The sequence below is a fragment of the Acomys minous genome (genome assembly GCF_964271855.1).
Source record: "Acomys minous genome assembly, chromosome: 10".
In the NCBI taxonomy this organism is placed as follows: Eukaryota; Metazoa; Chordata; class Mammalia; order Rodentia; family Muridae; genus Acomys; species Acomys minous.
The window spans coordinates 25,693,958-25,982,315 of NC_140491.1; the positions used below are offsets into that span (position 1 = coordinate 25,693,958).

At 41.3% G+C, this 288,358-nt stretch overlaps 2 protein-coding genes and 1 long non-coding RNA gene across 14 annotated transcripts; 1 reads left to right on the top strand and 2 right to left on the bottom strand.

Annotated features, from left to right (window-relative positions):
* Nucleotides 1-5,919: 5,919 nt before the first annotated feature.
* Nucleotides 5,920-63,200, bottom strand: CPEB2 (cytoplasmic polyadenylation element binding protein 2). Of its 8 annotated transcripts, none has more exons than XM_084799887.1 (12): nucleotides 60,143-63,200; nucleotides 57,674-57,964; nucleotides 56,816-56,905; nucleotides 49,912-50,002; nucleotides 37,767-37,817; nucleotides 30,185-30,208; nucleotides 20,864-21,034; nucleotides 19,705-19,794; nucleotides 14,449-14,567; nucleotides 14,196-14,310; nucleotides 11,452-11,633; nucleotides 5,920-9,902 (listed from the first exon to the last, which is right to left on the bottom strand). In XM_084799887.1, exons 1-12 carry the CDS (start codon nucleotides 61,775-61,777, stop codon nucleotides 9,675-9,677), a joined length of 3,087 nt encoding a protein of 1,028 aa, XP_084656013.1. In that variant the 5' UTR covers nucleotides 61,778-63,200; the 3' UTR covers nucleotides 5,920-9,674. The 8 variants fall into 8 exon arrangements, with proteins under 8 accessions (XP_084656013.1, XP_084656014.1, XP_084656015.1 ...); XM_084799888.1 differs by having other exon boundaries at nucleotides 57,683-57,964; nucleotides 60,143-63,196; XM_084799889.1 differs by lacking the exon at nucleotides 30,185-30,208.
* On the top strand, nucleotides 60,187-240,901 carry LOC311607819 (uncharacterized protein). 5 transcript variants are annotated; one of them, XM_084799896.1, is made up of 8 exons: nucleotides 60,187-60,279; nucleotides 139,185-139,355; nucleotides 146,714-146,871; nucleotides 147,233-147,268; nucleotides 187,048-187,148; nucleotides 188,669-188,748; nucleotides 196,463-196,615; nucleotides 240,537-240,901. In XM_084799896.1, exons 3-8 carry the CDS (start codon nucleotides 146,781-146,783, stop codon nucleotides 240,556-240,558), a joined length of 483 nt encoding a protein of 160 aa, XP_084656022.1. In that variant the 5' UTR covers nucleotides 60,187-60,279; nucleotides 139,185-139,355; nucleotides 146,714-146,780; the 3' UTR covers nucleotides 240,559-240,901. The 5 variants fall into 5 exon arrangements, 1 of the variants encoding a protein (XP_084656022.1); XR_014782754.1 differs by lacking the exons at nucleotides 187,048-187,148; nucleotides 188,669-188,748; nucleotides 196,463-196,615; XR_014782755.1 differs by lacking the exons at nucleotides 146,714-146,871; nucleotides 187,048-187,148; nucleotides 188,669-188,748; nucleotides 196,463-196,615 and adding an exon at nucleotides 150,877-151,037.
* Nucleotides 171,015-176,102, bottom strand: LOC311607820. Its single transcript, XR_014782758.1, has 3 exons — nucleotides 175,970-176,102; nucleotides 172,545-172,618; nucleotides 171,015-171,358 (listed from the first exon to the last, which is right to left on the bottom strand). It is a non-coding gene; the product is annotated as an uncharacterized lncRNA (long non-coding RNA).
* Nucleotides 240,902-288,358: the final 47,457 nt, after the last annotated feature.

The window sequence follows — 288,358 nt, forward strand, 5'->3', positions numbered from 1 at the left end:
TGCACTGTACTTGGTTGGTGCAACAGTTGGTGCAGGTCCCCCTGGGTCCAGATCCACCAGCTTTGATGATCTTCTTAAAAACTATTACTGTATTGTAATTTACATGTCTACAATAAGATTGAAGTTACGGGGGAAAGTGAGGGCTTGCTTGGAAGAGGACAAGGATGTTTGGGTACACAAGAAAACCCTAAAGGGTTTCCAGATGCTGTTCTTTGTAAATTGCACTAAACTATGTATAAAATGACTATCTTAATATTATGGTTTGTGTCTATACATGTATCTGTATGTATATGCACATGGCATTGAGTAGGTCGAGGGAGGACTGAAGGCCAGAAGCTGTAGTTACAGATGGTTGTGAGCTGTCTCATGTGGGTAACGGGAGCCCAACTCCAGCCCTCTGGAAGAGGAGAAAGAGCTTTGAATAGCTGAGCCATCTCTCAAGCCTCACATACTAATTACCTTTAAGTTCTATGGTTCAAGGCAAGCAAATCCTCAATAGTTCCTGCCTCGCGAATAAGTCTGGCAGAGATATTGGGCTAGAAGGCCAAAGACGAGGCTCCAACATTATAGAGAGTGTTGGGTGATGTTCAGACAGTCATTTTTTTCATTTTGGAAGCTGCCAACCTGCGCTACTGGTTCAGTCAGGCATTTAAGTTTTGTTCCTTTTCAAGTCTCTGAGGGGGGTTGAAGACCAGATAGTTTAGTTTTACAATCAAGTTTAGCTGGTTAGGGCATCTTTTTAGATCAAGATAAAGGATTTAAGTTAATAGAGAAGAGATATGATAGATATTGAATTTCATTCAGAAATTTGGACCCAATAAGATAGGAAAATAATTTATGATTGTCCCTTGGTTGTCCCTGCTGTCTGTAGTTTGTTTTATTCATGGTGTAATAAACTAAATATATTTGTTAAAAATAAAAGAAAGTAAAATTTTAAAAAATTAATCTAAAGAAAACGTTCCATGGGTCTGTGAAAGCTACATACATTACAGACACTGGCAGTTTCATATGACTCTCACCCCCTATCCATCAGCATTTTCTAGGTTTATGTATGTTGTAGAATGTTTCAGAATGTCCTTTTGAGAGGAGTACTGTTCCTGGCACATTTATATTGCAAGCAGTTTGCTGAATATGCACTGGCGGACATTAGTAGCTTCCTTTTGTCTATTGTGACTAGGCTGCTGCCTGCTATCATCACAGGGACAGAGGAATGTGGCTGGATCCTCACTCTAAAGCATCTTCCATTTCCTGACCAGAGTCTTAAAGTACGGTGTGAACTGATGTCGAGTGATATCACACAATCATAAAGAAGAAAGAAGTCTTGAAGATCTGCAATTGAGTTGCCATGGGAAATCTGAGACCTGCTTTTGCAATCCTTCTGATGCCGTCCCCTCTCTCATGTCTTACTATTGGAGCAAGCATTTGCTTTTCCACTTCCCTTAAAATATATTTCATTAGGCAGAAAACAAGTGAGCAAGCGAGCGGGTAGCAATGCATTAGGTTACTCACAAGATGAACATTGTGGTTTGAGCGTGTTCCTGCCTGGTACATCAGGAAGGAAAACGTGCTTATTTTAGGAAGTCAATAATAGCTGAGGTGCTGGTGAGATAGCTCTGGTGACCACACAGTCCTGCTGACCTCTGCTTGACCTCAGGAAGCCACATAAGCACAAGGGCGCTGTGACACGTGTATTCCCCCATACCTCGTACATAACACACACACACACACACACACACACACACACACACACACACACACACGTACACACGTACACACGCATGCAATCTTATATTGAAAATAAGGAACATAAGTTTGCTCTGCAGCTGGGAGGAAGTAAACAATGTAAGAGTGTAAAGGGGTAGAACCTTAAAGTGATCACCTACCCTAACAGCACATCAGCCTGCCATCATGACCCTTGACTGTTTACTACAGCTGCCTTCTATTTCCTGTATGTGTGTCCCTCTCCCACCCATAGTGGAAATCTTTCTTGATGGAATTGATCTTCATATTTAAAAATAATATTATTATTATGTGGAGAAAGGGAGAGGAGAGGGGAGAGAGAGAGAGAGAAAGAGAGAGACAGAGACAGAGAGACAGAGAGAGAGAGAGAGAAAGAGAGAGAGAGAGAGAGAGAGAGAGAGAGAGAGAGAGAGAGAGAGAGAGAATATGCAGGAAGAGGGTGGGTGCTGTGTTATCCCCTGGAGTTACAGGCAGTTGTGATACACCTGATGTGGGTACCGAGAACTGAATTCTGGTCCTCTGGAAGATCAGAAAGTGTTTTTAACTGCTAAATCATCTTTCTGGTTTCATATAATTCTTTTAGAACTTTATTTATTTATTTTTTTAGGTGTTAAATTTCTCTCTCCTTCTCTCATTTTCTGTGCTGTGTGTGTTCATGTAGGCATGTTCTTGTGTGTAGGCCAGGGGTCAATCGCAGGCGTCTTCTTTAACAGGTCTCTAGCAGTGCTTTGGTAGTATCTCCCCATGAATTCAGAGCTCACTGCCCGACTAGACTGTCTGGCCAATAAGCTCGAGGGACGCTCTCTCTTCTCCTTCCACTCCACACTGTACTACAGTAACAGGTGCCCGCCATCATGGCTGGCTTTTTATGTGGGTTCTAGAGATCCAGGCTTATGTCTTATGCAGCACTTACTCTACCCATTTAACCACCTTGCCTACCCCAAACTATGTATTTTTTTTTAAATAACACATTTAAGACATATATTATCTTCGATACGAAATTCTTGTTTTTGTTGTTGTTGCTGCTGCTGTGTGTATGTGTGTGTGTGTGTGTGTGTGTGTGTGTGTGTGTGTGTGTGTGTGTGTGTGTGTGTGTGCATGCGTGTGTTTTGAGACAGGGTTTCTCTGTGTCTCCTCGACTGTCCTAGACTCCCAAGGTAGACCAGCTTGGCCCTGAATTCACAGAGATCTGCCTGCCTCTGCCTTTCTGAGCAGTGGAATTACAGGAATGCTTCACCATGCCCGGCTCTATATGGAACTCTTACTGAAATCAAATTGCTTCAAGAAAAAAATTATTATAGCAGCACTTTCCCCCAACAATCCCATTTCCTAGCCTGTTTTTTTCTTCAGTAGAATATCACTTTGTGTTTGAACTGAACTGACTTTTCACCTGTACAGAGGGCTATAACGGGGCCTGGTGGCAAGGGCCCTGCTTTAGTCCCTGTCCAGTGTTTAGGTTGCATCCAAAAATTATTCTTTTGGAGTGGAGTGTGGTGGCTCATGCTTGCAATTTCAACCTTTTGGAAGTTTATTTCTAGGTCAGCCTTGTTTGGGGGACTGTCTCAAAACAACAACAAAAACCTCAACAAACCCCCTTTATTTCTCTGTTAAAAGAGGAGCCCAGCAAGTTAGATGATGTTTTAGCACCAGAGAATCCAAGACAAGGTGAACTTTTTGCTATAGTTTAAAATAGGTCAGAGTGCAGATGAGAATCTCTGGATTGTATAAGATTTCAAATAGAAAAATTAGAAGCCTGTGCCAAGATAGAGCTGAGTGCAACCCAGGATTTATTTGGGAGGCTATGGGTGATGGTGGTGACGAGGTAGTGGTCAATAGTGTTGACTAACTCATTTAAGGGGTTTTGCTCATATTTCAGAAAGTGGAAAAATGTTAACTTTTACTTCTTAAAAACATTTTAAAAGAAAATTTATGTGTATGGGCATTTTGTGTGCATCTGTGTTGTGTGTCTACTGCCCTTGGAAGTCAGAGGAGGAGGGACCCCTTGAGACCAGAGTCATAAATGTTTGTGAGCTAGGAATAAATGCCGGTCTTCTGGAAGAGCAGCCAGTGCTCTTAACCATCGAGTCAGTTCTTCAGCCCAAATTTTATTTTAAATATGGGATTACTTTTGAGTTATTTATACATGTATACAATGTATGATCGATTATATTCCCCATCCCCCTTTCTCCCCCCCCCCCAACTCACCCTGGATCTCCCCCTCCATTACACTCCCACCTCCAACTTCATGTCCTTTTATTTTTTTACACCCCACCAAGGCCAGTCAGTTCTGCCCATATGTATATGATGTAGTCACCCACTTGGGAACGAGCAACCTAGCAGGGACACAATCTTTTCTTTTTTTAATTAAAAATGTTTTTTTTTATTATAATTCATTCAGATTACATCCGAATGTTATCCCCTCACTTGTATCTTCCCATTCCCACCCTCCCTCTCTCCCTCTTCCACCCTGTTCCCCTCCCCTAGACCTCTGACAGAAGGGAACCTCCTCTCCCACGTGACTACAGCCGATCAGGTTTCATCTGGATGGCCACCTTCCCCTTCCTGTGTGTCCCTGGGCCTCCCCACCAAGGGGAAGTTATCAGAGTGGAGGGGGCACCAGAGTTCATGTCAGAGGCAGTGCTCGCTCTCCCCACAAGTGTGGAGAATGGGTTGTCCATTGGCTAGATCTCAACAGGGGGTCTAGGTTTACTGCATGCATTGTCCTTAGTTGGTGCAACGGTTTGTCGGACGCCCTCCTACCCCCTATGCCCCCCCCACCCCCCCCACCCCCCGCAGTAGCCATCAACCTTCAACAGCTCCTCCTGCTGGATGGGACACTATGTGGATGACCCTCTCCCGCCCATATCAGAAATCTGGCTGGATTGACTTGTGCGGGTCTTATGCCTGCAACAACTTCTGTGTTCATGAGCACAGTAGTCCTATGTGTCCAAGACACTGTTTTACCTAAGTCCTCTCAAACTCTGGCTCTTAGAGTTTTGTTTTGTTTTTTACATGTATTTTCATTTGTGTATTTCTCCTTCCTCCCTCCCTTTTTTCCCCTTCCCGTGTGTGTGTGTGTGTGTGTGTGTGTGTGTGTGTGTGTGTATTCCACATGTGTTCAGGTGCCTGCAGAGGCAAGTGAACATAGTAGCATCTATTTGAACACTAGTTACAGGCAGGGAGTTGTGAGCTGGCTCGTGTGGCTGCTGTAAACCAAACCTGGGTCCTGTGAAAGCACAGCAAATACTCTAAAGTGCTGCGCCGCCTCTCCCGCCCCTCTTAACGTTTCACTGCTCCCTCTTCCACGATAACCCCTGAGCCTTGGTGGGAGGCATGGTGTATAGGCCTTGAGAATATAAAAGTTTTCTTTTATTCTTTCTGGGAGCCTATATGCTCACAGACAAAAGCAAAGTCTTCATTATGATCAATTACTGATCATACTTTCTAACAAAAGCAACAATTTCTTCCTTTCACTTATCCCAGAATCATGTCTTGGCTTTATGAACTTTTAAGACTTTCAACTTTGGGATAAGGGAACCAGGCCTCAGGTTGCTCACTCTATACATCTCTTCCTGGTTCCTCCTCTACCCAGTGCACAGAAGATCCCACAGGACGTGCAGGGAGCAAGGAGAAAGTGACAAGGGATGCTAGCGCTGTGGGTGTAAAGTAGCATCACTGGGTCTGTTTAGCAGCAGCAGCAACTTTATTTTTAGAGGTTGACTTATATGTCTGCCGTACGTGCGCATGTACGCCAGCCAGTCTGCTAGTTCCCTGGGGCTACAGGAGTTCTCGGCCGCCCCGCAATGTGTTGGGATCCAAACTGGCATCCCCTGGCAGAGCATAAGCACTCTTAACCTCTTCTGCACTGTCTAGCAAGCCTTGCCTTTCTCATTTTTGGAGAACAGCATCTAGTCAGGTAAGGTGTGCATTTTGCGGGGGACTGTGAGGTTTCTAAGGCATGTGAGGGCTGGGTGCAGGAAGGGGCACTGACACTAGGGCTGAAGGACTGACGGATTCTGCAGGGGCAGTTCCTGGAGCTGCTCCCACTTACACACTACACTGTGGCGTGGGCGTGGCTTGGGCTTCCAAAGACACTGATGCCTCAGAGCAAACGACAAGCTCACTGCTCCTGACAGACAGTGTGAAAGGTGTGAACTGTAAAATAAGATTCCACAGCTATGCCAATAACTTAATAGTTTATTAGTCAGTCAACAATATTACAAATATTTAAAAATTACTTAATATAAATAGTTGGCAGCAAACTATTCCATTACAGAGTTAAATTACCAGTACAACAGACAGACTGGAGATTTAGACACCTGGAAGATAACAATAAAATAAACTAAATTATTTAACAAAAATTTTAAGCTGAAGGCGTTTTACCTAGTGTCCATAAAAGCATGGGTTCTCTTTTTATTTAGAAAAAAATAAAAAACGGCTTTAACACCCCATTAGGAATATAAAATAAAATCAACTGAAAATATTAATTTGCATATCAAAGAACCATTTATAGTTACAATCCAAACACTCCATAAACCACTTGTGCGATTCTATACAGAAACTGGGAATTAGAAACTAGTTGCTTTAATATTACAAAGATTTCAGCTCCAAAAATAATTCAACATAAAATAAACTTTAGCAATTAGTGTCATAAAATTATATATTTTCACATAAAAATACAAAATAATATTAATGACAAGAATATGAAAAATTATTCCAAGTATTTTACTACTATTAAAATAAAATAAAACCCAAAAAAACAAAATAGAAATATGCATGAAAAAAGTCTCTCCTTTTGTTAGCAAAACACTATCCAAAATAACTACAATCATTTACATCAGTACAAAGATTTCTGGGTTTAAAAAATAGTTGCAATGACAAAAGGGGCATCTTTTCTGACAGTAAAAAATGACACTGTGGATAAAGTCTGCAAAATATGCAATGAAAAAAATAAATTTGCATTAAAAAGGTTTACACTGTATCTTTATACAAACATTAGAAACAGTATTGCACATCACAACACAGAATCGAGGTTAGTCAGCCTTCCAAAATGTGTTATATTCAAGTTTTGTGGCATCTTTGAGGAGAGGCTGTGCAGCCAGATGCAACAGGGATAAAATATCAAGTGTTTTCCATACACAAATATATAAATGCTAAATGTTTCCTTCTTAACAAAAAGTGTGGATTTTTAAAGTACTTTTTCCTCCACAGTCATTCATACTTTTGGGCAGCAATATGAATATTTAGGGAACATAAATGAAGAAGCTTTGAAAATACAAAAATACAATCAAAATTAATAATTTTCTACAAAAATAGTAAAATAAATATGATCTGTAAATTAAAAAAACTCTAATACAGTGTTTAACAGTTAGAAAATAAGAATGTAGTATATAAAAGAAAAAAAATAATCCCCAAACAAACAGAAAAAGAAACAAATCAGAGGTAGGGGTGAGGCAGGGAGGAACAAAATATTAGACCAATAAACTTTGTTCTAACAGAAATGAAGGTGACACAAACCAGCATCTCTGTCATGTTCACCCTGGTGGGAAAGGGTGCTCTGTTGCATTTCCCTTCGTGTCAAATATTTATTTCCTTTTAAGAAGGGAAAATGATTTTCGGCATCTCCAATTATTTTTATCATATAATTTATTTTAGAGTTCATTATTTAATACATGAAAAGGCTCTTTCAGTTTTAAACATTAAGCAGAAATTATGAAAATAAAGTTTAAAAATCTGCGAAATTAAATATCTAAATAATTAACATTGCAAAACTACTGATTTATTTTCTAAATTCCAAAAATTGAGGTATAGCAAAGGAGATGTCATCAGTCAAAAAAAGTGTGCCATAAAATAGCTGACTGTTGGAAAAATCTCTCACAGAGATATAAAAATAGTGCATAACAAATGTCAAAATGGATCAAGGTCTGGCAGGGGTGAGGGTAGAAAAGAATGCTCCAGAAACTCTGGAGGGTCGTGGGGAGTAACAAGTAGGGACACTGACAAATAAATTAGTAAAGAGCTCCTCTGAAAACAGCATCAACTCCAAACATTAAAAACTTGAGCCACAACCACAATAAAACAGCAGAGTTAGACATGAACCACGTGGTTTTACAGTACAAAAAGCATACCATCGACAACCAATGTTGAGATCAGCACTTTGCTCCTGTGAAGGATTGTCCCAAGGGTTTGCTGCACAGGCCATACCCTTGCAGTTTTCTCTCTTTAGAGTCAAAAATCTTAGTTCTGCATTAAAAAAAAAATTATCATTGTGGGGTGCTTTGCTTAGACTGCAGAGTAACTCCTACATCATCAACACAGGGGCTAGCTGCGGTTAGGATGCTCCAGAGAGGAAAACCGCCACGAACGATGTTCTAGGTCAGAACTATGCATGTTTCCACGCAACTTTCCCTCAATAAAGGAAAAAGAAAAAAAAAACTGCAAGCAAAGTCATTACTGAAATTCCTTCATCAAAGTTTAAAAAAAGCAATTCTTAACCATTAAGAATAACAATGCTCCATGCAACAGTGACCCCAGTTTAGACAGAAGACCCCATATACATAGGTCAAACATGTAAGCAAATTTAAGCCAGATTTCACCATTGTTTTAAAGGTAAATTTTATGCAACTAGCCATCTGTTATATTTTCCCATCTCCATTTTGACTTCACTAAAGTTCTGTGTTCTTCTATAAAACCCTTTTTTAAAGTATGGGCTTTTCATGGGTCTCACATTCGGTGACTGGTTAGCAGTGTGCTGGCCATCTTTGGTTTTAAAGGATGTCTTAACCATGAACTATCAAAGGGGCTAAAATCAACTTTCTTTAAAATTCCTGTGTTTTTCTTTTATTCAATCTTTTATCTATACTATATCACTGCACATGAATTAGAACCGCACATCACAAAATTGCACAGGGATTACAAATATAACATCCAGTCTGCATAAAATCGAATTCCACTACTGACCAGATCACAAAATGGCTGCACTCTCTAATCTAAAACTAATTTGCATATAGTACACATGTAGGACAACATTTTAACTTGAAGTCACAATAATGCATGCAAGTTTGCTTTTTTTGTAAAGAAACAAATTTTATAATTTGTTCATGCTACCTAGATTCAAGAGAGCTTTTTGAACATTTGCAATACCTCACCTTGTTAGTTAATGTCCTAGTGCATGCATATGGTGGACACAGGTAAGTAAACATGCATTGTTTCACATTCTAAACTATGGCAGTTTTGGCCATATTGTGCTGCCTGCATTTCATCCGCAATGCAGTTTGTCTCTAACGTTTTCAATCCCGTATTAATAGGTGACATTTACACATAACACCTATATAGCAGCAAAGCTAATACAGCTTGTGATTAAAAATGTTTAAAAATAGCTAATAAATCAGATTATCTTGAGGTATTATTTCTTGCAAGTCAAAATGGAGAGCAACAAAATCAACCCTAATTTTTAGTTTATGTACACACTGAAAACAGCAACAATAAAAATAAGCATTTGTAGCAGACATATTCCATCTTCACTATTATTTTGCTACCTTTGGTAAAGTACTGGGGCAGATCTTGAAGTTAAAAACCCATGTTAAGAAATAAGTGCACGCTTCACCCACTATATAGCAGCAGACTGTGTTGCCCCTACGCAAAACATTCTCATATCTAATTTTAACTTTACATATAAAAATAACTTGGAGAAAATACAAAAAAACATTTTATTTTAACATGAAAATATCACAAAAATTAGTAAGCCTGAGATGTAGGGTTTTGGTGAAAAACAAGAGGCTTGTAGTGTTTTGGCTGCTGATAACGATGCATGTATCGAGAGCTGGGTGGAAAGCAGAAGAATGCACTTATTTCTTCTGCATGTCAGTGTCTTCAGCACAGTAAGCCACATGCACCCTTTCTTTCCTTGTTAGACGGAGGCCAGTTTGCTATACTTAGTTCCAGCGGAAGTGGATCTGACGTGGGCGATCAGCACCTTCCTTCACCAATGGCTTATGGAACTCGCGTCCTGCACGGGAGTGGATATTTGCCCAACAAAACTCACAGTAATACTGCAGGCAAGTGACATTGGCACAAAAAAAGGGGGCAAATTTTCCACCACAACGTGCGCCCTGGCACTCATCACACATCTGGTCATCCAGCACATATGGCTTTACCTCCACCTAGAAACAGAGAAGAAGAAGAAGAACCTCATTGGAGTCTGCTTCAGAGATAAAAATTTGGGAGTGTTCCAGAGAAGAAGAGAAAACAGGCCATGTCTTATGGAAAGAGCTCCCCACACACGAGGGTAAATGAAAGCCAGTTTGCTTCTGTGCTGACTACACTGCATATCACGTTTCATGTTTCATAACTGGCTGCGAGCTTAAGGGGTTAAACACTAATTCACTTACTTCAGCGTGTTTCCTTCAGTGGTCACTAAGTGCTATTTTACTCAATTTTCCAAAGGGAAAAACACTTTAAAGATTTAAGACATTCTAACTCTCCTTTTCGTAACATCTTTGAACCACCCTGTATGCTAGCATTAGTATTTTCAAATTGTGAGCAAAACTCATTAGGGATTATCAGCCCTTTAGGAAAGACAAATTTCTTCTCAAATCTTTCCTTTATTCGTCTCCTATGCCGATGACACTCAACGGCCTAGGACTGTAGCAACCTCTCCATGGCAGGTCAGAGCTGCACCATGCTTGCAACAAATAACTGCTGCAAACAAGCCAGAACTGTGGTTAATATGATTCAGGCCATGTCCAGACTTCTTTATAAACTCTTAAGAAATTAAGCCCCACTGTGAAGGACTGATTCAGCGAGTGATGTCAGATTTGGGTTGGCTCTAAATAACAGGCTCTCTTGACCAGTTTCCACACCTGCAGAGTGACATTGACAGGCTCTTTTGGAATTGGAAGGGTTAAATTACTCGTGGAAGGTGTAAGGCCTGGGAATCTCACATGAAGGGGTGTCAGGCACTTTGGGCTGCAGCTGCCCAGCCTTCTTGTGACTTCATGAACAGAACTCCTTGACTGTTATGTCTGGCTGACTGGATGGTGTCATTATTTTAGAACAGTCATGTTCAACTCACAGATTTCAGTGTGGAACAGGTATGCAAATTAATAGCTTGTTCTCCTATTTTAGATGGTAATCAGTGCTCAGAGTTAGTCAGCAGGACAGCCTTCAGCTGCCATTCACAGGACTTCTTAAAGCTGTTACTCTGATGATCTGATTTATGTTAATGTTTTCAAATTTAGTCAGTTTCAAATGACTTGCATACTATACGATGTCTGAATGCTATTTTATAAATGAAAATTAGCTCTTAATTATCACTGCCTGTGGACCAACTTCTCTAAGCTCATGTTGACATGTGAAGTTCAGTCCTCAAAATACCCAGAGACTAACTATCACTCCCTGCATGTTATGAGTCAGGAAACTGTGGCCTGTGGCAGACACGGGGCGTCGTCCTGAGTACTTAGTCCTGAGCACAAGCTCCTATACACTGCCTCCATAGCTAGGCACATAGTCTCTTTAAAATCACATCTATACTTATAATAATAATCATCTATAGTACCTCAGGTATAAAACATATCAAGGAATTTATATTTCGAGGATATAATGCTAGGAGACAAAGGGAGATGAAAGTGTTTGAGCCTTATTATTAACTCCTTATGGAGAAAACACCTAATGAGTAATAAGACACAGATGGCTTCCCAATATGCAACTTACGCGTTTATCAATATCACCATGCTGAAGCTGAACAAATCGAGCACTGATGGCAGCAATATAGCTCTGCTGATTGGAGAAAGCAACTCGCCCAGCACCTTTTGGGTATTTTAGTTCTGGATCTGTATCAATGCCGGCGTAACACACACCGCCGTACAGCCGGTCCATGATCATAGCAAGTTCCACTTCAAAAGGAAAGACGTTCACATTGAAGGTGAGAAGACAGTAAATCAACAACTGCAAACGCAGAGAGCACTAACACAAAGCAGCTGTTAAGAGAGAGCCTGGGAGTCAGAGCTCTGCACGTGCTGGCAAGCATCCTACCACTGAGTTATATTCTTAACCTTAAAAAAACAAAACAAAATAAGGCCCCAGGCCACTTGCTTAGTGTAAAGTTATCCTCATCTCAACTAGATGCACTGTCTTAGCATCTGATGTAGAAACAGACTTTTCTTTTCTTTTCTTTTTAGTCCAATTCTTACCTGCATCGCCCTCTCAATCACTTTCCTTATGGAAGGGCAATGCTTTGCCAGCCCCGGCTCCATCCTGTAGCCCAGCTTTCCTCTCATACTCATTCCTACACGCACGGGTCTTTCTTCCTTATGGACGATCCTCTTCTACAGGGAAATCCTGTCCTCTGACAGAGCATGAGGGTTGGAAGGGACTCACAGCATGGTGAGGGCGGCCAGACTAGCTCAATCACCATGGGGACCAATGGGCGGCAGATGTGTAGCCAGATAGGCCTCACGTCTGTCTGTACAACTGTCACCATCAGATTATCACCCTATGGCTTCACTTGAATTGTTCCTGTCAAGATCAACTTTCCCCCCTAATAAGTCCAGTGCTCAAGTCTTCCTGCTGGCAGTACTGACCATAGCTAATCTATTCCTTTTAAAACACTTTTCCGTTCTGCTGAGAATTCACTTCAGTGATGACTTCTGAGTCTCACTTCTAAGTGTCAGAACACCTTAAGTTACAGTCTTTTGTACCTTCGTCTGCAGCCCAGTTTTGGTGCCTCCATTCTATGTCCTGTATTTAAACACCACCTGTGTACTTTAAGCTCCTGAATTTGTATCTGAATTCCACACTCACAAAAGCATCTGTCTACCAGAAAACGCCTTGTAATATTGCAACACACAGCATGCTAAAAAGGATCACACAGAAACACCATCTTCCTCTACTTCATGAAACATGATCCAGTGAGGTTTTGTTGACTCAGTTGTGTAGGCAACAGAGAGCATCAAGCTACCAAGGCAAACGTCCTGCCTTCATCCTTTACTTCCATCTCCACTCCACATCTAACTCCATGGACCTGCTGTTTAGGACATAACGAGACGCCACCCTTCTCACTTCCATCAGTGATCCTGCTGAAAAGCGCGCATCGTTTTTCACTTGGTTTTTGGAAGCAAGCTTATCCGCTTCTCTTCAATCTCTCCTCTCCCATTTATTTCCAAAACACAAGAAATAATTATTTTAAAAAAAACCCACAATACTAGACACCACATGGCTTAACTGAAGTTTCTACTTCAGACTTCTGAATGGGGCCGTGAACTTACATTCAGAACTAAGAGCACAATCTCCTGTCCCTCCTTTGCTGTTTCCCACAGCTACATACAAGCCGTAAGCAACGACCCCGCAGCTTAAGACTAAAGACAGGGGTGGGGGGGGGGAGGGGGGCTGGAGAGATGGCTCAGTGGTTAAGAGAGCCATCTGCTCTTCAAGAGGTCCTGAGTTCAAGTTCCAGCAACCACATGGTGGCTCACAACCATCTATAATGAGATCTGGTGCCTTCTTCTGTAAAGCACTTATATGCAATAAATAAAATAAAAAATAAAATAAATAAAAAAAAAAAGACTAAAGACGGGATTCAACCTTCTGTTTTCTGCCTAAGTGTTCCGGTGTCTGTTCAGCTGGTTCTTCACTGCCACTGCCAACTCGAGCAAGAGGCCCCTCCTGGCCGCCCCATATTCACGCATTGTCTGTTTTCCCTCATGAACCATGAGCTTATCTGGTCTTTCAAAAATCTATGTGATTATATCTCTCTTTTGCTTAAACACTCCTCTTGTTCTGGGGATAAATATCAATTAGTCTGTTAGACTTGCATGATCTAATCTCTACTGTTTTTTTTTTTCTCCCCCACTATCTTTTTGTATCTCTCCTATTCCCCATTCTGCTTTATGTAGTCCCTCCATGAATATCCTCTGCTCTGCCCTCAAGACCTCTCAAGAGGCTGTTCGTTTTGTCTGAAACACACTCTTCACGATGGTTCAAACCCTTGTCATTTTTTTATCAGCTCAAATATCTTTAAGGTATCACACCATAGCATATTCGAAACATGACCATATACACATATATATCTAACATATGTAAATACAAACATATATATTTCTATTCCCAACCTCTGTTCTTTGCAGCAGCCATCACATTCTTTAAGCAGCTACACGTGTGAATAGTTAACTCATGTCACCCTTATTTCAAAGGGTGCTTTCAGAGACAGAAATCACTAGGACTTTCAGATGGTATGACATTATATAGCATGCATATACAGTAAATGCACACATCTAATAATTATATGACATTGGATAGCCTTTAGATTTTGGGTCCTGGTTACTGAGAAACAAACAGCGTAACTCACTCATCTAAAATATTTAGTTAGTAACTTAAATGCAGAAAAATGCATACTTCTTTACACAGCAAAATCAGAAAAAAGAGAATTCAAAGTTTTCTGACCCGGAGATTCTACTTACCAGCCCTTAATGGCCTAGGAACACCTCCAACAAAAATTGTTTTTCGGGGATCCAAAGGCTGAGAACCATCCATGACGAAATCACTATCACTTAAATTCCAAGGACGTATTTGAACCTATGGAGAAAATTTCATGTGGTCTTACTCCTTTCACTGTTTAATTTTTAAAAATGCAGTCTGAATTTTAAGCAGTAATTTAACAATGCAGCTTTGACAACCTTCCTGTACAGCCACGGCCCCTGAGCGTTTACTTACAGGCTTGTCCTTGATAGTAGGGCTAGAAACACACAAGTAGAGCTTCCCGTCTTCTTCAATGCAAGCGTCAATGAGGGCCTGAACCGAACTCTCTTCTTGAAAGAGGAGGAATGCGTAGCCTGGAATAACCATGAAAAATGATGCTGCGTGTCAAGTAAAGCGCCTCTACCCCCATGTAAGTACTGTTAAAAGATACACAAAGCCCATCAAATAGGTTTAAAGCATTCTGTCTTCCAAAGGAGAACACAATATTCCATGGAACACACACACACACACACACACACACACATGCGCGCGCGCGCGCGGGGGGCGGGGGGCAAGGCTCAGGAAAGCAGCACTTGCAGGTTGACTCTCATCCAAATCTATGAAACATTCCTATTTTACAGAAGGAAAAATTGAGGTGCCAGAGGTTAAGTGACTTGTTTAAAATAAGGTTCATGGCAAATGGTTCACCTCAGATCACCCCCAAGTATTATGATGCTATCATTTAGTGACACTGTGTTGTCTTTAGCCAAAGTCTCCTTTAATGCTCATTCTAGAGAATATTTCTGGATAAAGCATATTTGGAAACTGTTCCTGGAGAGGGACATTCTGGTTTCCTAGAACCTTTCAAACACCACCAGGCAAGCTGCCTTATGGAATCTAGAACAAAACATGTTCTTCTTTAAGGACGGGTTAGAATTTTTCAGCCAAATGTCAATATGGACATGAGGAAGGCACGTTTTTCAAGCTGTTTAGAGAGACTGCGCTTAAACCAGGACACTTGCTCTTGTCACTGTCAGACTTGGGAGGTGTGTCCCTGTGTCCTCCTCCCACTTTTCCTTGTGAACACGAAATGTCAACAGCAATATGAAGCAAGCACGTGGTAGGCGGGACACATACCTATGTGCTGAGCTTTCTATATGTCATCATTTTCAGCCACTGACAAGAGCCCCAACAAGGTCCTATAGCAGGGAGTGTCTAGAACCACAGTGCAGTTTGTGAAACCAATCCTCTGGTCTCGTGACACAATGGTGACTGAGGTCAAGGTATACTCAGAACTCAGTGACCACAAAGTTCTGATACCGCGCAAAAGTGCATCATTTGATAACTATTTGACTGCATTAAAGATACTTGAAGCAAACAAATATGCACTAACAGAAATGTCCATAGATGAGACAATCAAGATTAAAACTACACTCAAATCTTTAATTGGTAGGAAAATTATATTCTTAAAATATGAAGAATAGTTTTCTTTAGTGAGTTAATTTTGCTATAAACTAAATTTTACGGAACTATAAATAGTCTACAATAACTGAACTCTAGACCAATATAATAAAATACCATCTTAAGTTGAAATTTTTGAATTTTGTGATATTTAATATTTTAATAGTATTTAATTTTAAAATAACTTAAACTTTATATATTAAGTTTTTAACACTTTGTTACTATTAGGAAAAATTACCCATCTATAATTTAGATAATGCAAGATCAGTGAGATTTCAAAATTTGTACACATCACCCACCCCCAAAGTGTTTTTTTTTTTTTTTTTTTTTTTTTTTTTTTTTTTTAGAATTCAGTGAACTGAGTTAATGTTCACGTAAGGTGACTGCTACTTGCAGCAGGAGACCTGGGTTCAGGGCCTGAGAGCTCAGACCTCTGCTCTAATCACAAGGTAGTTGTGCCAACTAGATGTCACCTTATCTGTATTCCCCAAGCAATGGGAAATGCTCAGCTACAAAAGTAGTGGATAACACTTGAAACAAGCGAGTTTGGAAGATACTGGTCATGGAGCAAGAGCTACAATTAAAGATAATCTCACCCAAAACTATGACTTACCCGTGTTATTTTGGTTCCGTTTTAGAAAACAAACACTAGAAAGATTATAGTAACAGTGATGGCAACAGTAGCAATGAGGACAGCTACTGTTTCATTAGATATGTTTAAGCGCCTTCTTAGGTTAGTGTATCTTCTTTTTACACAGGTGAGCACCTGTACCTGTCTCCACCCACACTTATTCCGAATTCTTTCTAACACTGTACATGTTGCTTGGCCCCCATGGATTAACTTGTGTCATCTATTACTATAATATCTGACATAATATAAATCATAGACGTACACTTGTTGCACTGTTCTCCTTTGGCAACCAAATAAGAAACATGCAGGGTGAAGACAAAAAGCTACCCTTGCAATGGCTTTGGCCCATGTTTTACTTAAGCTATCTATGAAAGGAACCTGAGGACATGTTTTAGTTCCTGCCTGGATTTCTGTGCAAATCCTCCCTATCTACCTAAAGTACACAGTAGCCCGTGCATTTCATGCCAAACTCAATGAGGCTTTTCTCATGTACTTAAAAAGTTAAGGTAATTTCTCCATCTTGTAGGGTTAACTGTTGTTTATACCACATATTGGGTAATGCAAATCTAGGACTTACTAATATAAAATGCATATATTTACATAGTTGAATATAGGTTTAGAAACTGTATTTCTTGAACATCCTGTTGCAAACGTGAGTACTATGGAGAAGAAGCATTGCATGGAGCTTGAATGGCCTATAAGGAAGGGAAGTTGACCTCATTATGTGGGTTCCCGGAGATTTCTGTGAGCAATTAACTCAATCTGAGATTAAAAGCAAAAACAGAACAGTAGGTGCCAGGTTGTGGTGGTTTATGCCTTCAATCCTAGCACTCGAAGAGGCAGGTAGATTTCTATGAGTTCAAGGCCAGCCTGATCTATAGACTGAGTTCCAGGACAGCCAGGGTTACACAGAGAAAACTTGTCTTGAATACCACCGCTCCGTTCCCCACCCCCACCCCCATGACAAAAACAAAACAAAACAAAACAAAACCCATTAGGCAATGTTCCCGGGCGGAGGCACAGGAAGCTCACGATGAGACATGACTACATGGAGAAGTACTGGAGCGGATCACGGGGCTTGGAAGAAGCAGCTAGAGAGATTGAGGTCAGGTGGACAGATGCAGGCTTGCCCTCACCCTAGCAGTCAAAGGAACAGCACTGGTTGTCCTTTCAGAGGTCGCTATGGCCAGACCAGAGGGAACAACTGATCAAGCATAGTACACAGCCACAGAAGAGTGGCTGGAGCAAACCAGGTTTGGGATGGGTAGGAATTTATGTAAAACATCACTGATGAAAAGGCATTAACCCAGATTTGTTAATATTCTTAGCCATGAGGATTACTTTCCTAGAATTGCTTTAATGATACTGAACTAAAGGTTTCTCAATGTATCCTTTATTTGCTTTAGACAATTCGCCATTTGTGTAATTCTGAATGAGGAATCACATCAGCTGCCTTTGCTTTTTCTTCTAATTGTTGGCAATGTAACATTTTTTCCCAGAGAGGCATCCTTGATCACATAACTTTCACAGGCACAAAGCATGTCAGGAGGACTCTTGGGCTCTGGTGTCAGCCACAGGAGCATCCTAGCAGTAAGTGATCTCAGCAACTAGGTGTCCAGTATTTTTAAATTAGCTGTCTAAGGTTTCCTTGTGGCGATGCACACATATGTGGGTGCTGTTGTCTCTCTCCCTCCAAACCTCCCATTTCTCTTTCTCCTACCATCCACTTTGCCTTTCACCCAGAACTCTCGCTTCCACTCTCATGTCATGCGGGCTCTACTGTCCTCTGCCCCTCTTCCCTTCACTCTTCTTCCCATTCCCCTGTCTGTCTTAGAGGCCCCTTTCTAGTTTTCTGACTGCTACACACACTTATGTCCACTTGAATATACAGACATTAAAACTCAGACACTAGGGTCAACATATGAGAGAGACACATGATATTTCTCTTTTTTGCTCTTTTTTTCCTGAAATTTTTATAATTTCATTTTTCTTTCTGGTTGAATAAAAGTCTACTGTGCATTTGAATCACATTTTCATAATCTATTCATCAGTTGAGGGACAGTCAGGCTGATTCCATTCCCCAGCTCTTATAAACAGAGCAGCTGTAAACAGGAACCTGCGTGTTCTCTGTGTGGTGTGTATGAAACCCTGAGTACACTCTGGAGAGGGGCACAACCTGACTGAGTAACTCTACTTTTGTATTTTGAGAAACGGCTGTGCTGGTTTTGCTCAGTCACCTGAATCAGGTGAAAAGAGGGGCTCTTCTTTCCCACATCCCCAAAGGTATTTGCTGTCTTTTGTTTTCTTGATGACAGTCATTCTTATTAGGGTGAAATGGAATCTCAAAGTAGTTGCAATTTGCATTTCTCTGATGCTTTTTTAAGTGACTTATTGGCCATTTGTAATTTTATTTGAAGAATTCTACTCAGTTCCCAAGTCCATTTTTGGTTGGGTTATGTGCTTTTTCTTGGTCTGTTTTGAATTCTCTGTATATTCTAGATATTAATCCCTGTCACATGTATGGTTGTGATGATTTCTCTCCCATTCTGTAGGCTGTCTATTCACTTGACTGTTTTCTTCAGGGTGTAACATTTTAATTTCATTAGGATGGGGGCCTATTTCCTGAACAACTGGAGTCCATTAAGAAAGTCCTCACCCACCATCCTAGCCTGAGGAATTTTGTCACTTCTTCCTCTGGCAGTTTACTTTTTTATAAAAGGAGAAGTTCAAAAACAGTACTTGGCAGTGAGTTAGAAATACAGTTACCTCCTAAATGCTGTGTCACACTATCCCCTGAATTCTTGTGGGACCTTGCAATACTGAAATTACTTAAATGGTTTTATTTTTCTAAAATATAAATGAATCACTTCATGTGCATCCTGATGTCATAGCATGGAAAAATTCTTTTTTGTAAGATTGAATCCTCATTACCTATGAAATAATGCTTTAGGCATTATTTAGGTAGAGAAATATTCAAACACATATTGATTTGAACTTCTTAACTTATTAAAAGATTATGAGAAAAGTGTGTCAAACCTTATGACTCATAAATAGCTTCAAGTAAAACTGGAATAGTTCTTAAAAATCACTCTGTTCCACTCAATTCATGTTAACAATTTCTACAAAGTATTCATTTTTTAAAAAAGTTGATTTGATTTATTATTTGTGTATATGTGGACATCAGAGAACAACTTTCACGAGTCGATTCTATCCTCCTTTCTTTGTGTGGGATCTACGGTAGAACTCAGGCTTTTGTGGGAGGAGCCTTTACTGGATAAGCCATGTCTGCAGGCCGTAAGTCACTAACATTTATATAAAGGTACTTACACTCAACTCTAAATGAAAGCCCCAAATAAGTAACTGATATTATTTCTTTTGTTCTCACTTAACCTAGCACATATTATTAATAAACGTCTTACCTTTTGGTGGAAAATAGGATTTGCTTTCTGCTTTATGGGGCCAATCTACTACCAAAGGTCCAAATCTTCGGAAGCTTGCAGTGATCTCATCTTAGGAGAATACAGAATGTGCATCACAGACTAGTTCCAGTGAGTTATTCCAAGAAACCCCGTATTTCTAAGTACTTGGAAGACTTAATGTATAAAGTATCAAATAGCTAAGAATAACTGTAACGTCAACAGGCAATAGGTCAAATACTCTTATTAAAACTCTATAAAAATCTAATTATTTTAGTCAAAATAAATTCATTATAAGCAGCATACTAGTTAGACTAATGTATTCAATGTGAATCCTAATATTTCACTGGTCACCTAAATATTAAGGGCTTTGTAGCATACCCATTCATAACTAGCATTGGGCTGAAACATGTCATTATTTTCAAGTTACCTAAAACTGCTATTGGTGTCCACAAGTAAAGCCATGTTTTAGTTGGGATAAAGTGTACTAAAACGAGACTAGCTATACTGTCAGTACAACATGCCAAGGCAAACACAAGCCAGAGAGTTTCGTTGACATTCAAGTATTATACGGCCAATTTCAACTATATACTCTAATATATGTTAAACTGATGAATATGCATAATATGAATATGCAGAATACATTTGCAGATGTATAAACCATAAGTGAAAATTTTCTCCAAATGTAACAGTAGCTTCTCTTTTAGGCTATTAACACATGGGCAGATTTCCTATAACATTACAAAAATAGTTTAAATATTTTTTAACCTTTACCTTAAGTTACTTTATTGCTGTACAGGTTTTACACATTTACTATCATTTGCATAATACTAATTTCCTATTTTGTGCTGTTTCTCCTTCCTTATTGGGTTTTGTACTGTGTTTCTGATAGAGATTCATGGCTGGTTCCATTGACTGTCCCATGTATGTATGCATGGGCATGCCATGTGTATATGTTACAGTCACACAAACGTATTCTGCATTAACCATTAGGATATGAGCTAGAACATGGAGATCTTTATAAAAATGCTCACAGTGACGATGTGCATACAATAAAAAACACTAATCTTTAAAGTACTTGCTCAATTACCTTCATATTTCAACAGCTCAAAACGACTTTTCACTATGGTATTTTTTTTTCCCTAAGGTAGGACAAACTTACCTTCATCGATATCTGGAGGAAGTCCACCAACAAAAACTTTTCGAGAGAAACGTTCTATTCGTTCTCCATTCTGATGAGCTGAATAACATGTAGGTGAATTTAAAACACCAACTTGATCACTGTGACCATCGTCCAACAAGCTATCATCTATTGGAAAGAGGGAGGATCGACCTAAAATATAAGAACAAATAGAAACTGAATCTCACATATTAAAACAATGATAAGTTGTTGAATTTAAAGGGTAAGCTGACAGTGGCATAAAAATGAAGGGAAACACACACAGTAGAGTGCCAAGGCTCAAGAGAGAAGTGATTTAAAGTATGACTTAGAAATAAACAGCCACTGAGCCGAGGAGGTGGTTCAGGAACAGATGCTTGCCTCGCATAGATGAGGAAAAAGAAAAGAAAAGAAAAACAAACAAACAAACAAAAAAACCAAACCCAAAGAAACATGACAACAACTACAGCACAAAGGAAACAATACATATACTATTTCAATTTAAGTTTTTGTGGGTTGCAGCAAAAACCTAATGTACAGGAAACACTTAGGTCTGAACGTGCTACAGAGTTTCTTAGAAACTGGTGGTAGATATAGTGGGGGAGGAGGTCCCCCCTCAGTCATAGACCTAGGGGAGGGGAATAGAGTGAAAGCGGGAGGGAGGGAAGAACGGGAGGATACAAGTGATGGGATAACAATTGAGTTGTAATCTGAATACATTAATAAAATAAAATAAAATTTAAAAAAGAAAAGTAAAAAAAGAAAAGAAAAGAAAGAAACTGGTGGTAGAAAGGAAATAGGCTAAATCAAATAGGTAAGAGGACATTGTGAAAGAAGGGAAAAAAAAAACAAAAAACCAAAAAAACTCCAAGAAAACACTTGCTACAGTAAGCAGCAAGCTGTACTTGTCCATAAGGTCTTGCAATAAATTCTCACATGTGACAAGCTTATGTGGCTCTGTAAAGGGGACTAATGCACATGTGGAAGGTACAGACCAGTGTCTGAGGATTCTAGTTCCTAGCTGAGCCCACTTCACAGCGCATGTCTTATTCAGTCTTATAAAGTAATGCTGGTATTACATATCCTGTATGCTCACTCAGAATAACATGACTCAGCAAAATATAGTAGTAGCCTTATCTTCCCAGAAGGAATTTAACTTTCTATCACTGAGGAAGGCAAAAAGAGCAGCTGGTTAGGGGAGGCTCTAAACTTCAAGGAAGGCAGAAAAATGAGGGTGAGAAATGAAAGAGAAACAACAATGGAAAGGAAAGAGCCAAAGAAAGTCACACATTCACTTCAGAAGTAAACATCAGACACAGGTACAAGGAAATGACATGCGTTAAACCACACATAAAGCTTAAAGTGCTGATTGGGTGCTTAGAAACAAATACACAGTGGAGACAGAGTGGAGAAAAGAAAGTGATCTTTGAAAGAAAACAGATTTCCAAGAAAATGATTTGTAGTATCAGTGATGAAAATTCCCGAGATCAAGGGAGAGGACAGCTCCTTAGCAAATGTGGGAGGCACCAAAAACAGTACCATGGCAGATGCATCAAAGAAAAGTCAGGAAGGGAAAAAAAGAACAATTAGGGGAAATGAGATGATAATTTTAAGAAATGAAAACTGTGTTTGAGGATGTCTGGACATTTGATTCTGACAGTTTTCAAGAAGGGTGGTTGTCACATGCAGTGATATGCTGTACTGTACACGTTTAGTAAAATACAGAAATCAAAGGAAGCCTAGTCTTCAGCAATGTATTAGAAAAGGGGCAAGGAAAACAATGCAGACAAACTGTTCTTTGAAAATTAAATGAAGGACACATTTTTAGGACAAAGAGACAATCATACACTCTACATAATATGTACTGTAATCTAGAAAGAAATACTTAAATAAAATATCATTAACCATCTTGAAATATGTGACCCATGATGATGTGATATAAAGAAAATTAGAAAAATGCCGTCCTGTGGAGAACTGGCTGGGCAAAGGGGTGACCTACATACCTGTGACAGTCAGCAGGCCAGTCTAAAATGGAGTCACCAAGAAAAAAGGCACACCACCATGCTAAAGATTCTACAAAGCTGACTGAGTACGGCTGGAGAGCTGGAATAGCTTCCGTGAACCTCTGCGTCAACACTGACCATGAGACGTCATCTGAGACGTACAGCAGACATCTCTCACTCTGCTGTAACATGCCGACCAACTTATCAACAGTACCAGCCCATTAAGACAAACCCATTTTTTTTTTTCTGTTAAAGAAGATGGAATCTCTGGCCTGGATGGAGACCTAACTCTTCAAGCTATTCATAACATAAATGAGCTAATCTAGTTGTGCCAGTATATCACCCCGTCAAAGTCCACCTCTCAGAAGGTTGGTTTACTTTAGGTCATGCTGAAGAAGTTGCTAGAATAACTACCCCTCTAATGAGATAATATACTATTCCTTCCCAGAACCCCTACCCCCTAGGGGATGTCATTACGTTTGGCTGTATCTATGCACCAGACTCAGAAAAGTCTAACTACTTCATTTTCCTTCCATTTCCAATGTTTGCTAGACTAAACGTGCGCCTTTCCTGGCACTTTAGGCTTCCCTCCTCTTCCTCTAAAGCCTCTTCTGTCCCAACTAAGTGCTTACCCTCTGTGTACCTGACCTCATGTTGCCTTAACTAAAGGTCCTGGCTATTTTCTTCTCTTCCTCTGGGCAGCTACTAAGATTACAGTTTGGCTGCCCTGAGGGTTCTCTTTTAAACTCTAATACAATTGTCTTCTTTGAGCAAAATTATTTTGATTGACTTTCAAAATTTTCTTGACTTTAATTCTTTTATCTGCCGAGAAAACAAACCCGATCCTGCACCCTACAAGGTACCAGTGCCTGATTATTGCCACCAGTTGACTTGACTTTTCTTAGTTCTGTGACTAGGAAAGCCACAGTCTTCCCTCCACAGTGGAACACATCAGTCGAGGCAATCTGAACCATGGTTCCTAGGCTGTGGCCATTTGTGTTTGGTTTCCAAATAAACTATGTCTTTGTCCTCTTGAGATGAAAATGGTGTTCATTGCTGACACTAGCTAGACACATATATTGGATGTAAGTATGCAAAATTATAGGTTGTAGCAACAGGAAGGAAGATGCTACAAGAAACAGGAATTACTCAATAGATAATTTCAATTGAAATTGAATATCAATTGTTCTGAAAGAGACCCATGCTGAGTAACTATTAATTTACATTTATAAATTGCCTTTGTTATCAGAAATACGGGCCAATGAGAAACGTCTATATTTTCTTTGTGATTAATAGAAAAAATTCTTCAACATAAAATTATAGATAATAATTACAAAATTAGCCTGTGTCTGAAACAACTTGAGCCAGGAATGGTTCTTGTTTTGTAATTTCTTAGAACCTGGATTTTCAGATCCGGGTCCTTAGCCTGTCCTTCCTTTCTCTTCTCATCCTTTCTTCCCTTTCTTCCTTTTATCCCTTGATAAAAGGAATACCATAAATATCCATTAAATTTTACATTAATTGTGAATTAAATAATTGCCCAACTTATATTAATTTAAATAATTCTACATTTTACAAAGAGTAAGATGAGTAGAGTAACAACTGTCTAGAATTAGGAAGATTCAAAGGACTAATCCAAATGATGGATTGAATTTAGACATACTAATATTTTGCATACAAATTCATTTTGAAGTACTTTTATGCAATAACAGACCACAAATATAGTGAACAAAAGTCTAAAAGACTTTTATCTTGATAAAAAACACAGATCACAAATGTTTAGAGTTATCAAGTTTCTTCTTGGTAGCCTGCTATCCTTCCTCTGAGTGCCACCAGGCCTCCCCATCCAGGGAACATGGTCAAATATAGGGCACCAGAGTTCACGTGAAAGTCAGATCCCACGCTCCACTCAACTGTGAAGAATGTCCTGTCCATGTCCCATGAAAGTCTTCACTTGCCAGGAAAGTGGGACAGAGAGGAGGACATCCTATTGGGACTCTCGGTGAGAGAAGCATGGGAGAAGGGGGAAATAGAAGGATCCAGAGGGTCCTAGAAACCTACAAGAAGAACATTATGATGGGCAGATCTGGGCCCAGGGGTCCTGCTCAAACTATGGCACTAGCCAAGGACAATACGTGAAGTAAACGAAGCTTCAGATTTTTATGAGCTGTAACATAGCACTTACGCTTACATGACAAATACACTGTAACATCACTAACAGTCAGTCAGTTAGGGGGGACTATGCATAATGTACGCATGCGTATGCTGTGCGATCCATTGACCAAAGCTCAGCTCAACAAAGGATGTAACACAATGGCCAAGAACACTTCACACACTAGCCACAGTCATCAGAGTCTTCATTTCTAGAAAGCAGTGATTGCTTTCTTCCAAAAAGCAGAAAAACAATGAATTTTAATACTTACTTGAAAGACAAAGAACAGAATAAATAAGCCATTAACTAAAAAAAAAATAAGTATATGAAAGCATACTTCAAGTTCATCATTCTCAGTCATTAGGAAAAGCAAGTGGGATGCACAATGATGTTGGTTTTGGTTCCTTCTGGCAGTCATAAGTAAAAATAATTGGCAGAATCTATAATCAGTAATTTGGATACTTTTAACAAAACTCAAGGCTCCTTGCAACAGCTATAATTGAGGTTCTCGTTTTAAACTGCTTTTTGAAAAAGGTTTAGAAATACACGGGTTTTCTGTTGTTTTTCTTAGAACTCTGTACTCTACAATAACAGCACTGTGTCCTGAGCTTGGCTGTCTGGCCTGCCCCATCTCATGTACGCTATGTGGACAGTGTGTGTGCAGCACAATGCAAGCATGTCCAAGAGCTGCTGCTAATGCTTTGCTAACATACGCAGGCACTGTAGCACTTGATTTGTCAGACTTTGAACTTATGCTGGCGCTTCAGAACAAACATTTCTCATTATAATATCAATGAGGGGGTATGGGAGGGAAAAAAGTTTGCACAGATCAACCAATTTATAGATTAATTCTAATCAAGATTCTTAGATTTTTATGGATAGTTCCATAATTTTATTTATAGGATAGCTATAAAAATTCAAAAATATGAAAGCATATTTAATGTTAATGGGAATCTGAATATTCTTCCTATATTCTAGGATGGAAGTAGTAAATAGCTTCAAGTGTGATGTAAGGGCTTTTTTTTTAAATTATCAAGACAATAGAGGTAGGTTCAGGATTATTTCCCTTGAGGACCAATATTTGAACAAACAGCCACTTATCTGATATATTTCTCTAAAGAAGGGAAAGATCTACTACTTAATGTACACCAATCATGTGACGATATCTTGTCACAATAAGAGTTTGTCCCTTTTCTTACAGAAGTTAAAGAGCCAAAGAAATAAATTCTGAACCAGCACTTTACATCTTTGAAAATTTAGTTACCAGGTGTGTTTACCTTAAAATTAATCTTATTGAAATTTTGTTTTCCGTATACGGCAGGGTATAGTTTGCAGAACAGTCTCTTTGCAGCTGTAAATTAAGTTTTAAAAGGAGTGCATTTTGTGTTATAATTGCTCAACTCTGCTATCAATGTAGCTCCAAGGTAACCAAAATGGGAAACAAACAAACAAACAAACAACAAAAAACCAGAAGACAAAGTCAGTGGAGCTACCAAATCTAAACACTGTTACAACACTGGAGGCTGTGCTCAGAGGCCATAGCTGGCTAGCCCTTTTCTATGCAGCTACAATACTGACTTTTTTCTTTTTTTCATGCTTTGGAGAGTTTTTCCCTTTCTTGTTGACTATTATAATTACTTATCAAAGATGTAGAAGGTAGAGCAGAACACTCACACTTCACAAGACTACTAGGGAAAAATCCTGGAAATAAGTAAGCAATATATTCTATATCTGCTGATAACTTTTTCTATATAGTGGCATGTAAATCTACACGGCTACATACTATGAATATACAAAACCTCAGCAACTGAGCTTCCAAAATTGGCTCACTCTAAAATTATTTCTCTTATCTTCTCATCCATATGCAATATACCAACTTTTGGATTAATTGCTCAAAAAAATGCTTTCTTAGTTCATTAATTAAAACAATTTCTTTATTTCTATGATCCACATTATCCTATATGGCTTTTTTTTTTCTAGAAAATAGCTGTTTATTCCTCTATTAGGGCAGACTGTGACTTAGGAATAGAAAATTCTGAGTGACAGAGCTTAAGCAATCCTACAAACCTCCTTGCACAATCCTGACCCTATTCCAACCCTGAGCAGGATGCTTATTCTCAGAACAGGATGGAAGAAACCCTGAACAAGACCACAGAAACTACAGAAGGAAGGTGGTTTCCCTGATGCTAAGGAGCTTCCGTGTGCCCTCCTGATACTGAAGAACTTCCCCATGGCCCCAGGCTTGTGACACTCGGAGTAAGGAATCTTGGTTTTGCTCAATTAACTTCTGGTATAATTACACTTTGATCATCCCTAAAGCATATGTAGCGCCAGTTTGAGTTAATGTTCTTATTGGCATTATTAAGGAACTAAAAATATACCAAAGACATTTTGGTAGTAATTTTAACTATAGCCAAGTAGGAAATCTTTAAAACAAAAAGTGCTGTTCTTTGCTGCACTGAAAGGTCAGGCAAAGGTGGGAAGGAAGAAAACAGTTCTTTCTAAAATCCACTGGCCACCAGGAAGTCAGACAGCCTTCTGACATTTGCTGCTGCCACACCCACATGGCACTGGTGCCAGTCAGGACTTGGTTTTGGCCAGTTGTACCAACTCATTTTGACACATCCCTAAAGAACAGAACCTTATTCTAACAAAGAAGAACGGCAGCATTTCACTAGCCTTTCAAGTCTACAGGGCTCATAACAGAGGGCTCCTGGTGGCTAGAAGGTTTAGAGACAGCTAAGGGATAAGCACGAGGGGAAAATGAAGAGAAAATAGCAAGCCCCATACCATCATCCCTACGCCTTTCAGAACTGTTCCTCTGCGGTGCATGTTTTTCTTATAAATATTTCTAATTACTTACCGCACCAAGGTACTTCTAAATTCAAATAAACCTTCCCAGCAACAGTTTCCGGGGTAAACCAGGGAAACTGCAAGTGCAGCAGTGGATTTACGTCGGCTCTAGAGAACAACTACAACTTTACTAGAGCTGTGGTGTACACACCTGAGGAAAAAGAGGCTCAGCTCCTCTGCCAGTTCACCAGCTGTGTGGAGAACCGGCTGCTGAGATGGCTCTGAGGCGGAGCTCCTCTCTTTAGAGCTCCCAAAGGGAGATGACACAGCCAGGGAGGTGGCAAGTCCCTATCTGAGCAGCAAGCAATTAAATGTCTGTTTTCCTTTTTGGTACCATTTTCCGCAGTTACTGAGCTGAGCTATAATAAGAAAACCACTGACTCTGATACCTTGGTCTTAAAAATTTAGCCACTGTATTTATATAAGACTATGCCAACTGATTTAACACAAGTTACTAGAGAGAAAAAAATTAAGGTTTCTGACATGAAAAGAATTCTGACCTTCTCTACAGTTTTAAAATTGCCAAAACAATAATAATAACCATCACAGATTGGTAAATAGTTATTTTCAAGAGAACCAAAGTTCCATACTTCACTGTGAAGTGAACTAGAGCCCCCATCTGAAAGTGCATGTGATATGTACCCTTCCCCCTCTCGTCACAGCTCACTATTAGCAGCCTTTACATCGTTACTTGACCTCACTGTCTTCCAGTTTTTAGAAACCTGAAGAACCCAAAGATTCGCTCAAGTACTTGGAGTCATGACTCCAGCAACAAAGCTAAACTGAAATAACCAATTGGCACTACTGCTCAAAACATAAAATGCCACCATTGGTTGTCCGTGGCGGTCACTGGTTTTTCTTATGTTTTTGGAGAATCAGCTAAAGAGGATAATATCAAATATGTGTAAAATATAGCCAAGGGCATGGTTATCACTGTCTGTTTTCCATGGCTTCAGGGACATTCAAGAGGTGAGAATAAACACTTTTTCTATTCAATGAACAAAGCAGTATAAATATCAGGTACTGCTTGCTGCTCTACCCGTGTAGTTTTGCTTCTTTTGCGTTGCCTTCTCTTCCTTCCAACTTCTGTGCAAGGAAAAGGAAGAGGTAGAGTTCTGGCCATGGAAGGCATTTCCTCTTTTCCAGGGAGTTCAGTAGTGGCCTCATACCACAAACCCTTCTCCCTTTGTCCCAGTAAGTTGTCCTCTGAGAGGCTCCAGTGAGCAGCGGTTAGAGACAGATGCTGAGATTCACAGCCAAACACTGGGTGATGCATAGAGAGCCTTGTGGAAAAGTGGGGGGAAGGAGAGAGGGACCCACAGGGGACAGGAGCGCCATATGAAGACCAACAGAGCCAACTAACCAGGGCCCAGAGGGGCTTGTGGAGACTGAAGCACCAACCAAGGACCATGCATGGACTGGACCTAGGTCCCTTATAGAGATGTAGCCAACGGGCAGCTCAGGCTTCATGTGGGTCCCCTAGTAAGGGCAGTGGCAGTGGGGCTCTCTCTGAGTCTGTTGTCTGCTTTTTGGCCAGTCCCCTGGCGGGGCCACCTTGCCAGACCACAGGGAAGAGGATGCACTCGGTCCTGATGAGGATTTTGATGAGCTAGGGTAGGTGGTGGTGGTGGGGGCCTCCGCTTTTCTGAGTAGGGGAGGAAGAAATGGGGGGAAGAGGGAAGGTGAGACTGGGAGGGGAGGTGGGAGGGGGCTTTGACTGGGATGAAAAGTGAATGAATGAATGAATGAATGAGGGAAAAAAAGAATGCTCAAAGAAATCCTTGTTATAAGGAAGGAGGTGGGAAGGGCCAGGAATATGCAGGGCTACAAAGGGGCTGGCAGGACCTCGGCTTTACAGAAACATTACTACATGGTTTCTGTCAACAATGATAGTAATCTACTTGACACAGGTGGCATTCCCAAATGAGAAAAAAAAAAAAAGCCAGTCACTGATAAGACAATTGATAGAGTAGAAAAATCACATCACGTGTCACGTCACTCTGGTTAATCTAAAAACTTATTTTTTAGGGATATAAATAAATAGCCTTATTTAGAAGATAAAAATATGATTTTTAATAAGAGTTAAAATTTTGGACAGATTAAGAAGGACAGATTTTATTTAATAAATATTAGTATGAAAATACACCTTTGTAGGTTAAGAATTAGAATTTGAAAGTTGGTAAGTGTTCACACCAACATGTGATTCTTCTATGAGCTTTCAGACATTGCATAAAAATTCTGAAATCAGTAATTATGACATTGATCAATACAGCCCAATTAGAAACAGATGAACTATAGCAAACAGAAATGAATTACCTCGTCTTCGCCCATAACTCCTTGCTGCATGTAAACAAAGGACAAATTGTAAAATGTTAGAACTAAAACTGAGCCCATACATACAAATATCCATGATATGAAAAGCTATGTGGGCATTTAGAAACAGTTACTTTAAGACTTATGATAAGCATTTCATACATATACCATCTGAACCATCTAAAGCTGTAAAATTATTTATTCTAATTTACATTTAAAACCCACAAGTACTTGCTTCACCTAATCATGATAGAAATATGTAACAATTTACAGATAAACAGTTCCCAAAACAGTTTTCTCAATGAGCTAAACTAACTTGATTAAATTTCCATTTTTCTTCTTTTGATAAAAACCAGCATGGTATATATTGCTACCTAGAATCAGCCTACACTGCACCAAACCCTGACAAGGTAGCACCAGAAGACATAGATGGTTAGGAAAATTCACCCTTAGTGAGCTATGGAACTAAATTCTGTCATCAAAGCTGAGTTCAAGCCTGCACAGGGAAACAGTAAGAGATCGCAGCAAATAATGTTTTTTAGTCTTCTGACTTACTTTGTAAGAGCTACTATGTGTCTGCCTCTGGGTAAAAGGAACTCTAGTCTACATGAAAATGACTACCCTCATAGAATGAGAATGTTGGCAATACAAAGCAGAAAGGAACTTGTAGTTTACATTATTCCCATGGATAATGTGGGAATAGGATTTCTTCACAGAAAGTTACCAGTGTTGAGAAAACTCTCCCCTCAATCAGTGCATACAATGAGTGTTGTAGCCTGGTAATTTATAGGAAGGAAGGAAGAAAACAAAACAAAATGAATACTATAAGACTAAGGTATTAATTCATGCTTATAGATTGGGGAAGTAAGAAAAATTCAATGCTGAATAAATACCAATTCAAAATTTGTATTAGAAATTGCAAGAAATGACCTCTCTATAAAGAACAAAAATTAAAGATCAAAAGATGTATTTTACATATCAAATATGTTCTGCATCATGTAAGGTTTAAAAATTACATCTTGAAATTTAAGTAAGGCTTAGCTCTAAAAAATGCTACTGTGTTCCAATATGGCATTAATTCTCCTATAATAACTAGCAGGGAAGGCAAACATGTCATCTCTTAGTCATTTCTACTTCCAAGCAATTAAGTCAAAAAACATAAGGCTTTTATCAGCCTTCTAAGCAGGCTACCAGCATTATCTGTCATTATAGTGACAGTCAATCTGTTTTTGAGCACCAACAGATGCAAAGTCTACAGATTTGCTTAACACCTTCCTTGACGTATGTGTTAGTCTAGGGTAAAGGTAGAAGAAGACAACAGTTTTATAATTTTATTTTTTAACTCTTCTAAGACCTAAAAGGACTTCTTAAAATAGTTGCACCCCAAGAGGAAACTGTAGAAAAGTAAGATTGATAAAAGTAATTTAAACAAAGCTATTAAGTGAAAGAGAATGAAATTCCCTCATCTTAACAGTTACATTAAACCTTCCAGTGATCTACAGGCACCAAAACATTGCCGGAGTTAGGTCTCTTTTTTTCTAGGGGTGACCCAATAACAGAGGTCAAGCTAAGTTTACTTAGGAGAATTTCAACCATGGTTCTATAGATCAAAGATTCATAAAACAAATGAAACTATTTTCAACAAATTTGATATCAAATCATAAATTGCAACGAATTAGAATGCGGCCAATAGCTCCTGCCCTAGAAGACCCCACCAATTCTGTCGACATTCCTACCTATTGCACTTGTGCATGGGACAAGTCACTACTGAAACAGTGCAGACACGCGTAAATACTTACAGCATCTTACACTTCATTCCATTCCTAGGCTTGAGCATAATTATTTAGAAACTTTTCTCAATGATCTCATACTAGAGGAATTTCTAGGAGCCTGTACAAGAGACCCTATTTTTTCTACAACTCTCACATTCAAATTCTCTACATTATCAAAGTCAGCGATGTGACCAGTTGCTATTGAGTGGTTAGAAGTACTTGCAATGCAAGTCAAAGCACCTGAGTTCAATCCCAGGAACCCAGTGTGGAAGGAGAACCAGACTTCTGACACCTGTCCTCTGGCCTCCATGGGGGCCACAAGGCCATGCGTGCGCACACACACACATACGCGTGCACACACACATATGCACACACACACACACACACACACACACACACACACACACACGCACACACACACACACACACACATAGCCTCAGCACCCTACACATGCATATACGGTAGGGGTGGAAGATCAATAGGGAAAACAGAATTGTCTACAAATGAAGCTAAACTATGTAAACCATTTCCTACCTTGTCATGGAAATCACCATTTGCTATGGCTACTGCTCTGCAAATGATGTCTCTAACATATGTTTCCACTAAGATTTCTATGTGGAGTTCTAGGTTCTATTTCAGTGTAACACTGCAGCAGAGTAGTCAAGAACCTCCACCAGAGAAGACAGCCATTACATGACTACTGTGTGTTTAAAAGGCCTTCTTTAAACACTCTGAAGCTCCAAATAAGAATATGATTTAAAGTGTAAAAGTGCATAGGGTATCAAGTCTCTTCTTGGTAGCCTGCTATCCTTCCTCTGAGTGCCATCAGGTTTCCCCAGCCAGGAGACGTGGTCAAATATGGGGCACCAGAGTTCATGTGAAAGTCAGTCCCCATTCTCCACTCAACTGTGGAGAATGCCCTGTCCATTGGCTAGATCTGGGTAGGGGTTAGTTTACTGTACGTATTGTCCTTGGCTGGTGCCATAGTTTGAGCAGGACCCCTGGGGATACCCTATGAGTATATACATGGTAGGAAGGTCCCCCTCAGTCACAGTCATAGGGGAAGGGAGTAGGGGGAAAGTGCAAGGGAGGGAGGAATGGGAGGATACAAGGGATGGGATAACAATTGAGATGTAATATGAATAAATTAATAAATATATATTAAAAAATAAAGTGTAAAAGCGTAATGATTTATTTTTAAATGCTTTATAAAGTATTTATTCAAAAATAACTTAGATTAAAAAGTGAAGAATTGCCCATTTTGATATATAGGGACATTTAATATACACACTTAACTATACACAGATTGCTGATGCTCTTTATGTATAAATGAGGCTCTGAGGTAGTTTGAAGACTTTTATACAAGTGGCTATAAAATTCAGAGTAAGTTACCAATGATCTTATTCAGGTTCTAACCACAGTAACAATAAAGCAGCAGAACAACACTTATACTCTTGTTTAGGAACTTTGTGTTCTTAACTACAGGTTCTCTGCTCAGTGTAGCTAAATTATTTCAGTTATAAGGCAGCATAAGAAGAAAAATGCAAATTCAGCTAGAAATTGAGGTTAAAATTCACTTAGTGAGAAGACAAAGGCAAGTAGTATTTCTCCAGCACAGACAAGGCAAAACTAAAAAGAAAAATAGTCATGTTCCAAATGCCAGTTATTTTCAGATCCTGCACCATCATGTGCCACATTCACGCTCCCTGGAGTGAGCAGCCTTGATATGAAGGCTACCCAAGTTTCCTAACTTCAAGCAGTGATACAGGACATTTAGAGCATCTGCCTTTGGAAGGGCTGCATCAGTAATAGTCTTGCTTTCTTGAGACAGGGTCTCATCTAGTCCAAGCTGGCCTCAAACTTACTACACTGTTGAAGACTATCACACACTCCTCATCTTCTGCTTCTATCTCCCAGGTCCTAAGATGACAGGTATGCTCTACCACGCTAGCCTTGGGTAAACTTTCTTAATAGAAGATACCTATAATTCATTTCATTCTAAAAACAAAACAAGCTCTTGACCATATAAGTGGTTGTATATATGGATAATAAACACAAATTTAAACTTCAAGCTAGGGTGCTAACACCATTTCCTTCACCTCATACTTCAAGCTGTCTGTTCCTCCTTTTACTTTCTTTGGGGAAAGTGGGGAAAATGAATTTAAATCCAAATGGAGACAAATATTTGACATACATAACTTAAAATTGTTCCTTATTACTACAGAAAATATACAGATTTTTGTCACTGTCTTTATTTTTTCCTGATATTATATTGCTAGGTTTATACACTCAGAAATATAAATATTCAAACTGTTACTCTAAATATTTAAAACCAGGTTTTTAAACGGTCTATATCTATATATAATATGACTTCCTTAAAAAGCTGATGAACACTAAATAAAGAGACACAACAGTGGCTTAGCAGCCTCTGATCATAAAATCAACTTAATTTAAAACGTATCTGAGGAACATGATCTATTCAGAAACAGGATCTCTCTGTAGTTACATTTATATGGCTGTTGTTGTTGTTGTTGTTGTTTTGAGGCAAGGTCTCTTATGTACCCCTGGCTAGATAGATGAAAGTTGCTATGTAGACCAGGCTAGTCTCCAACTGACAGATCTGCTAGCTTCTGCCTCCTAAGTGCTATAATTAATGGCTCCAGGTTCTGCCTCATATGGCATTTTAGGCTTAACAATTTATTCTACAGGACTCCATGAGTTACATGGTTTGTGTTGTATCTCTCATGCTGAGAGACATCTGAGTAGCTCAGTATGAGTGTGGCAGAGGCTCTCTCTAGTGCTATGCTGTGTGATCACTGTCATGACTGACTTCCTATTTATTTAATCCTTTATCTTAAAGTTTAGCTACAGCTTGTAATTAACTCCTATGGTGTTATGAAGCCTTTCTAATGGTATTATCTGATTTACATTGTACTACTATTAGTTATGTTGTATTATGTTTAATTAAAGACATTCAGGCCTGATACACTGTAATCATTGATATCTATCAGCTATATGTACTTTCTTAAGAATGCTACTTAATTGTAATAGTCACGCATTTGTTTTATAATACATCTTCGTACCATTGAAAGTTACCCCATGTATCCCATGGAACAAGGGTACCTAAACTTTTCCCTTACACACAACTTCTAATGTAGCCTCTTCCTATTGGTTTCCCTGCAATATCAAAAACAAGCTTTCTGCTTATCATATACCACATCCTGGCAACAGCTGAAAACTAGTTATGTTGTCTCTGCATCAGGTACTATCTAAGTACTCTCCCGGCTCCTGTCGGTTCACAGGCCCTGACTTCCACTTATGTACGATCTTTTGCACCTGATTTCCACCACTAACTCTCCCCAGCTAATATTTGCTCACAGGAGCTGTTCTAAATATGGGCATGAACTCACCCAGTCCTTACAACAGTTCCCCGAGGCAAGCATTGTGCTCTGGGTTAGATATTAAGAAATGCAGTCAAGGTCAAGTTAGGTATGCTGTTCCAGGCTGTGCAGAAAGGCAAGCTGGCTTCAGAGTCTGTGCTTGCCACCCACACACCTCCACAGCACATGGAGATGCCAAGTGTATTACTAAATACTTATCTTTAAAGGGAACAGTATTAGCTATGCTTACAGTAATAATAAGTAATGGTTAAGCAACTTAACCAAGTTCTCTGCAGTGAATTAAGTCTATGACATAAGATGAGGCACTTTCTTCGTCAGTTAGTAAAATTTGGTAACTATTTAATGTAGGAAAAGCCTTGTGCTAACAATCACTTAATCCCTTGGTTTCCTGGGAACATAACATGCTAAGAATGTAGCTAAACCTCATTTGTTAAGGAAAAACTTCCCTTTACCTCCAAATGATGCTATTTGCCTTTATTTAGTGACCTTCACGTCTTACTGGGACTTCCAGCCCCACAGGTGAACCCAATTAAGTGACTCTTGGTTCGCCTCTTAACAATTCAGCCGCAGGGAGCAAACTGTCTCTTATCCTGGCCTGAATACATTCTGATGTCCTAGAGTTACTATCTTCTTTTCTTTCCCCAGTCCGTTGCTTAAAAAGCTCAGAATTTCCAGGTTGTCTTTCTTTACTGAGTACGCATTATGGTCCCAAATGGCGGACAAAGTGCTCATATTTAGAAAATAATAAAATAAGCATATTTTCTACTAGATGCAACTTGCCTGAAATAAAACATTTTCATGTTTTCCTTATAAAGAACCATAATTTAGTTAAGATTTATAGGCTTTTAAGCAATTTAGAAAAGCAACTAATAGTTCAGTATAACAACAAAATACAAAAACAAAACATAAGCTTCAAAACCATTTGCCTTTCCAATCTCCTTGATTCCATAACTGGCATTCTGCTGTAACCTGTGAGTGATGTAACTCGGACATCTTTACAAGGTACCTTCTTTCAAATGTATCCTGACACATGAAAATGGAAAATGTCAGTGACTTTTTCAGAAGTTATTATCTTTATTTCCCACATAGACTATTTAAGGGAAGTGAATCTATATATATAGTTTATTGTTACACAAGCCTATCATATATCACAAATCAAATGGACAGACCATTAACAATAAGCTATTTTGTTATTTCAAATTCAGTTTGAATGGCACTGAGAAACAAAGCCTAGATGGATACAGAGGAATAATGCTTCCAGCCCCATCTCTCTGCTCAAAGTCCCGGTGCTTAGACTAGGTTAGACTAGGATGCTATGCATTTGGCAACTCAGTGCATTATAGTCAGACCATGAAAAGCCCATCGTCTCCCCGTGACTGTACATGTCCCAGGCCCCTCCCACTCCACTGGCAGACAGGTGTCCTTTCTACCCTCTGTCAAAAGCATCATCGTTCACATAGCTTAACTTTACAGTGACGTCATTCTCAGATTAGCTTATACAAGTTCATTACATCTCATTCCAACAAAGCTTTACATGAAAAATAGCCAAGTCAAAAATAGCCAAGTCAACATAATAACGTGATTGTAGGCATGTATTATTTATAGTTTTCTGTCTTCTTTTGATTTTAGGCATGTATTATTTATAGTTCTCTCTCTTCTTTGCTTCTCCTTGCCTGCCTCTAATTTGAAAGTACTCCTGAAAAGCACTTTCCCCTCATTCCCACCCCTATGATTGTGGTCATGCTACTACATCCTGTGACTATAAACATATTAACAGTTATCCAATGTAAGGAAAAAAATGTAATCAAAGATTTTTTTTTTCTGACTGGTGAACTTCTAAATTTCTAGTTAGAATAAGTAAAACCAGTGGGATTGCTACACTTAAAAATATACGAGTACATTCCTTAAAACAAATACAAGGGCTTATACTGAGTACCAGAGTCTATGCCCTTTGCAAACTTCATCTCATCTAATTCTTAATCAGCTGTGAGACTTCATATCCAGTTTACAGAGTGGGAAATAGGAAACTAGGAACAAAGTTACTTTTCCTATGTCATGACTTGAAACAGAACTCCAACATTCAAACAAGCCTTGCTCCTGAGGTTGAGATGGCTGAATTACATTGTCACAAATCTGTTTTTTAGGACAAGACACACAGATTTCTAGTTCCTGTAGGTTTGTTTCATGTTTGTAAAAGTTGAGACTTGGTTGTGCTGCCCAGAATGGTCTGTATCCATGGGACCACATGACTGTCATTCCAGCATTCTGCAGAACTGGGGCTATAGGACAGCACTGCCTGAACACAGGTCTATTTTTATAAAATGACTCAACTGTCTATACGTCGGAAGGCTCAGGAAATATCTTCACTTGTATCAACCAAATGGAAATATAGAATGTTTGGGAAAACTTACCATTTAACATCAACAGATTGTCAGTTCCTGGATGTGGATAGCTCAAACGACCTTGCAAAAGACAAGAAAAAAAGAATTTGAAGATTACGAAGCTATTTGAAAAGAGAAAGGGTGGAGGGATTAGTAGAATAAAGAAGAAAATTATTAAGCACTGTATATTTTTTAAAACTAAGAAGCTAATGTTTAACTCAAAATATATTAACTTTGAAACCTGAAAACAAAATCGGAAAGTTCATCTTAGTTTCTAAGCTATAAGATCACAATGTGGTTTGAGAGCAAATGAAAACACAAGTGTTTATTTCTATCTGAATTTAAAGGAAGTACAGGTGCCCCAGTCCAGAAAACATGAGATGTTAAAATGAACCCAGTCTGAATTTTTCTCTAGAGCTTTTTTTTTTTGCCAGTATTAAAATTTCAAGGAAATGTATTTATATTTTGAAATCATGAATAACTAAATATTTTTTTAAAAAAGCGAGAACAAACCTTTTATTTTTTAACTCAATGTGGTTTTATACTGTCATATTTAAATAAAGAAATTCAAAGACGACATCCTAGTCTACTAAAAATAATATTATAAGTGTTCCTCCTTTAGAGTTTAAGAATTATTTATGAAGAAGTAAAAATACTAAACCTTGTAAAAATAGCAACAAAGTTTCTGATCTAAGTTGCTTTCCTTGAAGACTATATTTATAAAATTCGGAGACAACAGTATTATACATGCTACAAAGATGGTATACGGCAAACATGCTATATTTCAACTAGCATTTGCACAACATAATGTTTGTTTAGCTAATGCCAAGGATGCAGCTCATTAAAATACACACTTTTTTTCTGATGCCTGACTCTGCTACTTTGTATTTAAGGCTACATTAAGTACTAGAATTACATTCAAATCACCTCAGCATAGCTCCCCAATGACCCTACATGAAACTGCCATCACAAATGTGAGCATAAGGTTGTGATTTTGAAATAATTATTTCGAGTACTATATCCACCTTTACTATCCTAGCTAAATACTGACGAGGCTTAATATAGCCCAAAAATCCTCTAAAAGCCAGAGATTGTTGGTTTTTATTTATGAAGCTAATTGATTATCTACTAAATATACGAATAACTGGCAGATAACATAATTGTGATCATATTTGTATATATGCACACATTAGTATATAGAAATTCACATATAAACATGCATAATGATACCTGGCACATTTTGATTTCTGCTTCAATATAGTTAAGAAAACTGAGCAGTTGTCCCTTAAAAGGACAATTTACCACCTCTTATTTACTTCAAAGCTTCATGAAAGAAGACATTAGCTAACTACATGAACTGTCAAATAGAGCTTCCATCCTCTAGAAACATACAATTATGTCTACTGCTCTGAAACTGGTATGGAGTGAGAATCAGAAAAATGCACAGAGGATGCATAAGATAGAAAGAACTAGGAAATACAATTTTGAAATTAATGTTAGCAATGTGTCACAAAACTTAGTAGCAATCTGTTTATTTTGGAAATAAGGACTTTCTTAACATTTTGTTGCATCTAATCAAATTTAAAGAATTATTTAGATCCACAAACATTTTTGTTTTTCTGACAGGAGACTTAAAACAGTAAATTTCTTTAAAAGTGGCAGCCTGTATCAGTGCAATTCTGCCCTAATAGAATGTAGCACACAAAGGTAAAAACATAAGACACTCTTTCATACAATGCTGTCAAAGAGACAGAAATACCAAAGTTGAGTAACATTTGCTCACTGCTGTAAGAACTATTTATGTACAGTATGTCCCAAAACAAAACACAAAGGATACTGAGCTAAACCCAGGAATGCAGGCCTCAGTGCTAGAATGTTCTATTAAGCAGGCAGAGCACAGCCTCTCTCCTGAGGCTCTGTTCCAACCTAAAGACAGATTTCTTTACATAGAAACAACTTTGTTCTCTAATAGGTTGGCTATTCGCTTGGACTGTAAAACAGTCTTTTCACATCTTGCCATTTGAATGGACTTTTTATTATAATTAATTATTTACTTTACCTCCTGGTAAAAGCCTCCTCCCTCCTCTCTCCACAGTCCCACCCTCCCTCCCTTGAATGGACTTTAAAAGGCACAGAAAACAAGTTCAATAGGAAAAAAATCTACTTGCAAATGAATATATGTTTATATATGTTCTAAAATATTAGAGCTCACCACAATGTAGTAGAAACACCTCACAATTAAATGAGCAAACTTGGACTCAAATTATCTAATAATTTATCCTCCACTACAGTGAAAATGTTAATATACTTTTGCAAAGTTAAGTTTCACAGTTATGGTTTACTTATGATAATAAAACTACTTTCACAAGGAAAGTAAGAATTGAAAGTAAGAATGACCAACATCTGTGGGCTTACTATATACAAGGGGCTTTTATAGGTTCTCAACTGCCAATTATTTAATCGTGCTAACAATCCCTTGAATTTGACACTATTTTCTTTCCATTTTAGTATGAAGATACTTCATCACAAGAAGGATAAAGTCAATTGCCTGAGGTGTCGTCATTGGTAGGAGTGACTGACAGGATGGGAGCCTCTGTGGCTGTCTTCTCTTAATGACTGGCTTGATACTGACTTCCCACTGATAACAGGATACAGGAAACGGCATGCATAGAGGGTTGTAGAACACTTAAAACTTCAATACAAAACAATACATAAGAGAAGACACTGCTGTCAACTAATACCTGGCTACTAGTCTAAAAGGTTGGTGGCACACAAGTGGACACTAATGCTTACCTATCAACAACAGGATGCTAATTTCTCTTATGAAAAGAAAGGCCCAGGCCATAGAAACAATACTTCTCAGTTCTTTGCCACACTGTATAAGATCTAGTCAGAGCCTAAAAGAAAAAAGTGGGATGTACGATTTTTGCAAACTATGCTTTAGAAGGAAAATACTTCCTTTTCTTCTGCCTGCTGAGAGGCAGATAGATGGCTAAAGTCAGGGGTCCTAGGCCAGTAGGCAGAGACGGGCAGCTCCAGAAAGAGTGAAAGGGAATGTAGACGTCTGTTAGTCACCATTCTGTAGAGCCGAAGAGACACCACAACCAGAGCACTTCCTGTACCACACTTAACTGGGGGCACGCTTCCAGGTTCATTACCATCATGGTGAGGAACATGGAGAAACGCAGCGGTGCTGGAGGAGTAGCTAAGAGCCACATCCTGATGAACAGGAAGAGGTAAGTAGGCACCACGTGGGGTGTGGGTGTTTGAAATCCCAGAGCCCACTCCCAGTGACACACCACCTCCTCACAGTCCCAGTCTGCCAATGGATGATGGCTCACTCACAACCATGGGCCTACAGGGGTCATTCTCCTTCATCCATCACATTTTGCATGTTCACTCTACAAGAGAAGTCACAGTTTCGCTGAACCTATCTGAGTTTCCTGGTAACCCACAGGACCTAAGCTTACAATGTCTTGAGGGAAGTCATTACTTATAATCGTAAGCAAGCTTGTGGTGTGATCAGTTCACAAGGTTTTAATACATCCATAAATAATGAGTGTGTGTTACTTTTCTAGACATTTCTCTTTTAGCAGTAACATGGGGCTGGTGGGATGGCTTAATGGGTAAAGGTACTTGCTGCCAAGCCTGAAGACCTGAGTTGACCCCGGTGACCGTTATGATGAAAGGAGGAAACCAACTCCAACAATTGTTCTCTGACTTCCAAAGGTATACTGAGCTCTGGGTGCCTGCACACACAGGCACAGGCACACGCACACGTGTGTGGACATACACACACAGAAATAATAGTGAAAATTACAATATTAAGAAATTTTAAAATATTTTAAAGTGCATATTTTAAAATTTTATGTGTCTATGAAAAACTAGAGGACTTACAGTACCTTTTAATATTTATTAGCCTATTACCATTTTAAATAATGATGCACACATACACATACGTGCATGTGCATGCTTGCATTCCTTAGCTCATGCTGGTTATTTAAATGCATATTCAGCAACTGGTTATACCAAGAGTAGCACAAATGAAAACAAGCTGTCTCTTGCTTGTACAAAGTATCAGAATCCATTACAATAAGCAGTTGGCAGCTCATCCTCTACAGGGACTACGCTGGCCTTTTTGCCAGGTGTCCTGCCATTGCAGGGTATTTCTACTTCTGATTTCTGCCAAGGGCGGCACCCCTCAGCACAGTCAGAGCCCTAAGTGCTAGCTGGCACCACACACCGTCCTGTCCCCAACAGCAGCTTCCTTCTTTGGGCACCATGACAGCACATCTTAAACTTTTATCTAACAGCTTCTTATCCCTGACCACTCTTTTTAAAAGAAAAGATCTAAAAGGAGCAGGGCTCTTGTTTCTGTGACTATTTCTAGCATCTAGAACAGAAAGGCATATAATAAGCTCTCAAGTGTTTGTTTTGTAAACACATCAATTTATTCTGTGATATGAAATACAAACTTAACTAAGAGCAGTTATCTAAAGGTGTGTTGTATGTCGACACCAAAACAAAGTTAACAGGAATAACAAAACATATTGGAGTCTAAAAGTGTTGCTTCTTAATCTCTGCCAAGATATTATCTCCCCATCTTTAAAGCATTTTTCTTTAATGAAAGCAGGAATATTCTTACTATTGGTTTTCTCTCTGTATTTTCAGTTCTAATTAATCAACATGTGAAAATATTAAAGGGAAAAATTCCAGAAAGAAACAGTTTGTAAACTTTAAGCTGTATGTTCTTCTAAGCAGCATGGTGGATTGTCACAGACCACCACCCTGTCCCGCCCAGGGTAAGCATTACCCCTTTGTCGGCTGCGACCATGTTGCATCTGCTATTCACTGCTTTTTACTTTGTAGACATCTAGCAAACCAGACTACCATAAAGTTACAATGTTTAGAGTTTGATGCTGTTTTTAATAGTTTCAGGCATCTCTGCTATGGATAATGTTAATGACTCTTTAGCAATTGCTAAAGTTTAATGTTATGTATTTTGTCAACATCTTTAAGAGAAAACAAAATGACATCACATATTATAGTCATAAGCAACCTAGGTTAGAATAAATATTAGACCAATGAAAAAGAAAGGCACAGTGGTTAAAAGCACCAACTCAGGAACTGCCAAGGTCTACTACTTACAGCTGACACTTGGCAGTATTCATTAATAATAAGCCACTGGTATCCAATATAAAGTATGGCCAAACAGTTATATACTGGTTGTAGGGAAAGAATGTGTTTGATGTGTGGTGAGTGTAGAGATGTAAAAACGCCCACACCTATGACTTCTTACCTGAAGACAACTAGCATTCTTCACTATGTGCTTTCAATGAAGCCTTGCTTTCACTGTTTGGTTTATTAATACAATATTTTTTTTTCACAATCTATACTTCACCTTTACTTCTGTGTCTAAAGACCTTATATATGAAGTTCCAAAAATCCACTTGGAATGAATGTAGTCATTATCAACGCTGAATAATTGCAATTTCTAATAATCAGTTCCAGTGTGCAGGACAGTAATTTCGAACCCCACATCTCAAATCTTTATGCATCTTCCCTAAAGTCTTAGGAATAAGATCATTAAAATGTGAAAACAATACCCTTAAAGCCACAGGCCAGACTCCAAGAGAGCAACAGAAACACCCTTACTTCTAGCTTATAAAGCCAACATCCTCTAGACTCAACTGCTCACTCTTAAGTCAAGATCCTATCACGTTTTCATCTAGCCATATTATGATTTACATCTTTGTCTTATTATCATTTTATACTTTAAAATATACAAACACACACAAAGGACCACATGATATAAAAATTTTCAAGCAAAGTATAACTAAGAGGAAAAAAGAAAACACTAAACTTAAGTCATCAGTTATCTGGTGTGATAATGGATTATAGTTATTATATTAAACTTATATGAAAAATTATTAAAATCAAGTTGAGCTAATGGCTATCAACCTCCTAAGAAAGGATTTATGAAAATGAAAATAATGCTGACAGCTATTAAAAAATAAGAAATGGGAGAGCAAATATTGCAAGTGACAATTATAAACTACTCTGGTTGGTAATAAGGACACTCCATAAATTACAATGGTAGAAAAATCTTCCATATCCCCATCTCAGTGTCTGCTTTCAGTAAAATATTCAGCATAAGATATTCAAAGGATCATTTCTGTGCTATGTGGGGATGAACTCATGTTCTGGGAATTCTGGACAATATAGGAGTCCTGAGCTACATGCCTGAGCCCTAAAACACTTTCTAGAACACTGTGGGAAGTGCTCTGTGCACATGTAAAGTAGGCTTGGCTGACATTTAGTAGATTAGGTATGGTAAATATATTTTCGACTGACAATATCTTCAACTTCTATGTCAAATTGCATCTATCAATCTATAGATCTACAGTCAGAAAGCCAAACATTATGAGCTTTTCATTTAAAAAGTGTAAATATCTAAAATCCTTGCTGTAATTTACATGCTATTGTACACGCACGAATATCATATCTGATGATTCTGGAAGCTCTAAACAACTATTTGTGAAGAACATAATTATAATGGGAAGTTTTTATGTATACAAACAATAGTTGTTGTGCCTATATTTGCTTGGCATTTTCATACATATGAAGGCAAAGTAAAAACAGACACCCGGCTACTGTTCCCATGACACAGTCTCATTTAAAAGGTACTTAAAAACAAAAATAGAAGTTGTCAAGGTTGAAATAAATGACTCTGAAGTCATTTCTTCTCTAATTCTTTCACACAATATGATCTACCCTGTAGGGATGTGGAAGATCCCTCACTAAGGAAGGACAAGTTGAGCAGGGACTACACAGTATTCCAGTTAAACATGAGGAAGAAATACTTTTATTTGTGTCTTTAGCTTTGTGACAGAGAACTCTCTCACCAGGGCAAAGATAAATGGGATGGATCACAGGAGAGCCATGTCAATAAGCTTTTGGAAGCTGTGTATTTTAGAAGGAAAACTGACTGTATCAGCCTTAAGTCACTGAAAACGTAGCCCCAGTGCACTCTGAGTGGGGAATGCCATTTGGAAATAGCAGATGCCTGCTGAGAAGCAGCACCAAGAAACTCTGGCTAACCCTGACGGCAAAGCAGAGGTGGACTGAACGCAGGAACTCCAGTGGAAGCCTAATAACTGTCAAAGCACCAAACAGACACACAGACAACTTTTTGGTTTTTCACAGAGGGCTACAAAGCTAGACTAACAGATTCCATAAAAAAAAAAAAGAACTAGGATACACCAAGCTCTGCTTCCTGGACCACAGTAAAAGAGCTAATACAGATGTTATTGGTATCATAGGCTTATTTCAGTTACTACTAGTTACATTTAACCATAGACAGAGCTTCGCATTCATATTTTTGTATTTTACTTCTACGTATGAATAGTAAACAGTCTCAGTATTTCAGGAAAGTGTCCAGCATGAGACTAAAACAAGCAGGGGGGAAAAAAGGATATAGAGAAATCATAGGCAACATTAGGAATGGAAAAAAAAAAAACCTTCAAATAACCGAAGATCAAATAAAGTTGAAAGGCATATTAGCAGAGTTCTGAAAATTGTTGTCTAAGAGGGTTCTAAAACTGCAGTCACATGACACGAGAGCTCAATGGTGAAACAGCGACAACACACAGCTCTGTACTCTACTCTAGTACCACAAAAAAAAAAAAAAAAAAATACAAATCAAACCAATAGTTTTATTTTTAAACCAGCAGATCATGAGTTTAGAGGGTTTAACATTGAAAGAATTTTCGTAATGCCTATAGTAAAAATCAGTGGAATAGGTACTGTAAAGCAGGCCTGGCAAGGCAAGGCCTAGGTGCCATTAAGGCAAGGACACGGTTTCTGTGGATCAATGATGGCTTCCAGTTTAGTGTTTTCAGTGGGGTTACTGAGTGTACGTGTGAGTGGGTCTCGGATCTTCTCTTGGCTCTTTTTCTTCTGTTTGTCTTGTTCAACTCCAAAGTGTTAGTTTTTATTTTATCACACTATATTGTTATGTTATATTACATTGCATTTATTATATTATATTCCCTTAGAAGCTGCTTGTTTTAAGATATAGAAAGGGAGTGGACCTTGCTGGGAGGAGGGAGGACCTGGAAAGATAAAGAGCAAGGCAAAACCATAATCAGGATATAACTGAGGAGGAAAAAGACGAATGAATTCTTTTGATATGAAATAAAATCCAAATATGAAATTCATTATGTTTTACAAACACAGTCTGAAGATAATTTTGTACAATATTTTTATTATAACTGTGTTTTGATTGTGACATATGAGGAAAGATGTAAATTTTTCTACTTAAGGCATCAAATTTTGCAATATTTGGGATTTGGGTTTTCTTTTCTTTTTATTTATATGCCTGATATTTGTCTATATACTTTTGGTAGCTGTAAAAATTTTGTCTCTAGGAATTACAGGTGCCTGAAAGAAACCACAGTCAGTGTTGAGGTTGACTTCCTCTGTCAGAGGGAACATGGCTGAGCCTTGTAGGTGAAGGCCACCAAACTGTTTCAAGTGTTTGTCACTGAGGTATTTGTATTGCAATTTATTTTGTTTTAATAAATAAATGTACTAAGCATTTCCATTTTTCATCATTATTTTTGCCCTTATTCTCTGTACTAGTTTCTAGGACCGTGTTTTTCATAAAATATACAATTGTGGGGAGTGGACCCGCCATGAGTTTGAGGGCCTCTGTCCTCTCACAAGTTCCTAAGTTCTAGAATAAAATTTCTCCTACAGGAAGCTTCAAATTCACCTAAGACTTTTTGTGGCCTGGACTTTATTCCCTTTTATTAAGTCGATGGGAGAGAAACAGAGGGCAAAACGGAAAGACAGCAAGAACCTGGCATTCCACAGACAGCTAAGAGGTTCTTATCTCTCACAGGTAGGCTCTCGAAAGCCAGCAGGGCTTCTTGCTTTGGAGTGGTAAACACAGGAGTTTATCAGTGAGTAATAAAACTGATACTAGGTAATAAAGACGGGGTTTTTAAAGCCTTTGAAAAGCATGTACTTAAAAATATTTGTTGGCATGAAAATCACATTCTAAATCCTTGTTTCTGAATTCTCTTGCACTATTCAGGAAACACTGGAAAAGTCATTATGACCAGCTGAGACTGATCATCTCAATAACTGTTACACAAACTGTTGTTCTCCCTAAAGTCTTTTTATGAGCTAAAATTCAATTTTTTGTCCTTACAGTTTGAGGGAGAGCACTGTGTTTAAATGCTTACACAGAATGACCTTCTCTTCCCACCCCTGCTGCCCCCCCCCCTTCTACAAATTGTTGGGAGCAGGAGGAGGGAAGGCTTACAATGATCTCTCTTGTTCTTTTGTTTAAAAGGGGAATGGACTGACTCACATAAACATAAGAAAATCACAGACTATTTTAAGTAGATATGCAAATACAGAATTGTAAAACTATGCAACCGCACTTGGCAAAGCATGACTTTCTTTAGGCACTTAACATTTCACATTTATTCTTCCTTTGGAAAGAGAGCACAGTTTGCCGAGACTCGCCAGTCATTAGAAATAGGGTGTCAACAGAAAGAACCCAGGGCAGATAACGCAGCTGGCTCAGAGGCACTCACAGCGCATTAGTGTTTCTGATTCCCCAGCAAAGGGCAGCACATGTCTGACAATGCTGAGTGAGCCGGGTTATGACCAAAAGTGTCATGTGGCCCCAAATAACAAGCTAAGACCAGTCTTACAGCTCTTCAAAAGTTACAATCTCACGCATGCTTTTACACATAAGCACGCTTCCTCTCAATTATTCTTTAGCATTGTTCTACTCCCGCTTTGTATCAGAATTTCCTTTACTCGACATATAAATTAGGAATAAATTTCCATTTATCATCTCCCTAAACATCTTACTTTTTCCTTCCATGGTATTTCCAACATCGATAGGTATATGTGTAGTTTTGGTATAAGGTCCGTCTCCTTCCCCAGCAGGCTATGATTCCCACAGATTTTCCTCACAGTGTCTATGCTCCCAGGGCACAGTTGGCAAAAGGTACAAAGTTGGCCACGTAAGTTCCATCTTTGGCTGCCACCATTTGCTTTCTGCACCTCTCCAACAAGACGAGAGCTTTCCACGCACTATACTAGACCATAGAAACTTCCATCTTAAAACGTGGAGGTGTGCGCTGGAAAAATGAGGATTTAGAGCAAAGAATTTTGGATCAAAGTGGGATGAGAGGTTGCTCCTGTGAGTGAGTGCAGTCACTTAGTTCTTAACCAGGTTGGTAATCTTTCGCCTTTTCCACATTCTATACATCTACTCAATTGCTTCCTCCCTGTTGATAAGCACCTTGACTAGTTAATCTTTTCCCTTAAGTTTATGAGTGGAAGTGAATGAGAATTTACAGATTTGCCTTTGATCCCTCATGACTTCCACTCCTAGAATGGTTCCCACTAGTCCTCGCCTCTTCATATTTCCATATCGGAGCCATGTTTGCTCACTTGTTAGGATATCATAGAAAGGATGGTGCGAGACATCTGACGCTAGGCTCGAGGACACTGAAACATTTACACTGATTTATGTTACTCACTCTGGGCAACAGGCGTAAGCTGAGGTAGTACCAGCACCTGCGCAGTGAGAAGGCTAAAGCAGGCCTGTGGAGAGGTCCATATGGCAAGGAACTGAGGTTTATTTTCAATAGCTTTCCACTAACTTTCCAACCATACGGAAAAGAAAATTTCAGCCTAACTGAGGCTTCTGACTGCAGGGTCAGCCAACTTCTTGACTCCTCAAGTTGCTCCCCCGTTCTAACCTTTAGAAATTATGTAAGATAAATGATTGCTGTTAATGTTTTAAGCTAAATTCTGAGTTATTTGTTTTGCAGCAATAGACACGTAATACAATCTCTTGTTACGACAGAAAGAGAACCAGCAGCTCATTTTAAACTGTGCACTTTCCATCTCCTGCCAATTGGTAGATCTCATGACAAAGCCAAAGCAAAATATGGTTACAGGAGACATTTTAAGAAGCAAAAATAAGCTTTCTCTTGGTCCTGTGAGGAACATATTTGCAGTTTGTCTGTATATTAAACAGGAGAAATGATCTGGGATAAAACAACAAGAGAAGATAAATGCTGCCCTGAAGATGAGGAAAGGAAAGATAAGGAAATAGCAAGTGCATTGGTTAACCTGACTGGCTAACTCTATTTGCTGTCACTTTGCTTAGACAGACTATACAGAGGCCTAGCATCCTTACTCCCAGAAAAGTACAACCATCATTATATGTGGACAAAGAAAATAAATTGTTTGATAAAGCAGGAAAATGTGGAATGCAGCAAGTAAAAGAAGAAATCTCAAGTACGAGTGCTCAGGTACAGTGTTGGTAGTTACACATGGCATGAGAGGTAGCATAACACATGTGGAAAATAAAATATGCCAGTCAGAAACAGAAATTGGCCAACATAGTGATCCATAAAAGTCACAGAGGAGTGTATTTTCTTTTCTTTTTTTCAGAGATGAAGATAATTTTTCTAACAAAAAGTACGAATTCCTTGTAATTCTAAAAGTCATTATTCTTAGTATCATTCAGTGGTTTCATTTCCTTTCTGGTCCTCTCTCTAGAAGCTGTTCTACTTTGTCAGTTGCCTGGGCTAGAAAAACAGATAACAAGTAGTGTGGCAATGACCATTATTATTAGCATCTTCCAGAAGCCTTGTCAAGAAAGACTAGGCACATTACTCCAAGGTCACTGCCCTTGTTCCTGCCTCCAGGTTCCTGTCTCGAGTTCCTGCCCTGACTTCTGCTGTGATGGATGACAAATCCTAAGATGAAATAAACCCTTTCCTCCCCACGTTGCTCTTGGTTATAATATTTTATCACAGTAATCTAAACTCTAGCTAAAAACATTAACACTGTGTGTGGCAGTATTTACTGTTGCTTTAAGTGGCTAAAATTTGGATACTGTGTTATATACATTAGTCAACTAATATTGATCTTCCCTAAAGGTGATGCACTTGCAAGATGCTCACCACTAATATAAAGGGACAACAAGAGACAGAAAATAGCACATATGAATTAAGAATGCTAATGAAATTTCTTTGCGTATCAATAAGTTAGTTTTTATATAAGTTCTAATGTCCATATGCAGACAGACAAACCAATATATGATATGAAATCAATGGTATAAGATGCTACCTACCCTTGAGAGGATCGTGCTCTGCTCTCATGATATCAATAAGGGAATTTTCCAGAGAGTGCATGTTCAAGCTATCATACATTCTACTTCGATCCTGGAAGACAGAAAAAGAAAAGATATAACATCTATGTGATTTTAAAGAAAAGTTAAAAACATTATTTAAATTAATCTCTTATATCAAACAAGACACTGGATTAATACATTATTACTTAACATGTATCTCAAGAAAATACTGACACTTAAGGATCTTGTCAACTACAATGTTTCTCATTGAGGGACAACATTTAACACATTCACCTCTAAAATATAGAAAAATGTGATTTCATTGGCAGTATTAACTGAGTGCAGTGAAATAATCTTTCTGGTCATTTTTACAAATACTACACACAGACAACATTTTCAGTTGCTTCTGTTTTTCCTCATATATCTGGGAAGACAGATATTGGCACTTGGAAAATAAGAATCTTGGAGAAGAATTTAACAATTGCACCACACTTTAAACATCTATCAGATAATTAAAACTCAAATTAGTTATCCAAATTGCAAAATAACAAATGCATATTTTATACACCACAAATCAAATACTATATACTAATGTCACACAAAAAAATGAATGCCTAGCATATTTACATTTAAATCTCACTTTCATTCTCAGCTCAACTTCCCACTTCTTCAATTCTGAGTCTGCCTTCTGTGTCGGATTGCTCAAAGTACAATCCCCTTGCTTGCTTGCTAGAAGGCACTCAGTTCTTTAGTGCCTACAAATTTACACTATAATTTTGCTCAACACATACTAAATGAATATGCAATGAAATGTGTGGGAAACTAGCCAAACAAGCTATGGTCCACGCCTTCCAGAGACTCTGAAAGTCTTTTCCCAAAATATTTCAATGCCAACACCTCCATCAATTTTGTTGTATGGATGAGTGTACAAATTCATGTACATGTGGAGAAAAGAATAGGCCAAAACTCTCAAAATGATCAGCACAGAAAACAAGAAAAGATTCACAACTGTAAGTCTATAAGGAAAGCACTGGTTAACCTGGATGCATATATTTCAAATTATACTAGAAGTCTCTAGGATTATGTGCACCCATAGGTAGATTTATCTATGTTATTTTCTTCAAAAATGGTTTATAGTTTTCACCCTTTTCCTAAGAGACCCACTATCCAGAAGATATCCAGAACTAGGTCTTTAGAAAGCTAAAGAGAAACACAAGGTTTGTTTATTTATTCCCCTTTGATGTTTAATTAGGGTTGTATGCTTTTTTTAAAGCTAGGGAGCCAGAATCAGCACTGTAGACTAAACAAGGTGCTATCAAGGAATTAGGAAGGATGAGTAGTTACGCTGAACGATGCAAGGATGCTACAGAGGAGGTCATGTTCCAAATTTATCACCAACCACCACCAAGAAGTCCAACTTAACTAACCTTCACTTGAAAGACCCTAAGCACACAACATGCCCATCTCTAATGCTCTTTACTATAATAAGAAAACTTGGAAAGGGAGACAAAGAGAAGCAGTGAATCGTAGCTGTGCTCTCTAGACTCCAACATGCTTCAGAATTATGTGAAAGGGGGGTTAAAACACTCGGGTGTACACCCTTACTGAGTGTGATTCAGCAGTTCATAGATGACAGTATTATAAACAGCATTAAGCTTTGTGACTGTTTATGCCACAAAACCTCTTCACAATACCCTGGCTCCATCTTCTAGAACATAATCGTGTCAGACAAAATGGTGCCTACAGGCCACTTAAAATCACAGAAACAAAGATCAAACGTATTGTGACAATAAATGACACGGAATGGGAGAGGAGAAGAGGATGGCCTTTGTGCAAGCAAGACTTACATGGTTACTAATGTCTCCGATTCTCCTGTCTGTTTCTCCTCTGCAGTGTGCACAAGGAATGTGTTTATCTTCCTGGATTCTCCCACTAAACTTCTAAAGTAATTGAGGCTTGGGTCCTTCCTATCACACACATCTACCTCTCAAATGTCTGCTAAATGAGTACTGCTTTATCTCTACCATAAGATCTCTATAAAATGTGTAAGGTGAGCTGGGTGAGTGTAAAGACTACTACTAAAATGGTAATTTTAAAGGACTAAATCTCAAAATGCTCTATGGAATCTGCTAATTGACTAAACTGGGGCAAGTATCAGATACAAAAATAGCTTTGCTACCAAATGAAGTTCTAGCTGATGAATGAAATACATGTTACAGTTGAAAACTATCTTTTCAAGACAACAATTTAAATCGTATTTAGTGATTTATGTTAGACTATAACACAAATGTGTTCTTCTAAAATAAGGATACTAGGAACGGAGTTACTCATCAAAATTGCCATCAGTTTAACACTGTAAGGAAGACGAGGCGATGCAGAAACAGAGATGAGCACAACAGCCTGGACGTACTAACAAGTACAGAAAGTCACAGCAATGCATCTTAGACTTATCATTACATTGCTATTTGCAAATTACTAAGACATCTCAGAAAAATCAAACTTTGAGGAAAAGTTCATATCCAACCTATTCTACACTATGAAAACGATCTGGCAATAAGTTAAGTGGATTTTTACAGAAATAAGACAATGAAGTCCTACAGTAACAAGGTAAAAAGAAAGTCACCTCTTAAAGCATACTGTTTGTTAGCAGTCTTCTTTACCCACACATTAGCCACAAGCCCATATGGGAATTAAAAGGTAGGAAGACAGTATTCCAAGACCAGTTAAAGAACCAAGGCTAAGACAGTAAGTACCCCCCCTGCCCCCACACACACACCCGGACATAGATGTAACTGATGATTGGCTTGGTCCTCATATGGGACTCCCAGTAAGGGAATGGGGCTGAATCTGACATGGACTCTGTTCCCTGCTTTCTATCACTTTCCCCAGGCAGTGCTAACCCGGCCAGGCCACAGGGGGATGAGTTTAGTTCTGTCAGGACTTGATATGGGGGATGGGGGTCAACGGAAAAGGGGAGGAGGACAGGGAAACAGGGAGGGAGGGAGGGTGAGACTGGGAGGAGAGGAGAGAGGGGCCTGTGACTGAGGTACAAAGGGAATAAGTAATAAAATACAATAAAACAAAAAGACAGTAAATACCCTGGGAAAGTGCCCACTGCTCAAATATGGCTACAAAAGAACATTCTTCTTCAGTGTTAGCCATAAATGATTTTTGAAGCTCCCTACATTCCTGAAGTTTAGGCTCCCTAAAGCAGGGCCACTGCATCAAAGCATCGTGGCCTTGCTCTTCTACCTCACACTGCTTCTGAGGGAAGCCCATGAAAGAGTCCCGTGACTGTTCTTAAAACAGTATCTCCACACCAAGATAGGAAAGATGTTTTCTTCAAGGCTGTCAAATGCAAATAGAAAAAAAAAATCCCTAAGAATGTAACATTTTGTTTCATGGTTCTTCTTGCTATAAGTAGTTTATTGCATATATGTGTAATAATATAAATGTATATGTAAAATATTTTAAAATTAAAAAAAAAAACCAGAAAACAAAAAAAACCTTATCTCTAAAACGTGATTTACTACTTTCTATCAGTTTGGCTGTTTGATTGGTAGAAAGTATCTCCAATTAATTCAAGGTGGTTTCCATGATATACAGCAAATATGCAGCACTGGGAATATTGAAAACTGTCCAGCAGGTAGCAGACCAACATATATTGATAGGTTTCTCGGGGTCTTCTGCAGAAGTGACACATATAAGAAGTAAGCAATAAACAACCTTAGTTAAAAGGAAATATACTTTGCTTTAAAACATCTAAGTATTCACAAAAAAACAGGTTTTCATTTTTTTAAAAAAATCTCATTAAAAATTCTATTTTGAGGAAATTGATAAATAACAGCTCTGAGCATGATTACTTACTAAATGCTAAGAGCATTTTCAAAGTAATGTGTTTGGCCACACCTAACATATTTCCAGTGCTCAGGGGACAGAGGCAGGGACATCCCAAAGTCGAGATCAGCCTGGGCTATAAAGTAAGATCCTATTCTGAGAAGTGAAAGAGAAAAACAAAAGAGAAAAAGTAGCTCAAGAGAAATTAGTGGAAATACTTAACAAAGGGGCTGGTCAAGTGCTTGCCTCACAAGCATGAGGTTTGACCCCCAAAGCCCGTGTGAATACAGCAAACCATGGGATGCTGCTGGGGAGTTCTTGTTGCCCTGGGCTGTGGGGCTGCGGAGGTGGAGGCAAGCAGGTCCCTGGGTCTCACTGGCCAGCAGGCCTTGCCTAATTGGTGAGCTCCAGGCCAGGGAAAGACCTTGTCTCAAAGGAGACGGACAGCAATGCAGGAGGAGGAGGACATCTCCTCATCCTTATCTCCATGCACACACACGCTGATTTAATTTCTATTGTCACGAATGTGCAGATTTTACATGTGCTTTTAAAACGTTTTAAATTTGAAGCTTTTCCATAAAAATATTGAAAATAAGAAATATCAATCCAATTTTTTTTTTACTTGAAACAAATGAAATAAACCTATGAAAATATTTTTTTCCATTTAACTAAATTCAATTATGTGTTCAGATCTTGTTGTAGGTCATGGCTGACGTTCCCTGAGTTACGATGTTAGGTCTGTAATTTATTATACTGTAGACCTGATTCATTTCAGACTAAGGGAAATAAGTTAAATGGCCTGAAGTAATGTACTTGTTAACTTGTTATTAATATTTAAATCTATATGATCACAAAATTAAAAAAAACTCCTCAATATTTAAATGATTAAGCATTCTAAACATTTTAATTTTTTCTGAATACTGAGGAATTACTCTACATTTATGCTATCAGTATTAGTTATATTTTTAAGAATACTGGATAGGTCTCATTGGATCTAATAGGTTGTGGTCATATGGTGGGGGAGGAGGTCCCCTTCTGTCAGAGGTCTAGGGAAGAGGAATAGGGCGTAAGAGGGAGGGAGGGTGGGAACAGGAAGATACAAGCGAGGGGATAGCAATCGGGATGTAATCTGAATAAATTATAATTTTAAAAAAGAATATCAAATACCCCTACTTTTATGGAAAGCTGGAGACAAAAAAGAATGTATACTAACCATCTGAGTACTTAAAGAAGGCGATAATTAGGCTATATATACTTATATTGTCTTAAATTATAGAAGTTTAGCCTCCCCTCCCCCACAGATCCTAATCTCATTATATTATTATTACTTTTTTATAAAAATGTAGGCTGGGGGTCAGGATGATTGGGAGACCATGGAGGAAAAGAAATGGTCAAACAGAGCAGAGACGATGTAAACGCTGGCCTGGCTTTACACGGCCCAGCTGAAGGTCTTCCTTTACAGATGAGACTCTGACCTAGAGATGATGCCCATAAGCTGTGGTCAAGAGTGCGCGGAAGATGATGATTCAGGTTCTGGATTGTCTTGCCTTCCAGTTCAGTTCGATTTCCACCACTATTTTTATCCACCACTGATATCATCAGGACCTCACACTTCTGTACAAATTCTAATTGCTCAGCACTTTACCCATAAAGTATATCTTTAAGTGCCAAAATGAAAAAAGAAATAGTCTACCTAAAATCCTAAATTATAAAAAAAATCAATGGTACGGTGGCTTTGAGGTCTAAGTAGAGCCTTGCGCTCCTCTCAGTCCTGGAACTGAGCCTGAAAACACCCCTTTCACAATCACCTCTATCTACTCTAGCGGCTAGAGCTCAAATCATACAAGGCTGCTCGTGTCACACACAGAGCCCACTACTTTTGTACTTACATTTGAAATAATTATGTTCTTTCCTCTCTGAAAATGTTTCCCTTTCCACCTTCAACATAATTGCAATCACCTTTCTCTCCCAACCTAACTTCTTTAAATCGATCATGAGCTCAATCTGGAGACTGTGACAGTGCTACCATAATACAAGTGAACTGCGACTGAGTGAAAACGTGAATAGAAGCGGGTGAGTGGCAAGTTTACATTAGCAAGATAACAGGCTGAAAACCCGCAAGATAGCTAGTGTTCTTATGGCGAGATGCTGGCGGGACAACGTTGATAAGTAGGCAGGGCTTGTCTAAAACAACAGCTAATGACTGATTACTCGAATTAGTGCTAGTCCTCCAGATTAGAATGCTATTTGTAAAATGTTTTGTTATTACTCTGCCTAGACAGCCTTTGAGAAATCAGCTCATATTAATCAATGACTCGAGGAAGACCCTTAGCTATGTAGGAATTACACAGCTCCACTCACTTAACTTACAAAATCTTAAAATGAAGACCAAACTTGGGATCTATAGGACATGCTCCTCATACATGAGGACTGAGTTTTTTATGTCCTTATATAATAATCCTCATCCCCTGGTAGAGAATATATTTAAATTCAGTCTGCAAGAAAGATAGATAGCATTTTAAAATCACAACGATATTGAAAACAATTTGTAGGATATAAGCACTCATAAAATGTAGAATTAAAAAATACTATACCATAAAGTTTTTAAAATAAAGGTAAAAAAATTAAATTAAGACCGGAGCTATTCAGAGAAATATCTCAAAACAAACGCATCAGACTTCTTGACAACTATTTACTGGAAGATTTCTTAAACATGAAATGTAAAACTGTTTAATAAACAATGAGACTGTACTTTAATTACACATAAATCTGAAAGACAGTATCTCTTTAGTTTGACTGATGTTTAAAGTCAGGTGCTCTTGAATACATAATTTATTGTAATCAAAACAAATTTGTTTTATTTCAAAATATGACTATAAATCTTTTAAATTTGAAAATAAATGTATTGAAAATGTTAAATCAAGTGATGTTTAACAACTAAATTGCTTTAATAATTTCTGACATATGCTTAAATGGCATAATTGAAAAGCAAATGATCACTCCCATTCATAACTTAAATACTGAACTCCTAGCCACGATCCTGAGAAACACACACTGTGCAGCCTACCTGGTCTATTCTGGATGTTCCGGCTGCAGTGCACCAACTATCTTGGAGTGAATCTGAGCCCCAAGCTGGCAACTGCAAACTAGATCTCACCTTCAATAGCATAGAAGTTTGCATCAGAAATGAGCAGTTCTCTTCCCCATCCCACCCAAGAAAAAAAAAAAGAAAGAAAAGAAAAGAAAAAAAAAAAAGAAACAAAAAACAATCAAAGTTCTTTCTATCTTAAATTTTTTATTTATCATCCTCTAAAGGGTCTGAGGAAAACTGAACCACATTTGCAAGAGTCACAAAATGATTAACAGGCCTGAAAAAAACGAACGTCATTAATATTAGGCCATTTTTTGATGGGAAATCACATATTTAAGTATTTACTTATAGCTACTGAACCAGGAGGTAATTTGAATTAGATTCAGAGTCTTAATATTACTGTGCCACAATCACAGCTGTATTAAGAACATTCTAATATATAAACAGCTGACCACAGGAAAACCTATGCTCACCTGCAGTTACATAATTTTTTTTTTACATTAGCTATATTATCAGAAAGACAAGTGTTGGTTATCTATTTATAAATAAAAAATGCAGGCATTTTTAAAGGAACTGCCACTTAAAGGCTTCAATCTGTATGGAAAAAAAACATAGTTTTTAAAATGTTTGGAAGCTTATCTCCATGTATTGTGTGTTTACAGAGAAATTTTTACATCTCTTATTTTCTCTGTGTTTTACTCTTTAATAAATAATGATATATTTAAAAATTAGAAATTTAATTTTCATTAACCATCCTATACTGTTACTGATGCCTCCACCACCCCACTTCTTATTTTGAAAGATATACATTGGAAATAAAGGACATTTACATACCATTCTTACCTGTAAGGGTAAGAGTGTGTTACTATTGTTGTCTGTCCTGAACACATTATCTTCAATCCAAGATTTTGGAGTCAGTGATGGAGTAGAGCGAGTAAATTTCGGTGGTGCTATAACATTACCAGAAAACGGTTTCTTCAGTGGAGATATCTGATTCATAGTCCCTGGAATCCCCATGTTCCCACTTCTGCGATGATCTCTGCCATGCACTGCTCCCCACGACATGCTCGCAGTGCCCCAGCCACTGCTCTGATGGTTGCTCCAAGGAGATTGTTTCAGAAGAGGCTGAGGAAATTTAATTTAAATTTAAATTATAGGCTTTAGAGAGAATATAATTCAAATTTTAGCACACACACACACACACACACACACACACACACAGACACAGACACACGAGTATGTCTTAAGTGGCTTACAAAAGGAAGTCTTGGGGTCTTGCTATTTCAGATCCTGTTTGCCTAAGTGTTAGGAGAGTTTTCATCCTCCTACTATAATAGTATTGTCTCATGACAGCTACTAAAATACACTTTAAAGCTGAAGTTAGCTGCAAAGATCCTTAAAGCAGCCAATATTCTACTAGTTAAATTATTATTAGTTGAATAGTCTTAATGATCTCAGCTGTGGGAGCAAATTTTTTGTTTTGCTTCCCAAACAGCTTGGGCTATTTTGAAAAAAACAGTGTTAACAGTCAGCATGAATTGAAGATGCCTTTAAGGACAAGTCAGTATAGGAAAAACGTCACTTTCCTGAAAATTTAATTCAACTTTTAAGGTATTTAATTCCAGTTTTCTTTCAGTAGTCTTTTCCACTTAACTATCCTTGAACTGTTAAGTAATTATCTGATGCTACCCATAGGTGGATCCACTGAGATATACAATAAACAACCACCAGCTTTGCTTATTTTTAGTCATCTAAATGCAAGTCTGTTAAGTTCACTGACATTCAAAAGCAAATTATATTCCAATCTAGAGCCAATGGCAAGAAAAGTCATCCAAAAATGGAAAAATCACACTATAATACCTTTTTAAAAAGGAACTGTAAATTGCTAGTATTTTTACTGTCAATAAGCTAAAACTAATCATTTGTCTGCTAAGATCTAGACAGCGAAAATATAGACCATGTTTTTTATAAATCTCAATAAATATGGTAATCCTAAAACTCAAGATGTTTCTTATATGAAAAAAATTAAATTTAATATCCAATACCTATGGCTTCTGCTTCTACAGGGTTTTAAATGCTAATATAGCCATGCAAATACACAGCCTCCTCCCTTCAGGTAGTTGAAAAGCACAGTCAGGGAGCCACGGCACAATTATCCCATGCACTAGGGCCTTATTTTGCCTACTAAATGACTCACAGTTCAAAGTTCTTTTCCAGTGACCTAAAATTCCATATGAAAGCCCTGTGACCTCTTACACTCCTAGGTAAGACCTACGTCTCTTTGTTTATTGGAGTATGTTGCAGGTAAATATGAATCACGGCATTATGTCCTGCTAACCGTTCTATTTTGACTTTGGGAATTCAAATTTTCCTACAAAATTCCACGGCAAATTTCCAGTTTAAAAAATGAAGAGCCTGACACAGAAAAGACAGTTGCTCAAGATCATATAAAGCAGGGGAAATGGTGTATTGCTTCAAAAGTCGGTATTTTCCGTCCTTACACATCACGTTCCCCATCCTTGGAAACAGCAATCCAATGAAACGGTTAACTTTTACTTAGGTTAATTGTGATAAACTGCTCGTTGTTACTTTGGTTACCTTAAACTGCATTCATTCTTGAAAACTTTGGTCAACAGAAAAGTTGATCAAAGTACCGGTTAAGGTCAAATTTTGGTTCCTTTCATCTTGACACTGGATTTCGAATGAATGCTAACTTCATTAAACAACAACAAAACTCTCAACATCAACAAACTCAGCGGCCACCCAAAATCTACTGGGCGGAGGTGGGGGGGGGGGCAGGCAGTAACAGAAAACATCCTGAGTCAGAAAGGGCACAGACTAGCCAAGAGACTAGTGTCATTTCATAAAACCACATATCCCCGATCTCGGTACACACCCATGTGGAGAAGTCTAGGAGGAAACACATTAGCCCTAGAATCGAGAGTGTCTTGGCCTTCAAATCCACAAGATGTGACCAAACACCAAACACACGAGACGCTTAGAGTCCCGGGACCGCGCGCCGAGCACCCCGCCTGACAGTTCCTCCCGGCCTGTGACAGCCCGAGGGTGCGGCTGCAGGTGCCACCTCTGCTTCCCCAGCCAAGCACAGAACTAACTCCAGAACGGAACAGCCCAGGCTCTGGTCCCCTCGGGGAACACCGGGGATGGACCGGCCCCAGCCCGTCACTCTCCGCCCGCCCGCCCGCCCGAGCGCGCTGTCCCGGCCTCTGGTCCGCCGCCGTGCCCCGGGGCAGAGGCGCAGGGCGCTAGAGGGGCTCCCGTCCTCACTGCCGTCCACCTTACCTGGTGGTGGTTGTACGAGTTCCTCTGCTGCAGGAAGGCGGCTGCGGCCGCCTGGTGCTGCTGCTGCAGCTGCGGGCTGACGGGCGACCTCCGGCTCTGCGGCTGCTGCGGCGCTGCCGGCGGCGGCTGCTGTTGAGGTAAATTCATGGCGGGCGGCGCGGGCACCGTGGGCGCGGAGAACGGGCCACCGAAGCCGCCGCCACCACCGCCACCGCCGGCCGGGACGCTGAGCCCCGCGCAGCCGTGCGGCGACACCGGCGAGAAGCTCGGGAAGAAGGCCGGGTTCATGGACGACGGCAGCCCGGGGTAGAAGCCGTTCTCCGAGTCCGGGCTGGGCGGCGGCATGGCGCTCAGAGAGCCGCCCGCGCCGCCGCTGCCGCCGCCGCCCGGGGTGGCGGCCGAGGAGCCCGGGGGCTGTGGCTGCGGCGGCTGCTGGGGCGGCTGCGGCGGCTGCTGGGGTGGCTGCTGCTGAGGCGCCGTCGGAGGCTGGGGCGGCGGCGGCGACGCGGTCTGTACGGACCAGGGGGTGCCGAAGCCCGGCAGCGGTGGCGGAGACGCGGAGCCGCCTCCCCCTCCGCCTCCGGGGGGTCCCCCGCCCCCGCCGCCTCCCGGGTGCGGCAGGTCCGGGCTCTGCAGGCTGCTGAAGGCGCTGGTGCCCAGCGCCGCGCCGGGCAGGAGGGTGCTGGGGCTGTTGAGCAGAGGGTGGTTGGGCGACTCCATGGAGCCCGGTGCGGGGTTCACCGGCGGCGTCGAGGGGGGCAAGCCCGCATTGGGGGGCTCGGCGGCGCTGCCCTCGCCTGTGGCCGGGGTCTGGCGAGGGCTTCCCGCGCCTCCGTGGCGGCGCCGCGGGGCTGCGGGCGGCGAGGGCGGGAGCGGGGGCAGATCGGCCGGGCGCTGCCGCGGGGCGAAGTCCTGCGGCGGGAGGTGCTGCGTGTGCGGGAGGCTGAACGGCTGCGGGCGCTGGGCGAGCGGCGCCGACTGCAGGAGCGGCCCGGGCGGTGGCGGCGGCGGCGGCGGCGTTGGTGACGGCGGGCTGAAGCGGCCCGGGCAGTGGAGCGGCGGCGGCGGCGGCTTCGCGTCCGGAGGGTGGGGACGGTGTGGCGGGCTCAACTCTTTCCTCTTCTGGCTGCTCAGCTGCTGCTGCTGCCGCTTACTGAAGTCCTGCGGGGAGGAGGTGCGGCAGCAGCAGCAGGAGGAGGCGGAGGAGGAGGAGGGGTGGTGCAGACTCGGTTTGAAGTCCTGGGAGGGGAGGAGGTGGGTCACACCCGCGTTCGTGCCGCCGCTGGGGTGGTGGCTGGGGAGCTGCTCCGCGGCCGCCGCCCCCGAGAGCGGCCTCGTCGGCTGCTGTGTCAGCCCGAGCAGCAGCTCATCCTGCACGGCCTGCTGATGCGCCAAGAGCGGGGAGGAAGAGGAAGCTGGGGCTGAGCTGGCCGCGCCGCCGCCCGAGGGGATGGCGAAGGGGGAGGCGGCCTCGGAGAAGCCGGTGACAGGCAACGGCGGCGGCGACAGCGGGCCGAAGGGCGTGGCGGGCGGCCCGGCGGCGAAGGGACGGTAGGCGCCGCCGCCGGGCGAGGACCGGGGGCTGCCGCTGCGCAGCAGGGCAGTGTGCAGCACCCCGAACCCGAAGTCCCGCATTTATCAGGCCGGCGGCCGCGGCAGGAGACGCACCCCGTCCCCTGCCCCGCCTAGAAAGCCCCGGGAGCCTTGGCGGCGCGGCCGTGGTGGAAAGAGGGGATCAATGGGAAAGGGACACTGTGACTGAGCCGGGGCACCGACTTGGGCCCCGCCGCCCCCTCACGGAGGCCACCGCCGCCTCCCGGAACCGGCTCCGGCACCTCCGCCGCTGCCACGGCCGCCGCCGCCCTCGCCGCTTAAGAACCCCGGAACGTGCGTCAGCAGCAACCTCACAATCGCCCCGCCCCGTGCCGCGCGCCCGGGCACTCGCGAGCGCGCCGCCACCGGCCTCGCTCGGTCCCGACCCTCATTAGCATGCGTTGTGGACTCTGCGAGCCGGCGGGCGCGCGCAGCGCGTCCCTCCGGCCCGGACCTTGTCTGGAGCAGAATGGAGAAAAAGCCCGTTGAAGTCGGAGAGGCGGATACCGGGGCTCGAACGCCGCCAAGCGCGCGCGCACGGCGGCGAGCACGCGCGGGCGTTGCGGACGGTTCCTGGGCAACCGCCCCTCCTGCCCTGGTAGCACGAGCCCCCTCCTCACGCCCCGCCCATTCCCAGCCCCTGGGGTCACGTGAGGAGCCTCTGTCCCAGGACTCGGTCCCGGGACTAGAGTGCAAGGCTGCAGGAATCCTGGAAGGTCTTGTGCTCCCATGCGAGCCTTGTGTGCAGTCACTGATCCCTGCCGCCGAGGGACGGAGTTTTGTGTGTTTGTGTGTTTGTGTGTTTGTGTGTGTGTGTGTGTGTGTGTTGCTTTGTTTTTCCCAGGGTAAAACGCGAATTACCGGCTCCCTGTGTAGCAAACATTTTCACTTGAGCAAGGGAAAGGAACAGAGTCTGGGAGCCGGCAGGTTCTGCGCGGCTATTCTCACAGGCTGGCACTGAGTAGGTTCTGAGGCCAGCTCTGAGCCCCGCTGCAGCGTGCCTTGAGTGCGCTGTCACCGCGACCTGGGTGTACTAGACTCCTTTACAAGTTCATTCGGGCGTCCCTCCCTCCTCTCCCGCCCCTGTCAGACTCCTATCGCAACATTTCCGAAGCTTTATTAATTTTCAAGGGAGAAAGATTTCTCACATCAGGGGGGAGAGGAGGTTGTGACTCAGCAGCGGACTTGTTGAGGCTTGCAAAATGAAAGGGAAAGAGCTTTCCATGTAGAGCTCTGAGGAACGCTCTAGGGGGACTTAATCCTGTGTAATTCCTTCCCACAGGAACATTTTACATAGAGAAAAGAATTCTTAACTGTGCAGTTTGATAACTGATCCACGCGATGTAATAAAATAAGAATTGTTCATATTTTTCAATTTTAAGTTTTCTTGGTGCTTAGAAAAGTGAAACTATTGAATGGATTCGGGAAAGACCAACCAATCTCAAGAGTTCACAGAAGGTTGATCCAGACTGGATTTGTTGTAACTTATTATCCTCTTGGGGTTGTAGGTGAATTGTCTTTCTGACCCTCATTCTCTGTCAGCTGAATTTGATTCCTCATCTTGTCTCAAAAGTCAGTCAAATAAGCAGTAGGACGAGAAGAGCGTTGGAAAAAGAAAAGACGTTCTCTATAATGATTGTGTGTGATATACTAAAGTTTCCCAACCAGACTTATTTTGTAGAATTCATAAATGCTTCAGAAATTAGCCTGGTAAACAGAAAGTTGTTTGACACTAATCTCAAGGTCATATTTAGCAGCCAACGTAAGTGTGAAGCTGGAGACATGCTTCTTTTTTAAATCTAAATTACAGTATGTAAAAGCTGGCCCACATTAGAATTATCACTAAGTGTCAGTGAGGCCCCTGCCTGTCATCCCAGCATTTAGCAGGATGGGGCAGGAGGATTGCTTGGATGTCAAGGTAAGTTCCAGACAGTCTTTTCTCAATCTCTTTCCCTAAGAGCCTATTTCTAACTCCCTATTGAAAGATGTTAGCTACTAGTAACATATTTTACAGGGATAAAGTATAAAGTAACCAACTGAGGTCAATGAAGTCATAAGAGCACATGTGTTTTTTCCCCCCTAAGTAAAAGTGTATTTGATTGGAAAACAATGCCTTTAAAGAAAACATAAGCATTCCTTAGCTCAGTCATCTACGTCAAGTACAGAGATCTCAGATCTGTGTGGTACCCTTCTGCACCTGTGTTTGGATACAAACAGGACTACTTAGTGCTCTAAGTGGAGGATTTTGTTTTAAAGGATCAGCGGCCTCCTGAATTGAGCAAGGGCCATCATCGTGTTTGTCATTAGTATGACACATTGTATCAGCACAACACGTTGTATCACTGCACCACATTGTACCACTACACCACATTGTACCACTGCACCACATTGTACCACTACACCACATTGTATCACTACACCACATTGTATCACTACACCACATTGTATCACTACACCACATTGTATCACTACACCACATTGTATCACTGCACCACATTGTACCACTACACCACATTGTATCACTGCACCACATTGTACCACTGCACCACATTGTACCACTACACCACATTGTATCACTACACCACATTGTATCACTACACCACATTGTACCACTGCACCACATTGTACCACTGCACCACATTGTACCACTGCACCACATTGTATCACTACACCACATTGTACCACTACACCACATTGTACCACTACACCACATTGTACCACTACACCACATTGTACCACTACACCACATTGTATCACTACACCACATTGTACCACTACACCACATTGTATCACTGCACCTCATTGTATCACTACACCACATTGTAGCACTGCACCACATTGTACCACTGCACCACATTGTACCACTACACCACATTGTACCACTACACCACATTGTACCACTACACCACATTGTACCACTACACCACATTGTATCACTACACCACATTGTACCACTACACCACATTGTATCACTACACCTCATTGTATCACTACACCACATTGTATCACTACACCACATTGTACCACTACACCACATTGTATCACTACACCTCATTGTATCACTACACCACATTGTATCACTGCACCACACTGTATCACTACACCACATTGTATCGCTGCACCACATTGTATCACTACACCACACTGTACCACTACACCACATTGTACCACTACACCACATTGTACCGCTGCACCACATTGTATCACTGCACCACATTGTACCACTGCACCACATTGTATCACTGCACCACATTGTATCACTGCACCACATTGTACCACTGCACCACATTGTATCACTACACCACATTGTATCACTACACCACATTGTACCACTGCACCACATTGTATCACTACACCACACTGTATCACTACACCACATTGTACCACTGCACCACACTGTATCACTGCACCACATTGTATCACTGCACCACACTGTATCACTGCACCACATTGTATCACTGCACCACACTGTATCACTGCACCACACTGTATCACTGCACCACACTGTATCACTGTACCACATTGTATCACTGCACCACACTGTATCACTGCACCACACTGTATCACTGCACCACATTGTATCACTGCACCACACTGTATCACTGCACCACACTGTATCACTGCACCACACTGTATCACTGCACCACACTGTATCACTGCACCACACTGTATCACTGCACCACACTGTATCACTGCACCACATTGTATCACTGCACCACACTGTATCGCTGCACCACACTGTATCACTGCACCACATTGTATCACTACAACACATTGTATCACTGCACCACATTGTATCACTACAACACATTGTATCACTACAACACATTGTAAATCCCATCTGCAGTGCCCTCCACTCACTAATTTAGCACCTCAGAGAGCGTTGTGGAGGCCCCGTTTTTCACAGAAGAGAAAGTCATTAGCTGATGTCTAAAGCTTTGGAGCCGCTGAGCTCCCCATGTATGAAAATGTTCAGAGGGAAAGGCTCCTGGAATGTGTAGGTGGGCGTTGCTTGTGGAAGGCCAGGGCTTGTGGTCACAACAGCTTCCGATCTCTGGGAGTCTGTATTATGATCTAGAGTTGGGTGGGTGATAGATGAGGGCCTGTGGTCTTCTAACAGGTTCCAACCCCAGATAGTGTGAGTCCATGTTGTGATCTTTTTTTCATCTAAAAATGTGTTTACTCTGTGACCATTAATTAAGGGGGTTGATTCAGACTCAACTAAGATTAGATGTTCTAAGGACCATCCTGTTGTAGATTAGATAAGTCCTCATTCTCTGTTAGCTAAATACGATTTGCATTGCTTGGTATCTCAAGTGTATGCACATCAAAATAAGCAGTTCATTCATTCACTCCCACCATCATGGGGGGGGTGGTCGGGGGGTGGGGGGTGGTAGGGAGTGTATTTTTGCTACCACTTTATATGCACTCAAACCCACATATGTTCCTGCAACTAAAAGACTTCATTAAGAAATTCTTATTCTTGGTAGGTTAAAAGAAAAAAAACAACCCTCTGTTTTCACCTTAACTTTATCTAAGTGATCTCAAATCACAAATCTTTTTTTTTTCGAGACAGGGTTTCTCTGTGTAGCCTTGGCCATCCTGGACTCACTTTGTAGACCAGGCTGGCCTCGAACTCACAGCGATCCGCCTGCCTCTGCCTCCTGAGTGCTGGGATTAAAGGCGTGCACCACCACACCTGGCCTCAAATCACAAATCTTAAGATATATAAAATATATACCAGGACAAAAATATAAAACGCCTTTTCATACTTCCTGCTCTATCTTAAACTCTCTTCCTACACTTTCTCTCCTAGTCTTACCTTCAGCTGCGAACTCGAGTACTTATTTCAATGTGAAATGAAGGCAGTCACCTGAGGATTTCCAATCACTCTGCCTCTGTCCCTGTACACCTGATTTCCCCTCACGCTACTACAGACAGCCGTCTACCTGCCTAAGGGCAGATCTTCCACTGACACACCTACCCCAGCCTACTCAAGTCCTAGTTCCAATAGTTCTTTGCCTCCCCTTCACTGTTATCATCATTTCTCTCCTCTCTTGGAAACACTCCTAGTTACACAAAAATATATCACGCGCCACTTCCCATCTTTGAAAAACAAACCCCAGGCCCCTTGACTTTGGGTTCTTCCCCTTTAGCTACTGTCCCTGTTATGCTTTCACCAACCATAAAAAGTACCTATTTGAATGTCTAAGTGAATGTCTCAAAGACACCTCAGGTCAAAAGCCTTGAAGGCTTCGTGTGGTGGCACATGCCTTTAATCCCCATACTTGGGAGGCAGAAGCAGTCGGATCTCTGTGAGTTCAAGGCCAGCCTGGTCTACAAGGACTTGTCTACAAGATCCAGGATAGCCAGGACTACAAGAGAAACCCTGTCTGGAAAAAACAAAAAACAAAAAACAAAACAAAAAGCAAGCAAGCAAACAAACAACAAACAAAAAGCCTTGAAGCCCATCTTGATGCCCATACGTGTATCACGTTCATGCCATCAGAACATGGCGCTTCTCCAACTTTTAAGCTATTGCCAGAGTGAGTCCAGCCACCTCTCAACATTCCAGCCACAAGCAGTCGGGCCCAGGCTACCACTTGTACTCACTTAGATTGTTCTTTTCATCCAAGTCTCCAGTTGGAAGAATGTGATGGAGTGAGCTCTAGTGTGACTGCCAATTCTATAATCCACTCTGAATGTAGTAGCAGTCACGATGCCCTTTTCAAAACGGAAGCTATCTTATCCATCCTATTTATTAAATAGACTTTCTTGAAATAAAGGAACCAACCAAAGGTTCCCCCTGATCCCTCCTTCTGCCCCACAACAGACTGATTATTCTAAACACACCAGGCCAATCAGCTCAGCTCATTGGCCTCGCAGTCTCCACTATGTGGAGTACCAGCCCTCTGAACACCAACAGGCTCCCTCCATCACATTGCTCTAAGCTTCTCTTTCACTCATCTTGGGTCGCTCTCTGCTCGCAGATGATTAATGTTGGTTGTCAACCTGATTGGACCTAGAATCAAATAAGAGACAGACCTCTGGATAGGCATATGAGTACTTGCTGGAAGGATTAACCGGCAGGAAATACCCTTTCCCAGAGCAGGCAGAACCTTCTAGCAGTGCCCTAAATCTAAAGAGTTCTGAGGGGGATGTGGGACGGTTTTCACCTGCCTGCCTTACTATGCGAGTATCTGTTCTGTGGCTGCCACAGCTGGAACCCAACTTCTTCAACCTCCTCACAGCACCAAAGACTAGAAATCCCCAAGCCGCCTGCAACCAGATTAGGCCTGCTGAGGCATCTCTCCTTGTGTACCAAACAGCTAACTACTAGGTTCTCAGCATCTCCAGCAGACAAACAGCCACTACTGAACTACCCATCCCATATCAGACAAGCCAATCTAATCATCCCCTTTGTAATTTATATTTACTCCATCCTTTCTATCCCTCTAGAGAACTGTGACTACTGCTCAAGTTCATTTATTCAGTACTACCCTGTCTGCCTCCACCAACACAGTAAAAACCCTACCTACTTCAGGTCGCCTGCTCCTCATAGTCTGTGTGATTTTTTTTCTCTGCCTGACAAACTACTTATTTCCATACATTTCTGACCTTTAAATTAGACCCGAAGCCCACAGGGGAAATACATTATCAGTTCCGTTCACTGCAGCATCCTCATTCCCTAAAACAGGGACGCATACACAGAAGTTGCACTGCATGAAAGGCTCTCGTATTGATGAAGACCCATGTAGGAAACAGCAGCAGTAAGTGGATGGCGGAATATATATTTGTCAATTACTCATTCACCAGCAGGAGATTCCCAGATGCTGCACTAAATGCTACTTAGGATCCAAAAAGAAGCCAAGAAAATTCTAGGCATCAGAAGAATCAAGAACAACCAGATAAGGAGTCCCAGGGTTTTCCTTGGAGAAGGGATAGCCCTGAAGGCCAGGAGCTGAGAGCTGGAGCATCAGCCTCTAGCAGTAGGAATATTGAGATGACTGAGCAAAAAGAGGAGTTGAAACTACCTTCCCCAGACAGCAAGCCAGTTCAGGAAGCATAGGCGGCTTTGGTGCCTTGCTTCCCAGCTGATGCTTTCTCATTATAAAGGTGTCTGGCTCTCCAGCCCAGTGAGGCAAGATTGAGTCTTTAGATGGGTCTGGTTACTTCTGCTTTGAGGTTAAGCCGGAAGAAAGGTTAAATTGAGATTCAGATGACCACAGACAGCTTCTGCTCCACTGATGCAGTCTCCAGACTTGCTCACTCCTGCACGAGTTCCCCATCTCGCCTTCTGTTTTAACCCTTCAATCTCTGCTATGCCCTGTTTCTCTGTACTGTTAGAAGTCGCTTGGTGCTTTTCTTACCTCTGCACACACTGCAGTGATCTCCTCAGTGCTCGTGTTTTAAAATACCATCTGCAGGCTAATATTTTCCAAATCTGCCTACCCTTGATATCAAAGTCATATCATCACTTTCTTATTTTAATTTTCTTTACATAGTTTACTATGATAAATATGTTCTGATACATAGCAATGCTATGTGTGTCCATGCCCACACTTAACATCTTCCCTCCAATCTGCCTCTCCTTCTCTGCTCCCGGTCTGGGACTGTATCCTCAACACCCCGCAGTTTCACAAGGTGGAAGCATGACTCATCCTCTTCTTCCCCATCTCTTGCCCTCGAGGGCGGATATGCTGCAGACATGTTTCTCAGTAAAGGCCCTCTCAGTCCATCCCCACTCTTTGCCTTCACAGTTTTCCTCTGCCCTGCACCCTTAGCCCTTCCTTCTGCTTCCAGACAAATAACTGCATTCCTGCCAGATTGTCCTTGTCAGTAACCATCTATCCAGGGAGCTAAACGATATGGATGCCTTAGGCCTTTGTGATTCTCCCCAGTACCAGGTTCGAATCTGTGAAGTGGAGTAGAGCCTTCGAGGCTTATTTGCAATTTGTGTCTTTACTCATGTAACACCTCTCCCTGCCCATCCTATGAGTCAGTCATGCCTTTCCACAGCTCTGCTTTGGTGCATGCTCGTACTCTCTGAAATGCCCTCTGCTTCCTTTACCTAGCTAACACCGTCTTAGCTTCTGGGACTGACTCAGATGCCTTAGCGCTTTTGGTCAGGTTGAGCCCTTTTTTATGTTCTCACATTGTGTAACAATTGTTTTTTTTTTCCTAACAGGTGTCACATATAGAAATGGCAGCTGCATTTCTCTCATTTGTCACAGTACCTGAATCATAAGTGCTTAATAAGCTACTGCGGATTAGTGAATACCTAATGAATGCTAATGAAAAAGGATGAGAGTATGGAAAGAGACCAAGGTGGGAAGGATGAAGGATGGGCAGGAAGGAAAGAACCCCAAAGTATGCTTGCAGAATGATGTGCTGTTCTGTGGAGAACTCGTACCATGTCTGATGAAGAAAAATAGAGCCTTAAGCATGCCATACAAGCAAGAAGAACATTCAGACACTGGTGGAGTGTTTCCTTGCTGATCCAGAACAAATGTTCGGTTCTAATTATTGCATTGTCCAAATCTAAGCTCTCCGAGAGAAGGAAGCATCTAGAATCCTTCCCAGATAAGAAAGTGTAGCTCCCCAGCATAATGCAAGATCCTTGAAGGGAGAGGAGTTGTTTAGCTCTGAAGCTCACACCCAGGAAACAGGCCTTCCACCTGCCAGCAGACTAGCAAGGTCCTGAGTGGATCCTCCTCCTCCATAACTAGCAGCTTCTTGCTGTGGTCTTCTCTCTTTAAATAAGGCCTGGTCAACTGGATTAGGTTGTAAATAGTTGAGGTGGAGGGCATGTTTCACATAGTCCTTTGTTTTCATACTGTGACAGATTTATTTTTGTGTCCAGAAACTATTAGCTATTTAGTCAAGTGCCTACTATGTGGCAGACGGTGCTAGGCCCAGAAGTTACACTTGGGCACAGAACTGGAAACACATGCATTAATCTGTTTGTAGTCACAGATGGTGTACATGTCTGCTGTCATTGAAAGAATTATGAAATTTTCCATCCCTAATTGTATACATAGAGTCATAAGCAGTGAGATTCTAAAGTGAAACTGGCCTAATAAACTGGAATATATTAGATGCAACACAGTCCTGCTTGGCTGGTCATGGGTGGAGTCTGTGGTGAATACAGAATACTGAGCAAAGCAGGGTTTGTAGGAACGCAGCACATACCCAGATGCAGCACAGTCCTAACCTAAACGAAATGTGATTTCTGCCTTTATCTCCTTTTCTTTTATTAACATCTTTGGAGTAGATGGAGCAAATAACAGTTCTGTTCCACAACATGAAAACCAAAGCTCAGATACAAAGAAATTTATTCTGGGAAGTATTCAGAGGCTGGTCTTAATGTGCCTCCCCTTTCTCCTGCTCTCTTAAGTGGTCCTTCAGCTAGAACTCAGGTAGAGTCAAAGAAAGGGCTATTGTTTAGCAAGAAGGAGACACAGTGACAGGCCTGTCCTTGGAAACAATGGTTAGATTTTTGTTTGTTTGTTTGGCTTTGTGGTTTTTGTTTTGTTTTGTTTTGGTGCTAGGGATCAAACCTTGGGCCTTGTGTGTACTAAGCAAGCATTGTAACACTGAGCTATGGAGGTGTATTCCTCACTGTCCTAAGGACTTGAACTCAGAATGATGACATATCCACACTTTCAGCATTCACTGGAGCCTTATTTACAACGCTAAGTCAGGGAATCATCCTAACTTTCCATCAATGGACAAATGGATGAAGAGAAAAAAAATGTAGTCATATATACACAGTGGAATGCTCTCCAGCATTACGAGATTATTGTAGGTGCGACAAGCAGAACACAAACAATAGACACCACAAGTCCTCAGTTGTACATGGAATCTGTCGGTTGAATTCATGAAAGCAGAGAGCAGAATGTAGTTGCAAGAGGCTAGGTGCTAGGCGAAGATGACAGACAAACTGACGGTCAACGGGTAAACAGTGTAGTTAAACTTGAAATGATAAGCAGTTAAGGGGACAACAGTGTCAATTTTCCTGACTGACTCATTCTACTGGGTATATATTACTGTGTTTTAGTCTCCTTGCTGTGACGGAAACACCTGATATAATCAACTTAAGGGAGGATTGACATTTTGGCTCCTGTTTTCAGACAGTTCAGCCCATAGTCGCTTGCCCCATGTGCTTGGCAGAAAGTGTGAGGAATCCTTTTCCAGTTCTCAGTGGAAAAGGAGTGGATGGAGGCATGCTGCCATCCATCTGCGGTTTTCTTTTAGTCTGGGCTCCCAGCTTGTGGGAGGACACCATCCACATCCAGATTATCCTCGATTAATCTTTTCTGGAAATTACCTCACAGACATACCCAAAGGTATGGCCTTTCTCCCAGATAGATCTAAATCCAGACAATTTGACAATGATTAACTAATGCGGTAACATCACTGTGTGTCCATAAATAGTTCGTGACTGTAATTGTAAAACATCAAATGCTTTCAGAGTCTTGAAAGAAGAAAATAAAATATTTCTACTGTAAAATAAGGGTAGAAAGAATAATACTCCAAGCCTTCACACTGACAAGTGACTTAAGAACACTTGGAGACTGACTTTAGAGAGAAAGCATTTTGTTTTCAAAATATGAATCCCACAACAACTCTGAGATATTCACCAGATGCGCCTTTCTATTTCTCTCTTGCTTTATTAGAAGAATGAGCGCTGGCAGTATATATTAGATAAGTTTCATTTAGTTCTCATTTCTCCCTACATTCTGAAAAACATCCCTCTCCAACTGTAAAATTATTCGATGCAGAGAAAAAGAAAAGTTTGTTTTTATTAAATGCTCAATATTTAGACTACGTGAATGAAAAGTGTCTATCAGATTTGATCTTAGTATCTGAGGAAACCCTGAAGATAGAAATTTTAACTGCTTATTTTGGAAACTATGAATATTCAATTAAAAATAAAATCGTAAGATGTGTTTAGCAGAGGGCATTGCTACCTGGCTTTTGGACAAAGATTGATTGCACACAAAGGAGAGAAAACATTCTGAGCAAAGAGTTGTGTTGGACCTTGTCCTGGTGAGCAGGCATCCTTATCATTATCAACTCCATTTTACTGTCCACTTTTCCTGTGGAATCCTAGAGGGGCCTTTAGGAACTTACGTAAGTGTTAATGTAAGTTTATATGTGTGAATCCTTCTAAATTTTTAAGAAAGTAACCCATAACAATAAATTATTTGTTTCCAATAAAAAGATAACATGCTTATATAGAAAAATATTTAAAATATGTTTATAATGACATAAGTGGTGTATAACAGCATTCTGTTTCTGAGGTCAATGTTTAGCTTTTACATCCAAAGCAGTGTTGTGGTGGGTCCAGGAGCATGTGGAGCCAGAGGTACAGCTCTAGTCCAACACCTTCCATCACTTGTAACATTGGTGGTAAACTGCAAATGTCAAGCTTGGCATTGGTTTGGGTAGTGACAATCTCAACTTTGTAATGGGGATGATTATGAATATTTAAGTGGAATATTTAAGTCTAGTGTCTGACACAGTCTAAATGTTAACATAAGCAACCCGATGAAAGCAACTTAGGTATCCTCTGCCATGCAGTTTATGGAAAGACATGGGCTAGAAAGCCAGCTGGATGAACACGGTGGTAGGGAACTGAAACATGAAAATAAAACAGTCACTAAACAGTTCACAAATGGGTGACAGTTTTGGTAGTAGTGTGCCTACTGCAAATAGTAGAAGGATAAAAACCAAATGAAGAATTCAAATGGACACTAAGTTCCTCAGGTAGTCAAAAATGAAGGAAAACAATTCTGAAAGTTAACTATATCCAGGGAGTGCTTGATACAGCTAAGCAAGATCCATGATGTAAGTAGGAGAGATTTATCTCTAAGGACGGATTCCAGTAACAGTAGTGTCCCTTACAGGGTGGTGTTGGTTACCAGTCTCTTATAGGTAACAGAGGAAAGTGCTGTGAAGAAAGCTTCCTGCAGGTAGAGCACTGATCCTCAAAGCAGGGGCCATCTAGACCATGGTAGTCTGATAGTACAAATGACAAGGTGAGCTACTTATGTACCATGGATATTTCTAGTAGCAGCGTTTTAAATCTAGTGATATGGTTTGCTAACCTTATATGTGAAACATATTATTATGCAATGGCTATTCAAGTTATCCCTTCTTCATTGCTTCTTCTGTTGAGATGAGTGCGGATTATTAGATCAGCGTGGGGTGCTTTATCCCACAATATGGTGTGTTACCTTGATTTTTCAGATTTGAAACCATCCTTGCCTTCCTGGGATAAATCCCATTTGTTCATAGTGCATGACTTCTGATATGTCATTAGATTTAAACTGGTACTGTTTTGTTGGAGATAATTGTACCTAATTATAGGAGTTCTTCTGATAAAGGCATCCTTAAATGGTTGTGTCATTAGACAACCTTGTAGTTGTAGAAACATCAAAGCATATACTTAGATTGAAGACATCTGCAATGTGCTATGTGACATAGCCTTACGGGATCACTGTCTCTGTAACATCATCACAGAGCACATGCGTACACACCCTTAAGGACACCGTATTGTAGGTGTTTCTTTCTTGTGATATTTTTGTCTGATTAGGGTAAATACTGACCTAAAAGATTAAGAAGTATTACTTTCTTCTGTAATTTATTTACTCATAACAATGTGTGAAAGATTAATAACCACCTTTTAAGTCTGTAGTAAGAGTCAATGGTTAAGCCACATAGGGCACTGCTCCTCTCAGCAAAAACTTTTAAATTTTTTTTATTTTTATTAGCCTATGATTTATACATTTCCTTTCAGTTGTAGTTATTTGTGTTTATCTGGAAATTAACCCATTTCATCTGGGTTATCTATTGCCTGTCATTATGCATAGTAATTTTTTATAACTTATGTAATCTTCAGGGGGTTAATATTGAAGTCCTCCTTTTTAACTGGCCTCATTTTAATAATTTGAATGCTCTCCCTTTCCTTCTCTCTCATCCTTCTTCCTTTCTTTTTCTTCCTCTCTTCCCTTCTCCCTCCCAGGTATCTTCGGATTTCTATTGCTGTGACTAAAAGACCACTATAGCCAAAAGCAGCTTAAGGAAGAAAGGATTTATTTCATCTTACAACTTCCTGGTCACATGCTGTCACTGAGGGAAGTCAGGGCAGGAAATCAAAACAGGAACCTGGGAGCAGGAACTGAAACAGAGGGCATGGAAGAACACTGCTTACTTCCTGCTCCTCCTAACTTGCTCTGTTTTGTTTTCTTATATATTCCAGTACTGCCTACCCAAGTGTGGCACTGCTCACAATTGGGTGGGGGACCCTCCCATGTCTATCATCAATCTAAAAAATGCTCCCACAGACTTTCCTCTAAGCCACAGAAGCATTTTTGTAATTCCCAGATGATGCTACTTTGTATCAACTTGTCATTAAAATTAGCCAATTCATCATTCTTAACCCAGGGAAATGTTCATTAATTTTACTTATTTCTTCAAAGACCTTTTGTCTTTATAAATCCTTGGTGCTACCATTCTATTCTTTGGGGTGTGTGTGTGTGTGTGTGTGTGTGTGTGTGTGTGTGTGTGTGTGTGTGTCCTAATCCCCTTTCTATTTACCATACTTGTAGTTCATTCCTCCTTTGCTAGTTTGGTTAGGTGGGCTCATGAGTTATTAATCTGAGATATTTTGTGTAATAACTATTATAACCATAACCTGCCTTTCCAACCACAACTGTTTTTAAATATCTAAAATTTCCTTTGGTGGAATTTGTAAAGAAAATAATTAATAGTAATAGAGAATAGAGGCAGTCCATGTATCTAGTTTCCTTCTTTATTATCTGATTCATTTTTAATCCCAATTATTCCTCCATAACTGAATACGTGAATGAATGGCTCAGATGCTCTGACTGGTGTTGATACGTTATGTGCTTGATACTCAAGTGAAGAAGGACACTGCATCCAGGGTTTTCCCCTGGCTAGGCTAGCTCATTAGTAATTGGTAGATAGAGAGAACTGGGTCCTGGTGGCCATGAGGAAGGGAAAAGGAACACATCATATCTATAGTTATGCCTGGAGAAGACAGTCACAGGTAGCTAGTTTTAGTTTTGTAACACCTCAGAAAATGAAGACTAAACCAAGAGTATTTAAGGGAGGTCAGCATGGTGCTATGGTTCATACCTAGCAGTAATTACATTCTACAAGCATTTTATCATTGTCGTCTTGCCTGGTACTCTGTAAGGTACTGATGGTACAAAACTTCACAAAGGATAAAGGTCCTAGTTAGTTGTTTTTATCAACTTCTCACAAGCTAGAGTCATCTGAGAGGATGGAATGTTAGTTGAGAAAATGCCTCAATAAGATTAGCCTTTAGGAAAGCCCGAGATACATACTTGATTAGTGATTGATTCCGGGAGGGCCTAGCCCACTGTGAGTAGTGTCGACTCCTGGACACGTAATCCTGAGGTACATAAGAAAACAAAACTGAGCAAGTGTCCTTCCATGGTGTCTGCTTCAGCTCCTGCCTCCAGGTTCTTGCCTTGAGTTCCTGCCCTGACTTCTCTCAGTGATAGAGTGTTACCTAGAAGTATAAAATGAAATAAATACTTTCCTCCCTCAGTTGCTTTGATCGTGGTGTTTATTCTAGCAACAGAAACCCTGAAACACACTGAATATATGAAACTTACTTGTGAATTCTAACATGGCCTCTTTTTTTTTAATAATCAAGAGCACTCGGAATTCAGGCACAACCCACATGACTGGCTTGTTGACTGTACTTGTAAACAGAAGATAGTGTATTAGCTGGTTAGTCATTCATCCTTGCTGGGGACATGGCCTGGAATGCCTCTCTAGGCACAATGCCAGGGGTCATTGCAGCTTGCAGGCCTCAGCCTGTAGCTCCCTGTAGTTCATTTACCATGGTGGATAAGCCGTGGCATCTTAATTGGCGACTGGAAGTGAGAATGACAAGTTCAGAACGTCTGTGGAAATTTAATCTAACCCACAATCACACATAGGCCTTCACACACACACACACACACACACACACATATGAGCCTCACAAAAGATTTTAAAGGAACCCAAAATGAGATTGATAATAAGACCTGCCATTGTGTTCACCGCCTAGAAAAAAAAAACTTGTGAGTAAATATAGCATTGGTTGAACTGTATGTATCATGGGAAGGTCTGTTTTGGTGTTTTCTCTGAATTTATGCAGGATTGACTCATTTGCTAAATTTATCCATTGCTGATATGGACCATGAAGCAGCTGGTACCACTGAGGAGTCAAGGGAGAGAAAGGTCCTGTTTTGTAAGTTTATATTTGTTTGTTTATATAGAATGAGCAATTATACACTGCATGCTGTCAGTGTACCTTGTCCTTTAATGTCTATCATAAGCAGGGCTGTTGGAACTAAGGCAGAGGCATCTATGTTCTTTGTACTTGAGGAGAAGAGGAGGGGATAGAGGAAGGAAAGGGAAATCTGGCAAATTTTGCCTGTATTACTAACCACTAACGCTCATTATGTTAACAATTTGTAATATAAAATGTTGACTGTCACTTGTTCTGCCTTCAAGGCGTTTAGCCCACTTTGCACCTCTGTGATTAATACGGTGGCTGTCCTCGCTTCACAGTGGCAGCTTGCCAGGGACACTGAGCTCATAGAGGGGTTGGTGACTGGATCTCCTGCCCTCACCCTCTAGTGCTAGAATCTCAAACTGGTAGGAATTCTAAGAATTAGCTGTTAAAATTTTTCAAATATTGAACAAAATTAAAAAAAAAAAAAAAAAAGAAGACCAATGTACAATATTTGAGAGTGGTTGTAAATGTGTAGGAGTTTATGCTTTATTTTTATCAAACATTTTATTTAGATTACATTTCTTCATTTCTGTGTGCATGTGCATGCAGGTGAGTATGCCTGTGTGTGTGTGTGTGTGTGTGTGTGTGTGTGTGTGTGTGTGCGCGAGCGCGTGCCAGAGATTAACAGTGGGTCTCTTCCTGGTATCAAGTATTGTCCTCAGTCATTTTCTACATTAATTTTGAACCAGGGTCTCTCACTGACCTGACACCTTCCAGTCTGGCTGGGCTGGCTGCAAGGTCCAGGCATTGTCCCATTTCCAACCCCCTTATCCAGCTTTGGTATTACAGGTGTGCTTGGGTAGTTTATGTGGGTGTTGGAGATGGAACTCAGATCCTCATATTTGGTGGCATGTTCTTTCCTATGAAGCCATCTCCCCAGCCATCCTCTATGCATTTTAGACCTATAGCAGTATTTTTCTCTCAGAAATGGATTCACAGGACGCCAACTATTGATTCTATGTTGGGTGGTTTCCATGGTGCTCTTACTGAAACCTGGCACTACAGGTCCTATTGGTGCCTTCTTGCCCACTGACAGCGGCCTTACTGCAGAGCACATGCCATGCACACGGTGCTACTCCTCTTTGTCTTCCAAGTCAATGAAATTAAACTAGTCAACTCCATTCAAAGCTCTGATGATTAAATAAATATTTACAGTAAACAGGCAACTGAAATGTAGTTCAGTAGTAGAGCACTTGCCTGGCATATGCAAACTGTGACTTCAACCCCCAGCACTGTGAAAAGTGAATGAATAAAGCAGAGGTTCCAGGGCAGAAGTCAAGGGCTAGGTAGGTAGAAAAGACTGACTTTATTCCAGGTCCCAGGGGCAAACAGAAGGACATGTTGCGGGGTGAAGGGAGATCAGCTTCACTGGAACATAGGGAGAGTAAATAAGATCATCCAAGAAGGCTGGAGGTGAGGAAGTACAGGCCAGAGAAGAAGAGAGGGGTTCACTCCTGAAAGTTCATCTTCAGGAAGAAAAAGAACCCAAACAAACAAACAAACAAACAAACAAAACAAAAAACAAAAACAAGCAAACAAAAAAACCCCAACAACATAGCATCTCATCTCTTCATGCTCATCATGATTTTAAAATTCCCTTCAAAAAAATAAAATAAAATAAAATAAAATAAAATAAAATAAAATAAAATAAAATAAAATAAAATTCCCTTCAAGCTGGACAGAGTAGAGCACACCTGTAATCCTAGCATTCAGGGAGGCAGAGGCAGGCGGATCGCTGTGAGTTCGAGGCCAGCCAGGTCTACAAAGTGAATCTAGAACAGCCAGGGCTACACAGAGAAACCCTGTCTCAAAAAACCCAAAACCAAAAATTAAAAAAAAAAAATCTTAAAAAGAGTTCCTTTAAAGTGTTATATGGTGTCTGAGACTGAAGAATTCTAGAATGTGGATACCTCTCCTAATGTAACCCGTAGTGTCTTATATACATCCTGGAGATCTATATATAAGAGAGATCGCTATATTTTTGAAAGTTTGTAGGCTGCTTGTTTAATTGATGTAACATTATACATAATATAACTTACATACATACAAACACTATATGCTTACACATTATTACAAGGGATATTTTCATGGGTTAGCAGTACTTACTGGTTACTGCTAGTACTTACATTAGAATGCCATTGGATCCTTAAAGACTTTGTTATGGAATCAAGCTCCACTTTAAGAAACCTTGATTTAGTCGATGTGGTTGGACCTTGAACATCAGTTTTCCAGACGCTTCACAGAAGATTATAATATTTATTGAGACTGAGAACCATATATACATGTGTGTCTATGTGTGTGTGTTAATGTATGGAGCAAACATTGCCACTTTGTATGACAGTGCCATCATATAGTTTAAAATTATTCATGTTTTGTATATGAAAATATTTAAACCCTATGGAGAGAACAGATCCATTTTCTTAACCATAATTCCCAAGCTCAGCATAGCATAACTCACCATGCCATTCATTTGCTTGAGAAGAAAATAGTGGAAAATGAATTAAGCACAGAATCTTTACACAAAAGGTTAAGCTTAGATTGTGTAAGGAACACTCTAACCACAAAGAGCTATTGATGATGATGATGATGATGATGATGATAATGATGATGATGATGATGGTGGTGGTGGTGACGACGACGATGATGTGGTGCATGTGTGCAGGCATGTGTGTGTGTTTGTGCGTGTGTGTGTGTGTGTGCATGTTTATGGGTATGAGTGTGGATGCATACTTATATTTCTGTGGCAAGCTGTTTATCCGCCGAGCTATTTACGCAGCCCCTACCTAATAAGTTTTGGATACATTTAACTATGTGCTGAGAGACAGGCTCATCGTTTGTGTGTCGTTTTCCCGTTGCGCTCTCAATGTATTACTGCATCCTTGCATTTCAGACTCCTACATCTTCATGTTTGCTTTACAACTTCCTTCTGCAGTCGATAGTTTATTATTTTTTTTGTTGCTCAATTGATAGTTTCACTTGAATGTTTCTCATAGGTACCTCAAATGTAAAATGTCAAAAGTGACATTCCCCTCCGTTTTTCTTCCCATCTCAGTCAATGACCTCTGCCTTCATCCATTTGTTTTGTACTAGAATGCTAACTCTGTGATTATTATTTTTTAAATCCTTCAGAATGAGCTTGTTGGTTTTATCTCTAAGATGTGTTTCAAATTCCCTTCTCTCCACTTCTTCTCCCTCCAATCTGTCATCAAAGGACCTTTCTGATACGCCTGTTCTTTCCTCACCCGTACTCCTCCTGCTTTTCTAAAGCTCCTGCCCCAGCCAGCAGCCAGCAGCCAGTAGCGTGGCCAGGCTCATCTTTTACCTGCTTACAAGCCTTTGGGAATTTCCTTTCTGTAGCCTTTAAGGCTGCACATGCTCTTGTCAGCCATGGAACTCAACCCCTTAGTCCCTATGCTTATCCACACTGGCCTTAGGTTTTCTGAGTACTTAGTGTTTTCCCATGATGTAGAGCTTTCCTCGGCTGCTGCTCTTCAACCCTGATGACTCTTCTCCCAAACTCAGGACCGGATCCTCATCAAGGCTTATCTAAGATATGTCTTCCTGATGAACACCTCTATGAACCATCTACTCCCCACCACTCTCTCCCTTCTCAGGAAACCCTCTGTTTCTTTAATCATGTTCTTATCATCAGTATGTAAGATTCATTTCTTTATATTTATTGCTTATTTACCGTATTTGAACATGACATGTGTAGACTAATATCTGTACTGTTTGATTTACCTTCAGATGGTTTGGTAGGTGCTCCTAGCACTAGGAATGTTCATAATATTTTTATGTTCTATGTTAAATAAATGTAAGTGTCATGACTATTTTATGTATAATTAAAGAATACTCTTTCTGATACTTTAAGTGAAGAAACTGCTATGCTGATTCCTAAACTGGAGTCAATGCAGTGATAAAAATAATTGATAAAAAGGACAGAACCAAATTCTCTCGCTAAGATTCTACTATTGTTAAGTAATCTTAAAAAAAAAAAAACAAAAACCCCAAATGATCTACGGACATAGTATGATGTAGTTGAACAAAGCCAGTGAACAGGAAGAGAATGGCCAAAAAAAAAAAAAAAAATAGTTTGAAGAAGCTTGATAGGTTCAGTTGAAAGTCTTATGTATTACCTAAGAGCACTGGGGCTTTATCACACAGGGAATAGGAAGATATATAGAATAAAGAGGCTTTTAGCAGGAATATGGTAGGGTATAATTTATGTTTAAAATTATTTTGTGACCAGTGTGGCATGTAGCTTGGAGAGGGTACTGTATAAATCAGAAACCCCAATTAGAAGGTTGTGGGAATAACCTAAGAGCAAAATAGTGGTCAGACTTGTGATAAGGGATAGCCTTAAGGTAAAGGGGATAAAGCAAGTTTTTGCTGTTACTTCTTCCTGGAATGACTCTGAGAGGCCTCAGATGTACATTTATAGGGAATATATTTTTAAAGAAACCCATTAAACTATGGAGCATTCACTATGAGGCTTAAAGGAAGAACTGGATGTGAAAACACTCGGCGAAGTGTTACAAATAGAAGCTATTTTTATTTCAAGCAAGTCAATTTAGATTACAAAGAGAAAATTCATTTTCTAGCATGTGAGCTCCCTTAAGCAAACTTCCTAAGAAAAATGAATCACTCTTAGGACCATTGCCGTCTCTGTACTTCTATCATAACACCTCCATTAATTATGAATTGTTTATGCATCGGCTTTTCTTCATGGCATATAAATCCTCAAGTGGCAGAGACCAAGTTTTATGAATCTTTGAAACTTGGTTTCTGGTAGACAGTAAGTACTCAGAAAATGTTAATTGCATTCATGAGTGAATGATTACTTAACAGCAAAGGGAAAAGGCAGGCAGTAGGGAGCTGGTATGGACTTCAAGGTTAAGTAAAATAATAGGGACAACATAGGAAAGTGCAAAGATCCAGTGTGATTGAAGACCACATATTTTACTTTAGCCCAGAAGATATATACAGAGATTTCTGTGTTAGCCAAAGACTGTTCTAACTTGCTTTTAAGTAAATAATGAAGCAGAGGGAAATTTATTAATTTAGCTAAGGTTACAAAGCCTGGAAGGGATTGAGTCAAACCAGTGGATAAAAAGAGGCTCGTGGTTACTTATTATTTTTAAAATCTGATCCCTACAATAGTCATTCCAAATTATAAACTGTAAAGAAAAGACAACATTGACAGATCCATGGACTGAATAAAGAATTATATGGATAAGGTTTTTGTGCTCGTGGAGTTTTGGCTTCATAGAATTTAGAAAAAAATGTTCACAGTGAACACATAGCCATCGTACCACGAGCTTACTACAGATGTGCTTATTTGCACAAAATCTGTCAAGATTGGGCCAGTTAACATTTCATCCTATATGGAGGAGGATGTCTTAAGGCCCCACCCTCCCTGTGGGAACTATCTGTTCCTGTGATAAGATGTATGACAGAAGCAAATTAAGATAGAAGGCACATTCATTGTGGTTGTTTGAGTGAAAATGGCTTCCAAAGGTTCAGATAGTTGTATGCTTGATCCCCAGTTGATGAACTATTTGGAGAGGATTTGAAGATGAGGCCTTGCTGGAAGAGGTGTGTTACTGGGAGTGAGCTTTGAGTTTTCAAAAACACATGCCTGACAAAATCCAACACCCATTTATGTTTAAAGTTCTGGAGAGATCGGGAATACAAGGCACTTTTCTAAACACAATAAAGGCTATATATAGCAAACCAATAGCCAACATTAAATTAAATGGAGAGATACTCAAGGAAATCCCTCTAAAATCAGGGACCAGACAAGGCTGCCCACTTTCCCCATATCTCTTTAATATAGTTCTTGAAGTTCTAGCCAGAGCAATAAGACATCAAAAGGAGATCAAGGGGATCCAAATGGGAAAGGAAGAAGTAAAATTATCCCTATTTGCAGATGATATGATAGTGTATATAAGTGACCCCCAAAATTCCACCAGAGAACTCCTACAGCTGATAAACACCTTCAGCAAATTGGCAGGATACAAAATAAACTCAAAAAAGTCAGTAGCTTTCCTATATACAAATGACAAACAGGCAGAGGAAGAAATTAGAAAAATTACTCCCTTCACGATAGCCACAAGCAATATAAAATATCTAGGAATAACCCTAACCAAGCAAGTGAAGGATTTATTTGAAAAAAACTTTAAACCTCTGAAGAAAGAGATTGAAAATGACATCAGAAGATGGCGGGATCTACCATGTTCGTGGATTGGAAGAATCAACATAGTAAAAATGGCCATCTTACCAAAAGCAATTTACAGATTCAATGCAATCCCTATCAGAATACCTACTAAATATTTTGAAGATATTGAAAGAACAATTCTCAACTTCATATGGAGAAACAAAAAGCCCAGAATAGCAAAAACAATCCTTTACAATAAAAGATCCGCTGGAGGAATCTCCATACCTGATCTCAAGTTGTACTATAGAGCAACAGTAATTAAAACAGCATGGTACTGGCACAGCAATAGGCTAGTAGATCAATGGAATCGAACTGAAGACCCAGAGATGAATCCACACACATTTGCTCACCTGATTTTCGACAAAGAAGCCAAATCCATTCAATGGAAAAACGACAGCATCTTCAACAAATGGTGCTGGTCTAACTGGATATCTACATGTAGAAAAATGCAATTAGACCCCTATTTGTCACCATGCACAAAACTCAAGTCCAAGTGGATTAAAGACCTCAACTTAAAACCACAGACATTAACCCAGTTAGAGGAAAAAGTGGGGAAGAGTCTGGAACTCATAGGCACAGGAGACAACTTCCTGAACAGAACACCAACAGCCCAGGCCTTAACATCAACAATTAATAAATGGGACCTCATGAGGCTGAGAAGCTTCTGTAAGGCTGGTGACACTGTCAAGAGAACAAAGCGACAGCCTACAGACTGGGAAAAGATCATCACCGACTCTTCATCTGACAAAGGTCTAATATCCAAAATATATAAAGAACTTAAGAAATTAAACACCACCAAACCAAATAACCCAATAGAGAAATGGGGCGCAGAGCTAAACAGAGAATTCTCAACAGAGGAATATCAAATGGCTGAGAAACACTTAAAGAAATGCTCGACCTCCTTAGTCATCAGAGAAATGCAAATCAAAACGACACTGAGATTCCATCTTACACCCATCAGAATGGCTAAGATCAATAACTCAACTGACACCTCATGCTGGCGAGGGTGTGGAGAAAGAGGAACACTCCTGCATTGCTGGTGGGAATGCAAACTAGTACAACCACTTTGGAAAGCTATCTGGTGCTTTCTCAGAAAAATGGGAATAGGGCTTCCTCAAGACCCAGCTATTCCACTCCTTGGAATATACCCAGAGGATGTACTACCACACAACAGGGACATATGCTCAACCATGTTCATAGCTGCCTTATTCATAATAGCCAGAACTTGGAAACAACCTACGTGTCCCTCAACAGAAGAATGGATAAAGAAACTGTGGTACATTTACACTATGGAATACTACTCAGCTATTAAAAACAAGGAATTTCCAAAATTTGTGGACAAATGGATTGAACTAGAAATTGTCATAATGAGTGAGTTCACACAGAAGCAAAAAGAGCTAAATGGTATATACTCACTTATATCGAGACACTAGCCCAAGGTGTACGTCCCCATGAAAAACTGTACCTACCAGAATAATGGGTAAGAGGGGAGGACATCCTATTGAAACTTTAGGTGTGAGAAGCCTGGGAGAAAGAGGAAATGGAAGGATCCAGTGGGTCCTGGAAAACTACAGGCGAGTCTGGGCCCTGGGGTCCTCTGCAAACTGTGGCAACAGCCAAGGAAAAAATAGGCAGTAAAAACCTTGAACCCCTACCCGGACTAGCCGATGGACATTCTCCACTGTTGAGTGGAGAAGAAGATCTAACTCTCACACAAACTCTGGTGCCCCATATTTGATCATGTCCCTTGGATGGAGATGCCTGGTGGCACTCAGAGGAAAGATAATAGGTCACCAAGGAGAGACTTGATACCGTATGAGCATATTCAGGGGGAGGAGATCCCCCTCAGACACAGACATAGGGGAGGGGAGTAGGGGGGGGAAGTGGGAGGAAGGGAGGGATGGGAGGATACATGGGATGGGCTAACAACTGAGATGTAATATGTATAAATTAATAAAAATGTATTAAAAAAAAAACACATGCCTGCCCCAGTCCCAGCAACCCTTCACCCCTTTGCCAGGGTGTAGCCCTTAGCTACTGCCCCAGCACCACGACTGCCAGCCTGTTGCCATGCTCGCCACCATGATGATAATGGACTAATCCTCTGAAGCTGTAGGCCAGCCTCCAATTAAATGTCTTTTTCTATAAGTTGCCTTGGACATGGTGCCTCTTCACAGCAATAGAAATTGGTTCCAGGGACTGGGATATTGCTGTGAGGGACATGGCCAACAGCCTGTTGTTTGGAGGAGTATATATGACTTTGGGATATTTTGGAGTATGTGGGCCTGGCTCAAGAGTTTTCAGAGGGGAAGAATATTAGCAAATGGCTTGGAGACCTTCTAATGATATTCAGACAAAGAATGTGGCTGCTTTTTGGCCTAGTCCTAAAAATCTTCCTGAATCTAAATTGAATAGTTTTGGATTAATGTTATTGACAGAGATTTCAAGATAGCCCACTCTTGACTTTGTATGTGGTTATTAGTGATCACTCCTATGCATACAGAAAATAGCTAAAAAAGAAATACAAATGCACAACTTAAGGAGAAAATGAGCACCAGGAAATGTCATATTGGAACTAAGTCTAGTGATCAAGGAGATAAAAAGTTTAGGGAAAGGCCTAACTCAAAATGGGGTAAAGGGAGTGGCACCCTCAGGGCAAGACCCCACCCATTTAAGCTTCCAGCTTGTAAAACAGAATTAAAGGAAAGCTGAAGGCTCAAAGAAAACCATCAAGGAGGAAATGCTTATGAAACTTCAAGTCAAGGAGGCACCCAGGTTCCAGCCTCAGCAAGCAGAGGAACTTGCAGCTTCAGCCAGGTGTGTCTGGCTTTAGAGGCAAGCATACAAAAATAGGTAAGAGATCCTTCTATAGTTAAGGAAGGATGCTGAAGCCAAGTTTGGCAGGGCAGTCCCTTTGTGGAGAAGCTATGGCGTGAAGCTGAGAAGCTAAAGTCTGCGTTATGTTGTAGACCTCAGGATGCTGGAGATGCCAGGGTTTGGGATACCTGCAAAGAGAGCAGGAGACCAGGTGTGGAAGCATCCCAAGAGAGAGAAGTGAGTACCGTCAACACAGCCGGAAGGAACTGAAGATCTAAAGAGTGCTTCGACATCAGATATGGAGACACAGAATTCGGAAGTTGCTCTGTCGAGTTTTGGTCTTGCTTTGGTCCAGTATTTCCTCACTATGCTCCCTTTCCTCCCTTGTGGGATGTTAATGTATATTCTGTGCCACTGGATGCTGGAAGTGTGTGATCTGCTTTTTTAATTGTGATTTTTACAGAGAGTTAAGATTTAAGAGATTGCCTTGAGTCTCAGAAGAGACTTTGGACTTTTAAACATTGTTGAGACTGTGAAAGCCTATTGGGACTTTTGAAGTTGGGCGAAATGCATTTTACACTATGGTATGGCTACAAGTCTATGGGGTCTAGGGAGTGGAATGCAGTGGTTTGAATGAAAAGGGTTCCTATTGGCTTATATATTTGGATGCTTGGTCCTTAGCTGATGAAGTACTTGGAAAGGACTAGAAAGTGTGGCCTTTTTGGAGTAAGTGTGTCACTGGGAGTGGGCCTTGAGGTTTGAAAAGGCATGCTAGGTCAAGTCTCTCTCTCTCTCTCTCTCTCTCTCTCTCTCTCTCTCTCTCTCTCTCTCTCTCTCTGTGTGTGTGTGTGTGTGTGTGTGTGTGTGTGTGTGTGTGTGTGTCTGTCTGTCTGTCTGTCTGTCTCTTACTGTGTCTGTCTCTCTGTCTGTGTCTCTGTGTCTCTGTCTGTCTGTCTCTGTTTCTCTCTCCGCCCTTGGATCAGGATATACCTCTCAGCTACTTCTCCAGCAGCATGCATGTCTGCCTGTTGCCATGCTCCCTGCCATACTGATGGTACACTAACCCTCTGCAACTGTAAGTGACCACTCAATTAAATGTTTTTTTTTTTCCTAGAAGTTGCTTGGTTACTGTGTTTCTTCCCAACACTAGCATGATAAGTAAGACAGCCATCATTGCAGAGAAGGCATGGATGGCTGTGGCTGTTGGAGCTACTTGTTTCATGGCTACAGAAGCTTACTGTGTGGCTAGTGCCTAGTTTATATCTTGATGGCTCAGGAAGCAGATAGCTGTGGATGCAGAAGCAGCAGATGTAATATGTGTGGCCTGCCTCTACCTAGCTACTTCTAGGTAGGTCACAGTCCCCAAAGTTGTACATCTCCCAACATACCATCTGAGGACTAAGCATTCAAATACATAAGCCTTTGGGAAAACTTCCAGTCTCAAATCATAACAGTATTAAAAACCATAGAGCAACAGAACGTATAGAAAGCAATTTATGATTCACCCCTTGCACTTTTTGCATAATAGGCTAATCAATGCTTACTTATGAAGCTTACTTAGCTCATGACTGACTGAAGGAGATCAGGTAAAATCAGTGGTGTAGAGAAGGCATCTATAGCTGACTTCCTGTGACCCTTTCAATGTACCAAGCACTTGTCAGGAAATATTAGTTATAACTCAGTATTACAAAACTGTATTTTTTTGGTTGTTTAAGGTATATATGTGTAGGCATATGTATGCAATTATGTATGGGGTAAGAATATAGTTTTGGTACTGGTGAGAAGGCCCAGTATATAAAGGTACTTTTTTTCTGAGATTGGTGACTTGATATCAATTCCTGCAACCCACAAAGAAAGAACTGACTCTTAAAAAGTGGTCCTCTGATCTCCACACATATCCCCTAGTATGTGTGTAAGTGTCCAAACAACTAAGTTTAAAAGTTGGTATTAAATACTTTATATCTGTTTGTCTTTCTTTTTTCACTATCCTTATTGCTGGTGAGTATTTAAAGTGCGGAGCATCACTGTGGTCTAGAGTAGTGCCTCACATTCTCCATGAACTCAACAGATACCATGATATATGCTAAAGGGATAGTGCTTAAGCTTGAGAATGCCAGACATGTTAGACATGAGCCAGAGAGGATTGGCTTGAGGAAGGCTGTACTGTCTAATAGTGTAAGGCCACATGTCCACCGGCAGCTATTTATTTTCTCACCAATAGTCTTTAACTTTCATAATTAGTGTGGTTGCTTGAATGAGAATAGCGCCCAATAGGGTTATAGATTTGAGTGTTTGGTCAAGAGGGAGTGGAACTGATTGAAAGGTTACAGGGATTGGGAAGTATATGCCCTTGATGGAGTAGCTGTGGCCTTGTGGGAGGAAGTGTGTCACTATGTGTGGGCTTTGAGGTGTCAAAAGCCCATGCCACCCTGCTACCACCACCTCGGTCTTCATGTCATTCTTGGCCTGTGAATCAGGATGTAGCTGTCAGCTACTGCTCCAGCACCATACATGCCGCTGTGTTTCTCACCAGGATGAAGTGGACTAAATATTTTAAAATGTAAGAAAGCTCCCAGTGCTTTCTTACCTTGGCCATGGTGTCTTTTCATAGCAATAGAACAGTGACTAAGATAATTGGTTATATATCTATACCCAGTATTGCTAGGGATGTCACTAGGACCACTGTAAATCTTTATCTTGCCTGTACATACAATGATGATAATAATACAAATTACAAGGATGTAATGTGTTTCATTTCATGACAACTGTGCATACTTTCTATATCAAAATGTTATTGTAATCATTGTTTATAACTTCTATTTCTAGAAAAATGGAGGCGATTTTTGGCTAATTTTTCCAAGTTTGTACAACTAACACATGATACATAAACTGACATTAAAGTTCTGATATTGTCTTGGAACCTTAAAACCCAAGGAACAATAATATGATTACATCGTGTGGCTTTCTTTTTGCCCCATATGTCTCAGAATTGGATGTGCTGAGACTGGAATCCTGTAAATGCTAATCAGTTGCAGACAGCCTCAACAAAACCTTGTTCTTGATAGTCAGAGCACAGGAAAAGTGTAGTATAGTATCCCAGAAAGCTAGGTAATGACCATTCTACTGCACTACAGACAAACCCTACCCCATCCTTACCCGTCAGCAACAAATAAATGGCCAGCCTAGTGCTTCCTCCTCGCCCCAGTGCTATGATGCATTTCCTCCACCACAATCCCCACCCCTTGAATGAGGTTGCAGAAGGCTGAGCAGAGAGGCAGAACTCTTCCTACTGAGAAGCAATGGAGCTCTACTGCATTAGTTATTTTTCTCACCAAACACCTGACAAGAAACAACTTAAAAGGGAAAGGACCCATTTCAGCTCGCTATTTAGGGGAGGATAGTTCACCGCAGTGCAGAAGTCATGGCAGCAGAAGCATGCACATGAGCTTTCACATCTGAGTGGTTCAGGAAGCAGAGAGGAGTGGAGAAGGGAGAGCTAGAAGTTAGGCAGGACTGCCCAACTCCCCCCTCCCCTTATGTAACCCACTTTCTCCAGTTAAATCCCACCCACCTCTTAAGGGTTCCAGGACCCTCTGAAACAGCATCCGTGGACAGAGGTCCTGCAAGCCCTAAGAGACCACAGATGCCAGGCCAGACTACTATACCCAGCAAAACTATCAATAACCATTGATGGAGAAAACAAGAAATTCCATGACAAAAACAAATTCAAGCAGTACCTATCCACAAATCCGTAACAGAGCAACAAATGTTTAAACACAGGAGCTTATCAGGACAGAACATTTTATACTCAAAGTATAACACAGCCACTCCATCCACAGTGCCAGTGTAGTAGCTGCATCTTAGATTTCCTCCATGACCAGAACAGGCTCTACTTTCTCCCCAGCTCCCCTCAGAGGCTGTCTAGTGGAGCTTCCAGACTTATGTCATGTCCAACAGTGTTGTGGCTGGCTAACCACTGTAATGAGAAGTGATACAACACTCTTATAGCTCTCAGGGCAAGCAGGAGAGAGGAGCTGGAAGTCTCACTTCCTCTCAAGGAAGAGGCCTTGTCAGCCTCAGGAAGCAACAGAGGACACATTATTTACTTCATAAAATATATTACAGAAAGCCAGGAAACACAGAGAATTGAAAGAAACCCAGAAACTTACAAAACACTTTACATTTTCCCATTAGATCTGGCTCATGATAATAGGACCCAGAAAAATCTCCCATAAATGGGTAAAGGCAATGAATATTGATAATGAGATGATGCTTGTGTCAGTATTTAGAAAGCTTTCAGCTGTTAAACTTTTAGTTTTGGCATTTTGTGTGTGTGTGTGTGTGTGTGTGTGTGTGTGTGTGTGTGTGTGTGTATGTGTGTGTGTATGTGTGTGTGTGTTTGTGTGTGTGTTTGTGTGTGTGTGTGGTCTGTCAATATAAATGTTAGAGCTTTTATTTTAGTCATGAAGTCCCCTGTTCCCAAGATTCTTTGAGTTATCCCATTTTCTGTCTGTTGTGCTGCAGTAATTTTTATTCTTTCTTTCAGTTTGGTGACAACAATTTTCTATACTCTCCATCCAAATGAAGAGAAACTTAAAACAGCTATTATAAGAAAATGTTTCACTGAGTGAGTGTAACAGGCTTTAAATAAATGAGAAATACTATTTCTCACAAAGGAGAAGCTCTAAAAAAGTTTTTTAGGACTGAAAAATGCAGTAACCTCAAACCCAAACAAAATAACACCAGCAGCAACAAAAACCCTTAATAGAATGATTCACTAGCCAAATAGAAGAAAACGAGGAAAGAATCAGTAAGCTGAAAATAGAGAAAATATCTAATCTGAATAATAGAGAGAAAAGAGTTTGAAAGATTAAAAGGTCAGGAATGTATCTGACTACAGCTAAAGAACACTGTTTATATTCTGTAGTACTGAGGGAGAAGAAAGAGACTGGGCTGGGAAGGTATTTGGAAAATGGTACCTGCAAATATGCCAGATGTGGAAAAAGACCTAAACCTACAGGTTCAAGAAGCTGAATGAACTGCAAATAGGATGCCTCAAAGAAATATATTCTGGACACATACTCATACTGCATAGAAAATCCTGAAGACAAGGAGTTCCAGGGAGTAGAACTATTTGAAAGAATTCAGGAATTAGGAAGGATACCCTTGTTGGAGTACATATGGCACCTACCTTACCTATAAAAGAAAGCAATAGAAACTTTTTGTCTGAAATCATGAAGGCCAAAGGAAGTATAGTACAAGTCCTGTCTTAGTTAGGGTTTTGTTGCTATGAGGAGACACCATGACCATGGCAACTTGGGCCTGGCTTACAGTTTTAGAGGTTAATCCACTATTATCATGGTAGGAAGCATGGCAGTGTGTAGGTGGACATGGTGCTGGAGAAGGAGCTGAGAGCTCTCCTCCTAGATCTGCAGGCTGCAACAGGAGACTGCCTGCCACACTGGGTGTAGCTTGAGCAGAAACCTCAAAGCCCGCCCCCACAGTGACACACTTCCTCCAACAAGACCACACCTCCTCCAACAAGGCCACATCTCCTAATCGTGCCACTCCCTATGGGCCAAGCATTCAAACATATGAGTCTATGGGGTCCATTGCTAGTCAAACCACCATAAGTCCTGTAGGACGAGCATTATCAACTTGAGATCCTGTGTCCGTTGAAAGCATCCCATAGGAATGAAAGGGGAAACCCAAACATTCCAAGATGATGGAAAGCTAAGATAATGTGTTCTCAGATAAAAATTTCCTCATATAATGATTGCAGGAATTTCTCCAAGCTAACAAAATTATAAGAAAGTATAGTAACATTAGAGAGGAAGATGAGTCATGGAAAACAACATTATTGCAAGTGGGGTACCCCTTCACTTGCCATTGGCATTTCTAAGTTATGATTGGTGGATCACGGGGAAATTTTAGTACTATCTGATATGGTGGGGAAAGTATGGAGATGACATATTTAGCCCATTTCAGTGTACATGTAGGAGGTTTATTAAAATGACAAAATTTGAGTAATGGTGACTAGTCTATCTTCAGTTGAACTGATAAAATGTCAAGATAAATAAATTTGTGGTAAATGTGTAATATAGACACGCACTTGTAAAGCTATTTGAGCAAAAACGCATGGAGATCTTTTCATAGAAGAACCAAGGAATTTAAAGCATATCACATTAGCACATAAGAACAAGAAAAGACAAAAATTAGACTGAACAAGATAGAACTCAATAGCAAAATAAGTACTTTTCAATACCTTATATATAGTACATATAAATGCCTTATAATAAAAGGCCTATATAGATACCAAGTATGAAAGATTTGAAGAGAAGTTTAAAGATACATGAGTCAACTATAGGCCATCCACAGGAAGCTCATGTCAAATATAACAAGCATTTTAGAAAGATTTGTCTGAAAAAGAATGAGTAGTCCAGAATGCACGAAGAACTAGCGAAGCTTAAAAGGAAATCTTTTAAAAATACAAATAGTAAACACAATCAGAAAAACAGACCAAATGCTTGAACAGGCATTTCCCCTAATAAGATATAAATATAGAAGATAAGCATATAAAATATGTTCAATATCACAAGTCATTAGGGAAATACAGATTAAACTACAGTTAGCTGTTAGCACACATATCAGAATAGCTCAAACAGAACAATGTGATGTCCAAAGATGTTGGGAATGTGGAGAAATTACTTAGTGTTGTCATGACTCTATGAAAACATGATACAGAAAAAAAGATCCTGAAGATTGTTTCATACACTGAAGCATGTAACTGTCATAAACCCATCAGTTTCCTTCTGGGGTGTTTATCTCAGAGAAATTAAAAATAAAAAACAGTCTTTGCTCAAAAACCAGTACAAAATAGTCAAAAAGTGTTTATTTTTAACAGGCAGAATTAGAAACATCCATATATGCTTTGATGGGCAATTGATTTAATACATTTTCATATGCCCATGTTTTCATTCACATTTATTTGACTTGGGACTCCACCAAGTCAAATATATTTAAGTATGTTTGTCACTTAAATCACGTAAACTTTATTTTTACTTGTCTGAGAAACTTAAGCTTGGATCATTTAAGTGGCTTGTTCATTGTCATTCAGGACAAAGGCTAATATGTTACCAAGGTTTTTTTTTCTCCTTTATTAATTTATTCTTGTTACATCTCAATGGTTATCCCATCCCTTGTATCCTCCCATTCTTCCCTCCCTCCCATTTTCCCCTTATTCCCCTCCCCTATGACTGTTCCTGAGGGGGATTACCTCCCCCTGTATATGTTCATAGGGTATCAAGTCTCTTCTTGGTAACCTGCTGTCCTTCCTCTGAGTGCCACCAGGTCTCCCCCTCCAGGGGACATGGTCAAAGGTGAGGCACCAGAGTATGTGAGAAAGTAATATCCCACTCTCCACTCTACTGTGGAGAGTGTTCTGTCCATTGGCTAGATCTGGGTAGGGGTTTAAGGTTTACCGCCTGTATTGTCCTTGGCTGGTGCCTTAGTTTGAGCGGGACCCCTGTGCCCAAATCTGCCTATCATAATGTTCTACTTGTAGGCTTCTAGGACCCTCTGGATCCTTCTACTTTGCCATTCTCCCATGATTCTCTCATCTAGAGTCCCACTAGAACGTCCTCCCCTCTGTCTCAGTTTCCTGGTAAGTGAAGGCTTTGGTGGGACATGCCACTTGGGCTAATATGCAGATATAAGTGAGTATATACCATTTGAGTCTTTCTGCTTCTGGGTTAACTCACTCATTATGATCATTTCTAGCTCAATCCATTTATCCACAAATTTCTGGAATTCCTTGTTTTTAATAGCTGAATAGTATTCCATAGTGTATATGTACCACAGTTTCTTTATCCATTCTTCTATTGAGGGACACTTAGACTGTTTCCATGTTCTGGCTATTATGAATAAGGCTGCTATGAACATGGTTGAGCAAATTTTCTTGTTGTGTGCTGGAGCATCTTCTGGGTATATTCCAAGGAGTGGAATAGCTGGGTCTTGATTATTTGCCCCTTTACTTTAACCAGCTATTAGGGATATGTAGAAAGCAGGAAGTGACCTTGTACATTAGGTGATGGTCCATGTGTTGCTCCGCTTTGTAATCTAGAATGTTATAAGCAAAGTGTCATGCCCTATTAAAGATGGCTTCTCTCAGTGGACCTGCAGTACAGGTGATTCCTCAAGGGTCAGATTTTCTTTTCCAAAGCACACATCAATTGCCTTCACCTACACATCTCTAAAACCATGCCTTGGTGATTACTGAGTGAGTCTTCTCTAGGAAGAGCGGGTTCAAACTTACCTCCTCCACTGGCTTATGCTTCCATTTGCTTACATAGTAATCTTATTTGTATCTGTTCTGTGAATAACATTTCTTAACTCTAAACTTCTGCTCTCTCCTTTTTTATCTGGAAGGTACCAAGTGATAGGAACTCATCTTGTGGTGTAATGGCTTGGGTTTAGATGTGGCTCCAGACTCAAGCTGAGAACCTTGACTCTAGCTATCAATGATTGGTTAAGAGGTGTTCCTTGGATATAATCATGGCTCCAAACTGCCCTCTCGGAGATTTTGGAACTTGGGGAGCCTTAGAGTTGGATTAGTATCTCTTTGTTGGTGGAAGCATCTGGATATACAAGGCAGAATATTTGACTTCAGTGTTTTTCAGCAAATGGAGAAAGCTATTCAGTATTAAGAAGTGTGAAGCCAGTGTACAGAGGAGAACCCTCAGAATATGTCCAAATGTACTTTGAGTGCAAGTTTCTCTATGTTCCCATAAAGACTTGGAACATGTTCCGATGCCCCTTATAAGGATAGTCATAAGTAGGGACAATTTCCTATTATTGTCACTATTCTTATTTGTGTGTGAGTTACTTCAGGTTCCTTCCACCCATATTTGCCTCTATAATAATGAAGCTTAATAAACTACTGCCATCTCTACACAGTGCTCTCTCAGCTGAATTTTAAGGTACCATTTGCCCATTTGTCACTTAATGACAGATATAGCTTGAGAAATACATAGGCTTTTCATTGTGCAAACAACAGACTGTACTTTCACAAATGTAGATGATACAGCTACTGTACATCTAAGCTCTATTATAACCTCATGGGGCCACTCTCCCTTATGTAGCCCGTCTCTGACAGAAAGTTTCTTGTGGTGCACATAACTAGATTTATTTATAAAAGATTTTATCAGTGTTTATTCTATGTGGTAATAAACAAGTAAGCTAAGGACTCTGTGTGTGTGTGTATGTGTGTGTGTGTGTGTGTGTGTGTGTGTGTGTGTGTGTCTGTCTGTCTGTCTGTCTCTGTCTCTCTCTCTTTCTCTCTCACTCGCATACACACCACTAAAATAGGAGCTATTTCTCAAGAAGAATAAAAAAGGAAACAGTGGGGCTAGGAGAGGGTAATGGGTTGTGAACATCGTCAAAGTACATGACATACTTAAGTAAAAATGTGAAACCTACTGCTTTGTACGACAAATAGGATAAATAAATTTTAAAGAAAACCAGATTATATAGAAAATATTTTTACACTTTTATTCACTACTTAAAATTACATTGAGAATTTCTGCTATAAAATATTTGAATATTTTTCTGTGGGTTGTAGTTTTCTTATTAATATGTGGTAATTAATCTTGGTTATAGTCATTACAAGTATTATTAGCGTATAATAGTTGAAACTTCAGTATTTTGTTTATGCCCATTTTTCCACCAATATATGCCAATCATAAAGAAGAACTGCGTAGTTTCATTTACATGAAATTCTAGAAGAGACTAACAACTTTTATTGATAGAAAGCAGAGTGGTCATTGCCTAAACTAAAAAAATTACAAGAAAATTAGATCAAAGCTTTTTTGTATCTCCATTAGATTTTTATTGCATATAAATTTTACTCCAATTCAGCTGATATAAATAGAATTTTTGTGCTGAATTTTATAAAAGTTGATAATTATCATGTATTGAAATCTATCGTTCTATTCCTTTATATTTGTATACATTTAATTCTTTAGAAGGAATCATCTTATTCTAATTCCTTTTAAATCTAAATTTCTTTTCAACACGTCTGTATATTATTCCTACATTTGCATTTTATGTCACTCCAGTCATTGTACTTTGTTTGCCCTTTGCATTTGTAAACCAATGCATATTTTTCAAGATAAGTATTGTTATCACAATTTTTCAGATTATGACAAGGAAAATGAAGTCTATAATTTCCACATCATACCCATGGTGAGTGCTCACATCCTGATTGCATGGAACACAATCTCAACCTTTCAGTGCCATTACTGCAAAATGTTTATGAGAAACAAGTAGGTTGTAATTACTGGATTTCATATTCTTTTATCATTTCATTCATTTCTGAAATGTTTTCCATCACTTCATATTGAAAATTAGTACAATAAAATAGACACTTTCTTATAGGAGACTCTGTCTAGCATAAACTAGTATAAACACACTTCATACTCAAGATGTCCTTGACTAAGGGATGGATGAGTGAGTGGAGAACAGGAATGAGGAGAGGCAAGAGTCCCAATCAGTTTATCTTTACTGGAAGAATCAAGGTTACTCCTAAGGCTATGTTTTGCAGTAAGATGAATATTCTGGCTGCCTGGCATATGGAGAAGCCCTATGAAGGCAGAGCTGACTGTCCTGAGGTTGGGCTTGTCATAGCATCTTCTACAACCATTATTTGTGGCTCACACCTCTGAGTTCTCAAATCACCACCGTACATCTTTATAGTATTTTCCACAACAGAGTGTATCTTCTCAAGCCTCTGTGATGGATCTTTTTGCTATATGCCCTTTGTGTCCACACAGGGCTGGGTATAAACATGCTGTCAATAGGCAGGCCAAGGGACTGGCTGGAGCTGTTGAGCTTTAGGGTGTGGTCTATGACCTCAGTTCCAGATAAAATTATATATAGTTGATCCATTCTGGGTGCTTTGCAGAGAAGTCTTGATAACTGTTTTGGTGATTGGAAACCAGTGCCAACCTTCTTTTTAACATTCTTCTAAGTGATAATTATGTGATTTAAGTTTCAAGAGTGTATTATTTTTTCTGGAACTCAGTGAGGATCTTTTTTAACGTGACAATGTGGCCACTGACAGATACTACACACATTTACACATAGTCTTAGTCCATGTGATGTTGTATTAGAACGACTGCAAATGAATGACTTGTAAAAAGAACGGGCTTCTCCCCCTACAACCATGGAGAATGAGCTGTTGTCCATTGCCTGTATCTCTGGCGGCCATGATTTGATAACCTCTCCTTGGCAGGGAGACCATGCAGGCACACAGAGAAAGGGGAAGCAGGCTATCCAGATGAGACCTGATAGGCTGTGGTCAGGGGTGGGGGGGGAGGGGGGCTCCGCCCACGTCCGAGGTCTAAGGTAGGGGAATAGGGAGGAAAAGGGGAGGAGAGTGGGAACAGAAGATACAAGGGAGGAGATAACAATTGGGATGTAATCTGAATAACTATTAATTAATTAATTATTAAAAAAAAAAGAAGAAGAACAGCCTTCTTGAGCTCAGGTCCTGAAGCAAGACATTTCAAGAATTAGGTCTGGCCAGCACCTGGTACTGCATCAAAATATGGTGCACGGCACCACGTAATGGAGTATGTCTGAGAGCCGTGAATAGTTGTGTGCTGGAAGCTCTATAACAGTTTGCTTTATTGAGAACTAGTTGGTTGCTACAAGAAGTATAAATAGCTAATATCTCTTAAAGGCCTATCTCACTGCCATTTTGACAGCAAAATTTCAGCGTGAGTATTAGGTTGGACAAAACACATCCAAACCATAGTGTGTGTACACACACACACACACACACACACACACACACACACACACACACACGTGTTCTGAAGCTGGTTGTGAAAGGAGTTTTTTCAACATTGAAATCTAGGCATCAGTCCCTAACACATGTAAACAGCAATTATGCCTACTTCCTCAGTGAACTTTTTATCCGTCACAGTATGGCCACTGGCCTCAGAGGCTTACTCCTGACTAGTCTCCAAGAACACAAAGATATGTAGTTTTGTCTGCCATATGCCCAGTTCAGTGTACACTTCTCAGTAAGGTCTTAATCATGTTTAATGAACATCACATTATATGTGCCTCTGCCCACCTAAATGCAATAACAGAACAGTTTCAGCTAAGAGGATAGACTTCCCAGCTCTCTTTCTAAGGAACCCACCATGGGAAGCTCAGCAGACAACAGCCACTGACCTTTCACATCTGTAGTACCAAGTCTTTGCTCTCCTGGGCTCATTCTGACAACATCTGGTCCTTTACCCTAACTCATTGGAAGCCTCCCACAGGAAGTGCTTTGTGTGCTAGTCAACTCCCTATTTGGCCCCTCTGAAGCTGCCTTAGAGAAGCACGCACGCCTTTAATCCCAGCACCCGGGAGGCAGAGGCAGGCAGATGACTGTGAGTTCGAGGCCAGCCTGATCTACAAAGTGAGTCCAGGACAGCCAAGGCTACACAGAGAAACTCTGTCTCGAAAACCAAAAAAAATTTTTAAAAAATGAAAAAATGAGAAGGACTTTTCTCTGAGGTGGCTCCTGGCACTTCCCCCTTCATGCCAGCTGTCCTGGCATGGGTATCTGGAGAACATCACAGGTTGGAGGCTCTCCTTGTTCACTTTCAAACCTTCATCTTATATCAGGGCTGCCCACCTCACCCCCTACCCCCGTGAATCTCCAGTGTCTCTAACTCCTTTCTTGGTGCATGCTTCTCAGAAAAATCTCAATTGACACAGTCCTTTTTTTTTTTTTTTTTAAAGTATGGGAGTAATATAGCTATCCTTCCTGAAGATGTGAAGTTAAGAGGGTGACTAGTTGGGAAAAGAACGGGGCTGAATGAATAAGCGGTAGGGGAGTTGAGAGACAGTAAAGTGGTTGTAGCGGAGGGTTAGTGTAACCACAGTGCTTTGTGTACCAGTAAAATAAATACCAATTAAAACATTAAAAAACAGCAACTTTATATAACAAAAGATCCAGCCCAGTGTGTTATCAAGAAATATGAAACAGAAATGAAGGAGAACCAGAAAAAAAAATTGTGGTGGCACTAGTGGCAAAGGAAAAGAACAATTTCAGTTCATTATCCACGAAGTAGGAGCAGGCACGAAATTAGCAGCAGATGTGGATCTGCAGTTCCTTCAACCAGGTTCTCTTTGGTTCTAAAAGTCCTCGTTTTCTTCACAAGTCACTTTGCAGCATTTTCACTGCATACCAGACATCTTTCTAAATTTACACTTGTGCTGGGTCATTTGAGAGTCACATTAGCCCTGTGATCAGAAGACAGAAGCACAGTGAGAGGAGACTTGTCAATGTCACAGGACGGAGAAGCGATGCACAACCACTACAGACTACTGCTCTGGTGCCAGGAGTTGTTTGCTATGTTGATATGCTATGTCTAAAGATAATTCTAATGAAAATATTCATTAAACTTCAATCATTTACCTTTTGTAATACCCAGGTAAGGAGATTTCTTTCTTTCTTTCTTTCTTTCTTTCTTTCTTTCTTTCTTTCTTTCTTTCTTTTTTTCTGTTAGGAGGAAAATAGGCTCTGTTAAATGTGCTTAAGTGTCAAGTTTTCAGGCCTTATTTAGACAGCCGTAGTGTTGAAGTATCACAGGTGAAGCTTCTTTGTCATTGCTGCCTAATCTCACAGCCGACTTCCTGATCGCCTGGCTCTTACAGGCTTCTGTCCACTCTGCTGTGATGTTCCCTGAGACTTAGCTGTAAGAGTTTGTGTTAGATCCAGTGGGGCTGGGATCCCCTAATCAGTTGATTTATGCATTAGAACTGGGTATTGTTTTCTGTAGTGGTCTCTGTCTACTGTAAAAAAACATTATTTGATGTGGGGAGAGCATGACACTTGCCTGTGTGTATAATAATGCCTTTTAGAATGCAGTTAGGGATTAGGCTTATGTTATATTGAGAGTCACATGTGTAGTACCACGGCTTTGCTCTCCTGGGCTCCTCCTGGCAACATCTGGGCCTTTACCCTTACTTGATGGAGGCCTCTCACAGGAAGTGTTCTGTGTGCTAGTCAACTCCCTATTGGCTCCCTATAAAGTGAACTGCAGGTAACTAATGGCTGCTATGTGATGGAGAATTAGACTCTACCAGGGATTAGCCTTCTAACTGGTTATCAGCTTCAAAGTGGTCAGCCAGCCGTGATACCAAATATACACAAGCAACACTAAATATTTGTTTATATCTGTGTGTAGGACAGATAAATATGTTTTTGTGTTGATCCCAAGTGTGGGATGGGGAACAGACCAGCGAGAGAGCAGGATGTTTATCCCCTTAGAAGTCGAACCACTTCCTGGGGAGCTTGGATGTTGCCAGCTGAAAACATTCTAGCAGAGACTCTGAGAGGATATATATATATATCTCCAAAACAAGAGGCTTGGGAGAGGGGACTTGGGATTGGTTTGGCTGTTCATCAAGACTTCAAGAGATGCTCCTGGAGGGATCTGCTCCAGGGAAAGTCTCAAGGCTTTGGACTCTGGCTGTGGCTCTGGGCTTCAGCTGCTGCTCCAGGTTCCAGTAGCAACTTTGGTGGGATTCCTGGTTTGCTGAGGTCCTGCTGACAACGCCTGGAGAATCGTTCCTTAGAACTAATGTCCTTAAGATCCTTAAGATTTCCTTATTGTGTTCTTTAATCTCCTTTTCCTATTGTTTAGTTTAATTGTGTTGTAAGGGTTGTAGGCTTGTTTAATAAGTTCATAATAAAATATAATTAAGAAAATTGAGCCTACATATGTTTAACAACAATAAAGAAAAAGAATCAATCTGAGAGTTAGTGGGAGGCATGGGAAGGATTGGAAGGAAGGGAATGGGGACATAATGCAATAAATTAATTTAAAGTTTTTAAATAATAAAAATATATCTTTAAAAAAATGAGTTTTCAATGTGTCAACTTTCTAGGGAATTTTCAAGAGCTGTATTGATCCTGTAAATATTGAGTTGATTTTCCCATGTAAAGTCAAATCTTTTTCATTCCTTGTCCCATAACTCTATTGCAAAGCCTTGTTTGCATCACACAAGCATGGAAACTATCATCCTAAATAGCTAGCTTTGGAAGAGTGACTGGGCACAGTTATCAGAAACATTATGTTGTAGGGAATGTTTAAGATGATGTATGTGCACCTATAATTGAAACCTCACAACCCCTGTGAAGAACTCATGCAGTGTAAGAAGGAGAAACCAATGCTTATTATAACTTACTCATATCAAAGCTAATAAATTAGTGGACAAAGCAAATAAAAATCAATAATTAACTCTTTATGTTATTTCTGGTATTATTATTATTTTATTAATTTCAACTGTCACATCAACTAAAGAGAGCTTTAATACATTTTGTAGCTAAGGGATGTTTAACATTTTCCTTATTATATTATTTTTAATTTTTATTTTTTCCCATTTATCAGTGCTATGATTTTAATGTATCCTCAGGTTTCATGTGTTGAAGACTTCACTACAAATACAACAGTATGGAGTGTGGAGCCTAATAAAAGCTGGCTGGATCATTAGGGCAAGATAATTAATGATCAATGAATGAATATTATTAGTTATGGTGGGAGTATGTTTATTATAAAAGTGAATTTGGATGAAGATTAGACTTTAATGCAGGCACTGGGTGTCATGGTCTTCAGTGGACACAAACCTCCACACACTTGGGAAAAGGGAACCCCACTTGAGGAATTGCCCCCATCAGGTTGGCCCGTAGGCGTGTCTGTGGGGCCTTTTCTTGGTAGTTACGGGAAGGCCCCGCCCACTGTGAACAGTATCATCCCTGAGCATGTGGGCCTGGGCTGCATGCAGGCCAAAGAGTGAGCCAGTAAGCACTGTCCCTCCATGGCTTCTACTTCAGTTCCTGCCATCAGCTTCCTGTGTTGGGTTCCTGCCAAGACTTCTTACGGTGATGTACTGTAACCCAGAAACTCAAATAAACCCCAATGACCCAAGTTCCTCTCAGAAGACTCCACCTCCTAATAGTTTAATCACCGCCCCCCCTCCCCCACCCTCCTGTATTGCTACAGGCTGGTAACAAAACTTTCAACACATGGCCATTTCGGGAACACTCTAGCTCCAAAGTAGTATGGGTAATGAGTAACAAATCTTTTCTTTAGAGAGGATTAACGGCTTAGGGAGATAAACCAACGGTCTAGTTTTTCAGCCTTCTGCAGGGTAGGTGCAGGACTCTGTCTTCTGTTGGGTTATGTTACAGAATTGCCTGATACTATGTTGTACTTAACACTCTGTGCCTCTGCAGGAGAACTTTACTGTTTTTTGTTTATCTATCTATTTATTTATTGGGTTGTTTTTGTTTGTTTGTTTGTTTGTTTTGAGACAGGATTTCTCTTTGTAGCCTTGGCTGTCCCGGACTCACTTTGTAGAGCAGGCTGGCCTCGAACTCATAGAGATCCACCTGCCTCTGTCTCTCTGAGTGCTAGGGTTACAGGCATGTGCCACCACACCTGGCTGAGAACTTTACTGGTTAAAACATGTTTATGGTTATTATTTATGGTTTCCTGTTTCTTTGTTTGGTGTTAGAATGGCACCAATCAGCTCCCAGCCTTAGTGGCTCTGCTTGGAGAGAACCGACCAGCTGTTTATTTTAAATTTGTTGAACATTTTGAGCTACATGCCTAAATTCCAACTGTGTGGCAGGGACCCCAATTCCTAATAGATGATGATCAGTGCCCATTAGGACTTTTGACTTGTATACCATACTCTGCCCTGCTCAGTAGCTGGAATGGAGTCATTCTATGTGAGGTGATGCTGACTTAGGTCTGGATTGCCTTGCAAAAGTAGAGGGCTTTGAGGAAACAAAAGTGCTGATTTCCCCGATCCGGTCATCAGAAATGGACTTGTGCCAAAACAATCTCTCACTCACTAGTCATGGCTCAGGTGGTAGCTTTACTTGCTGGAAAGCTATCAGTGGAATCCAACAGCCTCACATTTATAATTAAGACTTCTCTCTCTCTCTCTCTCTCTCTCTCTCTCTCTCTCTCTCTCTCTCCTTTCTTTCTTTCTTTCTTTTTTTGAGTCCTCTCTTTGGCTTGGTAAAGATCACATAGTTGCTGAAAAGCAGTGCAAAAAAAATTAGACAGTGAAAATCAGAACAAAGAAGCATGGAATACCACATTTGCAAGATACGGAGTTTGAATTTACACTTAGAATGATTTGCTGGTGTGCAATAGAATTAAAGACATTTGTTTAAGTGTAAACCTTAGCCAGAGTTTATAAGTAAACTCAATGAACCAGAATTGTTTTTTAATGAGAAATTTAAAATGCCAGTTTGGATGTGTGGTTCATGCACAAGAGAAAAAATGTGTTTCTCCTCCTAAAATGAAATGGCATCTATTTATCATCTTTCTTTCTTTCTTTTTTTAAAGTTAAACTATCTCCTTGACCTTCTGAATAATGTAGAAGGTTATTAGATTATAATACTAAAGGAAAATGCCTTAAAGTTGTATGGGATTTAAGCGCCTATTCAGCCTTTTGGAGAGGAAATCCATATTTCATTACAAGTAGAACAAGAAAGCAAAGGACTACGGCAGTGTTTTGACTCATTGATATGTCCTGGGTGCCAGAGGAGGAGTTTTCATGTCTAATACCTTAATTTAGACTTTAATAGATTCTTCCATTTCTGTCTTAGGATCAGGAAACCCATGGAGACTAGTCAACTAGTCCAAATCACACAGCAAGTTAGCATTGGAGGTTGTACATTAACATGGATGCATATGGGAGTCTGTTACATGCAGGGCTGGGAAATAGGGAGAAAGGAGCCATCTTCACTGGAACCACAGTCTCCACATAGATATGGCTTTTGTCACCACAGCTTGGTTGCCCACTAAGGCAGTGTAGTCTTCTGGGTCCTTATAAAGCCTAGTGGGGAGAAACATTTATAGAGAATGGGTCACCCAAAGGGTCTGAACTTCATTGCGGTGACTAGGTAGGGCCATGTAATAAAGTGAACAAACATCTGAAATAGCAGAAACGTATGTCTGACAGTTTGGAGGCTACAAGTGTGACATCAAACTCTCCTCTCATTGGCTCATCCTAAAGGCTGGGAAGGAAGCCACCTCTTTGAGGATTGTCTCCTTACTCAAGTCTTCACATCCTGGTCTCTCCGTATGTGTTTCTGGGTCCAAATCTCTGTGTGTAAGGGTAGCAGTCATTTTGATTTGGGTCCCTCATGTGATCTTATTTTAGCTGAAGTATTCTAAAAACAAACCCTTAACATAGGTCATGGTTAGAACTTAAACGTTTTGAGGGTGTATAATATAGTCCCAAACATCCAGACATCTGTCCTGAAATAGCCTTTTGTTTTTCCATACTGGACCAGATACCATACCAAGAACTGACAAGTCAAAGCAGCCAGTTTTTCACCTTTTTATCAGGAAAGTCAGACATTTTAAAAAAATCACAGTAAATCCTCCAATCTTGATGGTCTCTTTGTGGATTCCAGAGATGTGGGCACACAGAGGAAGGGGATTCAGCTTTCCCAGAAGAGACCTTATAGGCTGTCGTCAGGCAGTGGGTGAGGAGGGCCCTCATTGTCAGAGGTCTAGGGGAGGGGAATAGGGCAGAAAAGGGATGGAGGGTGGGGAAGGGGAGATACAAGCAAGAGGATAGCAATCAGGATGTAATATGAATAAATTATAATAAATAAGAAAGATCAATAAAAATCACAATAAAATGTGTTGTGTTGTTTATTTTTCTTAAAGTCATGACCACCACCACCACTAACAGCAACAACAAAAACCCACATTAAAACAACAACAACAACAACAACACAGGAAAAAAGAAAGTACTTAAAAAGAGAGATACCTAGTTTCAGAGGGCTCATTTCGTAGCCTAGTTTCTTGGTCAATGCACTTGGACAGAACAGTTCGATGGTAAGAATATATAGCCTAGGATGTTAGTTACTTTTTTGGTGAATTAGAAACACAGAAAACGGGGCACAGGAAGAGACCAGGACAAGTTATGACCACCACCAGATGCATATCAGTGACCTACTTCCTCCAACTAAGCTCCGCCTCTTTCCTTTCACACTTCCCATAATACAGTCTTATTGTGAATCTATCAAGGGAGTGATCTATTCATTAGGTCATAGACCTTATGATCTAGTGTCTGGAGAGGTATGTTTATTAACTCTTTAGATGTTTTCTAACCCAATCAAGCTGAGAGACAAATATCACTGCCTCGGGGTTAATCCAAACACACACACACACACACACACACACACACACACACACACACACACCACTGGGCTAACCATCATGTGCAGAGTATGTGTGTCATTAGAACAGGGCAATGATTCAAATAGGAGTTTGTTCCATGAGGAATGAATGATGGTCGCTCCCACAGTAAACCTGGATGGTGGAAGAGCATGCAGTGGGGTTCCCGGAGGCTAGTATATAACTCAGGGTTATCGACATAACTGGGATATCCTTTCATGGAGGTTCTGTGCTGTCCCTTTCAAAGCATTATTTTGTTTTCTTGTATTATTTTTTGTTTAAATATAAAAATAACCTTTCAATGACCAAGACAACATAACTTTGAACTCATTTTCTTTTGTATACTTTAGGATTCTCAATATATAAATACACATATATAAGTCCAGAACCTCTACTTGGATCAATTCATAGTGTCTGTGAGCTCCTAACCCTGTGGGATTTAATCCCAATATCTCAGAGCAATCCAAATATGTGTTTTTATTGACAAGCATGTTGTTACATCTAGCTCAAGGATATTATTGATGGCTCCATGTCATCGCATACTGACCATTCTAGGAATAAAGTGTGGAAATATATTTTCTTAGAAATTCTGGTTCAGCAATAGCACCAATCTTCCAAGATACGCTGCAGTCTCTTTAAGTGATCATTCTTTTTATTGTTTTTTTTTTTCCCCGCTTCATTTTTTGGCTATCAGGAAGCTTAAAATTAAGTTAATGGATATCTCATTTCTTCTTTAATTAATTTGTGGCTTTTGCTGTTTGGAATCTACCTAGTAACTCATTGTTCTCGTCTCATTACATTTGGCTTTCTATTGTGGCAAACACCATGGCCAAAAGCAACTTGAGGAAGAAAAGTTTTATTTTACCTTACAGCTTGCAGTCCACCATGAGGGAAGTCAGGACAGGAACTCAAGGCAGTCCCTGAAGCAGAGAACATGAAAAAACATTGCTTATTAGCTCATTCTGCCCAGGGTACTCATCCTACTTTCTCTTACCACCCAGGATCACCTGACTAGAGCTGGCTCCCCTCACTTCCTATATCAGTCACTAACCACGAAAGTCTTGTCTCCAGGCAATCTGATGGAGGCACTTTCTCAATTGATATCCTTCTCAGATGACTCTAGCTGCATCAAGTTGATTAAAATACTAAGCAAGACAAGGATTTTACCTTTATTATACAATCACCTTTATTATAGTAATATTGTATAGTGTTATATAGCATATAGGATTATACTTCTGTCAAAAATATTGTAAGACAATTATGTGGATTAGAATGTGTCACTTTTTGTTGTACTGAAAATACAATAGATATTGCTATTTATCCGTTATTTTCTTCACCCATCACACACTGCTCCAGTGTGCATGGAGTGAGATACTTACCATCAAAGCCCTTGGTCAGGAAGCTGGTACCTTCCTTAGCTTTCAGTGTGGTGTAAGTAGTTGAGAAATATCCTCTGATGTCTTGGTGTTTCAGGAGCTCAGACCTAATATGGTAAGCATCTGGTAGGTTCTTGAGTAAGGCTTGTGGATGGCTATGTGGCACAGATTAGGCCAGAGGGACAAATGTGGAAGCTTCTTTGGGCAGCGAGTCAGATACTTCCTGTATATGGAAAGGAAGCCACTGGATGTTGGCGGGAAATAGTGCAGAGAAAGGTTCACCATGTAACTATGGAGAAAGCAAGTTGGAGGCTGGTCATCAGTAAATTCTGAAATCTAGTTGATCTCCAGGCTTCTCCTGTCCTGAGCCAAAGTATTTTAAGCCCGTCTGAATTTGCATTATGTTGTTGTTATTATTTTCATTTAAATAAACTGCCTGAAGTATTTTGGGGGAGCAACATAGAATCCAAATAAAAGATTAGAAAGTGATAGCAAATGTATAATTACAAGCCACGCATGGTTGGATCCTATTCCATCTCCTCTTCTTGACTTGTGTGACCTATGTCTATTGCCTCATTCCTATCCACTCACAAGGGTCAGCCCAAACATCCCTGGCTAATAAAAGCAATTTGAATTTGCTGACTCAATTGACCATTAAGTCACTGCTTTCTCTGTACTTTCCACATTCCTCTCCACTTTTACAGCCAGGACAGAGATGTGTTGTCGGTCATATGCCTCCTTTTTTGGGCAGTATATTCCTTGAGGGAAGACACTAGATCGAGTCATCCATATTCCCTACTATGGTTTGGGCCACGTATCAGCTATCAGTCCAACCATGTAGCTCATCGTTACTTGAAGGGAACAACTACAAACTGAGAAGCAAGGATGCATTGGGCTCTTTGCTGACAAAAAGTTTAATCCCAGAGTGCAGTTTATTTTTGTGTTTCTTTAGGGAAAACCCAGAAAAACTGGGTGTGTTTCTATAGCTTGAAGTGGAATGACCTTTGGTTTGACCTTCTCATTTCCTAATAAACGGAGACCCAGAGAGATGAGGTGACATGCCCCAAACTACACAGAGTGAGCTTGAAATCAGGAAGGGAACTCCTCCCGCTCGTCTCCTTCCACCGTCCTACTCACCTTCTGCTGCCCCGATTTTTGTATGCCTCTGACCCTTGGCATGACCTCAGTTAGAGTATATCTCTGAATTCTTGCTTCTGTGTTGCAATAATGGAATTATTCTCACTGGATGTTGAGCTAGAAGCACATAATATAAATACTCGACAGCACTCTGAGCTCCATTAAAATAGGACACTTCATTTTAGGCGACTTTCCAAGCCTGAGTACTATGCAGGAAAAGTCACTTACTTCCTTCAGTGACAGGAAAACATTGTAGAATCCTGCAATCTGGCAAGTGTGCAAAGAGTAAAACTATAGGCATTATGGGGAGCATCTTTTTCCCATTTGTTTTAACAAGCATTGCTTCATTTTAATAATCTGTGACAAGATGTCTAGCTAACAAGAAACACCTGGTAAGTGCATCAGACATATAGAAATGCAATCAGCACTAGAAGGCTCTCCTTAAACACTCAGCTATCTACCCTTTCAAATTATTTGTTTACTTTTAAATTTTGTACATGCGTACACTGCATATTCAGCGCTTTTCCCCTCCTGCCCTTTCTGTTAGGCACCTTTATCTTCCTAGACTGTTTTACTTCTTGTTCTGTGCCACATGTACACACTTGGTTGTATATGTATCTATATAAAATCTAGGAACCACACATGAGAGAAAATGTATATTTGTCTTTATGAGGCTGACTTAATTCAGTTAATAAGATTGTCTTCATTTGTCTTATTGTAAGACCTGAGAGTGTTGAGGGAGCAAGTTGGTAAAACACGTCAAGGTACAGGGAGAAGTTATCCACCCACCCTTGTGTCAGCGGAAGAGTGCTACCCTTGTCTCAGTTGATATTGCTCGGTGGCACATGGCAGCTTTTCTAGAGATTTACAGAAAGAGATAGTTGAATGCTTCCATGTGCTTAGTTTATGCATAAATACTATAGCTAGGTAGGCAGGCAGACAGACTGGAAGCCAGATGGGGTCCTGTCATTCTAGTACACTGGACACTATGTAAGAGGAACGTGAAGTAGGAGCCTGGCTGGGCTAACAGAGTGGGCTGCATCAAAAAGGCCAAAATCAAACCAAACCAAACCAAATAAAAAAATCACAGCAAATGAAGGCTAAAAGGCAGATTAATTTTGACTTTGTCAGGTCTCTGAATTAAATGAAAAACATAGAAAACTAGGTATTTTCTGTTCTTTCGTATTGAGCTAATGCTAAAAATGTATTATTTAAGGAATTTAAGCAAGTCTCACTTATTATCAAACTATTGTATGTTAGGTACTGTGTTTGGCACTGGGGCCAGAGGGGAACCACAGAACGTGATCTTTGAAGGAAAGGAGATGTTTGGGTAACAGGATAGACGAAGGGAAGTCCCAAGCTCCACAGGCTAATGTATTGTGGTCTCACTACCATCAGGGCTTTGGCTGAAATATCAGAGTGCGCCTCTATGCTAGTTTTAGTATTTAACAGCTAGTCTCCAACATCCCACTGCCAACTTTCAAGGCTACTTATAATCCTGCCTCATGGTGTCATATAGCAATGATAACAACAGCTGCTGTGTCCTAGGTACCAAGTGTCAGTTTCTAGGTAGTACCTAGATGATAATCCTTAGGCCTTTAGACAATGCTAGAGTCTGTTGGGAAACAGACTGTACTTTAGTGTCTTTCTTTTTTTTGCGACAGGGTCTCACTATGTAGCTTTGGCTGGCCTGGAACTCACTCTGTAGACCAGGCTGGCCTCCATCTTGTAGAGGTCTACCTGCCTCTGCCTCCCCAGTGCTGGGACTAATGGCATGCTCCATAACTCCCAGCCAGACTCTGTTTTAAAGCTCACTCTTCACAAATCATCGGTCACTATTTGTACCTTACAGTTGAGGAAGCAGAGCTCAGAGAGTGTGCATGAGGAGTAAGGTCTGTGTCCTTCTCAATCTTGTGCTTGTCAATTGAGTATTGTCCTACTTTCAGATGGCTTCCAAGAATCCATGGATCATATACCTGGGGATTCTTCCATGCTTATGACTCTAGGGAAATCTGCCTGAAATCTCCATTCTCTCTCTCTCTCTCTCCCTCCCTCCCTCTCTCTCTCTCTTTCTCTCTCTCTCTCTCTCTTGTCCTATGTATTTAACATCATTGGTCCTTTTAAAAATATTTTATTAATTTATTCATATTACATCTCAGTTGTTATCCCATCCCCTGTCTCCCAGGGGATTCCTCCCTCCCTCCCATTTTCCCCTTACTCCCCTCCCCTATGACTGTGACTGAGGGGGACCTCCTCCCCCAGTATATGCTCAAAGGGTATCAAGTCTCTTCTTGGTAGCCTGTTATCCTTCCTCTGAGTGCCACCAGGCCTCCCCATCCAGGGGACGTGGTCAAATATGGGGCACCAGAGTTCGTGTGAAAGTCAATCCCCACTCTTCACTCAACTGTGGAGAATGCCCTGTCCATTGGCTAGATCTCGGTAGGGGTTTGAAGTTTACTGCATGTATTGTCCTTGGCTGGTGCCATAGTTTGAGCAGGATGCCCATCATTGGTCCTTTTAAATTGTCCCTGGGCTTCCAGTTTATCATGGTATGTTGTCCCCTTACATCAAGTCATTTCTCCCTCTCTGGCCCTTTAAACACAATGTTAAGATTACACAAATTTTATTCTTCAGAGACAAAACTAATAATAGTAGGAGAGTCAAAGGGTGAGGAGAATGGCCCAAGCACTTTTACAAGGAGAAGAAACTGATGCAGGTATGACTAACAACTTAGCTGAGTGAAGAAGGTGCCCGTGTGGAGGCTCTGTGGGAAAATAATAAGAGCAGTGGACAGTCAAAAGAACCAGCTTCTGGCTCAGGTCTCCCCCCAACCTACCGTAGTCAGAAGTCTCTCATCATCTCTTACTCTTGCAGAATAGGATAAAAATCATTTCCTGAGAATTAAATTCATGATATTTTGGTCTTAGGGACACCAACATCAGGGAAAAGCCAAGTGGCGTGACATGAGGTCAAAACTCGGGACCAAGTAAAGTCTATATAAAAAGTTCTGACACATCAGTACCTTTCTACTGCTTAAGATGCCCAGCAGCTAAGCATCTGTCATAGCTCCTGTGTGTGTACATAACTATATACAGAAGCATCTGTGTATGACGGATGTGTATGGTTACACGTGTTCATTTGTGGTCTGGCCAGGGGCCAACCTCAGTTATCATTCTTTGGGTACCAGCCTTCTTTTCTGTTTGAGGCAGGATTTTTCTACTGACCTATAACTTATCAAGTAGGACATAGTGACTGACCAGTGATTTCCCAGAGATCTGCCTGTTTCCATTGGTCCAGCACTGAAATTTCAGGTGCGCACCACAATGCTCATATTGCTCCTTCACCTGGATTCAGGAAACTGGACTCATTCCTCATTTTATAAGGCAAGCACTTTATAGATTCAGCTATCATCTCACCCATCCCCCATTTCTATTTGTAGCAGTGTACTGGGAGGCCATTTTTTGAAGAAATAATCTATCTCTAGAGATTGCCTTCAACCGGAATAACACGCTCTCCAACTACCCGAAGCAAAACCCAGCAGTTAAATCCAAGCCCAGACTCATATTGCTTCTAATAAAACATCTGATGCTTCACTCTTAAAAAAAAAGTTGTATCAACTATCCTGTATAACTAGTTAGTTCATGAAGCCCTTTCACATAAAAAAGTAGAGCACACAAGAGCTTAGCCAACCAATGAAATAAAAACAATTGCGGAAAGGACTGTAGTGAAATGGGTAACCGGCGAAACAGGAACAGCTTTGAAAAACTCATTACTAATGGAGTCACAAACACAAGGGCATTTGTTTTCTTGATGTCATACCAAGATGTTTGCATAAAGGGAACATCAGAGCAATTAAAACCCCTTAGGGGAAATGAATTTTTAAATTTTCCTTTATCTCTTAGAAAATTTAAAATCCTAGATGAAATTTAGGAAATAACTGTGGAAAAACTAAAGTAAAAATAATGAACAAAGAAGGAACTAAAGAAAATGAGAAGCTCAGTCCAGGCACTGCTAGTGCTAAACGTTAGAAGATTCAAAATGAGAAGATGGAAAAATGCAGAGTGGGGTGAATGGTAGATCAGTGGATGAGCATCTCCTGTGCAAGGATAAGAACTTGAGTTCAAATGTGAGACTTCACTTGAACATGTAACTCTAACACTATATGACTCTGGGCCCATGGGAACAGAGGAATCAGTGGTCCTTGATGGCCACCAGCCTAACTCTGGGTACAGTTAGAGACCCTGTCTCAAATGAATAGGGCATACAGTGATAGAGCAGAATCCCAGACATCCTCTTCTAGCCTCGTCATGCACTTGGGTGTTCTCATGCTCCAAACAATCATAATCATATGCATGTATATGAGATTATACACTGATAGACTCTGTGCTCGTGTACATTGTATATGGGATTTTACAGCAAGACACGTACATTCATTGTCAACTTTAGAACATTTAGAATAAAGATAAAGAAAGAGAGAGGATTTCAAATGCCTTCTGCCCACACAGCTGCACTGGATGTCAAAACAGAGCAATATAATCACATTTTTGAGGCACAGTAATCTCATGTTATGTACTGAGCTAAACAACCATTGAATATATAAAGTAGTATATAGGCATTCTTGACAGAAAAGGGGTCAAGAATCTTACCCATTAGAAATGTCAGGAAGCTTCTGAAAAACAAGAGTTATAAAGTGGACTTTGGCTGGACATGGTGGCTCACACCTTTAAGCCCGGCACTCAGGAGTCAGAGGTGGAAAGATCTCAGTGAGTTTGAGATCACCCTGGTCTACATAGTGATTTCCAGGACAGCAAGAGCTACATAGTGAGATCCTGTCTCAAAAAGAAAGTCCCCGACAAATTAAATCTATGAAATCTGAGAGGCCGGCTTGGGCAGCAGTATTGAAACTGGAGCAGGGCAAGACAGAAGATACAGAATGGGAGAGAAATGTGGGAGAGAAGAAGGCAACATTTGATAATGCATTTTCAAACTGTAATAGAGCATTTGCAAAAATTGCCTGCAGACTTTAAGAGAACCAAGAAAAAAGTAATGATAAACATACTGAAAAATTTTATATATATATATAATATTTTTATATTTATATAAAATATAAAATATTAATATATTTATATATATATATAAAGGGTTTATTAACAACTGCAGGAAAAACAGAAAACAGTAAGTTCTATGAGGAAGGATGTATAAACCCAGTGCACTTCTTGCTGAGAAATCAACAACATTTATGTGGTCAAAATGCCCCAAACACTGGTTATTGATTAACCCAACATTTTATGTGCAATTAAATTCAAGAGATGAGAGATGATGATGGTAGTGGATGATAGATAACTCCATACCTTGTATAACAGGAAGAAAAGAAGTAAGGTCTGCAATTTGTAGAACAAGATATACTAGTGTGAGGACTCTATCTGCAGATAGGAAGATAATTATGAGGAGAGGTAAGGTAGTTGTAAGAGGTTGGCTGAGGAGCAGGATATCACAATCTTTCAGCATAAGCTGATTTAAAAAAACTAACATTTAATTTAGATATAACATTTCGACTTTAGAGAACCTAATGCATTCATCTTAATATATACTCCCTGGGTAGCATTGCTTGGTGTCCCTTATGGAATCTAAGTTGCTTGTGATGATTAATTATCATTGCCAGCTTAACCAGCTTGAGAACCACCAAGGAGTCACACCCCTGGCGATGACTTTGAGGACATTTCCAGGGACATTTAACTGAGGAGGCAAAACCTGCTCTGAAGGAGGGTGGCACTATCCCATGGCCTGGAGTCTAGGAATGACTGAAAGAGGAACAGGGGAAGGCCAGCTAAGGACTGGCATTCCTCCCTTCTCTGCCTCCCGATCCACTCATGTGTGAGCAAGTTCTCCCCATCTCACTGCAAGGCTCTCCAGTAGTCATGCCGTCCCCTCCATGGTTGACTGTACCTCAAAATATGAGCTAACGCAAACAATTCCTCCATGAAGGTGTGTGTTTCTTGTCAGTAGCTAAGATGTTTGCCCTGGCCTCCATTCCCCTGTTGTGTTCTGTTTAGACTCCATAATGTGGTGTTATGTTAGATTCCCTTTGGCTTCGGTTTGATACTGAACAATGAGGCCTTTGGGAACAGAGGCTATGTTAGAAGTTCTCCAGAACTTGGTGCATAACACCCTGATGGAATTATCAAGTTCTTGTTTTGTTCCATACTGTAGGAGAAATGTATGAATACTAATGTGCAAACAACTGAGGAGCTTCCTTTATGAAGGTTGGTGTTCCATGAAGGAGCACCAGGGCCTTATCAGATACAGACTTCACACTGGAGAGGCCCTAGTTTGTGTCCATAGGGAGAAATAACAGCTCCCTTCACCCCTAAAGACATCACTTAAACAGCTAACCATAATAATAATAGCAATGGGATTGAAAAATATCAATCAAGAACTCTGCTACTCAACAAATCACTTCTTTTCATTTTCCTGTTCCTCTTTGGCCTTTGTCTATATGCAGACATGATATTTTTCTCTATCATTGTTGAAGAAGTGGTTTTCTGTAGTGATTCATTCAACACTCTGACAACTTTTCCTTTGTGGACACATGGTCTTAATAATGGTAATTCTAAACAGCTGTGTAGTATTTCACACGCTCTATTTTCCTCCATCTTCTTAATGGCCATATTGATCAAATCTTCTTTACTGAACAGTTGGTATCATCACACGTATCTCTTTGTTATTCTTTTTGATCATTTATCTAAATTCACTTCCTAGTAGATGCTATATATTGGTCACTGTGTTGGAATGAAAACTATCTCCCATAGACTCACATATTTGAACACTTGGTCCTCCGTTGGTGGTTCTCTTTGGGAAGGTCATGAAACTTTTAGCCCATGCAGGGTTGCTGGAGGAGGTAAGGCTCTGGGGCACATTGTGAACGTTTATACCTTGCTCCACTTGCAGCTTGCTCAGCACTTCCTGTTGGTAGAGTGTGACCACCCATCTCCTTGCTGTGGCTGCCTGCTGTGCCTTGCCTCCTGTGACACTGCAGACCCTCTCTGCAACCATAAGCCCAAGTGAACTCTCTTCTGTGAATTGAGTTTGGTCATGATCGTTTATCGTAGCAGCAGGTATTGATTTTGTTGTTGTTGTTGTTGTTGTTGAGATTTAGAATTTTAAAACTGTTAGAGATTTAATTTAAAAATATCAAATCTCAAATTTATGGCTAAAACAATCTTAAAGAGTCTCTCTCTCTCTCTCTCTCTCTCTCTCTCTCTCTCTCTCTCTCTCTCTCTCTCTCCCTTTCTCTCCACATACACATACACACAGACAGACACACACAGACACAGACACACTGTGTGTGTGTGTGTGTGTGTGTGTGTGTGTCTGTGTGTCTGTGTGTCTGTGTCTATGTGTGTATTATTGTCTCTTTTTCATATTCTGGCTTTTTCACATGAAAGTTCACTCATCCCTTTGGACTGGCTCATTGGTTCCTTTTCTCATCACTGTGTCCAAATCCTAGCCAGGCTTGCAGTTTGAGAGGGCGGAAGTCCATCAGGGTAGGGATGGTTTGGCTGTGGGGCCCGCACATCTGTGGCAGCAGGATCCTGAAGCTATTTGTTCTTATCTTGAGCAGCCAGGAAGCAAAGATGGGACAGGAAGCAGGTCTGAGCTATTTATAAACCTCAAGACCCACTCCTGGGGACCCCCTTATTCTACTCAGGCCCTCCTGCTAAAGTTTCCATAACCATCTAAAACAGAACTACAAACTGGGGACCGAATGTGCAAACACATGCACTCCTAGGTGACATTTCACATTTTAATCATAACACCTGTGTTCTGAGCCTCAAATGCATTACTTACTTCACTTCATTGGCCCTTGTTCTGCCATGAGGTACTGTGAAAAATAAACGTGTTTGTCTGTTTTGACAAAATGACAGCCTTTTAAATATTTGAGGATGACAATCACAGCTAAGTTGACCTTTGAACAATCTTTCAACTGAAATGTTTCCCATTCCTGATTGTGAATCCTGCTACTCATTCACCTTTGCTGCTTTATGCTCCAATTACCCAGCTTTCTTCTGGCCCTGCACTGCATGCCCAGCTCCTCAGCCTCCTGCTCCTGATCCGTGCCCCGGCATTCTGTTAAATTAAAGATTCCATCACTGATAAGAAGCAGCGTTGTTTTCTAAGTCTCACCACTGACAACTCCGTTCTGACCTGATGTCAACTATTGAGGCCCACTTCATTTTCAGAAATCTTAAAATGTGAAAGTTTTAAATGTGTGGTAGGATTGGTGACATACCAGAAGGCAGTTGTTTCTCTCCAAGTTAACTTCAGCATGTCAGGACATGTCTTGCCGTGTGACCCCTGGAGCCAGATAGGTCATTTTCATGGATTTTTACTTTTTCTGATGGTAGTTGTTGGCTGGCTAGCACTCTCATACTTTATGACCTTGTGAGTGAGTAAATGAGGACTTCCTGGCAGTTTCCCCCCCACCCCACCCCGCCTCTGTGTGTGTGTGTGTGTGTGCTTGTGTGTTCCATTACAAAGGTTTATCGATCCATCCTAAGGATAACAATGCAGTTCTGGTCTAATAATCACTGATGAGAGGGATAATAGGGTTATAATACCTAACCACCTCATTACAAAGGCACAGTTCAGGAATGGGTATAAAGAAATTGCAGACAAAGTGCTGGTGATGGGTTTTATATGCAGTCTGCTTAAAAACAGAGCCAGTCTGAAGAACTCTTAACTGTGGTCACAGCCCTAAATGTGACTGGCATAGATCAACATTGTCAGAAGAGTCATTTAACAAGTTCAGTGTGGGAGGTGGTAGGGAGATGTATATATCTGGAGGTTTAAATGTCCTAACATTCTTATGTTAGGACATCTGTAAATTATATATAATTCTGAAGCATAGATTAAAGACACAATAACCCTAGTTTCTTAGTAAGTTCAAATTCAGCAACTCAGGCAGATTCTCTAATTGGTATATCGCCTTGGGAAGAAAACTGAGTACATTTTGGTAATTCCTTTAATTATGCATAATTTGTACTTTTACAATTTATTGTAAATAAATTGTAGAAATAAATGTAGAACTTTTAATAGCAGAAGTCATACAACCATCCATTCAAAGTCTTCTTTCTAAATTTTAGAAAGCACAATCAGCCTGGGAATTCCTAGTAATTATGTTAAAGGAACCTTTGAGAGAACTTAACCTAATGGATACTAAACCACTGTGCCCACGAGAGACTATTTGTGAGGATTCATTCCTACAAGCTTCTGGGCCCAACATTTTTACCCGTATGTCAGCATGGAATACTAAGTCGTGGCTGTTTTTGTTTAGAGATGCTTTATTTAACACATGCTGCCGACTCACTGACTCGGAACCCTATAGCTCATTGAGCACATCAACTCACACCTGAGTGAAACTTCTCTAACACATGTGTTTTTGTCATGGTATTTTCTTGTGCTTGCATAAACTAGATAGAACTTCAGCGCTGCTCTTGCAGATCATTCCACACAGCAAAATCTCCAAGCAAAAGCACCAAAATGTGCATCATGTGGCACTAAATACACTGCAGGAAAGGCTCACACTAGCGGTACAAGCAGTGAAACAGGAAGGCAGGATATTGCTGTGTTATAGGTAGATTACTCATTTGCCCTTAAGAACTCTAAAATACTGGTTTTGAGAAAAAAAGAAAATCAAATTTAGCATGAGGCAGATTAAAAAAAATAGAATCTGTAAACAACGAGGCTCCATTGTATGCTATATAGACTCCAGTACTGATTTACTTCCCTGGACTTCTCCCCTCTCTTTTTAAGTACACAACTTTCTCACACCTTATCTGTAGAAACTTGGCAGCAACATAATGAGCATATAATGGTACTATAGATAATGGCCTTTTATATTATCATGTGAATCATGTCAATCATATATACGTGCATACACACATAAATTGTATATATGTATATATACTAATAAAAGTATGTATATTTACACACACACACACACACATATATATATATATTTCTGTATATCATTTGTTTATTAGTTCAATGTTCCTGGTGGCTAAAACATTCCAAGCATTGCCCTAGACAATGATGGCACATCAATGACAGAACAAATCACCTGTGCTCATCAATTTTTCCTTGTCATTTGGAGACACAGACATTAGCATAGTGTATATCACAGAGACCGTGATGATAAATGCCTTGAATTAATTCAAAAGTGGAGCATAGTTTTCCCATTTGTGATCATTCCCTATTTTAGGGATTTGCACTTCAAGAAGTGTGATTAAATTGTCCTAAAATGAAGCCAGGAGAGTGGAGTGTGAATGGAAGATTCTGACCCTTAAACTGGAGATGCTTTTTAAATACCATGTGGAGGCATCATAGAAATACATTGTGAGTCTGAAGCTTAGGTGAGAACTCAGGTCTGAAGCTGATTTGGGAGGCAATGGCTTACGGATGGTGCTTAGAGTCACAAGATTATATACAGCTGTCTAGAGAGGTCATGCTCTTATGCATGTCAGTGTTGAGAGGGAAACTTGGAGAGGCCCCAAAGGAGACTAAAAGTCAAGCAAAGTATGAAAAGGAAACCATGAAGGATGGTGAGGAAAGCATCTACTGCAGAAGGACAGAAAAAATTCATGGTTTTGACTCCTAGCGATGCTTCCATTGACTGATGCTTCTTTTCTTTCAAGCTCATCAGTCTTTGTTTCCTAAAGTGTTGTTTAAATAATCATGGAAGCATTGGAATTGCCAGATGGTTATTGCTAAGATGACTTTTTTCTACTCTTTAAGTCTTCAGGGAATCATGCCAGTTTTCTGTAACCTTCAAGCATATGTGTAAATAGTGCAATGACTTCATTATCTAACTCCCTGAAAAGCAAAGCCTGGAATCACCCAGAATCCACCTCTTCTAATAAATGAAGCAATGAGCCATTTACCCTAAAGGACCTTTACAAAGAGGTCTAGTTATTTCCAGAGTCCTCCACATTGTGTGCTTTGCTGGATATATTATATATATTAGATAGATATAATTTCTGCTTTTCCTTATAAGCTTAACATTAATATGAAAAACTGAATGGGCTTTAAACTCAATAAAATTTTCACTCCTTTAGTATGCCCATTCTCCCAGATCAAGACAGAAAAGTTTTCCAATACCAGATCATGCTTCCATATCCATCTATACCAACAGCCATCTCTTCTGTCAACTATTGTCCTCATTATATCTTTCATTGATTTCTTAACTTAATGAATTTAATATCTCACTGACAAAAATAATATTAGCAATGTGAGTCAGCTCAATGTTATTATAGTCTTACCTCATGGACCACAGATTTTTTAAAATTAAAATTTAATTACATCAATTCACTCTTCCATATTTTTTCCCTTGTTCCTCTTTAAAACCTAGCCTCTTCTTTTGGCATTGTTAAACACACACACACACACACACACACACACACACACACACACATGTATGCACACATGCCTAAATATAAAAATATAACATACTCAGTCTGTTTAGTCTAACTTGTGTGTATAATTTTAGAGTTGACCATTAGGAATTGGGTAACCAATTAGAGGCTCTTCCCTGAAGAAGATTATTTCTCCCCTCTCAGCCTTCTATAGTTGCTTGCTCTTCTTTGACTAGGTGTGGGGCCCTGGGAGGTTTCCCTCTGTCATCTTAGAATGCCTATTGCTGTTGTTCTTAGGTGTAGAATTGCTAGATCATTGCATGGGCAAGGGAGATCTGAGATGTCTCACCACTAGTGGCCTCATATGGGCTATTTGAGCAAAGTCTTCAGGGATGGCTTAGGGTTCTTAATACACAAGTAGTTATGTTTGTGCCTACTAGGTGAGGCCCTGGGACAGGTAGCAGAACATGGTGGGGCCAAAGGGGTCTTACACCTGGCAGTCATCTTTGCTAAAAAAAAAAATGGGTTCTAGAGATTATACTTGGTTCTTGTGTTTTTAAGGCAAACACTCTACGCCCTGAGATATCTCTCTGTCTCAATAAGAGTTTTCACCTTTTCTCTTACATACTTCCTAAGGTTAAAGTTATTTATCATTATGTTTTTCAGTGAACATTTTTTAACATTTTCAGCAAATAATACAATGATCAGTCTGGGTGTCTTAAAAGTCAGTGGTATGTAAGTCCCTTGGGACACTCATAACAAAATACAAAAGATGTGTGCTTTAAAACAGAAGATAGAAGTCCAGCATTTCACAGCTGCAGAGGCAAGGTGCGTAAAGTCAAGGTATCATCTGAGCCATATTTCCTGTAAAAGGGCATAGGTGAGGGCACTTCCTTCCTTTTTCTAGTTCCTGGTAGCTCTGGGGGTTTGAGCTTATAAACTCCTGATTCTGTCCCTGAGACTTGTTTCTACATGATCTTGACTCTGAATTTCATTTTCTTTCTTATTTAAAAAATCTTTCTTTCTTTCTTTCTTTCTCTCTCTCTCTTTCTTTCTTTCTTTCATTTTCTTGAAGATATTTTTATTTTTAACAAATGATTTATTATTTTTTTACATATACATTTATATCACTACATATATATATGTACAACAAACTATCTACAGCAAGAAAAGCCATGGAACAATCAGTAATTATATACCTGTTACATTAATAATGTTTTGCCTATTTGTATTTGGCAACCTTGAAGAAAACATTTTTCTTCTCTCAGTGAGTCTACAATTCTGAATCTAAATCAAAATCTATCGTATATCATTTCTATCTACTTAAAACATCTATCTAGACCTGAAAACATCTTAATTGTTGAACAACTAAGCTTAATTGTAAAACGAAACTATCTGGTCTTCAGCCCCATTGGAGACTTTAGAAGGAATAATATTAGTTATCAGAGCAGAACAGAAGTGCAGGTTAGCAGCTTCCCAAAAGAGAAGGTGACAAAGGAAGTTTTTTGCCTGAACACTCACCCAAAACTCTCTAAGCATTGGAGATTATCTTCAGCCTTCTGGCCCAATATATCTGACAGACATATTTGTGAGGCAGGAACTATTGAGGACATGCTTACCCTGTCTTGGCAGAGTTTGGCCGTCGACTGTGCCTGCATCCAAGCTTGCCCATTTTTAGGCAGAATTCTGTCTGTGGCAGAAATGAGGACATTTTGCCCAGTGCCTTGTTTGCCACACTTGAAGCCATCTCCGTAAGGAGGTTTATTTATTCTCATCATTGTCTTTGAGGTAGGCTGGGTGTTGGGAGGAGTTAACCTGTCTTACTCTCAAAGAATCTTTAAAATAATAAAAACATCTTCAAATGCCATATTCTGTAGGTCTCTGAGGTTTGTGAAGACCTTATCTACTTTACCCTGTCTATCTATAGAGTCATATATCTATCTCTTAAACCTAGAGGATACCAAAGATCCTATTTACAAATAAAGTCCCATTCTGATGTTCTAGGTTGTCAAGGATTTTTTGGGGGGTGCATCATTCATTCAATCCACTACACTTGGTCATGATGCTGCCATCAACAACACTTGTCTTCTGACTTTTTAATACTCAAAGTGACTGATAGCGACATAGCTTTCCATATGTGTGTATTATATCACATTCTGTATAAAATGTAGGCATAACCACAGTTATTAATAGTTTCATTTTGAGAAGTGTGACATGGAAAAGGCTATAGAGTCATGCATCCTAAGATGCGTCAGGCTCTGATCTGTAATCTTCAGGAAAACGCATATGTTTTCAAGAACTGAGATCTGCAAAGGATAAAGGTTGTATCTAATATGAATTTACTGGAAAAAGCAGGAAATGGAAGAAGCTTCTGAACACTGGAAAGAAATGTTGATCTGGGTGTCATTTCTCTTGGTCATGTAAAATTTCTGGCAATACATTAATCACGGATGCTCCTCTTTTGCCCAGTGTTGATTGCTATGTCCTGTGATTTCTGTTTGTTGTAGGAATAGTTTTCCCAGGAATTGAAACTTCTGAATTCTGATATCACCGAGGAGGGAAATTCTAAATGTGCTTACTGTCAAATAAGCACACAAGGGTTGCACTCTGTCTGATGGTCTGTTTTGCAGCACTTTATAATTTTGTAAATTAGGTGTTGGTCTGGTGAGTTTTGTTGTCAATTTAACACACACGGGGAAAAGGGAAATTCAACAGAAACAGTCACTTCATTGCATTTGCCTGTGGGCATATCTGTGGGGACATTTTCCTGATTTTCAGTTCATGCACGTGGGTCCAGTTCATACAGAGACCCACATCCAGACATTATGTGCAAGGAGAGTCTAAATTAGAGGACTCCATTAAGTTCCTCCCATTGGAACTCAGGGAATCCTATGGGGGAGGGATCGTAGGAGTCAGAGGTGACAGAAAACATGTCCCACTAAGTCAACTAAGCAGTGTGCATAGGGGCTCACAGAGACTGAATTGGCAAGCAAAGGGCCTGCAAGGGTCTGCACCAGGCCCTCTGCATGTATGTTGTGGGTGTTAGTTTGGTGCTTTGGGGGGACTTCTAATTGTAGGAGCCTGTATGTCTTTGACTTGTGTGCCTGCTCTTGGGATTCTTTTCTTCCTGTTGGACTAGCTCGGTGTGAGGGTTTTTGTCTTGTCTTACTCTATGTTTTGTCATGTCTTGTTGTTCCTTGGAGGTCTGCTCTTTTGTGAAGGGGAATGGATGGGGTGTGAATCTAAGGGAGAGGGGAGGGTGGGGAAATCTGACAGGAACAGAGAAAGGAGAAGCTGTATATGGTATGAGAGCAGAATCTAGGCAGCTCAAGCTCATCGAGGATGATGGCGTGCCTGGGAAGGTTGGCCCGGGGTGGATAGAAAGGGGAGCTGAACATGAGCCTATCAACAAGACAGAAAGTTGCAGTTCCAGCCTCCATGTTCCTGCCCTGTATTGCAGAGATGTTGAACTGTAACCTATAAACCAAATACACTCTTTTCTCTCCCAGGTTGGTTTTAGTTAGTGTTTATCACAGCAACAGAGAAGCTAACTAGAACAGGTGTAGAAAGGGAAGCCTTTGGACCATAACAATCCTTACTCTACCCTGGCCAGGGAGCAATGTCAGTGTTTAGCACAATGCCATGGGACAAATGCTAGCTTTCATTTATCATTTCTTAGAATACAGTTTCAAGCCCTTACTGCATATTATGTGCTGAGCTATGTGTCTGTAAAACTACATAATCAGAGCCTTGCACCTTCCTCCTGGGAGATCACACTCTTGAGGCAGAGAAACAGGAACAAGTGACCGAGTGTAGAGGGTGGAAATGGAGATGGGATGCACAGGGGTGGGGGAGGCATTTTGAAAGGAAGTCAAGTTGGGGCCTGAGAGATGGATCAACTGTTAAGAGTACATAACGCTCTTGCAAAGGACCAGAGTTCAGTTCCCAGCACCCATATCAGGGAAATAAAGTATCTCTGGCCTCCTTAGGCAGCTAGATCCACATTCTGAAATCTCTATACCTCCACACACCACACACACAAACACACACACACACATACACACACACATACACATACATACACACACACACACACACACACACACACACACACACACACATGCACACACATGCACACACGAGTTAATAACAATAAACTTCCTTTTAAAACCAAGCAAGCATAGACTACCTTAGCAACCTAAGCCAAACAGTGCCTCATTTCACCTAAATATGGTGGTGGTAAATGTCATAACAGTCTTGATAGAAACGTCAACTTAGCAGGGATCTGTGGAGTGAGCTGGTGGCCTCAGTGACAGTTACTCAATAAACAGATCCTTGCCAATGAGGAAGTCAAAGAATGTTCCTCCCGCCTCCTGTGCATATGAGAAGAACATTTTGAGTTTTCTTCACTTAATTGCAGTGTGACTCAACAGGAGAACACATGAGCCTTTGTACAGGTAATCAGAAGCTTATGAAATTTTCCAGGATTCACAGGCGCAAACAACAACCAGTAAACTGGCATGCAAAACATATACTATAGTGAATTGTTTATATAGTGACTGACTTTGTGGTCAGTCATCTTTTCATAGTAGGGGTTCATCCCGTGGTAATTATTAACAACATATTTTTTAAAAAGTGAGTATAAAGTTTAGCTTTTGACAAGCCGGCCAGGGAAGCAGGCTAACTACAAATCTTCACCTCTCCCTCGGCTCCTCAAAACTTACTTCCCTAGTCTTATTCCCAGTTCTTTAGCACAGCACCTGCTGCCTCGTCCCAATCCCTTCCTCTAGCTCCCCAAATTCACTGCTTTATTCCAGCACCCAATTCCAGCAGACATTCCCTGGGAAGCCACAGACCACTCCAGGCAGGGAAGCAGGTAGCTACCTTTATTATTAAAACGAAAACTTCAAACAAGATGTAAGGATTTATTTGAATCTCACAGATCGCATATTGGCTATTGCATATTTCTTGCTAGTAGAATTGTGAAGATAAACTACCAGATCAATCTTATTTGTAAAGAGCAAGATGCCATGAGGAGATTTAATTGAACTGGGGACTGGTCATGATAAGTCCCCTATACTCATAGGCTCCCTAAAATTGTGAAGACATAGTAAGGGATAGATGCATGCTGACGAGAAGACTGCAATGCCTGTCGATGCATCTATTTGGAGGCGTGTCTGAGCATCGCCATACCACTCAGTCTCTTTGGTATCTGGAGATGTACCCTAAGAAAACGATATGGGAAATAGAAGAAATCAATGAATAAAATGTGAGCTTCTCTATCTTGTACGTAAACCTCTTAGAGGACAAAACAAAAGCAAACCTATTACTTCAAGAAATACTACTGGATACGAAAATGTTTTACAGGGCTTAAAAATCCTTTTGAGGTAATATTTATTTTATTGATTTTTTTCCCCTGCAAATTGGCATTTTTCACTTCAAATTTAGGGGGGAAAAAGCTTAGTTTTTGGTGATTCAAAACTACATTGTCAGAAAACAATGGAAAGTGAACTTATTTCTCCTAAAAAGCTTGTAAATATATGTAGGTTTACACCTTTGTAGTAATTAAAGGAAAACTGTGCAAGACATGACACTTTGAAAACAAACTCTGTGCTGGTCCTGAGTGGCATATGTTTGCTATTCCAGACCTCAAAGACACTGAATCAAGAGGAAGGCGGAGCACACAAGGTCAGTTCGGCCCATATAATATGGTCAAGCCACCCTTGGTTACTTGGAATGATAATACCAAGGAAAAGGAAAGGAAATTAACCCAGTTATTAATTATGTGAAGTATTTTAAATGTAGAGAAAATAAAGTGAATGCTACAATAAGTATCTGCAGATGACCCATCTAGCTTTGCCAAATCTTATCATTTTTAAAATATGACACAGGCTGTGTAACATTTCAGTCTACAATGGACAGTATATAGTGGTGATATACATTATATAGTTGGGACCACAGCATATAGTCCTATTTAAGTATATCCTGTGACGTCTGTGCAATTTGCTTACAGTCAGAATCTGAAGGAACTTAGGATACATGGTTTTCTATTTTAGCCTTTTTTGGCTTATCCTCCTCAGAATCATATTGCTTAAAGTTCAAGATTCATTCTTTTACAAGGGAGCTGATGAACTACATACATTTACATAATGTCGTCATATTTATCAGATACAATAATCATAAACTAATGTGTGGGGTTTTTTACAAGTTTTCAAATCATGTTTCTTAAAGAACAGATAAGCTATTGCCCTTGAGCTGTTTTTCTATGTCTTCTATTTATCTTGTTACCTTTCCCTAGTCATCAGTGATAAATGCATAGTGCCATCAGGATGCCATTGTCAACTGGGTGTCTGCATCACATAACTGCTTACTGTAATCTTCTCACTTAGAGCTGGTAAGTGTGATGTTTTTAATTTTAGTTAAAATATAGCATTGCTTGTAGGCATATGAGGTGGGGGATGATAACCTGGATTTTTGGATAACCAGTTATGGGGCTCCTCTTTAAGGAAGACCAATTCTGCCTTCTTTAGCAGCCTGTTTCATTCTTTGTCATGGGGTGGGGCCTTTGGAGATTTCGCCTTCCCACTGTAGCATGTCTCTTAGTGCTGTCAGTGTTTAGTTCCTGATCACACAGCCATATTGTTCCCTATAATTTTTAGGGGTTACCATTTCACAGCAGAAGGTCCATCTGATATTCTGGCTCTTACAATTGTTCTGCCCACTCTTCTACAACCTTCCCTGAGCCGTAGGTGCAGGAATTGTGTTACGCATCTATCAGTTGGGGCTAGGCGCCCATGACCAGTTAACTCTCTATTGTGACCCATTGTGGTTTCAAGGAATTGGTCTCTGCTGCAAAGCAAAGCGTCTTTGATGAGGGAAGAAAACTACACTTATACATGACGATTTCCAGTTTGATTTTATATGGGCAAGAATATCTTGTCTGAGCGTCCACATAACAAGTATATTCTCAGCATGTAGATTTGGCCATTAAGATTGAATAGCAGTACTACTATGTCTAACTATTAAGAAAAAAAATCTTAAAAAATAAGGACAAAGGACTAGAGAGATGGCTCAGTGGTTCAGACTGCACACTGCTCTTGGAGAGGAGCCACATTCAGACACTGTATCAGGTGTATCACATCCACCTGCATTTCCAGTTCCAGAGGATCTGTGCAGAAGATCTCTTGGCTCCATGGGCACCTGTGTGCATGTGGCACATAGAAGCTAATGCAGGCACAAAAATATATGTTAATAGATAATGTTTTGAAAAAGAAAAAATTTAGGAAAAAAATCTTTGCACTTTTCTGTGCTAACAGATCTTGGATATGATGTTTGGTGTTACTGAAGGTATCTTGGGACCTGGGACACACCATGTTCTCTGGGAAGGGCATATCTTTCTTAGTCTACTTAGTGTTGCTCATATGGACATGTGTTTAGGGATGAACACTTGGGACTAGACTCATGGTTCTTGTCCTGGGAGAAAAGTGATCCTCCTTTTGACAACAGCCACTGTAAGCCCCGGCACTGCTTTGGTTTTGGTATTTACAGCCAACATGAATATACTGCTATATTTTGTTTTTTTTATTTATTTATTTTCAGTTATTCAGTTATGGGTCAAACAATCACAGGACAAACAGGGATTTATTCCTAACTGCAAACAAACCCTTAACCTGTAAAGTGTATTTTTGCCGTTTTTGTCCCCCGTGTTATCTCTTCACCTCTTGCTCTGATATCAGGCTAGTTTAAATGAGGAGTACATTTTTGTGTGTTGTAGTTCGTATCTGAAATATCCCTCTAAAGGCCCATGCGTTAAAGCCTTAGTATCTCTCCTGGTACTTTGGGAAATAATGAAATCTGATGAGGTGGATCATAGAGGACAGGCTCTGGGTCATTTTCTCTGTGGATGTTTTCAGAGCAGCTGTTGAGGGAGTGAACACTGATCATCATCATGAGCTACCTTCGCATCTACCAGAAGTCATAGCTTTGGCAGCTCTTTTCTTTTTTTTTCTTTTCTTTTCTTTTCTTTTTTTTCAGATTTATTGCCTTGTCTGAGGAAAAACATACTATACATCTCTCAGAATGAGAAGTCACTGGGCAGTCATTCTTAAGATGTCAGTTTGGAAACACTTTGTTCTTTTTCATTAGAATTGCCTAAGTATGGACTTCTAGCAAGTTCTCTGCATGGTTTCCTAGAATCAAGTGTCACATGAAGTTCTTATCGCGCTGATGAATGAGTACTTATATTTCCCTTTCTAAAATTTTATACTGATATGCCTTGATGAGAGCCTGTATTAATTTCTTAGAGTCAAATGTGCTACATCCCCAGTGGGGCCTTTCAGTCTCTAGACTATACATTGTGGGAACTTAGAAAAAAGATTTACACCTTTTTATTTTCTTATCTTTTCTTCCTGGAATTTTTGTTTTTCTAATTTGAAGGAAACTTTAATTAAATACTGCCACATAGAAGGACTCTGGCCAGGTCCAAGTCATACCTTGGAGAGGCTTAAAAAGGTAATCCTACAAGGTCACTGTATTTCCCATCAGGCCCAATCAGGGGGCAATAATATATCCTGACGTATTTCTGCCTACACACCTCCCACCTATATCTAACCAGAGGCAAGTGTGCATCCTGACATATTTTATTCCCATATACCTCCTGCCCAAGCGAGATCAAGCACATCTGGTACAAATGGATCAAACAACTTTGGCCCCTATGCCAGGGATTTTCATTGTGATATACCGTTTCAACCAGCTGAAGGACAAGGGGCGATGCACTCTTCTCTGTAACTACTTCCTGCTGAAACTAGGGCTTCCTTGGCAGGCCCAGGAAGTTGGAATGCTAGTCAAGGCCAGGAAGGGTAGAATTCTTAATATTTAGCTATCTCTTCTCCTGCACAGATATTCTATGTTCTTTTTAAATTCCTACTCTTCGCTCTTTGAACTTCAGTTTCAAATAGTTTCTTTAGTTTTATTGTCCAAACATTATATTGAATTAAAAAAATGTATTCTTCTGCTCTTATAAGTTTAAATTTTTCAAATTTCTCTGCTGTTGTTTTATGTATGTTCAATTGGAATAGAACTTGTCTTTGTGTCCTGAATTCAGTGATTTCTGAGAATTTATTATTACTGCGATTGTTGTTTTGCATATCAATGATGTTCCTGCGGGGACTCGCATTTCACTGCAGGCATGTGGAGGTCACCAGACAACTTTGACTAGTCAGTTCTCTCTTTCCACCTTCCCATGGGTTCTTGAGATTGAATTCAGGTTGCCAGACCTAATGACTCAGCTATCACCATTACCTGCTGAGCAGCCATTTTGCCAGCCCATCTCTGAGAACTTTTTAAGTTCTTTCTGCTTCCTGTATGTTCTTTATTTCTTTGTTCCTTTAAAGATAATTGTGTTGGTTTGTTTGTTGCATTGAAGATATTCTTTACAAAACAGCTGATTCTTTGTGGATATTTATGCTAAAAAGGAATAAGACAGATAAAATCTATTGTCATACCAACCTTTAACCAGAACATTTTGGGGAGTGAGTTTCAAAATTAATTGATGGCGCAAGTAACCATTTTCTTACAGAATTGATTCTCTAACTGTCTGATAGGGACATGTCCTTCCTCTAAGCTTATCAAACTCTGAAGGAGTTCCAGAATCTTCTAGTCTTCTGCCTGAACTTCCAGTTGACCTCCTATGAGGCTGATTGAACAAATGAATCTGGGCCCTTCTTTTGAGCATCTGTAGTTTGTATCTTCCTCTAAGATCTGATGGGTCTTCTTAAATCCAGAGTCTTCTGATCCAAGAGCCCTGGCATGCATGAATGGGAGTGGGAGAACACGTCTGGAATGTGGGAATACAAGGTGCTTTGGAGTACAACTGTTTCATGTGCAATTAACTGTTCTTTCATATTTATTTCACTATACCTACAGTGAAGACACATCTAGAACTTCTGATTCCTGGTTTTTATCTTATTAGGGGTAGGCTATGAAATAGGGATAGGACTAGGCTGTGAGTTGATGAGTTAATAAAGGCTTCATGTATAATAATTCTGCTGTAGCTGATGATTTGATGGTTGCTGACCTCTTACTTTAGGCATAAGTATTAGAGTCCTGCTCTCTCCATAGCATTCTGTAATCCCCCTTTTATACATCAATTGTGTTATAGTCCTCAAGGTCACTATTGTTTGGTTGCATTATAGTTTGTGAGCTGCATTCTGTGCCTTCTAAGGCCTCTCAAGTTTGATGCTGGTAAAGAACATGGAGACAGATAAGGTATGCAACAGGGCTTTCCCTCTTCATAAGTGAGAAAATGCACCATAGCTATCTATTGGCTTTGAGCAATGTCTGGTCCTGGCTCTCCACCTTTGATGATGTTACCCTATGGTAGTCACACTATGGAATGCCTAAAATCCCAAACATATCCAGCCCCAGAGCCTAAGACTCTTGCCACAGCCCCCTCACTCATTCCTGCCTAGTTTATTCCTCCTTCAGTAGAAGTCATTTCCCCCTTATTCCTGGTTATTCCCACGCATACACAAACACATATACACAATATATATATATATATATATATATATATATATATATATATATATATATATTGTTTGTTTGAAATAGAAGAACAAAGCATAAATGCAATCTAACATCTTCACAGAAAGTGTAAATATAAGTTTGTTAAAAAAACAAACAAACTAGCAATACAAACAAAAGCTAACACTGCATGAAACTCACTTCCTTTTACTTGGGAGAAAATGAGTAAGATTTAACTGCCTCCAACTGGATGCATTAACCAGTGTATCCAGCATGCCTGTGTTTCTGTTGTCTACTGCCACTCATAATGATAGTTACTTACCGAGACTCAGCATCACCTCATCAGGAAATGCTAAGGCTTTCCTTAGGCAAGCTCTGTTTTTGGTGATTTCCCAATCACAAATGAACTTGCATAGACTTGGGTTTTCCTTTTGCCTCAGATGTCTTTCCCAAGCTTCCATGGGAAGCAGAAAAACATGTCCCTGTCTCTGGGGTTTTTGAGCAATATTTGGCTGAGAGGCACACCAGAAGAGGGTTAGAAGGTCATGCTCAATGGGCAAAGTGAAGTAGCATGGTCTCTCTGTTGCGTGTGGCTCTCCAGCTCTGGAGCACTGCCAAAACTGCAGAAGTTTCCCAGAAAGACAAACAGTGAAAGTTCACCGAACACTTGGACTTTAATTTGCTTCTTGAAGTGCTGCCTTTCTCTGCCAGAAATTGTCACTCCTTGTCTAACCTCTCACACTCTAAGTTGCAAGCCTTTTCTTGCTGATGATTTTTTCTTCTGAACTCATCACTTCAATTTGATAGATATGTATTAGAGTTTATCAGGCAGTCTTAGGTACAGAGAATACAGTGGTGAATACAGCAGAATTCTGGCCTTAATGATCTCACTATTTCATGCCCACAGAGAGAAATAGTCCAACCAGCCTGAGATTTAGCACAGGTGGAGAGCTGTGTTTCAAGCTCTGGTTGCTTCAGCTCACATGCGAAGTGCATTACTCCCTGTAAGGCCTCAAATGAGTTATTTTACCTCTTTCTCCCTCAACTCACCTAACTATAAGAAGAACATATTAATTGTACTATATTGTGTATATATATGTATATATATATGTGGGGGGTGTATTTAATTATAAACTATTTTGGTTAATACATTAAAATATATTGATATACACCATATGATTTGCATAAACATAACACATTAAATATATTTATACATATCCTATATATACATACATAGAGATATATAGGTGTGCATATATTTATTTACTTTGAGTATGGATTTGAAATATACATATAAATCATACATAGCATGTGCACTACATATACAGGAAAATTACACAGGTATATGCTTTTACCTGTATTATTTATATGTTGTGTAAAATGTGCCTGTCTATCTGCATGTACATGTGTATATATATACACAATCATATACATATATAATATTTATGTATTTGTGTATATACATATTGTATTGTATGAGTTAATATTATAATATACATACAAAGTTATATTATTAAGAATAAAAAGAAGCCCTTTCTATATTCCTTTCTCATACAACGCATCTTAATGGCAGTGAGCTTTATGAGTTTTAACGTCAGGCAGGCCTAGATCGATTCAGCATGTATGCCAGAATTACCAGGGATGAACACTGGGCAGGGAAAAGTTAGAGCACATTAAAATCAAGTGATCATAAAAGTCCAGTTCCAAGAACAGAGTATTTGAAGGAGAGAGAGAAGTGTCCAATTAGGCTAACATCAAGGAAAGGAGTCTGGCAAAAGCCTTGAAGGAAAGTTCAGGGGTATGTCATAGGTAGAAGAAGCCAGAGACAAAGGAGACACTGTCCCATAGGGGCTTTCTTTTTCTTCTTCTCCTTCTCCTTCTCCTCCTTCTCCTTCTCCTTCTCCTTCTCCTTCTCCTTCTCCTTCTCCTTCTTCTTCTTCTTCTTCTTCTTCTTCTTCTTCTTCTTCTTCTGCTGCTGCTGCTGCTGTTGCTACCTTGGCTGTCCTGAACTCACTTTGTAGACCAAGCTGGCCTTGAACTCACATAATCTACCCGCCTCTGCCTCCCTGAGTGCTGGGATTACAGGTGTGTACCACTGCACCTAGCTTGGCTTATCGTTTTGAACATCATGTTAAATTTATAGAGCAAATAGTGAGAGCCAGAGATAGAGGGTGGATAGAATCCAATTTGTGGAGGAACTGAAATGAGAAACAAGTATTTGATGCATTCCACCAACAATGGGGAACTGATGTCTTTTGAGAAACAGTGAGATTGGATTTGCACCTGACTAAGATTTGTATGCAAGTGTTATGAAAGATGGACTCAGGGGTAGAGTAACCAGAGGCTGGGGAGGGAATTTAACTGATGCAGTACTTTAGAGATGAGGCTGCTAGAACTAAAGCCAGAAAACAGCATCTTTGGCTAGAAATGGAAACTACCTGGTAGTTATGTGTGGACTTCATGATGTTGATTGATAGAATTCAAAGGATAGAGGGACCTGAACACAAACTACAATCTTTGCTTTCTTAACGGGTCCCTGGGAGGAAGAGGATGTTACTAGAACTGAGAGAGGAAGCATGGTAATGGGGCTTGTGGTTAGAGTTCTCTTTCGGCCAGTGAGTCCTAGGGATCTGCCTGTCCATTCCTGAGCATCGGGTTTACAGGAACATGTACTCTATAACCATATTTTTCTTATGTATGTTCTGGGAGATCTAACTTAGCTCTTCATTCTTGCTATGCAAACACGTTACTGACTAAGCCACCACTTCAACCTCAAGGTCATATTTAATAAGCCCCATCATAGTCCCTATCGGTTCAGAGTACTACGAATCACCATGGACTTTACCCTTTCTCCTGGATCCTCCAGTGAGTGCATTGGAAATCTGGCTCTGCCTTTAAGATATCTCCTGAGTCCAGCTACTTATCATTGTCTGTTATTACTGCCTTGGGCTGAGGACTTGCTGTTCCAGGTCATGTCTCCTCCGGAAAGCTATGATGGTCCATCTCCCTGTCTTTCCTGGGTTGACACTCACACATCTAAAACCTATACGTATGGTTGGGTTCTGGCTCGGACGGATCTGTCCACCCATGAGAAACATCAATATGCTTTTCTGCTAAGCCCTGCTCTGGCTACTCATATAGTTCAGTAGTAGCCCTCCATGGCTGTACAGCCCTTCTGAAGGTTCTGCCTTTAGGCTTGCCCCCAACCCCCATCATTTCTGTCTTTCCCTGTGCCTATCTCCTGGCCTTCACTACTGATCCTGAATGAAGCAGGCATGGCTCCTTCCTCATAGCCTTGTCTTTAGCTAGTCACTCACTGCGTGACTTCTCCTCTCCTTCCACATCTACACGGCCCGCCCACCCTCACATCTGCCTCTGCTCACGTGTGGCTTTCTCAGTGAGGTCTACCTTGATAACCATACATCAGTGCTGTACTGTATCCAAAAATCCACTGCCCCGTACCCTGCAGATGCTGTTCTCTGCTACGCACCCTCTTTCCCCCGTAGCCCTCAACACCTTAGCATACCATGTATTTTAATTATGATGATTATTGTCCACCCCATGCCATCCTACCTCTCAAGCAACCAGTGACCACGAGAATAGGGCTTTGCCTCACTAGTGCTTTTAGTGCATTGAGAAGCGCCAGATAGTTAATGAGTTAATGAAACTGTCTCCTACTTCAAGACTACCTTTGTTTGGTTTTTGCTTTCAGGGCAGGGTCTTGCTAGGGTACCCCAGGTGCCTCCATTTCAGGGTCCTCTTCTCCTGACCTCCTGCTGCAGGAGGATTACAGGTGTGCATGCCGTATCTAGCTCAAGGCTATATTCTTAATTACTAAATTATACAGCCGAAAGAAGCGAGAGATTGAGTCAACGAATGAGTGGAATGTGCGATGCTTCTACTAGTTTTGAAGTTCGTGGGGGGGGGGGGCTGGGTTGTTTCTGTGTCGCACGGGTCCTGCCTGAAATAGAACAGGTGCATCCTAGAATTAAATTACATCCTGCAGTCCCCGAAGCTAGGCTCCCCCGTTACCACATACAACGCTTCCCTCCGGTTTTGGCCCATAGTGACCACAATTGCTTCTTTTAGCCAAAAAAAGCCCTTTGTCTCTTGGCTGAGGTTCAAATCCCACTGCTTTCAGCGAGAGCAGGCAACAAAAGGGCGCTTCAGAGGGAAGCACAACCGTCACCTTCTTCCTTGTGACTCTTCCCAGGCTGCTTAGCCTTTTCCATGCCCCCGTTTTTAAAACCTTTTTTTTTTTTTTTTTTTTTTTACTTTCTTTGCTTTGCAGGAGTCTAGCTGGCAGCCCAAAGAGGTGACTGTGGCCTGGCAGTGTAAGAACAGCAGGGCTTCCTGGGGGAAACAGTCCTCTTTTTCCTGCCTTTAAAAAAAAAAAAAAAAAAAAAAGATATGCTAGAGCTCAGATCTGATCTGAGGGCAAAGTTAAGGAAAGCAGCTCTCAGTTGCTTGGAAAGTGACAGCCAACCTGTCTGTGGTAAATTACATGTGAGAACAAAGTCCTGCTGCCTCCCAAGGCTGCCTCTCCCACTGCACCCCACTGGGCCTCCATCCTTAGGGTAGGATCCTTCAGACGTCACAAACTGTGTATCAGAGACCTGCAATTCAATCTTGACACGTAAGAGCTGGGTCCTCTTATGTAAGTCTCAGGGATTTCTATCTGAGTTTCTTGATATTATCTGTGACATTACACTAAATCCATTCCTTCACACTGATATGAGAATTAAAAATACTTTTGTAAGCTTTGTGAAGTCTTTTTTGTTTGCCTTTTACAGTTAAATTTTATGTTATAAAAATCTCAGTATTATGTAGATGTGTGTGTACACACACACACACACTGCATGCAAAACAGGTAAGATCTGAGTAAGGGCTGCAGTTAAAACTGTGCTGCATTGAAGAAAGCAGCAAAAGAAAAAAAAATAGACACAGAAATAAAACATAGATCTCTGATTGAGGATTTTTATTAAGGAAATTGGCTCACGTGATCATGCAGAGAAGCACCATAACAGTCTATCTGAAAGCTAGAGACCAGCTGGTACTGGCAGCCTGGCTTCATGCCAGTCCAAAGACCTCTGAACCAGGAAAGCTGCTGGTTGGTGCAGTTCTGTCAGTAGCCAAAGGCCTCACAACCCAGAGACCTCAAGTACTGGAGTCCAAAGCCTAGAGAGCCTAGAGAGCTGATGTCCAAATACAAGAAGAGTGTCCAGCCTTAGGAGGTGGGGGAGACAGACAAGCAGAGAGACACAGAGAGAGATGGAGACAGAGAGACCATGAGGAGAGGAGAAGCTAATGTTCCAATCAGGCCCCAACCAACTGGGTAGTGCCCAGGTACCCACTGACAGCAAGGGCAGATTCCTGCCCTCCAGTTTCTGCTGACTCGTGCCAAACATGTCTGCAAGGACTCCACAACCACCCCAGCAAATACACATCACTAGTAGTCTAGCTAGCTCTTAATCCAGGCAAGTTGACCGATACAAACTCACTACCGAACAAACAATGGCAGGCCCTGGTTCTGGTGATGTGCTGTGGGATGTCACCACCAGGGAAAGCTGGGAGAAGACTGCCTGGGTCCTCTGTTCTGTTGGCAGTGTCTTCTCTTTCTGAAGTTAGTTCAAAACATGCAATAGAGATTTATGTCTCCTGGTTTGTTCCTCTGATAACACCTTCCAAATACCTCTGCTGGGAAGTGTGACCGATAACTGTTGGATCTATTTCTCTTAAGGGTTTGGTGCTTGTTGAGAGCAGTTACCCTCTGTCCTTGCCTGCTTCTTGGGCCCAGGGCTGAGCTCGTGTTTACAAATGTTTGTTGATTTCTTTCTGCTGAAAATACCAAAACGGGCAGATTTCTTTCCTTAGATTTTCTAGTACCATCTGTGAAGATCTTACAACAAAATTCACATTTTTTAAAAAAATTCTATTTTATGCCAGACATTTTCATGCACAATCCTCTTAGTTAAAATCCTCACAGCTATTTTATGAAGGACAACTCAAAATTTCCCACTTTTTGTATGAGAAACATGAGCAAGCAAAAGCTTGTTCTGTTTACTCAAGACACCAAGGTCATGGATAGCTGGAATTTAAGCTAGGATTTAGACCATTTAAATTCATTAATTTATTCATTTATCAACTACTATTTTTCAAATACTGCTCTCAGAGCTTGGGACAGGGGCACTCTTGCCAGAGATGAAATAAATACAGGTGAATTTTTAAAAGGGCTGAACATCTCCACTGTCAATAATAGATAATAAAGTAGCAAACGAGATGTGTGAGGTAGAATTCACGGAGACCACTGTTTGCCCAGGGTTCAAAGAAGCAGTAGAGAAATAGGATTTTTGTAAAAACAACGCTCCAGGAGCAGGGACATCCAGGGAAAAGATCACATAGCAGACATGCTGCTAATGCATGTAAGTGACCGGTGCAGGCAATCGGTATGCCTCGAACTGTAAGCACTTAGCCGGGCAGGTTATGGAAGCCCAGAGAGGACACTGTGTGAGCCCTGTGAGGACTTTGGCTTCCCCGTGAGTGATTCCAGAATGGCAGCAGGATTTTGAGCAGAGGGAGGGTGAGCTGACTCATGCTGTTACTGGTTCTCTGGCTGCTTAGATGAGACTAGACTGAAAGGGGTCAAAGGTCAAAAACAGGCCGACCTGGTTGAAAGTCAGCAGCAGTCCTCCAAGAAGGAGAGGCTCACTACCTAGACAGTGGAGTGGTAACAGAGGAGCTACCTGTTCTGTGACGTTTCCTGCATCTACCTGTCTCTGAGCCCTGCCATCATATCTACCTTGAAGGCTATAGACACTCTGATACTTGGTTTCTCGTTGCAATGGCTTTTTCTTTCTCCCTGCTGCCCAGCTGGTTCATAATCTATTCCTCTCTCCAGAGGCTTTACATATCCACCCCATGTTTCTCTACAAACTTCCTACCTCCTGCCCCTTCCACGGCATCCTTCCCGTTCAACCTGTGCCCTTAGCGACCCCACAGCTTTCTTGCCTGCCTGTCCCGACTAGTGCTGTCCCATGCCTAGATACCCATTTCCCTAATATGTTATGAGGCATGAGAACAAAGGTCTGGATGCCATAGCAAATCTATGAGCTCTGGAATTGAGTGAGTCCCCCTCCAAAGTTAGGAGGGTGGTAAAATGACACCCCCTCCCTCAGTCTCCCTGCCTGCTAACAGGGCCGAAGTAATGATTGTGTCAAGGGGTTGCTGGATAGTTCAGCAAAACCACATGGAAGAATTTGGCATCTCAACCAGAGAAGGTGATAGAAAAGGGATTGGGAAGAAGTATGCGTAGTGCATACTTTCACGTCACGTGCTCTCCTAGCCCCCCAGGGTATTATGGAGAAACTAGCATTTTCTGTTTTGCAGGTGAAAGAGCAAAGGCTATAACAACCACATCTTCCCCCTATCTAAGGCCCAGAGAAGAAGAATGCTTGATCTCTGGAGAAGACAATAGATTTCTCATTTTTTAAAAAGCAAATATAAAACAATAAAAAGAAACAATTTTTTTTCAGGCCTAGACATGAGTGAGGTAGTGAGTCAAAAGGTAGTGTCTCCAGGGTATCCATCAGTGCCAGGCTGTAAGACAGACCCATCTCAGATGGGCTTTCCCACAGCCTGCGCTGGGAGCTGCCCCTTGGCCCACATAGGGAAGGGGTGTGTGAATGCTTTCCCATGACATGCAAGTACAGCTGAACACGTGGCTTGAGGCTCGAAAGAGATTTATAGCAACCTGGCAATGGAACGGCCCAGTCCAGCCAGGAGTGGCATGCTAGGACAGGAGCCCCACCCAAGGATGAAGCAGCCAGGTTTTTTTTGTATGTGCTTAGATAGTCTTAGGCTCCTAAGGAGGCAGAGTGTATGAGCTGTTAGCTGGTGGCTGGGTGCAAGATTACACTGGTCAAGTACCTTATTCCTACCTGCAAGAAGGCCATTAGTGGCTGGCTTGCGCCCCATTAGCACTTTACACACTGTCAATTATCTTACCCAGACAGAATGTTTGTTCCTTTGCCAGAATCTGGAGAGGGGGCCAGAGAAATTGGCTATTTAAAGCTGAGTCTTTTTTGTATTCAGTCTCCTATAAGAGTTTTCTACAAGATAGTATAGGGGAGCCCATGTAGGCTAATTTTATGTACAGCCTTGATGAGACTATAGAGATCAATTATTTGCGCAAAAAGCCATTTAGATATTTCAATAGACATATTTTGTTATATATATACACACATATATGTATATATGTGTGTATATATATGTATGTGTGTGTGTATGTGTATATATATATATATATATATATATATAAAATCTCTCCACACTTGAACCATTAAAATAGTCTAGAGATTGTGAAAGCTTTCTCTCAGGACCCCTCACGTGCACAAACCACACGCACCCTGGAGTCATACTTGAAGACAACATGAAATACTAAGTCAGGATGGAGGATGAGGTTAGAGGAAGAGGCCAAGCTTTGAACTGATGAGCTGTACCTCTGTGCCTGTGGCTCCGGGCAGCGATTTGGTCATCATCTCTGTTTCTGGTTCTTCCTCTAGACTCTGGGCTGAGGTGATGAACTGCCTGATGTGTTGGCGTTGTTTTGTTGAAACACAGTATCTATGCCTAATCATGTAGAAACTGTGAACCCACTATCCCGAAGCCTACCCATCCATCCACCCACCTACCCATCCATCCTCCAATAAACATTTAGGACCACAGCTGCCAGCTCTTGTCCTGAGTGCTGCCAGGGGAGGACACATGAATGTACACATTGGAGGTCTGTGGCCAGGGTAGACTCCTTCTTATGAGAAGGGAGGTGCGAAATCCTAATCCTTTCTTCAGACAGTTTCAGCTTTGTAATTGTACCTGCGCGTTCTGTCCCTTTCCCTTGGGCATACGGTCTGCACCCTTGTGGCTGGCCACTATTGCCATCCTTAGCTATATGCCAGCCTGTACCATCCTGCATTTCAGGGCCTTGGAACTTAGCCTTCATTGATGATCCTTTTCTTCCTCCCATTCCACACTGGAGTCATATCTGTTAGAGGAAACAGATGTTTATTCACTGCCCACCCAAGCTTAGACTAGCCTAATCATGACTATTTCTGCAAGCGGATGAGGACTCCTTCCTTAGATATGACCCTCTCGAGGTCTGTCCCTAGCCCGGAAGCCCACACAAACTTCTGGGATACAAGCACTTTGACAGATACACCTGCCATCCTCAAGTGCCAGCCAGTGTCACTGCTGCCCTTGACCTTGCTCTAGGACCTATCCACAAGCCACCATGTCCGCCAGCACCTGTAGGTAGGAGCACAAACCAGCCTTCTCTTTCTTTTGCTTCCTTTCAGAATATGATCTCCTGTCTCCTCGCTGGTAAATTCGATTGAGATCAACATGCAAACTGGAAGGAAAACTGGTGAAGGAGGTGTCATGACGGGTCAGTGTTCATGCAGCGTTCAGCATCGCCTCTCAGGACCCCACATGGATGGGTCAGGATTAGCACACATCCTGGTAGAGAGGTGTGTCACACCACCGCCAAGTGCTTAAGAGGGGCCTGCAGCTGCTACAGGGTGGGGAAGAATGTTTTGGGCCGAGGGAATATACCAACCAGGACACCCAGCTGCAGGACAAAACTCAGGGAATTAGTCTAGCACATTGGGTGTGATGGAGAGCACAGCACAGGCAGGTCAGAAAGTTAAGCTGGAGCTGTTTCTCATCGTGCAGTATTTCCAGTCCCACAAACAGGCACCCAGACCACTACCACTTCCTCAAAGTACTGAGACTTCCTTTCTCGTTAAAGCACTAGGTTCCCAGCCAGGTGGGTCATAAGGGCTGGAAATTCTCCAAACTACTTCCCCTTTTAACTTGGCTGACCTCAAATAACAAGGCAGCTCCTGGAAATTTGCATTGCAAAATCCTACGGATAGTCACCGCCTCTGCAAACGTGTACCTGTGAGGAACAAATGGCCAATAACACGTATGTGAAAGTGGGCCAATGCGTTAGGGTAGTTAGTGTGCTTTGTGGTGGTTGATTTGATTCTTCGTGGCTGTTTTCTTGTCCAGTTTTGCTTTATTTTATAAGCATTAAGTTACATTTTAAAACAGTACATTTGACTCATGTCTTCCAAAATTCTCTAGACAAGAGATCCCGGGTTTGGTTTCTAGATCTTCTCGAGAAACACTCTGCAAGTGAAAGTAGTGTTTGGTTTGTGTTGCATTATAGAAGCTTTAACCGGGAGAGACAATGCGTAGATGGAGCTCTCTGGCACTAGGTGTCTTGTATTCCTGTGGCAAGGAGTGTTGTCTTTTATTAGCCTAAAACATTTTGGTTTTTTGTGTGTTTTGTTATTTGGAAAAGGAAAGGAAATTCAGCAATATTGTTTGTGATGTGGCTGCCGAATTCCCTGCTCGCTGAGGGTTCCATAAAGTTGGGTGTCCAGCACACAGTATCCTTTGTTTCTAAGCATCTGCATCCATCCTTCAAGTAGGCTGTCAGCGAGGCAATCATTTGCCTCACGCTTATGTAGCCTGGGAATTGAAGGACAATTTGGCCCCTTTGTAATTTTCAAATATCAAATATGCCCAGGGACCGAGTTCCAACAGCAGCTGTTTTTGCTTTATGTTTTATTTAAAAACATTTAATTTGGGGTCTGTTATGTTTCCAATGATTTTTTTTCCTTCTTGATAGAGCAAGCTGTGCAAAAATATAAACTACCCACAATTTATACAAAGCAGTCAGTTCATTAATTATTAGGTTTTTATTTTGTTTTTGACAGTATTTGATAAGTTAAAATGATCATAAATTATTATCATAAAATGATAATTTTATTGAAAAATAATATCAACTATATAACATTATTTTGCTACATTTATATATATACACATATATATACATATATATCACTGACTTTACTAAATTCTTATGAAGCAGAAAGGGGACCTAATATATCTTTATAGTTAGAGTCTCATTGGGGGAAGTTCAGTGGCTTGCATAAGGTTTTATGACCAATGAACGGTTAAGCTCGAATTTTAACCAGGTATGTTTGACACTTAATAATATATACTGAATGCCATTGGTGTGATGTTACAAGTCTAGGTAGTCCCCAGTTTTTTGTGTTTTGACTGCTGATAGTTAGTCAAAAGGAGATCTGATTGTGTCATTGAGGAAGGGAATTTTAGCTGATTGACTTTTCTTATTAAAAAGAAGAATAATTGGGGTGACTAAAGCCTTGCTTCACTACTCTTAAAATTATATATACAGATGGTCCCCATGTTATGATAGCTTAGTTTTATGATGGTGAAAAACTGGTAGCCATACAGTAGAAACTTGTATGGTGAACTACACATTTTGAGTGTCCCCGGGCTAGCACTGTGGAGCAACTATGCTCTTCTCTGCTTTTTTATTACTCAGATAGGCTTCGTGTTTGTGCAGACAACCTAAGTGTTCTGATCGTCATTAAAGAAGATGAGGCTGTAATGAATATTAAGGGTATTTAATATATTTGTGTGTGTGTGTGTGTGTGTGTGTGTGTGTGTGTGTGTGTGTGTGTGTGTGCTAATTTCTAGCACATGCCAGGCAAATGCTCCTCACTCATCTATATCTCTAGCCCCTTAAATATATTTTTATTGTATTTTCAACTTATATTGGGTTTATACGAACATAAGCCTTTCACACATCAGAAGCAACTGTTTTTGTGCATAAAGCTACTAGCGTCACTGTTACCCACCCCCCCCCACACACACACACTGTGTGCGCGCGCGCGCATGCGCTATTGTTCATTTTTCCCATCTCTAAGGCTTGTTTCTCCATCTGCTGATTGACTAACTTTGAGGTCATTCATGGAATGTGATCTGGAAGCAAGTTCCACTGCATGTCCCATGTGGCATGAACTTGTGAGCTCTCAGCTCAGCCATGGCCTGAGCACCGGACCCTGATGCCAGCAGATCTGGGTGTCCGGCTCAGTATGGACTGCACTTCTTTGGGCAAGTCTCCGAGCTTCTGCCACCTCTCAGCTGCCTCCTCTCAGCTAGTTGATTCTAAAAGGGTTGTCTGCAAAGGTGACTGACTATGAGGATTACAGTGAAATCGGAAGCAGGAGTTACAAGCAGTTTATAGGAAAGGTGCTTCCCAAAGCATTGCTGTGTTCTCCAGGCCCTGGGTCCTCTGGGTTAGTGTTTTCTTTCCAGGAAAGCACAGAAAATGGAATCACTATTGAGTCTGCTTCAGGTGATCAGGAGTCAGAGCAGAGAAGCCCAAAGAACCTTTTCGGGGGTGGGTGGGGGGAGTCTCTGCTGAGACACACCCAGACACTATCTGCACATCTCTCCCACCGCCTCTGCTCATTCTGAAGCTGCTGTTACTGCTGTATGTTAGGATCCGCACCCATCCTCCTGTGCTTTTGGTCCCTCATGCTCTCTGCGTCTCTTATCTATCAGCTTCTCTCTCAGTTAATTTTGTCTTCATTTCTGTTTCTGGCCACGGACTTTTTATCTACAGGCTCCACTCTCAGGATGTAGTTGTAAACTGTTGGTAGTAAGCCGGCCAGTGTGCAATGTTTAACTTCCTCAAAAAGTCCTGCTGCCTTGAAGAACTCTCCAGTTAGTGAGAAACCTTCTAACAAGTACTATTTAGTTATCTCTCACTTAAAAAATATCCTTGGAATTCTAATAAACTAGGTGGTGTGTGTGTGTGTGTGTGTGTGTGTGTGTGTGTGTGTGTGTGTATGAAATAAATTGAGTAGAAATAAATGAAGTCCAGAAAGTGGTTGATGATACAAGAGAGGTGTAGAAAATGGGAAATTGGATTTCAGAGACAGGAAATGTGAAGTCCAGTTGAGAGTCAATAAGGCTTTATGGCACAAATAACATGAATTGAGTTGACTCTACGAGGAAGACAGGATTTCAGGATGGAGAAATAGGGGAGGTGTCCAAGAAACAAACAACAGAAGTGTGAAAGAAAGTTTACACTAAAGGAGTTAAGGAATAACTACAGAGTTAGTGAATTTTTCATTTTATTAGAGCTGAAGCGATGTGAGCAGGGAGGAAGATGGATCAAGGGAAGTAGGATGTCAAAATAGGATGGTGGGCATAACCACACTGGTTTTCGTTGGTGAAAATACAAGCGAAATACAAATTATAATCCTGTGATCTATATCATTACATGGGTCTGTTGGAACAGAATATTGAAAGCTCATAGGAATAAGGCTTTGCTAAGTCAATTAAATGCATTCTTGACTTTCTCCCTTCTTGCAAACAGATGATGAAACTATTAGTATTGATTTTTGCATTGAGTAATGTCAGCAGGATGAAGCACATCACTGAGTGGAATAAGGCTGGAGTAACTCTGGATGAATTCCTCATTTCCTAAAGGGATGACCTGGGGCAAGCCACTTTCTTTGTCCCTCTTGGTCCAGTCCTCACATCTATAATCCTTCAGGGCAGTTAGTTATTTGATGCCTGCTTCACCAGCTTTTCTTAGTCTATTATCACATGTACTTGACCTCTTCAGCGTCACTTCAAGTGAAAACGTTCTTTATGTGGGTCCTAGAAAGGCACTCTATGCCTCAGCTGGAAGGACTGTTTAGATTCATGTGTTATGAGGTTTGAGAATTCTGGTAAATTGAATTTTCATGTTAGAATGAAGATTAATTAGCATATGACCTATTTAAACCCTTGCTGTTAGCAACACATGTCAGGTATGTAGAACATTTTTCATGTAAGAAATCTAAGCCCTAGGATAGGAAAATAAGATATAAATACCACCTGTGTATAAACCGCTGTGATATTGTCATTAAGCATTGCTATGCTAATAATAGTTGTCACTTATTGAATATTTATTGTCTGCCAGATAATTTCCTAAAAGTTTTACATATATCATCCTACTTGAGATTTATAAAAACCATCAAAGCTAAGCAGGCTACTGATACCTATCGTGTGTGTAGGTTAACCCTCTATAGTGTGTGTAGGTTAACCCTCTATAGTGTGTGTAGGTTAACCCTCTATAGTGTGTGTAGGTTAACCCTCTATAATGTGTATAGGTTAACCCTCTATAGTGTGTGTAGGTTAACCCTCTATAGTGTGTGTAGGTTAAGCCTCTATAGTGTGTGTAGGTTAACCCTCTATAGTGTGTGTAGATTAACCCTCTATAGTGTGTGTAGGTTAACCCTCTATAGTGTGTGTAGGTTAACCCTCTATAGTATGTGTAGGTTAACCCTCTATAGTGTGTGTAGGTTAGCCCTCTATAGTGTGTGTAGGTTAGCCCTCCAGAGAAGATGCTTGTTGCTAATCTTTGGAACCTGGGGATAAAAGAGTCTTTGCTAATGTAATTAAGTTAAAGATCTTGAGATGAGTAAATTATCCTAGATTACCAAAGAGATCCCAATACCCAATGAAAACCATCCTTACAAAAGATAGAGAGACAAGTAGGATGGATTATGATCACGAGAGAGGGAGGAGTGATGCGGCCACAGAAAGGACCCCTGAGAGCTGCTGGAAACTGGAAGCAGAGAGGAGCAGGTGGCCTGCTACAGGTTTGGAGGAGGTATAGCCCTTCTGTCATCTCCATATAAGACTTCAGGTTCTAGAACAGGGACAGAATACATTTTTCTGCTGGTTTAAACTAACTAGATTGTGGTATCTTGGTACAGACCCAGAAGCAGCTAACACTTACTCCTTTTACACATGCAAGAATAAGGCATAGAAGAATAATTTAACTTGCCTCTGTCAAAATGTAGAAATTATAACCTAGGCGCCCTTAGAATTTGCCTTTAACTTCAGTATACTAGTACGTCCTGCATCTGTCTCTGCCTCCAAAGAAGTACACAGTTGCTGGTGGGGACATGAAGCCTAACTTATGGGTAAGAATCTGGAAGAGTATCTGAGAAGAGTTGATGATATTGTTCTGAGTCTTAATGATGAAAGTATTTTTCTAAAGGATAAAGTAAGGAAAAATTTCTAAGCAGAGCAAGCCACCATAGAGGGGAAAAATAAAACAAGGAGCCTTTAGATAACTGAAGTGGGTAGGCTTGCATCTGGAAGTTTCTGGAAGGGAAAATGGAAGGTCAGGCAGGAAATGTAGTTGAAAACAAGCCGGAGGTCGACCTTCTGTGGAAGGCAAGAAATAATGAAGGCCTCAGATATTTGAAGAGGTCAAATGATGGGGCACAACTTGCTCTCAAGATCATATAGGTCCTTTAAAGATTGGCTGTGGAAAACAAACATCTTGGTGGGTAGGTTAGAGTGGACTGGGACAGAGGAAGACTCCCTAGAGTCTTGACTGTGCTCTTCACACCAGCATCAGCCATGCCAATGATGAACGGTATAAACCAAGTTTGTGAGACCCTTTAGGGAGGCATCTTGAGTAAAGTTCAATGACTACTGGGTGTCAAGGTCAAAGGGTTAGAAGGAGGGGCATGGACAGTGTTGAAGACTTCTAGTTCAGAAAACCAGGCTGATGGGAATGTCATGGGGGTATGGTTGATGGTCATATGGGTAAATAAATATTTTACTAACGGCTGATAATCTTGTGTGACTTTTGTTCTGCATGTTCAAACATATACACAGTAATAGGGATTTTGAAAGTTGAAGCCGGTAAGACATTGGACAGCATACGGTGCACTGCAAGAGAAAGAAAAGGATGAATTACCCACCTCTGTATAGCAGGCTGGGTATCTGTTCACATTTCCTAAGCGAGGAGCCATGTTAAGATAATTTGATAACTGAATGTCTCAGGGTCAATGTCTTATAACCTCTGACCTCAGATTCTAGCTGTCTTCTTGCTGCTTTCTGGACAGACAGACAGGGTGCTATCTCTTTGTATCTGACCTTTTCCATTTATTAGCCATCTGACCTTTGAGATTTTGCTTAGCCGCTCTGCACCTTAATTTCAGCTGCTGTCAAAAGGGGATGGAAATTACAGAGCCTGCTCTCACGAACTCAGACAAGAGCCTAGGCGTAAAATCTTTGCAACTGGAAAAGGCTTAAAAATATGAGTAATTATTTTTATGACAAGCCCAGGTTCCCCCCGACCCCCTGCAATTGTGTTTATTGAACTAGTCACTGAGTTCATTCAGAAGGTTTTCCTGGGGTTTGATGATTTCCCCTAACATATGTCTATAACAAAGGTTGTCTAGTAAATAGTTTCAAAAATTTAGTGTTACTTAAATATTTTTTTCCCAGCTAGGGAGGTAGGAAAGGTATTGCGGGGGAAAGAATAGAGAAGGGTGGGTAAAAAAGACAAGTAAGGAGAGGAGATGTCATAGGCGCATGGAAACACTACAGTAGAAGCATTAGCAGATGTAACTAATGTGATTGAGTAGCTTTGTTTGAAAAAAAAAAAAGAACATTTCTACTGTCTATGTTTTCCTATGTAAGGTGTCATGTAGGCCAGACTGGTCATGAATGCCTTCCTGGTCAACTTGCCTTAACCTCTTAAGTGTTGGGGTTTTAGATGTAGGCCACTATACCCCCCACCCACCCCCCCACCCCCCGTATTCTATCTAAATCACTTCAAGCAGTTACCAAATATGTTTTTCTATAGTCATACAAAAAAAAAATCCTACCCCATTGTCAAAGGCATTTTATTACCCCGTGACTCCCAGGCAGAAGCTGTTTGGAGATGGACATGTGTTACCCTAAACTCAGATCTTGTATTAGAGGAAGCTCACGACCCCCTCAGATACATGAGCTAGGTTTTGGTTCATGTTACAGTTCCATACCTAGATACGGATGGTGACTCTTCCTGCAAACCCTGGAGTCTAGCACAGCAGTGTCCTCGGTGAAGAAAATGTGGATGTTTCTCAGCTTTCCAGTAGAGTGCTGTTGGGTCATTCCTAATTTCTGTCCAGTCACAGAACTACATTTTGTCCCTTCCAAAAAGCTTAGGATAGGAAGAGAAGAAAGAAGCACAGTTAAAGTCCACAGCACTCCTTGTGGGATGGACATATATGGACGCAGTGCAAAGCAACACCATCTTGGATCCTGTCTCTAAAAAAAGAAAATGTACCAAGTGGTGGCAAAGCAAAAATGGGAGAAATGGTGAGCAGACAGTTGTGAAATTAACAGAAGAGACATCTTTTCTCAGAGGGAGTTACTACCCACATTTCACAACTCGGCTGCAGTCTCTACAAGGGTGATGGAGTTAGTGGGGGTGTAGCGGGAGGAAGGGTTTCACCCTGGGAACCAGGTTAGACTCTTTTTCTGTCTTAAGCTCTTAAGCTAGTTGGCACTGAGTTTTGTTACATACAACTGTAAGAACCCTGGGAATCCTTGAGTGTGTGGGAGTGGGGTGGAAGAGGGGAGCAGGGGGAGGGGATCTAGCACTCTACAGCGCAAAAGACTTCAGAGTAAATCAGCACAACGTTTTAAAAGATTTCAATTGCCTTTTTTTTTTTTTCAGATTTGACCCAACCACTGAGGCCACCCTCATGTTGGGGTAAGTAACAGCCACTATTGCTGGTTTGCAATTATTTGATTACTTAGAGCAAAGAGAGATGGTGGCAGAAGAGAAAGGGAAGTGTGCAAATAAGGGCAGCTGCTGCCTATTCTTCTTTCTTACCTTGCCAATATTGCATGAAGGAGACCACAGGACGGAGTTCCTAACGCATGCTTCCCACTCATTTCTCCCCGCTAGGGTCCCAGTCCTGTCCATTCTTCATTATCGAGGACTCAGATCCACCTCATCCACCCCGCCTCCCCAACCACGGCATCTTCTGTGGCGGCTCTGATCCATAAAGGCCATTTTCTCTGATATAGAACAGTGCTTTACGGATCACCAGGCGACTCCAGCCAGTTGAATTTGAATCTCACACAGTTGCTTTTCCAGGCCATTTGCTTCCTTTAATGTCCTTCTCACTCCTTTCTCCTTCTGCCTCCCCATTACTAACTTTGTTCAGACATTCATTACTTCTCACTTGGATGATCAGATTATTTTCATAACTTTCCTCCAGTGGCCTACTTTTCTTCATAGGAATCATCCCAAAGGCGTAAAGCTCTGACCATGGCGACACCCCCATTTAAGCCAGTAAGGTAGAGTGGGAAGGCAGAGCTGACCGAGACGTAAACCCTATGAAACATTATGTGTTGGAGGCCCCTTTCTGATAAGCAGACCTTGTCCAAAGGTCTGGCAGGAAGAATTTTGGCAAAGTCAAAACTAACTGGCAAATATTTTAGTAGATGTGCTAATAGGGCACAACAATGGGAAGGTTCCAGAACTGAACTGAGGTGAACTGAGGTGATGATAAAGCAGCTATGGAAACAACCGAGAACTCCCGGGATTGTTGTTGCCTAGAACAGCTATGAATGCAGCCCAGAACAAAATTACAAACCTACTTAAAACATTGATTTCTTTTCTGCAAATGAGATCTAAGGTTCCGAAGCGTGAACTTTGTAGATAACAACATCGTGTTGCAATGTCAAAAGGTTGGACACATGCCTGGACGAAGCACACAACTTCATACTAATGGTCTTTGAAATCCTAGCCAGTGTGCCACTGGTGTGAACTGTTTCTAAAGAAAAGAGATCTAGCTATCTGCTGGTGACATGGTATGCCTTCATCGTAATTGATGAAGTAATTGATACTTTTATATATGTATTAAGTAATTACCATAGATTGAGCACCATATAGTACAAGAGATACATGGTGATTATGTTAACAGGAGTAGATGGAGAAAACAAAACAAAACAAAAAACCAAAAAAAAAAAAACCCAGTAATTTTTAGTTTCATAGGTTTCAACACACCCAGCCATGTGCTATATGCTCAAAATAGGCTTACTGAATTGAATACCAATATATTCCACGGAAATGTGTTCCCTGGCCTCATGGAAACTAGAGAAGAGTAACCAGAATCTTCAAAGAATAGAGAATAAGGAATAATTTTACAGCTAAAAATATGATTTGAGTTCATCTAACTTTGCTGTCTTGCTCATTAAAGAAAATACTTCCTTCATTACATGTTTTCTTTCTCTTTACCCATATTATTTCCCTAATTTTTCATTCTGTAAAGTTCTGATTAATGTAAATAAGTTTAAATGAAGACTCCATGTTTTAAGAAACATAAGAGCCAAGTGGTCTGTGTGTGTGTGTGTGTGTGTGTGTGTGTGAGAGAGAGAGAGAGAGAGAGAGAGAGAGAGAGAGAGAGAGAGAGAGAGACAGAGACAGAGAGAGAGACAGAGAGAGACAGAGAGAGACAGAGACAGAGAGACAGAGACAGAGACAGAGAGAGACAGAGAGACAGAGGGATAGAGAGACAGAGAGACAGAGAAAAACAGGGACAGAGAGACAGAGAGCCTGGTGCATGTTCAAATCTGTGCCCTTCATTTGTCTTCCTGTTGTTCTGCAATGTGTCAGTTTGACATATACTATTTGTAAAATGAAGAGAAAGAGATTTCTAGGGACTTTTTCCTCTTATAACTCATCATGGGATTGTAGGCTTAGGTAAGATTGAGTTTTCATTAGAATCTCTTCCAACAATTCCAGAACTCAAACTAGTAGGCAAGTGTGACCTACTAAGCCCTTGATAAGAAACATGATGATAGGTCTAGCTCAGTGCTGCAACATGGCCTTTTATATATCTGTCATTATTCTAGAATCTTTTCTCCCAGATCTGTTGATATCTCCATTAAGGACACAGGTGAGTGTGATGTGTATGGGCCTATGGCTACCTAATTTCATTTTCTCTTGCTCTTCAACCTTCACAAATGGCTTGTAGGGCTGCATAGATACTTGTAAACTAAATAAGCACTTCACAATCTTTCTCAACCTGTGATCTCCCATTCAATGTTGACATCGTTGCACTGTATCTTTAGTAGCTATTCAATAAAAAGCCACAATGAGCAAGATCTATTCTAAGTTTACCATCTGTTAATTGAATGCATGCTAGAGTAGCAGGACACCAAAAGTCTAAGAGCTACTTGACACTTTATAAGAGGCCAGGCACAAATTCAAACACTTCATAGTGATTTTTTTTTCTAGTACTTGTGGTAACTCTTATAGATCAAAAAATGACCTGCAACACAAGACAAAGTAATGCATATAATAAATGAAAAAGCAAGGGTTAAACCTATACAGTATGTTTCCAATTTATATCAATGCTACTTAGTTGTTTATTTAAATAACGTGAGAGGCAATTATCCTAGTTGGTAGCTGTAGTATTGTCATGGGTATGAATGAGACAATGTATGCAGAGAAACTGGGCAGAGAACTGTGCACACTCAGAAAATGTCACAGGCTCAATGCTATGTAAGTTGTCAACATTGTTATAACATTGTCCTTCATCAGAGGGTGAGCCAGTTGAGGGTGTGTGGCATGGTGCAGGACCCTGACACTGGCATTTTTAATCTTAAAGTCAGTATTTAGGCCTAGGGTATCAGCAGCAGCAGCACCAGCAACAGGAGAATATACAGATGTCCTTGTTTAACTATGGGAACAAGATAATTAAGAGTTGCACTACCATGATCTAGAGAAAAAGACAAAAGTTAAAGAACACAAAGATGGGCCCATCATCAGTCAAGAATAGATGGGGAAGGAGATCAGGTGTTTCTACTGCACCTTTTCATTCACTGACGAACTTTATGATACTAATAGGTTTAGGGAGGAAGGGATCATTGTCTTAAGTTGTGCGCCCACTGGTGACCCCACCATATAGCATTAGATAGTCCAGTCCAGTACTTACACAGCTGGCTCTGGTTAATTACGTGGGTCACAAAACAGCAATAACAACTAAAGGATTTGGGAAAGGAACTATTAGGGATGGAAATGGACTCACAGGAATGGGAGGAAGATAAAATACGGTGTTCGAAGAGAGAGTAATCCTAATATACTTTAAACATCTATAACATTGTCAATAAAATTGATCGAAAATATTTTAGTTAGGCAAATTCCAAGGCACCTATGTGATATCTCCTCATGCCTGGAGGGACTCTCCATTAGAGACACAGGGCTGAACATTTGTACTTGGCCTTTCTCTCATGAGGCTGTGACTTTGGACACAGTCTTTTCACTTGTGGTGATTGTTGGTATTTTCTATGATGCTCATCTTCCAGCCTTGTGAGGGACCAGCTTGCTTGGAAGCTCTTCCACTGTGGGGGCTCAATGGGCTCAATGGTGCACACGATGTACCCATGGACTTCTGACTCTTCAAGAAAGTGAGGAGTTTCCTAAAGATTGTGACTCCAAGCAAACGAACTAAGCCAAAACCAGAGAAGTGAGTAATCATGAAGGCGGAACATCTTAAATATGATGGATGTAGCCCTCACGAACCTCAGTTTACTTACTTTTGGACTAGACATATAAAGGAGTTGATTGGGTAGATATTATTGTACGCCATTATCACGATTTTAGTTAACACTCAAAGTTAAAATGATAATGAAGAAAGGAAAAGGGAGTGTCTTGATTTAGTCTAAATATTTTCCACGTATTTTTTGAGACATTTTCTCTGGCTTTATAAAATTCCATTTTTATGTAGATTTAGAAATTATATATTTATTGCACAGTTATAATTTGATGCTTCAAAACAACATTTAATGGCATTTTGTCTGTCTTGTGTCTTATAAATGGCTAAGAGCCACCTTGGCTTAGGAAGAACATGTTTCTGAGACATCACGCACCTAGTGTTTTCTGTCCATTGGGTCATGTTGTTTTTGTTAGACCATGATGAATTAAGACATTATTAGGGACTGATTTGATAATAGCTATTATTAAAATGTCCATTCGGTTAAAATAACTATTATTTAGGTCCTCTTAGAGTTTAGGATCTCAGAAAAACAACTCCATGCTAGAATGTGGTCATTAAAGTGAATTTTTCTGAAAAAAAAAAAGTTAACAAAAAGAGTTAGTTACATACGGTAGTTGCCACCCTGGATGTTTGAAGGCCACAGAAATAGTCTCTGCCTTACTTAAAAATAAACTGCATTAAGTGGGAGGTAAAATGGGAAGGCTAGCAGAATTGAAAGAAAGCCAACAAGACAGTCCTGGAAAAGAGGCAGCAGTCAAAGGAAGTCACCTCTACTCAGTGCCATACCAGAAGCTTTCAGGTACTATCACACCAGTGGCTTTCTTGAAGCCAAATTTTGGTCAAATTGTTTCTACTATTGTGAGGATTTGAGTTACTGCTTCAAGGTTCAAAGTTCTCTGGATGGGAAGAGCTCCCACTAAGTCATGTGTATGTCACATACAGATTCACTTGCTTTTAGAATATGGAGAGTGTATCTGGCCTCCTATGGCTGGCTTCTAGCTATAGAAACCAATTCAGTGAACAGAACAGTCCCTTCATCAACATGTTGACTATTGGTAATATAAATGTTTCATATCTTTAAATTTAGAATAAGTAAACAGGAAGTTAAATTATTGGTAAAACATGTACAGAGAAGGTTTTTTTTTTAATCAAAGAAACTCAAGCCCAACTCTGAGCCACTTTGTGAACATTTTAATTCACATATACATACATGCATATATATTACCATAAAGTGGCTTCCTGTAGAAAACTGCATAAAAATCTCTACTGCAAGAAATGTTTTTGAAGAATTATTATTTACCTGATAACATATATACACAACTTTCTATACACATAGGCCTCTATTAGTTTTGTCTCTGTGACTTCGGTTCTTTACGGATCTCTCTCTTTGCCACTCAGGCAGTAAGCTCCTGACAGACAGACCATCCTGGCTGCATTTTTTACCACTTAGCCACTGCCCCCCCCCCACACACATGGTATTCCAATGTACTATGTGTGTCTAGATTGTCAGTAAGACCACAGAGTTCACAGAGAAAAGACTTGTACAGTGGGTGGCATAGTGGTGAGTAGTGATGATACCTAGCTAACGGCTAATGAGCGAAGAATCAGAGGTCCTCCATTGCGCCCTCATAGGGCCCAGTGGAGGACTGAGAAGTAACTCTATTTTCTCTCTCTAGCTTCCACATACTGACCCCTCCCATGGTCTTCTTGATTCATTCCCACATCGATGTTCAGAACCAGGCTCCTTGCCTTTCTCTCTGACCCAAGAAGTGGCAAAGCTCCGTCCTTTTCCTATTGACTTGCACTGCCTCTGGCTCTCCAAGGGTAATTTTAGAAAGCAAGGAAGTGTTATCAAAGATGCAGTTTATCTTGGCACAATTCCACAAACACTTGCCCAAAAGCCTACTGAGTAGCTGTAGGTGCTGATGACACAGAACTGTTTCAACCGCAGGGAGCAAATTAATAAGCATCTCATGATCACCTACTGCCTGGAGAGAAGACAAAGCAGTTAGTTCATTCTAAAGTGAGGAAGATATCCTTGATGTTCTCTAAGAGATGAAAAAAGTTGGAGAAGATATAAAAATATCCAAAAAAAAGTTGATACAAGCCTCACACCAAAGTATAAACATCATGTTGAGGAATATGGAATACTTTATATATGTAAATATGAAGAAGAATTATAACCATATCTGTCTATCTATCTATCTATCTATCTATCTATCTATCTATCTATCTATCAAACTTTTATCATCACTCTCCTTATTCAGTTTCATTATTATGCATAGAAAAGAGCACTTGATTTTCATTGTTTGGAAAGAGAAGGGGAACGGGAAGAGTTGGCTGTGGGGTTCATGTGTCCTTTGGAAAAAGATTGTACTGACTACCAGAATTCACTGGGGATAGCAGAGACTATAGAAAACAGCAAGTGAAAATCAAAGAGGCATACAATACAGGAGACTTTAGAGGAAAATTCAAGTAGTCCAGTGTTTTTGGCACCTAGACATGAACTTCAGACAACTACCCACCCCCAAACTGCTCAGTTGGAGACTGAAGGGAAGCACTTAGTCACACTTCCATTAAACCTTTCCCCATTTCTGTTATGCCAGGGAATCAAAGTCAAGGCCTCATATATGCCCTGAGGGTGTTGTGCTCTACACTGAGTTACATCTCTAGCTCTCCATTCTAATTTTATTGACAACCTTCCATAGTCAGAATAACAAGCCCTAATGTAATTCAACACATTTTCCCATATGTCACACAATCTCGCACTTACAACATAGTATGATTGTGATGTGCTATTACACGGTATATGATTATTTTCACTTTCATGTATGTATAAAATGAGAGGTTATGGTATTGGAAAGTCTGGCCAAAAAATGTGTAAGTAGGAGAGGAGTTGCAGGGCTTTGTCTCTCTTAGCCACCAGTCTCTGCTACTCAAAGGGATGGGCCATGTGCAGGAACACAGAGCATGCTGTGAGCATAGTTTCATTCTACCCTAAAACACACACACACACACACACACACACACACACACACACACACACACACCCAAGTAGACAAACATAAAACAAAATAAAAAACTGAAGATCTTGAAGAACATGTTAAAGAAGCAACCCTATGCATAATATTGTGATTACCAGTTATTATGAGTATTACGGGAATTTTTGTCAGAGCGTGCTCTAGAAGGGAGACTGGGAGTAGAAAGGCAAGCTAGCTTACCACAGCAGATGACAGCTAGTCTCTGGCTTGTGGAATGAATTAGCATTATCCAAGTGAAGAGGACAGTGACGAAGGAGAATCTCCCTTGAGCAGGAATCCTCCCATGAGTATTGTTTTGGGCCCAAGGAAGCTGCCTTCCTTCAGTGAAAAGATGAACATATCAGGAGAATGCACATTAAATCAAAAGTAGTTTGTAGAGCCACTGTCGAGATTTTTCATTTTATTCTAAAAGCAATGGGACCCCTGTGAGTTGCATTAAGTAGAGATTTGGCAAGTCTTGCATTTTAGAATGCTCACTTGAAAAATGCTGTTTGTGTGTTTGTTTGTATGTGTATATGTGTATATATGTATGTGTGCACTTGTGTATGTGTTTGTGTGTATGTGAACGTATGTGCATATGTGTATGCGTGAATGTGTATTTGTATAAGTGTGTGTGTTTGTATGTATGTGCATGTGTTGAGTTTGCATATATGTGTGTGTGTATGTATGAGTGTATGTTTATGTGTGTAAATAACTTTAGTAATTGTGGTGACTATAACCACAGTGGTGGCCACAGGAATGGACTGAAGCACAAAAACTGACCAGGTAATTTACAAATAGAATCCACAGGATCTGGCAACTCTTTGTACATGGAAGTGGGAAAGCTGGGTTTGCCTGATATGAACCCTAAACTTCAAAACTATCTGGAACAAAAGTTGGTAAAGCTTTTTTTTTTCAGGAAAATTTTAGGAGTAAATATTCTGGGCTCTTGCCAAATGGTCTCTTGCAATCATGGGGTTCTATGGCTATGGTGCCAAAGCAGCCACAGATGTCTATATGACAGACCTGGCTGTGTTCCTCTGAAACTGTTTTCAAACACAGGAAACTGGCCAGATGCAGCCCATGAGCTCTGATTGGCTAACTCAGTCTAGAAAGTGTGAGGAAAACTGACATTTGGCAATACTGGGCAAGGCAGGCGACTGGCCACATGCTAGATGTCTTCCTCATGGCGGCACTGTGCAGGTCCTTCACTGGAGAGGCTAGTTTGCATCCCACCATTGTTAGTGTCCCCTTTCCATGAGTGCACATCGAGGAAGTGCAAATGCTAGTGTTCACTTCTGATATTTAGTTTACAAGATCTTCCTACTACCCCATGCTGTCTTCTATCTCCCCCCCCCCCGGCACTGCCCCCCCTCCGCTACAACCCCTAGACAATGGCAAACATTTATTTTGTAAGATTTTTTTCACTTTTACAAAAGGATTTTTCCCAGAATATTGCTTTTTTAAAAATCCACACATAAAAGGACAGCGAGCCACTACAGAAGTCATCACTGCCTTTGTTCAGTACAATAGAGTTTGTATTGCTTTGTCCAGTGTCTACAAAGTAGGGCATAGAAGGTTTGTTTTCAAGAAATTAGCATCATATTTTCCTCTCTGTTTTTTCAACTCCCAACACAATTTTATCTTGGGGATAAACAGTGTTATTTTCATTGCTTCCACTGGAGCGCCACATCCAACATTTTCTATTAAAATTTAAATAAGCCACTTCAGAGACAGATGAAGATGTGAATCTAAAATGAGCTGATTCACTAGAATTTGTTCCTGAGAATATGCTATTTGCTCTTATAGCTTATGCAATTGGGTTTCATAATAGAAGCTTTAAAGTGGGCCAGCATCATGCCGCTACAGTCATTTTATCCATCTTCCCCACCTAGAATAGCCAGTTGCAAAGGGAGAAAGGAAAAGTACAAACTCTCCCCACCGTCCATCCTGTGGAGACCTAATTATTATTCTAGAAAATTGCTGGAAGCTGACACTGTTTTGAAGACATATTGGGTTCTGTTTGTGATCTCCAGGTAGTCACACTGCAACATGGAATCATGTTGTCCAAATTTCTCTCTGTTTTTCCATCGTAAGAAACAGTTCTTGCCAAGGTTGGGGTGCATGCGTGGAGTGAGGTGTAGGGCACAAATCAGAGATGAGAGAGTGCAAGATAGGATGCGTGCTGAGGAATAACAAAGACACAGTGAAACTTCAGTTTGTCAAAGTCCCAAGAGGAGAGGCTAGATTGATGCCGGTAAGAAGGTCTAAAATTAGGGCCACTAGGTAAATGATGTCAGGAATATTTATGTCAGGAAACTACTGAAGGAGAAGGATAGAGCAGCAGCTTTTCAGAGAAGGGTATCATCCAAGTTGTGTTCTTTACCAACCATTTCTAAGAAAGGATGGTTTTTTTCTTGGTTGAATGATGATAAACATAGTGCTCTTTCTGTGTACACAGCCTTCCTTTCTACAGTGCCAGCAGCCTATGGCCAACTACTGCCTGAAAATATTAGATGGAAATTTTCAGAAAATAAACACATCTTACCCTTTAAATTGCAAGTTAGGCTAGAGAGATAGCTCAGCAGTTAAGATTACTTGCTGCTTGTCTGAGTCACTGTTCCATTGCTGTGAAGAGAGACACCATGACAAAGGCAATTTTTGTAAAAGAAAACGTTTCACTGGGGCTTCCTTACAGTTTCAGAAGTTGGCCCATTATCGTCCTGGTGGAGAGCATGGTGGCGTGCAGACAGACAGGGTGGACTGGGCCTAGAGTGGGCTGTTGAAATCTCAAAACCCACATCCAGTGAGTGACACATGTCCTTCAAGAAGACCACACCTCCTGTTCCTTCTAATCCTATCAAAGGGTTTTGCTCCCTGATGACTAAGCATTCAAATATATGAGCCTACGGGGACCATTCCTATTTTAAACACCACATTCCATTCCCTGGCCTCATATAAAAAAACAATGGGGCCAGGGAATGGAATGTGGTATTTTAAATTCATAACTACATTCAGTACTTCTTCAAAAGTCCCCACGGTCTATCATAGTCTCACCACTGTATAAGAAGTCCAAAGTTAAAACTCTGTGAGACTTGTGGCAGCCTCTTAACTTTAACACCCTTTAAAACAAAGTCAAAAAGAAGATCACACTCTTCCAACATGCAGTGCCACAGACAAGACATTAAAGTTCCAAAAGGGAAGGGAGGGAGCTTACTGAGGAAATTCCAGACTAAAGCAAGACCAGAACCCACCAGGGAAAATGCCAGACTCTGCATCTCCACGTCAGGTGTCAAGACTCCTCAGTTCTCCAGTCTTTTCATCCTTGTTGACTACAGCACGTTTTTCCATTTTGGTCAGGTTTCATACCATGCCTGTAGCTTTCCTTGGTAGGTGTCCCACAATTCTGGCATCTCCAACACCTTGGGGTCTCTAACACAATCTAATGGCCTCTTTTGGCCTCCATGCAAGGACACCTCTGATACATGCCAGGCGTCAGCTGCTCTCCTTACTTGCAGAGGGAGATTCCACAGCCCTTTCTTGACTCTAAAGTCAGAATCACATGGCTGAAACTGCCAAGTTCTGTTGCTAGATAGGGCTGGAACTTGGCAGCCCCCTTCTTCAACTACATCTGAATCAGCTTTCTGTTGTTGATGATTCCCTTTTCTGCTTAAGCTTTCCTTTAATTCCATTTCACAAAGCTAAGTATGGTGGGGTCTTACCCTGAGGTCATCACTCCCTTTCTGCCTTTATTCCATCCAGCAGCAGGCTTTTCTTTAAGCTTTTTTATCTCTTTGAGCATAGGACTTGGCTGCAGTAGCTCCTTCTCTGGTTGCTCCTTTTTCCTTTCACTGAACATTTTGTATTTATCTTATTCTAGTTTGCTCCTTTTCATTTTAGCTCTGTATAAGAATGAGTACTAGTAACCACATGACAGTCAATACTAGGCTGTCTTGAAATGTCTACAAAAGCCATTATAAATACATGTGATTGCGGCCTTAGCCAACCTACCTCTTAGCAGTGCCCAGTGTTTCTTATAATTCCTCCTGGAGTTTGTAAAGAGATACATTTGTGTGTGTGTGTGTGTGTGTGTGTGTGTGTGTGTGTGTGTGTGTGTTTTCAATTTAGGCATATATATATACACACACACACATGTACACATACACACGCGCACACACGCACACATGACTTTCATTGATTAAGGATATGATAGTACAAGTGTATAATTGCTAGTGTTCACCTCTTCGGCCTGTTTTTCTTCTCTGTTCCTATGACATATGACAATCTGTCAATGACAATGACCTCTCAACCCACCACTACCATCACATTAACATACAGAATAATTAATAAGTGATTTATTGCTGTTGCACTTTACTGCAGGCATAAGGGCCTATCCTGACTGCTGAGAGAGCAAACAACTAATGACTCCTCACTATATTCTAATGGCATATGCAGTGTTTTCCACAGTTGTTCATATGCTTGTGCACTGGAGCAGCCCTAAACATCCTAGGAAAAACAAATGCATCAGCACCATAGCGACATATAAGGTTACAGAAGCCTTGTTCCTCCTTGCTTCATTTTGGTGTAGGAGACTCACCGATGTGATGTATTATTGGAAAGATAATACATGTTGGGAAACTCAGGAGCAAAATGCTTCTCCACTATCCATGGCTGGAGATGAGACAAGTCACTCAGAACAGGTCAACCAGAGCCTTTTAGAGTGGGCAGAAAGGAAAAGGGGGTTAAAATGCTGCCAGCATCTTGTATGCGTGTTTGTGTAGCAAAGTCTGAAAATACCCCGATTCATCATTAAAGTGTGGTTCTGCCCTTTGGCTAATAATCTAAAAGCAAACTTGGAAGTGGAGTAAGGAGAGAGACATCACCTTGCTGTAATGCAGGAATGGTAAACTTGGGGGAAGCTGCCAGAGTGCTACCTCCTTATCTTTAAAACAAAACCCTAAAGAAAGAAAGTTTCCCCGACCTAGTTAGGGGAACAATTGGGATTAAGAAAAATAAGTAAGGATGATCTAAGAAAGATGCTTGTCTTGCAGCCAATGTGCTGGTCATAGAAATATGACTTGAATGGCCATGAAAAGGCTAACTTATTACAAAGAGACTTAGTGAACTTGTCCCATTCTCAAGATTGATGGTAGTCAAAGTCTGTCCTGGGCAGCAGGTGTCCTATAGAACTGGCTAGTCAAAGACTGACCTGGGGAGCATGCCTTATTAAACCTGGACAGAGAAACTGTTAGGGAAAAACTTAGGGCCAGTGATTTTTTATCTCAGTATCAAAAGACACTTTGAAGATTTCTGGAGGAGAAAGTTAATCAACAACAGCCTCATCTATCCATAAACACTAGGAGCTATAGTAATGATTGACCTGGCATGATATGCCCATGGGTACAATAGTGGCAATAATGTTGTAGGGATAACCAACTGTTTTCTGATTAAATTTAAGACTATTTCCACAGGATGAAACTCATGTCTGGTACTATAAGTCTTTTTAAGAACCCATGGTTGGGGGAGCTCATAGGCCTAGGGGTAAATTTTTATTTTCCTAACTGGACATAGTATCAAACTGTCTCCCAATTGTTTATGTTTGTATCTGTAGAGTAATGCAGATACTAGTTCTCATGAGAGGAGCATCTTTGTGTAGTGCATGACTGTTAATGCAGAGACCTACAACTGGTCAAAATGCAGCAAGGTTTCTGTGAAGTGTTCAGACATAAACAAGACACATACCTCTCTGCACAAGTCTCAGGTAACATCATGGAAGGAGGGGGGTAAAAGGAATGTAAGAGCCAGATGTTGAGGAGGATGGAGAAAGACAATATCTTCTGCACATGACAGAAATACTGTGCTTATGGACTCATGACAGCTGTTGTTGCCAGTCAGCATTCCAGCATGTTAGGGATGGTCATATGAGCCCCTTCCCTAGCTGAGGAAACTATTGACAATTACCTGATGGCTGATAAGGGATGATGAGTACATTTATTTACAGGTGTGGTCCATGATAGGTTGACTGTGCTCTTAGAATAGATGGCCCCACATTCATTTGCATAGATGCAGCACTGAGTGGAGCCACTAGGTTATTTTAAAAAGGAGAGAGAAGACATGAAGTTGGGATAAAGATGTGAGGGAGGAGCTGGAGGAAGGCCATGGGTGTGAATGTGATTGAAATAAATTGTATGCATGCGTGAGATTCTCAAAGATAAATATTTTTAAAAAATCATCTCAAGACCTTTGCATGCCTGGCTCCTTCTCATCACTCAGGTCTCTCCTAAAATGTCATCTATTTAGGTGTCACTTAGATATTTTAAAAATGAATATAGCCTTATTATTTTCCATCAGTTAATCTGTTACCTTCCCCCAGATTTCATTACTACTTGATATTTTCTTGCTGTTTTTCGTCTTCTCTGTCCTTTGTGAAATGTAAGTGCTTTGAAAGTAGTTGTCTTCTTCTACAAAACACTTCTGATGACTGTCACACCATGTGATATACAACACAAGCTCAATAAACTCATTGAGTGGATGAACTAACAACTTATCAGTGAACAGGAGTTTGTGTCGATTAGTAGAGTGAAATGGCAGCTTTAAAGGAATGCTAAGGTGATGATAGCCCAGCAAGAGCAGCAGGCACAAGTGTGTGGGACACCTGGTCTCACTCTCGACCATGGGTCAGAACAAGAAAACAGGTTAAGCTTAGTATGTTGCTTTGGGTATATTTAGCTTCACCCATGCTGGACTTTGTGTGTGTGTGTGTGTGTGTGTGTGTGTGTGTGTGTGTGTGTGTTGAGGGTAATGCGGTACAGAATACATGCTGAATTAACTTTTGTATTTCAGCCTCCTTTCACATCTACTTGCTCTGCAAACAGAAGACCCGAGTTTCAACTCCCAGAACATATGTAAAGAGCTGATACAACCATACTCATCTCTGTGAACCCAACACTGGGGTAGACAAAAGACAGAACTTTCTGGCTGCCAGTCTAGCTGCAATTTCAGTGAAAGACTCTTTCTTAAGAGAATGTGGCGCAGGACCCCGGATGTTTTTTTCTGGCCTTCATGCATCTACATAGAGGTATGCATAGCAACACATATATGTACATATGCTTCACCAAAAAAAAACCCCACTGTAACACATGTGTATACGGTGCACACACTCAGAAGGGAGAAGGGGGAAAGGAGGGATAGGAAGAGGGAGGGAAGGAGGGAGAGACAGAGAGACAGAGACAGACAGAGAGAAAGAGAGAGGGGTGGTAGACTGAGCACTGATGTGCACAGGGAAGAATTCATGAGATGACCGCACAGATCAGGGTCGTTGCCACCAGAATCTGGAACAGATACATGGCAAAGAGATTCTTTTCCGGTATTGAAAAGGTAGTAAAACTGATAACACCTTGACATGGATGTGTAGCTCATCCAAGATATGATCTGGTACATTGTCTACTCTCTCTCAATAATATACCATCTAGAGACAGGATATAGGATTTAATCTTCTCAGGGTTCAGAACATGTTATTGCCGTACAGGTTCCTTGTCTTGCCACTTCTATTTGATGCTTTCAGAGTTATATCATTTTGTCATCTTTTGGGCATCCTGAAGTCCTCTGTCCACAAAAAAAGAGCTTCTTCTCTTCTCTGCCTCCTGGTAGAAGCCTTGGCTGAGGCCTTTCTCCCATTCAGTTGTGTTTTGTCTTTGTTTACAAGAGTGTCTTTTGGTCTAGACTGAACATTTACAGTGGAAATAACTTCTTACCTCTTACCCTCCAGCATCAAGCTTGAGACTGTAGCTTATAAGAGCCAACATTCCTCCCCCACCATATGACCATAGCCTATCAGGTCTCATCAGGATGGTCTGCTTCCCCTTCCTCTGTATGCCTCTCCACCAAAGAGAAGATCAAATGGAAGGCACCAGAGTTCATGACAGAGGTAGTCCCACTCTCCCACAATGGTGGAAAATGAGCTGCCCATTGGCTAGATCTGAAAAGGGGTCTAGGTTTACTGCATGCACAACCCTTGGTTGTTTTAACAGTTTGTGCAGGCCCTCCCTGGGCCCCCTTCTCTCAGAGGTCTACAGGAAAGGAATAAGGCAGAAGGTGGAGGGAGGGTAGGAACAGGAAGATACAAGCAAAGGGATAACATTCAGGATCTAATCTAAGCAAATAATATAATAATAATAATAATAATAATAATAATAATAATAATAATAATAATAATAATAATAATAAAAAGAGCCCAACATTCCCTGTTAAAATGCTACTGAGGAGCTGTGTCCACACACCAGTGAGAAGGAATTCTTATTACTTGTGTTTATTCTGGTGCTAATTTTCTGGGAAATTGAGGGCAAGTTGATTGATCTCCCAGGCCTGTGTCTTCTTTTTTATAGTGAGGTCAGCCAGATGGTCTCTAAATGGCTCAATGCCATTCAAGGGCATCTTCTTATAAGGATATTCTTTTTCTTTTTCTCTTTCTAGGTAGGGTCTCATTTCCCAACTTTATATCCTAGCTGATGAAGAACTTATTCTATAGGCCAGGATGGCTTTGAACTCTTGGATGATCTGACTGCTTCTGCTTCCTGAGCAGCAGGGTTGAAGGTATATGCCATCATGCCCAAGAAAGGATATTTTCTTCTTCTTCTTCTTCTTCTTCTTCTTCTTCTTCTTCTTCTTCTTCTTCTTCTTCTTCTTCCTCTTTTTGTAGTATTCTCCAAACAACCACAAATGAAATTATAAATACTAGGTGGAAGAATATCTTAGTATAGGTTTCTCTTGCTGTGATGAAAGACCATGACCAAAGCAATGTGGGGGAGAAAGGAGTTTATTTGGCTTAGGCTTCCATATCACTATTCGTTATCCAAGAAGTGAGGACAGGAACTCAAACAGGGCAGGAACCTGGAGGCAGGAACTAAAGCAGAGGCCATGGAGGGTGCTGCTTACTGGCTTGCTCCAATGTTTTGCAGCCTACTTTCTTATAGAATCTAGGACCATCAGCCCAGTGATAGCACCACACATAGTGGACTGGGCCTTTTCCTATTAATCACTCATGAAGAAAATTCCCTGTAGGCCGATCTTATGGTGGCATTTTCTCAATTGAGGCTCCTTCCTCTCAGATGACTTTAGCTTGTTGACATAAAACTAGCCCACACAGAAAATTAAGGCAGATTTAAGTTGAAGCATATTTTTGGTTTCTTGCCCAAGTTCCCCAATGTCCCTGTCTAGCAAGGCTGGTTGGAGCCATAGCTGTACAGGTGCTAGAGTTACAGTTTTAAACTGACTACATCTTTAGAACCAGCTGATTTATTTAGGGTTCTAAGCAAATGTATGGCAAGGATCTCAGGGTAAGTTAGGGAGAAGACTAAGTGGGAAATAGAATTGCACCCAGTAAGATACCTCTACACCCTGGCTTGGCAAATACTGCTGGCCACTTTGTAGAAGGCTGCATGGCTGATCTACCCTTTGCCCTATCTCCCCTTCTCTCAGTTCTTGCAATCTTCCTTATGCAGTGAAATGCTTGCTTGGCAAGTTGTTTCTCCGTTGTTGGCCCACATGAGCATTCAGTCATTAGTGGAGTGACAGGTTGGATTGCTGGTAAACTTGATTTTGTGACAGAAGACAGAAATCACCATTTCAGCAATGGTGCCAGATTGTATTGGTGACTGACAAAATTTCACATGGGAAAATCTTGGCTAGTTTTGCCTTTAGTGAAAACTCCCTTACCTTTGACACTATTCCTTGAGAGATTCATATCTTCACAGCCTGGGGGCAGTCAAAGAAATTCTTACCATGCTCTGTGAGTAACTAGACAGGGCTCTGCTCAAAGCACATAGGCATGTTTTTGCTTTGTTCTGTTTCACTTGTATTTAAATATTTGCCTCATAACTGTCTGGTTCATACAAATTATTTTGTCTCCACAATGCATGCTGTAAGATGGTATAGCAATACCTTATTAACTTTGACATTTTATTTTATACAAAGTCCCATTCATTGTTCTCAACTGAAGCCTTCTTCTCAATAGTATTACTTCTAGCTCAAGGATGTGCAATTCATTTAAATATGATTGTGAGTTGAGTGTAATCTTACAAAGAAAAAATATCTCATTAACTTTAATATGGAGAAATCTGTATTAAATTCTATTACCATAAGTCTGGTCAAAGAAGCTATGGAATGTTTAAAGAGTCTGGTTTAAGTAATTTCAATATCAGGCCATTGGAGACTGAAAGCTCATGTGGGCCAACAAAGGAGACACACAACTTGCCAGTTAAGCATTTCGTTGCTTGAGTGTCTCTTCAAGCAAGTTTAGCAGACATGAACTTTGGAGAGAAGAAAGAAGATGTACATAGGCCACAAAGAAGCATGAATCTAGAAGGCAGAGAGCTCCCTACCATGGATGCCAAAAGCTTCTCCAACAGTGGTCCCTCAAGAACTCCAGAAGAGCATTTCTGAAAAGCAGCAGAGGGCAGGAGGTTCCGTCGTGGGTAGATGGAGGGTGTAGCAGTGAACTCAGATTTGTGGACAACCAGGGCACTGTATCATTGTAAAAAAATAATAGTTAAGTGCTGCTGTCTTCTTAAGACGTGGTCAAGTTGGCCCCTTATAGATGTTAAAATACTTATTAACAGATGGGAAATTAAGACTCAACAAAGAGAAGTGATTTAACCAAGACATTTCACAAGCAGATATTTAAATCCAGGCCTGCTTTACCCAGAGCCTAATGTTTTTCTGTTCTGCTGTTTCTAAACTGTGGTCATACAGTTGCCATTTCGAGATGAAAACTCATCCCCTGTATGTAGGTTATGCCCTACTGCCTGAGGCCACACTGCTAGGAAGTTCTTCTTGTGGAAAGGCAGTTACAGAGAAGGTTACTCAATGAACCAGCGTATAAACTCATGGGCAGGTACATGCACCTGGTCCCTCATGATTTACTACCTACATGTTCCACATGAGGTCCAGCATCTTCCAGGAGCTACAGAGGCCCCTTGGAAAGAAGGAACAGAGATCCTAGTTCATTATTTGACACTAGCAAAGTTTAAGGCCTCTCTGGCTCCAGTTACTCCAATGATAAAATGATGGAGATGGTACATAGTCAATAGAGAACTGCTTGTCAACTTGTGTTAGGTTTCTAGGTATCAGAATGGACCAAAGCATGAACTAGTGTCAGTCCTGTTTCAAAGAAATATATGGTACGCTGAGGATTGGCACACCTCATATCCTTTGATACAGATCAGGAGAGAGGGAGAAAGTTGCTGGAGAATTATTCAACTCTGGGGAATCAAGAGAAATACAAGGGCTAAAGGGGGCTTAATGGGGAGGGCATGACTCAAAGGTCAGTGCCTATCCTTGATGGTCACATTCACTTGTCAGGAGCAAGTGAATAAAAGAAATCATGGGTAGTCATCTCAAAATCAAAACTGCTACAAATCCATCCTTTATATGTTTAGAATACAGTAAAAACACAAACAAAGAACCCCCAAAACGGTCTTGTTGTATTTGTATTTTACAATTTGACTAAAAATCTTCTTTGTCTTCCTCTTCTTTGTCTTCTCCCTTTCTCCTACTCTGCTTCTTCTTTATCTTCTTCATGTCCCTTTGGGTCTAAACACAATTCTCATCAGGAGCATCTTAGAATGTGAGAGAAATTATAACTATGTAGCTAATGTTTAATATTTTGATACAGCCTCTCTATTCTTTTTTATGTTGGTGTGCATGCATGTGCACACACACATGTACACACACACACACACACACACACACACACACACACACACACACACACAAACACACACGGTTTGCTTCCATTCAAGTGCTGACATCAACTTCCGTGAGAAGGGGTCATCTTGGGTGTAAGTCTAAGACAGCTTTGAAGTCAGTGTCACCTACCAAATGTCAACAGCAACCAAAAAGACTTTTGGAGGAGCCCATCAGCTGAGTGAGTCAAGTTTACTCACAGGACTGGGAGGACAGCCAACAAGTAGTAAGTTATTTTATTCTTTGTATTGTTATTCTCAGAGGGTAGGGTTATACACCAACAGATAATCATGGTGGTATATTTACTTAGGATGAACTTCAAGCTTTTAGTATTTTTCCAGGATTTTCTTTTTCCAGGAACTGGATTTTTGGCTTGAAAATTCCAATTCTTATGTGGGAAAGGTTGTCTGTTTGCCTATTATGTAACTGCCACTTTCAGTAGGTGTTTTCAGGGAGCATTTTCCCCATGTATATTGGCAAGAATCTTGCTGTAGAAAGACTTTTCAATAGATTAGGGTCTGGCAAAGCTGTGAACACATTTATAAAGAAGGAAAAACATGGTGTCCAGAGCCAAAGGACCTGTGAAGATTCCCGGAAGACCATGAAAAAATACTTAGAAATAGCAGGAGTAGATTAGGCTGTGGAGCAATATGCTGTCCAGTGTTTGAACAGGCAAGTCACACTGGCCTTCTGTAGTTTCCCCAAGTGATAACATTCTGGCCTGATACAGAAGGGGAAGCAGCCTCGCATTTCTAAACTAATTTGTGCTTTGTCATGACATAGTATTCTTTTAAACAGCATGGATCATGCAACCTGATATCTTAGTTGGAGTCTATATTTAGAATCTGTGATTGATTTATTTTATTTATTCAGGTATTGATAACATTTTAGTGACAACATAAAGAATTTTCAAGTTTAAAGTTTAAAGATATAAACATCTGAAACAGTACTGGGATTGCTTGTCTCCAAAGCTATCCTCAGTGTGTGTGTGTGTGTGTGTGTGTGTGTGTGTGTGTGTGTGTGTGTGTGTGTATGTGTGTGTGTTAGGAAAGTGTGGCTATGAAGAAGTAGCCATGATGAATTTTTAAATACTGGCTTGTATATTTTATACATTTGTTTAGATAATATACCATTGGCTAAAAAAGGCTCTTGAGGAAGGCTGAGACTCAGAAAAAGAAATCATATATTTGATTTTAGTGAAACCCTAGAGAAGCAACATAGTAGTGGTAATATTCTTGCTAGGAAATGGATACCCTAGGGAAATTGTATAAAGCTCTATTTCAATATCATGTCAGTTTCCTAATGCTTCTGTGACAAAGTACCACAGACTGGATGGCTTAAAGAATAGAAGCTTATTGTACAGTTATGGAGGATAGAAGGCTAAGATCAAAGTGTGGGAAATGCTAGGTCCTTCTGCCCCTAGTCTATCTTTTATATTTCGTTGGGTTGTGGTAGCATGGCACCAGTCCTCACACAACTACACAACGTTCTCTCTCTCTCTCTCTCTCTCTCTCTCTCTCTCTCTCTCTCTCTCTCTCTCTCTCTCTCTCTCTCTCTCTCCCCCGCCCCCCTCCCGTGTGTATGTATCTTAATTTTTAATTCTTATATTGGTTTAAAGCTGACTCTAATGGGTTTATTTTAAATTAATTATTTCAGTGAAGTCTGTATTTCCACATGAGCTCCCAGATTCTTAGGCTCAGAACCTCAATGCATAAATTTACCTGTGTGTGGGAGAGGTACACTTTATCCCATACTGCATACAAAGAACTTTGCTTTAACTTGGGTTTCTTTTTCATTTTGAATAGTTCCTGTTTTGAGGTGAATAAAAACTTAGGAAATGTCCCCTTATCAGTCACTCCTTGCTTCCTTGAGTGAAGTAATCTCAACTTATTGAAAAAAAAAAAACTAAATAAATAAATATATCTGATGCTTAAAAAAAAAAAACCCCAGCAACCATGTGTTGTGTGGACCCATTGATAGACATCAGGCATGGCCTGGTGATTCAGGCCTATAATTTCAGACACTCAAAAGTATGAATAAGGAAAATGGCCAATCCAAGGCCCACTTAGCTCAATGTCAGACCAGCATGTTAGCGAAGCCATGCTGAGCTGGGAATGTAACACAACGCATATATGGACAGAGGGTTTCTTTGTCAGGTGATGAAATTGCTCTTCAAGGCACTTATGGTGATGGATATATATCAGGTGACTATATAAAGACCACTGGATTGTAACTAGCATAGTGGCTTGGGTAGTATACAAATTATATGCTTTTGTTAACAAAGACAGACTTGCTATCGGCTGGGTGTAAAAATGTTTGTATGAATTTACGTGTCTGTTTCAGCTATGATGTCTTAAGGCCCAACATTTTGTCTTTTCTTTAGGTCTCATTTTCATCATTTACAGGACAAGGAGGTTATATGCCATTTATCAGGGGGACCCTTTTATAATTCAAGTAACCCTCACTTCCCTTATCTAGTCAAGTTCATTTTAAGTCTTGGAAACTACGGGTCTGGATTGAAATCTAGTTTTTCCGATGACTTGCTTTGCAAATTTAGGCAAATTATCATGCCTCTTTGAGGCCTGATCTGAAGTATACTGAGTGGGAATATTATAATAATAATGGCAACGACAATTTCTTCCTTGTGAGGCTGCAGAGAAGATTTAATGTGGTAATATCTGCACTAGCTCAGCAAACACATAGCACAGTGTAATTTACCAAAAGGCAGTGCTCTCTTATTATTGGCATACACTTCCAATAGTCTTGGTTAACAGCTCCACTTCAGCAAGATGGGCCAGACTAATTTTTAGTCACCAGGAAACAGATGCACAGGGCTATTTTTTCATGTCAATGCTCTGTCAATTGCAGCTCCTATATACTTTTTAATTCTTAAATAGTTTAACAGAGGCATCTGTGTTAATCCAGAACATAGTTTTTCTTGCCCTACAAGGCACACCCCTCCTTCCCCTCACCCCCACTTCCAGCTCAAGTTGGTCAAATAATCAGCTTAACTCTGTTTCCAGGAAGCACCAACTGTCATGCAAAACATGACACATTTGTTGGCTGGTCATCCTAGGTGATCCTGATAGATGCAAATAGGGTGAGTATTTGCTGAGAACCTACATTGTTAAAAACAATATGTTTAGCACATAAGGAGTGCTAGAGATGAACTTGCAATATCAAAGTGAGATCTTCATGAATACCACAGTTCTGTGCTGGAGGTAGGTTGACAGGACTATTCTGTGGTGCGTCAGATACTTTGAATTTACTAGGTCTGGGAAAACTATGGTCTCCTGTAGGATGTTGAATCCCCAACTAGATGCAGCACCCTATTCACTCCCTGAAGAAGGGAGCAAGAGTAGGTAAATCAAGTGGAAAGGGCTTGCGTGAAGCAAGGTAAGAGAGACATTCCTCGATGAAAGTTGGCTTTCCATGATACTGCTCACCATCCCCGACCCAAGCCCTGCCCTTTCATGATCTGTGTTTCTGACCTGGAGACAGGACAGACTTGTCACCCAGATAGAGCTGCCTCTGGATTGAGATGAGACTAGAGATGGTGGTCATATAAAGGGAAACTTAGGTCGGGCTATGGAAGGCCTCAAACACTCTTCAGTGGGGATGGCAAAGCTACAATGAAATTTAAAGAATATGTAATCGGGGGGGGGGGGGGGAGGCAGGTGGGGGGTGCTTTTCCCCCTACATTTTATGTAATGTTCTCAAGTTGATGTTCTGTATGTATTGATCAAGAAGTTGTTTTATCTTTTTTCAAGACAAGTAGGCATTTGAGCAACACTCTAGCATTTAGTTTCAACACCAAGGCCACGGCTGACTCATTTGTCCCTCAGCAACTGAGTGTTTTGTTGTCAGTAACATTAATTATGTCTATCACTCACTCTAATATGACCTTTGTTTTCCCCCTCATAACATTCCATCCTCACAGGCTCACATCTGGGTGCCTGCAGACTAGTGACTTCAGCCCTGAGCCTTCACTATATGACAATTAGAACTCCCAAAGCTCAGTTCAGACACACAGCCTCATGTGTTGCTCTGCCTTTAGCCTGACATGCCTGAACTGAATTACGGAACATTCACTCCTACTGGGGTATAGAAAAAACCCAAGTTTTTCTGTTCACCAATTTTTCATTTCAGAAGCTTGGAGCAAGTCTTGTAGAAAAGAGTTGGAAGAAACACATATTATTGGATGAATATGGACCTTGGGGGTCCCAAGGCTCAAGTTTGAATCTTGAACCTGCTATTTATATGCTAGCTAATTTTGAACAATATCATCCTTGATCCAGGTGTAATAAGAATTTTATTATCTACAGTGTAGTGTGGGACATAAACTGGATGGAGTTCAGACTCTAGCATAAGGTTGCCTCTCACTCCCAAGAGATATGACTTCTGTGATGTACAGTCAGTTCCTTTGGGGTTGAGAAATCCAGGACATCTCTCTCTCTCTCTCTCTCTCTCTCTCTCTCTCTCTCTCTCTCTCTCTCTCTGCTCTTCTCTTTTGGAAACATCTAAAGTCAAAGGACTACATGTACAATTTTATTCACAGAAAAAAGCTATACATATTAGTGGCTAGGCTATAACTTACAGCCACCAAGGGAACAAACATACATCTTAGGTCTACAACCAAGGTTGTCATAGAGCATATTCAGGAGACACTAGGGACCCATGTCTACTGAGATATGGGAAGTCCGATCCAAGGTCAGCATCCTAGTGTTCAACCCAAGCAATTGGAGAAGGCCTCATACTTGGGGTCCCTGTGCTAGCCCCAGGACTCTGGATTCTTTACCTTGAAAATTTTAGTAATATGTGAACAAGGACCCTCTCAGTTTCACTTTTCTCCCAAGTTCCCCCAAATGATATAATAAGTCCTAGTTATGTCTTTGAACAATTATCTCCTTACAGTCCTAATCATTTTTATTTGGTATAGCTAAATTCACATGGGTCAAAGGCTTCTATGTCACTATGACATACCAGCTAGTACAGAATGTCAAAGTCCATGCCTAGAGATTGGTATAATTGTCCCCATTGAGCAGATGTGTAATTTACACCAGGTCACATGATTAGTGAGAGGTCAGAGCAGCATCAATACAGCTGTCTACTCTTTATATTATGCTGTGATGAATGAGAGGAACATGAATGGTTATAAGCATTCAGAATAACCAGTTCAGAAGTAACACAGCATCAACTGCCATTGAAAGGCATTGGAACAACGGTGAAGTGCAACACCACGCTGAACTCAGAAACGCTGTTTGTAGTAAATGTCACCAAGCATGGGCTTGCTTCTTGACATGGCATCCATAAAGCTTTATTTGCTGCTGTTTTCCCAGCCCCTCTTCTAGGTGCTCACACATAGACCACACTCAATAAACATCTGTTAAAGAAGTGTCCCATTCTTCACGCTGAATGAATTTTGCTTCCCTTCTTTCAAGTTCATACTTCGGTTCCTCATCTTTTTTTTTTTTTAAAGCTTCCTGTGTTTGACAGAATAATATTCTTCGGCAAACTTGATGACTGGTCCTATCAGGCAGAGAGACTCAAGTTTTAATATCTGCTGTCCATTTCTTTGCTATGACTCTCTGCTGGTGAATTATCTGTTTTTATGCCACAAGCACATTCCAGTCACGTCTGATTCTTGCTTCCCTGGGAACACCTAGAGAAGGATGATTTCCTGTGTCCTCACTGTTAGTCAGGCTAGCATTACTCTATCTCCTCTTACTGGGATTTAACCAGGTTCCTCTTGACACTCTCCCATCATCCCTCATTCTGTTTCCTTAGTCAGAATGCCATGAGCAGATGCCTCCGCCTACATCCTCTCTGGTGGCCTGTCCCAGGTAGGCAGTCTGACTCACTAAGAAGCTGACCCTGAAGACAACAATAAAGGCTGAGGGACACCCCCTTTCTGCCTGATGTACTGAGGAGACACTGCTCTCCTGAACTAACACAGAGCTGTGCCCTTTCCTCCGTTAAAGCATTAGCCACATTGTTAGGTACCTACTTGATCGTTCATTTGTCCACGGGGTTGGAATCAAGCCCCAGCCTTTCTTGTTGAGAAGACAAAGAAAAAGCTACAAGTGGTACAAGATCAGTGGTGACCTGTGCCATCTCCACCCAGAGCTCTGAAGGAAGAAGACACCAGAAATGTCTCCATTAAACCCAAATAGCTAAGTGGCCACTCCCATCTCAGCTAGTCCTGGTGGGTGGGCTGCCCTTGGAATAGCTGCCACTCAAAGGTGAGGGCTGACAGCAGGGAGGTGCTTATCCTTCTGTGCCCAGCAGCTGGGGACACAGCTCTGCCTGCCCAGAAGCAGAATACAAGAAGATAGCACAATATCTTTTCCACATAGCCTCTTTCGCCCCACAGAGCTTTTCCCTCTCTTTAGTGGCTGCTTGCCTGGCAGTTGCTTTTTCTTGTGTTTGAAAGGCTCTGTGCCTGGCTCTTTCTCTGTTTGATCTGAGTACTTCCAGCTTTCCTTTATGACTGATGTCAAAAGGCAAGTGCTCCTGAGGCCTCCCCTTGCTCCCCATGCAGAGTGAGCTGCGATGTCATGGACTTAGTCAATGCTCACTGCTTCCTGAACTAGACGCTTAAGGTGACTGAGGGACATTCCTTTCCGCCTGCTGTGCTGAGGAGACACCACTCTCCTGAACTCGCACAGAGCTGTGCCCTTTCTTCTATTACAGCATTAGCCACATTGTTACTCGCCTGTTTGATTGTTCATTTGTTCTCTGAGTTGGATCAAGCCCCAGCTGCCCCCGTGGCTGGTATTCTACTAAACCCTAGAGAGATAATGACAATTAGTTTTGCTAAAGGATGAGTGATAACTCGTCATCAATGGATCATGCATAATGCATACTTCTGACTTGGACAGAAAATGTAGACGTTCATGAAGCACACAGTTGTACAGATATGGCATGCGGCTTAGTTAGAAAAGTGAGGGAAGGCAGTAGGTTGAAATGACCATCACAATACATCTCTGAAAACATGGAAATACAGAATGTGTACAAGGCCAGGGTTGGGAGATGAGTGGAGAATTTGAAGCTGGAAAGGAAACTGGATGAAATAGTGTTCACCAGGCCAAAAAAAAAAAAAAAAAAGTAGAGAATGCTGGAGTGTGGTTGCAGATGCTCACATGAATACTTATGGCTTGGGATTGCACTCAGGGCTATGGGAAGTCATTAAAGGGGTTTAAGCAAAGTGTCAAAACAATCAGATTAGAGATCTGAAAATATGAGCTGGCTGCTCTGTGGAGAGCAGACTGTAGAAGGGTGACTAAGCCATGGGTGGCAGCTGGGGTGCTGTTCTCAGTTCGCTGATGAAATGTAGGTCACTTGAACAGAGGCTGGTGCTGGAGAGAGAGAGAGAGGGTTAAGACTAGAACAGTTGAGGGCAAAACTAAAACAAAAGCAAAATGCCTGGCAGTGCTCAGTGATGTAAAGAAGGCAGGACTGTATTTCTGTTGGTGCCTCACTTTTTTGATTCAGAATTTGATGAAAATTACAAAACTCACACACATTATTTTGCATGACTTTGGAGGGATACAAAGGCCTTCTGGAGCCCATTTATGAGCCCTTGATGAGAAAAGAAAGCAGAGCTTTTACTCCTTAGTGGATTCTATTCCAGAAATTACTGTAGGAGCTCACCTAAGGGACATGTGTGTGGAAGGAGAGATAACGAGGAGGGAACTGTAGAGCACAGAGAGGCTCTCTATGGTCAGATCTCTGCCCTTCTCCTTCCAGTGTGGATGTAAGAGTCTAGACTGCCCAGCAGAGCTTACAACCTGCTTCCCCATGAACCGAGCACTCGTTAGTTTGCAAGGCAGCACAAGGTGGAAACATCCACAAATGGACCCACGAGCCTCCAGGTGGTGAAGGGGAATACATTTCAAAGTATTCATGTTCCAAAGACCCAAATTTCATCTACAGCAGATGTCTCTCCATGACGCTGAGTACTGTGGACTGAAGAATAAAGCTGTCATTTTCTATCTTGTGTCAGGGGATTGCATCATTTAGAGATGAAGACAGCCTGCCTATGGCTGGGCGGATAAATTAATATCTTGCATCTAGTGATTCATTTTTACCTTGTGGAAAAAGCAGACATGGTAATTGTGTTCATAGACAGAGATTTAGAAGAGAGTCTGCCTTTGCAGAAAATGCATTTCAGGAAGCCAATAAAGATGAGAGGGAGGAGAAATGCAAAGGAGGAAGTGTTAGGGTAAACCTTAGTTCACTGGTGTTAATCATACACTAGGTAGGTGTTTTTTTTTCTCAGTGCCTATAACAGCTACAGTTTAGGGAAGAGGGAGAACCCTGTCTGGGTTGCCTTAAGGATTGTCTGGTTTGAACTCCAATTAAGGAGCAACTCCCTTCGGAGAACCATGACGGTGTCTGAGTCTCCATCTGAAGCTGTTTCAGTGACACTGGACAACTGTGATGTGAAGTCCTATGTTGCTTACTCGGTGCATTCCAGGACAGACAAACAGGCTTGGATGTGGCCGACTACTCCAGCTGCTTGGTGGGTGCTGAGCAGAGTGCTGCGCTGGCATAGCGCACTGCGTCTGTAATCCCATCACTCAGAGGCTGAAGCAGGAGGGATGTCTTGAGTCTACGTCCAGCATACTGAATTCTAAGCCAGTCATAGATATAATGAGACCTTATTTCAGGAGAGAGAGAGAGAGAGAGAGAGAGAGAGAGAGAGAGAGAGAGAGAGAGAGAGAGAAACTACTTCTTGATACTTGAATACCTGAACATCATGGAGTCAGGAGAGGAAAATGGATGAAAAAGGGTGATCTAGAAACAAAATGTTCTATGTTTCCCATTGCTGGGCTACATCCTTCTGTTAATTAGTGCAAATTCTACCACCCACTCCATGCCATCCATCACTCCCTCATCCTAGGTGCTAGAGATACAGACATCACGTCATGGTCATTTCTAATCCTCATCTGCCCTTTCTATGTGTTGGGCACAGTTGTCTACTTCTTTTTCTTTTCATTAATTTATTTATTTACATTACCTGATGGAGCTGCCCCCCTCCTCTCCTCCCAGTCCTTCTCTCTCTCCCTCTCCCCTCCCCTCCCCATATCCTTCCCTTCCTTTCTCCTCAGAGAAGGGAAGACCTCCCATGGGTATCAACCTGCCTTGACATATCAAGTTGCAGTAGGAGTAGGTGCATCTTTTTCAACTGGTGCTAGACCAGGCAGCCCAGTTAGGCGAGAGGCTCCAGAGGCAGGCAGCAGAGTCAGAGATAGCCCCTGATCCCGCTGTTAGGAGTCCCACACAAAGAGCAAGCTGTGCATGTGTTATATATGTGTAAGGGGCCTACGTCTGTCCCATGCATGCTTTCTGGTCAGTGGTTCAGTCTCTATGAGCCCCTTTGGGCCTAGGTTAGTTGATTCTGTAGGTTTCCTTCTGACATCATTGCCCTCCCTGGCTCCTTCAGTCCTTCCTCCCATTCTTTCACAAGGTACCCTGAGCGCTGCCTCATGTTTGGCTGTGGGTCTCTGCATCTGTTCCCATCGGCTAATTGTCTACTTCTTTAGGAAAGTATGTGTGCCTTTTTCATACCCAAAATACAACATCCCACCTGGGACCTTGGCTTCCCTAAACCAGGTTCTCTTATGTGTCCACCTCACAGGCTCTTTCTACTCACTCTCCCCCTACCCCCCCTTTTTTTTGTATCTCCTAATATCAGAGGTCCCAATGATTGGTCCTGTATCTTTTCTCTTTTGCTCTTGTCTTGGTGAGCACATCAAGTTTCATGCCTTCAAGTGCCAATGTCTCTAGCTATGACATAAACTGTAGATGCCCACTGGCCACCTCCTCTTCCCACTTTGAGAGCTAAAAAGTTTCTCAAACACAAAACATTCAAAAGGACCTTGATCCCCATGATCCCCACGCTACCTCTACTGCCTCCATCACTGGGTTTTTCTAGCTCAGGACATGCATCAGTGTGTGTACCAACCAGACAAGATTTTTTTCCACCCCTTTGCTAAGTCACCAGGTATTGATATTCAAGTTCTACCTCCCAAGCATTACTCCACCCTTGCTCACCAGGCCACTCATGTCCCAGCCCAGTGACCTTACTATCTCAGTTGTTTCTAGCACCTCTGACAAAATAGGTCCATGGCATACCCGTTTTGAGTCTGTTTTGGTGACTTCAGGAGAGGAGGGCTAATCAGGGACTGGGAAGTTGCTAGGGGAAGTGTTTGCCAGGAGCATCTCTTTACCCGAGGGCCCAAGTGACCCATCCCCTTATGATTGTGGGCCTGAGACCGTAACGCTGTAATCACAGGGCAGGATTTCAGTGCAGAGCAGCACTGGTCATAATAACACGGTGTGATGCGAGCGTGGGGGTAGTGCTTTGGAGCTGCCCCACCTACCCACACCCTGCTAGCCCTTGCAGCGTTCTAGCAAGGCTGCATTCCTGGCCTCACACGTAATTCTTGTCATGTTGCTTCCAAACTGGGCTGGATGCAATAACTGCATGCTTCTTTCCAACTATCTTGGTCTCACTAAGGTGGAGCTGTCTGCTCTCTGCACCAAGCCAGTTTTTATCACGGTTTTAGACGGGCAGTGCTTACCTGTCTGTCTCCAGGAGTTATCGGGGCTGCTTTCCTTCAAGTATAATATGAAATTTCCTCTTATCAGATTCTCTTAACATGTTAAGAAGATTGCCTATTAGGCCTGTTACAGACCAAGTGAGTCATAATATTTGCATTATTATTATGTACCCTAGTTGACCAGCTGATGGTCTGAAGGATTCATTGGGTTGGAAAAACAAGGGACTGAGGCTGGAGAGAGGAAAACACCTATGGTAGCATTCCCTATGACAGTGAGTTTAGGTACGGCATTTATTCTTCATCAGGATCCCTGACAGTGAGATACTGTATGTTATGTGTATAGCTACTCCATGCCTGAAGCACATCTGGTTCTTAACGAACGACGAATGAATGCAAGTGCCCAGATGCGATGATATTTTTCAAGGATTTATTCACGCGCGTATGTGTGTGTGTCCAATGTGAATGTATGCACACCCATACAGGTGAAGGTGTGCGTGCCTGTGTGCACATGGAGGCCAAAGGAAGGTGTTGGATCCCTCAGAAATGGAGCAACAGGTGTTCTCTGGATGCCCAACTTGGGATATGGGATCCCAACTCAGGTCCTCATGACAGTACAGCAAAATGCTCTTGCCCACTGGGCCGTCTTCTCAGCGCCAGGAGCTGCATCTGTAACTTACCTGTCATCTCCTGGAGGAGAACTCAGAGAATGACCTTACAATGTCCTGCACACAGTAGATGCTCACCAGGTGCAATTCCCATCCATTTCCTTTGGGACGGGGCGCCGTTGTTTGTGAATAACTTGTGTGAGGACATACCGGATATGGGGTGCAATTGACGGATACGAGCTGAGATGGCTAGCTGACAGTCCCTGGTGATAAGCACCCTCGTACTCTCAAAACTTCCCAGGCAGTACATGCAGTGAATGGTTCTCAACCTTCCTAACACTGTGATACTTTAATACAGGTCCTCGTGTTAGGGCGACCCAAAACCAGAAAAGTATTTTGTTGCTGCTCCATAACTGTAATTTTCTACTGTTATGAATTATAATGTAACTATCTGATACACAGGATATCTGATATACAACCCCCAAAGAGATCCAGACCCACAGGTTGAGAACCACTGCCTTAGACCACTGTGCTGGCAACCGTCAAGACCTTGAAGATGCAGAGAGACCAAGCACAGAGAAGCAGTTATGGCTGCTAGTGTGCACTGCCCTCTGCTTGAACGACCACTCAGTGAATGCCCCGTCTTTGTGCAGAGGTAGAAGTCGGCATGCCTATGTATGATCAATGCTAAGTGCAGGGTGATTCAGCTGGAGTTGCAGATTTTGGGCTTATGTAAAGCAGTGGCTCTCAGCCTTCTGAAACCTGGGACCCTTTAACACAGAGCCTCACCCAGGCATAAAAACTTTTGTTGCTGCTTCATAACTGTAATTTTGCTACGGTTATGAATCATAATGTAAATATGATAGGCAGGAAGGATATCTGATATGTGACACACACCCCCCCAAGGATCACGACCCCACAGGTTGTGAGCCACCGATGTAAAAGAACCCAGAATTTAAAAGTTACCATACCAGTAGAGGCTCAGTAAGTCCCTCTGCACCTCTTCCCACAGTCATTGTAAGATGCAATTGAGGGAATAAGGATTTCATTGTTCCTGTGAGCATCTGAGCTCTGTGCTCAGACTCTGGTCCCTGGGCTAATAGCGTCAACTTTAAATGAAAGAATATTAGAGGCTTACTTTCTCCGGCCCTACTGCAGACATTCAGAATCAGAACCTCAAGTTCACGTCAAGTCTGAGTGCCAGCATATGCAAAAGAACTTTTACTTCCATAAGGACATTTTTTTTCCTGTGTATTTTTTCCCCTTGGGAAAAAAAAAATGAACTATGCCTGACTTCTCTGTTTTGTACCTAAAATATACTTGACCATTAACAGGTGCTGAATGGATGGCTGCATGGAGACCTTAACCTGGACGGTCTTACTTCCCACCCACGGCTCGGTGCTTTTCACCCACTGCATTCTGCTGTGATAGCAGGGGGGGTTAAGTGGTGACTGCAGCTGCTGCACACTCAGCTGATGCCAGCCACAGATGCAGGCATTTAGCGTGTGATTAAGGACAGGGTAATCCACTTAATGTGGGTTGTGGGAGATATTTGGCAAGAACCAAGGTATTCAAGGGTTGGATTTTAGCTTCCAAAGATAATGTCTTTCCCAATTATTTAAAGCCCTCAGTAACTTGGATCACGCCCAGCTCGAAATAAGCCTCTTTAAGACAGACTTCTGTAAATAGGATGCTTGCTCACTTTCCTCTTTTCCAGCGGAATCTTGATTCTAATGTGTTATATTATGTCACAGAGAGGTATTGTCCAGCCATTATCTTAGTGGTGCTCAAACCAACTGAATTTAACACCTGTAAAGGGGCAAGGCCTTCTTTTTGTTTTGCTTAGTAGAGGTTACCACTGGCTAACTTAATTAAAAAATTAATTATATTCCGTCATTCAACAAAACACTGCAGTGCCTGGCTTGAGGTTACCATAGTGAATAGGAGAGCAGTTGCTGTTTCTACTCAGTAATTGCCAGGTGGTGAGGATGGAATGAGAATGAAGCAATTATGGAGAGGGCTGGGGAGGTGCAGGCAAAGGTGAGAGAGGAAGGCAGGCAAACCTAGCCAAGGAAGGGCAGAGGTGCACTAAGCTACATCCCACTGGGGGGAGGGGAAGTGACCTATAGGCCAATACTTGAAGGGCAGGGCGAGCAGGAGGTAAACAATTGGGGTGGGAGGGAGGAAGTGCAGCTGGGACAAACCATAGCTTTAAAAACAAGAGCATGGGCTACAGCCGAGGAAGTGGTGAAGCAGTTAAGGGTTTGGGCAGCTGTGGAGATATGTGTGGGGTGTCGGTGGATATGTGTGTAGGTCTGAGGGGGTGATAAGACATGAGGCTGAGGAAAGAAGGCAGCGTTGGATTTGACTGAATATTGGGAAACCTTCTAAGCATTTACATTTTATCCCCAGTCCAGCTGGGGGGGAGGGGGCATCTGGAGAGCTCGGGTGTTAATGGGGTTTTCTATGGTTCTCCTAGTTTCTCGCATGGGCTGGACTAGCAGGGCCCCTGATCAGCACACTCCTGGGTGGGACAAAATTGGTTTTGGTCTGTGTGCTTTGCATGGCCCTTGAGCTGCTGCTCCGAGTTGAACACGTCTCTGTCTTTCCTGCTTTAAGTCCAACAATGCAAACAATGGGTGCATCCTCAGTGTTGCCTTAGGGACTTCCTCAAAGACCAATAAAGCTGGCCATCCTTCTCTGTTGATTCTGCATCCGGGCATTCAGACAAGCCATAGTCAACACTCAGAAAACAATGGCGACTTGCTGCAATGTACAGTCAGTCCTCTTGTCATTATTTTCTAAACTGTACAGCATATGCCATAACTTGGATTTTGTCGGTGGCTGCACGTCCAATCCTTCCCCGTGGCCTCCTTCTTGGCTCCTTGGAGCAAGTGAGGCCATCTGCTGAGCCCCATGTGCTAATAGATCCTGCTGGGCTCCCTTGGAGGGCTCTGTCGCAGGGCACCTACTCTTTGTGTGGTCACTTTCATATCTGGTGCTGTGCTGGTCACATATACACATTTGTTTCCAATACCCAACCTATCCCTGTATACTAGCACTAGTAAAGGTGTTGGGTCACATAGTGTGGTGGGTGCCATAGGTTTGGGGGCTGGCCTGGATGTGGCCTTTTCCTGTCCTTGTTGCATGACTTTGGTGAGTCACTTCAAGGATCACTCTTCAGTTTTCCCAGCTATCAAACGAGGTGCAGAGACCAAAGCGGCTCATGAGATAGTCATTTGTGAAGTTACATGAAATGGTGGGCTTTCGCAGGCACTGCGGACAAGGATGGGGTTACCACTGGTGCTGTGGACAAGGATGGGGACATCACTGGCCTCGGCACATCTTTCTGAAAGAGCTAGAGGGAGGGATCAGGACTCCTGTGCTTCTTACCTTGTAGAACTAATCGCCACCTTCCCTTCTGCGGCTTGCAAATGAGCTTTCATTTCACAACTGCTTCTACGTGCAGTCACTTAATGGGCGGCTCAATTAGAGACCATTTGGCCAAATGTAAATGTCATTTGAATCCATAATTGTGGGGACGGAATCGTTTCAAATAGTTTTTGATGACACAATGTACTTTGAAACATTGTGTGTGTGCATGTGTGTGTGCGTGTGTGTGTGTGTGTGTGTATGTGTGTGTGTGTGTGTGTGTGTGTGTGTGTGTGTGTGTGTGTTTGCGTGTGTATGTATCTGGTGGACCTGTGTGAGGCAAACACACCCAATTTGTTCTCTCTTACACTTGGAGCTTCTTGCTGGCAATTTTCAAAATGTTAATGGAATGATATTAAAATCCAGTTCATGTCAGAGCTTCTGTTTTCTGCAAGAAAGCCTCTGCAAAAAAACTTTTAAAACAGGTCTATAGATTTTAAAAGAGAGAGAGAGAGAGAGAGAGAGAGAGAGAGAGAGAGAGAGAGAAAGAAACAGAAGAAGAAGAAGAAGAAGAAGAAGGAAGGAAAGAAAGAAAGACAAGGATGCTTGTACAGAGGAAGGTAGGTAGCAGGGCTTGACATTGTGTGAGAAGGGGTTAGAAACTTGTGGATCAGGTACCTTAGCCTCAAGAAGGAATACCTCATCTCTCTTCTTGTCCACCGCATAGGGAGCCATTTGACTGTACTAAGATGTCCAGGCAGTTACACTCGGGCCGTTTTTAGGACAGCTGGGAGGATCCTTCTGAAAAGAGGGTGCCTCACAGCCCTTGTCTTCCCTGGGGCTTCCTGAGCCTCTTCAGCACCACATACAGATGCCATCGTGTTGTTTAGCTTCTGGAACACACATTTTTTCCTCCGTTATTCTCCTACTGCCTTCTCAGCTCACTTATCTAAGAAATGGGCCCCAGAAGACCATGAACTTCCCAAGGGCATGGAATAAATCTTGTTTACCTTGGAACATCTGTGAGATAAATCCTTTCCTCTGATAGCTGCCAGGGTCAGATAATAACAGTGGTCCCTGGCTTCATTTTTAAGGTCTCCCTTTGCTGTCACAGCAGTAGAGAAGTGTCTAAGAGGTCAATGAGATTGGTCTCCCCTGTTGATATGTCCTGTTGTGTGCTCTTGTCCTCAGTCCTGCCCAGACTCCTTGACATGGCACTTGGATCCTTTTATTACCTCAAACAGGATCAGCTCTCCAGCCTTGTCTACTCTCCCTACCCAGAGGAAGTTTCATCCACCAGCAGGCCACGGTGTTTCTCTAGATTCTTCCTCTATTCCCTCACGATAACAGAATTTGAGATGCCTGGGCTTTTGTGTGCTAGGTACTTCACGGAGACACCATCTAGATCATCAATACATCTCACACAGAGCTAGGTCACATGTAAAATAGGATGAACCCGCCCCTCTATTTTGCAGATGGTAAAACTGAGATTTGGAAAGAAACAAAACTTCCATTAGGATAGTCAGTTACAGGCAGTGAAGGGTGATGAAGCCCGTGACTCTAGAGCCTGAGATTTTGTCTGGCATGTGATATGGAAACTGATGAATAAATGACCTTCATTTTCATTGGTAGATCTCATGTCCAGCTGAGCAGATGTGGCAGGACAGCAGAGAAGTGATCTGGTTCCAGTATTTTTGAGGCAGAGATAGGAGTGAGCATAGAGTTCCCAGTAAGACTTTTTTCTAATAGTAGAGAGAGACGGGAGGCCAGAGACAATGACAGGTGGTGGCAAAGAAAGGACAGACCAATGACATTTCAGATCATATCACATCGTGTCATGATACTGTTTGTCTTTGGGCCCATGGACCTCAGAGGGTTTTTAGAGAAGTCCTCTACATGGCAAAAGCCTATGTGTGACATTTAAGTATCCCTAGGCTGGAGGCAAGAGCCTGAGCCCTTGGTGAAATGGCCCCAAGTAATTTGCTGAAGTTTCCCAGGTAATTGTAACAGGTGGTTGGCTTATTTGATCCACCCGATAGAAACCCTTGTGCAGCAGGAAAGCAGAGCGCCTCCCAAAGCACCTTGGGTAACACTGATCAGATCTTGCTCATCACCATCCTCTTAATGAGACACCCAAGAGAGGCTGCCAGTAATCACTGCTTCTTCCTGCCTGAAGCAGAGGGTATATTACAGACTTCACTTAGAAGCACAAGAAAGAGACAAAGGCATACTGGGAGCATCATAGCCAAGGTGGAAAAAAGATTTTACATAAAAGCTCTCCCAGGGCCCAGTTTCATCTTCCTTGGAATCCTACACACCAGGAAATCAACTTGCTGAAACCAGCCATAGTCCTCAATAACCCACAGAGAAATAACATGAGAACTTTCTAAATAAGGACTCAAAGGGTACCAGAAAAAACACAAGGGAAACACAGAGGATGATTTAACTAATCCAGCCAGTCTGAGAAAATATATTCATTGAGTAACAGCTGTCCATTCGTTTATGCATTAATTCACCTACTGCACATTTTATAAGTCCCTACTCACTAAAATGTCTTACTTGACAGCTGAACCGAGCTCTCTGTCCTGTCTATCAGCCTGCTGTCGTGGCCACCAGCAACTGTGGTGGTGCATGTGGCCAGGACAGGACCCTCAGAGGAGTGAGTGGGAACTGGAACACAGCCTCTGTTCTGTCTGCTTCGGGATCCTGCATTTGAGAGAAACAGCAACTTCTTCCTATGAACATAGGCACCCACTGTTTGCTCAGCTGTGTACCCGAAGAACTGTGTGTCCACATTCTGATTGGTTGGCTCCAAGGATGCATATTCTATTTGTAACAAATGTTCTTTTTGTGAGAGTGGTGGCCATGATTATTATGGGGCTGATAGAGTGATACTCCGTGCCAAGGAAAAAAGTATTAGGCACTAAATGTTTACTAAGTAGGGTAGTCAGTTTGCTGTGACATTGACTCCTTATACAAAGCTGCATATAGCTAAATTTCTAGCCCTAAAGGAAGATAGTCACACAATCATGTAATGTCAGGTAAGTCAGAGTAAATAACCAAGCCCAGGAAGAAGGGCTAATTTATGATTCCTCCCAGGCTTCTTTGCTGTATTATCATAACAACTCCCATTGGTGAGTAGTGCTTTGTTTGAAACCATGTGCTAGGTACTTACAAAGCATCACTTCCTGTATTTCGCCATGAGCTTGTGAGGGAGGGATTTTTTTCCCTCTGGCACTCACGTATGGGCATCTGTGTGTGTGTTTTGTGTATTTGTGTACACACGCTGGTGTGGGTGTCATGGATGTTGTATGTGTAATAGCACAGAGGTTGCTATTAAATGTCTTCCTTGACTTATATATTGTATAAGTATTTTGTATAAGTATTGTATAAGTATTTTGTATAAGTATTTTGTATTGAGGCAAGTTCTCTCTTTGAAGCAGGAAGCCATGGTTGCAGCGACTCTCGCCAGCCAGCTTGCCGCTGGAGTGGCCAGCTTCTGCCTTACAGGTGGGGCACTATAACAAACCAGTACTGATGTGGCCTCTGTGATTCCAAATGCACTTCCTGTGCTTACATAGCAAGATCTCTTCCATGATGCTGTCCCTGCCCCCAGCTCCCAAGGTCAACATTCTCAGTCACTACACTACAGTTCCCCGAAAGGTGTGTACAATTATACGCAGACACAGGTACTTACATACCTATGAACACACAAAATGTGATCCCATGGCGATCTTCCACGTTGTCTTCTATTTTCTGTCATCTTCGTGTGGTCCACTTCTTACTGTCATGTAAAAATCACTTTTGAAAGGTAGGATGGCAAACTGTGTCTTTCTTGAAGCAAATCAGTCTTGAAGATCTCTCTTTTGTACCCTTCCTGTCATTTACGTTAAGCCTCCCTTCTGACCTTCTACATATTCAGTCTTTAGCTCCTCACCTCCTGCGGGTTTTTGTCTGCCTGCCTGTTTTCTCAGCCATTTCTACTTCCTCTTCAGATTGGGAGGAGGGGGAAGCTAGAGACTGTCAAAGGAAACCAAGTGCCCACATGCCTCTGTTTTCTGACAGCATGTCAGAAAGGGATTGATTCAGTCTTAAAGGCTTTCTCAAATAGCCATCTGTGTGTGTGTGTGTGTGTGTGTGTGTGTGTGTGTGTGTGTGTGTGTGTGTGTGTTGTTTCATGTGAATAGACTTGGCTGAGAAGGCATTTTCCAAATCAAGAAGTTAAAGTTAATGGGCAGGTTAAGCAATCCGGGGAGTGGAAAGTCTTCAGTAAGAGTTGCCATAAAAATTTAGGTCATGGAGCACCAAACTTTCAGTTGAATACAAACGGGTCATGTCTGAGCTGGAGCTGGCCACTGGAGGCATTTGGAGCAGCAGTCTGCTGATTCTCTACAGTGAGTTCCCAGGGGCGCTAAGCAGAGAATAGAAGCGGCCTGTCTGGGAGTGTTCTCCTGTGCATAGATTTAGAAATACTGGTCTGCAGGTTTTCTGTCAAATGTTAATTTAGTCATTGAATTCCATTCACTTTGTGGATACTCAAAGCATGGCCAGCTTCCTCTGGGAGTTCCTTCTAAACAGAGAACTGCATTGCTTCTCGCCCCAAACCTACAGATTAAATACGTGCATCTTAATAAGATTTCCAGGTCACACGGGCACATGAACGTCAGACACGTGTGCTCCTGTTAAGAACACAAAAGTTGGTAATAAATTGGAGTTACCGCCTGGAATCTCCTTAGTTTCATAAATGAGCTTCATGCAGATATATTGGAAACAACACACAATGAGCAGGCGAAGCGGCAAAGGGAGCTGAGCAGTGCGTTCTCAGAGAACTAGCTATGTACTCCCTAGGCGTATGATGATGTGGGGCAAATCTGCAAGCCCAGGCTTTCTGTGTGGGGGGGGGGGGAGGGGGTCCTTTTTTTTTTCTTCCTTTTTAGGAGAGGGTGCAGTCCCATCGCATGGCCAGGATTGGAACCCGAGGAGCAGCAACCTGCAGTCACACATCCCATTAGCTAATAGCTCTGGGTGGTAAGGCCCCTGGAGAGAGGCTTCAGCTGGGAGCACTGCAGCTAAAGCCCCTCTAATGGCCCAGTCAGCTGTCAGGGCTATAAACACATTTCTTCCCATTTAGTGCTGTTTACCCCTCTCTGTGACCTCTCATGCTTCCCATACCCTGGCCACGTGGCCCAGATGGCATAATCTGTCAGGCCAAAGCAGGTGACAGTAGGACTTGATGTTAGGTAATCAGTGACTATAATTAGCTGGGGTGGAAGCAATAATGAGACCAACTGCAGAGCTGGGGGAGGGGGAAGGCAAGGGAGCTATTCCTGGTTGGAAGAGAACAGAGAGAGAGAGAGAGAGAGAGAGAGAGAGAGAGAGAGAGAGAGAGAGGCTTTCTCCCACTCCCAGCCCTCCCACTTTCTCACTCATATTGTGTTTTCTAGCACATGGCGTGAATGTGTGCTGGGGGCTTTTTCCTCCTTGAAGAAGGTCAGACCTGAGCACTGGCAATTTAGTAAGGGAGTCATTTGGCAGACGGTCAATTTGATTTCATAGGTGCTGTTCCAGAACCCTATGGTTCACTTTGATAATTAGTTGGCTGCAGGGCCTTGTGGGAACAAGGGTTGGGGAGAGATGCAGAGAGTTAGTTTAGTTCCTGTGAGTCAGACACAATGGCACTCAGGCGCTGGCCCTACAGAGCCCCAGCCAGTTGACATCATCTGGTCTGCCAGCCTGGCTATATTTGACAGAAGCAAATCCAAAGACTTAGCTCCTGTGTACCTTGCTGGATGTCAAGTTTACACACCACATCAATACCACCAGAAACACACCTAATACATGGTACGGAGTCTGCAAGCATTACCTTTCCTGCACTTGGATTGCTATGGCTTCTTACCAATGAACAAACTGAATCACTCATCACAGATCAGAAATCTTGTGGGTCAGAGGAGCAACTAGCTTACTTTTATCAGAGAGGGTTATCACTGAGGCAGGCTTTGCATATGACTTGCACCAGGAGAGCAGTCTCTGTGTTTTCTAAGTGAAAGTGAAAGAAAGGAGGAGAGTCAAGAGGAATCATTGAAGGCTGGGACAAAGGTACCCTTGCTGGCCATGGGTGACCCTTGTCAGACACCAGACACAGGGCTCCACGTGGATTTGACTGGCAATTTCACCTGCACTTAGTAGTAGAAATTGAACACTAAAACCTCCCCGTATGTCCTATACCTTCACTTGCTCTCAAATTGTTTGCTCATTTCTTTTTTTTTTTTCTTCCTCCATTAGAGAAGCAAAAAGAAAACACAAACCACTTATGATCCCAGAAATAACCAGTTTACCACTTGCTACATAGTCTTCTAGAACATTCTAGACATGGTCATTTTAATTCATCAAAATTGGTCTGAGTTGTTAACTTGTACCATAATTTTCCCATCGCCAAATATGCTGGATATTATTTTATTTTTATGGGAATATTTCTATATCTTTTTCCCTGATATTCTTCCATAGTTAAATCACTTAATTTGTAAAGAACAGCCAGCCCTTCTTTTTACAATGCCCCCTTTTAAAACTAAATATCCTAAAATGTCCCCTATTAACACGGATATTTCATTTTTTAATACTCACAAGATTAGGCAATCCTATTATCAAATTCTATAACTTGCCTATCTGCTTGCAGCCATGCCTGTCTCCTGGTCTGGCCATCTCTCAGTTAAGAATAACCAAGGGGCTCTTGAGATGTCTCATATTCCCTGGACCTGCCTCTTCAAAGTTGGAAATGTAAGTTGCTTATAAGCAGTTAGGATTTGCAAGAACACCACAGTGATCCAATGACGATGTACTTTAGTTTTTGTTCTTCTGAGACATGGTCTCACTATGTAATCCCAATTGGCCCAGAACTCACTATTTAGACAAGGCTGTCCTTGAACTCAGAAAACTCTGCCTGCCTCTACCTCTCAAGCACTGGGATAGAAGGAATATGCCATCATGCCCGTCTGCACTGGAGTTTTTTCAGTCATGTTGGAGTTAAAACACATATGCCCTTTTTATTTCGAAGGAACGCTACATATTTTAGATTACATGGCTTGAGGGAAAGTTAGAATTAAAATAAATCTCTAAATCTGCAGAATTTTGCACATTCTTTGGGGGATTTCCTGGCAAAAGGATTCAAAAGGATTTAATTGATAATGAAAGTGGTCATTACAAAACTGCTTTGACGAATATTGGCAGTGGGGTTTATCTGGCTCTGTAAAGTACAAAATCATATTGCTCTGCATTTTCAAGCAGAGGTAAAGCTCTGACCCTACCCCTTGAATGGTAGTCTAAGTTGTGCTTTGGGCCTTTCTGAATAGTGTGGGGACTAATTCTGCTCAGCGCTTCTGGAATTTCTTTGGAAGTTTTTACTTTCAATATATATATATATGATTATTATTATTATTGATATTATTATTGATATTATTATTATACAAATATGTATATATACTCAAAAATATATAAATACAACCTAAACAACAATAAAGAACTAGGCTATCAATTAAACAGTGGGAGGGCATGGAGGGAGCAAAGAGAGGGAGGAAAGTGAAATAATGCTATTTTAATTAAAGTTTAAAAATATTTTAACGTAATACAGAAGGAATCTGGTGTTTAACTATATTTAAACACCTGCATAAACTCAACACTTGAGAACAAAAGAATGAAAACCAAACTTTGTTGAAATGTTTATTCCTTTTTAAAGAGTAATAATTATAGTATCATTCCTGATTAGGAAGTTATGACATATGAGGTCAGGTGTTACTATAGGCATTTCACATGAATCATTTTCATCAATAGTCTTGCAAAGTTGTCCATGGGTTCCTTTAAGAACTGGAGTCAGCCTTTAGTCCCAGCACTCAGGAGGCTGAGGCAGGTGGATCGCTGTGAGTTCGAGGCCAGTCTGGTCTACAAAGTGAGTCTAGGACAGCCAAGAGAAACCCTGGCTCGAAAAACCAAAACAAACAAACAAACAAATAACTGGAGTCAGTTACTCTCTACCTAACCTTGTGGTTCCATCGACTGTAGCTTGCTTATCAATGACTTAAGAGCTAATATCCACACAAGGGCAAATGCACACCATATTTGTCTTTCTGGATCTGAGTTACCTCACTGAGGATGATGTTTTTTTTCCTAGTTCCATATATTTGCCTGCAAATTTCATGATTTCATTTCTTTTTTTATTTGAACCTTTATATGAATCTTTGTTTTTTTTAATTTTTTAATTTATTATAACTTATTCACATCACATCCCTATTGTTATCCCCCAGTGTCTGGTTTTGAGTCCCATCATCTGTTCTGATCCCCTGCTGGTGGAGTCTCTCCACCTTGGGCTAATATCCACTTATAAGTAAGTATATACTATGTCATTTTTTGTTGTTGTTGCTGTTTTTCTAGCTTAAAGGTCCAGTCTTAGTTTTTTTTTTTTTTTGTGATTACTGTGTGGGAGAATATGTGTCTCTGCATCTATATTCATTTCTTGTACTTTTCTTCTAGCTCTTTTTGTTGTTTGGTTGTTTTGTCATGTTCTGATTTGTTTGTTTTTGATTTATCTCATTTTATTATTATTCCTTAGATGCCTATCTGTTTTCTAACACGATACAGAAAGGGTGTGGATCTGGATGAAGGTGGGAGGTGCTAGATGGAATAAGGGGAGGGGAAACTAATCAAAATATGTTGTATGAAAAATATATTTTCAATCAGAGAAAAATAAATAAAAAATAACGGATTCAAAAATTTTGTGCAGTGTAAGCAATGCTTGAGTAGCAAGCATTCCACGGTGTCCATTTGGCACATCTATTGTCTGGTAGTTTCTGTTTCATAGTGCCTGGCTCTGTTCCTGCAGCCAGCCCACTCGTCTTTCCAGTCTCTGAACCTACACCTGGTCAAGTCCTGAAAGTGTTATATGACTCAGTTTCCCAATCTGCACCATGGAGATCTGAGCAACCATTTTATGCTTCTGTGGTAAGGGTTAAGAACTGGCTCTGGATTGAAGCTGAGAACCACTTTGTACTTCCTAGTGGCTTTTAGCAGAGGTGGCCCATATGAGGAGGGAAAAGGGAGGACATCTTCTCCTCTAGTTGCGGGAGAGTGTTGGTGGCTAGTGGGGATACAGTCTGCCACCATGTCACATCAGGGGAAACAAAGGGCTGGAGTGTAGAACTCTTATGTCAGAAGTACCACTGAGGCCAACAGTACAGTGCTTCTCTCTGGCTTTGCCTTTTTCTGCCTCATCAAAACACACCACAAGGGCTTAGTGAACACAGAAAGAGAGACCATTTTGTTTCTCTTCCTGTGTTCCCCAAACTGTCTTATTGAGTCATTGGCTTAGTCATCAGTTCAGGAACAGCTATTGACTAGCAATGTCCCCATACTTGGATAGGCTGTGTACTTAGACTCTCCTGAGGATCCCCTCCTGTGACTTCATCATAGTCACCTTGCAAAGGAAGCCACCTTCTACTAATTTGGCAAGTATGAAAGAGGCAAGGAAAACGTGCCCTGTCCAAACTCACCACCGATTTGAATGCGTAGTGTAGAGCTTGACAACACTGAATCTCGATCAAGAACTTGACCACCAGTTTTTTTTTGGGGGGTGGGGAGACTTGATCAAGTTCTTTATTTCCCCCCAACCCATGCCATCTCAGTTATCCTCTCATTTGTAAAATGGAAAAATTACCAGGCTTACCTTAAAAGGACGTGGTGAGGATTATTAATGATTTATATAAAATGCTTGGAACAATGTCTGGCAATGTAGTGCAGGCCTAATAAATGTCAGCCTTAAACAATACAAAACAAAAACTTGCCGTGGATCTCTCTGCTTTAAAAGTTTATGGTCTTTCCGCTGATCCCTGCTGCCTTACTAGGGCCCAGGGAATTGAATTCAGACTTGGAAATGCCAGGCAGGATGGGAGATTGTTAGGCATCTGAAAGCATGGCCTAGTTAAAAAGCACACTCACTCACATACACGCAGGCACAGCTACTTTTAATAGCTGGTAAGAGCCACAGCAAATCCAATTACAGATGAATCAATCGATTAAAAAGAAAGGGGATAGAATAAAGGGAAGAATGTTGGAGAGACACAGAGCCAAATTACAGCCAGATAATAGAATTAAGAGTCTGTAGAACAAACTGGGAGAAACAACAAAGGGCTAGGGGCTGCGGCTTGTTCACAGCTCTGGAAGTGAACGGGTCAGAAAGAGCTGGAATTCTGTTTGGCAGATGGTATTTTGCAGGGAAATGAACTGCCACGTGCAGCCTCTAAAGGGAGAGAATTGTTTTGGGGTTAAATAGATGCTCCCAGGGACGGGTGGAAGAGAACAGGCCCAGCCTCTGCTTTGCAAAGGTGTAGCCTTGCTTCCTAATTTTCTATTCCCTAAGAAATCTTGTTTTGGCTCTCAAAACAGAAACACACACACACACACACACACACACACACACACACACACACACACACTGTCACTCTTAAATAGGATTTCTCTTTTGCACACAAACATCAAAACCAAAGTGCATGCACTTTTCATTTTCTGTTCTATTTTTGGGGGAGGGGGTGATAAGAGGAAGGTGGGGCTGTTAATCCAGTGACAACCTCTACAGCTGTGTATATTATCGGTAGGTTCTAGAATAACATCCGTTTCTATGTATTTATGGAAAGGCGTCTTTAACTAGGCCGCATAAAGAGCCAGCGCATCTATAAATAAATAAGGCTGTGCAGCGAGGGAGGCTGTCCCTCTTCCAGCTTTGCTGCACAGCTGTCGTCTTTGTGCCTGGTTTCCCCTGCGCCATTGTCAAGTCCCCTGCACCAGAACCTGGGTGGTGCATGCAGGGAGGGTGGGTACACCTTCTTCTCCAAGGCATCTGGGGACAAGCTCCATTATGGAGGCCAGGCTGCTCCACAGTGGTGTGCTGGCCTTGGTGGGCCTTGAGGCTCAGGCTCCGACTAGGCCCTCACAGGTGACTTGCCTGGGGTCACCTCCTGGGAGACAGCTGCACTGTGCTGGGCTCAGGCTGGCTGGGGCTGACAGATGGTAGTGTTGAGAAGTGAGTCGGGGCAGAGCATAAGGATAATAAAATCACCCTGAATATGTAAGATTAAACAGGCCAGGACTGCAGCTAATAATGAGAATGTTTTCCAAAGCTTGGGCATTGGAAAGCTGTCTACAAAAGCTGCCTACCAGGCTGTTCTCTGTGGACAGGCATGAAGGATCCCAGGTTATCCTTGCCACTATTTTCCTGCATGACGTGGGTGGAAAATTAAGTATAAATGATAGGAAATAATAAAATAAAGAGCAACAGAATAACCAACCTAATATTAAAAGCAACTCTTCTGGTTGAGACTGGGAAGAAGCTTCTTTTTGCATGATAATAATCATTTCTGGGTTTTTGTGAGAGGCTTTTATCTTGAAAAAAAAGAAAAAAAGCCGACAGGATTCAAAAGTAGGGTCCCTGAACTTACAACAGCAGCATCTCTTGCTTACAAAAACAGACTCCAGTGCCACAAACCCCTGAAACAGAATCTGTGCCTCTGTGATATGCACTCATGGCCCACCGGTACCTCTATTTTAAAGGATCAGACCATGGGGCTGTGGGTTGACTTATATCCTTCCAAGACTGGAAAAGCAGGGCCCGGTGGCAAGGCCTGATAGCCCACCTACTGAGAAGGTTGGGTCAGGAAGATTGCAAGTTCAAAGCCAGTCTGGACTATTTGGTATATCCCTCTCTAAAAATACATGGTAAAAAGAGCACTGGAGACCCAACTCCTTGGAGGAATACTTGCCTACCATGCATATGGATATGGCCCTGGGCTCAATCTCCAACCCACATACATACATACATACATACATACCCTCCCTCAAAACCCTATCATTAGAAAAACCAAAAAAAAAAAAAAAATGCTACCCTTAAAAAAACAAAACAAACAAAAACCAAAACAAACAAACAACCCTGTGGCTGATGACAGGTTGAAGTCCTAATCCCTGAGCTAGTGGATGTCAACTTATTTGGAAATTACAGATGATCGATTTAAAATGAAGACAGTATGGTGGTCCCTAACCCAATTCAGTTATGCCTATACCAAAAGGAGATGTCTAGACATGGATTCAGAAAAGAACATGCCTTCTGAAGATGCAGCTGGAGATGGAGGTGATGCATAAAGAATTCTGGGAATGCTACATATTGTGTGACAACACCAGATGCTAGCAGAGAGACAAAGACGATGCTTTCTTATATTGACCATGTCTTGATCTCTGACCATGGGACCCACTGAATGGCAAGAAAATACATTTCTGTTCTATCAGCCACCATCTCTATGATACTCTGTTGTAGCAGTGCCAGTTAACTAATAATCTAAATATTTCTAAGGACCAACCAGATGCCTCTACTCCCATCAGGACCCGCAGAAGTGGCGATGACAATTCTGCACTTTCTGAATGTTCCTTGGGTGAATATAAGTTAAGCTTTTGGGAGCCAGTGCTCTCATCGATGCCCTCACACAGGGTTCAGTTTGTCCCTATAATGTCTATTCCTAAAGTTGAGCCTTTGAGCCACATGTATCTTTGGAAATGTCCAGTGGTGAGCCTGTGACCTCACAGGCAAGCATTATCTACTATGGGAAGCTGCAAAATTGTTTAGAGAAACCCTTAAATAAGTTGATAATTATCTGTCCTTTTCTGCATTAAAAGATGAGGAAACCAAGAGATAAAATGACCCAGGCAAAGAAAGATGTCAGTTTTGGGGTTGACTTTGGATCTGAATCTCAGCAGTTGTCAGAGTGTATCTTTGAGAGCACTGATAATGATGGACGAACAGCACAGAGAGCTTTCAGGTTGTGCTCACAAGACTCTCCCAGTTATGGCTGACAGAGTCCCCTGGTTCTGCTGTGGTCCTCCTGCTTAGCTAATGGAACTGAGCTGGAGATATGGAACCAGCGGAAGAAGAATGTGGCCCATCAGACACCTGGACTCTTGGCTTGCCATATATCCAGGATATGGCTGGTCGTGAGCTGGCTTTTGTGTCAGGGTGTGCTCCTGACGCTAGCTGCCTGGTGGCTCTGGACAAGTCTCTCCAGCTCTGTGGCCCTCAGTGACCATATATGGAAAAGAGATGAGACACTGCCTTGCTAACCTGAGTGCAGTGTGGAAGTACGCCTGTGAGCCACAGACGCTAGGACCATCACACTTAGTCTGAAAGACAACTGAGTCTGCTTCCTGTCAGGGAAACCCTGGCAGCTGCTCTTCCTAACCAGCCATTAGACCTTTTCTGTTTCTTCTGAGTGACAAATGAAGAGTGGGGGAGGAGTGTGGGGGAGGAGGATTGGACCGGCTGAGGTTTTGGTAGGAGTGTGCACTCTGTGTTCCTCTCCTCCCTCTTAGGACACACCCCACCATGAGCCTGCTCTCAGAGTCAGGAGGCCTCATTTTCTGATAGGGTGCATCTTAGCTGCCTATCCTGGGGTAAGTTAGTCCTTCCTTCCCCTCATCCTGCACCCACAGCCACTACTGGGCTGGCCCTGACTCATTCGACAGTGCTCAAGAGTCCCAATTCTACATGATTCCTGCTGCTCATCAGTTTGCGAAGCACATATGTCTCCAACTTTCCATTTTCTCTGTCGCAGACACACATGAGGAGAACTAGAATATCATAGGATTGATTAGGTCAAGACAAAGCAGCCCGTGAGCTACATTTAGTTCACGTGGGTTCCCAAGGCTGCCTCTGCTGGTTGACCTCCCAATCTTCTCTTCCTCACTGCAGAGTGGTGCAGGGCTCCTCCGTGTATTGACTTGGGGAAGTCGCAGCCTCCTGACACTGTATATTAATCTATAAAAAAGAGGTCAACCCTAAGGATATTGGAAAAAAATCAATGTGCAGTTACTGTTTTCAGATGGTCTGCTAAATGCTTCCCTTGCTTCAGGTTTTTTTCCGTTTGTTTTTGTTTGTTTGTTTGGTTGTTTCTTTCTTTCTTTTTTTTTTTTTATTTTACAAAGGTAAGGAGGTAAATACTATCAGTGAAATGTGCGTTGTGACCTCTGGTAAATGATTAAGTTCTCTGATCTTCACTTTCATCACCTCATAAACACATGCTACATAGCACGTTGTAGAATCAAATGTCAAGTCCACATTCTTTGGCTCCAAAGTCCAGACTCTGCTGCTGGATTACTATGTTGTCTCACTGGGCTGTTCATTATATCAACTTATGTCTATGAGTAGACATAGCTGCTCCGGTGACTATGTGGAGAAAGAGGAGAAGAAAGAGGAGAGGAGGAACAGGAAGAGAAAAGTGAAAGAGGAAGATGAGGAAGGTGAAGAAGGAAGTAGAGAAAGCAGAAGAGGGGAAGAGGGAAGGCAGAAGAGGAGAAAGAGCTGAGAGAAAAGTGGGCAGGAGAAAAGTAACAACAAAATCATTCTCTGGTTAACAAGTCTGAGATTTGTCCTATAATCTTAACTTTCTTTTTCTTGAGCTTCTTTCCCTATTAACCAACCATAAAATAGAACTTTTCGGTATTAGGGAACAAGAAAAGTTAGCTGCTGGGAAAACAAAGAGTGCTAGTTTCTCCATCAAAGAAACAATTGTATGCAGGAATATATTCATTTATCTACCTGCTTATCGATGTTCAGAAAGAGAGAGGTAAAGACAGACAGGCAGAGCAGGGAGGAGGAAGGAGAGAGAGGAGAAAGAGATGGGGGAAATAGAATAAGAGAGGGGAGGAAAGTGTGTGTGGGCAGAGGGAGCACGTGACTCTGCACAGGACAAAGGTGTCACACTCAGAATGCCACAGATAAAGGAGGGAGGCCGAGAGCTGCTGCTGGTGTCAGGTGGCCTAGTCTGAGCTTGTCACACCTTACCATGTGGTGTTGCTTCAGAGTCCCAAGGCTGTGGGCTGCATGATTGCTGAGCTCTCATGAGTTCCAAGGGTGAAAGGTCCAAACAGTATGATGTTCGGCTGCATCAAGAATCTTCTGGACTTTGGGAGAGGACATGAAAAGCCATATTCAGAGCAGACCAAGTCCATGGGGTGACTATACAAACCCTAGTCACCGATTCTGCATTACCAGTTAGTCCTATCCCATGGGCTCAGTAACAATGCCTTAATACTCTCCTACCAGGCCCCAGTTGTAGAAGGTTCCACCACCTTGGCATCACATAGTTGTGACCAAGCTTCCAGTACATATGTCTTTGGAGAACGAAACACACGCAGACCTCTGTAGAGTTTTAATTTTTAAAAAAAGATTTATTTATTTATTATTATGCATACAGTGCTCTGCCTGCATGTACACCTGCAGCCAGAGGAAGGTGTCAGATCATATTCTAGATGGTTGTGAGCCACCATGTGGTTGCTGGGAATTGAACTCATGACTGCTGAGCCATCTCTCCAGTCCCTGGAGGTTTAATTTTTGAGGTGATATAAATAAAACACTGTGTGCCTAGCATTCAGTCATTGGGGCCACTATGTGGTTAAAGTGTTTGCAAGCTTGAGGATGGGAGCCAAGAACTCAAGTAAATGCTGCCTAGGCATGACAGCCCGCCTATAATGGCAGGCTTGAAAGGCAAAGTCAGGAATTCAAGAGCAAGCGAGCTCCCAGGACTAGCCATGTCGATGAGCCCTGGGTCTGACTGAGAGACCCTACCTTCATGAATAAGGTGCAAGAGTGATTGAAGATAGTTCCCAATATCAACCTCGGGCCTCTACACACATGCATATTCATATAAGTGTGCTCCCCCCCCCCACAAAATGTGTGCATACAAGTGCTCGAACACACACACACACACACACACACACACACACACACACACACACACACACAAACACACCATGAATGGGAAAAAGAACAAGAATGTTTACCATGATTTTTTTTTTTTAGCATACATTTGATAGATAAGGAAGCCATGGCTCAGAGGGCTTCAGCAGGTTGCCTGTGGCAGAGCTGAGAGAGGTACAACAGTGACCCTGGCCCCACCGTCACTGAGATACTTTCTCAGTATCAACTTAATTTTTCTAATAGCTTGTGTTTGTATTTCCCCATGACTGGCCTTGTCTCTAATTTTTTCCTCCTTTTCCTTCTGTTTTAGGTCTAAGCAGCTACAACTAGGGTCATTAATAAGAGAAAATTTCTGTATGCAGTCTTTGTTTCAGGCCTGTCTTAACTCACAGAGCTTCAAACTGGCCTGCAAGAAGCCAGAAGTGACTGTCTTAGACTCAGGTCTTTCTCAAATTCCATTCGGGTGAGTCTTCCCCTCTCTTGTGACTCACACCCCATGGACCTCCTTCCCCCAAGGCCTTGTGAGTTAAGACTCATTCTGAATTCTGACCCTCTCCAAAGAGGTCAAGCTACAAACACTGTAGGACTGAGCCCTCTGGTGAATTTGGGATAGAAGTTCGAAACAATGGGTGCTAGAACAACCTATCTCAGCTCATTTAACTCACTTGTGAGCTCATTAGCAATGTAGGCATTAGAATGAGGAAGCAGATGGAGGGATCACTCAGTTTCAAAACACTTGAGTGCAGAACGAGGATGCACCAACCCCTTTGTCCTATCAGGCCTTTAGAAATGCTAGCCAGCGCAGGGACCCCTCATGCTGTGTCATCCTTGTGGCTTCAGGGTCAGATTATAATTAGAAGATGGCTCATCCTGGAGGAAGGCAGAGAACAGGGGCCTCAGAACTGGTTGGTCCCCCTGCCTCTGGCTTGGCTTTCTTCCAGGTTGTTTCATCTTCCTGTCACTGTGAGGCCTAAGATCTTTAATGACTTCCCCTTAGCCTCCGTTTAACAAGAGGAAGTACATGTTTATAGATTAAATAAAAAGCACAAGAAGCACACCTCTTCTCTCCCACTCTGGCTCCCACCTCTCTCTCCCCAGCTGCTCCTGGTCCAGCTGTGCTTGTGCTCTGATGGGGTAAGGTAGGCATGTGCTCTGGGCATTTGCTACTATGCACTCTGAGCCCAGTCCTTCCTGAACTTCAGGCTGTTCCACTTCTGTCCTTACCTATGTATTGTCACAGCCATGCCATGATCTCCTCAGGAGACAGTGGTTATTCGCACCAATGATATGGTAGGGGTTCGAAACAATGAGTGACACAGCTCAGTCATACAGAAACTTATGTGCCTCACTTTATTCTCTTGTGGATTCTTTAGAGATAGAAGAAAGTCATTTCTCCTTCTTCAAGCAGCATTAACTAGTCTGTGTGTTGAGATGTGAATGCTTTTCCCTTTTAATGAAGGCATTAAATAGCCTTTTGGTTTTCAAGGCTGAAAAGGAGTAAATGGTAAATGGGGCATTTTTCAACTCCATACTATTGTTCATAACATGAAGGCACAAACCCACTGTAGTACAGAGTACAGAGAGGCTTCCTTTAGCGTTCAAGGGGGCAGAAGCTCACTCAGTGAGTTGGTGGGAATCTTCTAGGTTGGGCCAAGACTTGTCTGTGGGACTGTTCAATGGGTTGCTTCATTTAAAAACTGGCTTCCCAAAGGGAGGTGGCTTCATAGTTCCTGCCATGCCTGACTGTTGACCACAGAAGCAATAGAAGCCACAGCAAAGTTCTGTATCTGAGCTGGTGCAGCAGGACAGCTGAATGAAAAGCAGAAAAAAAAGAAAAGAAAAGAAAAGAAAAAGAAGAAGAATGTGACTGCTCCTAGGTACAAGAGGAGAAAGTTTACTTCACAGAGAGCACAGCTAAGACACAAGTCCAGAGTGAACATAACCCTGAACCAGACCATGTGAGGAGAGGTGGGAGGCAAGAGAGGATGTTGGGGAGAGGGGAGAGAGGAGTGAGGAAAGGGGAGAGGGGAGATAAACAACTGCTGACAAAGATGGACCTAGGCCAAGAAACTGATCAAGAGAGAAAAGGATAGAGAAAAGGACTGAGTAACCAAAATGGCTGAATTATATAGGGAAGGGCATCTGGAGGAAGGGGAGCCCAGACCCTGGCCTTGAGAAATTTAGGATAGGGAGCTGGATATGCCAGCCGTACCCTCTAGCAGGTAGGGACTGAGGGATGCTGGGAGAACCTGGCAGTCTGGTCGGTTTTGATATGTTAAATAGGCACCTCAGCTATTTGTTCCAGGTTTGAGACCCAACACCAATGACAACTTGGTTACATATACCTAGGTTGGCAAGCCATGGCTTTAAAAGCTCTCTGACCACTAATATCAAGCCTACAGACCAGGAAAGGAAATGGAAAACAGTCATGTAGATATTGCTTAAGGATTATGTCAGGAGGTGGGCAAATCATTTCTATTCACATCAGAGCACAATCATCTCAGCCACACTGATACAGCCAGCAGCAAGCGGGGCTAGGGAAGCCAGCTGTAAGGTAAAATAACTTCTCTTCATCTTTATTGCTCTTACTTGGGGCAAACTTCTATAACTAAAGGTAAGTCAATAAGAGGTAAACAAATGCTACACACACACACACACACACACACACACACACACAGACATACATACACCATGCTTATATGCACACTGTATGTAATTTTAAGTATCCATAAAATAATATAATTCCTTATGGCTTTTCCAAACATCATTAGTGTTATTCGTCCCCTCTGCTTCCTTCTTCTGTTGTGGTCCCTTTCCTGTCTCCAGGGAGGTCTTTCCATCTGTTTTTTTCCATTTCCTCCTTCATATGAATTGTGTGTTACAATTCCCTTCTCTAGCGCTCCTATCCAACTCCCACATCTTAGTCTCTTTTCACTCTCCTGGTGTCTTTAATGCCTTCAGGTTATAGAGTCAGATCTTAAGATGGGTATAGCATCAACAAATCACTGGACAGGCATGACATTTGTCTTTCTTCCTTTGTGTTTCCCACTTATTCTTGTTCTGCCCATTTACCTGAAAACTTCTTCCCCAGGTATTTCATGTAGATAATAAAAAGTCAACTAATATGACAGCTCTGCCCTCTTGGATGAACTAATACCCTTGTTCTTGGTATATTAATTATGAGAGAAGTTTCCAATAAGAAGATGAATTCAGGCCCTGTTCTCATCATGCCTCCTTCCCATGTGTGCCATCACATGATGTCATAATGAAAAAAAAACATGCTTGGACATGGACTTCAGCCTTGAGGACGGTGGAGTGAACCAAGTGTTGTCTATAATTTATTCAGCCTGTGTTGCTGCAGGATAAGATATGCTAAGAAACGAAGGAAATATGCAATAATAAGGGTAAAGTGTTTCCTATGGACAGAAGCCCATGCCCTTGCCACTGAGGAAAATCTAGTAATTTCATCACACTGCTCACTGAGGTGCAGGGAAGGGATGGGTCAGCCGTTAAAGCCTAGGCTCACAACCAAAAATAGAAGGGAAGGGAAATTCTTATCGATGATGCCCTCAGCATCTGAACACTTCCTATAAAAGGGTAGTTTTGTTGTATGGGCAATAAAATGTCAAAGAAGCGTGTTTGGGAGTGATAAACTGTGGTCTTCTTCATAGCCAAGGTATCACTGTGGTGGAAAGAGAAATCCATTTGTTAAGTAGATAGCTCTCTCCTATTCTCAAAATTTCAGTCTTCCTCAGTAGAAAATGGACTTAAGGAATACTTGGTATCACATGGCATCACAGCAGCCCACACTGCAGGCACCCTGTAGTGATAAGAAGAGAAGCTGAAAAGACAATAAGAGAACTCACAGGGGCATGTGAGTGAGGCATCATGGGTAGATATCATGATGTAGCGATAATGAGGAAGTACAGTGGGAAAAGTGCCTTAAGGTCTCTGAACTGTTTGAAGATCAGGGAGTTACTAGAGAAGCACTATTTGGCAGGTAGAAAATGGGTAGAAATACTAACTATGGACTAGGAAATGTTGACTGTATGCTGCCTATGGGACAAGTGGCCATCAGAGGAACTGTACGGACCAAAGAAGGACAAGTTAAGTTGATGACTAGGGAAAAACTGACATTTGAGAGCCAACTATGGATCCCTAATGTAAGGAGAAGACAGGAAAAACAGAGAGAAATGACAAAAATGGAGAAGAAGCAGTAATCCTTCAAAAACTGATACCATGGAAGTCTTCTGAAGATTTCCCCATGTGCTTCCTTGCTGGGTGTCTGCACTTTAATGCGTACGCTACTATTTACCATGCACCAAGGGTCCCACCCAGGCTAAAGCAGTAGTTTTCAACTGTGGCTCATGATCCCTTCATCAGCCAAACAACCCTTTTATGGGACCATGGGGAATATCAGATATTTACATTATAATTCATAACAGTAGCAAAATTACAGTTATGGAGTAGCAACAAAATAATTTTACAGTAGGGCAGTCACCACAACATGGAAAACTATATTAAAGGGTCAGAGCATTAGGAAGGCTGAGAACCACTGGGCTAAAGGAACTCAAAGTTAAGAGGGGGAAGTACTGGGTTTATCATAGATGGTGTTTCCTTGTTTACTCACAACCGGAGAGGTACGTTCACAGTAACTCCTTCCTGCTCATTTGACCCTCTCTGGAAACTCCCAGAAAGAGAAACACGGAGATGTGTTTCTTTAGTAACCTCAAATGCAGTCATGCTCACAACAGCGACTAACTGGCTCAGGGTTGATATGGCTAGCACTTCCTTTATTCATCGCATGGGAATGAGGATCTCCACTCTGTGCTGAGGCTCATTTGCAACATTGTACAGGAAGTCCTTGGTATCACTACACCCTACTCCTTGACAAGAAGAAGGACAAAGAGTCTGTTGCTGATGACAGCTGAGAAGCAGTGGTCTGGGCATCCCTGGGTTAGTTAGTCTAAGAGCTCTACAATACTGTCGGCCCCAGTGTTCAACCCTGTGAGGGAGCTACTATGGCCCTTTTCCTTCTGAGCATGTGAAGTCATTGAGAGAGATGAAGCCTTTGGTTTGAAGGCATACCCAGTTCTGGATGGACATGACCAGGATTGCCTCTGAATGCCCCCATAAGCATGTGGAGTTGAGACACTGGTGGACTGGGTGCATAGGAAAGCATTCACGCCCTGAGCAGGGACTGGACAGCGGGAATAGCCTGCAGGCTGGAGAACTCTCATCCCTGTTTGTTGTCAGGGAAAGAATGGGGCCAGGCTGTCTCTGGAGGAGCTCAAGGTTACCTCCCGTCCCCATCTGGTATCTAGAGTCTCTTACAGACTCCATGAGGATAAGGACTTTTCTAAAAAGATGTCGCTGTCCATCATAGCATGTATATGATCCTTTGCACCTGCCTAACCTCCATCCCCGCATTTCTGACTTTCTGTGGGCAGTCGCTCTGCGGCCATATTATAAGATACTCATCAAGTTGACCTGAGAGTCAATCAGGGGTGCTCAGGCATTCTCTCCACATTCTTCTTTTATAGGTGGAGTGACACAGTGACGGGGAATGACTGAGAGTGCTTCCTCTAGAAACCATCCCAAGAGTCTCCAAAGGGAGTACCAACATCCCTATTTTATAGTTACACTCTCTTCTGTGTCCCTTAAATATGCGCACACATATTCGTCCATGTTAAAAATCATATTATCTTTATCCTTAGGAAAATAAGTTTTATTTGTCACTTGTTTTGTGTTGTTCAAAACAAAAGAAGAAATGCACCTACTATATATTCCATGCTTGGTTTCTCCACCTGGTAAATGGGACAGTGAAGCTTGCCATTCGCCCACAGGAGGCTGTAGAGATTAAAGCCATGGTCAATAAAACCTTTGCAAGTACTCCAATGAAAACTTTGGGGGAACTACAAAGCCTCTCTTCTAGTTTTGTATCTACTTTCAAAAGTCTTTCTTAATACACAATAAAACAGCTTTCATCCCAGGAGGATGTGGTCCTCTTGTGCGTGCCTCTGTGAGCATCTCTAGGATAGCGTCCTGTTTGCTCTGGTTGCGAAGCTACCATGTGAGGTGACACCACAGCTCGCCTTCTTGTGGGAAAGTCTATGGAATACAGGACAGAGGGAGAACTGTGCTGACTAATGCTATTGTGTCTTACTGCATTTGAGAAAGGTGGGGTTTATTCCTTCTGATGTCACTTGGTTAGCTTTCTACAGGTTGGAGTGAGTAGGCTGCATCTCTCCTTTTCGTGTGTCTTCCCCTTCTGGCCTCAAACTTGTAATCCTCCTGTCTCAGTTTCCTGGATGCTGAAATCACAGGTGCGCATCACCACTCCGGGCTAACACATGCTTCTTAGTGGAATATTTGACAATTACGAAAGTTTTTATCATGCTAAAAACTGGCATTTTTAACACATTGGCTGGTTTTGAAAATGCTTTTCTTGGATTATTATCCTTACTAGATTTTTCTGTGCTTCAGAGTGAACCATTTTTATAATACACAAGCATGACACTGATGCACGCTCAGCTCACTAAAGGCATCTTCCCTTAGGAATTAAGTCTTTTCAGGTGGTTTGTTATAGCAACAGAAAAAAGATTAAGACAACCATCAGAGATAACTTTAAATATTCTCCTATTTTATGGCACATAGATTTTGTTAGGGCTGAACAAACAACTTTACTAGGAAAAGATTTTTATATTTGAGGTAATATTAAAAATGTACAGAAATTAATGCATTTGTTTATAAGTTTATAAGTAATCCTTTTGGCTTATTTGTCACTTTTAAAGAGCCTTCCAAATGGCTTCTACATGTGAACACGCCATCATTTTTATATGATGCTCATTTTTCCTGTCCTGCCTTTAATATTGAGAACCTCAGAATAGTCTCCCTGCACCCAGTATTTGGTGATGTAATTTGCATTTATCTGCTAATACAGGAGAAAATAAAAGAAGGAAGCTAGAGAGAAACTGAGGAATGAGAAGGTAGCTTTTTTTTTCTTTTTGGTTTTTGAGACAGGATTTGTGTGTGTGTGTGTGTGTGTGTAGCCTTGGCTGTCCTAGATTAGCTTTGTTGACCAGGCTGGCTTTGAACTCACAGTGATCCACCTGCCTCTGCCTCCTGAGTGCTGGGATTAAAGGGGTGTGTGTGTACCACCAAGCCCAGAAGGCAGCTTTAATCAAACGCTGGAAGGGGATGCGGCAGCATTTGGTTTCTCTCCGTGATTCACGAAGCTCTGTTGCCATACTCTGAAGAGTCAACAAGTAAGATGTACTCAGTTTCCTACACCTCCTTTTTTCCTTAATTATCTTGATCACAGAGCTCATTTTCTTTTCCTTCAAGTCAATTGATATCTTAGAACAGCTGTTTTAAGTGGAGCATTCTGTTTTCCCTCCAAGACAGGGTTTCTGTGTATATCCTTGGCTGCTCTGGACGTACTTTTGTAGACCAGGCTGGCCTCGAACTCACAGAGTTCAGCCTGCCTCTGTCTCCCGAGTGTTGAGATTACAAGCCTATCCCACCATGTGGGACATTCTTATGAAAATGAGACTAAAAATAAAATAAAATGTAGTCATTTCTCATTATTGGATTTTTAGATGCTCTAGTAAGGCACAGGACACTGGGTGTAGCTAGGATTTGAGTCATCCTTAAAATCATACTACGTATCTGGATACAGAAAGAAACCCTGTTGGTGAATACACCCATTGTCTCTTTCCTCAGCCAGTCTCTTTGCAGTGATGTGACCAAGAATTTCTAAGCTTTAAGTGATACATTCTTCTCTGGTGACAGCATTTTTATATTTTCCCGCTTCTTGAGGTCTTCACAATATAATGTATCTGACCCAAGATGGCGGAACTTCCCTCATTTAGGACATTGCTGCTGAAAGAGTGATCTGTAGCCCAGCAGAATACACACCACGCACAACACAGACTCCCAGATCCTACCCAGACCTACTGACCAGAGCCTGGTGGAGGTTACGTATCCTGAAGGTTCCTGAAAATGTGTGCGCTTACAGGCGGTGGCCAGGAACATCTGTGTAACCTGAAGGATACGTTTCTTTCTCTCAACTGTTATTTTTCCCTTGGCCTCTCTGGAGTCTGTGTCAGTGGCCACCATTCTGCCCTGCAGAATCACCCAGGCATGTACAGCTCTTGTCCTTTCCAAAACTTGCCCTAAGCAGAGCCATAACTTTTCCTCTGATTCCTTTATATGTAATTCAATGCACTGGATAAAATAATAATAATAATAATAATAATAATAATAATAATAATAATAATAATAATAATAATAGTATAACAACACAATGCATCAGATACAGCCGGAGAGGGTGAGAAGGATAATACAAAACAAGCCAAAAGATGGTAGTGCAGAGCCCAGATCTTGCTGCACCCCTCCACCCCCTATGCCTCGAGGCAAGATTCACAAGCCGAGTTTCACTCCTAATTCTCTCTTGGGACACTTGTCCTCTGTTTCCTCATGGCTAGCTTGGTGGCTCGGGGAATCTCTAGCAGTCTGCTTCCTGTCCTGGCCTCCTAGCCCTGCTATTTCCCAGAGAGTGACTCACAATTTATCCATCCACATCACCATCTCCTGTCGCAGGGAGGTGGCTCTCCAGGATGAGAAATGCTCCCAGGCTCTACCCATTTTCCCAGTTGACTAATAACAGGTATCCATCAGACCCCAGCCATCTTCAAATGAAACACTGGTTCCAGCCAAGGCATAAAGCAGTGACTATTAGTCCTGTCTAACAAGACCCTGTGTTCCCCAGTTACATGCATCAGCACATAGGAGTCATTTCTCAATAGCTACTAGGCTGAAGGTTATTGGTCCAAGGACAAAGGCCACTGGGTGTAGAAAGTAAGCCTGATGAAGGGTGGTGGCCACTTAGATTACTAAGCATAGTAAATAGTATTCCATAGAATACACATCCAGAACTGTTTTAAAATTCAAGGAGCAAAAAACCATTCACTTCCTAGTTGGCCCACTTCCTGGCTATTTTTTGACCATTGAATAAATCCTGGTGGGCCACATTTTTCCCATGTGTGAAAGAAAGAAAAGGGGATCTAGGAATAAAGTTTGCAGAACCAGGTGCTAAGTAAAAATTGTTGAAAATAAGAATATCAAGGGGATCTTCCCGAGCTCAGTACCCTTTGTGTAGTGCACAAGGAGGCATGGGCAGTTTATTAGAGGCGCCATGGCCATCGTACTTGGATATGATAAGGAGTCAATCAATTCTCTGTATAGCTGAAGTCTTAAGAGGTTTGTATTGTCAGTCCTGTTTTATACCTGGAGTAACTAAGGCCCTGGAAGTCCAACAGGTCAGAGAGCTGAGTGGCGGGATCATAGTGGTGACACCTGGGTTTTCCTCTAAAGCTGTGGGACAGGCATTCCTAAGACAAGCACAGGCCATAGGAAGAGACCTTGTCCCCTGTCTTCTCGTAGTGTTGAGGAGGCTGGGAACGCACAGGGCGCTGTCAGGTGGGCACAAAGGATAGCGTTGCATAGTCATTCACATACTCACTGGAGGTGTGTTGGAAGCTAAGAGACTTCAACTCTGGGGCAGTCTATTTGAGGAGCCCAAGAGAGCTCTCAGTTTATTTTAACCAGTAAACTGAGACTTGGCCCCATTCTCAGGCCTGTGCTTTGCTAGGGCTTGAATAACTTTGCCTTAAGTACAGGGTTTTGATTCCTTATTGCAGACCACCCAACTGCTCAGATTTTTCACTTTTGCTCCTCAGACTGTAATATTCTCTGCCCTCCAAAGAGCAAATGGCAATCTTAATAAAACTCCTAAAGGCTGGGATCCTAAGAAGCTGCTAATTGATCTGGGGGAGCATGGTTGCAGTTCTAACGAGGAGCCCTAGCCCCCAGCACTGGGTGAAGGAAGCTCCTGGCAGTTTCTTTAAGGTTGGTGAGGAAGCTCTCCACAGCTTCCTGATTTCTTTTCTGATCTGGATGTCCTGTTAGGCATCTTCCACACAAGATCTTCTAATTCTCCCTATAGTTGTGGGGGTCGTGTACAACTAGTCCCACAGTGTCAATAAAGTGACAGAGGGTCAGAAAATGCAAATCACACAAGATGAGGTCTGATGATACCACCTTATTCTGTTTTATTCCATAGCATACCACATCATTATTGTACCATTTCATACCACATCCTCCCATCCCGTACCTACTGTTCCATCCCATACATACCAGGCCACACTACACCCCTAATCTCAATTTTTCTAGTGAATATTTACAGCCATGCTAGTCAATTTTGTCAACTTGACCAGGCCACAGAGTGGCCCGCTTGTTGGCTGGATTCTACCTCAGATGTTTCTGGGATGTGACTAACATTTGAAACAGTAGGGTGAATTAAACAAACTGCCATCCGTAGCTGTAGCTGAGCCTTAGGCAATCACCTGTAGGTGTAAACAGAGTAAAAAGGATGACTTGCAGGGTGCGGGTAAAGGTCAATGTAGGCACTTGTCCAGCATACCCAAAGCCCTGGCTTTCATCCCCAGCTCTTTAAAAGCAAATAAACAAAACTGACAACACCCCCACCATAAAGCAAGAGCTAATCTTTTTCAAGATAAGAGAGAATTATTCCTGCCTTAGAGTGAATGAAACTGAAGCCTAAGTTCTTCCCGGGTCTTGTGCCTGGAGTCAGCTTTTGAACTGTTCCTACCAACAGCTCTCTTGTCCTCCCCCTCTCCCCCCAGCTTACTGACTCACCCTACAAAATGTGCAGATCCAGAGACAGGCAGCCTCCCTGACCACATGCTTAGTTTCTTATAAAGTGCTTGGGTTAGATGTTGACAAATATAGGTGCACACGGATGACCACCACATCTAGTTGTAGAGTGTATCAGGATTTAGTGGCTACAAGACTGTCCTTATCTTATAGTCTCTACCTTTCTTCTGATCCTCATCAACTCATCGGCATGGACATCCTTGCTAGGAGTTCCAAACTGTATCTCTAGCTCTCTTGCACCTGAAACTCTTTTATTTCCCTTCTTGACCATAAGCATCTTTCACTTTTATCATACTGTGATAGTCTCATTCATTGTCTCTCTCCTTGACTGTACTGTGAACACCATGAAAGCAAAGCGTTTGCTTTGCTTTGAGCTTTAGCATATAACAACAAGTAGATGCTGTTTTCTAGCAAATAGGGTGCATTGAGAAACATTAGCCAAGCTGGGCATGGTGGCATACGCTTTGAATCCCAGCACTATCGAGGCAGTGGCAGGCAAAGCTCTGTGAGTTCAAGGCCAGTGTGGTCTACAAAGAGAGTTCCAGGACAGCTAGAACTATTACACACACACACACACACACACACACACACACACACACACACACACACACACACACACACACCCTGTCTTGAACCACCCTCCCAAAGAAACATTAGCCATCATGAAAGGTGAAAATTAATTTCTTAGTGCTCTGGCCTTCCATGAACACACCACTACCACACAAAGAAACCCTCTGTACAAAACAGGATGTCAGGCCACTTTGAAAGGCATCTAGTAGATATCCCTCCAAACTGGACATGGAGTGGCTTTCTGGATGTGACTAAGACATGACATCCTTCTGGGTCCTCTTCTCTTCCAGTTCTGAGATAAAAGGCTTAGAAACAGAGCATTAGTAACTGGAGCAAGCCACAATGATGCTGCTGCCGGTCATGTGAATGTCATTTCCTAAAGAACACCATATCCTCAAGATAACTATCTCGTTGACACTAACTTGAGCTGGTGGGTGTTAGTAAAGAATTAAGAACTGTGAGGATCGAGTGGATGATGCACTTGCTTTTATCTTCCCTTCCTGGCCTGTAATAGGTACCTAGAGTTCCATCTCAAGCAGCAGACACACTGTCACTTGGGGGTAGGTGAATGACTACAGGATGATTGACGACAGAAAGTAGATCATGTGCTACTGGTAGGTTTTGTTTCATCTGAGGCCTCTTTCTGAAGGTCACTCTTGTATTGCCTCTTCATATGGCTGTCCTGCCTTTGTGTCTCTTTACATGTCCCAGACTCTGCTTACAAGGACAGCCGTCGTCAGGTTGAACGAGGGCTGATGCTCACAGCTTTAATTGTCTTTCTAGAGGCTCTACTTCCTAATATAATCAACTTTTGAGACAAGGGGGATGAGAGGGTTGCCTTACTTACTCTGTCTATTATCTTAAAATTATGTAGGCCAGGTGATTGGACAGAATCCTCCTTCTCCTCTCTCTGTCTCTCTCCCTTTCTCTGTCTCTCTCTGTCTCTCTCTGTCTCTCTCTGTCTCTCTGTCTCTCTCTCTCTCTCTCTCTCTCTCTCTCTCTCTGTTGAAAGTGCGAGGGTGACATTCCAACTGATTCTTCTTCTGGTAGGACGCCTTTCTTGCTTGGCAGACGGTGTTTCTTAATGTCTTTCACGTGACATGATGTTAGGTGTGTGGGGGAGAGATAGAAGAGAGTCAGATCAAAACAGGGAAATCTTTCTCTGATTTGGTTTCAGGTATGTCAGTTAGAGCCCCGCCCTTATGGCCTCACAACCTTAATTAACTCCAGTTTCAAGGTATAGTCAGATCGGGGCTTAGAGGTTTAACGTGTGAATTTGGAGAAACATGATTTAGTCCGTTATAGAACTGGAGACAATACTTGCAGCCATTTGATAAGCCAGAGTACCGAGAGTCCAGGACCTCACGTGTGCTGCTGATTCCGGCTTGTTCCCACTGCTTTGGAATAGTCTTTAGGGGAGCACTCTGTCCTCAGATGGAAGTGGTTGAAGGACCCTCTGTCTTCCTTGCACTACAGCATCAGAGAGTTGCAGGCTTATGGCCAGCTTAGTGAGCTTTCTTAGGGAGATGCTTCTTGGGCAAATTTTCCCTTTTTTTTCATTTATCTCTTTCCTCACCTGTGAAATAGTCCTGATAATTAATAGTGTCTGACTCTGGGAGATATTGATAGAATGAAATGAGATAATAAATGTTAACATGCACTAAGCCCTTAATGAGCCACCAGGCCCTACTAAGGAAGTAGCATTTTCTTTTGCATTAGCTTGCTTCCTTTCAATTAAAAAATTTTAAATGTCCCTGAACATCTTAGTTTTTTACAATTGCATTTTCCAAGATTGGTTCTGTGTATCCTGGAGCCAAAAGATGCCTTGCCTAGAGTGAACCCCAGAATCAATTATCCTTAGAAATACACTTAAAATGTCTCCCTTTTTGCCAATTAAATGCCCAATAAAAATCTTGTCTGACTGTTTTTTACATAGCATGCTCTAAATGAGTTTGTTATGACATTCTTTTTCTCACATAGCAGTCAGTGTATTTTTAGAGTCTGTACTCTAGAAACTGTATTGCCTGTAGGTTCCTATTTCTCTTTCATTGCTATCTTTACATCCTCCATAGGGGTGTACACACAGCCTCATTCAACCAACTCATTGGCTTCTGTTGGATTTCACAGAGAGCCTTGTAGGAAGCAAAGTTGCCTCCAGCCAGGCAGCTAGCGTCACAGACAGAGCACTGGCTCAAGACGCTCTGTGATTTGCTGACCTTACTGACAACAGCAATGTGGTGAATTAGAGCACGCTCAGTTATTTTCTATTTGTAAATCTAGTGTAATCTGAAGTGCTGTGCTGGGTGAAGTTCTAACACGGGGACAGTAAAAACAGAGGAACAAGTAATAGCTTTGTTGAAATCGGTGAAGGACAAGAATGAGCTCGTATGTGCAGCAGGAGTGTTGGCCACTATTACTTGTGTGAGCGGGGGGGGGGGGGAGAGTGGGGGGGGCAGCAGAGGAATGGGGGTGCTGTATAGTGAGGGATCGGGAGGTTGCAGTGACTTCCCATGCTCCCCAGCTGGAGGTGTTGATGTCAGGAAACTGAAGACAGTCTAACTTAACCTAGGGCACCCTAAGTGATTAGAGTACATATTTAGCTTTGCTCTGTCGTTCCTCTTTTATAAGGTGATGGGGCAAAGTTATGAATAGAGGCCTGCCCATGCTGGGTCAATTGTTCTGATGGTTCTTGTTTGGCTTCCTGGATTAATTACTCAAGAATATGGGCTACTGCTAGCCCAACTTCATAAAAATCTGACTGTAGGCAGAAGGCAGGCTTCCTGGGCTAGTTATGGTAAGTGATGGATTCCTAGGCTGGCTGCTGAAGGTTATAGGTCTCTGTTCTGCTTCCATAAATGTTCTGGTTACTGTCAAATTGCATGTTCGCTATCTTCTTTTCATTAGCTCTTGGGTAAAATTCTCAGGTCAACTCAATTAGTTCTTCAAGGGAAAGGAATATATCTGGATCCTTGTTGAGTTCCTGGCCAAAGTGACAATAGATGACACTAAACATCTTTGCAGGATTCTTTCCTAATACTGCATCACTACTACTTATTTGTAGAGGGCCATATTTAGCCATGTCTGAGGCTGAGGGACATCCTCTTAAGTATTAGAAAAGTGTTGAGTCTGGAGACTAGAAATAACACCGTCAGGCACTCCCTGTGCGCCGGTGGTGGATGGAGGTGTGATCACAGGCACTCACCTTGCTGACTATTCCCTAGGACATCAGTTAAGACTTGGTTTGTCTCTTATTTAGTTCTATGGACTAAGATAGGAGACTATAAAAGGAGCAGGAGGTTCTGATACGGGAGCAGGGAGATAAAAGGTCGTCGGGGATGTTGAAGTGGTGAGGAAGGAAGCTACTGGGGTAAAAGTTTACAGGGGAAAGAGGACCATGCGGGAAGCAGCAAGAGGTGAGAGAGAAACTTTAAAAACAAATTTCTTTGGAAAAAAAAATAAAGCCCAATTCTGTGTGAGCTAATGCATTTTTTTTTTACATTTAATTAGAAAAACTAGGTTATGCTCTGCATTCATTTGTTGGAAAATGTTACCCACTCCTTAGGAGAGGTATCTTTATGTTTCATTAAGATGAGAAATGAGTTTCTGACCAGGGATCTTCCTCTTCCGGTTCTGTGACCCAAGTTAAGGTGCTTTATCCATCCCACGTCTCCAGGCTATTAAACAAAAACAAAGAACACACGACATAGACACTAAGTGACCCACAAAGTCCAGCCTATTTATTCTCTGGGCCCTGATAGCAAACATTTGCTGACTCCTTTCCTAGTTAGTTGGTGGCTTCAGAAGGCGGGCCTGCTGCATCATCAGCACAGTGGGCTGGGAGTGATCCCTGGCATTCCTACACAGCGGGCCGGGAGGAAAAAAACCTGCTCAACTTGCCAAAGATGTGTGTGTGTGTGTGTGTGTGTGTGTGTGTGTGTGTGTGTGTGTGTGTGTGTGTTTGGGAAATGGTCTCAGAGGGTCTGGCATCAGCTGCCACCCAGGCAATGCAAGCCTACCTGAGGGTTTCTCTAGGTTTTAGAAGCCTCAGTACCCTCTTCTGCGGCCTCTCCCTGGGCTGGTCCTACTGCTTTTTCTGGTTCTGCCTGCCCCCAACCAGCAATGAGTCAGTGCCTTTCATGTACGAAAATGCCTTCTCCTCACATCCCGTCCTTCACAGTAAAGCCGAAAGCATGTTGTTTTCCCTCACTAGCTCCATTACTATCCTACTCAGTTTCTAACCCTTAACTCAGATTCTGGACTGTATTGCCCTGAGAAAGTGCGGTGCAGCAGCCAGTCACAAGGGCACGGTGTTTAACAATATCTCTCAGCGCCCCTCTAGCAGGGTGCGTTCCAAATGTGGAAAGGCAGCAAGTCTTAACTACCTGAAGCAGATAAAGAGAGTTCATTCATGAGGATATATTGTCAGTAAGGAAACGCCGCCACCAAATTAGCTGAACTTTCCTTGGGAATTGGAATTCTGGGTCACGATTTTCTGTTCTTCACAATTTTTTAAATTTTATTTTATATAAAGCAGCAGCTTTCAATCTGTGAGCCAAGACCCCTGGAGGGTTGAATGCCTAAGACCATTGGGAAACACAGATATTTAGATTATGATTCATAATAATATCAAAATTACAGGTATGAAGTAGCAACAAAATACTTTCATGGTTGTGGGTCCCTACATCATGTGGAACTGTATAAAAGGGTCACAGCATTAGGCATGTTGAGAGCCACTGCTACAAAGAGCATGTCTAGTGTTTTTTAAATGACTGAAAAATAATTCGCCCCAGCACTGCCTCGAATAAAAACATGTATTTGTATTCATGTCTCTCTGGGAACAGTTGGTAAAATTATTCTTGAAGGTGGGAATGGACCAAACAGTCTATTACCGCAGACATAAACCACCACCAATTAAATTATAATGAGGGCTCTCCGGTTGTTCTGTAGCTGCCTCCACTCTTACTTTACATCATAGGTAGAGGCCTTTGTGTTTCTCTTTAAATGCACCATGAGCCTCACAGAGACACAGCCATGCTAACTTTAATGTATTTAATTCCTAAAACATTAATATCAACTTGAAATGTAAACCAAGAATATATTTGAAACTCACCGATGCTGCCTTCTTCTTCTTCTTCTTCCTCTTCCTCTTCCTCCTCCTCTTTTTTTTTTTTTGTCACACAGGGCAGACCCACATTGTCTCATTTTTTTCTTACATCAGCAAATCGACAGAGGACAATAAACAGCCTGAATATCTGGAAGGGAAGGGGGCATGGTCATGACATGTTGGTAAGTCTTTGAAATACATATTTATTTCAAAGCATAAAAGTGCTAAGTGTCCTCATTTTCTGTCTCATAAATGAGAACAATGTCTTCTCTAGTCCATGGCAATGGCTTGGCAGGGCTCCCAGGGCTCCCGTCTATATCTGCTCAGGCCATGCTTACTACTCTTACTTGCTTGATGTTTGTTTTATCTTTATTTTGTATTTTATTTTGTTTTGTGTTCTGGAAATGTAGTGATTGAACCCAGGCACTCAAGCATGCAAAGCAAACTAATCTACCAACTGACTTACTAAAGCTGCTATTCTTGATGTGTGTCCCTGCTTCACTTCCCAAGTAAACCGTAAAGGTATGAGAGAGCAGGGCATAGCATTCTACAGGCAATCTCCGTATTTCCTGCCTCTGGCCTCTTCACTTGTCTTTCTTGGTCTTTTGAGGGCCACCACATCTCCTTGCTCTAGCAGCCATTTAATGCCATTGTGTGTTCATTCTTTTCCTTATCCGATGCTCTCCTTAGATACCAAAGATCCTAAGTGTGCAAATCATATGTTAGTCACCTTTATATTTTAAGCAACCAACATGGAATCAAGGGGTAAGCATCAATGCATTTCTTATGGGGGCAAGTAAAGTAAAATGCAATTATGCAATAGTACAGAACATTTGCTATGGTTCAAGTATTATTTTAAGCACTTGGAGTATATTAATCCATGTTGCCGTCATAAAAACACCTGGAGATAGTTCTATTATTATCCTCATTTACACATGAATGAGAAGGAGGTTCAGTGGGGCTTGTAGACTTAGTATCTTAAGAATAGTATCTGTGCTTTCCCTCCTAACCTCACTGGATGGCTTGGTGGCAACAATTGTGCAGGGCTATGCTTGAGTACAGTCATCACTGCACATGGAGGCCTTTGCTCTGCTTCCCCTCAATCCTAGGCTGCTAATGGTCCAGAGTGCCCCTCAGCCACTCAGGACTCTAGCTAGCATCAAGCAAGTGATGGAAGCAGGCTCTGGGGTTCAGCTCCTCTTCTACCCTAATCTCTCTCTTCTTTCTCTTTAGTCTATTTTCATACCTCTCAGACCCGGGGCTGTTTTTAGTTCTACGTCTTCTCTTTCTGTTTTTTTTGCAGCTGTCTTTGACTTCAGTTTGTCAGCCTCATTGTATTGAGCAGCTTCTGTGGACTCCTTGAGTCTGTAGGCCCCGGGGATAGCTCCTTCTGGACCAAATGCCGTGTTGAGTCCCATTGTCCAGTGCTGGTGTGGTTTCTTAAGCAGGGTGTGTGGCTCACTCACTTTGTCATAGATGAATTACATGACAGCCTAATGCATCTCTTCTTGTGAGGCCAGAGTGGAATGGGGAGGGTGATGAGGGATGCAGTAGAGTATATGGGAGGGTAGGTAGATAGCTTTCATAATAAGACTTGGGCTAACATCTCAGCTTTACCTTTCAGCCATCTTTGTGGTTGCCCTAAACTCCTGTATGTCCTTAGCTCTGTCCTACTGCCTGGAGAATCTTCTCACCAGTTCTCTTTACCCTTTACCTTCCGGCTCTTGCTCACCCTTTGGGCCTTAGTGTTGATGGATATACTTTGAGTGTTGATATGCCCTGATCCTAATCTAGATCCTCACGGGCAGTATTTACAGCACACTCACTTCACCTGTGCGGAAACAGTTCCAATAGCAATTATAAGCACTGGCTGAATTGATCCTGCGCCACAATCACGAAACACACACTATTTTTTACTTAGTTTTACAGATGAGGGCATCGGACACAGAAAAGCTAAGTCATTGGCTGAGGTGCATGAACACTTAATTGAAAGATCAGTCTGTGGACCGAAGCTTGTTGGTTCTGGAGTCACATGATTGGAAAGCTCTTGGCTGCTTCCTGTTCTGGCATTTGCCGTTCTGTACTGTTGTGATGCCTTGTTACTTCTGTTTTGTTCACAGCCAGGTGAAAACCTGGTAAACATTAAGATCAATTAATGCACTTCATGGCATGAGCACCTAGATTCCAGGCACAGATAGCCAAGTTCTCACAAATTCAAACACTGCCCTCCTGATTCTTAACTTTATGGATCATATCTAACTAAAACCAAGGTAGCTAATCAGCTGATGTGTGGTCTTTGGGGTTCTTAATGGTTTCTGTGTTGATTCTTTTCTTTCAACTTGAGAGGTCTGTGTTGATAAGGAATGATTTGACACATGATACAGTGATTCGAGCTAGAACATTTAAGTGACTTATCCAAGGTCACATGGGGAACCAGTGACAAACAGGATGCCAGGTAGGCTGGCTTCCAAGGCTGTGTCCTTTCTCTGCACCTGGTTAAACAGAAACTACGGTCACATGTGAGTGTGTTGTTAAAACAAACATCGGGTCTGTAGCTGGTTTGACTTTGACTCCGGTATGAAGAGACTATTGGCTTTAGCCACTGCTCATGGAGAGTGTGACTATCAGCCCTCAGAAAACACTTGGATTAGAATGTCAAGGCCCGAAGTACCTAGATACAGCAAAGCCTCAGGGTTTACTAGCAGTAAGGTCTTTGTTTCTGGGTAATCTGCAAGAATATACCCATTGCATCATCTTTCTGCTCCAGTCAATAAACTTGTTCCCCTGTCGCAGAAAGCCTGACGTTTCTACACAGCCATGCTCTCGGCTGTCTTCACTCCTGCCGCTGCCTTCATCTGGGCTGTGCCTTCATTCTGCAGTCTTTCCCTCAGCCCACAGCTCTCTGAAACCTCTCACTCAAAGGTTGAACTCAAGTCTTGGCTTTTAGGTATAAAGCAAGAGAAGTCTCTTTGGATCAACTCTAGGCACTTGTATGTGACGGAGACATAATGACATTGCTTCTCCCATCTCCATGTGCAAGCTGGGATCTGTACTCACAGAGCAAGAGTTGCTCTGATGAATGAACGGAAGCAAACATGTAAAGCAATTAATAAGACCTTGAGTAACATGTTTCTGTTACTACATTGAAAGTAAATCCCTTCTGCTATGGGAGCATATACTTTTACAGCTTTTTATTATTAGATAAAAGGCAAAATAATCTATTACAAATGAAGAGGTATCATTATATTTACTGTGTTCCAATAATACTTTTATTTTTGGTGTTTTGAGATTTCAGTATATAGTCCATGATACATGCCTCTGCCTCCTGAATGTGGGAACTATTAGTGTGCACTACCATGCATGGTACCAATAAAACTTTATTTATAAACTGGACTAGATTTGCTTCCCTCACTCCCTCACTGGGCTCTTGGGGCCTACTAGTAGGTTACGTCTCATTTTGTCCTTTACATTTCTCTACAGACAAGCATGAGTGAGGCTCTCACTTGTCTCAGTTTTTCTTTGGAAGACAAATGCTTATACTGAAATCCTTTTTTTTTTCTTTGCCTCCAGAGTACTAAGCAAAAGTACTTTGCCTCCAGAGTACACAGGCAATATGCTCCAAGCATTTGATGGAATGAAACCATAGAAATCCTACTCTATCTTCCAGATCCAAGTGCCTCACTTGGAGTAGGAAAGAGCCTGGCACCCGAGAAAAAAGTCCTGCCACTCAGCATCAGGGGGTCTTGCCTCTGGCAGGGATCTGCTCCCTGAAGAAGAGCTGAGCTTTGCAACTAGTGAAAATCCAAACACTGGCACCTAGGTAGGCTGTGAGCAGCAGGGTTGGTGTGCAACTACAAACAGATTTCATCATCACGCCAGCTGTACTGCGGCCTCCACTGATGACAAGTACGATCATCTTTGCCTGCCTTTGGCAGACACCAGTGTTTGGGACCCTGGGCAGCCACTCATTTCAGAGAGCTCAGCTTGATAAAAGATGGAAAGAAAGAGAGGCGGGGGGGCGGGGGGGCGCAAAAGGGAGAAAGATGGTGCTGGCTGCATGTGCGTGCCAACTCAGAAATTGAAGTGACCCACTGGGCGCTTGCTTTCATATCAGATGTGCTTTTATACTCTGCATTTAGAATGGGAACTGGACTCTTAGATGTTGGGATGGCAGTGATGCAGTGACCCACCTGGCAGTCATTTTGCTGATCTCAGTGTCCTGGCCAGAGGGCAAGATATATATATATATATATATATTTTTTTTTACATTAAGCTTTCTTCTCTTAATCTATAGTATAGCACCAACTGGCCTCAGCAGTCTAGCCTGGCAGGATTGTAGTCCTCTGAGCTAGCTTCAAAAGCTCAGGGACGCCCCCAGAAAGGCCAGGTGAGTCATCTGGTCACACCACAGGGTACTGGAACATAGCCAGAGAGCCAGGAAGACCAGAGATATATGTGGGTGAAAGAAAAATCACGGCTTCAGAGTTCTTGGCAAGGGAAGAGAGTTGAATCCTAGGTCTCTGTGGTTGAAATACAGGTCTAACTCAGCCTGTGAATGAAAGACTCTCTCTCTCTCTCTCTCTCTCTCTCTCTCTCTCTCTCTCTCTCTCTCTCTCTCACACACACACACACACACACACACACACACACACGTGTGTGTGCCTGCATGGATATTCCTGTCCTGCAAGTTTCATATAATGAAAACTTAATCATTAATAGTATCTTTTAATGATGTTTGAGAAGTGAGGATGCTTTAAAGTGACCTGTTCAAGAATGCCCTGTTTGAGTGGAATGGATTCATGTTATAGGAATGGCCTTGTTTTAATACGAGGCTCTTTGGCATGCTGACTTGCCCCTGCTATGCAACATCTCCATCATGTTATGACACAACAATAGCCTTTATCCGGGTCCAGGGTCCTGCTCATAGAACCCCACCATCTTGAAATCCATTAAATAAATGGGACCTTCAGTTTTTAATGTTTTCTAGCCTATATATTCATGTATTGCAACAGAAAATGGATTCAAGACAGCAGGTTTACAAATGTTATTATCATATTCACACTTGTAAAGTAAGGATAACGTGACATCATGAATACAAGGCTCCTATCCCTGGGCTTAGCGCAAGTTGGTCTTCAGGAAAGGCTGGCAAGTGTGTGTGTGTGTGTGTGTGTGTGTGTGTGTGTGTGTGTGTGTGTGTGTGTGTGTGTGTGTCCCTTTATTGCAGCCTCATTACACAGTACAGACAGAACCAATTATCAAGAGTCCTGGAGTGTAGACCTAGCTCTTCCACCTATTAGCTCCGCGACCTCATGCTGGTAACTGCTTCCCCCGGGTGTCCTTACCTTAGCATTAAGAGAAGAGACCAGATTCACTCTTTCTGCTCTACTATTCCAGGCTCCCCACAGGGTAGAAAAGACTTGCCACAAATGTCTCTCTCATAGAGATTTGACTTTACTGGTACCCCAGCTTTAGAAAGTAGAGGTCGCAGGTAGATATATTAAAGAAACATGCCAAAGTCAAGGCTCACAGTCCAACTCATTAAACTTTATTGTAAATTAGTAAAATAATCCTTCAAAGTTAGTAGCCCCTATACATATCACCCTCAGTACTGTAGTAGTGGTAGTAAATATTCCGTAACTACTTCTCACACTGCTGCATTTGACCCTTACAAGCACACCACAAAGCAGATGCCATTATTAACTTTGTACAACAGACTAGGAAACAGGACGCAGAGCAGGTCAATAAGAGATCCTGAGGCAGTTTATGTTCAAGGTAAGACAGAAAGTAGAAAAATTAATTGGCTGGTAGGACCTTCATATTGCTTGGCTCTGTATTAACAACAACAACAACAACAACAACAACAACTTCATTTTCAAGTAATATGAACCATTTAATATGTCATTCATTCAGACCAATTGGAGAGGCCCAAGGTCATCCTTTATGGAGATCTCTGAAGAAGAAAACCATGAGAAAATTCCATATGGTATCCAAGAAATTTCTAGAATGTGGTTCCAAGTGTTCCTCTGACAACACACTATACACATAGCATTTTTTCTCAGTGGCACAGTGTTGTCATTTTTACCTAGTGACACTAAGAATAAGCCATGAGTCAGCAGTATGATGAGGCTGTGAAAGAGCTGGGATACTTTCAGCTCATGTGCCAATCATCTCGGAAAGCATATTTGCAGGAACCACTTGATGGCTCTAGTTTCTTACTACCAAATCTACTCTCAGAGATCCAATAGAAGACAGGTGCGATCCTCTTCAAGTACTGGAAGCTCCTGCCACTCTGTGTAGCAGTTCTAGGTGGCCCTGGACCGAGTGTCTCTGAGTCACCAAATTCCCTTAAATTCCAAACCCTTCCTGGTTTTCTGGACTCCCTTCATGTTCTTATGACCTCTTAGTCTCCTGTGTTTCTTCTCCCTCTTCCTGGAGCCTTCTCTGTGTGTCTGCAGTGGTATTTCCTCATTCTTACATTTCAGTTGACCACCCCCTGCCCAGGGGCGACTTCCTGTTTCATAAGTCACATCAACCACCGAAGACCTGCTGCAGCTCCTGTTGTGAAACACATCACTGTGCTGCTGTGCTATTAATGACTCTTTCTTCCTTAGAAGATGGTGAGCTTTGCTAGGCAGAAAGGCTCCCTGGGATGTTCAGGGCTCTTGGCAATTGTGCAGAGATGAGTTCCTGAGGAAGAGGGAGGTGGTTATTTCAAGTCACTGAGAGCTGAGTCTGGAGTCTGGGGACTCAAAATTCCCAGTCCCAAATTGCCTTTCCAGATCTACCTTTCTGTCCATAGTCACTCAAGGTTGTTCTTTTCCTAATGACTACTGCTACAAACCATGCTCAAACCCACAGGAAATGATTCTTCCTTCTGTTATGTTCCTCTTTGAAATATTGTAGACTTACACTCCTTGGATTTTGTCTCCCAGTCAAAATTTATGCCTTTATTCTTTAATACTTTTTCTCTTTCATGAATCTCTTGGTATGCACTCTAGACCCACTCAAGATCCTAAGGATTTTGTTTTCTCACCCTCTTTTCACTTTCCTAATACTACTATTTTTTTTAAAAAGATGTATTTATTTATTATGTTTACATTGTTCTGACTGCATACATGCCAGCACACCAGAAAAGGACACCAGAGCTCATTATAGATGGTTGTGAGCCAGCATGTGGTTGCTGGGAATTGAACTCAGGATCTCTGGAAGAGCAGGCAGTGTTCTTAACCTCTGAGCCACCTCTCCAGACCTAATACTATTATTTTTAAAGATTCTGGAGTTGCAAAGCTCTGTCTTGAAGCTGCAGTGAGTCTGTCAATGATTACTGAGCTTGGTACACAAGGTAGTGAGGTACGGAAAGCACGGTTCTACTCTTTATGAAGCCATTGTTCGTTCTATTCGCTAAGTCATGCATGTCTCTCTGCTGGGAGGGGAGAAGGCTGGGGCATTCCTTCATATGGCTATCACACAGAATGCAGGCACTTTGCCCTTTGTCCAGTGTGTTTGGAAAGTCATTCCTGGAATCCTCTTAACCCTCCCGCACATCTTTCTGCATACTTTGGCTTCCAACTTTTTATCCTTACTGGGAACTCAGAGGGCTGGTCTTCTGGCTACCTTTCTCTTAGAGAGAAGACCAAACATGGCCTTGAGTCAGGAGACCTGCTTTGGAATTTAGGATAGAAAGCTGTGTGCTCAGAGTTAGGAAGTCCTGGGTGTTTTGTTTGCCTTGTGTTTTTTGTTTGTTTGTTTGTTTTTGTTTTGTTTTGTTTTATTTGTGTTCTTTGAGATGATGTTTCCCTGTGCAGCCCTGGTGTTCCTAGAACTCACTTTGTAGACCAGGTTGGCTTCAAACTCAGAGTTCTGCCTCTTTCTGTCTTCTAAATGTTAGGATTAATGGCCTATGCCAGCCACCATGTTCAATGAAGTCCTGAGTTTTAATCTTTAATTTTTAAAAATATTTCTTTAATTTTATTTTATGTGGGATAGTGTTTTGCCTACCTGTATATCTATGCATTACATGAGTGCAGTGCCCTTAGAAGACAGAAGAAAGTGTCAGATCTCCTGGGATTGTAGTTAAGAGGGATGCTAGGTGTCATGTGGGGGTTGGGAATCAAACCTTCTTTTTATCTGGAAGAATACTCTTCAGCCCTCTGAATTTGACTCCTGACCATATTTATTGCTAAGACATAAGATTGTCAGGCTCCCTACATTCATCTCTAATGGAAAGAAAGAATGAACTGCCTTAGAGAATTTTTATGAAGATAAATTAGTGGAATACACATGATATTTCTGGGACAAGGATGCACCAAACACCAAAATTCCTCCTAAAACAATAACTCAACATAAGAGCCACAAGCTGCTTTTTGCAACTATGCCATGTCTCTGTTAGTGGCTTTATCAATGAACTGCCTTCTCATGTGGAGATTGTAGCATGACTTCAAGGAGACATTGCCTCTTAGACACATAGCTGGTGTGAAAGCAGGCAGAAATAAAGCACGCTGACATTTTTATATATAGCCAAATGGAAAGGATATACTTAAATATGTTATACCTCCTTTAAATTACCTTGGCTATGGGAGTCAGAGTTAAAACCCAAACTGTTGCCACCTCCAATGATACACGAAGCCCACTTCTGTCTACACAGTAAACCATTTAATTGGTTTTTATTTATATTCTCCTTTGTACCAATCATCACCTTCATGAGTAACTGATGTACCGCCTCAGCACCTTCATGTAGGTAACACAGGACGTCAGAGATTGTGATGGACAAGATAGAAGAATAATGATATAAGGGAGAGCGAGGGGGACAGCTGACCCCATTTAGAGTGTCAGGGAAGGTGGCCTAGAAAAGATAAGCTTATAAACACATCAATGTTTCTGGTGATGGGAACCAATCAGAGCAGGTTCTGGTCAAAAGATGAAGCACTGAGTCTTGGGTGGCCTGTGCTGTCTGTGGCATTTACTCTTTCATCACTGACTCCTGGAAGTCAACAAGCATTGTCTCTTGGAGGAATGCAGGCCACATACAGAAGACTTCCTCTATTTGGCTTTGGTGTTTCCATTTCACTGTCACCCTGCTTGTTCATAAACTGTAGCATAAGATCCCAAGGTTAACAAAAGACTCCAAACCAGAGACCATTATCAGAATTTCGCTGATTTTTAAGTCATTCTTAGTCTTCTTTTTCTAACAGTGGTAGAGACATTCCATTACAGTGTTTTGTTAAAGAGCCTTGACTCCCAAGGGCTTCAGGCTCCTCTGTCATGTGTATGTGACGCATAGTGTATGTGATGGTTCTTTTTTCATGGCCTCTTTTGAACTCATCAGCTTGTCTTTTTACCTATATTTGAAACGTTAACTCTGAACACTGTATTTATTTTTCTTAGTTTTTGCATTTTCCAAGAGTTATCCAGAATGTACCTGACACTTCCTTATAGCATGCTTTTAAAGTCAACATATTAAATTATGGTCTTCATTATGGAATTTTCATACCTATACATCATTACATTTTGTTCTTAGTTGACTACTTTGCCATGTACTTGTCTCTTCCCCCTCCTCTCTTGATGGTCTCCTTCTTCTTCCCAAATTACCCATTGGTAATCTGTGGTGTTTGTGGTGTTGCACATTCAGCACAGGTCTCTATGTATACTGGGTAGATATCTCACCTCTGAGCTACATCCCCAGTCCTAACGTAAACTCTGAGGTAAAGACACTCACTTTAAGCACTGTATCTGTCCTGATTACGCCTTGGATACAAGCTAGCTAATTCCATGTGATTTTATTTAAATACTGGAGAGAAAAGTGGTGAGATGTCAATGAACCAACCTGGGCTCATTTAGCTCCACGGCAAAGCATACAGCAAATGGGATTAAACATTTAAAGGCTTTTCTTTGGAAGTGCCTATAAAAAAGGAAACCAAGGGCAGGGATGGGGGGGTCATTAGAAAGACAGGGAGAACATCAGAAGACAATGTAAACTTAGGCCCAGTGATGGTCTAAAGAGAGGAAGTGGAGTTCAAGCTTCCCAGACTAGTGTTTACTCTACTAACAGGGTAGCAAAGGCTCTGGGAACTTCTTCAGTCTCAGCTGGCCAGCAAAGGACCTCTGGAGTTGAGGGTCTACTGGTGACCTAGGTGCCATTGCTCCAAATCATTGTCAGAGAGCTGTGGGGTTATGGTATTAATGAAGCATCAGCATAAATGCCCTAGTGGGTTTGGACATCGGCTAGGGCCCAGGCTCAGTTCTGTTTCTGGTTTTTAAGGTGTATCTTATGGCCACTACTACATTTGGCATGGATTCCTGGCACACAGTGGCAATTGTATGACACTTGAGTCTGAAATGACAGTTCGTCACCCAAACTTTTAAGGCAGAGCTGTTATGCTAAAGCGGTCTTCACACTGGTGAAGAGAAAAAGAATTGATGAGTACAAGGAGAGAATGATGAGGAATGCCTAAGAATACTACAGCATACCCAAGTATTTGAGAAAGAATATTCCAAGTCCCTAGTACCATCTTTCCCTGTATCTCGGGACAATACATTCAAGCTGTTTTTTACCTATTATGTAGATCTGGTGAGAGAAGTAAAGGGGCATAGAAGTTCCAGACAGAGGGATGTGGACACAGGACAAGGTCCAGGCCTATCCTCTTCCTTTTCTGTCTGATCGTCTCCTTGGCTTAGATTAGGAGTTTACTAAAGCACCTGTTTTAAGGGTCAGAGTTCTGGTGTGGATACTGCATCCCTAACCTCAGAGAGAGAGAGAGTTGATGGTCTGTTACAGAGTGTGTCCACAGGGAAAATTTATTTGTGATGCAATGTTCCTAGAATTTCCAGGGATCTAACTGGCCAGGGAAGGGCCCCTGGAATGCTTCACAGATGTCTCTGTTCATTAGCATCCTTCATAGAGATGATGCCCTGTCTAGAAATGTCCTTTATTTTGGTGACTTACCATCTGCTTTCAAGTTTCTATGTGTGCAACCATAAAACAACTACTGGAGAGCCTGTTTTTGCTGAGCATTGTGTTGGGTATCAAAGTCAGGAAGATATTAGAAAGATCTTATTTGAGGTTCCTCTAAGAGCCAAGTAGACAGAGTGTGGTTACAAGTATCTTACCTGGTGCTGGGGGGTTTGGTACAAAGGAATAGGGAAGTGAGTCAAAGAAGGGAGAGAAACTAGTGATATGAGCTACTGGACAGAGTCTTTAGCCTTTTTACAAAAGATCACCTAGTAACTATGTTGGGCCTGTGGGCCCTGAAGCTTAAAGATAGTCATAGGAAACATGCAAATTAATGAGTATGACTGTTTCAGTAAAACTTTATAAAATCAAGTTTTGGGCTAGATTTGGGTCATAGTTTGATGACTCACTCATGACCTTGATGGTCTCCCTCTGGGGCAGCTGGGGATATACTGAATACATACTATTGCAGATTTATCCTACAGAGTCCCAAAGCTAATGTCAGATCTCTACCTGCAGGGGCTGGGAGGGTTGCTACTGTGCTGTTCCACTGGTTAGCTTCTAACATGTCCAGCTGGCCCCAGGGCCAGTAGGCATATCCCATAGCTAGAGAACACACTGAAGCCAAGATGCATCTTCATTTGATGTGTGTATTAAATATATGCAAGTGACACCATGGCTTACATGGGCATGCAAATGAGGCACACAAAGCGTGTATTATATTGAAGCTCCATTTTATAGTAGGCTGAAGCATGTGCCTCTAAAACATGAAATCACAATTTCTGTTTACCAGAAAGACCCATTCTAGGAGTTACCTATTATGTATATCAGCAAATACAGAGAAAGATCACCAGGTAGATATTGTGTAGGTGGAGATAAGACATCTATAACCACTAGCTGACAATTACTGTGGGCCAAGTACTGTGCTAGGCTTCTTAGATGTATTAGCTCAAACAAATCTTTGACATGGATGCTATCTTTTCCCTTGTTTTAGAAGTAGAGAGACAAATTTAGGGAATTTACACAGTTTTTTTTCAACAAACTCATAGCTATCATATAACATGAGGAAAGGTTACCTTGTGAATCTCAACAATTTGTCTGCTTGACTCATTGTTTGAAGTTGAACTAAATATGTTATCAAGATACTTGGCATAGATATTTTCTAGTGCTGACTTTTAACACACACACACACACACACACACACACACACACACACACACACACCCCACAACTATATGACATAAGAAAACAGAGATGCACTGTCTGAAAGTTAGGCATCTTAAATCAAGGTGTTGGTAAAGTTAGGCTTCCTTTGAAGTCAAAATAGAAGAATTTTTGTTGTTGTTGATGTTGCTCCTTTTTGTCTTCTGGCGATGCCATCCATTGTTGAACGGTAGTGGTATTATTCCTTTTCTTTCTTATCTTCCATAGGGTTCAACCCATAATCTAGGCCAATCACTGTATCAGGAACAGGGATTCCAAGATGAATAAGTCATAGTTCTGATTTGCAAGGAAATTATGAGTTCAATGGGTAACTTAGATAAAAAATGGACAGATAAAGATAGTGTAATATAGTCAGCCTCAGTGTAGTTGAGTTGGTGAGATACATTTTTGACTGGTTCCCCTGGTTTCCACTTGTACTGTTGTCTTTTTATTGACCATCATTTATTGATTTCTGAGGCTAATGGGATGAGGTTGGTTTAAAAATAGTGGCAATCGTTATTTCTAGACAAGGACAACTTCCTCTTCCAGGCATTAGTTTCTTCATCTATGAAGAATATTCAGCAGGGCACATTAGTGTATCTTAAATGTAGAATGCTCTAGAATCATTCAAGGAGATTTTAACAACTATTAAGGTGTGGATCATCTCCAAACACCTTGAATCAGTTGTTCTGATTGGGCTTTTTACTTATTTACTACAAACCCTGTCTATATTATTCTACTAGAAGCCCACAGCAAAAATCATTATTTGAAATCATTGGGGCTCACCTGCTCTGCCGTCTAGTCTCAAAGCATCTATACATCTTTATTCCCAGGTTTAGTAGTGCTATGGCTTGAATGTTTATATTCCCACAAACTGTATATGTTGAAATCCTTATTCCCAGTGAGATGATTTTGAAGTGAGCTCTTTAGGAGGTGATTTGGTCATGAAGACAGAGACCTCAAGAACAGAACTGGAGCCCTCATGCAAAGAAATCTGTTTCCTCTCTGTCTTCTTTGAATGGGAGAGTATAGTCAGAAGATAGCCCTTATGGGATAAGGGTCATACTGACAATCTTGGCCTTAAGCTTCTGAGATTCAAGAACTATCCAAAAGAAATTGACAATTGATCTCACTTGGTTCATAGTGTCTGTTATGACATCTAGAGGTGACTGAAGTGGTGGTTTGTTTTTTCTTGTTTGTTTTTACTTGAGTTGAGTTTGGGCAGGATTTCATGGGTCTTCTGGAAAGCTTCTTCCTCCTCAGAGGCCAGGCTCTGAAAACTTCCAAAGAAGATGTTAAGAGGAGTGCTTTGCATGGGCGGCACTGTGAGCCAGTTTAGGACATAGACTCTGGAATGCCTTTGGGATTTACTTGCTTCCTGGCAATGCCAGCCTTTTGATGAAGCTCAGGGGCATGTATGGCTCAGGGGCTATGAAGATTAGTGAGGTAAACACACATATTTCTCTTTGGGGCTTTGGAATTAGGTGAGACGAGAGTCTGGAGAAAATAACCTGCTTGGTGGCCAGAAACTGGAGTATTTCTTGTGAGCAGAAGACTAAAGAGATGTAAGTTTTAGTGTTATTTGCTTGCTTGTTTGTTTAATTATTATTTCTTCTTTGCCATGGTTCTAAGCCAGACTATCCTTAAGAATTCAGACTTTATGGCTCATCCCTCTTTTCTTTACTTTATTTCTTATTTAATCTGTTGGAGTTTCAGTTTCTTCACCTGTTAAGTGGTTATGTCAGAGGAACTTGACTCATGAGATTACTGCAGCATGGGTAAGACTGCACGCAGTGTTGCTTGTAAGGCGTGGAGTATGCTGCCTGGCAGGGGATGACTAATGCATGTGTATCATGTGAGCCTCGAAGGTGACAAGGACAGTAGGTAAAGGGCATCAGCAGACAGTGGTGAGCAGTGGCACATGCAGGATCTCACGTGCTGATGTTTACAGCAAGTGCAGGGGTTAGGAATCAGAACCTGAGCTTTAGAGATGAGGAGTGAGGAGGCTATGGCCTGGGATGTTAAATGGCTTCCAAAGGTCTCACCATGGAACATGGAAAGAGCTAAACTCCCAGTCATATTTCCCCCATCCCAAGTGCCTCTACCTGAAAGCCACTGGGACAAAATGAACAAGAACAATCTGTGAGAGGAGGAAGAGATCATAGAGCACATGCTTAGGGCATGCTCTTGGGGATGCTTGCATACAATGCATGCTTTTGAACGTACTCATCCGGTGGCAGTTGCCCCCTTCAGCTTACTTCATGGTAGGCATCTTTAGTGAAGTTTGGTTGGTATTAGGCAAAAGATGAGAATCATTGTACAATATGAATCTTGGGAATCTATTTATCCGTCTGCTGTCTTTCTGAGGCACCTTCAGTGCTCTGAAAGACATGGCAATTATCCCATCAGTAAGTCAGTTTCTTTATTGCATTGCTATGAATTTAAGCCAGTTTTTTCAAAACTTAACAGCTCAGGCTTCAGGTGGGCAAGGCTGCTCAGTGGGTGAGTGTGCCTGCCACGAAGCTTGACAGCCTGGGTTTCATATCTGAGACCTATATGGTGGAAGACGAGAACTGACTGCTGCAAATTGCACTTTGACCTCCACTTTGAGGACACGCACACATTAAAAATTGTATATATTTTTTAAAAAAAGCACCCAGACATCAGGAGTTCTGCTGTCCTGGATTGTGATTCCTCACTTGCCTTCTTTTCACTGTGATCTTGTTATTTCACTGCTTTGAGTCTTCTGGAACTTGGATCCTGTCTCCTGGTAGGCTTTGTAGAAATGGGTTTTGCCTGCAGGAGTTAGTAAATGGATTGTAATGGGAGTAAAGTTTCTCTTTGCCCTTAGGATAAATCCCACTACCTCACATGACCCGATTCCTCTCCAGACCCTTTAGTTGTACCTCTTTTAGGTACTAGTCATAGGGGAGGTTGGTCTACTCTAAGCCACATTCTGCCTCAGGAACTCCGTGAATCCTCTCCACCTGAAACAGGCCCCCCATTCTAATCAACCCTGCGGTGCGAGTTCAGATGATTTCTAGTAATGTTAGACATCTTTTGAAGAACCCCTATAGGAATGCTTGTTTACAAGTGGGAGGATGCCATGTAGCTTTTAGCCATATAGCAAGTAGCCATAAAGCCAAGCAAGCAGACCATACTTATGGATACTCTTAAAAGGTGATATTGCTAAGTAAATATATTAAGGTCTTTTAAATGGAAAATGTACGTACCAAATGTCCAAACTACTACTCATGAAGACTTTTAGTTTTTGGTGGTCTTGGAAGGAGAAGCCCACCTATTAATTAGGATATATACTCTCTTCATCTGTCTCCTGCTTCCTTCCCCCCAGTTCCTCCTACTCCATAGATTCCTACTTTCTTTTTCTCACCCCCTACTTCCTGTTTCCATCAGTCCCTCCCTTCCTCTTAAAGATACATTGTAGCTTGATTACCAGGAAGTAAACTCTGAAAAAAAGTACATTAACAATCAATGTTTAATAAAGGGGTTGCCTTGAGATAGAGATGCCAGAAGTGGGAAAATGGACAAAGAACAAGTCAGGGAGATAGATGCTCTATGGTACAGGCTTGACAGTCCCATCCAGTCCTATAGAATTTCAAGAGCTAGGTCACCCACATCCAGTCCTATAGAATTTCAAGAGCTAGGTCACCCAGTCAGAGGCGTTCTGAGTAAGGCCAGGAAAGGGAAGGTTACTTTTTCCTAATATCATATCACCTGGTATAGGCTTCCTGGGGAGGGGTGAAATCTTGGATGACCTTGAGGTATCTGTGCCTCTCAAGAACCCCTGGAAGGGCTTACTGCGATGGGCTTCTGCCCGCCACAGCCCTGCTCTTTGACAAGGACCCAGGCACTGAGTGTCATCTGGATAGCGCAAGTGTTCACCACATGGGGCCTTAGTTGACTATCTTCAGCAACACTCTTATCCTAGACAGATAGGAAGGCAAAGGAGAAAGAGGTTCACTGCAGAGCTTTTGCAAGAGTCTGGAAATACTAGAAGGGCAGGAGAGTTCAGAGGCTGATCCACAAAAGTGAGCAAAGAAATGAATCTTCCCGCAATGCTCAGGAGCAGTGAGGTGGCCAGAAGCTGACCCTCCAAGTGTCTTACAGTGTGCATTTGAATCTAGTTGTCTGCACTAGAAAGTTCTCCAAGAAGTGTTACAGTTGGAAGCTGTAACACACAGAACACATTTTTTCTTTTCTTGCATTTTTAGTTCTTAGGTGCTTTTTATATTATAGGGCAACAGATTAAGTTTAATTATGGTTTTTGCTCTCACTGGTTTTTATTTTAACTCCTCCTCCTCCTCCTCTTCTTCTTCTGCTATAGAATTACTTTTCTTTTTTCATTTGGAAATGAACTCACAAATAAAAAAATGACACATACCTTTAATCCCAGCACTTGGGAGGCAGAAGCAGGTGGATCGATGTGAGTTTGACGCCAGCCTGGTCTACAAAGCGAGTCCAAGACAGCCAAAACTACACAGAGAAACCCTGTCATGAAAAAAAGAATCACCCAACTAGCTTAAAGTAGTCACTTAAAAACAGATGTGAAACTCCAAACTCTATACTTTCAATGAGCAGTATTATGGAGCATGTCTCAAAAAGTTCAGGAAGGTTGACTGTATGAAAAGCACCTAGTACAAAGTCTAAGCAAGCTGGACTCTGTTTAACAAAGTCAGTTTTCTTCTAATGGAAGATGCAGCTAGATCAAACATTCCAGACTGTTCCACTGAATCCAAGTGTGAACTAGACTCTTATGAGAAAAAGCTTTTGGGTAGCTTTCATGTGCAAAACAGCAGTTTTAAAAAGCACTCCTGGTTTTCAAGTAAAGTAAATGCCTGAACCATTCACCTTTCTTCTCAGACTTGGAGTGGAATAAAATTCCATGCCTGAGAGCTCCAAAAAACAGCTCCATAAGTTGGGAGTTCTGCACCAGTCACCACAGTCCAGGCCAGCTTGAAAGAGCACCTGAAGTCTACCATGAAGTGGCATTTAGGCTGATGACAGATGTGAAGGAGGAAGAAAATCAGGGAGCAAGACTGAGAGACCTTTTAAATATTGTCCCACTTGGTGAAAATTAGTGGTGTTATGAGGTTCCAGCATGTGGAAGTCCACAGACACATGGTATTAACACCTGGAGTCTTGCCTATACAGAGGACTTCAAGACATACCTCTATCAAGCAGAAAAGCCTGAGTTCTGACTGTTTATTTCCTCAGACCATGACACTGGAAGGTCCCCCCTCTACAGAAGACTCCAAGAGACACCTCTGTGAAGCATGAAGTAAGATGCCCATGGTCTGACTATTTTATTCCTTAGACATCAGAAGCAGAGGGCCTACCCAGTGTTTGTATTTATAGGTTTAAATCTAGATCAGATAACATAGCAGTCCCTAAGGGGGGAACATATGACAATCAAAGAAAATAAATGGGAAAACGCTCATAAAATTGAACAATGTTAGCCTGCCCACTGAAACATGCACAGACATGCACACAGGCACACACACAAGCACACACAATACATCCACATAATGTGTATACACAAACATATATGTATAGTAAAGTTATGAAATAAATTCAAATATGAGGAAAGTCAATAATTTATTCTTCAATAAATTCAGAATTCTTTTGATAATTCACACTGTTTTCACACATGAAACAACCATGACTAGTTGAATATAGATGTCTTTTATAGAATAAAGTATGTCAGGGTGCCTCTGTTGATACTAATGGCTAAATCCTCTAGAGGTGAAAAATGGCCTTTGCTGTGTGGACCTGGAGGAGAATGTTCTTCCCAGACAATGATTTCCAAGGATTGTAACGTAGATTGCACGCTCAGTAGAGACCACTAGGAGCTGGATCCTGCCTTTCCCATGGAGGAGAGTGCTGAAACCAGAAGGCAAGTCTGTCCACTTATCTGACAGTAGGTTGGGCACTTTGGATTTAATGAAATGCAACTCAAGACCTCTTGCCAGCAGCAAGTCATGCCAGTTCTTGAATTCATAAGGAACTGAACTGTGCTAGTGTGGGGTCATTTAATCACCCTCCAAGTGTTTTGATTGTCTTTTGCAAAGGGACTCATTTTCTCAAACTTAGTGGAGGGCCCAAAGAGCAAAGACCAGTAAGTGAGTGGAAAAGCAGGTAAAACAAAAATAAATAGAGTTCACCAAAGCACATGACCAACTCTGGCCTCCCAGCAGGTCACAGGGCATTTTATCTACCCGCAGTAGGTGCCTAAGGCTAGTGTTTGATGCTCATTTTTCTGCCTTTTCCCCTCAGGTAGGAAACCTAACTGGAATTTGGAGCCATGTGATGGGCCCAGGCACACTTTGTGCTGTCCTTTAGAAGCAGGGAAATCTTGATGTGTTTAGTATGTCTGGCTAGGGTTGTAGGAGGTTTGTCTTTCATCAGAAGGCTTAGAGGAATTGCGACTGTTCTGTGCATACAATACCCATCTTCTGTTCCTGTAGATTGCTGCCAATCCTCCAGGGCCAGTTACCTCAGTCGAAGTAAAACTTGATCTGTGTGTTGAGGAACATGGCTGAAGTTTAGTCTGTTGGTGACCCAATTATGAAGCTCTTAAGTGATAAAGTCCAGTGTTCTTACTGTGTTTATAATCAGTGCTGCAGTGACAATAGGGACGCACAACTCACAAATTCCATGGATAGAAATGTTTACTTAGCTATAATTTTGATGTTACTAACTGTGCTGGCTCTCTCACCAGCCCTGTTTAAGAGGACCACTTTCTCCTCATTCCTGTCTATCAAGTCTAATCAATACTCAGTGCCACATTGCTTCATTATCTGAATGTTTAGTGAGCTAAGACTTTGTCTTCCCGGTTTGCCGATACTCCTAGGCTGTAGCCTTTTAAGGGTTAATGGGTTAATGGTCAGAAAAGGTCAAGAGCCTTGGAACATCAAGTGGAATTGACTACAGCCTTGATACTGGCATATGGGCAGCCCAGGAATCATGAAACAAGGCGAAATCATGAAGCATTGCGATTGATCTTTCAGCCAATATGCTAGATTCTAGGCAGCAAGTAATATTATGGGTTATAAAGCTTATCTGAGGTATAATGATTGCACCATTTCTTGTTCTAGCAACGACAAGTTTACTCTCGGTGAACTGAACTCAGTGAATCAGAACACAGGTCCTTCATTGTTTGGACCACAAACCTTACTGCAAAAGGAATATGCAATCCTCAAAGTACAGAGATACACATCTTGACTCTGTTGTGCAAACACAGTCACAAGACTTTGCAGAGACTTACTCTTTTCATCTGCTCAGTTAGAAAACTTATCCTGGTCCCATTCTCGTTGGCAGTCATGTTATGATGTACTATCTTCATGACACTGGGCATATAGTAGTAGGTTTCTTGTCAAGGTTCAATTTTAATGCTAAAGGAACTTTTAAAATATCTTCCAACGTAACAGGTAAACACAGCCTACTGTATCTATCCAGAAGATTGATTTGAACAAAGTCTGGTATTGATAGGAGAGTTTTAAGGAGAAGAAACACTGGACATCAGGGGAACCAGGTATGACTCCTGCTTGGCCCTGATTGTGTGCTCCTGTCAGAGGTGACTTGGATATGTTTAGGGTTACTAACCGAATGAACATGTCTACACACAGAAGAGGCTTTGAGCATGACCCCTAGCATGCAACCCCTGAAATGAGAAGCTGCTCTCAGACAAACCACATCTCATCATAATTATAGCTTCCTGTGTTTACTTATGGCTTTTAAGTAAATTAATATAAAAAAAGAGATTTTTCTCTCTGTTACCATGGCTTTCACAATGTTGAATGTGAACGAACAGACACTTCTCCCTCGCACTCAATTCCAGTTGACCAGTTTGTGATTCTTAAAAAAAAAAAAAAAGTTTTTCTTTTTTGGCATGTTCATAGCTTCCTTGTACTAAAACCAAAGGAACATCTTAAATCAGGTGTTTTAGAGTAGAGTAGTGGTGTCAGGCTGGTAAGAGTTCAGTCTCTCCTCTGTAACTCCTTGAGGCGTGGCTTTGGGCATGTTATAGAAACACAGTCTCTCATTCCCAACTGCCTGCTTATTGTGTGTCAGGCACTGTCAAGAAATCCATGTGTAGAGTTGGGTCCACAGTGTGTTCCTATCTTTCCTGTCAGAGTTTTGAAGCAATTGGAATACAAAAAAGCAAATCAGCAGATGGGGAGACTTGAGGCTAATAGACAATACTTCTTAGAGAGAGATTGCAAAAGGTTTTATTACATTTTCTTGCCTATATATAGGTATAGCCCAGCCTGAGGAAGTCTAAGTCTCAGGCCCAGGTTCCCTTCATATCTCACTCCTCACAAGGAAAAACCAGACCAGCCACTGTAGGCTGGAGATATTTGTGGATGAGCTCACCCAGAGGACTAGAACTGATAAACAAAGACTAGACAGAAGTAAAAAGCAGAGGAAGAGACAGGGCATGGGGAAGAAGCCTTTTCGTCTAAGAAAGAAGAAAGAAACCTTATGTTTAAATTATATGAAATGAAAAAGAAAAAGGAAGTCTGAAATGTCCTAAGAAAATACAAATACTAAAATTTTAAAAATTCCCCCTGAAGGGTTTTGATGGCTCCTCTCATGTTCTCTCTGCAAAAATCTCATATACTCAATGGGGTTGGTGGACAGGGAGGAACCTATTACTGAGGGTGTACAGTTTCTAGAACCTTTTGTGTACTCCCTCAGGTTGCATCACCTGTTCAAGGTCAATGTCAATGGCTAGTGGTTGGAGATGTTCCACTTCTAACTACAAGCTAGAGAGAAAAGAGGAGGGTGCTCCTGAAACAAGAACTCTCAGTGACTGCAGGTCTATGTTTGTTCTCTCAAAATACGTATTTGTAAATTCATAGTTTTGATGTTGTAGTTAATTTTATGCTTATTAATTTTAACATGCTATTTTTGTTAATTTGTTGAAATTTTCATGCACGCGTAACAATGTATTTTGGTCATATCCACCTCCCACTCCTTCCTCCCCCAACTCCTTCCGATCAATCTCCACCCTCCCACTGCTCCCTAATTTCCTGTCTTCATTTATTTTTATGCCCTGCTGATTTCAGTTTTTGCTATTCATATACTCCTGGGGTTGGAACCATCCACTTGAGTGTGGGCAACATACCAGGGGCTACATATTTAAGTAAAACTGACTCTTCAGTCACATAGGACCAATAGCCCCCTACTCAGTGGTAGGGATTTATAAGTGCCATGCTACTTTATTCTGGAAGGTTGAGCGCCAAATCTGTGAGTGTATGAGTGTCCTGCTACACAGAGAAAACACTGTTTTGATCTGTCCCTCTGCAGCTTCTAGCTCATGTAATATTTTCATCTCTACTTCTGGCATGGTCATTGAACCTTGGGGACAAGGGATGTAACTCAGACATCCCATTTGTGGCTCAGCACTCCACAAACATTTATTCTCTGTGCTTTGACCATTCGTGAGTTTTTGCATTAAGCACCGTCCCCTGCACCTCTCCCCCAAACTGATGAGGTCTGAGAGATGCATTAATACCCGGGTAGAGAGGGGCTGTGAGTAGGCTGTAGTGAGTTCAATGAAATTAACCACTTTAGAATGTAAATGAAATAACTCTGTCTTTCTCTGACTGACTTGTCTCAGGATAGTATCTTCAGTGCTCATCTACATTGTTACATATGGTATACTTTTCTTTTAAAGAGAGGTAGAACAGCATTCTATTGTATGTATGTGCCATGTTTTTCTTATCTGTTCTCTTGACCATGGACACTGAGTTTGTTTCTACGCTACTTTGAACAAACAGTATTACAGCGGACACCAGAGTGCTAAAAGACCTTAGAGAATTTGGCTACAGTGATTTTGGAAAATTACCCAGAAATTATATCATTAGATAGCATGGCGGTTCTATTTTTAACATTTGAGGAATCTTTCTTCTGTTTTCCATACCAGTGACACCGTTTTCCATTCCCTCCAACAGTGTGAAAGCTTTCTCTTTCGTCAATTCCTCACCAACATTTTTAATAGCCTTTTAGCCACGTTGAACTCTTTGATCCTTGGGATCTTTGAAGTACACTCAATAGCTCTCCAAGTAGGTTTTAGATGCTCTCTAAGTGAAAGGCACGCTGCTTGATCTCAGCCTGCAGTGGCAAGGCAGCTCACACACTTTCTCCCACCTAAGAGAGCATGTGGTTGTATCAAGTTGACATAGTGACATGTTGTCATCTGCCAGGGCAGCTAGGACAAGTCTATAAAGGCCAGAAGGAAGTGTCTAAGAGGCTGTGTGATAAAGGATATGTGGTAGCTACCTTTAATTGTCAACTGGACATCATCTAGAAATAGCAGGGAAGGGCATGTCTAGGGGGGAGTGGGTTGATTACATTAATTGAGGTGTTCATTAGAAGTAGCACTTTGGGGGGCTATGGGATTATGTAAGAATGGAGAAACTGACTTGAGCAGTAACATGTAATCATTAATGCATTTTTCTCTGCTCTTGACTGGATGTCACGTGGCCAGTTCTCTCCAGCTCCTGTCACTACATATTCTCCACCACCAGGGTCCTTAGCCAAATAAGCCTTTTCTCCCCTAAGTTGTTTTCATCGGAATATTTTATCCTGGCCACAAAGAAATGCAACCAGGGCAAATGGGGAGGCGAAGACTCTTCCCAACTGAGGGACAGCATGAGCCAACGTGCTGTAGATAAAAGGAGAGGAGCTCCTTGGAACCGACCGTGCTGGAGGGCAAAGGAAAGCATGTGTTTATCATTTCATTTTATAGTTAGAAAAACAACCTCAGAGCATGGCATGATTTGCCACTATGACTGCCACAGGCAGGAGTAGCACCTGGAAGCACAAATCGACTCCAGAAGCATCACAGTGACCTCCTCTCTATAAACTAAAGCTGTCAGAGGGAGAGGGCAAAGGTGAATGCCATGGTTAGCCAGGGCTTGCACAGGGAAGGCAGATGGCTCGTGGGTTGACTGTATACTATCAACAAGGTAACTGAACATATACAGTGAAGCCAGTTACAGGCCCCTCTGCCACAAGCTGCCAAGCGACTGACGGGGATTGCAGGGCAGTATCATGTGATCCCCAGCACATTCACATTTCCACTTGGAATTCTTTTGTCTAACGTCTCCAATCTTTTCTCAGACAACTTACCAACACTTCTTAGACTTACAAGGAAAACTCAACCTTCTAGAACGAAGCACACAGACTGATGGCTATATGCACTACAAAGTCAGGACATACAGTTGCACACATACATATACATAATACACAATGCATAACACGCAGAGACCTATACAATACACACGTACAGTATTCCTCATACTCACTTCCCAAACACACCTACACAATGTTCAATGCTCAGGACACACACACACACACACACACACACACACACACACACACACACACACACAGGGCATGCACCTTCTCTTACCTCTTTGTCCTGTGACTTGAAAAGATCCCCTGCTTGTTGTTCCCCTAAGCCCCTAATTTCACTAAGGCAGTGTTATTTAACAGAATTTACAGATGCTGGGAGAATCCCATCAAGTTATGGCGTCCTTCTCCACCCCAGTCACAGAAGCTGCCTCAATTATATGCACCTGTCAGGAACAACAGGTCCTGCAAGCTGGCTTTCTCTACTTTTACAACTCCTTTGGACTCTTGCCTCTTCTCTCCTCCTTTGATTTCTGGTTTTGCTTGTCTGCCTTTCTTTAGATACTCACAAACAGTCACTGGGAAGAGCACGGTCTTGGAGATCATGCAGAGCTTACCTGCGTATATACTTTGCTTCATTCACTTCCTCACTCTGGGAACATAGGCAAGTCTCCCTCCCCCTCCTTCCTTCCTTCCTTCCTTCCTTCCTTCCTTCCTTCCTTCCTTCCTTCCCCCTCCCTTTTCTTTTTTTGTCCCATCTATCTTTCTTTCCCTCCCTTTCTTAATCCAATCCTTCCATCTCATCTTTCCATCCCACATAGGTTTATTCTTTCTGATATTTGCTTTTCCTCTGGGTTCCCTAAGACTTTTTTAATTTTTATTTATTTTTTATTTTATTTTATTTTTTAGGATGGCTGAGTTTCATCATCCCAGTGCCTACTGGAGGACGATTAATGAGCTCCAAGCCTCGTACTCACGTACTCACACCCACTGTCTGTAGCTGAAGGTGCTCCATCAGCTGGTCTCGGAGGCTCTCCAGTGTCTTATTCCTTCTCTGACTCCATTCCTGCCCTTCCTGAATACATGGGCCAAGCTTTGGGTACTCCAAGGATACCCAGAAGGGCACTAACTCTGCTTTTCCAGCAACAGGACTAGAAAGAGTCACGGTGAAGAAAGATGGGGATTCTGAAGGGTGTGGGGTGTGCTCATCCCTAGAGGGAGAGCACCCTCCACCACCCCCCCTCTGAATCCCAGACCTGGGGAAAGGCATGACCTTTCCAGGTTGGAGCTGAGTAGAACTGCCCTCAGGGACACCAGGCAATACTGAATACCCTGTCTCCTAGCAGTTTCCCTTCCTGGCCTGCAGAACTATTTTCAGCCGAGGAGTCAGGTTTCATTAATATCATTGAGGATTCCTTTGGATTTTTTTAATGCTGTTCAAAGAAATGAGCACTGCACAGGAAGGCAGGGCCCCGGGGTGGAGTATGAATCACCTTCACAGCTAGCAAACCAGGGCTCCTTCCCACCCCAGCTCCCTCACTTACCTGTTCTGTTTGTCTAGAAGGTGACTCAGCCTTTGTAATTCTCCTTTCACAAAATATACATGGTTGGTAATAATAGCATATGTGACTTAAAACTACTTTTGAGATGATGTGACGGACTGGCACTACCATGTGTTCAAAGTGGCCAGGCAAGCTAGTGACACAGGTTGGTATGACTTGCAGTCGGGTCTGGACTGCATCCAAAATGAAATACTTAGCTGACAGTAGAAAGCAGTAGGGTGTGGTGGTCACATGCTTCACATACTTTTAGGGCTTTTTTTAAATTGTTGTTTGTTTGTTTAATGTATTGACTGTCAGCTTGAGTGAGATTCTATGTCTCCTTGTTTTGACATGTGGAATGATACAACTGTATCTGCAACAGTGAAGCTGAAATGGATACATTTATACAGCGTCATGCCCAGTGGGTTGAAGACACTGTATATAACGTCCATTCTTCTGTGTGTCTCAGGAAACAAGGCAGCATTTCAACCTGGGTGAATTTTCATGGCTCTCCTTTCATGCTTAAAGTAGCTGATGTTGCCTCTCTAAGAATAAGATTCCACACAACAACAACAAAGCAGAAGAAATAGGCAAATCTCAGAAGCCTAGTCGGCTACTTCCTTAATCTCCAGAGTTCCTGGACCTTCCCCCTTTTTCTCATTGGTTCTAAGGTATTGCCCAGCTGTCATTTACCCTCTGAGACTTGGAAAAACAAATAAAAATACTATAAGGAAAGAAAAGGAGAAACTCTTGCTTGGTAGGCAAGTCGCAGTATTGGAAACACCTTTGTTTTGGAAATGGTGACATAGGACTTAGACCCACCCACTCATCGACTCATGCACACATAATCCATCCGTCCATCTGCCGCTCCTTGTCATCTCTCCACTATTCATTTATATATCCTTCATAAATCAGCCCCCTCATCCAGGCATCCAACTATGTATGGAATGGTCTACCCATCCATACATTTATATTTCAATCTATAATCTAATCTATTTTTACCTATCTACCCAAATAAATATCAACATCTTTATTCACACACTCCGTTACTTGTTTTTCTACCATCCACTGCTCTGTTCACTTTCTTTCTGTTCTATCTTTTTTAATCTTTCCTTCATTCTAACTGCTCATCTCTTTGTCTTTTAATTGGATAATCCATTGCCTCATTACATTAAGTGATGGCTATTTTAATTTTGAACAATCCTTACAGTTTGATTTTAAAAACTCAAATGTTGTTTGAAGAACAGGCAACTTCATTGCTAGCCAGGGTCCTCAGTCCTTATGCCCGAAATCTAGGTGGCTTCTGTGACTAGGAACACAAAGGACAGTAAACATAGCTCTGTTCCTAGAGTCACAGCACCATATATGTTCCTTAATGTATAGCCTTTGGGCCCAGAGGAATGACACGGGCATTCTACCATCCAACACAAAGTCTTTGGAATGAGCAAAAGCTTGCAGTTATTCAGATGTTTTAAAACACTGAGTACATCTGGCAAATGTTCTCCCTTGAATATTTAAAATCATGTTTTATTTAAGGGAAATGACTTTCATAAATTTCTGACCCATTTGAGCTTTATATCATTGTAATATTCTTTAAGAGCCAATTCGTGTCCAATAAGGCTTTTCACCTTGTTTAATGACTTTTTAAAATTCTCTTTTCTTGCAATCAAAACTGCATAAGCCGATCGGAATGCCAGAGGGTTCAAGTTCAGTTCAGAGTGCTCAAGTCATGAATTCTGAGAGAATTTGAAGTTGCTGAAATGAGTTCTTCTCATCTATATTCAACCCTTTCCCCAAAGATTAGCCCTGTGCCGGCTCACCATGGACATCATCTGAGGCCTGAAGGACCAAGCTTTTCACTGAACAGTTAATGACAGTTTAGGGATATCTTGCCTTGTGCATATGTAGCTAGTCCCAGGCAGAGACGCTTTGCTAGCATTGCTAATTCTGAGTAACTTAAAGGGAAGGACAGAATATCAACTATGCTAATTCTGAGTAGTAGAATCCATCTGTCTCCATGTGATGGAAGAAGACACAAACTCAGAGAGCTTAAGTTAGGTGAAGCCCACCTCTAAGATGTGGCAGGCTAGGACCCCTGGACTCATTTCTGTCTCTACATACAGCCATAGGAAAAAATGGTTCACCTCAAGATCCTTTGTTGAGAATCAAAAGAGAGAGAGGATTCTAGGACCCTCTGGATCTTTCTACTTTCCTATTCTCCCATGCTTCTCTAATCTAGAGTCCCAATAGGATGTCCTCCCCTCTGTCCCAGTTTCCTGGTAAGTGAAGGCTTTCATGGGAAGGATAGCAGGTTACCAAGAAGAGACTTGATACCCTATGAGCATATACAGGGGAGGAAGTCCCCCTCAGGAACAGTCATAGGGGAGGGGAATAAGGGGAAAATGGAAGAGAGGGAAGAATGGGAGGATACAAGACATGGGATAACAATTGAGATGTAACAAGAATAAATCAATGAAAAATTTAAAGAGAGAGAGAGAGAGAGAGAGAGAGAGAGAGAGAGAGAGAGAGAGAGAGAGAGAGAGAGAGAGAGAGAGAGAGAGAGAGAGAGAGAGAGAGAGAGAGAGAGAGAGAAAGCCTGATGACTTACAGTTCCCTGCAAGAGAATGCCCCAGTTCCCCAAGACCTCCCATTCTTTCCAGCTCTAGAATACAACAAATAATTGTTAAGCATTTATTCTTCTGTTTTCTGGGATCAGCCTAGCTTTTTCTCACTGATATTTCTCTCTCCATGATGTTTTCCTCAATACTTTCTCTGTCTCTGGCCACCACAGATGACAACTTAGCTGCACCTTCCAGGATCATGTTGCTAAGAGACCACAAAATCTCTGATGAAGTCTTCTGAAGATTTGTGAATGATTTTAGAAGCAGAAGAATAACAAAATCAAAATCTGTTCATTCTCTGGCTATGGGACTATGTCAAAGTTCCTGCTGGACAATCTCAGTCTTTACCTTTGGAAACTGAGCAGACTCCCCTGTCCTTTCCTATTGTTTCCCTTTGTATTTTTCACTGGATCATCTCTCAGATTGCTTCCTGAGGCTCAGCTGTAATTCTGAAGTAATTCCATAATTTACTCTCATTTATCTCTTTCCTTCTTCAGCTGGACCGATGGAGCCAGATAATGGTGACCAGAAGCAGCTAAAGCCATGACTTACCCTGTAACCAAAAGACAACACTGAGAAATGAAGGGTCTGCAGAGTGGCCAAGCAAGCACAATAACAACTACTCTCCATCAAAGATTCGTGAACATTAGCCTTTTGTTTTTCATCCTTCCTCCATATTATGTCCTGCTCTTATACAATGGCTGGTCCCTGCCTAGAGTGTCTTCCTCTTTACTTTCTGTTTGTCAGATAGATACAAGTGTCTTGTTTGTATAAAATCATTAGAGAGTGACCTGACCAGGAAGAAATGCCCTCTGTGCAGAAACAGTTACACAAGATAATAAAACCAATGTCTTACATAGAAACACCATTTATTGCCTCTGTGTATTGCATTCCTCTGCCTAGGTGTCACTACTTTATATATTAAAGATCCAGATTGTAAACTTTAGTAGGTATTATTATATTCATTTTTAAAGATGAGGAAAGCAAGGAAATACTTTCTGTGATTTCTTTTTCTTCCAGAATCATTGTTTAGAAAATAGAATAATATTCCCTAAATTTAAACTCTATGTTATAGTTTACCTAGATAGTATTTCTATTTTTGCTAATGGGTTGACTCCCATCTGGTCGATACAGTCATGGAGAAGTGATTGGATCATGAGAATTCTAACATAATCAATAAATTAATCTATTAAATGATGCACAATTGAATGGATTGCTGGGTGTGCTGCAGTGGAAGTTATGGCAGACAAGGCCTGCCTAGAGGGCCTAGGTCACTAGGTACATAACTCTGAAAGGTCTATCTGATCTCTGAACTCTCCATCTTTGTCTTTCTCCTGGCAACTACGAGGTAGAAGCAGGTGACCTTATGAAAGTGCTGACTCCATGAACCCAAACAAACCCTTTACCTTGATGGGAACTTTCTTGGGGTATTTGATTACAGTGTTGAAAAATGACTAGTATGATGTTTGCTATAGGGCAATGGAAAGGATTGTGCAGAATCTTGGACCAGACATTTCTAGAAGCAGACTGCCTGATCCCACATATTAATTGCATAGTGATGCTTTTCATAGAGAGAGAAGAGTAAAGATAAGCAAAACTTACAACCCTGGGCTTGCGTCTGGGTGAGCAAAGAAGCACCTTACATCATCTGGAATGATTTCTTATTCTATGGACCGGTTTAACAACAACAACTGTTGGCTCTGTTTATTAACAATTAAACTTTATTATACAACCCAACTAGCACACACAAGAAGGAAAAAAAGGTTAAAGGGACAGAAGAGTGAACCTCCGGTATCCCTTCCACAGGACGGGTCCTAAGGTGTTTCTCCGTCCAGCGTGCTGGTCCGGCCGCTGGCTCCTCTCCGCGCGCTCTCCTCCTCTCAACCTGTTGTTTTGTCTTCTCACCACCTTCCCAGTCACATATAAAGGGCGGTCTCCTTCTCCCTTCGAGGGTCAATTAGGAAAACAATAGCCACGGTGGGGTTCCCAGGTAGGCTTCCTGAATTCCAAGCCCAGGAAGGCTCCAAACAGTCTCTCACAAGGTATTCATGGTGTGCCCCAAGGGTAAAGCCCGCCAAGACTGCTTCCACCTGTGACAAAGCTTAATCTTTCCCACAAACAACAGCATTGCTTTTCCTTAATGTCACTTATCTTCTTCCTCCTTAGACATTGGGACTTACTACCCAGAGTACAAAAGGCATTTTCCAACTAATTTTGTAGCTCTTGACACATATGAAATGATGATGTGCATGGCCAAGTGCCGTGGGCTCCTGCGTATTTTTGAAGAAGCACATGGCTTTTGCCTGTTGTCAGTTCTTTCCTTGCTGGCTGGAGTGCAGGCATAATGGCTAGAGATAGAGTTGTCAACTTCAACCAGGAAGAGATCTTGAGAAGGAAGTCACAGCGAACGGCTGCATAATTACAGACGCAAGTGTCCTTCTGCAGAGTTGTACGAGAGCTCGTTCTACAGGAGCGAGGGTTCCTGAAAGACTTGGAGTCAATCCATAAGCGTGCATCCTGTCATGAAACTTAGAGTAGAAGAATAATAAACATTTGTTTTAGAGAAGTCTCAGCTTTACTCATATAATTCATTTTTATTGTACAGTGTCTTTATTTTAGTGTCATAATGACTATTAAGCCCATTTTGCTCCATATTCCTGACCTAGGGCAGAAAGCACCCATGTGGGTCTTTCCATATACAGGGCATTCTCTCACCTTGTGCATAATACATATTAAGTAAGTTTCTAAAAATTACAATAGATAGAATTTATAATCCAAAAGAGAATCTTTACCAAAAATGTAATTGCTCATCATAGACATATATACAAGTAGTCCCAAAACTTTACTACGTGAAAATCCTGTCTGGAATGAGGCTGGGCCTCTGAAAGAATGAATTCCAAATTCATTATTAAAAGACTTCACTATGGGATTTCCCTAGTCATGCTTACAGACTGCTGATGTGTATGAAATATTTATTGATCATCCTCCTGTGGCAAGGGTGTCTTCCTTACTCCCCAATTGATGGGCTAGGAGAATCGATGGCAGGATTGACAGGCAAGGTCACAGAGAGACCTCACACAGGCTCTTATTCCAAATCCTATACTATTTAACCTTTCCCTCTGTGCATGTGTGCATGTGTATGTGCATGGGTACACATGTGTGTGAAGGCCAGGGGTCACCTTTGGGAGTCATTTCTCAAGAACAGTGCACCTCACTTATTTTTTTTTTCTTTTTGTGAGACAGGGGCTGCTAAGACCCTGGAGCTTCCTGACTAGGCTGCGTTGGCTGGCCAGCAAGCTGCAGGGAACAACCTAGCTAGCGTTTAGGTTTTAAGCACACAGCTCCATGGCCAGATTTTTATATAACCGCTGGAAGTTGAGCTTCTCATACTTGCATAGCAAGCACATTATGCACCAAAGTATCTTTCAATCTCGGTTAAAAATCCTGTTTAATGCCTTAGAAAGGACACCGCATTTTATAAAGATTAATTTATTCATTCACTTTACATCTCGATCATACCTCCCTCTCTCTTCTTCTCCTGGGCTCACTCTCCCCTATTCCTCAGAAAAAGGGGAGCCTTCCCTCACCACCAACACACCCTAGGTCATCCAATCACATCTTCTCCTGTGGTCTGGGGAGGCAGCACCACCGGGAGGAGTGATCAAAAAGACTGCAGCAAAGTCCATGTCTGAGACAGCTCTTGTTCCTCTTTACTAGGGGACCAACATAAAGCCTGAGCTGCCCATCAGCTACATCTGTGTTAAGGGTGTAGTCCATGCAAGGTCCCTGTGGTGCTTCAGTCTCCGCAAGCCCCTCTAGCCCTGGTTAGTTGGCCCTGTTGGTCTTCTTGTGGAGCTCTTGTCACCCCCAGGTCCTTCTATCCTTCCCCCCACACTTCCATAACGCTACCTATGATTTGCCTATTGTTTGGCTGTGAGTCTCAGCATCTCAGAGGACAGCTATGCTAGGTTCTTGTCTGTGAGCATAGCAGAGTACTATTAACAGTGTCACAGGTTGGCTCTCTCCCATGGGGTAGGTCTCAGGTTGGGCCCTGCATTGGTTGGACATTCCCTCAATCACTGCTTTATCTTTATCCCTACACATCTTATAGGCAAGGTAAGTTTTGTGGGTGGCTTGGTGTTCCCCTCCCTGCATTAGGAGTCCTATTTAGTTAGAAGGTGTTCTCTCTAGTAAGGGGGCTACAGTTTTATGTAAACAAACCTCCCCTTCTTTGAGCATGCTTAGTTTTATCTCACCTAGGACTAAGGTGGAAAGGACAGACATTCTGATCTTCTCCCCTCCCTGAAGGTACCAGTTCCCAACTCTGTGGGAGCCCCAGTGTTTTCTGGATACTTAGCAAAGCATGTAGCCTGAGATCATTGCTCTGATAGGTTGTAATAAGACGGCGTTAGGAGCTGCATCCTAGCCTTGTCCACCCAGCACAGTGCAGTGACATCCATAGCACTGCCACTCAGCACTTGTCCCAGCCACCCAGTCAGTAGATGTCCGAGTAAAGCAATGCTGCCTGAGTTCTTCCAAGAACACAGGACAGAAGCTACCCGCTTAGCAAGCTTCTCAAACTGAAAAGCTCAAAGCTGGTGAGTTCTTCAAGCTGAAAGACTGTTGCTGAGCCCGGACATGGAGACAACACATCTGACTGGTCATGAGGAACGCATCTGAAAGACACTCGGAGAACACAGTGGGTATGAAAGTAGAGGAAGGGAGTATTGGGGTGAAAGGACTTAAGTGGGAGCGGGGATGAGGATGGGGAACAGGGAATTGAGTGGGTGGGAATGAAGGGCTAACCAAAACCAAAGGTGTATGGGAAAGACATATGAAATTTTGTGAGCTAAATTGTAAAACAAAACAAAAACAAACAAACAAAGAACATTTGAGGGGAAATGTGGATAATGTGACCTGCATAAGTCTAAAACTCCCAATGCCAGATGGTACAGGGTACTTGCTCAGGCTGTCGGTCATAGGGTGCCCAAAGGCTCCTGAAACAATGCAGGCTACTGCCGCTGCTCTTGGTTGTCATCCAGAAAGAGATGAGTAGACCATATTGCTGAAGATGCCACATGCCTTGGTTGTGTGACACAGAGAAACCAAATTAGAACCGCGTTGGAAACTTACTCTCTGCTGGAAAGCTTTCACAGTTCCAGAAGATGCTACACAGGCTGCTGTGGGAAGAAAAGCCGTCAGTCGTCTCAGACTACTGTGAACCCTTCAGGTTGTGAAACCAACCTGCCAGGCAAGATGTGGCCACTGCTGAAACAGTAACGTCACTGTTACGTGGGCGACCAATACTTTCTGGTTAGATTTTAGGTCCACTCCATGGGAACAGATCATTTCTGTTACCGTAAACCTATCGAAATCTTATTGCTTGGGAAGTCATAGACCCTAAGGGGGGAACTCAGTACTATTACTCTGGTATGTGGATGTGATGGTCAAATTGCCTTCCGTTTAGTCATGTTTATTCTTATAAGTAGAACTGTTCTTAGTCTGGGTCAGAGAACTTTCATTGAGTGAATTAATGCAGACACTTATAACCAAATGATGAGAATACGCAACTGTGATGGTCCAGTCCTAAAGCGGACATCTATATTATATACCTCTCCCCATCTCAAGGCTTAGGGAAAGCCATGGGATAGTATATCTCACACCGTCCACCATCCTAAGGCTCAAGGAATGTCATGGAAGAGTAGGCAGATAGAATGTAAGAGTAGGAGGAAGGAATGCTTTGAAATGCTTTTCTCCGGATATGACATGACAGTTCCCACCCGCTCCCCTCCCCCCCTACACTGCATGAACTCATAGCAGCACTGGCTGCCCGCATGAGAGCTGCAGGTGACTGTACCTATCAGCATTTCTTTATAGATGGGAGAGGGGCCCATAGGCCCTGTTGTTCTCTATGGAGAGAGAAGTAGTTAATGATTGCTGGGGGAAAGGCAGCCATATTCCTCAGCCATGTAGCCACTGGTGAGTTATCTTTTTGTTCAAGTAAATAACCCATTACCCAGGCTTATGCTGGTAACCCTAATGAAGTGCAGTCACCTGTAAAAATAAACAAAAATGTTGTTAAAATAAGAGGGGTATTTGTTGAAAGAAGAAAGGGTTTGTTGGGATGGGGAAGAGAATTAGAGAGGGTAATAGAAGTGGATACGGTCAAAGTCCACTATACATATGTTATGTGCATATATATATATATATATATGCACATATATATATGAAATTGTGAAAGAATATATTAATCAACTACAGTGATTGTATTAATGATCATATTTTTTTCCTGCCCACACTGTGATTATGGCATTGGGCACATAATCATCTTTACCTTTCATTCATGGGTGCAGGCTTTCTCTTTACTCTGTCAACCTGAGCTGGCCTGATGATGTTACTTGAACAAAGAAGGTAGCAGAGTTTTGATATAAGTGAGTATATACCATTTGTCTCTTTTTGCTTCTGGGTGAACTCACTCATTATGATAATTTCTGGGTCAATCCATTTGTCCACAAATTTCGGAAATTCCTTGTTTTTAATAGCTGAGTAGTATTCCATAGTGTAAATGTACCACAGTTTCTTAGTCCGTTCTTCTACTGAGGGACACTTAGGCTGTTTCCATGTTCTGGCTATTATGTATAAAGCAGCTATGAACATGGTTGAGCATATGTCCCTGTTGTGTGTTAGGGCGTTTTCTGGGTATATTCCAAGGAGTGGGATAGCTGGGTCTTGAGAGGAAGGATAGCAAGTTACCAAGAAGAGACTCGATAATCTTAGAGCATATATAGGGGGAGGAGGTCTCCTTCAATCACAGACATAGGGGAGGGGAGAAGGGGGAAAGTGGGAGGGAGGGAAGAATGGGAGGAAACAGGGGAAGGGCTAACAATCAAGATGTAATATGAACAAATTAGTAAGAAAAAATGGTAAAAAAAAAAAAAAAAAAAAAAAAAAGAAGGTAGCAGAGGTCATGAAGTGCAAGCTCCAGGACTTTTCTCACTCTCTTTTGCGACTTTGCCCATTTCATCTTCAACACGCTGGAGCTTGCTTCCTAAGGATGGGATGCAGTGACATCTTTGTATTGAAGCCATCCTTGCGCATACCTCCCAGGCCCCAGTTTTATGGCCTGTGCTTTACCGTTTCTGATTTAAGCATAGGAGTGAACATTTGTAAAATGTTTACAGTGACAAAAGCACTGCAATACAATAAAAGCAATCATTGAACTGCAGGGTGACTGACTATGAGCCAGCAGCTGACACAAACATCTTCATGAAAACCAGTCTACCATAGCTGATACTTGCTACACACACTCTTAAAAGCAGCCATTGAATCATGTTTTTGCATTTCATTTTCCTTTCCCTGAGCTACCACATTCGCTTGGTGCCAATACTGGACTTTATGTATACTATACGACATAATCTATACCTCCCGTACTAAGAGATATGTCTTAGCATTTAAAGGAAAATAAAACCTCTGGGCAGCTTGGTAAGCTGATTACATCTACAATCAGTAACTGAAAAGTGGGAGAGCCAAGCCTTGGCCTCAGGTGTGGCCAAGAGATCAAACTGGAGGCTTCGTCCTATGGACTTCCCTGCAGCTTTAAGCAGGGGTACTTTAATTTTATTTTTATAGAAAGACAAAGAATTTTTCTAGGATCACTCAATTAATGCATTGAAGACTTGAACTTTGAATCTGGGACTCATTGACTCCCAAGCCCCAATTTGCCAATGTTGATAAGCAATAAATAAGTCTGAAAGGAGAACATGTTTATATCTATGTGGCCTCTTTGTTTGAGAAACATGTTCTGTTCTGTTTGAGTGTTTTAAAAGCCCATGTTTTGCAAACTCCGAGTTGTAAGAGAAAGCAGGTTGTGAAGCCATGGCTGAGGCTGCTTGCCCAGAAAAACCAGCTGGGAAGCATTTCGGTGTCAATCTTATTCTAGCTTTTAAATTAGCAGTGACTTCTAAACCTTTTGAAGTAGCTGGCGTGGGATGATGCTGAGATTGGGAAAGCAATCACTACAGGGCAGTAACAGCAGGCATGAGCTTCCAAATGTTCTCGCTTTGGCCTTGGCACTGGGCAGGGATGGAAAGGAAGTACAAGTATCATAGCTGAAAGTTTCTAGCTGAGGTGGGTTGCCAGGAAGACTCAATTAGCTTTCCCCTCTGACTAGCAAAAGCCCAAACAGAAGGAATGAATTATTTGTGACGATGCCCAAAAGCCACCGTCAGCTTCAGAGACCACCCTTGCGGCCTTTTCTCACCGGAATGACAAGACTACCTTGTGAGACTTTGATGCAAGAGGCCTCAGAGATTCCTACGTCAGAACAGACCTTAGTTAAATTGTCCTGTGCTTCTCAACCTGAAATAGCCAAGACAAGCATCTCAGTCTCTGGAACTTTAATGACCACCTCTGGTCAACATCTATGACTCAGTTGGGAGTATAACGTTCTTTTGGAAGCTGTTGACATGTCCTGGAATTTCTCTCTCTTCAAATAGAACATATCTGTCCATCATCCATCCATCTGTCATCCACCCAGCTGGCCAACATCCTATGGCTTCCTGCTTTGTGGCTGATTTCAGCAGGCATTAGTGCTACCACTCTTCCTCAAGTAAACAAGGTCTGTGTTCTTCTGTGATGCTCAAGTGTTCTGAACAGTATACAGACACCCACTTGGAATTCAAGGAATGTGCCCCAGGCACCAGCAAAGCCCAGCTGCCAATTTTAAGTTAATCTGATATTTACACACACACACACACACACACACACACACACACACACACACACACACACGCTACGTGTGCACGCTTTAATTAACATGAGAAAAACCACAACCTGTCTGCATTTCTTTGTATGTTTTTTTTTGTTTTTGTTTTTGTTTTTTTGCCGTTGGAGAATGTTCTTGTTAAATTACCTATCTGAAGAGGAGCCACAGTCATCAAAGGGCTTGTGTTTTAGAAGATGACTTTGTCCTTTTAAAGAGGAGTCAGACTCTAAGCAGTTAGGTAAGTTCTCTGATATGGAATGCTTGCATGGTGGCTAGAAAGATCACTCAGTGGTGAAGAGCACGGGCTGGTGTTTGATTCCAGCACCCAGGTGGATGCTCACAACTGTAACTCAGGGGCCAAAGGATCAGACTTTGTCTTCTGGCCTTTGAAGACACCATATTCACACACAAACACAGACATACATGCAGGCAACAGACCTATACACACCTATACATATCTTAAAGGATGTGTGTAAGCTATAACATAAGAAAGTGTGTATTTATATATGTATGCTGTCAGGGAGTAGAGTGGAAAACAAATTAGCCCTTCTTTCCTGTCTGTTCTCCTAATGCCTAGGGCATGCTCTGATTCTCTAGCTTCTGCTTTGGTTCCCAGCTTGTATATCTACCACAGATGCGGTGGGTCCTCTATTGACTCATGTCCTGTCAGCATGCCAGGATGTGCATATCCTACTGTAAGCACAATTTTCTGTCTGAGATTTTATTCTGTTTCATAGTCAGAATCCATCAGAAGTGCCAGGAAGGTAGTGTCTTCAGGAGCATTTTTTTTCTTCAACCAATATGGGTAGAAAGAAGGCTGCTCATGAACCCATGGGCAGAATCCTTCAGAAACATGTTCTTAGCACAGCCCAGGGTTGCCTGGGGAGTATTGAGCCTTGCAGTAGCCATCACAATAGCATGCCTCTATTCTTGCCCATCTCATCTGCCACTTTTTCTACCAGATGTCTCCAAATACCTCTAAGAAATTACCTCAAATAAAGATCCTGCACGCTTTCCCATCTGGGTCCAACCCTTGTCATAAGGTTTTCAAACCAAAGCCAGCTATTCTTCCTAATGAGGGTCCTGAGAGTGTATTAGATTTTATAAATGTTGAAAAGACAAATTAGTAAATAAATAACAGAATGAAGAGGGGAGAATGATTTATAGTCTTTCCTCCTATTTTTTTATTTTTGAAGTTAAACCATGGAGTATCATCAAATAATATCATATTGAAAGAGAAAAATGCTATCTGTTTGGGACATAACTATAACAGGATCGGGTCAATGCAGAGTGAGAAGCACCAAAACAGAGCCATGAAGAAAAGGAGAATCTGTTGATGGCTCTGTCCTTTATCTTTTCACCCTGCACCCTCCTCACCTACCATGTCTACACAGATAAAAATGACATCCTGACTTCCCTTTCGTAGTAATTTTGATCAGATTTAAAGACTTCTTGGAGTCTTTATATAGTCTTGAATAAGCCTGAGGATCCAAAAAAAAAAATCCTATATAGTTCTCAGGAAAGTGGTGATATCTGTTCATTTGCTTCTATGTTTGTAATGTATATTTACTCGGTTTAATTACTCATGAGCCTAGCCATTCTGCTCTTCCTTCCCCTCTCTAGCTGACTCAAAATGCTTTTATGAGAAAGAACCTCTTCCTAAGGACATAGTCCCTAGGGACAGGAAGCCTGGCTTGGAATCCAGGCTGTTATTTTGGGTTCATTACTTTTGCTTCATTGTCCTACTATATGAACTAGGTATGAATAATGTCTCCACGGTGGGAAGGCCACGTGTTTAGTAGTATATACAAGGAGCTTACTTAGAACAATGTCAAATCCTAATGAATCGCTATCAACAGCCATCACCTTTATCTGTCTTTACTTTGTATTTCACTTATCTGTGGGAACTTTTTCTACTCTACTTCCTTCTCTGTTCTTATGTTTTGAGGGTTTCTGTCTACAGTAGAAGGAACACACTGATCTTAGGGATTACTTCATGTCCAGGTACCAAGTTAATTCTGAAACTTTTGATTTACATATCTCTATCTTGACTTTTAGCAAACAATAAGAGTTCTCCCTAATTAGGCAACATGTGGCCTTTGTAATCTCTTTAATTTCCTTTGGAAGATGATTGTTCAGGTCACTCATGTCATTAGCTTTACTCTCACACTGATGCTCTGGTTTTCTAGTAGTCTCACTTCTGCCTTTCTGTGTGACTCATCTCTTTCTGAAGAGATTAACCCAAATCACTCCAAAGCTATAGCTTAATGGAGCAGACATCTATTAACCCATAGAAATTTAAAACATCAGGCTTCTTGGCTTTAATTGTAGATTCCTGTGAGCTGTCTATCCCTCTTCTCCAGTTTTATTGCTATCTGAAACTGGAGGAGTTGCTCAAGATGCAGAACTCTTTATCTGATGCTAACATTGCATCTCGTGGTGATGGATTTAGCCTAGGTTATAATTTGTCAAGACATTCAGTTATGGACATGTGGGAAGTCTAAGTGATGGGGGTGCAAAACAAAATTATACTTCCTATGATTTTTTATATGTGGATAGATATTATTTGACCTTATTATTTCTTGTGGAACATTTCTAAGAGAGACAAATGATATCAAACTTATTCTCATGCAACCTTTAAATGTGTGATGACATCCGCTCTAGTGCTTACTTTATAATGAGCCATACAATGAGCTTATTTCCTTATACTCATATAGCATCTGTATTACTGTTGCATATTGTGTCTTAACTCATTACTTTAAAATTTTAACTATATCTAAAATAAGATGTTACCTTCTACTAGAAAGCCATGCTTGGGGTGAAAGTTGTAGAAATAGAAAATGAAATGAATTATTTAAAAAACAAAACAAGCATTTTAGATCTTACCTTTGCTTAAGATCACACAATCTGTACTTTTCTGTGCCTAGCTCGTTTTACTTAACATGATGGTCTCTACATCCATCAAAGTCATCAAAAGTGATGAAATTTCAGTCTCTTTTATAGATCAAGGGTACACATAATTGCATCAAGATACAACATTCACTGTCCTTATCTTTTCATAAGCCAGTGGACACTTAGATGGTTTGTTTCCTGGATACTGTGAACAGTACTGCAATAAATCAATAAATAAAAAAGCTGTATGTTATTTTGAAACAAGTACTTGTAATTTTTTCATAATAAGCTACTCTCTAATAATAATAATTGAACAACAATGACTCAATGTGGAAACTGACAGAAAGTAATTCAGCACCTCTGTCATGGATGGAGACAAAAATAATAATAACTGCCAATGACTGAGTACTTTTTGTGCAGTAGATTTGCTCCTAACACTGATATTTTCTCAGGGAGTGACATACAGTGACTATTTCTACTTTTCGTGGGAAACTGAGGTGCCCAGAGAAATGGCAGCCTGTGACTGTTGGTGAAGTCCACATCAGACTGTATATTCTTATTAAGATCCTGTTAGTCACACCTAGCTCATGTTTCAGGTGTTGCTATAGCAACCAGATCAGGATCAGACCCACTAATTCAAGGCAGGTTTCATCTGACAGCACCTCATTCTGGGTGCTCCCATAGTATGCCCTACAGCACCTCCTTCCCCAGGCTTCCTTGTGGCTTCAACTCCTCAGTACTCCTAGTTACCTACGTACACCCAGCCCAAAGGACTATGAAAAAAACTGGCCAGAGGGAGTTGGAGCCCAGTGAAGTGATTTCTTTCTATCTGTTCCCTGGACAGACTGTGAAGAGAGATATTTCATACAGTTTCCTGAAGCTTATGGTTTCTGTGCTACAGTCTGAACTCAGGGCATTGTGCATGCTAAGCGATCACTCTGAGTCACAATTTCAGCACTATTCATCCTATAATTTGATATAACAATAGTTGTCCATGGTTACGGAGAGGAGTGATATACTCACACACAATGTGCAATGATAAAATGGGGCAATTGGTATCCACCCCAGCTAATACAGTTATCATGCCTTATATGTTAAGGACATTATCTAGCTCTTTGGAAATATATAGTACATTATTATTGCTATGATCAAACTACTATGCTACAAAACACAAGAATACTTCCCTCTCCAATTGTACTTTCTATCTTTTGGCCAAACTCCACCCCTGCCTTTGTTTCTTCCAAACTTTGGCACCAATGGATATCCTCAACCTCAATGAGATCAGCGATTTAGCTAATTTAAAGTAGGAATATGAGGTATTAATCTTTACATGTCTAGGATAATTCCCCTAACATGATGTCATCTACTCTCATACATTTTGCTATGACAGGATTTCATCATTTTGTATATGTATCCCATTTTCTTTATCCATTCATTGATGATCATTTAGAAAGGTTTCATGTCTTGACCCTTCTGATAGTGCTAAAATAAATGTGGAGTGATGATATCTCTTTGATATGCTAATTTTATTTCCTTTCAGTACATACCTAATAGTGGGATTATTGGATCAAGTAGTAGTTCTATAATTAGCTATTAATAACATATACCAGTAACAATCCAGTCAAAATGAGAAAATACTCTGAATGGCATTTCTCAAAAGGAGTTAATAGATGTATGAAAATGTCATTGTCAAGGAAATGCAAATATGCTGGCTTGTTTTATTTAAACTTGATCTAAGCTAGAGTCCTTTGGGAAGAGGGAACTTCAATTGAGAAGATATCCCCAGAAGATTGGCCCATGGGCAAGCTTGTGGATACATTTTCTTGACTACTGATTAATGTGGAGGACCCAGCTCATTGTATGTAATGGCACCCTTGGGTAGGCGGTCTTGGAGTGTATAAAAAAACAAATTAAGCAATTTGTGAGGAGCAAGCTAGTAAGCACCCTCCCATGCCCTCTGCTTCAGTCCTTGCCTGTGGATCCTTGCCTTGAGTTCCCAACTTCACTCATTGATGGATTGGGATGTGGAACTGTAAATTGAAATAACCCTTGTTTCATCCATATTGCTTTGGTCATGGTGTTTTGTCACAGTTATGGAAACCCTAACTAAGACAGAAAATGTTGACCAAAATGCAGAGATGAAGGGATGCTTTTTATATACTTGTGACTTATGGGTAAATTAATTCAGTCTCTTTGTAAAACAGACACTACATCTCCTATTGACCATCCTCCTTTACTGCTCATTCTTCTCTTTTCTTCTCCCGTCTACTCTCCAGGATTCGTAATGAAACATGTTCTCATAAGTATTTGCCTCTGGATCTTTCCCAAGGAACCCAGGCTATGATAGCTTGGGCTTATTTGATTCCAAAGCTCATGTCCAGGTCATTGTGCTATATTGATTCAAGCTATTTTAGGTTAAAGTTAAATGAGCCAAGCATAGGTCATCAAATATCCCATGCTCTCAATCACGTGTGAGAGCAAAACAATGCTGATTTCATAGACGTAGAAGACAAGATAGTTGCTTGCTAGAAGCTAGAAAAGATGAGAGGAGAGAGGTAGAAGGGCTTTAAGAAACAGGTACCTTAAAAAAAAAAAGAAAAATCAAAAGAAAGAAAGAAAGAAATAGGTAACCTAACCCAATTAAGTAGGAGAAATGTTCTACACCATTGTGCAATGACTACATTTTACAAATTCAGTGTGTTCTAAAGAGTGACAGAAGAAGTCCATATACTTTCAGTTAAAAAGAAATGATTGAAAGAGGTGGATATATTGGTTACTTTAATATTATCATCGAATATTTGATTCATTTATCAAGTTATCATAATATAATCTGTCAATACATTCAGTTGTTAATTTGACACACATGTATCACACACATAAATATATATATTTCACCTGTGTATACAGCGAGTGTGTGTGTGTGCAAGTGTGTGCACTTGCCTTTGGCATCCTGGTGACCCATCTCTTCCCTTTCCCACTTGTCTGTCTCAAATCCTAATCTTCAACCTCTATTCTGTTAATGAGATGATTAGGCTCTTCTTTCTCTAAGGATGTTTTTGTTTTTGTTTTTTCTGCATGATTCTTCTGCTCTCTACCTTCTCATCTGGCCAAGTATGATTCTTTCAGAATCTAGTCCCTTTGGTGTTATGGGATTCCTCTTCTCCTACTCCCGTCAGCTGGTACTAAGTCTGTGTCTTCTGTACAGCACACTGCTGTGCCTCCTTTACATGGCAACATTATCCTCTGTTTGCCTTCGTCTTGGGAGGGGCTGCCATTCCTGTGAGCACTGGAATAGCCATGGTGTCTCTCCTAGTGAAGGAAGGAGTAAGCAGTCAATATATGGGACAGACAGACTCCCAGGAGGAGACATGACCTTATGCAAACCGTGGAAATGTAAAAAAATATGACACTATGGTGCCCTGAAATCCACTGGCAGTGTGACTGAGGCTACACAGTGTGGGGAGGGCAGTGGGCATGACTGGACAGATAAACTGGGACATGGTGTCAAGGGTTGTCCTACTGATAGAGGATTCTTTCACATCACAGGAATCCAGGTGGAGATGCTTTAGCTGAAATGTGGGCTGATGTGTGGAGTAAGGAATGGAGATGGCCACAGAGCATCTGGTCCAAAGTTCAACAAGCTGCTTGGGTTTCTATGTCTGGTGTTTTATCTCACTCTCAGCACCTTCAGAGAGATACCATCTTTCTTTATAGTGGCAAAGATGGAAAGATGAATTCAAGAGGAAGAATGAAGGCCTATTTAATGGGGGAAAGCCATCCTAGAGAAGTCTGGAATTATTTCTTTTCAATCTGACAACTTGAAATTAAAAGATGGTGCTTTCTATTACATCCAATACATTGACCAAACTGATTGGCTTCTTTTGGGTTGAGACTTTTTTTCCTTTGTCATCAGCCATAGTGTCTGGTGGGTGAGAAAATCTGGCTGACTCCACTTGAGCCACTTACCCACCTGCATCTGAGACCCACACCAGACAGCATGTCCAGAGCCTCGATTATTGTGCAGAAGAATCAGAAGTCATTCTCAGGTTCTAAACTGGGAGACGGAAGGTCAGATGTGTGTTTTGGGAAGGCAAACTAGGTGCTGGGCAGAAATGTGGCTGAGTAGAGAGAGTACATGACTCATAGAAATACCAATGCCAAGGTCCAAGTTGGGTTTAGCACTGGAGTTGCACACAGGAGTTGTGAGAATGTGGGTGGATAGAGGGAAAAATCCCATGAACTGGTGTCAGCTGTGACTTTCTCTTGAGGCTATGGGAGAAATTTGCATATTCTCTAGAAGTGAGCTAAGTGTCTGTGTAAGAACGGGGAGAGTCTTTTCAAGTTCTGCTCATCCTAAGCTCTGGAGACCCACCCGTTTTTAGATCTGTTCTCACCCATAGTGAGTAGTACCTGGTATAGGCTGAAGAGCAGGCTCCTCAGCATTTCTGAGGTACAGATGCTTCCAGCATTACTAATGTCAGACTGTTAGTTTGACAGCACTGACTGCAGAGTTGGAAAGAAATACATACATTTAGGCTTCTGAACTGAGTCTAATCAACTCACCAGGCAGAACATAGCTTGGAACTTTGGAGGGAAAGAACATCTGTCCTATTAGAATTTAGTATGCATGTGCCCATTCACAAAGGCCATGTCGAAGCCCCAACATCCACTGCCTTAGAACGCTGATTTATTTGAAGATAGAGTCATAGAGGCAGTTGCTTAAAATGAAATCATAAGAAGGCACAGGGAAACCGTCTCCAATATGACAGGTACTGTTATAAGGAGATACTAATGTAGATACAGAGGGACATAGGGAAGGCCATATGATGGAAGAGTGATTCATTTGCAGACTGAGGGACACTGGTAGCTAGCTGAGGCAAGGATGTCACCACTGAGGCTTCAAAAGCAGTGTGACCCTACCAGCCTTTTGACCTGACTTTCTAACCTTCAAAAGTGATGGTCAGTAGGTTTCTTTTAGAGGATACATTTTATTTAATATATTATATATACACAAATAGATATATAGTAAATGAATATAATATATATGTGTTTGTGTGTGTATGTGTTTGTGTGTGTGTACCTATATGAGTTTATATGTGCCCCATGCGTGTGACCTCATGTAGGCCAGAAGAGGGTGTCAGATCTCTGGAACCGGAGTCCAAAGTGACTGTGAACCACTACGTGGGTTGTGGCAAGCAAGCCAGGGTTTTGTGTAAGATCAGGAAGCTTCTTCAATGACTGAACTGCCTCTTCTACCCCAGACTCAGTTTCTTTTTCAAATAAATAGTTCCATTACAACTTTATCAGCTTTATCTACATATGTGAATATGTATGCCATTGTACTTGTGTGAAGTCAGATGACAACTTGTAGGAGTTGGTCCTTCTCTCATGTGCGGATTGGGGATCAAACTTAAGTCCTCAGGCTTGAGGTAGGCATCTCCACCCACTGAGGCATCTCACAGGCTCAGTGACCTAGGGACCAATTTAGGAAACTACTGGTCTGTGTGCTTTCTTATCTGAACTGTAGTTTGGACTATGACTGCCCTTGGACAAAATCCCTACATGCTTGTGTTTTCTGGTCCCAGTGTACTCTCACTTTGCATGTTCCCTACTGAGATCAGCTGACAGGAACCTACTGCAATCAGCCAAACTGAGTATGGGGGCATATTCTTGTAATTCCAGTACTTGGCAGGCAGAGGCAGGAGGACTGCTGTACATTCAAGATTAGTTTGGTCTATGCAGTGGAAGTCAGTCTTAAAAACACACAAGCAATAACTCTGGGAGAAAAGAGCCCATTTCCTTGGAGACCTCTGGGAGTCTTTATGGCAGCTGAAAGTGTGTAGTCATCAAGCGCTGCGCTGATGTTCTCCACGTGTTGCCACATATACTTTAACCGCCCCCATGATCTATCCACTATGCACAATTGTCTTCCTTTTACAAATGGTGAAACAGATGCTCAGTGATGGTAGGTGACTTGCCTGAGGTCAAAGCTAGCGAAGGCCAGCAGTATGACAGGTTATATGTGGTAAGACTCAGACACCACGCCATGCTTAGCACACCACCCTGTGGCCAGTTTGTGGGAGTCCCAGTGGTCATGGCTGCACAGATTTTCTATGGCTTTCCCAACTATATTCTAACATAAAACAGGAACTGAGGACAGGGAGGGAGGTTGAGTGCAGTCATGATAATCTTACTGCGCAATGGCTATGGATTCCCTTTGTGCTTTTCTCTTGTAAAAGTCACTGTTATTCTCCTGGCTCAACTGTTGTCTCAGAGGCTCACTGTCTCCTTCGGCTAACCTAGGAAGCTTCTAGCCTCTGTACAATCTAACCTAGGCCTAGAATGTTTTCAGCCTCTGAGACTTACTGCTTAATAAGCTCACCCTTACTTGTTTTTTCTGAGCTCTGGGCTGGCTGGTTCAACTCAGCTGTTCTGGCTCAAACTCTTTTCCCAGCTGACTTATTTAATCTGGCTTCTCTCTCGGCCTGGAGTTGTGCTGCTTGGCCTCAAACTAACTCAGCAAGCTGCTTTAATCTTCTGGCTTCTTCTCACTTTCTGGCTTGTTCTTCACCAGAGTTTTCTCTCTGCAACCGTTCTCTTTATTACTGTCCTGGTAAAACTGCCTCCTCTGCATTGCTCCATTAAGTAGCTTCCCTTTCCTCTCTCTTCTCCCGAGAGTTGGGCATATCCTATTCTGTCAAACCTCTGATTTGTCCCCATTTTTGCCACTCAATTAGGCATCACTTTCAAGCATTGGTGCTTCTTTCTACAAACTAACTTTCCCTTTGTTTGGGACTAAAGATGCGTATCACCCTGCCTGGATTTAAGCTTTTCTTCATCTGACACTTGTTCTATAACAGGCTGCCTTGATCTCAGATCTGTTTGGTCCTGTCTCATGGATTAAAGGTATGTTTATATTCCAGATGTATCGCACATTCATAGAAGGTCTTTGGATGTCATCTCTTGCCAGAACAGTCATGTTCTGAATTAATATTCTTCTGTAACTTCACCCTTTCCTTTTAAGCTAAAAAGTATTCACAGTTTAAATTTTCAATAGAAACAATTAGCAATCCCACCATCTTAATAGTCCAAATGTCCTTATGTAGATCCACTCAGCCATTGGTGTGATGGTCCTCCATAACTGCAGTCCTGATCATCTGTCCTTCAGCAACACTCGACTTCAGCATCAAGGTTTTCTAGTCTGCCAGTCTGAGGAACTATCTGTCCATCTTCAGCTGGTTTTGGTAAGCTGTCTTCATGCAGGGGAATCTGTTTAAGGCATCATTTGCATTGCTGTCTTTCTGCCTCTCGTTCTTGAGTCGTGACTTTTTGTAGACCAGGCTGACCTCCTAACTCACAGAGATCTGCCTGCCTCTGTCTGCGTGCTAGGAGTAAAGGCATCCATCACCACACCGGGGTTACAATCCAGTATCTTTTACCTAATCGTATTCCCTTTTTCTGTTTCTCAAAGTACAATTAGATCTTCATGAACACACACACAAATGGACATTGAGGCACTCTCATATGCCGAGTCCCATGCCAGTGAGCTGGGCTCCATTCCAGTGAGTCAGATTTCTTACACACTATCAATGGGCGGTCTCTCTTGATCTTCAACTCCGTTAGTTACCATAGATTCACTGTTAAGCCTTTTCTGTTCTCTTAGTTCCTCTATCCCTTGTTTCTCAAGCTTGTGTATTATCATAGCTAATTTTTCTTGTTCCACAGCTATTTTTTAAGCTTTTTTGAGGAGAAAGATATAAAGATTGCAATTGATGGTAGAGAGGGGTTTACTCCAGTGGTCACAATTCTCAAGGGATCTGAAACAGGGTTTCCTGTTTTCAATGCAGGAAAAGGCTATCTATATAATTAAAATTGTCTTTTGGAGTGGTTTACTGTCCGAGAGGCTTCTGCATCATTTCTTGCTCTGGGTTCAAGGCTCCCACTGCTCCAAGATTTCTCATCTGGTAAGTCGTCATTTCCACTTAGTAAGTGATAAAAGATCTACCCTGATAGAATCACGTCGTGACTTTGCTTCCTTTTTTTTGGGTAACACTGAGCTCTGAGATGGATTTCTCCTTTAGGGCTCCAGTCTGTTCCCATTCTTAGGCTCCAGAAAGATCTGGGTTCATACTCCATCCCTAAGCCTTACCAACAGAAAGTTGTTTAATCATCAGTGCTACTTTACTTCCTCCATTTATAACATAGAGACATTGAGAGTATTCAACAAACTGATGTGAAACAGGTCCTCGATCAAGGGAAAATTCATGCACAAACCATCTGCCCATCTTCTTCCCAGCAAGACAGTTCATCTCCAAGAAACAACACACACTTCAGAAACAGACACGAGTGCCTCAAACAAATGTTATAAACTGGGAAATTAGATCTGGGTGTTTGAGTGGTCCTTGAGCATGTTCCTGAAGAAGAGCAAGAATAAATTGAATGGGATTGTTTTGGGGTATTTCTGGATGCTTTAAACATTTTTAGATTCTAGTGACTATGTTTTGAGGACCAAAATGGCCTGCCATCACACGACCACTCTCGTACTAAAAGGCCCCAGAGAAACATCAAGTGAGGAGAGACTAACATAGGTCATGATTTCGTGGGATTTATTGGATTTATTTCATCATGTGAAGAAGGGTGTGGCAAAGGAGAGTAGTTTAGCTCATGAAAGGCCAGGAAGGGGAAAGACAGGGTGTGCCACTGCTCTGCTGGCTTTCTCGCCATTTTTATTCCAACTGGGCCTACCCAGAGCCTGCTGGGAGGGTAACACTCACACTCAGGATGGGTTGCCTCCATTCACTTAATTATATCTGGAAATGCCCTCACAGACATGTTACATTCCCAGACATGTACCTAGAAGTGTACCCTGTCAGTCTCCTAGGCAAGTCTAAATCTAATCAAGTTGACCATGAAGATTAACCATCATGTTAATCATATTTCCTTAACCTCCTGAAATATACTTGTTAGATAGAACAGCCCCAGTAGGTGGAACAAGTCATACGCAAGGGGTTTTACTCATCAAGTAATGCTTATAGGAAGCAAGAGTTAGAATTCTCTTTTCTCAAAGAAGTAGTTTCTTTTATGGTAGAAAGGCCCATGTTTCTCTTTATTAGGGCTGCCAGGTCTTGGATTTACTAATTCTAAAGACAGGATTGTTGTTGTTTTTTATTTAAATGCTCATAAAGAAAAATTGTAAACTTTCTGATTTGGGAAGTGGAAAGAAGATTCTCCCTTAAACAGTCACTATGTCTGTTCCTCCTCTTCCTCCCCCTCCTCCTGCTCCTCCTCCCCTTCTTCCTTCTCTTCCTCTTCCCCTCCTCCCTCTCCTCCTCCTCCTTCTTATGAGAGTATCTCACAAAGCCCAGACTGGCTTTGAACATTCTATAGTTGAGCATGACCATGAATTCTTGGTCCTCTGGTCTTCACATCCCAAGTTCTGAGATTACAGGACTGTATCCCCATGCCAGACAATGGATATACACTATGTTTGAGAACCTATTGGGATAGAATAAAAAATTTAGAAAGAAGTTTATTAGTGTTCTAGTTAATGTTACCCAGAGAAATAGCTAATAGGCTGAATATACTTAATATTGAAAATAGGCTCATAATGTTGGAGAGACAGGTCAAGAGTTAAGGGTGCCAGCTACTTTTACAGAGGAATAGAAATGTGTTCTCAGCACCCACACCAGACTGCTCAAAATTTCTTGTAATCCCATCTCCAGGGTATCTGATGCCTTCTGGCCACTGTGAGCATCTACACACACACATGCACGTGTGCTTGCACACACACACACACACACACACACACACACACACACACACACTATGGGGGGAGAGAGAGACAGAGAGAGAGAGAGAGACAGAGACAGAGAGAGAGAGAAAGAGAGAGAGAGAGAGAGAGAGAGAGAGAGAGAGAGAGAGAGAGAGAGAGAACCATATACACATATTCATAAATAAAACCAGAAAATATTTAAAGCATTAGTAACAATCAGCTCATGAGATATGCCAGTTGAAAGTCTCAGGTTTTGTCATCTGCAAACTAAGATCCAAGAACCTAGGGAGCTAGGATTAATCTCACATTCCTGGGAAGCAGGGTACTGATGATTCAAATCTCAGTGTCAAAGCAGGAAAGCATGATCGATAATGGCCACTGCCTCCTTTTCCTGTGTTTTGTGCTCTTCAGGACCTAAAAAGAATGAATGACACTCATCCACAGAGGAGGAGTAAGCTACTTTGAGATAGCCCACCAACCAAATGCCAGAGATACAAATTGCATTTAATTTTGATATCTATAGATCAATCAGGTCTGCAGTCAAAAGTTAACTATCACAAAAAAATCTTAGCAGTTCTAGAAAAAGCAATCCACGTGAATGCAGTGCTCCACAAAGAAATTAGTCTTAAATGTCTCTGGATTTTAGATTGGGGAGTTGGCTCCGTGAGTAAAGCCTTTGTCATGCAATCATGAGGTCCTCAATTTGAATGCCTAGAACTCATAGTGTGTCTGATAGAACATGTTGTGTCTGTAATACCAGTTAACCTATGGGGAGTTGGGAAGTGGAAACAGGAGAATTCCTACAAGCTCCTGGAATAGCTAGCCAGGCACACACAGAGGCAAATAACAAAGAGAACCTAATGGCTGACACCTAAGGTACATGCTGACAGTCATAGGAATGCACACAGGAATACACACACATATACACAAGGACATCACACGGGAAGAATGTTGAAAAATAATATAATTCATGCATTATTATGAATATAAGACAATAGATAAAATGAATTGTTACAAATTGTTACAAATATTATCAATACAAGCAAATGCACCTAACATAGTGAAAGCATTCTAAAAGCAATATTATGTGTCTTTTTTGTTTTTTCCTTTAATTTAATATAGTTTGTGCATATTTTCTATCAGTACATATGATTCCCATTATATTATTCTAGGATATCCTTTATAGGGTTTTATTGTATTTATTCAGATGTACCATAATGTTTCTATCACCTATTATTGGGGCATTCCTCATGCCTGACAGGTCAGAAGAAGTCTTTAGGTCCCCAGGAACTGGAGTTATAAATGGTTTTGAGCCACCATGTATGTGCTGGGTACCAAATGTGGGTTCTCTGCAAGGCAAGTATGCATACTTAATTGCTAACTCTCTAGCCACCTTGTTTGGAGCATTTTAATTTTCCTTTCCCAGTGTACAGCACAATGAGTCTCCTTGACGCTGCATCACTGAGTGCATGTGTGGGTAAATCAACTGAGAAAACATCTTTGGAGTGGAATTTCTGAGTTAAAAATATTTTCATGATACTGACTTTTTGCCAATTGACCTTCAAAGAAGGAATGCCAGTTTATAGTCTCATCACTAGTGTGTGAATATCTGTTTCCCATAAGTCTTGCCAAAGCCATATTTTGTAATTCCTTTTAGTCATTGCCAATCTGATAGGCAAAATAAAAATATCCTGCTGTTTTAATTTGCACTTATTAAATCAATGAATGAGGTTAGACCTCATTTCATATAGTCCTCAGCAAGTTATACATATATTTTTTTTCTGAACACTTAATAGGTACATAATAAATACTTTTGGACAATTATATACCCAATCTGTGCTGTTGTTCCTCTTATTAATCTGAATTAATTCATTATAAAATAAAATTAATATTCTTGATACAATTGTTGCACTTATTTTTATGTTACTTATCTTTTAATTTTATGTGTGAATTTTGTGGAAGTAACCATTTAGAAATTTGGTCTTCATCATTTAAATAGTCATATTTATGATTGATTTGAAAATAATTTGTACCTTCCATGTTTTGTAAAGTTTTCCTTCGTTTCGCTGAATAAACACAAAGTTCTTAATAGGCTTCCTTTGGCCTCTGGAACATTCTTTGTGTGATGCTTAAATTGTCATAGATCCCTTTTGCTTACCAGGTTCCTAAAATGAGACATTTTTTTGTGCATAAGCTCCTGAATAATGACAGAGAGACTTACTTTATTTACTATAAGTTTGGGCACTATAGCTGGGCAGAGTCTCAGCTATCCTAACCTGACAACACTGGCCTGGACTATGTCCTGTCACGTGGCCTGATACCTTTCCTCAATACCTTAGTCCCGGGACAACAAAGATCACCTCAACAGGCTCTCATCCCATCCTCTCAGGTCATATCACAATCAACACTTGTGAGAACAACGTAGATATTTACCTGCTCCAGAAATCTTGGCCTTTCTTGACTGCTCCTGGGCAGACATACCTGTCCAAGTGCCATGTGGCAAGCTCCTCTCCCTTGGTCCCTAGGCTTTCCTTCAGGAGTTCATGGGCAAGCAATTTTTTTCCTTAGGTTGCTTCTCCATCTGGCTTCCATTGTTCATGGCTTGACGTAAGAGTCAGACCTAGAGCATGTTTGACCATATAGAGCTCTATAGGTCCTATTCTTGGCAAATGGCTGTGGTAAGAGCCTGTGGACAATGGTGATTGATTCTCAAGTTCTTGCCTCCCTAGGCCCCAGCCCAGCTGTGAAAATAGCTGCTTCTGGTTCTTCACCATGTTACCTCCTCCTTCTACTTTTGGGAACAGCCTTCTTGTATCTGAAAAGCTGTCTCCTATTCATAATTTCTTTTATGAAAGAGGGAAGATGGCTTCTCCCAACATAAAGATTAGAATCTTGACGGTAGACCCATAGATCCTGATATGTCCACCAACGAGGTTGCAATTATCCTGACATGTCCACCAAGAGGTACTAGCTTTCTCTTGAACATTTTATGTCCTCCTTCCTTCCTCCCAAGAGCCTCATCTTATTCTGTTCTCCTAACTTTCCAGTATGCATATCTCATCATTTGAGCCTAGGTTAGATTCTGCTATGAGCTGTAGACTCACACACAGCAGATGTGAGAGCTCACCAGGGACACAGGGAGAGGATGGCCCAATGTTTTGCCTCGTTACAGCATAGTTCTTTCTAAGGGGCTTTCTTTTGGCCACCTGACTCTTTGGCAGGACTGTCATGGTATCTAGACTCCAAATTTGGGCAGTCTGGCTCCCCTTCCCATACCAACCAATCTAGTCCCAAGGATAGTCAAGGACGTGGCAGAACTGGAAGAGTCCAGTACGCATTTCATCAGATGGTGATTTTGTCGAAGCTAATTGTCAACTGGTGTTTGGGCTCTTTGCTGGCTGTTAGAGTCAGCACCAGGAATCCCTACAATCTGTTTGTGATTACAAGGCTCGGCTTGCTCCACCAAAGGCCCTCTGGCGCCTTTCCTCCTTAAAAACTCATTCAGCACATTTTTACAAACCACAATGAGAAGCCCTCCCTGAGAAAGTGACTAAACACTGCTTAATATTCTGAAAGCATCAACAGCCACTGAAAAGCCAGCCATAAAAAAAGTTTAGGAAAGCTGACTTGGCACTGGGAGGAAGCCAGCTGTTGCTGGCCTTTGATTGGTGAAGGTTGTAAAATCCTTTGTAGTGCTTCATTGTCAATGAGTCCATATTAAATTTACTTCCCATCTTGCATGCTGGAGCATTCTGGATGCATCTGTTCTGGATGTTTTGAAGAGATAAAAAAATACCAAGATATTCCTTTCTCTTGCTATTACCCCACTACCCTGGACAATGGGTTAAAGCATGACCCCCCCCCCCCCCCGCAAAGAATTTTTCAACCTTCACTATCTCAGGATTTAACCTGAATTAAAAATATTGGTACTGCAAATGTAATTGTGATGAGGTCAAATTGGGTTTTGATACTTTTTTTTAATTTGATAGGACTGATAGAATCAGAGGAGAAAGGAATGATGTGAATTCTATGTGATGATGTTGAAGATTAATATGAAGTCTACACAAGTCATGGATGGGTGACCAGCACCAGCACTACCAAACCCACAATGTAACATAGCAACTATAATTTCACTGCTAATGTTAGTTACTTTCCCCATTGCTGTGACAACATATCTAAGGGAAGGAATGTAAGGAAGGGTTTCCTGTGGCTCACAGTTTGAGTGGACAGTCCATTATGCAGAAAGGGTTGATGGTGACAACAGTTCTAGCTGTGGCTACACAAGTGTGAGGTGCCTGGTAACATTACACCAACAGTCAAGTGGCTCTTTGGCTTATTTTTATTTAGTGAGGGACCATAGCCTCAGAGAGGGTACCACCCACAATTAGGGTAGTTCTTCCCTGTTAAGTATCTCTGGAAAGGCACTCAAAGATACCTAGAGATGTATCTCTTAGGAGAGTTTAAATCTTGTCAAACTGGCAATATAGATTATCCGGCACTCTTTTGTTCTTTGAATCTTATGGGAAAAATATCACATATGGAGTCAGTTACTGACTGAACCCTCATTATGTGGTATATGACTGTAACTTGTATATAAAGACTATTAAGGAAGCCAGCATCATAGAATATAATAATCAAAAGCAATGTAGTAATGCCAGAATGAGAGGGACAGACATTGGATCATTTAAGCTATGGTGAGAGAATGGGAAACAAATTCTCAGAGCACTGAAAAACTATTGAAGAAATTCATCCTCTTATTAACTTGTTGTTGCTATGTGTTTAAGTATAGATGCAGGTCAGAGGAGCACTCTGCTATCAAATGTCCGCATTATATAAGGGCCTAGCTGATGATCAGATTCCACGGTGGATACTTTGGGTGGCTTTATTTCATGTATAACTGGGACAACATCATGACTTATTAATCACACAGAGATCAGGAGTAGGCTGAGAGCTAAGGTTTTGTTTTGGGGTCCTATTACAATGATGTGTTCTCTTTCCGAATTCACATGCCAAAATTCTAAGAAGAGTAACTCAGAATCTGGAGAGAAAAGCACTTCCAATAATAGGTGTTTGAGGTAAAGTGAAGTTTTTTCAAAGGCCTAGAAAGATACCACTTGAAGATGTGCAATAAAGTACGACCATGTAAGGACAAAGAAAGGCAGCAGCTACTTGCAGGCTTTCAGATATGACCTAAAAGGAACTAACTTGCCAACATTCTGATCTTAGATGTCTAGGCTCAAGAATTATGAGAAAATAACTATATTTTATTTAATCTTCCCAGTTGGAAGTATTTTGTTTTACTTTCCCTGGCAAACTAATAAAGTAACTGGGTGGGTTTGAGTGTATTGAGGGGAGGAAATAGTAGTGGCTCACTATCAGGAGTTTCGTTAGCACCATGTTCAGAAGGAGATGTCTCTTAGATAGGCAGCTGATGCCTTCTGATGCTCTGGGAGTCTGCATATAGATGATATTTGTTATAATAGGGGAAGAGTACAATTTCCCAGCAGAGTAGGGAGGAGGTGCCAGGCAATCCTGCCTTCAGGTGCTTCTAAGTTGTTGATGCTGCAGAAAAGACTGAGGAAGCGTCTGAGTGGTCCTGGGGGAGTTTGGAAAAGGCAATGCCCAAAAACCTTCAAGAAAGAAGTGATTCGTGGACTGTGGCTGCATATGCCTTTAGCCACCATGCTTGGGGAGCAGAGGTGACCTGAGCTACATAGTGAGCTCTAGGCCAGACAGTGCTATATAGTAAGTCCCTGTGTGAAAGAAAAGTATTTAAAAAAGAAGAAAAACTGCCTTTAAATACCATGGAGATTTTGTCTAATTAATAAGGTGAGAAAGATAATTGGCCACTAAAGTTGACAAGATGGAGTTTGCTAATGAGCTTGAAGGAGTGTTTTCAGTGGCAAGATGAAGAAAGTTCTTTGTATTGTTTTGCTTTTATTTGTTTCTCTAAAATGGGTAAATGGAGAAGAAAAGTCTGAATCTCGAATTGTTCTTTTTTGAGGAAATGTGTTTTTAAGGGAAATAGAGGAAGTAGCTAACTGGTAACGCAGGATGAGTGGATACATTTTATGGTGGGTTTACGGCACCTTTGAGTGCTGTTGGGTTAAGTCTAAGAGATGGGGAAGTGTAAAGATTTAAGTAGTGAGAGAAAGTAATATTGCAGATGAAATATTCTTCAGTAGGTAAGAGCAGATAGAATTCAGGTCAAAGAAGTGGCCCCAGTGCTCTGGCACCATTGTCCTCTGCCAAGACTCACTGTGAAGTTGATTTTGCATTGTAATAGAACTGAGAAGTGAGACCTTCAAAAGGCATTCAGGTCACAAGGCTGTGCTCTTATGAATGGAATACTTCATTATCACAGAAGTGCATGCGTTCCAGTGAAACAGTCTCTGATGGAAGTGTTAAGTTCACCCACACCCTACAGAAGAAAAAAAAATAGATTAAGGCAGGTGGGAATAAGGATGCTCTTCTACTTAAGAAGAGGCAAGCTGGCAGATTGGGGGTGCACAACTTTAATGCCAGCAATTGGGAGGCAAAAGCAGGTGGATCTCTGTCAGTTCAAATCTGGCCTGGTCTATATAGTAAGTTTTAAGACAGTCTGGACTACATTGAGAGATCCTGTCGTAAAAAGCTGAACAAACAAACAAACAAAAAAAAAACACCAAAAATATCCCCCAAACAAACAACCAAACAAAACAAAACCCAAACCAACCAACCAAACAAAAAACCAACCAACCAACCAACAAACCCCACAAAAACCAAACCAACTCAAAAAACCCCAGAGGCAAGCCAACATTTTTAGACAGGTGAATACAGGGTAGTACACTAGCTTTTAAGAAGATGGGGGCCTTGAAAACACACTTGCATTTAAAAAATCTGAAGAAAATGAGTGTTGTCATTTGTGAAAAGATCCAGGATGATATAAAACTAGTATCCTCCAAAATGAGAAAGAGGCAAGCCAAGGTTGTTGAGTGGCAGGTGAAAAATTGTGAGTATAAGTTTAAAATGAAACCAGTGCCTTTTTTTTTTTCACTAGCCATATCTTGTTACTGACATGCAGCAACAAAAAACTTACCAGGACTGAGTTATTCAGTGCTAAGGAATAGGGCAGAAAGAGAAACTAAGCTGAGGGAGTGAGCAAGGGCATCCTACAGCTGTAAGTATGGCTTCAGAGAGTGGCATGTTTTGGGTGTGGAATGTTGGAAAGGCTGGTGTGCTTGTACGTTGAGTCCCCAATGTAGCAATGTTCAGAAATGAGCCAAGAAGTAGTTGTTTCATTAGAGTTCTGACCATAACACGGAAATAATCTGTTTATAGATTCATAATCTGATGGGCTACTTCCTCTCATTTATGTACATATGAATAGTGAGAGCTCCCGTATATGTGTAATGTGTATCTTACCACATCCTCTCCATCATGATCTTCTGATTTGCTATAGACCCATAAGGCTGGACCTAAGTGGCCAGAAACTAAAAGCACTAGAACTGTGAGCCAAACCAAAGCTTTCTTCTTTTTATTTTTTTCAGTCACTTTGTTGCAGCTACACAAAGTGACTAACATGGTGTGAAAGGGAAGAAATGAAGGCTTAAGAGGAACACAATTCGAATATGGGGCCAATAGATTGATCTCCCAATGGAACCGAAGAAGGGATTTTGTGCATTAAAGGGTGAGGTATGGATAAAAAGGTGAGGGGCTGCAACTTTGAGTTGGAGGTAGGGCAATTGTTTGCCAAGGGAAAGACCATGTGGACCATATAATTAGACATCCTAAGAATGCCATAGATCCAGGAAGCCAGAGTGTAACATGTATATCTTAAAGTCACCAAGTAAAAGCACCTAAAACTGATTTCTGGATTTTTATCCCTTAAATATGTTCCTCTTATTGTCTTCTCTAATTTGGTAAATACTGACTTGTGACTCAATCTTGGGAACATATATGAATCATGAGACTCACATTTAATTCACCAGTAAGTCCTGGTAGGTATATCTTTAAGATATACACAGAACCTAACCACAGTTACTGAAAATATCTGTCTCCCAAATTATCATGATAACATGTTGATTATACAGATCCCCTGCCCCAAATGTGGCCATGGCTTCATGCTCAAGTAAACTAATTTCCACATTTTCTCAACTGTTCTCTTCCCTTATCTCTCTAACTCCATCATCTCTCTCTTTCTTCTCACTCTGCTCCAGCCATGCTGGCCTTCTTGCTTTCCTGGATAGTTGAGATATTTAACTATGTTATGATTCTGCCTGGAATCCTCTTTCTGAACACACATGTATAACCTGCATTGACTGCTGTCTCTTTGATCAATTGTCACCATCTTGGTGCATTACTTTTCCTTTTGTCTATTGTTGTAAACCAGTGTCTACAACTGTTCCTGACCAAAACAAAACAAAACAAAACAAACAAACAAATGAACTTTTGTACATTTGTAGAAAGGAAAAAGATATAGTCCATGAGGAATAATGACAGAGAGAAAGGAAAGGATGAAGATGCTAGCATGACCATTAATGAAAGGGCTACAGTTAGGTGAGTCCTGGGGAAGAGAAACACACATGCATTAGACAAAGGGCTACATGGTAGCCTGAGACTTAAAAGGAGCTGCAGAGTCAGGGTGAGACATGAGGTGAATTATTTTGAAAAACACACTGGAGAAAAACTGGCATTTCTTAGCTTTGGTCCTTCCTGCAGTGCTTGTTAAAGGAAGCAAGTGACTGGAACATAGAAAGGGTTGAGGATTTGGGGAGAGACTTATGGATGCACCTTGGAGAAGAACAGAGGTTAAAATGTTGTGATCTGCTCTTCCAGGGGTCCTGAGCTCAATTCCTGACAACCACATAGTGGCTTCCAACCATTTATAATGAGATCTGGTGCCCTCTTCTGGCATGCAGGTAGACATGCAGGCAGAATACTGTATACATAATAGATAAATAAATAATAAATATACATAATAAATCTTTAAAAATGTTGTGGGAAACTCTGAACTGAATAGTCACTTTGGAAAAAATGTAAGGTTTTCAGTAAAATATATACTTTTTCAAGCAACAGCAAGGTCAGTTGCGGGAATTTACTTAAGGTAAATGAAAACATGCCCACACTATAGTTTGTCAATTCCTGGTGGCTTTTTAAAAACTAATCGGAAGCTGTACACAACCCAAATGGGTATCAGCTGATTATTGAGGAAAAATTTGTGGCATATTTTTGATAGAAAGCACTCATAAATGATGATGTTGTGGTCTATGCAATACCACCAAAAGCTCTCAAAACCGCCATGCTAAGACAAATGATGGCACATTGTATGACTATTATTTATATAAAAATACTCTTCAGTGGGCGGGGCTATGAGGAGTAGTGACAAGAAGCAGATCTCTGGTTGGTAGGCATGGGTGTGGAGTAGAGTGAATGAATTCAGGGGGTTGTAAGATTTCTTTTTGGGGTAATGGTTATGATCTACTGAGGGTATTCATATGTACATAACTATATTTGTCTGTCAAAACATCTCATTTCACATGTGATTTTTAAAAAAGCTATACCTAAGATTGATCAAACTAATTCTGCATTTATGTCTTATTTTTCTATGATCTTCACTGGGATAGAAAACATGAGTATCTTAAAGGCAACATGTAGGATAAGTATCCTCACTTTTTGGTATAAACAGATTGTAGATATTTATGAAATGACTGCAAGTTCTATTCTTTTCCCAATAGCATTGAACTAAAATATTCCTGTGATTAAATTTAGCTTTCATCTTTTAACATTTCTCACAGCTTAGACAATATACTTTGTGTCCCTCAACCTTGGTATTCTAACCTATCACATTGAGAATAAAGATGGAAATATTCTTATCCAGTTATTATGAAAATGGAATAATCTACTGGTACAATATGCACTACATGCTACACAGTCTTTTGTGAGAACATAATAAATTACACCAAATGATTATTTTATCATCATAATCATCATTATTTTATATGACTATTTTCTATATTAATTTCTATGACTGTTACTAAATGAATCATTAATATTGTACATATATTCTTTTATTAATAAATTTTGTACTCTGACATTTCATACTTGTATATAATGAATTCTGGTTGCTCATTCCTTCATCCTTTTCTTTTCTCTCCAACCCCTGCCAGTCCTCCTTTCTTTCAAATGTCTCTCGTATTCATTACTTTTTGTCTTATTTTGTGTTCAGAGTTTAATCAGGGCCATCCGAATGAGCCTGGTTTTGGAAATATCCATTGAAGCCCATTGGGCTTACACAACTGTATTCTAAGCCTCTTTGTCTTTGTTAGTTACAGGAAGTGGTAAGCTCCCATTATCCTCATTTGCAGTCATATCTGAGCAGTAGGAAGACTTGATTGGTATGGACCTGGCCCTACTATGCATAGCTGCAGCGAATTCATGATTGCTAAGGAAGTAGAAGATGACATTCCTAAGCCCTTCTCCATATCTTCCATCTCTTGAGTTCTTTTTGACTTGCTCCCCAAGACTTAAGAGGGGAGCCATAATGGTCTTGTTGAGGGTTAAGCCCTCAGCCATCCTTTGTTCTATGAATCTTGTGGAGCAAAGGACTTTTCTATTAACCTTTATTCACAACAAGGAGAAGCTTCTCTAATTAAAGCTGAGAGGAGCTTTTTCCTATTAGGTATAACACATGTGTAAGGTGGCCTGATGCTCTGACAATTAAGCTGACCAACAGTATTAAGTCTCCTATAGGGCTGAAGACCTCTTCAGTCATGGCTTTTGCATTACTTTTACAGTTCTAGGAATGAATTTCCTCCTGTGGATTAGGTTTTAAATTCAGTCAAGTAGCAGAGCAGTTGATTACCCTCCCAACAGCTGTACCACTATTGCATCTATAAGCATAACTAGGATATGGTACATATTCCTTAAATACTTGTTGGATTGTGTTTGATTTTTACGCATTCAGGAACCATCTTTCCTCATACCTTTCTTGGAAATGTTATTGACACCCTGGATAGATCTCTCTCTCTCTCTCTCTCTCTCTCTCTCTCTCTCTCTCTCTCTCTCTCTCTCTCTTTCTCTTTCACACACACACACACACACACACACACACACTTTGTACTTCTTAAAGGTTCTGATTTACTAGAAGAGAACAGATTGCTTTACTTTGCATTTTCTTAGAACTCACTACTTTTCTTTTATGCACTAAAGCTTGAACTGATAGATTTGCAAGGTTATTTAGGAAGGAAAAGTTCCTTGAAAGCTGCTTATAGCAGGGGCTACTATATTTCTAGCACTGAAAAGTGATCCATCTTTTTTTCTGAAAGAAGAGGATGAAAAGAAGGAATGTAAATTAAATGTTCCTTTCAGGCTGGGAAAGCATCCTTTTGGGGAGGGAGTAATACATTTTGTTTGCTTACAATGTTTATTTTATATTGGTATCCCAAGCCTGAATGCTGTGAGGTTCAGGTGTAACTAGCAGGTAGGAAGAAATTTGGGTTACCCTATTCAGAAAATCCAGCTGAGGCATTCCTGCCAGATCAGCTTGCACATCAAAGAACTGTAATCCATTGCATGGATTACAATGCAACTTGTTAGATTAATGTTCAAAGTCTTCGCCTTGTAGCCATAATGCACGTTTCTTACTTGCTTTGTCTAGTATTCTTCCCTTGGCTCAGTAAAGACCTCCCTCTGTTGTCTATGTTCATGGCTGGCTATTTTCTATAATGTTCAGTTTCTAAACATCAACTCCTTTGGAAATAAGTGTTATGATTTGCACCTTTCTCCTTCCTTATGGAGTATTTAAAGATCAATTCATATTCTATTATGATAGATCGCACATCTTCGATCATCTGCTATTGTCTACATAGAGGCATAAACACATCCAGTTCATTTTTGGCCTATTTCTTGTCAGCAATGTTTATGAGCATGTGCAAGACATTGTAGAGTTGCCTGAGGGGAGGGACTTGATGAAAACCTCTTGCTTAGGCCTGAGTGTTCTAAAGTCTCTCACCCTCTGTATAAAGTGTGGGTGTGGGTCTCTGTATTTATTCCCATTTGCTGCAGGAGGAAGCTTCTCTGACGATGACTGACATTTTTGCCTCCACCCACTCAGTTTTAAAAAATGCTATCTTAAATCCGTGCAAGTATAGACAGGTAAAGTAAACAGTTGTACTCATTTGCTAAGAATATTATTGGGAAAGGGTACTAATCCAATACAGATGTTTAGAAGCCTTGAAGAAAGGGTGAAGGCAACCTATATTATAAAGACTCCTTTTGCAAACACGAACTGGCATACAGCAAATGATTAATGGCCTAAAAATGAAAATGTCAGGCTTATCATCTAAATATTAGCCAGTGGACTTCAATTTATTTTGGCTAAGGATCGACAGTCATGCGTGAGGCAGCGAAAGAACACCTCTGACACCACAGATCCCCTCTAAATATCAAGATCTCCTTAAATAAGACATCCCAAGCACAGGCAGGCTAATTAATAACCCATTACACTGGGAGCATTTGCTTGTTTCAATTACTGGAAACCTCAATTAAGTCTCTTCTACTGTGAAACAAAATCAACACAAGACACCCAAGCCTGTTTCTCAGGTAATGGTTTGTAGTTGCTGTTCTTAGAAATCCTGGTACCTGGTGGTGACTCAATGCTTAATGGGAGGCCAGGGAAGAAAACAAACCTGGCCAGGCACTCCCATCACAGGAGATGGGCAAGCATTGTCTAAGTAAGCTTGAGTGCTAAGGCCCAGGCTCCACTCTTCACCCTATAAAACTACCTACTTGTTTATTTTTGCGTTCTGAGTAGTGCTCAGATGGATTGCTATTGCTCCTCAAATTTCTGTCCACAGAAGCTCCTCTTAACCCTCATATGCATCCACTGCCGTTCCTAGAGACCTGCTCTCACTGCAGCGATTTGAAGTTCCCTGATTTCTCAGGATGTTGCACTCTGTTGTTTGCTTTCAGACTTTATGGCCGTGCTGCTTCGGTCTGAAATTGTATTCAACTTCTCTTTTCTGGAAACTCAACTCAGTATGTAGGGATGACTTCAGTAATGCCTACCTGGACGGTCATCCTCACACCTCCAGCTCCTATTTCTGTTACACCCGGGTATCACTCAGGGGTTGTCAGTGGCTTCTGTTCCAGAGAGCTGAGACACTTGCTTGACTGGTTACCTACATCTGGAAGAACAACTCCTTCCTGGAAAAACAAGCCCTTATCCTAACTTGGGCAGACAACGTCTGCGTCAAGAGATCTCAGGAGGATAAGGAAAATAATAGAGCAAGCCAAAGTGTAAAACAAGCGAACAAAGGGAAACTACATTTCAAGCATACTTTACCAGTACTTAAGGGCTGCTTTGTGAACAGACACTTTTATAGTGACCTTTCCAACTCATAAATCATTAAAGACACAGGACAGTCAGTCTGGAAGGAAGGGGACATTGCCCTTCTAATTTTAGAACAGCCTGTGGCCAATGTGGGCAATAGCAACTGTGCATGTGCCATTGCTGTCAAAAGAGCATCTTCCCTTGCTTAGAATAGCTTTCAGATGGCCTCATTCTTGAGAAAGGTTATATATCGCCAGAAGGGTGGAGGGTTGTTTTCTTCCTTTGGTATCTGCTCTATGAGTCTCAGGATTGAGGGAGCATCTTCATCTGTTTGGATTGCTCAAAGATGTCTGTATTAGTTACTTTTCCCTTGCTGTAATGAAAAAGCATGCCCAAAGTACTTTACAGAAGAGAGAGTTTATTTTTGCCTTAGTGTTCCTGGTGGTTAGAGTCCATAATGAAAGAGCAGAGGCTTGGTGAGTGGAGCAAGAAGCTGAGAGCTCACATCCTTTACCTCATGCATGAAGCAGAGAGAGCAGACTGTGAAGAGAATGATGCCTTAAGCTCTCCAAGCCCAGTGATGCGCTTTCTCCAGAAAGATCACACCTCCTGAACCTCCATAGACAGTTACCAACTGGGGGCCAAGTCTTCAACTGCCAAGAGTATGGGGGAATATCTCATTCAAAGCACCATACCACACACAGTACACAACAGAGGCTTATAAATAGCGGGTTTCTCATACTTGTGTGCATTGGGAAATCTAGGTTCATCTCTCAGTGGCTGTAGCTCTTCCTGGCTTGCTTATCTCATACTGACCTCCCTCTACGAGGCCTCCTTCCATTTCAGTTCCATGACGTTTCCTGGGTTCTCAGGGCATTGCATACTCATGGTTGCCTTCAGGCTTTTGTCCATTCTACTTCTTTATGGGAAAGCACTCACTTTTTTTTTTCTGAGCCTTCATATGGGGAAGTTGCCCAGGGTCTCTCAGGCATCTTTTATAAAAAATAAAAATACTAATTCAATTTATGGGGACTCCACTTTCTTGATGTCATCATCCCAAAGGCTATACTTTCTAGATCTACACCTTGGGACTATGCTTTCAACATATAAATATTAATAAGACACAAACAGTCATAGATCAGTAGAGAACATTGTTGCATTTTGCTTAGGATAAAATAACTTGAAAGGATTGAGCTAGTGTAATGGATGTCAAGAGCCACAGCCTACCCTGGGGTACCTGGTTGGATTGTTGGACTGAACAACAGAATTTAGAAGCATACTACTGCACGTTTCTGAGTGTGCTGGGTGCCTGGGAAAAGAGTAGGCACTTAGACTGTGGGTTCAGGTCTTCCTTGTGGGTAAAGGCTATGGGCCAGCACTGCATGTCTGAAGAACATAGAACCCTTAATGGAATGGGAGTCTGTGGATTAATGGCTAGTTAATGAAATATCAGCAGTTAAATTTTTTAAACCTTTCCTTTTTAAAACCAGGACAGCTATTTATCTATCTATTTATTGAATCTGTCCTTTGGAAGGCAGTATTGTAGGTGCTGGGGTAGCAAAAATAAGGAAAGATGATGCTTTTCCTACTGGGGCTCAGAAACTTGATGGTATATGGTGCACAAATACCAATGTAAAAAGAAATATATAATTATTTTTGGTCATAATAACAACTATTCAAGAAGTTGAGGTGGGAGGGTAGTTTGCTGGAGTGGTGTGAGAAGCTCTGTGTGGTTCCCACAATGGGGATATTTGAGCTAAAGTACAACATTGAGAGCCAGTCATGTGATGATCTGTTGTTAGTGCATTACACACATTAAAGGCAGCAGGTTTATGTAGAAAGAGGGCCACATAGTTTCCATTAGGAGAGTAAGAGGGGAGAATAGGAGAGATATCAAAAGAGACCAACATCTTAATACTTCTATGAAGAGTGTACTTTAAGAGTTAATAGAAGTATCAGAAACTTTATGCAGTACAGTATACTACCTAAAATAATTTTTCCTTGGGGATGGGGGAAGAAAAAACCCTCTGTATTAGTCAAATTACAAACCTTGACGAGTCATTGGTGTTAGGGCCATGTTACTAGTATGAAGTGGCTGGATTGAGGCTGTTTAACAGGTAGATTGGGAAAGATTCATTACTGTCAGCATATAGGTTTTTATTTTTGCACCCCACATAGGTCACGTCATCCGATGCCTCTGCTCATCTTCCTGTGGCGGTGCTGCAGTCCCTTGCAGTGTTGATGGAGTCATCAGAACAGGCCCTGGCCCCCATTCATCCAGGCCAACCCAGTAAGACAGCAACAGGGCCTATGAGAATTATAGCCCTGGGCAGCAGTGTGGAAATTTGGGAGCAGAATCAAAGTGACATTCATATAAGGAGGAGTGGAGACCAACTACATCTTCACAAGACTCTGGAGAGGAATGCTCAGATGAACAGAGGAGAAGAAAAGCTTTATGTCACACATGCCCCACCAATTTACCATAGTTCTTTTTGTCCAGTCATTCAGGGATGATTGTCCAGGCTAGAGCCAAGCCATATTTACATGTGCATCCTCATACATGACATGGCATCCCAAACTTAGTGCCTGGTAAACCCTCACTGAACCAAGGAATGGGTGATGGAAGCTGTTTATTGAAAAGCATTCTCATGAGCACTTAGATTTTCTTTCTTTCTTTTTTTTTTTTTTTACTCAATTAAGCAAGCGTGGAAGAGACATGATTTGAGTCAGGATTTTTTCCCCCCTATTTTATGTCTTAGTAAATATGCCTCTTGTCTATATGCATCACTGAAGTTTCTCCCTCCGTGGCCTCTTGACACTCTGGCTTTGAAGAAGGCAATTCATATTGGCTAGAGGGAAGGCGAATGCATTTGGCACAAAATGTGAATATGCCTATTAACATTCTCAAAAAGAATGTGGTGCGCTTCAGAAATCAGCTTAGAGGTTCAGCTGGGGCCCTGGTCAGCACATTCTTAGAACTCTTGGAAAGGGCAAACGCAGAATATCTACAGCCGTGAAGAAAATGGGCTCATATAAATGCATAAGAGTGTGCACAGAGTGAGGACTTGGATAAAAAGAGCAGTGTTTACATGCTGTTACATGGAAAATATTCACACCTCATCAAATCATCAGTCTTGTTTGCTGGCAACAGTGGGAGTTCCCCCTGTAAGGCAGTAATAGCTCTCAGCAGAGCATGGCGCATAACATCTATTAATCCTTCCCGGAGCTAAACGAGGTGGGTGGTGAGGGTGCACATTCCTGTCATTTCAAAGGAGAGTGGAGTGACATTTGCCTTCCCCATCCTCTGTGTCTTAGGATAACAGAGGCTGTTTGCCATCTCCCTTTCGAGTCTTTTGTCTCTGCCTTTCCTAATGTTATCTGACCTACTGCCCTTGAGATCCTCAGGAAATGAAGCCCTAAATGGGGAGAGCCAGTTTGCCAAGGCCTCTGAGCTATTTAGTGGAAACCCCAAGCCTGACTCACTACTCTCCCACCTAGAGAAAGCAGAGGGGTGGGGGGAAAACAGTATTATTGCATGCCTGTGTCTTTGTGCCTAGAGAGCAAGCATTGTATTGTTAGTGGACGCTGCAACAACCTTTTGAGGCTGGTATTATCATCATCAGTACATTTGTCCCAGTGAAATTTACAAAGCTGTAACATAAGGGCCCCAGATCTTAAATATGAGTTTGTTTAATGCCAAAGCTGATGAGGCAAATTCTGTGCCTTCTGCAATGTGCCCACTGGGGAAGATGGGTGCACTGCACTGTGGTTGCTTTCTTCTTTCTGAATTATATTTTTTGAAAATGTTATAATGTATACGATGTATCTTGATTGTATCCATTCCCCATTCCTTCCCCCTAACTCTCTCAGGGATTTCTCTCCTCCGATCTCTCTAAAACATCCTCCTTCCTGTTCTTTGTATTGTAACACACGGGGACCAGTTATTGCTGCCTGTGTGCAAATGTGTATGGAATCACCCACATGGGTATGGCAACCTACAAGTGGCTAAGGACCCAAAAAAGCAGCCTTTCTTCCACCACTAGGCAGCAATTGCCTATAGTTTGTCAGCTTAGGGTACGGGCTTGAGAGGCCTGATCCTTCTATGCTGGATTTTTTAACTGGCTCATGGAGATTGTGTGCTGATAAGCATGTGTGCTGATAAGCACAAGTGCTGTGAGGTCATATGTGCAAGCCATGTCTTGTCTAGGGAACAACATTTCGTGGGACTTCTTGTTCCTTGGCTCTCTGAGTCTTTCTGCTTGTAGTTCCTCAATAATCCCTGAGTATTAGTAAATAAAGTAGGTATATAGGGTGTGTGTGTGTGTGTGTGTGTGTGTGTGTGTGTGTGTGTGTGTGTATGTGTGTGTATGTGTGTGTGTTAGAGTTGTCATTATGGCAGAATACACACTGTTGCTTTTTTATCTCCTATTTAACATTTATGATCTTACTAACCCTACCAATTACAACAAGGAACTTCTGTGGCCAAGGGTGAAAACAGAATAGACCTATACACACAAACATATTATTTAGAAGACAGTTTCACAAGACCACTAAGTGAAACAACATCACTAAGTTCTTCCATTGGGCCTGTGACTTTCCTAGCCATGAGTTTTGACAGTGTTTCAAGGGCCAACTGTAACTTCCCTCCTTTTGGGCAGGTCTCAAGTCCAATCCAGAATGCAGAATAATGAGAATAGGAAAGAAGTTAGTCAAGAATAAATGTGCTTTGTATCATAATACCAGTGGGCACATCTTGCCTGGCAGGTCCAGCATCGGCTAGATTGCTTCCTTCTTGATAAAAACCCATCAGATTAAAAACGGCTTTGAACACAGACAAACTTGGATTCAAATGCAGATATTAATTATCCTTGCTAGGTGGGTGTTAGAGAGCATGCCTGGATCTTAGTTCTCTAATTCATTAGAGAAGGAAATACACCAGACCAGGGTATGTGAATGTGAAGGCACAGTGGAAGAGAACAGAGGGACTGCTCTATTCTTGTTGGCTGCCTTTGCTCCTCTCCTGACAACTGACCTTATTTTTAAAAACCCCATGAGAGAACAGGCTGAAAATTTCTGTAGACTCTTGGCTTCCTTGTCCCAAGTTGGCATATTTATAGTATTCTCAGTGATTAACATCTCAGCTATTGATTTTCATTAATTGTCAGAGTCAACGAACATGTTTCTCATTCTCGAACATCATCAGTGAAGGTCATTGAAAAGTATTGAAAAGTATTGGGGTTGTGGTTGTAATGTCTTTGCCACAGGAATCATTTGATCAGCACATGGACCAATGGGTGTATTTTTAAAGTATTTGTTTTATTTTTTGAGATTTCAATATGAACATATCATTTCTCTTTTCCCTCCCTCTGACATGTCCGTACACTCTCTTTCAAATTCGTGACCTCTGTCCATCATTATTTGTTGTTACATGTATATGTATATACACACATCTATATCAAAATATATAAGTGCAACCTGATCAGTCTGTTTACAGTTACTTATATGTATGTTTTCAGCACTGACCATTTGGTATTAGACAAGAAGTTGGTGTGTTCTTCCCTGAGGAAAACTATTTCTCTCTCTCTTTCTCTCTCTCTCTCTCTCTCTCTCTCTCTCTCTCTCTCTCTCTCTCTTTCTCTCTCTCTCTCTCAGCATTACTTTGTTTGAAATTTTTTTGTGTGTGTGCATTTCGAGTGTCTAGCTATTGCATGGACTGCTGAGAGACAGGCCTTGGCAAGCTTGTGAGAGCAGAAGTAACTATGCCAACACTTGTGAAATATTACAGAGTGTTCTCTATGCCAACTTTTCACCTCTATTAGGTGGGAATAAGACATGGAAAAGCTTGAGAAGAATGCATGAGATAATATGCATAAAGCCCTTGCTGAATGTCTAGCATAGAGGAATGGCTTGATAAGCATCTGGGACTGATACCAATCACTCAGTGATCAATAAGAAAAACTCATAAGTTATTGATTTCAATACAAGAGAGTATGTAATCAACTCATTTACAATTTATACTCATTTTATACTAATTATTATATTAATTATACCTGCACTCTATATTATAGGTTATCAGGTACAATACATGAACATATTGCATAAAAGAAGATTAAAAGGGACACCCACATACACCCAGTAGTTTGATGCTTCCCACATTCACACTTTCATGTTTCCTTTTCAGAAGTACCTACAGCCTGAGTTTTGTGTTGAACCTTCTCTTACTTTCCTCTTAGACATGCCAGTATTGCTTCTTCCTGCAGTGAGGAACAGCAGTGGATGCCTGACATTCTTGCCAACACTTGATATTATCATCTTCAGTATTGGCCAATCTATTAATGAAAAAGTAGCAACTCAGTATAGTACTAGTTGGTGTTTCTATTTTTTTCTACTATGATGAAGAATGATTTTCAGCATTTACTATTTGTACATTCTCTTTTTTTGTTTACTACTATGATCAAGAATAACTTTTAATGTTTACTGTTTGCACATTCTATTCTTTTTTAAACCCCTTGCCTATTAAAATACTGAAAATGGATTCTGGGATTTCCTTGATTGTATTCTGAACCCTTTATAGTTTTGCCTTTCACTTTATCTTCCTGGAATTACTTTGTATATGATATGAATAGGGTCAAATTTCATTTTTTTCACGAGTAACCAATAGCTCTAAGATTATTTATGAAATAGTTTATCTTTTGCTACTCATCTTCAATGTCATAAGTCAAGTTTCTTTATACATGTGGGTCTATTTTTCTTACCTCCCTTTTAATCACAAGGAATCAGTATTGTCTTATCCATGATCATGGCATAGAATTTACTAAGTTTTGTTTTTTAAAATGTTTTTTAACAGAGTTTTAGAATATTACCCATAAAGCCATTCTGATATCTGCTGGTTTAAGCCTTGGTATCTCATGCTGTTATAAAATGTTTTTCTCTTTAATTCAACTTTGGTCTTTTGTTTACACTAATATTAATTTTTATGAGGAATTTTAGACACCATGGTAAATCTAATGATCACTTTGTAGATTTGTTTTTTCCTGTGTTCAGAATCATCTCCTCTGTGACTAGTGAGAGTTTGATTATTTTATTGTTTTATAAACTTGTGGTTTTGTGCTCTTTCTTGTGACAGTGTTCTCCTGGGAACTTGAGCAACATCAGATGGAAGGAGTGGTGTGCTCAATTCTCTTTTTATCAGATATGAATACTCACTAGAAGCCTGATCTAAGACTGTGTTCCTTTGAACAAGATTTTTTTTTTTGTAATAGGTCTATACTCTAATCCAAAAGTTCAGCTAGGGGTTTCAGACCTGTCAGCTACCAAGATTTGGAAGAAAACTCTCTAAAGCTCATTTATGGATAAGGAATTTTGGAAAATGTCCTCCCTTCTATCCAATGAAGAATTTTGAGCCATGATCACACCTTGCAGTCAGTCATTTGAGGGATGGTTCGCTTTATGTTTACCACTGAGCTAAGAACATAATACTTTGGAGTTCTAAAGTCAGATGTGTAGGAATCTCCTTCCAGACTAGACCTCATTTCCTTGTTCAATGGAGCTCAATATGGCAGGAATCCAGTGAGCAGTCCTGGGTAAGAGCAGCCCACACTCTGCTTCCTCTTATGGAGGTTCCTTTTGCACTTAGGTTTTATATATTATTACTTCCTTGTCAACCTTTTGATGCATTTAAGGAAACATTTAAAAAAATTTTCATCATTAGAATATCTTCTTCATTATTTTATTTTCTGGACTCAAAAGTTCCCAAAGTTCAGTTTTAGGATGCTCCAGGTACGAAATATTGCGTGGTAAGACATTATTCTTGTCCTTCTGTGGTCCACGGTAGAACTAGGAGAGGGGCATGTGACTTCTTATGCAGTTAGCCTTGTGAAAGGGCCCTGGGTGAGACAGCACACTCATGACAAAGATCTTGAGGTGAACGAGAAGACTCCGGGGCGTCTTAGGCAAGCTTTGTTTCCCAGAGACAGCACCGTTGTTCTTCACCAATGTTGATATATGAGGGAGTGAGTTTCAGCCGCATTAGTTGACTTACTCCTGGTGTCAGCCATGAGTAACAAACAGTATAGTCTTCTCCTTGTAGGCCCCCTGACTTTTTTTTTAAAAAACTATGTCTAATGGTATTGGGTATTGAAATATGTGATATGGAATCTCTTATGATATATTCCCAGAGATCCTAGTCCAGCAAGCTGCTAATAGAAGGTACATGATTAATGCTTATTTGCCACCACAGAGATGTTATATTGTGAAAAACCACTAGTAAATTCTCCCCCCCCCAAAAAAAGTTCTTGTTTTCCCTTGTAGGAAAACTAGTCAAAGAAGGGGAGATGCTGTCATTTTTTTATATACTATTGTAGCTAAGATAGAGCCTTAGCAAGGCTGCTAATAATATGTTAGGAGGAAACTGCTAGAATTCTGTCACCAACTTCTTACCTTTTCAGGGTGTTCAGCTCTTCCATTGTTCTGACAAGGCTCCATTAACATTTGTTTTTTGACTCTTGTTCTGTCTTCAAGAGTTAGAGTTAGTCTGAGCAATAACTCCTTATATTTACCCAAAGCTCAGTGTCTGCTTCTCTGGATCTGATGAGTGTTTTCTCTGATTTCTTGATGCTTGGTGTGATGACTTGTCCATGTTTAATTCCTACTGTACATATGTAAGTAGAGTCTGTGATGTATATACAAAGGAACTCAGGAAAAATAATTTGACAGAAAAGTGAGGGTGAGGAATATTTCTTTGACTCTATTTGCAGATGCAGCTCACAGTGTGAACTTAGATTACTTGGCTCTGTTTGTACCATGTTTCTCACATAAATAACAGCACAGTACTGATTAATTTACTGGACTCCTGTAAGGATTAAATGGAACAAATTATGCACAGAATTTTTAAGTATGTGTGATATACAATAACTTATAAATAGATGTTAACACTAATGATTTTTGATTATTAGATTTCTTGCTTGGCATCATTAGCTGCCCCCTTTATAGCATTCCTGGATGGGGGAAGCAGATGTTTTCTCGACCCAGGCAGGCCCACACAAACTGATATACCAACCAACCAAGGACATTGCAGATGTTTTCCTGGCTTTTCTAGAACTTTTTGTACATATTTCTAGAACTGAGCTACATATTTGATTGACACTAGAGTATAATTTAAGACTAGGAAGAAGCTCATTCTCCATAGTTTTAGGGGGGCTGGGGGCAGGGACTGCCTCTGACATGAATTATGTTGCCCCTGATTTGATCATTTCCTCTTGGTGGGGAGGTCCATTGGCACACAGAGGAAGGGGAAGCAGGCTATCCAGATGAGACCTAATAGGCTGTGGTCATATGGTGGGGGAGGAGGTCCCCTTCTGTCAGAGGTCTAGAGCAGGGGAATAGGACAGAAGAAGGAGGGAGGATGGGAACAGGAAGATAAGAGCAAGGGGATTACAATTGGGATGTAATGTGAATAAATTATAGTAAATTAAAATAAAAAGATGGCAGATTCTGAAAGGTACTTGTCATGAGCATACTATGCCAGAAATATCAACAACTTATTGTGTCTTTCCATAAAGTCAGAATTTATTGAATAGCAAGAAGTTCAGTGGATTATTCATTTTAATGACTGCAGCTTGTCATATAATCTGCCTTTGTAGGGAGCCTTGCCATGGCGAATGCAGGTTTTCTTATTCCAATCAAAATGACTAGTACTAACTCTCCTGTCACAGAGCACACAATACACATACTCTCTCTCTCTCTCTCTCTCTCTCTCTCTCTCTCTCTCTCCACACACACACACACACACACACACACACACACACACACACACACACACATCTATGTGAGCTACAAGATAAATGTGCAGTAATGAGGCCACAGCATTTTCACAAGGTTTCATAACTGGCCTAAGAAAGAGTCTTTATCCATGAGAAAGCAAACTAGAGCAGGGCCAGGGGCCAGCTCCTGGAGCTGCTAGAGTCAGGTTTGAGAACGGAGCTTCAGAGTTCAGGTGCAAGATGAAAAGCTCACCCAGGATCTGATAGAAGGACATGGGTTGGAAACAGAAAACGCTTGGGCTAGGACAACGTGGGTGAACAGGTAGACATGTTGGTAGTCAAGTGAGCTGAGTCAGTGCTGAGCTGAGGCTCCAGGGATAGCATTCTGCTTCAGTCGGCCTACCTGCAATGTCATTGCTTACCTGCCACACAGGCATGGCCCTGCCCAGAGCTATATAAAAGGACAGTCCTACCTCGCCCCTCCCTCTCTTTCTCCTCTCTCTCCCTTCTTCTTCTTCTTCTTCTTCTTCTTCTTCTTCTTCTTCTTCTTCTTCTTCTTCTTCTTCTTCTTCTTCTTCTTCTTCTTCTTCTTCTTCTCCTTCTTCTTCTTCTTCTTCTTCTTCTTCTTCTTCTTCTTCTTCTTCTTCTTCTTCTTCCTCTTCTTCTTCTTCTTCTTCCTCTTTCTGACTCTGTCACTGTCTCTCTCTGGGGGTACCCCTCCTCACCACTCTTTCCCCCCATGCTCATTTAATAAACTCTTCTATAATATAATATCTGACATCTGGTACGTTATGTTATTATCTTATTGTCTTATACTTTATACCTTATTATTAAACATAAATGAGAGTCTTCTGTTTCTCAGTCCTTGATGCACACACCAGGTCTACAGCTGATCGGTCATTGTGAGGTCATACCACTTCAGTGTTAGGGTTCATTACTTTATGTTACTTATGTGAAAGAGTTAAACCCTTTCCTTGGTCTTGCACATATGATAAGTTCTTGGGCCTGTTTTACCTGATGTGTTCATAGTATGGCCATGTGCCCCCAAAGTCTTAACCCATGACAATAAGTTATGAGGCGGTTCCTTTTCTATTCCCAGAAACAACAAATTTGTTAGGGTGGGGCCTGTCAAACTGTGCAGTCGCTGGGTCCCCCACAGGATATGTAGTCATCCTTCTTCCTCAAAATGGAGGAAAATGTTGCTTTCAAAATGAAGTCTCCTAGGACAAGGCACAACCTGGAAAACCACAGTTTTATAGAACATTGAGTAAGGAGAGTAGAGCATAACCTAATCACAGCAATAGCAGATCAGTGTCAAGTCACTACTTGGAGGAAGAACATTCTGGAGAGTTCTGTGGAATCAGATTGAAAAGGTCTACTCTCTATCTATCTATCTATCTATCTATCTATCTATCTATCTATCATCTATCTATTTATCATCCTATCATCTATCTATCATCCTATTATCTATCTATTATCCTATCATTTATCATCTATCTATCTATCTATCTATCTATCTATCTATCTATCTATCTAAAAATAACAACTACAACAAAGCTTTCCAAACCCAAACCTTTTCTGCCTTTATCTACTAAGATGTAAGGGTTTGTCTGCTAATTTGAAATAACATCTCACCTTTGGTTGATGATGTCTATTAATTAACCTTTTTGTGCTACAGTCTTTCTGCCCTAAAAATAGACTAACCTTCATAAGACTGTGAGGTCTTAGGAAGAACAAATTAAACAAGAGAATGCATACAAATTATCCAAGCTAGCAACTGGGTAGAGAGCAGTTGCTCATCAATAAAAGTTTTTGTTGCTGGGATTAAAATGCAGAGCATGGGGGCTGGCGAGATGGCTCAAGGTTTATGACCACTCTCTGCAGTTCCTGAGAACCCAGGTTTGGTTTCTGGTTCTTACTTAGTGACTCATAACTCCAGTCCCAGGGGAGTTGGAGCCTTCTCCTGGCCTTTCTGGACACTTCACATATACCTCCGGGATAACCACCAACACACATAAAACAAATGAAACAAACCTTGCACTGCACATTTAAAACAGAGATAGTGAACTATCAATAGGGTAAGTCCTTAAGTTCTCAAAGCCCACTCTTGAAGGACCAGTTATTCAAATGCCCAAGGCTCTAAAGAACATTTTTCAGGCAAACCTGTTGTCCAAGTATTCTTGGATGTATGTGTGCTTGGCTTACTAGGGGCTACACTCTTAAAGGAAACTGACTCCCCTTTCCCAGACACTAACAATTTCCAATAGTTTAATGTTTAAGGGCTTTATCTCTGTCCCCTCTGTGTGTCTCTCTCTGTCTCTCTGTGTGTCTCTGTATCTCTCTCTGTCTCTGTGTCTCTCTCTGTCTCTGTATCTCTCTGTCTCTGTGTCTCTCTCTGTCTCTGTCTCTCTTTGCTTCTCTGTCTCTGTCTCTCTTTCCTGTGTTTGCGTGTGTGTGATCTCTCTCTCTCTCTCTGTCTCTCTCTCTCTCTCTGTGTGTGTGTGTGTGTGTGTGTGTGTGTGTCCATGCCAGTATAACTCCCTTTCAATGCTAGGAATTTGTCTTGCTTTGGATCACACAGCTCTTGCATATACTGTCACAGCCACTGTAAGTTCACAGGTTCTGCTACCCAGCTGTGGCAGGAATACTGTTTCCACGTAGTCATCCACCTCTGGCTCTTACACTCCTTTGGTCCTTCTTCCTCAGTGATCCCCGAGTCTTGGGGGGCTGGGGTGGGTATATATATTCCCTTTATTGCTCTGCATAGTGCAATCTCTTTATTTTCTGAACCTTGGGTTGGCTTTTCTTTTAAGCCCATATTTCAGGGTCAAACCCATATCCTAGTATATGCAAAGCAGGCCCTTTTCTTACTGGTCCTCATCCCTGCCCTACAGCCCATCCCATGAACTTTGACTGTTTCTCCCTCTGAGATCATAGCTGTTATCTCTGTCCTTAAAGTAGCTGTTTCATATTGTACTTCGCATGGCTCTCCGTGACCCACCATGCCCTGCACAGTTTTTGAGTCTTGCTGTAAGAGTTAAACACGTGAGGATTTTCTGGGGTTTTCTGTATCCTATAGAGCCATTGGACTTTTTGAAAAGAACATTCACGCCAACAATAAAATATTTTGAAATTTTTGGGCTTAAAATGCACTCACATATTCCTGTTTCTCAAGCAGGATCAGCACAGCTTAGAATGCTTACATCTAGGGATGGGAAATAGATTATTCTCCTTTAGACAGATGAATGGAAGGAGCCGGCATGGGTTAAACACACAGTAAGCTATTTATGTCTGCCATATGCTAATATCTTGGGCCCTGACTAATTTTATGTTAGTAATGTATGGTTTGATACCATCAACCAATGTGAAAATAGTCCTACACCAAAGATTTTTACAATTTCTTCTCTCATTATTTCTTTTGGATTGCTTATTCAACAAACCGAACTTTTAAGAGTCTTGACTAAGAAAGACATAGATAACTCAGGAACATGGTGAAAAGCAGTAGTAAGCAACAATTTTGAGCAGGGCCGATTTCCTTTCTTAATGAGATGGTAGATGTAATAGTTGTCATAGTATCATGATGGTTAATATGTGCCCTAGTGTTATGCTCCTAGTGATATTCAAATGAGCCTAAATCTTTTCTAAATCAGTCTTCATGCGTTCACAGGGTCCATGGACTCTCAGAAAGGCAACCACCGAGAAGTGATAATCACATCAACAAACACATCCTACAACTACCACAGAAACTGCCAGGTTCTTTTGTACTGAGTTCTGTTGTATGTAGAAATGGGTCATAGAGTAGCTTTTATATGGAGCCT

Coding starts and splice junctions, on each gene's coding strand:
- LOC311607819 (XM_084799896.1), top strand. CDS start 146,781: ATGGACGCAGTGCAAAGCAACACCATCTTGGATCCTGTCTCTAAAAAA. Junction 187,149..188,668: donor GCCTCTTCAAAGTTGGAAAT/GTAAGTTGCTTA, acceptor GTTATCCCCCAG/TGTCTGGTTTTGAGTCCCAT. Junction 188,749..196,462: donor GGGCTAATATCCACTTATAA/GTAAGTATATAC, acceptor CTTCTGTTTTAG/GTCTAAGCAGCTACAACTAG.
- CPEB2 (XM_084799887.1), bottom strand. CDS start 61,777: ATGCGGGACTTCGGGTTCGGGGTGCTGCACACTGCCCTGCTGCGCAGC. Junction 57,965..60,142: donor ACTCGTACAACCACCACCAG/GTAAGGTGGACG, acceptor AAATTTCCTCAG/CCTCTTCTGAAACAATCTCC. Junction 56,906..57,673: donor TACCCTTACAGGTAAGAATG/GTATGTAAATGT, acceptor ATGCTATTGAAG/GTGAGATCTAGTTTGCAGTT.